Source organism: Eublepharis macularius, chromosome 8, assembly GCF_028583425.1.
Source record: "Eublepharis macularius isolate TG4126 chromosome 8, MPM_Emac_v1.0, whole genome shotgun sequence".
NCBI lineage: Eukaryota > Metazoa > Chordata > Lepidosauria > Squamata > Eublepharidae > Eublepharis > Eublepharis macularius.
In genome coordinates, this window is record NC_072797.1 from 104,051,422 (window position 1) to 104,339,779 (window position 288,358).

A 288,358-nucleotide genomic window follows, 5' to 3' on the forward strand; every position below is an offset into this window, starting at 1 on the left:
AAAGCTTGCCAGGTCTGCTACTATGGTGGAGGATCCCCTGCCCCAACCTCTGCCAACAGCAGCCCCTGCTGCTGCTGACCTGGCCAGTGGGGAGAAGGGCGTTTGTGAACAGGGAAGGCAAGTTGGCAGACAGAAGTGCAACATGCACGCACCTTTGTCTCCCGGAGATTATGCAATTCCCAGAATGACCCAGAAGCTTCCATGTCATGACTGAAATGACATAATCATCAGCGGACAGAGGTGCACATGCACAGGTGTTTACATGTGCCCCCACCAACACCCTAGTTTTGACATGGAAGGACCTGGAAACCCTGTCCACAAAAGTTACTAGGCAAACAAAAATGCTGTGTCCTGATCTGCCAAGCAAATTCTGTTTCCTGGCTGAGCCTGGTAACCAGTGGGAGGGTTGGAGGCAGGGACATGGCGGCAGTGTCATGAGCGTAACAATGTTACTTCCAGGAAAAAAACAAAAGAGATGGGGGTAGAATTAGGAATCAATGGAAACTCTATTGTAAAACCGTAAGGATTCCAGCAATTCCTAGAGCTACCCACTGTCACTTCCGGGTTTTCCCCAGAAGTGATATCATAACATTTACGATGTCACTGGTTTTTAAAAACTCCTTTCCCTACAGCCACTTCAAACAGTGGTGAACAACTGGAGCTCAGGGTAGAGATCTCCTGCCTCTACCAGGAGCGTGGCAGCCCTACAAGTAAATATATTCTAAAAGGCCAAATTTGCTAATTGATGTTGTGTTAAAAGTTATACCAACACATGTTCAGTACATAGGCGTACTATTTGCCTGCTTCTGGTGGGCAATCTCCAGGTAATTTTCCCTGTTACCCACCACTGTTCTGGACAACAGAGAAAGAAAAATAAAGATAATGCTCCAGCATAGTTTCCAGCACAGAGCTTCTGGAGTCCAACCAAATAAGTGTAAATGGTAGCTCTAGGAATTGCCAGAAATACTATGGTAAAACCACAGAGTTTTACCATAGAGTTCTGCAATTCCTAGAGCTACCTCTTGTCACTTCTCACTTGTAACCTGGTAGTGAAGTTCCAGCAACTAGGTCCAAGCCTTGTTTTTATTTATTTATTCCCTACTACCTCCCTCATCCTTCCACTGGTTGTCAAGCTCAGCTTATGGCCATACCACCCTGAACATGCTCAATCTTGTCTGATCTTGGAAGCCAAACAGGAGCGGGCCCTGTTAATAGAGGTGTGCAACAAAAGAAAGATTTGAGTTTCCTGCTTCAGAATTTCTAAAGTGAGAAAAGGTGCTTCAAAATTCTCTTGTTGACCTGCTTTGGTATGCTCCATAAAGATTTGAAGCACACAGACAAACTTCCCACCCTGCTGCTTATTTCACCCGATGGGAGGGAGACCAGGGGGTTCCCTCTTCCCCCTCCTATAGGGTGAAATAAGTGGCGGGGCAGTAAATTTACCCTGCCGCTTGCTTCAGCTGATGAGGGGGGAAAATCCCCCTCCTCCTCTGGTCAGTTGAAGCCAGCTACAAGGTTTGAAAGCTCCCCTTTCCATTCTGAAGCTTTCCGAAGCAATCCAAAACGCTTTGGAAAGCTTTGATTTGGTATTTTTGAGTTGGGCCAGCACTTGCTGGGCCCGATTTGGGAATCCTAAATCTTTCTGATTCAAGCCAATTTGGGTTTTTTTCCCAAATAGGAATACCGAATCGCACACTCTTGCTTGCTAGTATTTGGATGGAGTCCTGGCAACTCTATCAGTACACATGTGAAATGTCACTTGTCAGTATGGATGGCCAGCTGAGTCTATGTATGCTTCTCTCCTTTTCAGTAGCATAAAAGCAGAGGACCAGCTAGGACTTGTGGAGGAGAAACTAACCCACCCTCCCCAACCTAACTCCATGTCCTCTCTCTATCACAGCCCCTACAGCTTTGCTCCTTTTCCTGATTCCTTCCCTCCCTCCAACCAACTGGTTCCCTCTCCTCTTCTGCCACCTTCTCAGCAGTCCTTCTTTCGATCTTGTAGCTTTTCTGTTTTAACTGTTTGTCGTTCTCCAGTTCTCATTTCCTTTTGCTCCATTTTTCTTTCTTTCATCCCACCCACCCATCTTCTTCCTTATCTTGCCAGCCTGCTTGCTCTTTCTTTCCTCAATTCACCTACAGATGGAGCTGTGTGGCCATTCTGGATTACCAGAGTTGCCCAAGCAATCCAAAATGGCTGCTGAGTTCATAACATAAGATGAGCCCTGCTGGATCAGATGAATGGTCCATCTAGTCTAGCATCCTGTCTCACATAGTGGCCAACCAATTACTCAGAAGGGCCAATAACAAGATATAGAGGCCAAGGTCTTCCCCTAGTGCTGCCTCCAGGCACAGGTATTCAGAGGTTTATTGCCCCTGAATGTGCAGGTTTCCTTAGACACCATGTCTAGTAGCCACTGACATGTCCTCATCATATCTGTCTGTCTAATTCTAATCACTTGTTGAGTAAGAAGTATTTCTTTTTTTTTCATCCTGAATTTACTCCCCATCATCCTCATTGGAAGTCCTTGAATCCTAATGTTTTAGGAGAGAGAGAAAAAGTTCTTTCTGTCCACTCTTTCTACCCTGTGCATAATTCTATAAACCTTTATCATGCCACCCCTTAGCCATCCCTTTTCCAAAGTGAAATGTCCCAGACTCTTCAGCCATTCTTCATTGGAAAGGTACTCCAAATCTCTAATCATCTTGTTTGCCCTCTTCTGTACTTTCTCCAGTTCTGCAATGTCCTTTTGGTGTTCTGGTGACCCCAACTGCACACAGTATTCCAAATGATGCTACAACATAGATCTATACAGGGGCATTGTAACATAGATCTATGGAGTGCCGTCAAATCATAGCAGACTTATGGTAACTCCTAGTGGGATTTTCATGGCAAGAGACTAACAGAGGTGGTTTGCCATCACCTGCCTCTGCAACCCTGGTTTTTGTTGGAGGTCTTCCATCCAATTACTAACCAAGGCTGACCCTGCTTAGCTTCCAAGATCTGATGAGATTGGGCTTGCCTGGGCTATCCAGGTCAGGGCACATAGATCTCTACAAGGACATTATAAAATTGGCTTTTTATCTTCTATCCCTTACCTAATACAGTTTGCTTTTTTCACTGCTGTGGCACATTAGGCTTACATTTTTGTTGAGCTATCCACTATGACCCCAAGGTCTCTTTCCCTCTGAGTCCCAGCAAGTTCAGATCCTATTAGCATATAAAGTTAGAACTTTTTGTTCTAGTGTACATCAACTTAGAGCCAAGCTACAAGTGACTCCTGACACAGGTTGGACACTTGTCAGCTTCCTTCAAGTTTTGATGGGAAATGTAGGCATCCTGGTCTTCCAGCTTGGTTCTCCGACTGCTGTCCAATGGACTTTTTAACTGTCACTTGTCCAACATTCCGCCAAGCTGCCTATATTTCCCATCAAAACTTGAGGGAAGCTGACAAGTGTCCAACCTGTGTCACATGTAGTTTGGCTCTTATAGTTACCTACAGTGGGTGAGTGGCCACATTCTTGGCCACTTACCCAAATTTGTAGAGATCCTCCTGGAGCTCTTCATAGTCAGCTTTAGTTTTTACTGTTCTGAATATTTTTGTGTCATCTGCAGACTTGGCTGCTGCACTGCTCATCCCCAGTTCAAGATCCTGTATGAACAAATCAAACAGCACTAGCCCCAATATTGATCCTTGTGGGAGCTCCATTGCTTACTTCCCTCCATTGTGAGAATTGTCCATTTATTTCTGCTCTTTGCTTTCTTTAGTCCATTTTTTATCCATACAAGGACCCATAATCTTATCCCATGGCTGCTAAGCTTACTCAGGAGTCTTTGATGAGGTACTTTGGCAAAAGCCATTTGAAAGTACAAGTATATCACGTCTACTTGGGCACTGTCCTCTATATGGTTGTTCACTTTCTCAAAGAACTCCAAAAGTTTGGGGATGTTGGACTTCCCTTTGCAGAAGCCATGCTGATCTCCTCTCAGATGGCTTTATTCCTCTGTGTGCCTACTAATTCTATCTTTGATTACAGTTTCTACTAATTTGTCTGAGGCAGACATTAGGCTTATTGGCCTATTATTCCTTGTTCTTCTCTGGACTCCTTTTTAAAAATCGGTATAACATTTGTTACTCGTACAGTGGCTGATTTTAGCGACATGTTACATGTACTGGAGATCTCATGGTGCTTGCCCAAGCTTGTAAACAGATCTCCCTCATCTGCTCATGGGCCTAATCTGTGGGTTTTACAATGTGCATCAAAAGCCATATATAGAATTAGATATATAAGACATGTATACAACTAGAAGGCATGTATTCAAACTCCATCTGAAGGTAGTGATGCAAATCTCATTGTTCAGTACATTGAAGTAATAGCTACAGAAGCTGTTGCAAAACTGACGAAAGCAATATTGGAATCCAAAAAAGAATCCTTGTATCCTATATTGACTTTCTGTTGGGCAGCCAAGATTTAATTTTATTTCCCAGCTGAAGGGGTCTGATCAACTATTGATATTTCAAACAAACCAGCCTATCTTCTTGTTAATTCTAATTATCTCACTTTACTACCTCCTGCCCCAACCAATCATTGAACCAGAGTGTATGCAAGTGATTTCCCATTCTCTGTTGGTACTAGGGTTGCCAATTCACACTTGGAAAATACCTGAAGATTTGAAGGTGGAGCCTAGAGAGGGTGGGTCTTGGGAAGGGTATGGTCTTCAGGAGGTCATAATGCCATAGAGTCTATTCTCCAAAGCAGCCCATTTTCTCCAGGGGAACTGCTTTCTGTTGGCAGGAGATCTCCAACCCCTTGTGGAGGCTAGTAACCTGAGTTGGTACAGGGTGGTGCACAAAACGTTGCTTAAGGTATTCTTGGAAAAATCAAACTCTTCCAAGATGAATTTTTCTTATTTGAAAAAGGGCTCTATTCTGGGTACATGTATTAAGTGAAAAATTTTCTCTTACAGCTGTTAAATAAAACAAAAATTCTGCTAGCAGTAGAAAACTAGTAATGACATTCAAAAGTTAAAATTCCAAACTGATAGGTCCTTTGTACAAGAGTTTGCCCAGTTGAAACTAAGACATTTCATGTTACACTTAAAATAAACCAACCACTATGGGCATACAAAACAGATTTCTTCTTCATTGTTATTTTTTCCCAGGAACTTGAAATGGGTGAAAGTACACTTTGCATAGGCCACCATGCTTTAGTAGACAGCAGAGCAATCAATTCTACTAATCTCACTTCACTACATTTCTGTTAAAACCCAATTCCCATGTACACTCCCAAATACTAGTGTTCCATTTAGGTGCTAAATATGTAGGAACTAATTTCTTTCCAGTCCAAAAAATTGTTACTTCAAGGGTTCCACTGAGGCATTGGTTGCTCAAGGTTAAAAGCTGTCCAATCTAGAGGGAGACTAAAGGTTACAATGCTCTATTTCCTTACAGGGAAAAATGCAGTAGGAATGATCACAGAAGTTATTGCCTTGCCAAGTTTTTACTATGTAAGAACCAGGATTTATCCATAACGCACCTGGAAAGGGATAAGGGATTATAATACTAATTCTCATAGCTAAACTGCAGTTTTATCGTCTATTATATTTAGGTGATCAACCAGTTACTAGGATACATCGCTTCAGAGAAAAGGGTAAGAATCTGGTGACAGTGATCTAGCTTTTAAAAATATTTTGGCAGGATGACTTTGTAAGGCCTTTTTTTGAAGCAGGGAAAGCTCCCAAATGAATCCTCAGCAACTTTGATACTCCCTAAATTGAATACTACAAATCACACTTCCCGGAGTGTATAATTAAAGGTAGTTAATTAATTTCCAAATATTTTGCAGTATATTAAAGTGACAAAGTGCAGAGAGTGTTCCACAGTAATAAATAACAATTCACATACAACCAACAGTTAACCATACATTCAATAATCCAATAAATACATCAATAAGTAGTTCAATAAATATCACAATAAATACACATGCAATTGTTGCAAAACAGTTCAACTGGTGGAGAGGATGTAATCCCTTCAAAACACTTCAAAACTACAACCATTCATACAAAATCCAAGACTCACAGAAACAATGAACCCTTAAAGAGTCTCTTGTATATTTCCATGTAAGTGAGCAGTTAAAGAGTCTTGTATATTTACTTGTAAGTATCCAGAAGCCCTAATGCACTGAAAGGCTTTAGTTTATGGCTGCAAAGATGCCTGTAGAATGCCGAAGCTGTAAACAACGTTTCAAGGGGCTGAGAAACTTCAGTGTAGATTTGCAAGATTGCCTGTGAAGCTGCTGTAATCCACAAAGCTGCAACAAACACCACACCTACGGGTTTTGCTGGCATAAATTGATGCAATCCCGTTTCATAAGATCACTTCTTCATAGGCTTCTGCTTTCAATATAAGTCTCCATTTCGACAGCATTTCACTACCACCATGTTGGCTTCAAAGGATGGTCTTTCAGTCTTTCAGCCCATTAGGGCTTCTGGATACTTACAAGTAAATATACAAGACAGAGAGTCTTTAAGTGCTCACTTACATGGAAATATACAAGAGACTCTTTAAGGGTTCATTGTTTCTGTGAGTCTTGGATTTTGTATGAATGGTTGTAGTTTTGAAGTGTTTTGAAGTGATCACATCCTCTCCACCAGTTGGACTGTTTTGCAACAATTGCATGTGTATTTATTGTGATATTTATTGAACTATTTATTGATGTATTTATTGGATCATTGAATGTATGGTTAACTGTTGGTTATATGTGAATTGTTATTTATTTCTGTGGAATACTCTGTACACTTTGTCACTTTAATATACTGCAAAATATTTGGAAATTAATTAACTACCTTTAATTATACACTCCGGGAAGTGTAGTTTGTAATATTTAGTCCTTTGTTTCCGGAGTAGCCCTCCCGGTTTTACATTCCCTCAATTGAAGCAATCTTATCTTTTTCCTGATGTTCCAAGAAGAACATAAAAATAATCTTTGCTGAGAAAGAAGGAAGCAAGCAGTAAAAAAAACCAATGACTTGGATGCAGCTTTATGGATGACTCTTTGTACTAAAAATCATGAAATGTCTTTTGCAGCACAAATCCTAATCAATCAGTTGCAGTTTATTTGATTTTCCAATCTTATATACTAATAGTGAAGTGGCCCTGATCTGTGGATACTTAAATTTGGAGACTGGAACCATGAATGGACAAGACAGATCTTTCTACACGCTTGAAAACTGCCCTACACGCTTGAAAAATGCCCTAAGGTTGCAGAAAAATCTGAAATCTAAAAAAATACATTGGGGGTTTAAAAAACTCAAAACGATTAAAGGAGCTCCTTATAACTTTAACCAGAAGCCCTTAGTGGCTGTTGCCAGGCAACCAAGTAACAGGTCAGTATTCTGGGCTTGGTTTCTGTCAAGAAAGGCAGAGGGAGGCCAGTGTAGTGTAGTGGTCAGAATTTCAGAGCAGTATGTGGGAGACCTGATTCGAATCACCACTCTGCTGTGGAGGCTCACTGGTAACTTTGATCCAGTCATACACTCTCAGCTTAACCTACCTCTCAGGGTTGTTGTGAGGATAAAATGGAGGCAAGAAGCATGATGTAAACAGCCTTGGGTCCCCACTATAAATTAGTAAATATAGATGAAGATTGGGGACAGATAAAAGGTATGTTGTTTCATGTGTTTGAAGGAGAGAAGGATGTACGGAAAAGTGAGCATATGAGAGTTGCCAAGAGGAAGTATCCCACACAAGTCCTTGCAGGTTCTCCTCCATGCAACCAGGCCAGGCTTAGCCAGTACCATGCACCTGGGCCATAGGGGAGAGGCTGCCAGGGATGGAAGGGGGAAAAGTGAAAGTAGCAGGACAGACAAAGGTGAGTGGGAAGGAGAAAAGGAAGCAGGGAAAGGAGAGAGGCTATGAGGGGCAGGAAAGAGAAAGAGGACATGGTGCAGGTGGGGGACATGAGATGCCACCCGGGAGTCTTTGCAGATCCCTCACTTGTTCTAATACTCATCTTATGTGGTCCTGCATCTAATATTTTACTAACATTGAAATAAACTGTTTCTCTTTCCCACAACGTTATCTGTTCAACAAGATCTCCATTTAATAAATCCTGCTCTTTAATATACCATTCCTATTTCCTTTTCATATTTTTTCTGTAATATGTGATCTAGAGACTTGCCTGCTATTGTTTCTTTATATTTTCCATCTAGACTCTGGTCCCACAAATATTGGTTCATGTGTATTTTTAAACCTATGTATTTATATATATTTCCAATACTGCATGGAACCACATGATATATTATATTAGGAAGTCTTTCAAAGCACCCAAAGCTCATCTGCTTGAACCACTAGTGCTCCATAATTCATTCAACATAATTACCATTGCCCAATTATTAGTAAAACTTCAAGATAGAATGGCAATAGTTCTCTATTTCTGCAACCAACATTTCAGGAAATTTCTTCTCAGCAGGACTATAATTTCTAGTATTTTGTTTTATCTTTCAGAACAAGGATTTGTTGAATTTGGGGGTAATGCACCTAGCTTTGGCCTTAAGCTATCTTGGGAAAATTAATAAATTTTGTATTTCATTGTATGTTTGTGATCGCTTCTTCATAGAATTAAAAATTTAAATTACAAAACAAACCTTCTTATATGCCTTTCTAGGTAAAAGCAAAAGCAAACTTTTTGTTACCCTTTCCCAAAAGTCAAGAAATAGATTTAGGATACTGACGAAAAGCAATGGCTGCAAAAATGTGAAGGTAACTGAAGTATGTTTTCCTTTATATCTGGGATAAGAGTGGGAACTGAGCATTGTAGAGATGCAAGTAGAGGATTTTAAATAATTTTACTGTTCTAATTAAATCTGCATATAACTGAATAAATATTTGCCACAGACCTTAATTGATAGCCATTTACTGCTTTGTCAATAACACACTTGTAATTTAGGTGAAATACTTCATAAAATAATAGAAATATGCCTTGAGTCTCACTGATAGAGATGGATTATAAATGAATTAAATAAATAATAGCTCTGTATTTGAATCTGAGGACCATTCCTAAAGTACAGACGCAGTATGCTATTTTAAATTTTAAATTTTGATTTAAGTTACAATTAAACTGGAAACCTGAGATTTTTGAAATCACTTAAAATAATTATCCATATTCAAAAGACAGGAAAATCAAGCAAAAAAGTATTTATAGCAAAATCCTAAACAGAATTATGCCGTTCTTTGATTTCAATAGTCTTAGAATGGTGTAATTCTACTGAGTGTTACTATTAGTCTCTTCTCCAAAGGTGTAAGACTTAAAGAACTGGTTAATTTTCATTATGGATATGACAAGAAAACCACAACATCAAATGTGCCTTTTGCTTTCAGTGAGTATATGAGAGAGTCTGTTTACTTTTTTGGCAGAATGAAGCAAATAACAGTATTTCCCTAGGACAGTTCTACCAAGTCACTTTCTCATCCATGGTCCTTCTCAAGAACTTGGTCCAGCTTTAGGAAGGCAGCACAGATTTAAATATATGGGCTAATATGTCTCACCCCATTCCATACATGGAGGCCTGAAGAACCTGCTACTTGGTTACCATCTCATTTCTGGGTGATGATTTAGGTGAAGCAGAAGAAATGTACTGTAGTGGGGGGAAGGATAAAGTAAGGAAGTGAAACATTGCATGGGGAACGCATAGAGCTTGTCCTCCTGTGAAAATTAGATTCCAATAGCAAACTGTTCCACATAACGGTAATACAAAATGGATGCTGTTTGCTAGCTTTGAGTTTTATTTGCATCTCTATAGTTCTAGAACTGTATGAAATGGTAAATAAGTCTTCACTTTTCCACAGTGACTCTAACCCAATTTGTGCATCAAATCACCCGCATCCCCTTTAGTCTTCTCTTTTTGAACTGATGAACCTTTATCACAGCCTCATATTAGACATCTTATTTGCTTTTTCTTCCAGGAGGAAGCTGAAAGCATTATTATGTATTCTGACGTAGAGTGTATTCTGAGGCTTCCTTGGGATAATTGGCTCTTGTGATATTATGGAGAGCTAACATGATTTAAGGATTTCCAAATTATGAAGGAACCCTAACAAGAACTAGAGAAGTTAGCCATGTTTGTCTGTAGTTGCAAAACAGTAAAGAGTCCAATAGCACCTTTAAGATTAACCAAATTTATTGCAGCATAAGCTTTCGAGAACCACAGCTCTCTTCGTCAGATGACAAAGGGACAACGAGAGCTGTGGTTCTCAAAAGCTTATGATACAATAAAGTTGGTTAGTCTTAAAGGTGCTAACAAGAACTATGGCTGTGTTCTGTTCCCAGCACTGATGATTGATTTCCCGATCCTTAATAGTTGTTTGCCAACTATGGAAAAAGAATGAGGGCCAACTAGACATGATAGTATCCTCATGGCCACAGGGATGCCACTACCACTTAAAAATAATTTAAAAATGCCTCAAGGGACCAATCCTGACCAAACCTAAAGTGCACAAGGCTCAGGTTCTTTTGTTCCCCTCCCCCTTCCTTACCTTATCAAGTACCAAAATGGCCACATACACACACATGTGCATTTAAAAAGCAGAGGGGGCAAGAGCACCATGCTGTGGGCCCAATCAGGATCAGGCCCTTGTGGCATTTATAAATAACTTTAAAATAGCAGCAGCATCCTCCTAGTGGCCACAAGGACACCGTTATGTCTAGTTTAGCCCTGAGGCTCCACTGCTTCATCAAATGCAACGGTAACGTGTTTAAGGCCTGTCTGCACTGAAAACAGTGAACTGTGTAAACTACACCGAACAGTTCCATTTTGGAAACCCGAGTTCTTAATTCTCATCCCGTTAATTTGCAAGAAGTTAGAACCAATGCTTAAAGAAATAATTAGAGTAGACCTAAATAGGTGATCAGTTTTAATATTTGAGGTTTCTGTCTTTTCAGCTATCTTTGTATACGGACAATGATTTCCGCATGGTAAGCAATCAACTAATATTAATATCTGAAAACAATGTTTTGAAGACATTACAGAACTGCTACATGACAGGCAAGGGTTGCCAGGTCCCCTTACCCTTCAGGCAGGAGGCAGGAGACCTGTCACTCACCTTTCTTGATGCCTTTGTGAGCTTGCGCTCCTGGGCGGCATTATGACATCACTTCCAGGAGCACGCCACGCCACCTGAGAGTGCGCCCTGGGAGGCACATTCCTCTGGCCAAGTAAGCAGGGGGTGAGTGGGAGCAGGGGATTCTCCGCCCCCAGTGGGGGACTGGCAATCCTAGGACAGGCTTACACAACTTGTGACCTACCAAGCCAAACCAGCCCACTATCCATATTTCAGTGAGTGTGCAACCTTCCAAATATTTGATGGTCCCAAGCAGGCTATAAAAACAGGTTTAGCAAGTTTTTAGTGGCCCTCCATACATAACTGGCAGGCTATATTCAGCCTGGTTTGCGACAAGCTGTACAGGCCAGCTCTGTTAGATTGTTTCATGCTTCCTGTTTTTCCTATCACCTCCATTGCATGGTCTGTTTTTTCATGAAGAGAGAATGCCAGGGTTTTGCATTTTTCCATGACTTTTTACTCACAAATATACAAGTATAGTAAATAGGAAGAAAAAAACAGGCACATAGCAGACTTGGATGGGCATAAAAGAGTATCTGTCTTCGTAGTATTTGTTTAGGGTGTACCTTTAGAAGATATTTAAAAATATAATTCACAACACCCCAAATTTTAGGCATATGACACCTGTATTATTATTTTTTTTAAATGCTTATAGCATAACATGCCACCAGCTGCCCACAGAGAAAGTCTTTCTCATTGCCAAGGACTCTGGAGATTGAACCAGAAATAGGAACCTGTGATACAGGAGATGGGGAGAGTGGGGGGATGCAGGAGGGTGCAGTGTGCACATGCTCCACTGCAATGAGATCACTTCTGGAAGTGACATCATTGTGTGGGGAGATTCTTAAGGAATTAACCCTTGCATGAGCTTGTGAAAGTGATGTCATCACTGCGGAGGGGTGTGCACCTGTTTGCCTGGGCTGCCTGTTGGTAGCTGATGAGGTGATTGTGGATGGCTTGCATCCTGCCACTGATCATCAGAAATTGGTGGGCAGAGGGGCAAACCACTGGGTGTTTGTCTGCCACCGGTGGGCACCTGGCGACCATAACCTATGATCAACCTTAGGTGGCTGTCTGAGGGCCAAGCTACAAGTGACGAATGACACTTGAACAGCAAGTGTATTTCTCCCTGTTCACTTGCCCTCCACTCAATCCACTTGCCATTCAAGTGTCATTCGTCACTTGTAGCTTGGCCCTCAGACTGCCTTCAAAAGCTCTTAGGAAGAGAAAGGAATAGTGGCATGGAATATTAACCTCCCATGGCTGGCTGCGGTATAAAGCTTCTTGACTGACTAGGCCTGACTTCTCTCTTTGTCTAGTCAATACAGCAACACATTTTCCTTGCTATGTTTCAGGCCCAAGCCCTCATAATATAGCTCAGAGACCCTGGGCTGGAGAATATTACACTATAGGTCTGAACTCAAACATGGCTGCCCATATTATGAAGTACTTGTTTACTTGTGGTGTTTTTGACAACTCTCTTCCTTTAATCCAAGCCAGTGTTTTAGACTGCCCTAGTCCACTCCACTCCAGGACACAGTGTGTGCAAGAACATGGAGAAAGGAAGTTGTTGTCACTGCATCTCCACACAGGGAAAGAACCCGAGTTATTAAATTGGGCTCTTGTTTGAAACTATGCCGCCTCTTATTCTGATGCCTAGTATTTAGGACACAACATTGCTCATTTAGTAACGCACAAATGTACCCACGTTAGTCAACAATTGTTGCATTGTGTAAGTCTGAATTCAGATAAGGTTTCAGTTTTGTTGAGGTCACACAGGGATTTAAAACTAATACTTTTGAAATAACCAGTACTTTTGTCTTTTAAGAAAGAACTGCTATGTGAAATAAAATGCTTAAATAGAATCCAAAAGGAGAGTGAACTTCCTGGGGCATTCGGACTCTGAAATGATGCACTATTCCTGCAAACTGCAGTGTCCTTAAGGATTCCTAGGGACACGATGCTTTAAAAACTGAGTATGATGCAAGTGCTTGTTTTAATTGCACATGTAATATATTCTACTAATACAGATAATTCTTTACTTTTCACTCTAAAGTATTAGAAAATTTAATAAAATATAAGCAACTAAACAACTTACACCATGCTGTATTTTTCTTAGTTAGTGGAAGCAATGCCTGAACAACATCTTTTTGTCAAGAATCAGCGTGAAGAATGTGTAGAATTTAAGTGCTGTGATGATGATCGTCATACGTATTATCTGTATGCGGATGAGAACCTTAGCATGCAGGAAAAGATGGACGATGACTCTCCTGGTGGACAAAATTACCTCTTCAAACTGGAAAAAAAAATAACTCAGAAGAACACTGTTTTCGTGTAAATTGGGGACAGTAGGTGGACATCCTGATCATACACTCTAGCTAGGAAAGGCCAAGATTAACCACAATAACCACACCTTTAATTCCTCCCCTCCTCTTTAGGCTCTGCAAAACTTTCTCAACTTTTTTTTGACGTGCAGCCTTGTACTGGTGCAAGATAGAATTCTGGTTCTGATGTCACCATGTCTGTGCTGCTTGGGCTGCGAAGCTGGATGATTTATATGCTCTTGCTCAGTTATGTTTAGACTTCAAGGACCTCCCAAGGTCTGTAGGTCAGTGCAATATCTTTGGTGCCTGTTTTGTACAAGGGCATGAAGGAAATGGGGACCTTGAAACACTTACCTGAGTTATTCCTTGAAAGACTTTGCTCCCTGTGCATGTTTACTGTCACTGAAGCTGTCCACCCAAACACTTAAACTCCTCCCCTGTTGTGTGTGAGTTCCAAAAAAAATATCAGCACATTTGAGGGGGGTGGTGTGATCCTGTTGCAGCTAATTAACAGATAATATGTTGATTGTCCTATCTATAGCAGAGTTATACTAAAGAGGGGGAAAAAACACTGTTCACTTTACTTGTTAGAAGACAGTGGCTGCAATCCTGTTCTCATAGTGTTCTACTACCCCTGCTATGCCATTTTTAATGCTCCGCTGCTCTTCCTGCTATGCTAAATCTGAAGATGAGCACCTTCTGGGCCTCACTATAAGAATCTCAAATGGCCTACTCCTCCCTAAAGCCTTGTCTTGCAGGATACACTCAGCAGAAATAAGCATGGATTTGCATGCAGGAATTGGACAATTGTTGGTTGAGGGGTTGACTGAACTGCGTAGTAGTATCCAACTTTTTTTGGAAGAGGTTGTGCTCTTCCTGAGTTATCTGGTTTGCAGGCAGAGTAGCAGTGGTTGAAGTGTATTTTACTCCTTGAACCAACCTTGCTCCTGGACTGTCAGACAGCAGCAGTGATATGAGTGCATTTTAACTTCAGACTATACAAATGGCAGCCCTTTCTGCAGAAATCCATTTTGGCAGGTTACAGGTGTTGTAGTAATCCCCAGATAAGATTACTGAAATGTACTTGATATGGGGCTACCTTTGAACAGTTTTGTATGACTGCTATTAGATAATTTGTTTTGGGATTTATGAATGTGTATTACTTTTAGTGCTTTTGGAAACTGCTTTGTGAGAGACCTTAAAGCACAGAAATGTAAACAAAATATAAAAACTAAATGTAAATTAATAATGCTCAATAAGAACTGAATAACCTCTGAGTAACAGAGACGGGTGGAATTTTGAGACATCCACTAAGGAAAAATAAAATCGTAAATAACTGTGAACCTTCAATATGCTGCAGCATCCTACTGTGGAAATATATATGATTTTTGTTTTAGTTTAAAAGTGTAAATTTATCTGCCTATTCAGTTCCTAAAATAAAATTGCTTACACTGTAGTGTCATACTGTAAATTGTCATTATTTGCTAATACTTCTTTTTTTATATAATTTTTTTTATTGGTGAGTACATAAAATATTACACAAATTCCCCATCTTACCTAAACTATATCAGCCCCCACCCTTTCCCCCCCTCCTTTCCAACCCTTAGCCCCTCTTATTATTTAAGTTACTCTTAACTATTATTTTTCTAAATTTTATATATATTATATCACTTATTCTAAGCATATTCAAATTCTTCTATATCTCCAATTTACTAATGTATCTAATCTACATCTCCCTGTTTAACCTATCTATTTTAATACATTCTTCTTAATACTAATATTAGCTTAGATTAATTAATAACTAAATTTCCCCATTAATGGTAAAGTTACTTCTCTCTCCCCTTTATAAAATCACACGTTAATAATTCTCAAACTGCCACAGCCCTCCTTTCACATCCCATTTTTTTTCTAGGTATTGTTTCAATTTCCCCCAGTCTGCAAAATATTCTCCTGGATCAAGATCTTTCAATTTTCTTGTCATTTTGTCCATTTCTGCCATGTACAGCAATTTGTAAATCCAATCTTCTATAGTTGGTATTTCTTGCACTTTCCATTTCTGCGCGTACAAAAGTCTTGCTGCTGTAATCATGTAAAATAACAATGTTCTGTACTGCATTGGAACATCTTCCATTCCCAAGTTCAGTAGCAGCAATTCTGGGTTCTTATTTATTTGGGTTTGCAAAACCTCATTAATTATTTCTATTATATCTCCCCAGTATTGCTTAGCTACCTCACAAGTCCACCACATATGATACAATGATCCTTCATGCTTTTTACATTTCCAGCATTTATCTGACATGTTTGCATTTCCAAGCGCAATCTCCTTAGGCGTTAAATACCACCTATACATCATTTTGTAAACATTCTCTTTAATATTGGTACAAGTTGAAGTCTTCAAAGTGTTTTTCCACAAATATTCCCATGATTCCATTGTTATTTCTTTGTGAAAGTTTATTGCCCATTTCACCATCTGGACTTTGACTGTCTCGTCTTCTGTATGCCATTTTAAGAGTATTTTGTATATTTTCGAAATGTCTTTTTTACCTTCTTGTAAGATCACGTCTTCTAGCTCCGAGTTTTTCAGTCTTATTCCTCCCCTTAAACAGTCTGAGGTGTAAAGATCCCTGATTTGCCTATATTGAAACCATCCATATTGAGGAGATAACTCGTCTTGTGTCTTTATTTTTAATATTCTATGTTCCGTCGACGTTATCTCTTTATAAGTTAAACATTGTTGTTCATTATAAACAGCTCTCGGATCTATTACTTCATATGGTACCACCCATGAAGGGATACCACTTTCCATGTAATTCTTGTATTTCTTCCAGATTGTGAAAAGGCTTCTTCTAATACAGTGATGCAAAAACATAGAGTCCGCTTTAACTTTGTCATACCACAAATAGGCATGCCATCCAAACAATTTTTTATGTCCCTCCAAGGCCAGCAATTTACGGTCTTTTAGCATTATCCAATCTTTTAACCAAGCCAGACAAATTGCTTCATAATATAATCTTATGTTTGGCAGTTGCAGTCCCCCTCTTTCTTTCGAATCTTGTAATACTTTCATTTTCACCCGGGGTTTCCTGCCTGCCCACACAAAGTCTGAAATTTTTCTTTGCCATTTGTCGAATTGTTTGAAGTCTCGGATAATTGGAATAGTTTGCAGCAAAAACATTACGCGTGGTAACACATTCATCTTCACTGCTGCTATTCTTCCCAACCATGACAAATTTAATTTATTCCATTTTATCTAATCTCTTTCTATTTGTTGCCACAGTTTCTCATAATTATTTTTAAATAAATCTATGTTTTTCGCAGTCAGCTCAATTCCTAAATATTTCACTTTGTTAGTTACCTCGCAGTCTGTTATCTCCATTAATTCTTGCTGTTTTTGCTTCGTCATATTCTTACACAATATCTTTGACTTCTTTTTGTTCACATAGAATCCGGCCAAGTCTCCAAATTCCTTTATTTTATCCATTATTTTTGGCATGTTATCTATTGGATCTTCCACTATCAACATTACATCGTCCGCAAATGCTCTGACTTTGTAGGAAAATTCCTTTATTTTTATGCCACGAATTGTATCGTCCTCTCGAATTTGGATCAGCAAAATTTCCAAAATCAAAATAAACAACAATGGAGACAATGGGCAACCTTTTCTTGTACCTTTACTTATTTTCAATTTTTTAGTCAAATCATCATTAACTACAATCGCTGCACACTGGTCTTTATAAATTCCTTTAACTGCTTGTATGAACTTTTCTTCCATTTGCAGCTTTTCCATAGTGGCAAACATAAAGTCCCAGTTCAAATTGTCAAATGCTTTTTCCGCGTCCACAAAAAAGAAACCTACTTCCCTATCACAGTGCTTGTCGTAATATTCAATAGCGTTTATTACTGTCCTTAAATTGTCCTTAATTTGTCTATTAGGTAGAAATCCAGCCTGTTCTTCTGCAATAAATTCCAACATCCATCCCTTTAACCTTTCCGCCATAATTTTCGCAAATATTTTGTAGTCATTATTCAGCAACGAAATTGACCGATAATTCTTAACATTAGTCAGATCCTGTCCATCTTTCGGGATCAATGATATATTAGCTTCATTCCATGAATCAGGAATCTTTTGGCCTTGCAAAATTCCATTGATCACCTCCCTTAAAAACAGCGTCAGGTCATTGGCCATCATTCTATAAAACTTTGCTGTTATTCCATTCAGTCCAGGTGCTTTCCCTAATTTTGTTGATTGTATCGCTTCTTTTATTTCTTCCTCTGTCACTTCCCTATTTAACTTCTCTTTCCATTCCTCTGAAATTGTTGGAAGCTTCATTTTCTCCAAATATTCCGCTATCGAATCTCTGTTCACCTCCTTTTTTTGGTACAGTTTTGCATAAAATTTAAAAAAGGCTCTACTAATGGCAGATTGATCCATCAATATATTACCCTCTTCTCGAATCTTAGTTATGGTTTTCTTCTCCTTTTTTTTCTTTAACTGCCACGCTAAGTATTTCCCAGGTTTATTTGCACCTTCAAACGACTTCTGGTTCATTTTTTTAAAATTCCACTCCAATTCTTTGTTATTCATTGCCGTCAATTGTTCCTGCAGGATTTTCATATCCTCATATATTTTCTTTTTCCCTGGTCTTTTCTTAAGTTGTATCTCTTTGGCTTTAATTTTTTCCATAATTTCAAGTCTCTTTTCTTCCTTTCTCTTCCTAGCTCTTGCATTCAAATCCATTAGTATTCCTCTAATCACAGCTTTATGTGTCCCATACCTTATAGGTTGATACATCCTTGTTCAAATTATACTGTATAAAGAATTTGGTTTCTCTTCATAGCAACGCAATGCTTTCTTCTGTCTGCAGCAAGTCTTCATTTATCCTCCCTCCTCTCCTTTTAGTATTTTTTCCAAATCTCCACATGATTGGATTATGATCTGAGCCTACCTTGGGCATTATCTCCACGTCTCTAGTCCATACCACCAATTCTTTGGAGGCCCAGATCATGTCAATTCTTGAAAGTGTAAAATGTCTTGCAGAGTAAAATGTATATTGTCTATTTTTAGGATTTTGTCTCCTCCATACATCTTCCAGACTTTCTTGTTCCTTAATCGCAAAAAACGATTTTGGCAAAAGTCCTCTTTTTCTGTGCACTTTTAGATTTTTTGTCTTCTTCCAAATTTGTAACTCCATTGAAGTCACCTGCCAGAATTATTTGATCATAAATCAGTTCGTCTAGTTGTTTCTGTAAATCCTTGAAAAAATTTTCTTTTGCCCCAGTAGGCGCATAAATTCCAATCACCAAAGTCTTCTTAGAATTCCAAATTATTTCCACTGCTATATATCTGGCTTCTGTATCACTTAAAACTAATTTTGGCTGCAGCTCTTCCTTTATATACAATACAACTCCTCTCTTCTTCTTTTTGGAAGCTGCTGCAAATTCATTTCCAAGTATTGCAAGTTTCAAATATTTTACATCCTGCTTTTTGATATGTGTCTCTTGCAAACATACTATGTTACATTTTTGTTTTACAAGCCAGTGGAAAATAGTCTTACGTTTAGAAGGTGAATTTAGTCCATTTACATTCCAAGATATAATTTTACACTCCATGATCAAATTTTAGCTCCTTTTGGTAAGTCTTTTTCATTGTCTTCAATAAACGTTTCCATCTCCTGGCCAGATCTGATGTTTCTCCTTACTCCACCAAATTTGAAAGCCAGTCCTTCAGGTATTTCCCATCTGTATCTGATTTTCAAATCTTTTAACACCTGGACCAACTCTCTGTACTTTTTCCTCTCCAACAACACCGATCTGGGCAGTTCTTTCATGATTCTCACCGCTTTCCCATCGACTTCTAATGGGTCCTGAAATTGTTTACTCATGATTGACTCTCTTGTATTTCTAGTTGTAAATTGCACAATCATATCTCTTGGTAGCTTCTTTTGAGCTGCAAATTTTGAATTAATTCTGTATGCCACGTCCAGAAGCGCTGCTATCTCCTCTTCTTCTTTATCCAGGTAGCCCACCAAAATTTCTGAAATCTGCTCTTGGGCTGATTTTTCCAAAACTTCCGGGATTCCGCGAAATCTAAGTTGTTTTTCCATTTGTTTACATTCAGCTACGGCCATTCTTCCCTTCACTCCTCTCATCTCTGTTCTCTGCACATCTGCCAGGGTATCAGCAGCATTTTCTACTGCGTTAACTCTCTGCTGTGTAACTTGCAAGTCTTTTTGAACTTGATCCATGTTCTTAACTAGTTCTGCCATCTCCGATTTAAGTGCCTCTTTAAAATATTTCAGATTTTTCGCCATCTCTTGCATCATGTCTTTAAGCTCTTTATCTTCCTCCGAAACTTTTTTGTCTAAATTTTCCAGCGCAGTTTGCCATTCCTTCTTCGACATCGTGGGGCTAGCTCTACTTCGCTCCCATGAGTCTGCTCTTTTCCTTAACTCTGTGGCGCTGCTTTATTATTTTCTTTTATTTTTTAAAAGTCCAGATTTAGGTTGTTTTTCTAAAAACTAGTATTTACGCAGTCCAAAATATCGGGCGTCTTTTCTCTCTCTTTTTTTTAATTTTTTTTTTTATTGGATTAGAAATCATTAAATTGTACATTACAGTCAATTTCCTTTAATTTTCCCAGTTCTAACCCCCTCCCTTCCCCCCCTTTTGTTGACTTCCAACAGTTCTCCAACCCCTTGTCCCTTTCCCCTTACTTATTTCAAATTTATTCTATCTGTCAAACATTAACGTTCACTTTCTTCTAAGCTTATCTATATAACACAGTGCTTCCTCTGTCTTCCTACTTACTTAAACAACTAACAGCGCAATCCTATGGCCGGCCCCAACGCCGGTGCAGCTGCACATGCGGTGTGGTGGCGGCGCCGGGCCGGATCCTGTGCCAGCAAACTGTGGCCACAGCGGCGCCAGCAGCAGCGCAGAGATGCAAATTGGTAGAACCAGAAAGTGTTGTGGGCGGGTCTGATGCACGGCCGCCGCCGGGCGCAGCCAAAGGGCGCTGTTCCTGACAAGCGGCAGGAGGAGGGGCCAGGATAGGCGCAGCCAATGGGCAGCACGCGATCCCGGCCAGGCCCCAGAGCAGCAGGCAAATCATGCCCATGCCGGCAGAGCACACTGGCTCGTGCGTTGGGCGGGGCTCGCAGTCGGGAAGGAGAGGGGTGGGCATGGTCTGAGGAGCCTCTCCCTCGTTTGCCCAATGCAGCGCCAAGTCCGTGGCAGCTGTGTCCAGAGAGGTTGGCATGGGACTGCCAGGCGCCCTGCCATGAGGAATCCAGGGCAGCAGCCAGTCCCGGGAGTAGGGAACAGCCACCAAGTCACGCCGAAGGGGAGGGTTGGCCTGAGGCCACCACCCAGAGGCAGACACAGCGGGCCTGCCCCAGTCCCCATCCCAAGGCAAAGACCACAGACCCCTGTTGCACAGAAATCAGTCTTTATTATTATACCATCCCACCTCCCCCAGCAGACTTGAGGAAGGGGAGGCGTGTAGGAGAGGCAGGGTGTCGAGGGCTGGGCAGAGCCCATTTGGAAGGACAGGCAGCCAGGGGCCCGTTGACGGCCTGGGCGCTGCCTCGCCAGCCCCCTCCCCGCTCGCCCCCTGTGCCGTCCAGCGCCTGTGCGAGTGCATGGTCAGAAGCAGCTGCCTCTCGACCCAGCCTTCCCGGCTGCGGCAACCAGGTCACGCGGCCAAGCCCCGCTTTGCTGTCCCCGCCCCCCCAGGACCCTTCCCCCTTGTCTCCAGCAGCTGTATAACACCTTTGTCTGCGGCCCCGCCTGTCCAGCAGAACACCCCACCTCCCGGAACGTGGCAGCGGGGCCCACCGGCGAGGCCGGCGGCCAGACCCCCTTGGCCGTCCACGGGCCCGGCCTCTTGCATGCAACTGGGCCCGAGGGAGGGGCGACCTCTGGGGCAGGTGGAGCTGCTGCAGCGGGCGGGGCCGACGGGTCCAGGATGGTGACGAGCTGCCCAAGCAGGGCTTCGGCACGGGCTTGAGAGGCGCGGAGCCCCTCTCCCACCTCCAGTACCGCGGCCATGAACTCCCGCCTGCAGTTGTTCGCCTCCTCCCATGCGGCATGCACCTCTAGCCGCTCCCTCCTCCGGCGCGTGGAAACTCCTGCCCGGAATATGGCATCCGCCTGCCTCTACCCTAGTTTCTTTGCTGATGGGGCTAGGATTTGGGAGAGCGGACCGTTTCCCCTGCCATCTCCCGCCCCCCTGCAGCAGCACCCCTGGCAACCCTCTCCCTGGCTTATTATCAGGTGCCAGCTGCTCACCCTACCAGGGACTGATCGCCCTCGATGGCTCCTCCCTCCTCACTGACATGCCCTGCCCCAACCCTCTACCTGACGTTACTGTGAGGGGAGGGGGGGCGGGGAGGCAGAACGGGGTCTGTCAGATACATTTGTGGCGATGTGGAGGTGGAGATATGTGACAGGAGTGTTGGGGGAGGAGCAGAGGACAAAGTCAGACTCGCAGAAACAGAAGGCAGTTGTTTGACAACTCGTTTTATTGCACTGGAACAAGTGGGCTTGTTTTTAGGCTAGCAAGGGAGCCGGGGAATTCTTCACAGCCCTCCTTCCAGCTCGGCGGGGCGGGGCTGGGATGCAGGCCACGGCGCGAAAGTGCTTCCTGGGCTGCAGCCAACCGTCCGTCAGAGATATTTGGGGAGGGCGGGGTGCGGGGGAGCAGCCCTGCCCTGGACGTGCCTGTGGGGGAAAAAGACACATGTGGGCTTTGCCTCGTTCCACTGGCGAGGCAAGCCCCACACTCCGCCATCCAGGAGGATGCATATAGTCGACGCCAGCAGCGACCAGCTGATGCATGACAGTCTGGCGAGGATGCGCTCAGCCTTGGCAAGCCTTTACCTTTAAGGGAGGGAATGAGCTGGTCATAACAAACACCTGGTCGCATGTGGTTTTTGGGGCGCCTGCCTCTGAGGCGGCTGGGGCGGCCATGGTTGCCCCCTACCCCTGCTAGGCCTCACCCAAAGCAGCAAGTGAGCGGGTGGGTTCAGGTGAATGAGCGGTTTGCACTAATCTGCGGAACAGCCCCCCCTCCCCTACCTCCTCCTCACCTGTCAGCGCTCTGTCGGTCATCACCAGGCGGGAGCGCCAGAGTCAGGGCACCTGCAAGGAAACAGGAGAGGCTGCAGTTAATTTGCCAAGTGTCATTCCCTTCTGCCTCGGAAGGGTTAATTTGTTTGTGCTTAGTTAGAAGCAACGAGCTTGCATGAGTCCAGTTAGATGTTGAGTCATTCTTTCTGTCAGGGTAGAAAGGGAGTTAGGCAGACATTTGCACTTCTTCCCTTTTACGGGAAGTTCCTCCACTTTTTCGCAAAGTCCCCCGAGTGCATTCTGTGCCTGCCACCGTGAATGCCCTCACCCCCCTTCGGTGTTGAAAGGGGCAATGCCACGTAGCACACGGACAGAGGGGCAGAGCCTCCGGCCAAGTGCACACTTACCTGGGGTTTGGGCAGCGCTGGCCGGATGTTTTGTAGGGCACGTTCACAGATGATTGGGTGCAGAGAGGGGGGCTCGTCCATTCTGGGCGCGCATGCTGATTGGTCCCCGGGATAGTTCTCATCCTATGCTCCTTCAGGCCATGGGGGCGGGGCGGGGCGCTCAGAGAGAGGGTCGGTTTTTTGCCGTTCCATGGGCGCCTATGGGCTACGCCTTCTTTTTCCGTGGCGTAGCTTTTTTGCGCCGCTGTGGGCGTTCCTGCTTCTGGAGGGGCTTAGGGAGCGGACTAACTCCGGCCCCACCCTCCCCCCACGCCGGCGCAGGGCTCTACGCCACTCCTACGCCGCCGCCCGGGCGCCTGAGGCTTGCGCCAGTGCAAGCCCGCCGGCGGGCCAGCGCCGCGTCCCAGCACGGGCGGAGGGCGACTTACGCGGGTGTAAAGCCTAGATACGCGGTCGCAAGCCTTAGTTCGGTTCCTATTCACTTTCCCCGCCCTTCTTAGGATTGGGCTGCCCATAATGCATAACTAAATAATACATTCTTGGCATAAATTCTTTTAATAATAGTCATTTAACTAATTTTGGTACTCTATACTCTATCTTATAATCTCATCTTCAATATAGGACAAACAATTTATCCCTCATTTAGCATAATTTTAGATACTTCTATAAACAATACTTTTCAATATAAGTCAACCAATTTAACTTATACTCTATATATTACTTTTTCTGCACATCTTATCTTCGTACTGTTTTAATTATATAATTCCTCCATTATGCAGCTATCCACCAAAAATAGTCAACCAATTTGACCCATATATACCTCCAACCTAAGTCGATCAATTTAACATATAGTCTATACATTACTATGTATTTTTCCCACCTTGCTTAAGTTTCTTCATTGCAATTATAAAATATCTCCATTATACAATTATTGCCAGAAATGAAATTAATTAGTTTCTATCCTTATAATTAGTTAATTTCTATCATTATAATTCTTATAATAACACCTATGATACTTAATACTATATATAATAGTCAAATAAAATAGTTGCTTAGAAATTCTCATTTAACTCTCCACCCCCCGGTAAAGTCACCTCCCTCTACTTTTATTGTATTTCAGTAATTTTCAAACTGCCACAGTTCTCCTCCCACCTCCCATTTTTTCACTAAATATTGTTTCAGCTTCTCCCAATCCGTGTTAAACTGTCCTGGATCAAGGTCTCTCAGTTTCCTTGTCATTTTGTCCATTTCCGCCATGTACAGCAATTTATACGTCTTTTCTCTATGGTTTTATTTTGAGGCAACCGCCCTTACCCTTGTCAAAGATGGCCTACTTCCGTTTTCCTTGAAGTCACAGCTTTGCCCTACTTCAAAATGGTGATATTCCACTTCCGTTGTTTACAAGCCGCTTCTCGCCAGTCTCTTTATGGTTCTGACGCACTTCCTGTTCCTCTCCGTTTCACAGCAGTTCTCACGATGTTAAAACTTTCTCACAGTCCGTTATCTCTTCCTAGCCGCAGGTATGTAAACAATAATCTTTTTTCCACGCTAACTTCTCTTTACAATGTCACATTTTAGTAATTTATTTGCCGGAGTTTTCCCAGTCTCCCAAGTCTCTCGCAGTTTTCTAATTCTCTTTGTCACTTTATTTCTTATTGTAATCTGTCCCGTATTGAGAGATAGCAATCTTTACCTTCTCAGATGTTTCTCTTGGGTTGTAATCGCTGCTTCGATTATCCAATCGATTCAGGTTCCCTTCTTGGTTTGCTGAAGCTTGGGCATGTGGGTCTTATGCCAAAAATTGACTCCAGAGCTGCTGCAGAGATCTTGGCTACCTTTCTTCGGGTGGGACCTCAAGTGTGGACGGGGGCTTGTTGTGTAGAACCCCCCTCACACCCGAGATCAACGCGCCCTCAGGTTCTTGAGCGTACTTGCCTGTTCTCCGCCTGAGAACAGGGGGCTATGGGCAGTTTGCGCCCCTCCAGCCCCTACAAACAGCGGCACGGACAGCTCAGCTCCCTGAGCTGCATTAGACCTCCATGAATCCCAAACTGGAAGCCACATTATTTGCTATTACTTCTGAAGTCCTTCATGGATTGAGACCAACATATTTCTGATACTATCTGTCCCCTCATAAGCATCCATGCCAATTAAAATCCTCTGATCAAATCCTGTTGTGTTTACATTTGGCATGCTAGATGAAATGGTTGAGTCTGAAGAGAAAAAAGGCCATGTAACATATAGAATAACCCAGGTGCATTTTCTCAGACTATTTGTTACCCTAAATGGGGGGGTGTCTCCTTGTGAGTTGGAGGAATTAGCGTACAAGGAGAAACAGTGAGAGGGGGTAACTAGCAGGATCTCCACCAATGTATACCAGGATCATTCCCTTAGAGCTCTCTCTGAAAGAACCAGGTGGGTGTTCAACAGGAATAATTTTATTAAAGGGGCAGCAAAAGCAAACACACTGGGAATCACGCACAACATACACACAGAGCTAACTATAAAATAGGAGGAAAAGGGAGAACAGTACAGGGGTGGGTGATATTTACCTGTCTAGAAGATAGAAGTCCTCCGTAGAGAGTAGCAGCTGAGTGACCAGCATTTTGCGGCAAGAAGAAGAGGGCTCAGTCACATGTTTAAAGGTGTGCATAGGTTCCCAAGATCACACACACTGAGTATATAGCAGGACAGTCCATTTATGCTGTGGAACATACCCTGGGGGAGGATCATGTCTTCTGCCCTAAAAACAACTGCTTAATGGCTGTCTCTAGAAGTGAGACAATAAAAGGATTGATTGAGTATACCTGGGTGGAACTGTAGGTAATTGACCTGTAATTAACAGAAGGGAAGAGTTATCAGGTCCCTGATGAACTCTGATTAGGAAGGAAAGAGGGAAGATTGGCAGGGTGTGGGTGATTAACTCAGAAACTCCTTATATCTTTGTCTTTTGCCCTTATATCTTTGCACATCTCTGGAGTGTGGAGCTGTAATTTTCCCTTCCAGCCAAATTGGGAACTGTCCTGCCTAGCCACGCAACAAGCCATGTGCTTGGACAATGAGGATAGGGATTTATGATATAGCCATATTCATTAACTTCCCTATTAGCGTGAGGGTATGGCTTGGCTGCTAACACTATCACTAGGCAATGGCATGGTGGGAGATGGGGAGTAGAGCGCATTCCACACCATTGTAAGAAGGAACTATGTAATGTTAGTGCTTATCTTTGATTCCTCCCTGCAATGGTTTGATTTGTTTGATAACCTTTTTACACTTTAAGTCCTTTTGTTAAACATTGTATCTTTGGCTTTGAACCTTAAAATTAAACTCCTCCTTACTTTACCTTAAACTTATACCTCAGGAGGGCTCTCGTCCTAAAAAATACTCCTTATATTTCTACTCCTTACATTTCTACTTTAGTGTTCTCTAATTTAACCTTATATTTCTACTCCTTATATTTCTACTTTAGTGTTCTCTAATTTAACCAAACTGTTACCTCAAGAATACCGTCCCTTTTGTATTTGTGTGACTTTTAAATTGCTGCCTCCCTGACTCCCACCAAAAGTTTTGCTGCAAGCCCACAAACTTAGATTCACTCAGGCCTTTCCACACAGCTTGTCTGGTTTAGTTAGATCTGCGAACTTTCTCTCTCAGGCATGCACGAAGTTTGCATAAATTAGATAAGATAATTTTTCTCTTAGATATACATAGACTGCCTGAGGAGCATACACAATTTGCCTATCTTAGACAGAATTTCTCTAAATACTACACCAATACACTCTCTCAGAAACATACAGTTTCATTGAACTTGGCAGAAGCAATTGCTCTTAGAAACAAACAAACACTCTCAGGTGACACACAGCTTGTCTGATTTTACCAGAAACACACAAACAGTTTAAGCTACACACAGGTTGCCTGACTGAACTAGAATAAAACCCCATTCAGGCTTCCCCAGATTACCTGATTTGTCCAGAATGAATATTTTCTCTCAGGCTAGTAATTTTAAAAAGCTGCAATTCACTCCACCCCTAGAGCACAGCTACTGTGCAATCAGACTACACTCCATTCATCCTTCCAGCCCCCTTCCTTTTTTTCTCAGAGGCCTGCATTTTAACTACCAGCAGCAACAAAAACCCACATTAGCAAGCATAAATAAAATCTAAACTATTTAAATGCAAAACATTATAAACTAGAATAAAAGCTGTTGTTGCTACATACAAGGTTCTGCAAACTTGTTTTACAGAGACCTAGGTGAAGGGGTTTTATTTTAGAGTATTCTGCATGCCAATTCAACTCCCTCTTCAGTATGATTCCCAGGTGCCCACCAGTGGCAGTTAAACTCCCAGAGATTTGCCCCCTTGTCCACCAATCGGCCAGCGATTGGTGGGAGGGAGCAAGCTCCTGGAGATTGCCCGCTACTGCCAGGCCCCTCAGGAGCATACACCATGCATGCTCCCAACTGGTGCAGTGACATCACTTCCAGAAGTGATGTCATCACACCTCCCACGTGACCATTCGCACACTTTGTTTGGGGCCAGTTTGGGCCCCAAATGGGCTGAATCGGCCCCATGCAGAGCATGGGAGCACTTGCACAGCCGGCATGGTGACATCACATACAAAAGAGGACCTCATACGGTGCACAAGGTAAATGCCAGGGACTCCACCCTCCCAACAAGAGGTGAGGGGTACCTGACAACCCTACTCTTCAGCCAATAACCTCACAAAGAAGACACCAAACAATGATCTATAAAGAATGAGTTTTATTGTTTTAGATAAAATCCAGACACTCTTCCAGGCGTATATGTGTAAAGAATAGTTACAACAGAGAACCTTATATACCTTAGCATTGTTTACAGAATAAATGCTATTTTTTTACAGAATAAAAGATCAAAAAGGTTAATACAAACATCCCTTCAGATTGATGCATTTCCCAGAATGCAACAAACTTGAGTAACAGGTGAATCATACAATCATTTCAAAAGCTGGAGCCATATTTTTTGTTATACTTCTGGGAAGAAGCTCGTCCAAGGTTAAATCTTAATTATAATAACCAAAACAAAAGGATTTTTACTTTGCTCAGTGATCCCTCTCACCTACTACAAGGTCAATTACTGGCAAGTTCAAGGGTTACACGTAGGCAGAGTTAGGGAGTGGTCTGAAGGTCACAGGAACAAGGCAATGTTCAATGAAGTGGTCGCAGCAATAGCAGGAATCCAACGTGTTGCTTCCATACACAACAGTTCCCTTTGGCTGGTCTTTATAGCCATGCAGTGTTTGCGGCCAGCTGCTTGGGAGCTATCCTGATACTTCTCATCATCGCTATCCCCAAGCAGCTGGCGTCGGCCCAGGAGGTGAGCACTGTAACGTCTTTCCCACAGCTCCATGTGATGTCATTGTCTGTCACGCTCTCTGGGTGTGGGTGACTCTGGAGGGTTAGAAGCCCCTGGCTGAGCTTCACCTGTGGGGTTGAGACTGGAGAGTGTCAGTTGCTCTGCCTCAGCTGCTGGCTGTGGACTCTGATCAGCCGACAGCTGTTCTTCCTGATTGCTGGATTCTGCAGAGTAAGAGCTGGTTACACGAGGCTCCTCTTCTCTGGAGGAGTCCTCACAAACACTGAGCCACATGACATAGAGGTTGACATAAGTTAGCTATGACTTGACAATGTTCTCCACCACCACTAACTATTACGTTGGTATCTAATCTTAATAATAATAATTAACTTAATAATAATAACATTCCGTAATAATTAACTTAATAATAATAATAACATTCCATTTATACACTGCCTTTCAGGACAACTTAACACCCACTCAGAGCAGTTTACAAAGTATGTTATTATTAGCTCCACAACAATCACCCTGTGAGGTGGGTGGGGCTGAGAGAGCTCTGGAAGAGCTGTGACTGACCCAAGGTTACTCAGCTGCCTTCAAGTGGAGGAGTGGGGAATCAAACCCAGCTCTCCAGATTACAGTCCCACCACTCTTAACTACTACACCAAACTGGCTTAATTAAACAAGAAAAAGTTAAGGTGAGAAATAAGGGTGGGAGATTTTTTTTTGTGCTGTCTGAATCTTAACTTTCAATGTTCTGGTGTTATGGTATATGACTTGTGATTTACGAAAAGGTACAGATAATTGCTGTTCAGAAAGCAAAGCTTTTTGCCAGTTATTTCCCAGCACCCCAACACCACAGAGCTGAATGTAAAGACTCATGGGATCCATTGAAGATTTGGGCTAGCTGGAGCTTAGAAGCCAAATCACTGTATGACCTTTGAAATATAGTTTGGTGCAACTTGACTGCTTTTATTTACCACCCTCTCAGCACACAGTTTCATAAATTCATCAGGTCACTCCTGAATCCTCAGCGCAGCAGCTACTGGAAACAGAGCAATAACTATTGTTTTGTCAAGTTGTATTACATGCCAAACCATAGTTAGCACAAACTATGGGTTACAAGCCTCCTTCCAACTGGAGGTGGGTTCCTGTTCTAGCTTGCTAGCCAACTAAAACCACCAAACCATTGCGAAGCTTTCTTTACTATGGTGGCTAGGTGTAATATCAGAATTGAGACAGGGCATTCATTTTACAATTGGTTGAATAAGTCTGAGATTAATCACCTTTTGGAAATACGATAAAAATGCTTTATGTGTATTCCTTCTTGGAATCTTGGAACTGGAAGATAACTGGTTTGTTATATTGCTAGTTTACAATGTTCAAAATTGAATTGAATTTAAATGATATGTGTTTACAGTGCAACCCTAAACAGAGTTACATATACTTCTAAGCCTATTAACTTGAATGGATTTAGAAAGGTAACTCTGTTTAGGATTGCCCTGTTAATATGTCAGCTTTATCCACTCCATGATTTTGAAACAGACCGCTACAACTGGATTCTCCAGCGCATATCCCATGACTACCAATCCATCCAACAAATTCAGATGAGGAAGACACAGATTTCTTATTTCATCTGAGGTAGATTCTGAGCTTGAAACAAAATGGTGATCTGTAGGTTAGGGAGGAGCACAGTTTAACTTTCTCTCACCCTTCTTAGCACTCTATTTGGGGTTGATTTTATTCTGAAAAAAAATGTCCTATGATTTGGCCATTCAAACAGGTGAAACTGAAACAGCATCTACAAAACCCTCTGTTGTTATGTTACTTATTCTCTCTCACCATCTTGTGGACAGTTCAGGGAAATGCAACTTTCTTCTTCAAACTGGGATCCTGTTAGCTTACTAACCCAGATATTTCTCATTAGTTGACTTTATTACTATTTGTATCATGGTCAGTATACCCAATTCTCAACCTGTTCCCATCTGTGGATGCTTAATCTCCAGATCAGGGCCATGAAAAAAGATATCAGATCTTTCTACAAATCTGGGGAAGACCCAAGTTTGTAGAACAGTTGCCTTTACAAGCACACAGAACTTTACTTCAGATGCAGGAGGCATGCAAGGAACAGGAAGGTGATTGTTGTGGGGACAATAATAACAAACTTTGTAAACCTGAGTGGGCGTTAAGTTGTCCTAAATTGTATGTTAGAATGTTAAAATCCACTCTGACATGGAAGCTCAATGGATGACTCTGGGCCAGTTACACATGCTCGGCCTAACCTTATCCATAACATGCAGGCCAATCTCTTTTAGAACACAGTATTCCCTACTAACATCATGATCATTGTGTCTGGATTCAGTCTTATTTTGCCTTATATTACATTCAACATTGATTTAGCAAAGAAATGGCTGTTTCTGGTTGCCCGGTTATTGAAATAGATAGCTGGTTGTTATCATCATGTTGATGACATCATATTTCAGTGCTCCAGATAACTGTATCATGATCTAACAAATATTAAACAGCATTGCTGAACGTTCAATAATTCCATATGCTAGATCCTATTGAACAAAAATGATTGAAACTACTGAGATTTGTCCCTAAAACGTCAGCTACATGCTTCAGATAATTGAATAAAATGTCATGTTCAACTGCATCAAAGGTTGATGAAAAGTTCAACACAGTTATTAAGGAAGCAATACCCCTGTCCACCTGCAGCTATAGATAATCTGCTAGTGCTATTAAAGTTGTCTCTGTCCCATGAACAGGCCTGAAGCAGACTGAAATGGATGGAGGGAACATATATCCCTCAGAAATGCCTGAAACTGCTGTGACAGTACATGTTCAGTTTTGTCCCGCCACCTCAAAAGTGGTTGGAAACAGGTTGATAATTTGTCTAAGGAGGGGTTTTTCCAAGAGCAGACACTGTTCCTTAACTGCTTGAGGTACATTACAGGACAATATTAAAGAGTAAATGGGGCTTAGAAGGACGTAACACTGTTTAGGATTACCTTGTTACTTTCTGGCAAAGAAGCAATAGTTATTTCACATTCTGGTAGGTTAGTCAGCAATGACAGGCACAGATGTAATTTGCAAGTGGTGGTCTTCACAGCTTCAGCAATGACAAGCACAGATGTAATTTGCAAGTGGTGGTCTTCACAGCTTTAAACAGCCTGTTTCTTAGTCAGGGCGAACATGTCAAATTATCTATGCAACTGTGAAAAATGGTTGCTTCTGACACTGGTAGTAGAGGATCTATGTCTAAATTGGCATTAAATAATAGAGTTCTCTAACAGAAATCTGGCAATCATATTACAGCATTCCATCAATGTTTCCTTTTCCAGAGCACTTGGACTAGCATAAGGCCTTAAACCAACCTGAACATTTCCACTGGATAAGATTCTTCTGATATAATGGTAGAGGAACAGAAAAACATCTTCGTCACCATCACTTATACATCAACAGCTTGCAATTTTTTAAAGCAGATAAATCTGGGGAAAAATAAATAGAAGGGAGGCAGTAGTAAAAAAGGAAATTTTGGAGAGATTAAAATTTAAAGTATGATGTTTGCTAAAATAAGTGTTCTAGAGAAAAATGGAAAATGAAGTAAGTATTATTGTTTTATTTCTAATTTCTGTCTTTTTTCTTTTTTGTATGTTTCTTTCACTATTTCTTTCATTTCTTTGCCCTTTCTATTGGGCTTTTAACTTTATTAATAAAATAAAAAATTTCTACCAAAAAAAAAGCTTGCAAATTGGCTTTGTAGTATGTTTCATTTAGTTTGCCTCCAGTCTTTTGCCATTATTATTCCAACCATCTCAAATTTCCTTCACATCAAGGAGGTGTAGATCACTGTGACGATGGGAGAGGGCACCAGGAAGTGATCCTTTTAATTGCCCCAACAGTCCTTCCTTGCTACTATGAGGAACAGGTTGTGTAACCTCCTAAATCCTTTAGAGCATTCTGCTATTCTATAGGATACAAAAGTCTTCAACAGTGGAAATTTAGGTACATAAATATATAATAAAAGTTCCTGTTCTGAGGTATACGTGCTTTCTGAAACATTCAATCATCAATCAGTTGTCCACTAAATAATCCAGAGAAAACTAATGTTTTTCTAAATAATTGGATTGAGTGTTAATTCCACACCCACTAGTTGTTGAAAGGCATGTAACCCCTTCCCCCACGCTGCAATATATATTTGTTGGGAAAACATAATCCCACCTACATACACTTGGAAACGAACATTTATAGCAGCTGGAAAATCTACATGGAACGTGAGTATGGGAAAGTCACACATCTATGTGACATAATCATACTTATCATTCATATAATGCTTTTTGAGTGTTTATTGTGTCATATACATCATTACAATTGCAACGCCATAAAACAGACAATGATGATGATGATGATGTTACAGACAGGGAACTGTACAAATGACTTGCTTTAAGCAGTCCAAGAATGCATTAGAACTGGGGATGAGGGAGTCCCAGTTTATATTCTCTGTTATTACAGTACACCTGCTTTCACTATTAATGAGCAATACCCTCTCCTCACCTATACCATTTAATGAAGAGCAAGAGTCCAGTAGCACCTATAAGACTAACAAAATTAGTAGTAGGGTATGAGCTTTCATGAGTCACAGCTCACTTCTTCAGATACTCACAAAAGTATTGTGGGATTAGCAGATTTTAGTAGTGACTTTTAGATCACTTATAGAATCATAGACTTGGAAGGGGCCATACAGACCATCTAGCCCAACCCCCTGCCCAGTGCAGGATCAGCCTAAAGCATCTCTGACAAATATTCATCATACTAGCATAGAAAAGGAGACATGAAATATATTATTTGTGCATGTTTTAAAGTAACTATCCTCTGCTTTGACCTTTCTCTCTTGTTTGATAAGGCTAAAATTTGAGGCTGCAGGCTGGAAAGGAGAACTTTTGGCCTCCTTTCTCCTCCTGGTGCCTAGAAAACATGAATAGATGGACATTCCTTAGACACATCTGCAGAAACAGAGATAAGAAAGAGTGAGGGTCTCCCTCCCCCTGGAAGAGGATACATGCAGCGCAACTGATGGGTTATGGAGTCTGAAGGAAATGTGAAATGACCATATAAGGGGAAACTGATAAGAAGGTATGAACAGGGATTGAATTGCAGATGCTGTCGCGAGACAAAGTTTGAGAAATGGACAATAGCCAATCCAAAGGTGTGAAAGAGGTCAGATGCTTTGCCTTGAGAGTGACTTTCATTTCTTCAATGAAATGTAATGTGCCTTTAAAATAGCATGTAATCCTTTGTTCTGGTGGTACACCCAGAGCTCACCTTGTAGCTGTGTACCCTGTATTTGCAAATATACTTTGTCTTCCTTACAACAGTCCTTGTCTGTCTCATCTCTTCTACTAAGCGAATTGGAGGAGCAAGGGGGGAAAGAAGCACTTTTGTGCTACAGTATAGATGAGGAGAGGGTTTTGCTCATCAATATTTTCTGTTGCAGCTCTCCTTCTCTGTAAATGGCAGTTGATGGATTTCTTGTCAATTGCCATGCTTAGAATGATCTGCTCAGTGAAAGAGCATTGCAATGTTTTGCATGTAATGTATTTAATGAGCCAGTTTGGTGTAGTGGTTAAGAGTGCGGGACTCTAATCTAGAGAGCCGGGTTTGATTCCCCACTCCTCCATTTGAAGCCAACTGGGTGACCTTGGGCTAGTCACAGTTCTCTGGAGCTCTCTCAGCCCCACCCACTTCACAGGGTGTTTTGTTGTGGGGATAATAATGGCATACTTTGTCAACTGCTCTGAGTGGGCATTAAGTTGTCCTGAAGGGCGGTATATAAATCGAATGTTGTTGTTATTACTATTATTAATTTGGATTTTATTTCTGCTTGCTAATGTGGGTCTTTTAAAATGATTACTGTGAGTTTAAATACAGGCCTCTGAGAAAAGAAGACGGGGGCAGGGATGGGTAAATTGAGTGCAATCTGATTGGATGGCACAGTACTCTGAGGGGGGGGAGTAAATTGTAGTTTTTATTCAGAGTGCTGAGAGAAAGTGTTAATTCTAGTTGAGTCAGACAAACTGTGTGGAGCCTGAGAGAGTCTATGTGTTTCTGAGAGAGAATTAACCAGCCAGGAGGTTCTGAGAGCCTGAGAGCCTTTCTGTCTAAGTCTGGCAAACTGTGTGTGTGTTCCTGAGTAGTAGTTCTAAAATATATATATATTTTCACAGATCCAGTCACAAAGACTAATTTTCTACACAGATCTTCACTAACAGAATAAACACTCCTCTCATCCACACAGATATAGATTCATTCAGGTTTTTCACACAGCTTACCTGACCTAGATAGAATAACCCCTCCCTAAGATACACAGAACTGACACTGGCTCACACACAGTTTGGCTGACTTGACAGGATTTCTCAGAAATCCATAGAGATTCACTGAACTTGACAGAATTAGCGCCTTTCACATTTGCACACAGTTTGCCTGACTTTGCCAAAAATCCCTGGCTAGTTAGCTCTCAAAACATACAGACACAGACTCTACACAGATTGTCTGACTTGAATGAATAATTTTAGACAGCACTCTGTCTAAAATCTGCAGTTCACTTTGCTTTCTAGGGTACTGCTACCATCCAATCACCCATCCATCCCCTCTCCTTCTTTCCTCAGAGGTCTGCATTTAAACCCACAATAACCAATAGTCAAACCTCTCACATTAATACACACAAATTTACTTATATGTAAAACATTACAACTATGATTGAGCTGTTCAGCTTGCTAACCAAGTATACTGAGAGTATTTCTGCCTTCTTGTTTAAGGATCAGGACATGGAAATAGCTTATGTAAAGTTAAATAAAGTGCTGTGAATCAAATCCTTCATTAGTTTTCCTGGAATATTTCTACTAAATCCTAAATTAAGTCAAAGATGATAGCAATCTTCCATTAGCTTCAGCTGAGAATTAGTATTACATCTGTATCAAGTTTTGGTAGAAACGCTCATTTAAAATCAATGGAGCATTTCTAAGGCATGCAACTTGTCTATGGATTTGATCAAAATCCTCCTTTGAAAGCAATTAAGCACTTCTACTGAATCTTCAGTTAATCTCATTTCACTTCCACAGTACTTGGTGGTGATGGTTGTTTTCTACCTCAGAGTCTTGCAGCCCATTTCCTTATTTTTCAAGCATAAAACATTCTGTAAAATAATGTTTTCTTTTGAAATATTCAGATTTTTAAAACAGAAAATTATTGTTTCTTACAGTGCGATTCTAAACAGAGTTATGCCTTCAGAAGGGCTTAGAAGGGTGTAACTCTGCTTAGGAGTACACTGCAAATGACCTAAGTGGCTCTGACCCATATGCTGTATGTTCTTTGTTGATCATATAAGCATACATAAAACACATATAAATGCTTTCCCTCATCCCATTAAGCCACACATGATATGTGATATGGCATACGTGCTAAACAGAGTGAGGTTTCTTTTTCACCTTTACTATTGATAAGGCATGGCCACCTGGTGGCGCTCCTATACATTCAGCAACTTCATAACAGGCAGCAATTCAACCAGCAATGCCTACATTGGCTAAGAAAGCAAAAGATTGGTGCAGTCAGCATTCCATCCCTTCCGCTTTACTCACCTTACCACAGAAGCTAAAAGAGCCCCTGGACAGAACTAGCAGCAGACTCCTCTCAAAAGCTTTGGAGAATCAAAGCAGAGCTGCTCTTGCTGTGGCAACCAGGTCCCTTCTATAACCACACAGCTTCCCTAGGAAAAGATGTATAAATATATCACGTTGTTGTTGTTGTTATGAAAACATGTTCAGGGCTAGCAAAGTGAGACTAGATTCACAGGGTATCAAGAAAGAAGATGAAATAAAAAAATGTATCTATTTTTCTTTCTTCTGATTTGTCATTAGTCTGACTCTCTATCCCTAAGCCTACCACTTATATTTAATAAGGCCTGCATCCAGGTTTAGAGTTCCCAAGGAGCATTTTCATTAAATTAATACATTTTATTTCTACTTTCCTTATAACTGCATACTAAATCCAGAATCCACTGAAAGTTAATCAAATGAACTTTAAGCATGATATAAAAACCACACATAGAAAAGTGCCTACATTTTTTTTCTTTTGTTATTAGTCTAAATGTAGAAATTAGTGATATCTAGAAACGGCACTTTTTATGAATTAGGAAATTTTTAAAAGACATAAAAGCAAAACAGGGCCAAATTAATTTCCCCCTATTTAAATAATTAGGTCATTTGACTCTGTTTCAAGTTTTATGAATGTACATTCAATGTAACTTTTATTTAAGGCAGCCTGCTCAGTTGCACTTCATTATGGCCCTGTTTCATTTTAGGAAAGTATCCTGTTAGTCTGTCAAAGCAAAACACCAGAGCTCCAGTTCTTGGGCAGCCCAATCCTGAGGACTGCTTTGGCTGCGGCAGCCAGCTACCACCATAATACTAGCAACACTGGTCTGATCCCTATAGACATTTTGTAGGGGGAAAAATAACACATGCCTCTCTGCAAGGTGAAAAGTGCATAGCAAGAGTGCAAGAATCCATTGCAACTCCAGCAACACTCACCAATCTGGCAGTGGCACCTGATGACATCCCTCTGAGTGGCACACAGAGCTGCAGCCCACCACTGCTGCTGATGTGGCCATTGCCCCTCAACACCACTCCCCCCTCATGGAGTGCCAGGGAGGGACAACCAGAGACAGTGCGACCCCAAATGAGGTATGTAGCCTGAGTGCCCCCCTATAAACCACAGAGGAAGCAAAAGTGCCAGATTCGAAGCCACAGCCATGACACCCAAGACAAGCATCTTAACCAGTGGACCAAGAAGGCTGGTTAAGAGAAGGCAAAGAAGGCATATACCATCAGGCAGCCATGATGCCACCACCTGCCATATGGGGCTGAGCACAGAACATTTCAGAGAGGCATGACTTAGTAGAAAGGCACTGGGACAGCATGCCAAATGCTCCTGGTTGGGTTCCCACATCGGGAAGAGGCCAGAAGCAGGCAAACTTTTCAGAGCTGATTTTTTTGTACCTGTAAACTGCAGGAGAAGAAACATGATGGCCCAGATGATGGGTGGCCCTAAATATACATCATTTTGGCTGAGACTTACCTTTGCAATCCTTCCGTTCCACATCCTTGTGTCTCATTCACTTTGAGATCATGTGCACCTGCACTGCTAAACTGCATGGTGTATCACATGATAGACACCCCAAGACCTGCCCACCTGCCAGAGCAGACTGATCTCCTCTCAGACTGCCCACCAGTCCACCCGCCATGCAACCAGAACACAGCAGAATGCATGAGTGGGAAGGGAGTAGGGACGGGTGTCCAAGTCTGTTTGTTGCAGCTATCTAAAGAGGTGAGCTGCAATGCATGAAAGCTCATATGAAGTGCATGTAACCAGTCTTTAAGATGCCACTGGACTTGTGTTGTATTTCACAGCTGAACAAAAAAGAGATCCAATGGCACCGTGAAGACTGGCAACATTGATCCCAGCATGAGCTTTCCTGCACAGCCTGCCCTGTTAGATGTGTGAGGGGGGTGTCATTCTGGGAAGCCCTATGGAGAAATTACAGAAGGGGGGAGGAGGAGGGGCAGTGAATGGTGTGGTGTGCAGGGTCAGAAGGGAGCAGGAAGCAAGTCTCATCCATTCAGTGACACATAGAGTTATAGATCACTCCAGACTAGAGATGGGCACGATCCGCATTATGATCGAAAAACCCCCACGATAATGGTGATCGCGCGATCAGGACCAGGCGGATCGTGCTCAGGCACGGCCAACGATCCAGCGGTCGGGAGGGGGGCTGGATCAGGGCGATCGTGCTCAGATCAGGAAACCAGACACTCAGGCGCCAGCAATGTATTCCCCTGGCAACGGAGCCAGGTGAATGCCTGAGCTGTGTTTGCCCTCCTTCTATCGCCCTGGATCCTTGATCGCAGGGCTTCCTTCCAACCACGGAGCAGCAAAACAGTCACCAGCTGGGAGAAGACACCCAAGGGAGGGAGGGGGAAGGGGGTATTCTGTAGCCATGGGCACTCCAATCTCATCCCTGCAAACCCTGAGAGGCAGCTCTGACGGCCAAACACAGACAGCCAAACACAAACACAGATGCCGCCGGCATCAGCCGCCGTTCCTGTATCGCTGGGAACAGCGGGGCGCCCCTCCACTTTTGCCTCCACGATCCACTGATTGGAAACGGGAGATGATCGGTGGGGATCGTTAATTCGGGATCGTTGCTGGCGCCGATCCACGACCAGCATGATCGGTATTTTTTTTTTCATGCCCACCTCTACTCCAGACTTTATTGAACAGCAGCAGGGTCCCTGTGCCTTTGCAAGCTGCTCCAGCTTGTATTTGTATTGTATTGTATTTGTAGCCCCTTCAAGTTTAGTACCAACTGCCTCCTTCTTGAAGATGGGGACAACATTTTCCTGCCTCCACCTCACCTATCCTCTTAAGAATTCTCAATGATGATAGAGGCTCTGCAAGTTCCTTTAGTACTCTAGGATGCAATTTATCTGGCCCTGACTTGATTTTATTTAAAGAAACTAGATGTTTACATACCACCTCATGTTTATGCTATACTGTAACTCCATTCCTTCTGTATGTGTTTGTTCTCTTCTTGCCAGGTTGCGCAATTTCCCTTGGAAGAGAAGACCAAGTAGGAATTGAGCAGTTCTGCTTTTTCTTTACCACCTGTTAAAACTTCACTTTCTTCTCCCCTCAATAGGCCCATCATTTCCTTATTCTTTCTCTTCCTACAAACATAATCAAAGAACCCCTTTTTAATTGTGTTTAGCATCTCTTGCTAGCCTAAGCCTACATTAACTGATAGCCTTTCTAACACTCTCTCTACAAGCACTGGCAATTTCTTTATATTCATCCTTAGTTATACAGCCTTCCTTTCATTTCATAAATGTGCCCTTTTAAATTTTCAGATCTGTAAAAAGCTGTTTATGGAGCCACCCTAGCTTCTTTGGGTTCCTCCCATTTTTCCTTCTCATTGGGATAATTTGTGATTGTCCCTTCAATATTTAAATTTTAAGAAACCCACCCATCTTGAACTCATTTGCCCTTGAGTATTTCTGACCATGGGATTCTACCCAACATAACTTTGAGCTTGTTAAAATTAGCTTTTCCAAAATCTAACGTATATGTTTGACTATGTTCAACTTTTCCCTTACCTAAAATCTTAAGCTCCAAAATTACATGGTCACCCAGGGTGCTCATTACTTTCACCTCATCAACCAGTTCTTTCCTGCTAGTGCGAATCAAGTCCAAGATAGGAGATTCCTTGTTTCCTTCTCCACTTTCTGGAAGATGAAGTGGTCAACATGACTAGCCAGTAATTTATTTCCAGTATTTGTCTCCCTTCTTCCTAAACTATGGCCCAGGATATATACAACAATGATGAACACAGTGGTTGTGTGATCACTGCAACCCAGTATAGTCTGTGTTTTCCACACATGGAGGAGGCTCTATTTGTCAGAATACCCCCCCCCCAATATGCACACCATAGCCATACAATCAATAGTTACCCACCTACTGCATGGACATGCGCATCAACCGTAGCTACTCTATTTGCTTTTGTTGCTGCAAAACACTGGGTGCCATGGTTGTTTGGCCACCACTTCCACAGAACACGATGGGGCAGCTGCCAGTCTGCCCTTGAACATCAGTTATGCCCCATCCCACACATGGGAGGAGGGAACATCCTGGCAATGGACTGTGCCAGCAGGCCAGTACGGGGCTGCCAGCATTCCTACCACCCCACCCTGGCATCAAATCCTGCACTTTTAGGTCCATGTTTTGGGGAGTATGCCCCACTGTATCACACAGGGCATACTGCTAGTGGAGTGACCTTGGGTTGCCTCTATACACACACATCACTAGCCTTGGCTGTAGGAACCTGTGAAACGCATGATGCGTGAGAGGGGTACAGGAGAGGGGGAGGCAGGCTCCCGTGCTGAGGTTGCTGGATCCCCATACCTGCTGAGACCCAGTGTGGTGTAGTGATTAAAGTGTCAGACTAGCTTCTGGGAGACTGAATCCTCACTCTGCCCTGGAAGCTTGCTTGGGCCAGTCACACTCTCACAACCTAATCTCTCTCACAGGGTTATTGTGAGGATAAAATGGAGAATGATGCAAGCCACTTTGGGTCCGCATTGGGGTGAAAAGGTGAGGTATAAATAAAAAATAAATAAATAAGGGCATGGCCCCATCTTGAGCAATAGCTATTCAGTTATACTTCTTTGCATGAGGTGTTTTTCAATAACTAATAATTGAGGATTTTCTAGGAAGACAGTGTTGTGATATATGGGTCATCTCAGAGACGTGATTCCTCCAATCTAAAAGGATAACTGAATTTCCCATTGCTACCTCATCCTAACGCAGCAACACAGGTAGCTATGCAGCATGGGGTCTGAAGTCTGCCACTTTATCTCGGGCTCAAGTGCACCTCATCACCTGTTGATGGCATATGATGGGGAATAACACTTCTCTTGAAAGATACCCATATTCCTAACTGCTGGAATCCTAGTGACCGATACTTCCTCAACCATATTGCAGCTTTATTTATGGTCACAAGAAGAGGTGTGGCCATTTCACCCCTCCTATGTTCATGAACTTTGGAGCAAACAGGGATCAAGACTAGCCAGGACTGAAGATGAGTGCTGCCAGGCCAGGGCAAAATAATGCTAGGCCTGTACAATTTTTGACATTTGAATCTGACTACAAGCATTGTATGGCAATCACCAGGAAATGGTAAATCTTCTGCTTTTGTTGCCTGCCTGGAAAGACAAAAGCATGGGGGTTGCTAAGCTTCTGGTGGGCCACTACATGGCTGGTGGGTTACAATCTGTTTGGCAGGTCACAGTTTGGATGTCTGACCAGAGGCTCAGCTTCTATATGTAGTTTCTGAGCAAGGAGAAGTTAATGTATGGGAATTTTTAGCTCTTGCCATTTATATAATCTTTTTTGCTGTAAAAAATAGACCCACTCCCCAACATGCTGCTTTATACCTGAACAGGGCAGGGAAATGAATAAGCAAAGCTTTCACTGTGACATGCAACCCACCCATATGTACTCTTCCCGAGAAGTAAATTCCATTGAATGGGACCGTCTCCCCAAAAAATGAGTATGGGATTACATCTTTAGCCCATGTCTAGGATTAGGCTGAAAGGCAACACTCCTGACATCAGGTATAGCCTTATCCTGAGTGCGTTTATTCGGGAATTAGTGCCACTTTGGCACTTACTTCCAGGTAAATGTGCATCGAACTGCGTCCCTAGCGTATGATTGCAATCACCTGCACGTCTGAGTAAACATGAGAGATTTTACTTCCAAGAAAAGATGCAAGAAAAGAGTCGCACTGCTGCTGGGAGGGGAAGCAGGCTCCACTGAGCCAGCAGGGCTCTGTAAACACAGACTGTAAGATCTGCTTGCTCCTCGGGCCCCTGAACAGATTTGGCCACGCACAGAGACCAGGACCGAAATCCCCGAAGCGTTCCATCCTCCCACGAACCCCCTTCCAAGAAGTGGCGCCTGCGGCGGCGCAAGAGGGCGTGGCCAGGCGTTGAGAGGAACGAATGGGCGCCGAGCCGCGTCAAACCCCGCCTCCGTCTCTCGGCTCGCCGTTGTCTCTTTAAGGTCGGGGCGGGGGCGCGTGTGGTGGTCCATGTTTGTCTCGCGAGATCAGCATTGGCGCCGTGACCTCCATGTGAGAGCGGCGGCGCCTGGTAAACAGTCCTGGGGGTTAGGACATGGCTCCCATAGGCGCCCGTTAGCTTCGCCCAGCCCGAGCTCCGGCGCCCAGCTCTGACAGGGGCTCACGGCAATTCGGAGCCGTTTGCTGCAGGCGCGTTGAGGAAGAGAAAGGGCAGGACGGGAAGGACCGGGGTTTGCTGGCGCGGCACCGGGGCAGGCCGGCGAAGGCGGGCGGTTCAGGATCCTCGCGGGGGCCCCTGGGCTGAAGTGGGGGCTCTCGTGCTGCCTCTTCCCGTCGCCCGCTTCCCTCCGCCTCGCTGACTCTCAAAACAAAGAGGCGTGCGGAGGCTTTTCCTTCTCTGGGGCCCGGGCGCCTTTTCCCATCCCGAGCGGGAGCGCGCCATGTGGATCCAGGTCCGCACCATCGACGGTGCCCAGACGCAGACCATCGACGACCTCAGCCGCCTCACCAAGATCGAGAGTCTCCGCAAGAAGATCCAGGAGAGCTTCCGCGTGAGCCCCGACCGGCAGCGCCTCTTCTACCGGGGCAAGCAGGTGAGGCGGTGGCGCCCCCTTCTCCCCCCCCCCCCCGGTGGCCTCAGGCGCTGCCGCGCGTCTCCCCCTCCCCTCCCGGCTTTTGTTTACCTCCCGCCTCACCTGAGGGGGGAGGTCGCAGTCCCGGAAAGCGAAAGGACCGGGGAGGGGAGTCACCCGCGTCGTAGCTCCCCCCCGCCCCATGCCAGGGTTGTACGTGGTTTTCTGCCTCTGCTCCGGGGACTTCCTTCACGGTGTGGCCGGACGCCACAGCTTGCCTTGAAACCCTGGGGGAGGGGGCAGAGCAGGTTCCGCGGGCTGCCTCTCTTGCGCCTCGCGCCACTTCCGGCGGTTCAACGGTTTCCAGAAAGTGTTGATGCTCTCCGCCTCCCGCCCGAGGAAAGTTCTCTTTAGGGTGGTCTTCCTGGTAAAGGCTGGTAGTGCCTTGCCTAGTAACGCGTCACAAGCGAAATCTTTGCTTTGTATTGCCTGGCTGCGATCTCAGATAACTTTGTCTGCCAATCCATCACTCTGTATTCTCCCCTAGCGGGGCGAACGTATTCAAGCCCTTCTTTGCTACCTATGCACACTTGTGGCTCTTAGATCAAGATAGAGTTCGGTGCATTATTATATGTTGTGGCTGCTTGGCATTACAGCTGTGAGAAATGCAAAAATGGGTGTAGGTACCATGTGGACGTGCATGGGGTGCACCTGCTATTCTGCCATCTTTACCAAACCGACAGACTGGTAGATGATGTTCAGGGTACCTGAACTACATAAAAGAATCACTCTTGTATCATTTAGTGTTTTTTTTTTCTCTTCATAGCCACATGCTGTGCCTACACATAGCCTTTTGTGTGTTGCATTTTTGCCACATGGTGAGTCACTGTGCTTTTTCAGCCACATAGAGCTTCCATCATTGAGATGTATTTTGAGTATTGTCCACTAAGACTGCATATGTAGTCACTGGAATCTGGTATGTCACAAGCAGTACAAAATGGGCAGACTATACCCTTAAGGCCCAAGAAATTCTGGCTGAATTACTTGCGTGAAGGTCTGAGGATGAGACCAGGCATACAAATTGTGCTTCATGAGATACAGAGGAAGGGTAAAAATGTATGATTTCTCTCTCCCCCCCACCCTGTAAATATGAAATTGAGAACAGTAATCCTTTGTATCTCACATTTCAGTGGTAGAAAGAATTGAGGGTGTGGTAGAATGCTGTTGATGCTTGAGCAAGACAGGAAATACCTCAGGAGGTTGGTCACTCAAGAGTATCTTCTGTTCTGCCCCTATTGTCACAGCCATAAGGTTTTTTTTTTTAAAGGATTCTTGATATGCTCATTTAGTGTATCAGAACCAGCAGCCGTGCAGATAGGATCTATGGGATATGGTGTACTAGGGCATTGGCGTGAGGGTGGTATTTATTCATTTATCTTTATTCTTCCATTCCTCCAAGGAGCTCAGACATATATCAGGGAATAGTGTGCATCAGCCTCTCCTTTCCATTTTATCCTCACAAACGTGTGAGGTGAGTTAAGCTGAAAGATTTTGGTCCAAGGTCCGTGAGCAAGCTTCATAGGATACTGGGAATTTGAACATGAGTTTCTCAGATCTGAGTCCAGCATTGCTGGTGTGCAAAATATGTATGTAATGTTACAAACTAGTGAACTTTGTAAACTTTGAAGCTTCCTGGTAGCCAATAAAATATGTAAAGGTGCAGCAGTGCAAGCAAGTGGCAGGAGCTGCTATTTTGCTGATGGAATTGCAATATCTTTACTCCAGTTTTTGTGTGTTTCTGTCTTGCATGACTTAAAAGAGTCCAGAATTGAAGTACGAGACTTGTGTGCATTCATATTAGGAAAATATAGTAAAATACCCTGCCACAATTACTTGTATTCAATCATGTATAGTAGCAACTTGTGACATATTGGACCAGGGTGGAATGACAAATGCATTGTAAAATCATTGTAACTTTAAAATGGATTCACTGAATTGTTGATTATAGTTCAAGAGCAAGGGTTTATGGGGACAAGTTCTTATCCTTTTGGTCTGTACAGTTTTTTGGGGGTTTGAGGAAAGAATCACATACCCACCAGTTGGATATATTTCCATTTATATCTGGCGTGAAAGCTTGGGACTTAACTCTGTTTTATTCTAGAGCCAGATAGAAAGGTGAGCCTTTATCACATAACAAAGATATTCCCTTCCAGCACTGATTAAAAAGTGGTAGTTGTGTTCTAGCCCAGTTGGGGAAAATATAAATCCAATATTTAATATATGTTCTTGATTTTTTACAGGGCAATTCCATCTAATTTCCAAGCTCGCCTATGTTTTAGTTCTCATTGCTGTGAGGTTGCATGCTTCTCTCTTTATACGTTTACCCGATTCCTCACTCCTCTGGAAGGTCAGGGTACCCTGAAGGGAAAAAATCACTGGCCGTTATTATATCCCCCCCCCTTCAGTTCTTTAAATAAGAGTTCCTTCTAGTATTCTTAGATCTTCAGGCAGGCTTGAACTTTGCTTATAGTTTCTGGGGCCTTTCTTTGTATACATATATATGTGAAAGAATTGGCTTCTACTGCCCCTCAATTGAAGAATGAACCTGCAGGATATATTTCTATGTCTCCGGTATCCTGAGGTTGGAGGTAAAGTTCTATTTAAGAGCTCAGTTTTGTTCTTTTTTTTTATATAAGGCCTCATTTGAGGGCAAGCTTTATGTACCCATCAGTAACTTTTCTGTGTGCAGATAGAAAGCATGGGGGATTAAACCAATAACACAAGGTGAAAGCTCATTTTAAAATGCACTCTGTGATGGTGATTGTGACAGAGAAAGAAACAACTCTTTTCTGCCACTATTGCATCTGCACAGTGTAGGCCAGTGAACGTGTTCTGTGAGGTCAGAGGCCTGTTGGGGTCTGGCTTGCAAGAGGAAGTGGACTGTTTGACCCACTGTCAAACAGTTTGACCCACATTAGCAGCGACAGGGTACCAACTTGTCCATTTGTGTGGGATATTTTCAGTTTACTCAGTCTGAGGATGTGGACAGGATCATTGGAGGTTTGAGGCTTACCACCTGCTAATATGACTCTTGCCTTTTCCTGCCACTTAAATCTTCATGGGGAAGGGTTGGGTGACTGGGTGTGAGAGATGATTATTGCTTCCTTGAGAGAGGGGGTGGTCATGTCATCCTTGAAATAGGTTGTGGTGCATCCACTTTTAAAGACACCTACCGTGGTCCCAAAAGATTTCAACAACTATTGACCAGTCTTAGAAGTTCCATTCCTGAGTGGGGTGATTGAATGGGTAGTGGCTGGACAACTTCAGGCTTTCCTGGATGAGGCAAATAATTTAGATTCTTCTCTGTCTGGTTTTAGGTTTGGTTATGGGACTGAAACAGCATTAGTCTCCCTGATGGATGGCCTGCACTGGGAGATAGAGAGAGGGAGTGTGACTCTGTTGATTCTCCTAGACCATTCAGTGGCTTTTGATTCCTTCTGGACTAGGAGGCACTGTTTTGCAGTGGTTCCAGTCCTTCCTGAAGGTCATCAGAAAGTGGTGCTGGGGCACTGCTGCTCAGCCCTTTGTCGTTTGACCTTTGAGGTCCCACAAGGTTCCATCTTATCCTCTGTCCTCTAACATCAGCATGAAACTGTTGGGTGAGGTCATCAGGAGATTTGGAATGGGTTGTCATCAATATGTGGATGATACCCAGCTCAATCTCATACTCCCAGCTGATCCCAAGAAGGCTGTATCTATTTTATTTATTTCATTTATAGTCTACCTTTCTCACTGAGACTCAGGGTAGATTATACAGCGCGAGATTAGTACAGTCAATTTCAAGGACATTTCCATGAGCAATGCCGTAGGGTAAATAAATAAAAGTTTACAAAGACATGGCATTAGCAAGAATCCAATACAGAGTTGAAGAAATGCTGAAACAGAGCATAATCAATTCTAGGACTGACATTAGACAACATATCTACCCAGTAGGATTGTACTTGAAGCACAGGTAGCTCATAGGAGCACATATTTAAGGCAACAGATAGTATGTAAGGCAACATGGTGGTGAAGTCTGTGGTCCCTAACTCATTAGCAAAGCATGTGAGACCTCCACCCTACAATACAGTCCTCCCATTTGAGTAAAAAGCCTTTTTGAATAATTCAGTTTTACATCATTTGCAGAAAGCCAGGAGGGTGGGGGCTCTCTTGATCTCCTCAGGCAGGCTGTTCCACAGGATAGGGGCCACCACAGAGAATGCTCATGTGTGGGCTGCTGTTGATGAAACAGTGCCTGGAAGCATTTCTTCAACTCTGTATTGGATAAAATAGATACAGCCTTCTTGGGATCAGCTGGGAGTATGAGATTGAGCTGGGTATCATCCACATATTGATGACAACCCATTCCAAATCTCCTGATGACCTTGCCCAACAGTTTCATGCTGATGTTAGAGGATAGAGGATAAGATGGAACCTTGTGGGACCTCAAAGGTCAAACGACAAAGGGCTGAGCAGCAGTGCCCCAGCATGGTTTTGGGTGTTTCTGAATATTTTCAGGGTGCACACCCCTTCTCGTAATACTGAATATCTGAACTGTTTGGCATCACTATGGCAATCTAGTTAATGTTGAGTCAGCAGTGCATCCACGATTTTGTTTTTTATTTTGGAGATGTGTTCCTGGATCCAGACCTTCACTGCTCTTTGTGTACTCCCCACATAAATCAGCAGGCAGGTACACTCAGTGATATATACCATCCCTGTAGTGCTGCATGTGGAGAAATGTTTAAATCTAATGCTACATCCTATGCTGGTGATTTTGAGATCGGGACCTGTAGAGGATAAATCACAAACGTAATGAAAATGCCCCTTAGAAGTTGTCCCCTCCTCTGCCGGTAAACAGAATTCTAAGTGTACTAATAAATCTTTAAAGTTACGGATGCAGCGGAAACCGATGGAGGGTAACTCTGCATACCCAGGTATGTGTTTAACTAAATGTCAGAGGGTTCTAACAATTTTACTAATTCCACTGGCCAGGTGTGTATAATCTAGTGCCCATCTAAGGGCACCCCCCTCCCTCTGATCTTTCTGTCGGAAGAGATCTGCTCTATTTATTCTAGCCACCCTTGTAACTGTTCTTGTCATCACATTATCTGGGAAATCCTTACTGAGCTGATCTCTTTCCCTAATGTAATCTATATCCCTTGTAGAGTTTCTGTGTAGCCTGAGGTATTGCCTGTATGCTAAATTGTAACATAAATGTTAGGGGTGCTATGACTGAAAATAAAGGGATGGATACCTATTGAATTGGAAGAAGTCCTGTAAGTGACTATATCGAGAAAACTGACACACTTAGAGCTGTGATGCCAAGTAAATCAAATATTTGGATCCAAGGTGTTCATCCAATTGGCAAAATGTTCCACCGAGAGCCAAAACACACGAGAAGAAATACCTAGATTCAGCACGTGTTCTCTTACCTCAAGGTTTGCCGGGATCTGTAGGTGTCCTGGAAGCTTAAAGTTCAGCATTTACAGAGCAGCAGCTGCTCTGTAAATGCTAAACTTTAAGCTGCCAAGACACCTACACTTCCCAACAGACCTTGAGGTAAGAAAACAAGTTTAGCATTTACAGAGCAGCAGGAAGGGGAAGGGAAATACAGGCGCCTGTATTTCCCTTCCTGCTGCTCTGTAAATGCTAAACTTTAAGCTTCCAGGATGCCTACAGATCCCGGCAAACCTTGAGGTAAGAGAACACGTGCTGAATCTAGGTATTTCTTCTCGTGTGTTTTGGCTCTAAGTCTGCGTCCTTATAAAGTACAGATCATCAATGTGCCTCCTAAAAAATGAGATGTTAGAAAAATAGGGATTGGCATCAAGATTCTGTACAGTGCAATGAATTTTTTCCCCAAGAAAAATGTCCAACAGAGCCAATAAGAATGTAACAGGAAGGTCATTATATCTATTTTGGTAAAGGACTTGCTCCACTGCAATTCTGACATTGTCATGGGGTATCGAAGTATAAAGTGGTGATACTTCCATTGTAAGCATGACCAAGTTGGGAGTGGGGGATAGTCCCTCTACAAGACTTATGTATCTTGCACATACGTCGCAGTATTTTTAACCAGGGGCTGGAGAAATTGTTCCAGTATGGAATTCATGCTGGAAACTATAGGCCTGGCAGGAGGTGGAAGACTTCCTTGTGAATCTTTGGTAAAACAAAGCAGGTCGGTGTCTTAGGTGTGGGGTTTATCAGAAATTTGTGTACCTCAATTGTGATATGCCCAGCTATCAGTGCTTCATCTACTGTGACCTTAATAATGCATTTTATGTGTTTAGTAGGGTCCTGCCTTATGGGCAGGGCTATTTTTCAGCTGGAACGCAGTGGAACGGAGTTCTGGAACTTCTTGAAAATGGTCACATGGCTGGTGGCCCCGCCCCCTGATCTCCAGACAGAGGGGAGTTTGATTGCTCTCCGCGCTGTTCCAGCAGTGTGGAGGGCAATCTAAACTCTCCTCTGTCTGGAGATCAGTGGGCGGGGCCACCAGCCATGTGATCATTTTCTCTGATGGCAACCCACTGAGTTCCACCACCTCTTTTCCCAGAAAAAAAGCCCTGCTGATGGGCATGTAACTCTGCCCATCATTTAATTGGCACATGACCTGCATGTAGTCCTGGGTGTCCCCCCTTGTTTGCTGGCTTGATAGTGATATAATCTGCTGGTAACTCATCTAAAGCTTTTAGTGAGATTATTCCAACAGCTAGGTTTGGTCTTCTCACATTCACGAATATCCCTTAAAACCACCTGTTCAGAAGTGGCAATGTTGGGATCCAGTGTATTAGGGTGAAAGTAGACCTCCTACCCTGAGTCTTAATGGTGGAGTATTCAGTAGTGTTATCCCCAAAGTACGTAATTTCAATAACCTAGTTAATTTAAATAAATGTATGTGGGTGTTGAATGCACTGTAGCATGGGGTAGGTATGAATCCCAGTCCTTTATTCAAAGTCATTAATGTCGTTTCTTGACCAAGACGAACACCAAATCTAGTGAAATCAAAGAGTCCAGTAGCACCTTTAAGACTAACCAATTTTATTGTAGCATAAACTTTCGAGAATCACAGTTCTCTTCCTCAGATGCATGGAGGGCCAACAGAAACTGGTCAAATATAGAGGAGGGGGGGGAGGAGAGGGGAGATGCAAACAACTCCTTTGATATGGAGATGCAAACAGCTCCTTTTGATGTGGGGATCAGTTTGCTTCTGTAAAGGTTCGAAGGAGTTTGCCGTGTTAGTCTGTAGTAGCAAAATCAGAAAGAGTCCAGCAGCACCTCCAAGACCAACCAATTCCACTGCAGCACAAGCCCTCGAGATCCACAGCCCTCCCCGCCAGATGCATCTGACAAAGAGAACTGTGGTCCCCGAAAGCCCACACCAGGCGTCACTGGACTCTCCCCAACCCCGCCTATGTAAAGGAAATCAGTTACCTGTAGCTTATGCTACAATAAAATTGGTTAGTCTTAAAGGACTGGACTCTTTTTGATTTCGCTACTACAGACTAACACGGCTAACTCCTCTGGATCTATGACCAAATCTAGTGTTTTCTTCTCCTGGGGGGCCGCTGGCTTTGGCCTAAAAACCAGTTCTTGTTCTCAAATGGAACCATCTGGTTTCTCAGCTGCCATCCAGAGGTACGCTCATCTTCCGAATGGTCAGGCTCTGAGGGATCCGAAGTTTCATAATCAGAGTCTTTCCAGATTTTTAGCCCACATAATTTGCTTCCTCCTATTAGATCCAGTCCCCTGCTCATCCCACCTTTAATAAACTGTTCCTGCAGTATAGTCGCGACAATCTCTTTGATACTTCTTAAGCTTAATTTCCTTCATCTTGTTCTTGAATTCTTTTAACTCCTTGTCTAGATCATGCAACTTAACTTTAAATTCGTCCTCAGTCTGTGTCTTTTTCAAGCTAGTGGTAACCCTATTAATTTCCACTTCCAATTTGTCAGCCTCCTTCTTAGCTGCCCTGATGAGCAGCAACATAAGATCCATAGAACGTCTGGTTAGCCAGCTGCTACCTTTTCTGGGTAGAAAAAATATGGCCATTGTGATGCCCTGGCTGCATCTAGAATAGATTACTGTAGTGCATTCTACATGGGACTGCTCTTGAAAAGTGTTTGGAAACTTCATTGGTGCAGAATACTATAGCCGGGGTGTTAAATGGAGTTGGTCATATTATTTCAGTCTTGACCCATATTCACTGGCTCCCAATTTGTTTCTGTGCAGTATTCAAGCTGCTAGTGTTGACCTGTTGTTACCAGAACTGCTCTTTATTATAATGGGGAATTAGCTGTAGCAGTCTGTAACTATTAATATTAAGCGAGGATCATAACCTATGTATACGGAGGTCCCGATCCCAGACACTCTAGTGACAAAGAGGCAGACAACGAATAAGTTCCAAACACGTGTATTGAGTGTAGCGTAAGCCTAGCTTGCACAATCATACAAGGAACACACAAGGTCTAAGAAATACAGAGTAGGAAATACAGAGACGTTCGCATTAGCGGGTTCCCAATGATGGTAAGGGAAATACTCACAATCCTGGAGCGAAGCAGAGACACGGCAGCGAGGGTGGCCCAATGCCAGCACTGGAACCACAGACGGACAGCAAGGAGGTCTGGATAGGGAATGGCCGAGGCACCGAGTGGTCTGGGAGACCAGCTTAAATACCCCAAAACGTACCCTGGGGCTGGTGCTGTACTTGGTGGTTCTCACAGATTAAAACAAAGGGTCTAATGGGTCACTGAATGGCTTGGATGGGCCACTTTGGTAATCAGATTGTGATAAGTGACACCTCAGGAAGAGGGGACAAAAGAGGGAGGGGGAAATCCAAGTGGGCTGAAAGGATGTTCCAGCGGACAGGGCTTGTCCTGATGTCATCAGCTTCTGGAATGCGGAGGTTTCTTTGAGATGCATTCTCTAAGTGCTTGGGATGGTCAGCACTTAGCTCTTCTCCGGGGCGGCTCCTAAAATATGCAGAGCGGGGCGAGGTACTCTCGCTGCGGACGTGGTGTGCCCGCTTCGCCGAAATGGCTTCTCAAAGCAGTCTTCTTCCCAGGGTCTTCTGGCTGCCTGAGAACATGGATGCCGGCTGGGCATAGCTGGGGCTGGATAGCAGGCTGCCCGGTAGCAAGGGCAAGCTTGGCGACCGGCCCGCGGGAGGCTCCAGACGGGAACTGACCAGGGAGCGCCTAGCCAGGCTCGCTGGAGGTTTCCCCGGCAGGCGCCCGGCTGCTAGCAGCGGCTTGGGCCCATATGAGGCAGGCTTCCATGGAGGCAGCGGGAACAACACTTTAAAACACAGTCCAAAGCAGGGAACAGGCACGGTCCGTGGTAGATGGCAGTGCAGGCACGGGGCACACTTGTAACACAGTCCAAACACACACTGGGAAGTCCAGATACAGGTCAGGGCAGGGCTGCCCAGAAAGAGAGTCCTTTTGTGCAGTTACCCAAACATGGAGTCAGTAAACTACACAGTCTATTGCAGCAGGGTAATTGACACGCAGGCAGGAAACTGACACGTGTATCAGAGCACACACGTGCAAAGCAGTCTTTGGTGCAGCAGTGAAGCAGTAAAGCAGGAAACTTTAACACAGTTCATAGCAGGCTTCAAAGCAGGGGAGGGGGCCTACTTGGCAACACTGTAAAGCCCTATATTGTTTTGAACCAGCATATTTGAAGGACCACTGTTACGACCCCTTTCTTTCTCTTGGTTAGATTTGGTCTTTAAGCCTTTTATTTTTGCCCCTCTTGGTAGATTGCTGCCACCAGGAATTAAATTCCAGAATAACTTAAATTTCTCCTTTTAGTAATGTGCCTATGGGTCAGGCTTTTTCATGGTACTATGTGGCCCTCAGGAAAGGAATGGGATATAGAAATGACAGATACTGAGAGAGAGAGAGAGAGAGAGAGAAGTATATGTTTATAAGTAGCGTATCAGTTGCATATTATTTCTAAAACTTGATGGTTTCAACAGAGTAGTTTTCAATTCTTAAAGTTACTTTACTTAAACCCAGTCACACAGATCTTCTCTCAGTCTTCAAACACAGTTTGCCTGCTTTTGATATTAATTTCTCTCTCAATTACAAGTAAGACCTTTTCTCAGGCACACACATATTTTGCCTGCTTTCTCCTGACTGAATGCTCTTTCACAAACACGGTTCAGGCTTCCTCACAGGTTATATTTCTCTCAGACAACATAATCAAGCTCAAGCTGCACACAGCTTGTCTGCTTTCTCCTGACTGAGTCTTTTCTTTCTCTTAGTCTAAAATTGCATTCACTCCATCCACACTCTGTCATCAACCAATCATATCACTCACTTATCCCTCTCTTTCACCCCCACTCTTCATCTATACCACACCAAGCATTTAAAGATACAGACACACATTTACTTAAAATCATTACAACCACCTACTCCTGTATGACTGCCTACTCCCTTACAGATCTACCTGATTCAGGTATCCTGGTTTTCAGAGATTAGATGGGTGGCGACCAGCAGAGGACCTTTTCACTTGTGGCACCAAAACTTTGAAACTCTCTCCCCAGGGAAATTCATCTGTCCCCTTCTGTCACCTTCTTCTGCCTTTGGGTGAAGACTTATTTGCTTCATTTAGTGTACTCTCAGTGATCCGTCCTTCATGCCCAATGTTTTAATTGTTGTTTTTATGTCTTTGTATTTTTTTAAGTTCTGCTTTTAACTGTTTTAATGCTGTGTTTTGGTTGATTTTAATAGTTTTATAATGTGATTTTAGTATGCATATTTTAATTTGTTAACCACCTTGGTTAAAATAAATACTATGGCACAGTGTTTTAAGGGATTAGCAGATTTATTACACAGTGTTCTTATACTGATGTTAGTCTTGGTGCTTTGTAGAATTATCTAAACAAAAGGGTGGTCCTGCCCTAAGAAGCATCCATTGTAATTTTAGATATGGAAAATGGTTGGGGGAGGAGTGAATGAATATGAGCAAATGCAGTTTGATGTAATTTGCCTTCAGTTGGCAACGAAGAGTAAAGGGTTAAGCCTCGCATTTTTAAAGTTTATATTACCTAAGTCCACTTGCCAAGCTCTTTCCATGGATTATCTGCACTTAATTTTTTGTTACCTGAATGAAGTGGTTGGTGCAGAGATCTTGGATTGTGTGGGTAATGATGCTTCACATGTTGCATTTCTTGTGTATGCCTAAAAATAATAGTGCAGCAAGCATGTTATAGTTGCACACAGCTAGGAGTCAGGATTTCCTGGCAGCCCTGTTTGCTTGTATGTGGTGGCATGTACAGGTTTTCTGCTGAATGTTGTGTGATACAGTTCTTATTTGAAACAGCTGCATGTAGGTCATGGTGACTTTCCTTTTCAGTGGAATTATGTGCTTTGGACTCTTGGAAAGAAGTATTTAAGTGTAGATTATCTGTTAAACCATCCCACTCAAAGGCAGCTGCTATTTCATATCACTTCCTTGCTGGAATGATTGCTAATTGTTGCAGCATGCTTGCTTTTCAAGCATTTAGATAATGGTGGAAGCAGTAAAACAATCCCATCAATCTAGGAAAAATATTTTTCTTCTTGCATTTTCAGGTAGAATATTTAGTTGTTGTAACATTGTATTAAATATATAAAATGTGAACGAAAACAGTAAGTCTCGTGCAAATTAATGCAACTAAATCATAAACTATTGTAATTATGCTGTGCAAATATAAATGTATTTGAATAACTTATTGGTTTGGAATTGAAGATATCGCTGTGACGTCTTCTTGCTACAAAGGGTAGTCACAGTACGACGGAGACAAAGGCTGTAGTAGTCTCTTAGCACATCAAGAGGCTAAGGGAAAATATGGGTGCTTCATGCATCTGTTTTTTTCAAATTAATAAAAACTGCTGGTTGTTTCCCCCTGAAGAACATGGAGTGATGAACATGATAGAAGTTTAATAAAATTATGCATGGGGTGAATAAAGTAGTTAGCATTTTCTCCTCCCAAAATTACTAGAATGTGGGGGCACTCAATGATGTTGATGAACTGTAGGATCACGGCATACAGGAGAAAATACTTCTCTATTTAACGAGTGATTCAGTTGTGAAACTCTACCAGTGGACATATTGATAGCCACTAGCTTGGATGACTTAAAGAGGGAATTAGACTCATGGAGGACAGGTCTATCAATGGCTACTAGCTATACTGACTAAAGGTGATATCCATATACAAAGGCAGCAAACCTCTGAATACTAGTGTAAGGAGGCCTTGGCCTCTGTTTCTTGTTTGTTGGTCATCCAGGATACTTGGTTGGTTGCTCTGTGAAACATGTTGCTTAACTAGATTAACCACTGGTCTGATCCAGCAGGACGTTTGCTGCTTTGCTAGTAGGAAAGTCTATATTCAATATTTTTCATCTAGTGTTAGACCAGTAATCTGTTATAGGATAAATATTGGGATAAAGTACCATACTGTACAGCCAAAAGCGCCGAACTCCACTTTCTCCAAATCCCAGCAGCAGATCCTCCCCCTCTCTCTGCTGGAACTAAAAGCATGAGACAGAGAGAGGTACCTTATATAACAAATGCTCACATAGAGCAGAACAGGAGGTCTCTGGTTGGCAGACAGATCTGCCTAACAGGGTTTAGAGGGATGAGATTGGTGTTCCCATGGCTACAGAAGGTCCATCTCCTCAGTTGCCTAGGGGATTAACCCTCCTGCTCCTCGCTGTATAGGGCAGAATGGAAGCTCTCCAGTTGGCAAGGAGAGCTGCCTATCAAGGGTATAAGATTGCGGTTTCCAATGGCAACAAAAGATCTGCAGACATTCTGGGCCTATGTTGCCAAGGGAATCAATGGATCGGTGCCAGCCTGTCTGGCATCACAAATCGTTTACGAATAGAAAGAATCGGGCCAAAAAGTCATGCATTTCATGAAAACTGCGGCCCCACAAAATGCGTTTCGTGAATCAAATTGGCCTGATTCGGCACGAAATTTGATTCATATTTCGATTCGTGCCCATGTCTAGTCTGGAACATGGCCTCTTACCTTGATACAGCTGATCTGGCTACCTGGATTCACAGCATGGTAACATCAATATTTGACTAGTATAATTAACATAAGTTTCCCCTCAAATTCAACTCAGAGACTTTAGTTGGTGCAGAATGCCACATCTTGATTATTATCAGAAAGTAGACAGAGCATGCATATTTCTCCCTTTCTGCAGTCACTTCATTGGCCAGCCATCAGTTACTAGGCTCAGTTCAAGGTTCTAGTTATCAAATACAAAGACTTTCATGGCCTTGGCATCTCATATCTATAGGATTGCCTCTTTTGCTATACTCTGCCACAGCAGCTTCATTCATCTGAACAGGTCCTTCTGCAGGTGCCAATCAACAGCTTTCCATACACATGCATTCTCTGTAGTGGCCCCCCTCTAATGGAATCCAGTCTGCCTGAAGAGGTCAAGAAAGCTCCACTCTCCTGGTTTTCTGCAAATTGTGAATTACTCAAGAGGGCTTTCTTACATGGGTAGTAGGGTTGTGCTGTAAGGAAATGGTCCAAAGAGATGCTTTAGTAGCAATAGAGTCTACAGACCCTACAGGGATAGGGTCTGTAGACTATGCTACTGGGTGCTGTTGTGTATTATGTCATGTTCAAATTCTTTATGTTTTGTTTCAACATTGAATGCCCCAGCTATTGATCATATTGAATTACACTGTGTAATCCTACTTAAGTCTCAGTGAGAAAGGTGGACTATAAATAAAAATGCAGCCTTAAACCTACCACTGTTTACTAATGTCCGAATTTCCCATCTGTCATGTTCTTTCTTCTATCTGGACTGTTGCCTTACAGTGAAAAGAATAAACTTAGTTGAGTATGCTTTTAATACTCCTGGAGAGCATAGGTTCACAAACTGTGGCTGTGCTTGTTAGCCGGCCATTACTTTCTGCTAGCTAAAGTCCCACTGCACTGTTACTTGTAGTCAGGGAATGCCCACACAAATGGATTTTATCTTACATACTAATAGTCAAGTGGCCCTGATCTATGGATGTTTAAATCCAGAGACTGGAGCCATGAAGAGAAGACAGATCTTCTGACATACCTGAAAAATTCTCCAGGTCTGAAACCAACCGCCCCCCCCCCAACAATATTGGAAGTTTTAAAAAAATGATTAAAGGAGCTCCTGTAGTTTTAATCAGATGCCCTCAGTGGCTGTTGCTAGGCAACCATAACAGTAGTCTCGGATTTGCTTCTGTCAGGAAAAGGCATGGGGAGGGGGCAGGGCCCTTTCCAGGGCTGCTTTGGCCTTTGAGGGAGGACTACTTGCAACTACTGGGCAACTTGATAGCACATTCACCCAGGCCTGGCTGTTTGCTGCTGCTCACGAGCAGCTCCCCCCACCCCTCCACCGCCCAGCCAGTGTAGTGTAGTAGTTAGTTTCAGAGTAGGATGTGGGAAACCCAGATTTGAATAATCACTCTGCTGTGGAAGTTCACTGGGTGATTTTGATCCAGTCACACACACTCAGCCTCACAAACATTCATCAGGCAAGAAGCATGATGTAAGCTGTTTTGGGTCCCCACTGTGGAGAAGGACAGTATATAAATGAAGTAAATTAGTAAATATAGATGAAAATGGGGGACCAGTAAAAGGAAAGTAATGGAATTGAAGGACAGAAGGATAAAAGGAAAGGTGAGCATGTGGGGGCTGCCAGGAGGAGGGAAAGAGGAAATAATGTGAGTAAGGGGATACAGGGAAAAGTGAAGTATCTCCCTCAAGTCCTTGCAGGTTCCCCGCCATGCAGCTGGTCCGTAGGGAAGAGGTTTCCTGGGGTAGAAAGGGGAAAGTTGAAAACAGGGACAGACAAAGGTGGTTAGAGAGAAGAAAAAGAAGCAGGAAAGAGGACTACTTGCAACTACTGGGCAACTTGATAGCACATTCACCCTATGGGGGATAGGGAAGAGAAAAAGGACACGATGCAGGAGGGGAACATAAGATGCCCTGTTGCAAGTCCTTTCACATCCCCACTTGTCATAATTCTATTAATAAAGGAAAAGTTTAAACTTAAATTGCAAGGGTTTGGTTCATTATTATCATACAGCTACAAACAATAGAAATCAAAACATTAGAAAAGCTTGAGGAACATTGAAAGAACACATTTTTTTCTCTTGAAATAAGTGAAATAAGGCAAAATTCACTGTCTCAAAATGCTTTCTAAGAACTATGTATAATTCTTGTGTCTACTTTAGATTGTATCAGTCACCTTAGAAGCATTTTTGCTGATTGCATCTACGGGATTCTATGATGCACTCTACTGAACTTGTGTTTTTATGTTTTTGTTTCTGTGTCAAAATAAATTGCTAATTCTTAATATGATAAGTGTTTTGAAGTCCAAATAATAAACCATCTTTTGCTTACTATAAAACATATGGCTTTTATTTTCAACTTTCATTTTTTCCCCTGAAATACTTCTGAAATACTAATTTCTAAGACTGTAGCAGTTTACTGCTTTCTGATATTGGGCAGACTGAGAGTTTTTGAAATGAAACTAAATTATTTTAAACTTCAGTTTCATAAATATGCCAAATATTGCTCTCTGTTAACTAGATAACATAGCCATAAAGAAAGTATTGAAGCATATATATCAGTTTCCTCCCAAAAGCTTTGGATGGAGAAATGGCAGTGCTATGTCTAGATTTACAACATTTTTTTTTCCAGATAAATAATCTTTTCAAGCATACAAATTGCTCCTACAAGTAGGAAATGACAGTGTTTCAAATTGGGAGCATCTGTTTTTTTTCTCCCTGAGAAGTTTACTCAAAGCTTGTTTCTTTTAAGAGATCTAGTGGTCTTTACCTGAAACTGAAAACTTCACACCAAAGCACCAATGGTCCTACTCCTATCTGTGCACTCAAATCTTTAAGGGACAGTCTATTTAAAGAAACCATCATTAAAACTTTCAAAATCCTGGACTGCATCCATGTTCTAAATTTCAGGTTTGAATGGCTAGTTCCACTCTCACAAGATACTGTTGAAATAGGCAGGAGAACCACCACAGGAAAATGCTGTGATTCAAAAGGGATTTTTCAGGGTTACGTAGGGATAGTTTCTTAAAACAGGAGTTTGAGCAGATGTAAGGAGACACATTTCCTGGGCTGATATTTTAATGCTGTTTTAGTCTTGAAACTTATTTTAAGCTGCCGGGACTGTTTTTATGGTCAGTGTTTTTATGCTGTGCTGAGTTTTTAATGCTGGATTTCAATCAATAAATTCTACTTTTTTATTTTAAATTTCCTAAATAAATACTTTCTGTATAGAAAAGGTCATCTGCTCACTATTTTTGTACAGTGAGGACATAGTCAGCCGGTGTCTGTGGACATTGTGTTTCCAGCTGGAAAACGGGTTTTAAACTTGCTTGTTCCTTCTGTGCAGAGTTAGTCAGTCACCCTGCAGGTGGGATAAGATCTTCAATAAATTCTAAGGAAAAAGAAAGCAAGCCAGTGCTTGGATTTGCTTTGGGTGGAGGGAGGAGAGGAGACAAAATTGAGACCTGATAAGTACTAGAAACTTTTCCTTTCTTTGCCTGTACAAGGATTTTCCTTAATTGAATCACTGAGTTCTTGCATCACCACCCCCTTTCCTTTTTTGTAAGAAGATTTTGTAAGAAGATTACCGTCTTTTCTACTGGACACAGGCGACTTTATTAGGAGATTTGAGGGTTTTCAACTGCCAACAGGAGCAATATTAGCAACATTGGATGTCGCCTCATTGTATACTAACATTCCGCATGAAGAGGCACGCCTGGTGGTGATGGAAACTTTAGATCAGAGGGAACATATGCATCCACCTACCTTTTTTCTAATATCACTCTTGGAGATAATACTGGAAAATAACTACTTTAGAGTAGAAGAGTAGAAGATCAAGAGTAGAAGATCAATTTTTTCTCCAGCTTCGAGGGGTAGCAATGGGATGCTCTGCGGCACCATGCATAGCGAATCTCTTCATGGGACAATTAGAAAGGAATTATTTTTGCAACCCTATAACTAATCCATTTTGGAAAGATATCATCATATTCGTCCGTTTTATTGACGATCTCTTCCTAGTGACTAATGAAAATGTTAATATCCAGCAGCTGGGAGAATGGATGAATAGTGTACATCCCAATATTAAATTTACTTGGAATGCAAGTAGGGATTGTGTAAACTATCTGGACGTGACAGTATACAAGGGGGAGGACGGTACCTTGGCAGTAAAACCCTTTAAAAAACAAACAGATAAGAACTCATTACTTCACTACAGATCCTTCCACCCAGGACATCTAAGGGCAAATTTACCGTTTGGACAATTCTTGCGACTTAAAAGAAACTCCACTAGGAATGCAGACTATATCTGTCAAAGTGATGTGCTACAAGAACGTCTGAAACAACGGGGATACCCAGACAGGGTACTACTTCAGGCAAGGCGCCGTGCAGATGAAGCAGTCAGGGAGGATTTATTTAGACCAAGGGGACGAACGATGGAGAACCGCATTGTGGGGGTTTTCAATTACAGTGAAAAAGCCAACGCAATCAGACGGGCGATCCTGAAACATTGGCCACTTGTTAATGATATCCCGGGTTGTGAAACCCCCCCACTGATAGCCTTCAGGAGGACTCGAAACATCAAGGACCAGTTGATACACTCGGATTTAATTCGTGACACTGAGAGTAACACGGGATTACCAAAGGGGGTATATAAGTGTGGACGTTGCAGACAATGCTCCCTTATAATGACAGTAGAAGATTTGCAGCAGTCGGGATTGAGGACTACGTGTGAATTTGTTAATTGCAATACTGAAGGGGTGGTATATGTCCTAAAATGTCCGTGTGGTTTACTATACATAGGGAGTACTGCACGTTCCATCAAAATAAGGCTCAGCGAACATCAGTCAAGAATAAAGAATAAGGTACTAGAGGCTCCTTTAGTCCAACATTATCTAGACAAAAAACATGGGGACATGGAAATGCTATTCACTGTACTGTTTAAGACCCGAAAGAAAGAACATATGGCAGCTACTAGGGAACTACACCAGAAGGAAACCTTTTGGATCTATAAACTCAATACCCTCATTCCCCATGGCTTGAATATAGCTAATGACTATGCTTGCTTTTTGGGATAATTACTTATAGAATGGGTTTAGCTTTAAGATGAAGTAACTAGGTGAAAGGGGCGTGGATTCCTTTCTGTAGATAAGACGTTAACCTGGAAACAGGACACAGATGAAAGTAATTGAGAGTATCGGAAAGGGATATGGAAGGCTGACTGTAAGAATCTCTGAGTGAGTATACTGAACTAGGAGTGTATCATTATAGATTTTATATTCTCGGGGATTCTATTTTGATCTATGTATGTTTTTCCAGCTACTGTGCTCTTTGAAAAAGAACTCTGGAAACGGACCATATGTGGATCTGGACCGTCCGTTAGAGGAATTCAGTCACAGAATTAACAACTTATACCACAAGGATCAGCACACGATCTGTGACACACACAGTGTCTGGAATTTACTTTGGACTGTATCGACTTTGTAACTGACAAATAGGCAATTTGTAGTCTGTATGCAAGAAGTAGTGTCATAGGATATTGGAAGTATTTGCACTTTAGTTATTACAATTGTAGCATATTAAGTACAAGACACTTTAATCTATTTATATACAGGATACATGGAATGTTTGCATAATTAAGGTTATAGGTAGTTACAATACGTGATGCAGTTCTTGTTTGTAGTATGAGAAATGAATTGAATTTGTTTACTATATCCCCCATGTATTGACAATCAAATAATTCTGGAAACTATATATTAAATAACATATGCTTTATTGTTAATTGTGGAGACATTATTTAACACACGGGAAATTCTCCTTTTTGTTCATTATAACCATTACCGTGTTGCTCTATATTGTTGGACCTTGTAACTGGAGCCATGTCTAATTATGAAGGGTTATTAATGTATACTGAGGAAGATAAGACACGTATTATCTCTGAAATGTCATCCACGCCCTTTTCTTTTGATAAAAATGAGAGTAATGGGGAGAATGATTGGAACAACTTACAGTTCTTAAAGAAAAAACAGCTGCGTTACCAACTTCATGCGGGTTCCCTGATTGAGTACCTTAAGATCAATAGGATACCCAGGGGGCTCCGTATACATAAACCTCCAGGTCTTTTCCGAGACCAGGAGGAGTTTAAAAGTAAATGGGCTGCCGTGTTGAATAAATGTTCCATGGACTTAATGTTACTAGTGGTCGAGACGGCGCAGGTGGAAGTGAAGAATCTTGATAAGGATATTGAAGGTCTAGAGACTAAACTTAAAAATAACGCCGAGCATGAGCAGTTTAAAAATAAAATAAAGGAGCTGGAAAAATTAGTAAAAGAGTTTGAAAATAAAATGAAAGAAATTAAGGTGAGGAAATACCAGAGGGACAACAGAGACTATGCCACGGGACGTGTATACAGCTGGTGGAATGAAGAAAATATCAAAAGGAAGAAGGTCTCCTGGTCTAATCCTCTAGCCCAATTCTCAGACGTAGAGACTACGGAGGGGGAGGATACTGATACCTCAGTAGAAGAGGGGATGTCTACTAGGTCTATGTCAACACGCCCAGATAAGAAGACATATAATTATGAGGGCAGGGGCCGTTTTTTACGGGGAGGCAGGTACAACAGAGGGAAACGGACCTGACGCCAGTAGAGGAAATTGACTTAGTAGTCAATCTTTCAAGCAGGACTCTTTCAGACTTAGAAAGAATGGCCCTCAACAAAGGTCTTGGATTTGTACCTACTCCCAGATATGATGGCTTTCAAACTAGAATTGACATCTTTAAGTTAGTAAGACAAATTAAGCTGAAGATTGTTTTTGGTGGAACTGCAACTAAGAAAAAAGAAACGGGCATTTCAACACGCTCTTCATATAACCCCACTGTCAATAACCCCTATGTACAGACGTTTGAAAAAATGTTAGTGAAAGAAATTAATGACATTGAAGCCCGTGAAGGCATCAGACACAACAACCTACCAAGGGAAGAAAGAATGGCCATAAAAAATTTGCAATCTGACCGATCAATTATAATAAAAGAGGCTGACAAGGGGGGCGCGATTGTGGTGATGGACAAGAGAGACTACATGAAGGAAATAAAGAGACAGCTGAACAATGAGTTGGATTATCGACCCATCCCCAGCGATCCGGTAAAGAAGATCGGCTTCCTAATCAAGGTGACTGTAGATGAAGCTTTGGCATTAGGATATATTACAGAACTGGAACATAAGGGTCTAATCAATTTGTCTCCCAGGACACCCGTGATGTATATACTGCCAAAAATTCACAAAGAAGGGTTTCCCCCCCCTGGACGGCCAATTATATCGGGAAGCAATTCTATCCTGGAACCACTGTCTAAATATTTGGATTTTTTTCTTCAGGATTTTGTAAGAAGATTACCGTCTTTTCTACTGGACACAGGCGACTTTATTAGGAGATTTGAGGGTTTTCAACTGCCAACAGGAGCAATATTAGCAACATTGGATGTCGCCTCATTGTATACTAACATTCCGCATGAAGAGGCACGCCTGGTGGTGATGGAAACTTTAGATCAGAGGGAACATATGCATCCACCTACCTTTTTTCTAATATCACTCTTGGAGATAATACTGGAAAATAACTACTTTAGAGTAGAAGATCAATTTTTTCTCCAGCTTCGAGGGGTAGCAATGGGATGCTCTGCGGCACCATGCATAGCGAATCTCTTCATGGGACAATTAGAAAGGAATTATTTTTGCAACCCTATAACTAATCCATTTTGGAAAGATATCATCATATTCGTCCGTTTTATTGACGATCTCTTCCTAGTGACTAATGAAAATGTTAATATCCAGCAGCTGGGAGAATGGATGAATAGTGTACATCCCAATATTAAATTTACTTGGAATGCAAGTAGGGATTGTGTAAACTATCTGGACGTGACAGTATACAAGGGGGAGGACGGTACCTTGGCAGTAAAACCCTTTAAAAAACAAACAGATAAGAACTCATTACTTCACTACAGATCCTTCCACCCAGGACATCTAAGGGCAAATTTACCGTTTGGACAATTCTTGCGACTTAAAAGAAACTCCACTAGGAATGCAGACTATATCTGTCAAAGTGATGTGCTACAAGAACGTCTGAAACAACGGGGATACCCAGACAGGGTACTACTTCAGGCAAGGCGCCGTGCAGATGAAGCAGTCAGGGAGGATTTATTTAGACCAAGGGGACGAACGATGGAGAACCGCATTGTGGGGGTTTTCAATTACAGTGAAAAAGCCAACGCAATCAGACGGGCGATCCTGAAACATTGGCCACTTGTTAATGATATCCCGGGTTGTGAAACCCCCCCACTGATAGCCTTCAGGAGGACTCGAAACATCAAGGACCAGTTGATACACTCGGATTTAATTCGTGACACTGAGAGTAACACGGGATTACCAAAGGGGGTATATAAGTGTGGACGTTGCAGACAATGCTCCCTTATAATGACAGTAGAAGATTTGCAGCAGTCGGGATTGAGGACTACGTGTGAATTTGTTAATTGCAATACTGAAGGGGTGGTATATGTCCTAAAATGTCCGTGTGGTTTACTATACATAGGGAGTACTGCACGTTCCATCAAAATAAGGCTCAGCGAACATCAGTCAAGAATAAAGAATAAGGTACTAGAGGCTCCTTTAGTCCAACATTATCTAGACAAAAAACATGGGGACATGGAAATGCTATTCACTGTACTGTTTAAGACCCGAAAGAAAGAACATATGGCAGCTACTAGGGAACTACACCAGAAGGAAACCTTTTGGATCTATAAACTCAATACCCTCATTCCCCATGGCTTGAATATAGCTAATGACTATGCTTGCTTTTTGGGATAATTACTTATAGAATGGGTTTAGCTTTAAGATGAAGTAACTAGGTGAAAGGGGCGTGGATTCCTTTCTGTAGATAAGACGTTAACCTGGAAACAGGACACAGATGAAAGTAATTGAGAGTATCGGAAAGGGATATGGAAGGCTGACTGTAAGAATCTCTGAGTGAGTATACTGAACTAGGAGTGTATCATTATAGATTTTATATTCTCGGGGATTCTATTTTGATCTATGTATGTTTTTCCAGCTACTGTGCTCTTTGAAAAAGAACTCTGGAAACGGACCATATGTGGATCTGGACCGTCCGTTAGAGGAATTCAGTCACAGAATTAACAACTTATACCACAAGGATCAGCACACGATCTGTGACACACACAGTGTCTGGAATTTACTTTGGACTGTATCGACTTTGTAACTGACAAATAGGCAATTTGTAGTCTGTATGCAAGAAGTAGTGTCATAGGATATTGGAAGTATTTGCACTTTAGTTATTACAATTGTAGCATATTAAGTACAAGACACTTTAATCTATTTATATACAGGATACATGGAATGTTTGCATAATTAAGGTTATAGGTAGTTACAATACGTGATGCAGTTCTTGTTTGTAGTATGAGAAATGAATTGAATTTGTTTACTATATCCCCCATGTATTGACAATCAAATAATTCTGGAAACTATATATTAAATAACATATGCTTTATTGTTAATTGTGGAGACATTATTTAACACACGGGAAATTCTCCTTTTTGTTCATTATAACCATTACCGTGTTGCTCTATATTCTCAGGAAATCAAGGCAGACACACGTAGGAAAAGGGAGGTTGTGCATTGCTCAGCTGATAAGAACATGGAGAAATAAACCTGAAAGGGAAGGGAGGAGCTCAGCATGTCCATCTGTGTAAAGCTCCCAGTTCTGGGAGGTCTGCAGCGTGCAGACGTTTTCCAGCCCATGTAAAGTGGAGAATCTGCTCCTCACTACCGTTACTTGTGGACCTCTCCACTTACTGACTTAATCTATTCTTAGCTGCTGAAAGCATGTCAGGGGTCGTGGAGGGGCAATAACTCCATATATTTTTTCTACATAGAGAAGGTTCCTAAGTCATTCCTTTGTACCTCAAGTTTGAAAAGAATTCTAATAGCATGTCAGAGAAGACTTCAACTAGTGTTTAAAAAAGACAATACTGGTCTAGAAGGACCAATAGTTTAACAGCTTTATGAGAAGTATATGTTTAGTGCTGGCCTCAGTCTTTGCATACCTGGGACCCACCTTTATCCTCCAGGTGACAATCATAGTTAGTATGCTAGGAAGTCATGTGACAAGACGTGATAGAATTATAACCTCACTGATGTCAGTGTCAGGACTTTGGGCAACAGACCTAAAGAATTAGTGACAGAGAAACAAGCTGAACAGCATAGGTGTGAGAAACAACCAAAGGGTCAGATACATGGAGGAATCATCACCATCCCTGAGTGACCTTTCCATCCTGTCATTTTTTCAGTGTATGTGCAAATAAGCAGGAAGCATGTTGCCCTTGCTGCTGGTGTGCATATGTAAAGATAAAGAGTGGAGAAACACCAGCCGAGAGGAAAAAAATACAATAAATATAGAGAAATATTTTTATATCTAATTATATCTATTAAAATGCAATAGCGATAAGGTGATTCAATAAATTACAGTCAGAGTCCAAATCACAAGCCAAAAAGTGGATTTGGATTTTGACTGTAATTTATTGAATGTATTAATTGTATTGTATCTACATTACCTGTAAGCACCTTATCACTATTGCACTTTAATAGATACATTAGATATAAAAATATTTTTCTATATTGTATTTTTTTCCTCTCGGTGGTTCTCCACTCTCTAGCTTTGCTTTGCCTTTGCCCGAGGGGTACTTCTTTTTTTTTATCTGTACCTAGTGTGCATATGTAGACTGCAAATCCTTCCTTTAAAAGAAAGGTGGCGACTCTGTAGGGGCTCATTACGACACTTGAGGTTCATGAGCCATGAGTTGAACACCAATGTATTTTGTAATTATTGGCCCATCAGGCTGGATAAGCTGTTACTTCTTTTTGTAAATCCCATATTGTAGTTTGACTATTGGGCACATTTCTAGCCCTCACATCAAAATGTCTGCCTGTCATATGTCCAGTTGTGCTGAAAGGTAAGAATGTGGGAGGGGGATTAGCTTGGAATGTATGTTTGAGAAATGTGTTTTGTACTTAGTTTGTCACTCTCCTACCTTCCACCTCCCTGTGTATGATAGGCTAATTGATAGGCTTATTGTGGCTAACAATCAAATTGACAAAACAATTTAAGTATCTAAGAATTGTAAAAAGGTAATGGTTGTTGTAGGGAGCAATCCTAAGTAAATCTGTGTAGAAATAAATTCCATTATATTCAGTGGGGTTTATTCCCAGGTGAGTGCTCTTAAATTTGCAGCCATAATGTGCTTGTTTGTAGAGGGGGTGGGGCGCTGGTGTTTGCTGCTTGCTGGCAAATATAAGAAGTAGAAGGGCTGGTTTTAGGATACTTAAGAGCTATATGGATGACTAGGGGCTTTGTTCTTGCATCTCACCAATCCCTAATTTGACATTTTAACCACTGTACTATGTTAGCGCTCTCTGTGTTTTCTCCTAGTGGTGCTTTACTTTGCAGGAGGATCTGAAGCACTTCTGGGAGGATGACTGATAGGGAATCAAGAACAACTGAACTTTTCTCCATTTGTTCTTGTAGTTAGGTAAACATATTGCACTTGAGTGCCAGTCTCTTGTTCAGGATGCTGACTTGTTTAAATACAAGTATGTAAAATTGTGAAGAGGAAAGTTGATTACTACAAAGGGCAAATGATTGACCATGCAGAATTTGTCTCTTCAGTTTTGGTTATTCGTATGCAATTAAAACAATGGTGAGTGTCTCACAGTATATATGTTTCCCCTTTGTGACTGCTTGGCAGGAACATTCCTTTTATTCTAGACTTTTGATTCCAGTGGATAGAGGAGCCTGGCTAGGGCAGTTATTATAGCAGTATCCAGTTTTCTCGATTTTTTTCGTGTGTTTATTGATTAATCTGAACAGATCTGACAGTGATTAACTAACTCTGTTCAAGCCACAATCCTGCCTTCTCTTGAAAGTTTAGAATAAATAATATTAAAGAAATGAAGGCTGAAATAATGGGGATGCCTGCTCAAGCCCTCCCAATATCTTTGGGATATATTCCATGTCTTAGTCATACTTTTTGAGCAGCATGCAGAGAATAGTCACTCTAGTATTTTTCTTCTTAGAACATTGTCACTTGTATGAAGTACAACCAGTTACCACTTAGTTTTCTTCTGTAATAAAAAAAGAAACATTCTGTTTCATGTCAGCTTGTTCTCAAGTTCTGGATGTTTTTAGTACTATGAAACACTACAATTTCTGCCACAACAAGCAAAAACAGTTTTGTGGGACTTTTTCTGCCCAGGGTACAGTGGAATAGAAATATAACCCTGACGTAAGTTTTTTGGGGGGTTATTAGTTATTGATAGGATTTTTACTTATGGTTTTCATGAGTTTTACTGTGAAGGTGAGAAGAGCCTCATTAATAATGTGGAACAGATATTTATTTATTGCCATTAACCTAATTAGTAAAATGCTTTCATAATATTAAAATGGCTCTATATCATGATGGACCTTTCTGTTTAGGTTTCTCATTTAGTCAGTTTCTAGAACATTTGTGCTGCAATCAGATGTGTTATATAGACAGATTTATAGAGGATTGAATCCTGGAAACCAGGGGCAGACTGTGCCTGTAGGAGTGTGTCTTCCACTTTCCCTCAGCAGGTCCATAATACCCCTGAAAAGCCAGATTTGAGGTTATTGTGGATCTCATGGCCAGAGAATGGCATGAGGACATGTAGGCTGCAACAAGGGAAGGGCATTCTTCCCTTGCACGAATTTTGCAGTAAAAAAGAATTGGGAAGCTCCCATCCAATGAGATATTTTGTTCATGGGGTTCCTGTGACTGAGAAAAAACATTTCTTGAAACTTTGAAGTCTTGGGGGGGGGGGATTCAGGGTGAGTATCCATTGGAGGAAGGGGCAAAACTGCACTATTTACTTTCTTATCAAGCTTAAACTCATTTTATTACTCAGCAACATAAAATGTATTATTTAATTAGCATTAAAAATTGCCATACATCTTTTCCTCATTAAGAACATAAGAACATAAGCAAAGCCATGTTGGATCAGGCCAGTGGCCCATCCAGTCCAACATTCTGTCACACACAGTGGCTAGAAATCCAGTGCCATCTAAAGGACTGTCAGTGAGGCCAGGACACCAGATGCCCTCCCACTGCCTTCCTTCCAGCACCAAGACAACAGAGCACCACCTCCCCACAAAGAGAATACCATCTATCTCCTGTGGCTAATAGCCACTGATGGACCTCTGCTCCATATATTTGTCCAGTCCCCTCTTGAAGCTGGCAATGCTTGTAGCTGCCACCACCTCCTGTGGCAACGAATTCCATGTGTTTATCACCCTTTGTGTAAAGTAGTATTTTCTTCTATCTGTTCTAACCCGACTGCTCAGTAATTTCATAGAGTGCCCACGAGTTCTTGTATTGTGAGAAAGGGAGAAAAACACATCTTTCTCTACCTTCTCTAACCCGTGCATTATCTTGTAAACCTCTATCATGTCTCCCCTCAGTCGTCTTTTCTCCAGGCTAAAGAGCCCCAAGCGCCTCAATCTTTCCTCATAGGGAAAGTGTTCCAACCCTTTAATCATTTTAGTTGCCCTTCTCTGTACTTTTTCCAGTGCTATGATATCTTTTTTAAGGTGTGGCGACCAGAACTGTACACAGTACTCCAAATGAGGCCTCACCATCGATTTATACAGAGGCATTATGATACCGGCTGATTTGTTTTCAATCCCTTTCCTAATAACCCCTAGCATAGCATTAGCTTTTTTTATGGCAGTCGCACACTGTGCTGATGTTTTTAGTGAGTTATCTATCATGACTCCAAGATCTCTCTCTTGGTCAGTCTCCGCCAGTTCAGACCCCATCAACTTGTATTTATATTTTGGATTTTTGGTTCCAATGTGCATTACTTTGCACTTGGCTACATTGAACCTCATTTGCCACATGGATGCCCACTCTTCTAGCCTCGACAGATCCCTTTGGAGTGCCTCACAATCCTCTCTGGCTTTCACCACCCTGAACAATTTCGTGTCATCTGCAAATTTAGCCACTTCACTGCTTAATCCCAATTCCAAATCATTAATAAACAAGTTAAAAAGCATTGGACCCAATACCGACCCCTGTGGCACCCCACTGCTCACCACCCTCCACTGTGAGAAGTGCCCGTTTATACTCACTCTCTGTTTCCTATTAATTAGCCAGTTTTCGATCCACAAGAGGACTTGGCCCTTTATCCCATAGCTACTGAGCTTACTTAGGAGCCTTTGATGAGGAACTTTGTCAAAAGCTTTCTGGAAGTCAAGATAAACAATATCTATCGGGTCTCCCTTGTCCACTTGTTTGTTCACTCCCTCAAAGAACTCTAACTCAAAGCAGTTTACAATACAAACCTAAGACCACTTTCTTGGAAGTTAACCTCAATTGAATGAAATAGACCTGCTTAGGATTGCTCCCTGAATACCTCATAATGCTATCTTAAACAGAGTTATACTCTTATACATTCATTGATATCAGTATAAGGGTGTAATTGCTTACAAAAGCAGAGTTTTCTACAAACAAAACAGCAAATACATCCAACACTATGGGGCAGGGGTGGGGTTGAGAGTGTAGGAGTATGCATTGTGAACTGATGCACCCCCTGTGCTAACTTATGTCAGGTAGGAAAAAAGAAATATTGAAAACACAAATTTTGTAGTAAAGAAAGTGACATTGAGATAGAAACTGTCATTGAGATCGAAACAATTGCTGTAACAATACAAGCAATGCATTTGGATATAGAATTAGCCTTAATAAGATTGAAATCTTGAACAGTATGATACATATTAGAATAAATTAATTGTGAACAAAATTAGTCGCATTTAAACAATAAATGTATATGCCTACAATATACACCAGTATTTTCATTATCTAATTTTGTAGATTTTTACATAAAAATCTTTATACTACATATTCAAAGTAAATCCTTGTCAGGAACTACAATGCCAAGGAACTACAATGCCAAGACCACGGCAATACAGCCCGGAAAACCCCCAACAACCATCGTTCTCCGGCCGTGAAAGCCTTCGACAATACATTAAATCCTTGTACTTTATTATTCCAAAAGCGAGAGGATGTCATTGGTGTTATTGTCAGTGCTTTCCCAAATGTCTAATTTTTCCACTGGGAAAAAACGAGAAGACCTTGGGAAGGGAAACAGTTTTTTCCTCGATGTTTCCAGTTTTTCATGTCTCTTCCCATGATCTCTGAAACTGGCTTTTCATTAGAGTCTTCTGAGGTAAGTGAAAGAAGGAATAGAATCTGCTTCTACAAATACCTTGCACTGTAGGATCCAGGCACAAGACATCTGAATTGCAGTGTCTTAGCCTGGTACAGGCTAGTACAGGGGAGGGGGGGGTGTTAGTATACATTATATAGCCAGTACTTTTCTTAAATGAAAGTAAACAGTGTGGTTTAGTTGTCTGCTTTTTGTCCTCGTTTAGTTAATTGATGGAATTGTTCCCTTGCATTCAGAAGCAGAGTAATATTGTGGGTTGGAAAAAAGGCCACTGGGCCAAGGTTACCAAAAGGAAAGAATGACTAACAGAGCAGTCCTGTGCAGACTTAACTCTAATCCAAGCCCATTGAAACCAGTGAACTAAGACTAGAGTAACTCTACGTTGGATTGCACTGTAGGGCTGAGTTGAGGAAAGCAAGAGAAGCATGTGTGTGTGTTTATGTATCTGCATGCATGTTCGTCTGTTGGATGGGATCTGATCTGTGCTTTGGATTTGATGAACAGCTGCCCTTGAACAAGATGTGTATCCTGTTGATTGGTATATTGAAATAATGTAGCTTAGAGGGTGTGTGCTTTGTGTCATTAAATCACTTCCAATTTATGGGAACCCTATGAATTAATGACTTCCAAAACATCCTATCATTAACAGCCATGCTCAGGTCTTGCAAGTTGAAAGCTGTGACTTTCTTTATTAAGTCAGCTCTCATGTTGAATCACCAGCTTATATTTGTTAAAATATATTGGTCCCTGTAAGTTATACTGTCATATTTTTCCCTCACTGTCTTTGTTGGATACTTTTATCCTGTGCATAATCAGAAGGAATCACAATTAGTTCAGTGGAATTTCTTCTCCGGTAGCGTGCATGGCATTACAAGATTATTGCTTTAGTTGCTCAGGTCATGACTTAATTGGTATGATGTTTTCACTTCTTTTGCAAGGTTGCAACTGAGGTCCTTAGAAACATACAATTGTAGTGCAGCCCAAAGTAGAGGTAGTCCTTTCTAAACCATTGGTTCTGTGGGCTTAGAAGAATGTAACTCTCTTTAGGGTTATGCTGTTAGTTCTGTGCTCAAAGAAGTTTTGAACTTTTTTGTTTTATTTTTTAATCACAATGCCAGCTGACACACAACTTTTAAAACTGAGGAGAGTAATGTGACTTAGTTGTCCAAAAACAAGATGGTCCACTGGATTAGAATCCTGTCCATACAAGAATAACAGGACTTTTGGCTTCCATTATTTGTATGTTTGATTTGACATTTATCTTTGATTTCGAAAAAACTCTGCAGGTATCAGAGTCAGAAGGATTACAACATTAGACTCAAAAGATTAAACCTGCGTTTGTGCTGGATTGTAGCCTAAGAGTGCAAATAGACACTTGGGTAATAAGTGTAAAGCTTGACACCTAAAGACTACACATTTTGTTTATTATATAGGTCATACTTCTAAAAAGATTTAAAATTAAAGATAAGTTGCTTTCAGAATAAGTGATAAAACTGGAACTGTTTAGAGGAGATATATATATATATGTATGTATGTATGTTTTGCACAAATTTAATGACACAAATATGTGTTGTAAAGTTATTTTGAGATAGTTGGCCATAGATCCAGGAATGTGTAAGGAGTGCAATTCTTTTGTTTTTAACATATAACTTCTGAATATAAATATGTTCTTTTCCACACTTTAGGAAACAGAGTAAGAGTATTTACAGTGTAATCCTTAAAAAACTTACATCCTTCTAAGCCAGGGCTCCTCAACTTTTTTGGACCTGCAGGCACATCTGGAATTCTGACACACTGTGGTAGGTAGAGCAAGAATATGGCTGCTACAGCTTACCTTCAGTCACACAGTGAAGATCCTTGTGCTTTGGAAGCCGATTCTGCCAAAGAAATGTTTTTTAAAGTCTTGACAGCCAATCAGTACTTCAGTGGTCAATCAGAAGTCATGCTTTGTAAAAACCTCACCTGGCTCCACCCACTTTCTAAAAACACTCAGTGGGCACCAGAAAAGATGTCGGTGGGCACAATTGTGCCTATGGGCTCCACAGTGGGGACCCCTGTTCTAAGCCCATGGACGTCAATGGATTTAGAAGGATATAACTCTGCTTAGGGATCCATTTAGTTCTGAAGACTTAAATTTTTAGAAGAAGGGGCAGCTGTTTTCCCATTCTTCTGCAGATCCTGGCTGTGCCTTTGGTGGTTTCCCTGATGGTCTGCTGACCACCAAGAGCAAGATCTCAGAGGATTAAGTAGACTACAGTGGGATGAGGAAGCAGGAAAGTTCCACTCCACGAAATCCATGTGTAGTTGGATGCACTCCACAGTCTTGTACAGAATGGGTTTTGACTTTTTTTAGAAAATAAATTGGCTTGGTATTTTAACACTAAATGAATAACTTTGTACTTGAAATTGGTGTGATGTAAATAATATGGTTTGTTGAGTTGCATTTTTCTAATATGGATTAATTTACCTTTGGTTGTATCCAAACGTAAGTTATGTTATATCCTTGGGCACAAAGCAGCTTATGTTCATGGAAGGATTGTTTTATATCTCACACTAGAACATTATGGAAGAAAATTGGAACTAAATCAAAAGATGTACTTCTGCTTGCGCAGTGGCTTTCACAAACTCTTTCACAAGCACTATAAGACCTACTATAGTACTTGTTAGCCATGCATGAATTCTTGTACATATTTTAACACATGCTTGCAGAACTGTGCTAGTGACTATTTTTCTTGTGCTTATGTTTCTTTGGAAACTTTTGCATGGCAATTTTTTAGTGACATACAGTTCATTTTATTTGCAAGACAAAGATTTTTAAAATAACTTTTACTCTTTTTTTGACAGCTTGAAGATGGACATACCTTATTTGATTATAATGTTGGACTGAATGATATAGTACAGCTTTTGATACGCTCAGAGTCTGATGCGTTTGCTACTCCATTAACTAATAAAGATGGAAAGGCTGTTCCCCGTGGAGTTGCCAACTGTAAGAACAAAGTCAAGCAAGGTGCAAACAGTGGATCATCTAGATCATCCAGTCAGCCTTCTACATCAGCCCGCTCATTTCTTATTGATCCTGGCATTGGACGATATAAGGTAATTTTTCCCCCAAAAATCTTGGACTATATCTCGAGGCTCATCACTGTTTAGGTATGTGACCAATGTGAGAAGGCTGACTTATTTTAAAAAATTGAGATTTGTGTGTTTGGTGAATATCTAAGTGAAAGCTTTGTACCATACAGAAAAATACACTGTAAGGGCTTTAGGCTTTATTTGCAAGTTAAGTGGTTAGGTGAAATTAGTAAGATGCCAGCCCTTTTTCTCCTGCATCCTGTGGCATCATCTAAGAGTTGGTACAAACGAACGCTGATTGCAATGCAAACAAAAACAGTTTGTGGAGATAGTGATTTACCCCCCGCCCTTCTTTCTGTAGCACGAGATTTTTCTTTGTTCCACCTGAAGGTATATATTAAGCTGTTACAATGGCATTATATGCAGTTAGGACTAACCAGCATTTCCATTTAACCAGAATTTGAAGCCGTATTATGAACCTGATTTCATATTCTGGGTTAAGATGAATTTTGGTGACTTAGTCCTAGCTTTGGTTAAGATTGCTTCTACTGTGGTGGGAGAAATTCACTTTTCAACAGGGAGCACAAAATGTCTGGCCCACTCCCAATAGCAAAGGCCTCTAGATTTTCCTGTTCTGTAGAACTGAAGGGTTTTGGAATCCTGTCTCACTTTTGAAGGCTTAATAATGTCTATAGGAAGATAAGGATGTAGATGTAATGCTTAAAATCCCCAAATTATGAGAGGTATTTAGGAGTACCTTTATTTCTAGCAGTAGCCTGAATAGCCCAGTTTAACTTGAGCTTACCAGAGCTTGGAAGCTAAGCTTGGTCAGCCATGGATAATACTTAGAAGGGTCTTGACAGCATAATAATAATAATAATAATAATAATAATAATAATAATAATAATAATAATAATAATAGCTGGTCATCATTTATTAACTGTTATAGTAAAATTGAGTAAGAACTTTACTTGTGATGTTGTGTTTTGTAAATTTGATAATGTGTTATTACTCTGATAAGTCATTTTTTTAGTTGGTTGATTTATTATAATAACATTGAGAACTTTACTGTTATGAAAAAGGATAGCTATTCATTGAGAACTACATACTTACTTTGTGTACATATTTTGTCCTTGGTTAACATTTTCCTGTTAGTTGAGTAGTATTGTAGTAGAGCACATGACGTTGCTTTGAATACTTAAAAGATATGGTCTGTAACATTTAGAATTTGTTTTCTTTTCTTGGTACCATGCTATTGGAAAAAATGAGAAATACTGTGGAAGCTGCTTTGTAGAGGAATGTTTTTTCTATGACACCATATTATTTTGATAATAGGCTATATTTTCCCTTTCAGAAGCATACCAGTCCAGTTTTCTTGCATGGTTTTTCAGACTGTACTCCAAACAAGCCTGTGCTCTGGTTTGATTTGGTTGAAAATGTAGAAGCCTTTTCGCATGCCTCATTTAATATTCAGTTACCATGGAAATTTGCTGATACTGAAGTACATACTGCTGCAGCTGGAATTCAGGCATTGTTAATGGTTCCGTTCTTAGAAGCCTATTACCAGGGCTTGGAGTTCAGTGTAATAACTCAAGTCATAACTCTCAGTCTGTTTGTGCCAGAACAGTCCCATTTACTGCTTTAATTTGAGGGTTTTGAACTAGTTCATTGTGATCCTGTGAGTAGGCTATGGGCCTTTGAGGTCCTTCCATGTGTCTTGTTAGCCAGATCTAGTTGTTGTGAACCCTCTCTCTTGTTCACTTTTCTACTCATTCCTCAGAGTAGGGGCATTGACACAGAAGTAGCTACAACCAAAAGCCAAGCTTTAGGAGCTTACAGAACGGAGTTTGTGGTATTCTAGTTGGGACAGAAAGATACATTATTATAAATACAGTATAACTACATGCAACTAAATATTGGTCTTGGTAGTTCAGATTAATATGTGCATCTTCTACCTAGATATGATCTTAATGGGAATAAAAGTTTTGCTATAACTTGTTGCAAAATCTGCTATAGATGGCAGGTTTAGAGTTGCAGCATATCTTATTGGCTAGGGAAAGGATGGAAACTTAAACAAGGTTCCACAGGATCAGAACTGCAAAAGTCCATCTTGCCTAATTTACAGCAGAGCCATCCAGCCAACTTTTTACCCTCTCGCCAATAGATCATTCTAGGTGGCTGGCTAAGAAAAATGGAGCTTAACTCAAGTACCAGGTGTGGAGTTGGGGCTATAAAGAGGGAGAAATGGGAGGAGGCTGGCTGGAGGGAGAGGGCAGAGGAGCAGAAGTAGAAGTAGAGGGGAAACTCAAGCCAATGTGGGCAAGGGGGAAGAAGCAGCCAGAGTTGTCTCAGGGAGATTCTTAGGCAAGGAGGCAGGTTACGGTGTCCCTTGTAATGCATTGTAACCCTGAGGTGGGTGAATCTAACCACACTTCAAGCACTTGGATTTGTCAACTTTGAATTAACAACCTCTTCAAGAAAGCAGTGACTAGGCTGGAGCCTTCAAGACCCCATGGACCCGATGTATGCCCACCCTCCCTTTTTCCTGCCAGGGAGTTGTGCTGCCTCTCCCCAGGGTTCTCAGTCTCATTGCTGTGAGATTCAGCAGTCATTTATGAATGTCCAGAGGGTTTCTTTTAATCAACACAGAGTAATTTTATTAAGCAGAAACAAAAAAACAACACAAGGTCTTGCAAAGGTCTTCCGTAGCAGTCCTTCATCCAGTTTATACAGACATGAGTAAAACCTAGACTGGAACTGCCCCAGATTTTAGTATCATGGGACTAACATAAAACATGAAACAAACAGGGAGGCAGGAAGTTGATTTTTCTTCCTCTTTCCTGTAGGCGCCTGGAACACCCCTTTTCACCAGTTCTTTCCTGCTTCCAGGGAGAGCAGTTTAGGCAGATTCCTCTGCCCTTCCCTTCCTTCCTTCCTTCCTTGTTTTCAGTTTCTCGCTTAGATTACTTCTTCTTTCTTTCTTCCTTACTACTTCTTTCACAACTCTGCTTTCTTATTCCTTTCAACCTCACTACACCCTTCTCTCTCCTTCTTTGCATCGATCACTGGAACAAAAGCAATATGGAATCAAGAGATTCCGAGGGGAGTTTTATGAATGCCGAGGAGGAGGCTTCGACAGCAGCAGCCCTGACAGAAGAACTGATCGATCCCCACGGTATCGTCCTGCCTTTCCAGCTTCCAAACCAAGTACTTCTCCTAAGAAACATCGCAGAAGACTCCAGGAGTCAGGATCAGTTTCTGCCAGGAGGTTGAGAAAGGTGCCAAAAGAAAAGCCGTGGAAAAGGTGGGTAACGGCAGTGGCACTTGTGCTAAGATCCACATGTCTCCAAAAGACGTGCTTGCCACCCTCCTGCTGGGAGACAGCACATAGGACCCTTCCCACGCTGTTTGGACTCTGCTTCCTGCTGAAAACAGCGAAGCAAGGGCAGGTAACGTACCTGGCGACCTTGGGCAGTTACAGAAAGGGGAATTCTTCTCCCTTCTGAGACAGACAATGAGGGAAGAGATTATGAAGTTCTGTCAACCTGCCTCTAGAGCATCTAGTGAGCAGTCTTCCATTCCCCCCTCCTCCCCCAACAAGCAGAGCCATACAGAGGCTCACTGGCCCACCAAAGCTGCTCAGAAGTCAGCCCCAGTTAGTTCCAAGATCAGCAGGCATTACTGGGAAGGAGAGACATCCTCAGACAGCGAGGACAGGGAGGAAGGAGAGTTTGTCTCCGCGGAGGAGGAGGAAGTGATGGCCATCCCAGAACAGTCCAATAGACTGTTCAAGACAGACGACTACCATTATTTGCTCTCAAAAACCCAGGCACCATTAGAGCTTCAGGAGACTCTGAAAGGGGGAGAGGAGGACCCCAAATCAGATAAGGGAGCCTCCAGACCCAAAGGGTGCAGGGAGTTTTTCCCGAGGGCTAGCACCCCAGAAAGGGCCTTTCCTTTTCCTGAGTATTTTGAAAGACAGTTGAAGGCGGAATGGGCAGCCCCAGCAGCCACCAAACAATATTCTAGTTCAGTCAAGAAACTATATGCATTACCATCTTATACCAATGAGTTCTTGCAGGTACCTAAGATTGATGTGCCTATTGCAGCCCTGCAGTCCGCTGGCCTGCTGGCAGAGGACGGTCAAGGCTCTGTTAAAGATAATCTAGACAGAAAAGCAGAGACCGCCCTCAGACAGGCACATGCAGCCTCAGCCATGGCAATCAGTGCGGCATCTTCTGTCTTCATTGTTTCCAGAGCAGCAGTGGTTTGGACTCGTAAGTTAATGCAACTCTTGCCAGGAAATCGTAGACGCCTGTTAGAAGGAGCCAATAGAGTTTTGAAGGCTAACACCTTCACCGCAGATGCCACATTGGACGCATTGACCTCCTCCTCCAGAGCCATAGCATCCACAACCGCAGCTAGAAGGCTTCTGTGGCTAAGAGCCTGGCTAGCAGATCTCCACTCAAGTTTATCCTTATGGCCTATTCCTTCCAGGGTGACAAACTCTTCAGCGCCGCCTTGGATAAAGTCTTGGTCAAAACTCGTGATAAGAAAAAAGCACTACCAAAGACCCTCAAAAGGACAGACGTCTATATAGTACACAGCCTTTTCGTTCCCAACTCACGCTGCCCAGGTACTGCCAAGAAAATAAAAGATCCTTTTGGAACCTGTCCAAGTCTGGTCACAAAAAGGGCTCCTTTGGCTCTAGATCCTACAAACACCCACAACACAGGGGAGAGACAGGACTTTGACCCCAAAGCTCCAAAGTCCTGACTCAGATCGGGCCCCAGTGGGAGGGGGAGACTACAGCTGTTTCAACAAGTGTGGAAAGAGTCAAAATCAGACATATGGACCCTCGATGTAATCTCCCAAGGATATGTCATCGTGTGTGAGGAAAGAGTTCTTACTACTAGGAAAGAGTTCTTGTTACAGTTGTGTTCTTCCTGTTTCTGGGGTCATTCCTGTATCATGCCATTTCTAACAAAAGCCAGTTTTGCGTAGTGTTTAGAGCACTGGGCTAGGATCTGGGAAATCCAAATCCAAATACTATTCTACCTGAAAGTCTTGCCTGTTGCCTTGGGCCTGCTGCATTCTTTCAGCCTGGCTTGCTTTGCAGAGTTGTTGTGTGGATGGAATGGAAAGGAATAAAATGTTATAGCCACTTTAAGTCCCCATTGATGTTGCAAGGTGTGGTTTAGATAAATCAACACCCATCTTTTCAAAGGACATTTTATGTTTCTTCTCAGAAAGGGTGCCCCAGGGCAAGAAGTCCTTGACACACAAACTTTCATTGAAATGGCTGCTGTTAGGGCCCCTGCTGAAATCTTTTAGCAAATTTATACTTCATTCCAGTGGTCATCATTATTGTTGTTGATGGCCTGCTTATTAAATAGCACTTCATCTCTAATTCAGTCACCGTAGATTGTGAATGCTGTAAGCTGTTAGCCTATGTGGGAAACAGAATTCCACTGCTGCAGTTTTTTTCTTTTAAGTTGCTAATCAATAAGTCATTAGGATCCTTTAACCATCTCCTTTGAAGGGAATATGAAACATGTTTTGACCCCATCCTTGGGCATAAAGAATATTGGCCAAAGTATTATAAATTGAGGCCATTGAACATCTCCAATAGCAGATTTTATTGTTGTAGAATAAGATAAAAGCCCAGCAGCTCCCTAAGGACTAACATTTATTTTCTATGAGCGTTTGTGAGTTCAGCTTACTCCTTCAGATATCTGTGTGCTTCACATCCTATAATTGCAGTGTATGTGACCAGTCTGTTGTTTTCATCTGGAGCTAGACTGCTGGCATGCAGAGCCCTCTCTGTGGGCACGCGAGCCAAGTTGCCGATCACTAGGTCCAGGGCTCATTTGGAGGGGGAACGCTCCTGAAGCGTACTCCTTCAGATATCTGTGTGCTTCACATCCTATAACTGTAGTGTATGTGACCAGTCTGTTGTTTTCATCTGGAGCTAGACTGCTGGAATGCAGAACCCTCTCTGTGAGCACGCGAGCCAAGTCGCTGATCACTAGGTCCAGGGCTCATTTGGAGGGGGAATGCCTGCAATGGCATTCCAGTAGCTCTGAGCAGAGATCACATGGGTTTTGGCCCTGCCGACATGATTCTTTTTCCTCAAGGCTGCCTCCCTGCTGCCCGTCTCTTTAGCAGCAGGAAGTGGAGGCAGCAGCGAGGCTGCTGGGGCTGGCTTTCTGAAGAAGAGTAAGCTGCTTTGATTTAACTTGCTTTACTTTCAGTTGTGGCTCTTGAGCGAGGGAGAGAGAGAGAGAGATGTTAATTAGTTGGGACAACTGTATGAGTTGTTTTTTCTTAACTAAAACCTCAGTATTCAGGTTTAATTGCAGTGCTGGCACTTTGAAATAAATAAGTTGGTTTTGTGTTGCAGTTTGGCACTCGGGCTCAAAAAGGTTCGCCATCACTGCTATAGGCTGTATTAGTCATTCAGGCTTCAAGAGAGACCTGGCAGTATCCTCAAACAACCCTTCCTTTGTGGGTTTGTAGAGGCTATAACACTCTCCCTTGAGTGCATGACTGTTCAGTGCCCATTACCTGGTATGGCTCTCTTCACTAGAGTGCTGTTTTTTCCGTGCTGCGTTCTTGCTTGTGCTTTGTCAGGGACACTGTGTCTTTAGAAGCACCTCTGGGTGAATGTCAATGAGATACTAAGCATCTGTTGGGAAGGCGGTCCTCCATAATCTCTTACTTTGAGAGCTTCACGCCGACTTCCTTCAATAAGTGAGCTTGCTACTCCAATGTGGAACTGCACAGAAGCCACGAAGATGGAAACAGGTTGCGCTTAGCTGTAACGGTTGTTCATTGAGTGGTCTTGTGTGCAGGCAGACATACCTCCTTCCTGCCCCACTATGAACTCTCTGGAATCTTAGTTTCTTGTGGGGGGAGGTCTCCAACGGCAGCATGGAGAAAACTGAGGGAAGTAGGGAACTGAGCATCCCTCCTCCTGGTCATTTGAAGTTTTTGGTGGGAAAGTGCCAAAAGGAGGAGGGGAACTCCTAGTCTTCTAGAAAGCTGTGGAAATCTTCTTTGTGGCTGGCCTGAGTGGTCCCAATTTAATTTATTAGATTTATATTCCGCCCTCCCCATGCCAGCAGGCTTAGGGTGGATCACAATTTGCACGCAAATTTAAAATTACATCAGATGATTCATACAGTTTAAAACTATAAATGATCCAAAAATTAAAATAATATACGTGTGCCTACGCAGAAGACCTCTCGATGAATAGCAGTTACATGTAAGTGCAACTCTGTTTTACTTTTAAAGCCCTCCGAACCTTCTGGTTAATTGGTATTTTTGTAAGAGGCCCTGTTCTATCTCCCCCTGTTTTCTGAAGATAAGAGAATAGCTACAAGGGGCAGGCTTCTTGGACTATGACACCCCATTTTGGAATGCCCTTTTGTAATTTCAGTTACTTGGCAGTGAGTTTTTAAGAGTTTGCTACCTGATCAAGCTGTATCTTTTCCTCTGATATTTGTCTGAGTCATCATTGTTGGCTTATTTTAAAAAATTCCCTGCTTTTACACCTTTTAATTTATTAATGCTACCTTCTGATTAATTTATGCTATTTACTCTTTGGAATATTTTGGTATCTGCTCTTACTGTATACTTCATAATTTTTGTATGTTTGATTTTTAATGGTTCCATTGTTTGTAAGTTTTTAAATATCTTATTGAGTGCTTTAGGATTTTTTTACTTGTGAGAAAAATGACTTCCTTGACAGTAGTAAAAGTACATATCTCCCACTTAAAAACTTGAATTTTTATTATATGCCACTTTAAGAGCCAGGTTGGCTGATAGTATAGGATTAAAAACGTACAATAAATAATATGGTCAGAGCTGTATTAATGTGAGAGTTTATTTTTCTCTTCAGTTTTCTTTAGACTTTGCACTGTCATCTTCCTGCTGTAGCCTTCTGAACCTCTCCCCCAACCCCCAGTTTTGTCCCTGGGCCAAGAAATTATGTTCAGGGCACTCTCAGGAGAACAGCATGGTGGGAGCAAAGTGGGTTTGAGTTCTATGTTCCATAAACAGAAATCAGGGCCGGATCTACAGGGGGGCAGGGGGGGTAGTCTGCCCCCGGCGCTGCCAGGGAGGGGGCGCTGGGAGCAGCTCCCAGCTGCCAGAGCGCACAGGCGGCAGTGCGGGCAGCCTCGCAACCCCCACGCTGCCTTTTGCCTGCCCTGCAGGGCAGGGGGTGCACAGCAAGCCGGCCGCCCCCTGTCCTGCGGGGAGGCGAATGCCGCGGGCAGCCTCGCAGCCCCCCATGCTGCTTTTTCCTGCCCTGGAGGGCAGGGGGTGCCCGGCAAGCCGGCTGCCACCTGTACTGCGGCACAGGCAAAAGCAGCGCGGGGAGCCGCGCTGCCTCTTGCCTGCCTTGGAGGGCAGGGGGTGCCCGGCAAGCCAGCTGCCCCCTGTCCTGCAAAGCAGGCGAAAGCAGCGCGGGGGGCTGCGAGGCTGCCCCAGCCATTCGCCTGTGGGGAGGCGGATGGGGCGGGCAGCTTCTCAGCCCCACATGCTGCCTCCGTCCGCCCTGCGTGTTGACGTCACCAAAGTGACGTCATCATGCAGCACGGGGAGCGTGTGCACGCTGCGCGCGTGAGACAGTAAGCCAAGGGTTGCCCCGGGCGTGGGCAACCCTGGATCCGGCGCTGACAGAAATACCATTTGTTGGAGGAATTGTTTGGTTAGATCAAGGCCCATGAGTGCAAGGTGTTCATGGAACAGATCTCTCCTCTTCTCTCCCTTCCTCTTCCAGACTTCTGCAGTCCCTGTAAAGCTGCTCCTGTAGGTTTGAGGACCATTGGGAACAGATGGGATGCAGCATCAGTAAGCACTACAGCCTGAGGAGAAATCAGCAGAAATCACCCCCTCCCCTCTTGAGCTTCTGCAAATGGAGTAAGTGCTCATGCAAGGGGAGGGGATGATTTCTGCTGATTTTTTTTCTTTCTTACATCAGCCCCTGCGCCGTATCCAACTCTGTTCTTGAGGGCTCCTGAACCTATGGAGCGGTTATGTAGGGAGCTGCATGGGGAATGGAAAGATCCATTCATTGATTTCTTTCTATTCATGGTTCATAAAATCCAACCTCATGTGATTAATTAGTATGACTCTATTACATTCACAATTTTATATTTTAATGTTCAGGAAACAGAAAGAATGACTGTATTGTGTTTCTGTTAGGACTGATTTTTACAGGAGCACTTGTGTTAATTCAAATTTCCCAAAGATGTTATTGTTTATAATTGAAAGATACTAAGTATAGCCATATTTGCAATCAGTTTTCACCAATTTTGTAACTTAATGCTGCAGTCATAAACAAATAATTGCTGTTGAAATAAGTAAATTTTACTTCCATGTGATTCAGTTAGGATAACTTTCACTCATTTAAAATGAGTGTTCTCTCTTAATAAAATATTGAACTGTAACAGTAACATAACTGTAGTTAGCTGGATGATTTAGGGAAAAATGGATAGAGTATCTAATTAGCATGCAGTTAAGCTTGCTATAGAGTAGCATGAAAACTTTCATAGTGTTGTTAATTAGTTTGGCCTGGGAAATGCAAGATTCAAGAAATAACAGTGTTCTGTTTTGCTTTCAGTTTTCAAACTCTTAACTAGAAATTAGAACAACTTGAGAAAACCGGACAACAGAAAATTGCATCTTATTTTCAGGGCTGTGCTAGTGCTAGACCCATGCTAGTCCAGTGTAGTCTTTCAACTTTGTTTTTAAGAGAGAGATGTGTACTTTTACAGCTCTCAAGGAAGTCATTTCTCTCACAAGTAAGAATGATTAATAAACTCATGGACTGTTGCAGCCATCTTGAGTTGTCACAGTTTTTAAAAGGGCTTTATAGATGCTTCTGAGATGTAGTGCAAGAGCACCCATCCTACATACATGCAGACATTAAACAATCACTTAGTTGCATGGACATGGTGGAAAGTAATTTTTCCACTCATGACGTGTTTGGCATTGCCAAATAAACTCCTGTTACTCTTTTGTCAGCCACAGTTTAGTCTGTCCCAGCTGTTATAAGTGTGCTGAGGGTGGGCAGTAAATCACACTTTCAAATTGCAAAATGTAGTACTGCACTTTGAGTGCTAGGAAGATCTGATTTCTGTTTTCTAGAAATGCTTTCTGAGGGGGAAACTTCTGGTTTCATTCAAGAAATGTATAATAATCTCTTTTTATACAGTAAATGTGATTATCTGGAAATTCATATATTTTGTACTTTTCTCTTAGAGATATAAGATGTAAAAAAAGCTGTCAGTTACCATTGGCAATGCTAAGTGTTTTTCTTGGTAGGTGGTGTATATGAGGAAGGAAGAAGGGGAGAGAGAACTGTTCCCCCCACTGGCTAAGGCTAGCAATGTCGTGTGAATAAGAAAACATCTGTAGAGAAAATGTAGTTATGGAAATAACCAATGAAATACTAGAAGGCTAAAATCTGGGGAGTGCAAGTGTACTTAGACATCTTATGAGAACAGTGTCATGAAGATGGGAAGAATAAAAGACAACACAAAGTCTATTTTATTAAATCTGTGGCTTCTTACTTTTTGTTTTAAATTTTTTTCTGGCACATTTTATTCAGTCAAATCAATGTGGTATTCTAAATAATGCAGTCCCAAGTAGCATTGCACCCTTCTCAACCTGTTGACTTCAAAGGTGTAACTCTGCTTAGAACTGCATTGTAAATGGGCAGCATTCTATTTAGAATGTGAGGGTAGAAAGTCCTGCTTACAGTTAAAGTAATGCAATGTATTATAATGGAGAATATAACATTGTTAAATTTATTTTTTCAACATGGCAATCACTAATTGTAAATTTATTTTTAGATAAATGAATTGGTGGATGCCCGAGATGTCACTATTGGATCGTGGTTTGAAGCTCATATAGAAAATGTAACTCGAGCAACAAAAGGACATAAAAATGGAAAAGCTCAAGGAAAGAGTGGCAGTAATTACAAAAGGACTAACGGAAGCTTAAGTCAAGATCACTCTAGAGAAAATACAAATAATTTGGACAATATACCTTCCACATCTTATTCAGATTATATGGACAATGATGAAGATATTATTTATCATATCAAGTATGATGAGTAAGTGCTGCTGATATTATTATGAGGACACCATGTGAGTTTATGGTTTGTATAAACTAAGAATTTCCCAAGAAATTGACGTCCTTAAGAAAATAAGCTTACATTTCAAAGTTACAAAGAAGCAAGATTTTAAAAGATATAAAACATTTTGTTGGGTATAGTGAATTTCTTGGGAGTGATGGGGCTCCTATCTGAGTGTTGGGATGAAATGTTTACTTCAGTTCTTCCCTTTCAGAAATTCAATCTTTAACAGGATGTAAAACCATAATTCACTCTTTAGTAGTGTTTTTTCTGTAGCGGATAGCCTAGAAGCAGTTGTTGCAGAACTAATGATCTGGAAATAACAAAAGAAACTAAATGAGTTTGAAAGACAGTGAAGGAGTAATCCAGAAGGCATTTTTTGTCAGTACTCTATTTACTTAGTATCTTTCATTGGTGGTGGAATATTTGCCAAGAATTTCATGCGTGTGTTTAGTGAATGTAGAAAGCTTAATTTTAAGGAAATTGCAAAAATCAAGTTATTTTCATGGATAAGTCACCTACAATGGGATGGAGAACAGTGGTTAGTTATCACTTGCCATAATCATGGCTCTTTACACACACATCTGTTGGCATGAGGTGGGCAAAGCGGATAAACTTGTAAAGCAGGAAGTGGCTCCTGTATATGCATACCTATATACATATATGTGTGTGTATATATATATACATGTGCGAATGGCTAGACCCAAGTTTCAGAATCTTAAGCCTGTGTATACATGAATACATATTGAAGCAATATTCCCATGGGAAAGAGGCATGTTTGTTTAAACGGGTTGTCCTTTTTATTAGCCATGAAAGAAGATAGTGAAAAAGCAAAACAGAAGAGGTAATTTCTGTGGGAACAATATATGACAAAACCCTTATGCAAATTATTATAATCCCTAGTGTTGATAAGAATTGATGTATCTTACCTGTGGCTAGCCTGGAGAGGAACCCATTCAAGGAGGGGTATGTATGTGTGTTGACTCCAAAGGGGGGCTGAAACTGTAGGGATTTATTTGCAAGAGGAAAGGGGAGAGAGTGGAGGGGCAAGAGATCAGCGTAGAAGGGAGGGTAGAGTGGGAAATGGTATTTACTGAGGGCAAGCTCAGTGTTGCCAAATTCTGGGAGAAGGAGGTGGAAGAATGTGAGTCTGGCCAAATGGATTGAGGATGCATTGCTAGAAGATCAGATGAGAGAGGGAAGGACAGGTTGGAGGGAGACAGTGCAGGAGGCTGGGGTGGGTGGGAAAAGGTGAGAGATTTAGAGCATACTCCACCTGATCCTGAGCAGTGAGTATAATTCTGTTGGTAGAGGTGGTTCTGGAAGATGACACTAATCTAAAATGCTTGTGATAGTTGTAGGGGTTCAGATATTGCCTCACCAGGGGCTGTACTAGGAATATGTTAAGTTTGACAGAAGATGGTCCTGTCTTTGTGATTAACTCAAGAAAGTGCCTAGATTATCCTGTCTGATATTTGGAATTCCATTTAAGTATCCTTGAATGTTTGCCAAAGTCTCACAAGTATTGACCATTCTTATGATGCTGGAATTTGAGAGTGGATAAGACAGACGCTTAGACTGGATTGTGTAATTTCTCATGGGGCACCTGTTTACCTTTACATTGGGCTGGCATTTTATTCAAATAAATAAAATAATATTTTATTTATTTATTTTTCCTGTGGGAGTTAGCTTAGGATTCTTGGTTGGATCCAAGAGAAATCTCCCTTATACCCTTATGGTGGTTTTGCCTCTGGGCTTCCTGGGCTGAAGTAGTGTGCTTTCTCCTGTATCCTTTTGATGTCATATGACCCTTAGACCCCAAGAAGTTTGGAAGGTAGCAAGCTGCTTTTTGAGGGCTACATTTGCCCTGGAGCTTTAAGTTGCTGATTTCTACTTTATCTGTGCAGTGCAAAAGAACTGAAATCTGCATGTTCTGATTTTACCTCAGATAGATAGGTAGAATTACCTCATAAATTTTCAACCCCTGATTTTGCCTGACCTTTCCCTTCTAAAATAAACTAGTTCATTATTTTTGAATTTTAAAAAACTTCTCTGGTGCCATTTCTGCTGTCTAAGGATGAGGGAATGTCGTAACTGCCCTTCTGGACAAATTAGTGCCACTCTCAGAGCAGTGAACAAAGTCACTGTTGTTATTAGCTCCACAATGCAGCTTGGGAACTGGGGCTGAGAAGAGTGGCTTACCAAAGGCCATCTGCAGAGTTTGTGGCAGTAGCAGGAGTCGAACTAGCAGAGTCCTGATTCAAAATCCAGCCGCTTAATCACTGTGCTACAGCAGCTTATGCCAAAATCAATGACAAAGGTGTTTGTAGTGAAATCTCTGAATCAAACTAAATATGAAGTCATCCTTGTACAGGGCATTGTCTTTTGACCTACTTGTCCGGGAGGAGTAACTTCCCTCTGCCCTAAGGGTCTTCGTCGAATGTTTAGTAGTGGTTGCAATATATTTTTGATAAGAGATAATCATCTTTCTGCAAATTTAATTGGCTGCTTTGGACTCCACCTTTCCCCCCCTCCTTCGCAGAACCTTCTGACTTCCTGTGACTTGCGTGTCAACTAGAAGTTCCACCTTTACCCATTAAAGATTTCTCAATTTATAGCGATAGCCTAGATTCTGTCTCAGAGAGACTCCTCCTTACCTGAGACAGGACTCACATTATCATCTGTCTTCATTGTTTTTTCTTCAGTGTCCATTATTGTGGTCAATATTTACATAAAGCATCACTCTGACAGCTATATATATATGGTTGGCAAACATCTTCATCTGCCCGAGATTCCAGATCTCCTGTCCCTCAGTACAGCAGGATTCTTCACCCAGACTCTGACATGGTGAACTTAATGACCTGGATGTACTTCTGGAGCATCACTTTTTGATCTCCTGGAGGAGATACTTCTGAATACCAGTTGAGTGCCATCTTATGGCAAAACTGTACCAATATATACATGTTCTATTACGATAAAGGAAGGAAGGTGTTTATAGGAGGGAGGAGGAATTATGTATAACATAACTGTGCCATTGGATTATTTTAAATAGTGGCCTTGCTAAAAAAAAAAATAATGGCGTACTTCTTGGAAGTGCACGTTACACAGGGTTTGACTAAATTGTTGGCACTGAGTTTGCTCAACTGACTAGTTTTTATTAGTTTGGGTAGCATATTTTTTATGTTGTTGTTACTAAGGAGAATGAATAATATTTTGTATACCTTAAAAACAGAGTGTTTTCTATAGATTATGAATCTAGTAATATGTTAAATGTAATCAATCACGTACTTTTCTATCATTTAATTTAATTTTAATTTAATTTATTATATTTATATTCCGCCCTCCCTGCTTTCGCAGGCTCAGGGCGGATAACAAATACAAACATGTTTAAAAACATTTAAAAACATTAAATAATACATTTAAAAACATTTAAAAACATTAAATATAACAATTCATGCTGCCCAGTGGTTCATACATGCCTCTGTGTTTGCATAGGGGTGATGGTTTAACCCCCCCTTCACGGGGGGGGGGCGGGCACTGCCCGGCGTTAGCCATATGCCTGGCGGAATAGCTCTGTCTTACAGGCCCGGCGAAATGCAAGCAAATCTTGCCGGGCCCTTGTCTCGCAAGACAGAGCATTCCACCAGGTCGGGGCCAGGACTGAAAAGGCCCTGGCCCTGGTCGACGCCAGGCGGGCCTCCCTAGGGCCAGGGACACTTAAAAGATGTTTTCCGCCAGAGCGGAGAGTCCTCCGGGGCTCATATGGTGAGAGACAGTCCCTCAGATACGTCGGTCCCAGTCCGCGTAGGGCTTTGTAGGTTAACACCAAAACCTTGAACCTGATTCGGTACTCCACTGGCAGCCAATGCAGCTGGCGTAGCACCGGTGTAATATGCTCCCACACCGGTGCTCCAGCAATGACCCGCGCTGCTGCATTCTGTACCAGCTGTAACCGCTGGATCAGGCCCATGGGAAGCCCAGCGTAGAGCGCGTTACAGTAATCCAACCTAGAGGTGACCATTGCTTGGACCACTGTAGTCATGTCACGGGGAGATAAATAAGGGGCAAGCTGCCTGGCCTGCCGAAGATAATAAAAGGAAGACCTGGCAACTGCAGTGATCTGGTCCTCCATCTTCAAGGAGGAATCCAGAATCACCCCCAGGCTCCTAACCCTCGGGGCCAGTGTAAGTGCTGCCCCATCAAGTGTAGGAAGCCGGGGTCCCAAAGCCATCTCCCCACGACCCACATACAGGACCTCCGTCTTCGTGGGATTCAATTTCAGCCGACTTTGTCTCAACCAACCAGCCACAGCCTCAAAAGCACGCTCCAGGGCATCAGGGGCCGATCCAGGCTGCCCGTCCAACAACAGATAAAGCTGGGTGTCATCCGCGTATTGGTGACACCCAAGCCCGAAACTCCGCACCAGCTGGGCGAGGGGGCGCATATAGATATTAAATAATAATGGAGAGAGTATCGCTCCCTGTGGCACACCACAAACCAGTGGCCTACGAGATGACACCCTCTCCCCGAGCGCCACCCTCTGTCCCCGATCGTGGAGAAAGGAGAACAGCCACTGCAGTGCTGTCCCCTGAATCCCCACATCGGCAAGGCGGTGGGTCAAAAGCTCATGATCGACCGTATCAAACGCTGCTGACAGATCCAGCAAAATCAGCAGTGCTGATCCGCCCTGATCCAGATGTCTGCGGAGATCGTCTGTGAGGGCGACCAACAATGTCTCGACCCCATGTCCCGGGCGGAAACCAGACTGGAAGGGGTCTAGGGCTGAGGTCTCCTTCAGGAAATTCTGCAGTTGCTTCTCTGCCGCCCGCTCAATCACCTTCCCCAAAAACGGAAGGTTGGAAACTGGTCGGTAATTGAGCAGGTCAGCAGGATCTAATGATGATTTCTTCAGAAGAGGCCGTACCACAGCTTCCTTCAGCGCCTTGGGAAAAACCCCAGAGCTCAAGGACAGGTTTATAATCGCCTCCAAGGAATTCCGAAGCCCGTCAACACTGGCTTTCACCAGCCATGACGGGCACGGGTCCAAGGGGCACGTGGTAGGCCGTACCACCTGCAGAATCCTGTCCACCTCTTCCCCGAAAAGAGGGCTGAAATGATCTAATATGGGTCCCGAAGACGGCCAAGGGGCCTCTAGTTCATTTACTGTATCAACTGTGGCTGGTAAGTCGCGGCGGAGAAGCAAGATCTTATCAGTAAAAAAGCTCGCAAAAGCCTCACACCTTATCTCCAAATTCAACTTTTGATGGTCTCCACCTGATTGGGAGACCAATGAACGGACCACATTAAATAATTTAGCTGGGCGAGAGCTAGCTGATGCGATGGAAGCTGCATAATACTCTTTCTTCACAGCTTTCACCGCCATCTCATAGGACTTCATAAACAGCCTATAAGATGTTCTTGCTTCCTCGTCACGAGATCACCGCCACACGCGCTCAAGTCGTCTTAGCTCCCGTTTCTGTTGCCGCAGCTCCTCCGTATACCAAGGAGCCCGGCGATTCCGGCAGCGAAGAGGACGACGGGGGGCGATTTCATCGATGGCCTCAGAGAGCCGGACTTGCCAGCCCTCCACTAGCTCATCTAATGAACCACCGTGGAGCATTGGTTCCCGCAGAGCATTCTGGAACCCAATTGGGTCCATCAGTCTCCGCGGGCGAGCATAAATTTGCTCACCGCCCTTGCAGGAGGGGGGTGGCACGCCCAGCCGGGCCTTCACAACCGCGTGGTCTGACCATGGCACCAACTCTACTTTATCCAGAACCACATCCAATCCCATCCCGAAGATCAGATCTAGCGTGTGGCCTGCTTCATGTGTGGGTGCCGATACAAATTGGGAGAGTCCCAGTGTTGCCATGGCTGACACCAGGTCCGTGGCCTGTATCGAGGTGGCATCATCTACATGGGCATTGAAATCCCCCAGCACCATCAACCTGGGGTACTCCAAGGCCCACCCAGCAACCACCTCTAGCAGGCGCGGTAAGGCGTCTGCTGGTGCGCTGGGCGGTCGGTACACCAAGCAGACAGCCAAACTCTCCTCGGCATTCCACACCAGGCCCACACAATCAATGCCAGAGATCTTCGGGGCGGGAAGCGGCTTGAAGGAGAAACCCTCCCGGACAAGGATTGCCACCCCTCCCCCCCGACCCTCAGTTCGTGACTGATGAAGGACCGCATAACCTGGGGGGGGTCAGCTCACCAAGAGCAACTGTTTCTCCTTCCCTCACCCAAGTCTCGGTCACGCATACCAGGTCCATATTAGCTGCCATAAAAGTATCATGCAGCATACTGGTCTTATTATTTATGGACCTGGCATTGCACAACATCAGTGTCGAAGGAGGATTTTTCCTAGCTCCAACACCGGCATGCCTCGGGATGGGGCGTAGGTTAGAAGGGCACCGAGCCTTTCCACATACTGGAAATACAATAAAATGTCAATATGCTGTCAGAAAATGGATTACAATGAATAATATTTTGTATACCTTAAAAACAGAGTGTTTTCTATAGATTATGAATCTAGTAATATGTTAAATGTAATCAATCACGTACTTTTCTATCAATCACTGCTTATGAAAAGAAAGGTGTTTATTAAAAGTAAATATTTATTCATTAGAACAACAGCAAAAAGAGATTTTTTATTTCTAAACTATTCTCTTTGTGCTGTTGTTCTGATGAATAAATATTTACTTTTAATAAACACCTTTCTTTTCATAAGCAGTGATTGATAGAAAAGTACGTGATTGATTACATTTAACATATTACTAGATTCATAATCTATAGAAAACACTCTGTTTTTAAGGTATACAAAATATTATTCATTGTAATCCATTTTCTGACAGCATATTGACATTTTATTGTATTTCCAGTTGGGATATATTGCCCTCAGCAAAATAAAAGGACCTCGTGTATATTAAGGGATCCGTGAATACAGTAGTGTGCAAGAATCTCCTCTGCTGAATTTTTTGCACATTCAGCTTTGATATTGCTGTTCAACTGAGGAGAGTGCTGTTAGTCTTTTCCACTCCCTGACAGGTAACTTCCCTGTTACTATTGTCAGCACAAAAGATGGCACTTGCACATATACATCACTGGATGTGGGATTTCTCCCCCTTTTACACGACATCTTACGTGCAATAACATATCCAGAAGTGTGTTCTGGGCATGCACACCTGTTTCTATTTGCACATTATTGTTGCTTTTTTATCCGTGTTTGACTCAGGTTGCCTATAAAATGATGAGAAAAGAGAAATTGAAACTGGAACAGGTATTTTGTGCTACCAGTTTATATTTGGAATCCAATGAATGGATCAAAATGGTCTTATTATTTTTAGAGTCTAATTAAAGGAGGGTAAGGAATGGATGGAAGCATTTTCTAAAAATGCTTAATTTCAGGATACGTTTGTTGCATGCTTGTGTAGGGTTAACATTTTTGTCTGCATCATGTTCTAGGAATGTTCAAATAGAGCCTGTGGTCAAGGAAAACTGGAGTCTTTCTTCATGGGCAACCAATTGCTAAGAAAGGTTTCCATAGAGATGGGAGATCACGTGAGAGTTCTGCTACGTTAGCATTAATATTTAAAATTAGAAGCAGGTTCAGTAGGGTTAAGCTTTTACAGAATGTAAAATTCTGTAGTACACTGAATTTTTTTCAAGTTTTGCTGTTTCAGTTTTAAAATACATATATTAAGACTTGATCATTTTACAAGATACATTTTTCTAGTAAAATAATTTGGTATCGCATTTTTCTAGAAATGCTGTAATCACAAACTGTTAAAGTCAGTAAGAAATTTGTCGTGCTTCTCAATGTGATATAAATTGCATCCATTATATGGTCAGATAGCTGTTTAACTGAAAAGTTAGTATTTCTTTAATGTTTTGCTAAGATTATAATGCTCACAAGAGCAATATATGAATTTAAAGTGTTTGCTTCATTTTTGGCTCCCAGGTTTTGGTAAAAATTGTTGTCTTTGCGTTCATTTACTGCAGTGCTGCATTTTGAGTGCTGCAATGCATTGCTATGTTTCAAAGTTTAAGTTGTATATTTTAAAGAGGCGTATTAAACAATTATAGGAGGTAGGCAGAAACATTGCATACTATGTATATATAGATGTCTTGAAAATCTTCATAACTGCAAACTTGTAATGTATGGATTTGTAATGAATATTCCGAAGACATTCAAATCTTCAGAAGCCCATTTGCTTTGAAACAAACAAAAACAAATACATTCCCTCCGTCTTTATGGTAGTAGAGGATTGAACAATAGATGGAGAAATAGATAATATTTGTTTCTAAAAGGAACAATACGTAGGATATGGCTGAAATTAGGGTGGCTGTACTCTGCTCAATTTCTTGGCCCTCCCATCCCTATGCCCCTAGACTTGTTGCTGCATAACTCTGGGTGTCCCTTCTCTCCTTCTGCCCACCAGCCACTGACTAAATGTTTCAAATTGTACACAAATATCCACATGTGTGCACTCAGTTTAATAGTAAGTGCCTGCCCTCTTACATTGGATAGTTTATTCTGCTACCACTAGACTTCATACACAAAATTTCAGATTTCCTGTAAGTTTCTTCTTGTGATATGTCAGCAGTGCTAAAGTCAGTTTTCTAGTTCCTTTCTTTTAAACAGACTGAGTATTCTCCCTGGTCTTCCAAGGTATAGATAAAGTATAGAGTAATATCCAAGAAGTAGGTAGAAAAGGGTAGCAGACGAGAAAAGTGGGAGTGGTAATAGCAGCAGTAAGATGAGAGAACTGGTTTCTAGAGAGAGACTTGGCTGTCTCCAGGACAACCATTCAATCCAGCCATCCCTTCATTTCTCCTTTATACCAGCCATTTCATCTTTCCTCAAAGTTCCATTATCTCTCCAACCCTCACATCTTCTGTGCCACCATGTTCCAGCTATTTCACTCTCTGTGAGTCCCTAATCCTCAGCAACCATTCCTTGTTCCAGATTATAACCATGTTCTCTCAGCCTAACCTACTTTACAGGGATGTCATGATAAAATGAAAGAGAGGGTAATGACATAAGCTACCTTAGGTCCCCATTGGGAAGAAAGGTGGGGTATAAATGAAGTAAATAAACTAGCATCTTTCGCCCTATGTTCCTTCAAGCTGTCTATGTTGATTCGGTTTCGTTTTCCCGGCCATGTCGGATGTTCCTCTCCACAGGTCCGGGGGGAACTGTCTGAGCAGCCTGACTGGGCGGTTGACCCGCGAGGGTTAACCTCCAGGACTCCCAGTGAGGGAGCCTGGATCCGGGGCGCCGCGGGAAGAACCCTCTGGAAGTAATGCAGGGGGTAAATTGCCCGCTTGCTCCAACGGAGGCTGGCAGACTTGCGCAGCACCGCGTGTGCTACCGGGCCATGAAGAACGGCAATAAGCAGATTTAAGGTGAAAGCCTGTAAGTAAGCGAATCCCTTCTGATTCTTAAGCGTATGCGAAGGATTGGTGGGAGCTGAAGCTAAGAAGGTGCGGATTTCTTCCCCCTTTACCGAGTTTCGGAACTCAGTTGGCGTCCCCCCCCCAAGATGGCGATGAAAAAGCAGAGCCCAGCAATGAGTAAATCGGTGATGGCGACGCTACAGGGGAAGGGGGAAACTTTGGAAGAGTTGGTGAGACGAGCAGTTTTCGATGCTTTGCAGCCCTTTGTAGCGAAACTGAATGAAATGGGGCAAAAGGTTGATTCAGTGGAGAGCCAGGTGAAAGCCATTAAAGAAATAGCGACCGGAGCAGAGCAGTCTGCGCACGAGAACGCAGTACTCATGAAAGCAACAAGTAAGGAAGTGAAGCTTTTGGAGAATCAATTAATAGGATTGCAAGTGGACCGTGCCCAAACGGTACTGCGTCTTCAGAATGTAAAAGAGGAGGAAAATGAAAATTTAAAAGATGTGGTGTCTGGACTTTTGGCGACATTCGCAGAGGCAACTAAAGAAGAGTTAAAAAGCGACATCTTGGAGGTCCGGCGGACGTCTTCAAAGTATGTAATGAAGAGTCAGCTGCCTCGCGAGATTATTATTGACTTTTCATCTAGGAAGACTCGGGACACCATCTTATATAATTCGTACAATGTGGACTTGGATTATTTGGGCAACAAGGTTAAAATTTTGAAGGATGTTCCATTTTTGGCTCGTAAAAGAAGATTCAAGTATAAAGGACTTGCGGCTTTCTTGAGGAAATGTGATGTGAAATATAAATGGTTGTTTCCAGAAGGCGTTTTGTTTAGTTATAAGGATCAAATTTATAAGATTACATCGGAAGCCCAGCTGACAGACTTTTTGTTCAATCATCAGGAGTTCCATCAAGACGAACGTCCAAAGTCTGAAGGGGAAGGTGGGGGGGAGGAGAGAGCGGGCACAGCTGCTCCAGCTGCGCAGAGAGAATTGAGACCGAGACGCAAGGCGGGGGGAAGAAGATCTGATCCTGAATATGGCTTGTACTGTATAAGATCTACTAATCTGATCGCATGTTAGAAAGTTAACTTTTAAGAAAAATTGCAGCATGAAGGGAATACAAGAGATGTAGTGTAGTGTTTGTATGTTGCTCTCCCCCTTTTCCCAGCCCCCCTCCCCTTTTTCCCCCTTCTTCTTTCTCTTGTATTTTTGTAGTTTTTTGCAGTTTTCTATGTTAGATATTAAAAAATAAAAATTTTCAAAAAAAAAAAGGCTGTCATTATATGTTCATTGTCCGTCTTCTGTTCATCCCCACATGGGACTGCACGCGTGCAGGCCTGCCGACCGGAGCTTTCTTCTAGCTAAAATTTCCACCAGGGGGCGCACTTCCACCGACCACGCATGTGCGGCTTTTCCCGCTAAGACGGCCATCCGTCGGAAGGCGCCCCCTCACCCTCAGTTTCTCTTTTGCCGCCGACCGGTGAAGAGCTAGCTGCGTCCACTGCGATCGTCGATGAAAACGTTTCGTCTTCTTTTTCGATTGGTAAAGTGAGTGTTTCAGCCGGGTGAGATGGCCGAAAAGGCACTCTTTAAGAGGTGTGGGACTTGCTCGACCAAGATGCCTCGCACGGACGGCCACTCGGTCTGCCTTGAATGTCTGGGGGAAACCCATGTGGTCCCCAAATGCGAGCATTGCCAAAAATTCACTCCCAAGGCGAGGGCTGAGAGACAGGCGAGACTACAGGCCATGCTCTGGCGACGGGTATGATGGCGACTAATGGTTCAGAAACCCCTTCTAAGCCCCCATCTGTGAGCGGGAAGTCTTCGCGGAGTGCTACTTCCACCGCTAGATCGGCCTCCCTCGGTCGGGCTTGAGAACCCGACCTTCAGAGACCGGCGCTGAGGGCCCTTCCAGTACCCCTCGGATCCATAGACCGTCAACTCCGAGTCCGAGGATCGTGTCGGATCCGACATCGGCGAAGTCGGATCCGAAGAAGGTCGACCTGAAGCCCTCGGATCTGAAGGGCTCGGATTCAGCCCGCTCTGGCCCTTCTTTGAGGGACTCCACGCGATCAGAACCGAGCGGCTCAGATCCGACCAAATCATCGGATCCAACAGCGCCGGAGCCGAAGACTCGCAAACGCACTGGAGAAGTAGAAAGGTCAGACCAGCCTCCTAAGAAGTCTAAGAAGAAGTCTAAACAGTAGCACTCGGCTTCGATCCAGACGGATCTGACGTGGGATAGACCTAAGACCCCTTCCCCTCGGATCCACTCGCCTCCCTACCAGTCGTCTATTGATAAAGGCGAGCTCCGTGAGACCCGCTGGACTGACTCTCCTATTCGCTCAGAACGTCGTCGGGTCCTCGAGGGAGATTCCCCCTGCTCCTACCGCCGTTCTGCTGAGAGGTTCGGTTCCGACTTCTTCCGTCCTCGCCATACTTACTCAGTTGAGTCGGTTCCGGAGGATTGGGAACGGCCTCTCAGCGACTACTCCCATTATGGTTCCCCTCGTCGGGGGCAAGGTTATCAATTCTTGGAGCGGGAGCGCGAGCAGAGTCCCAGCCCTCCATCGGATCCATCACCAGATGAGATCATCATTGGGGCCGGTAGGGTTTCCCCTACTGAAGATTTCCGCTTGTATGCGGAACAGATGATGAGGATGGCACGTTCTCTGGAGCTTGAAGTGTCGGCTGTGAATCCTAAGCCCAAAGACAAGATATTACGTCATATCTACTCTGGGAATCCGGCGTCCATCACCTTCCCTATCGTCGAGGGCTTGGAAGAGATCATCACCTCTGTGTGTGAGAAGCCTGCTTCCATCCATCCAACATCTCGCCGCCTAGAGGCTCTTTATAAAACTAGAGATGATGTGTGTGTACTTATCTCTTCTCTCACCCACCACCATCATCACTTGTGGCTGAGGAGATGCAATCTCGACAGCGGCAGGGATCCCATGCTGTCCCGGCGGACAAAGAAAGTAGGAAGCTGGATGCCCTGGGCAAGAAGGTGTATTCCTCAGCTGCCCTAGCTGTTAAAATCTCCAACTATTCATCTATAATGGGCGCCTACCAAATTTTCTTATGGGACAGAATTGCTGTCTTTCTGGACAAGCTCCCTGAGGATCAGAAGATGCTTGCCAAGGTGATCAGGGATGAGGCCTTGCGTTTGTCCAAGCAGCAAATCAGTGCTGGCCGTAATACCCTTGAGACATCTTCAAGGGCCTTGGCATCAGCTGTAGTGCTTCGACGCCACGCCTGGCTCCGAACAACTGCACTGCCTCCGGAAACTCAGAATAGGGTCGAGGATATGCCCTTTGAGGGGAAGACCCTATTTTCCGGCAAGACGGACGAGTATCTCTCCCATAAGCGCAAAGATCGCCTAACAGCGCGCTCTTATGGCATTACTCACTCAAAGCCACCTCAGCACAACCACCAGTCGTACCGTTCATCCTATTCCTATCGTGGCAGGAACCATAGGTACCAACCGTATCTTCCCTATGGTTCGTTCAGGCAGCCCCAACAACAATCGGGCTCCTTCCAGCGACAGAGGCCCAATTACCATCCTCGACTGAATCGTCGCAGTCCCGCTAATAAAGATCTTTCTACACAGCCCAAGCAGTTCTGACTAACCGCTGATCAGGCTGTCGTTTTTGGTGACAGATTGGCTGAGTTTAGTTCTTTCTGGGTTGAGATTCATGCTGATCGTTGGGTGCTGGATGTTATAAAGTTTGGATATAAAATTGAGTTTGAAGTTTATCCTCAAGTGTCTCTCCCTGATTTCTCACTCGATAACCCATCTAAAGAGTTGTATGCAGCGGTTGTAGCTCTACAACAGAAAGGGGTGATTACTGAGGTCTCTGATGGGGAACCTCTCCTGGGATTTTACTCCAGGATGTTTGTAGTTGACAAGAAAGATGGTGGAGTACGCCCAATCCTAGACCTTAGAGGGTTGAATAGGTCTGTGAGGCTAAGGAAATTCAGGATGCTTACCCTTAATATGGTATTGCAGCTTATGTCTGACGATATGTGGTTTGTCGTTCTAGACCTCAAAGATGCGTACTTCCACATCTCAATACACCCAGACCATAGAAAATTTTTGAGGTTAATCTCCAATGGAAGGGTCTTCCAATATCAGGTTTTACCCTTTGGCCTTTCTACGGCGCCCAGAGTCTTTACTAAATGTATGGCTCCAGTAGTGGCATTCCTGAGGCAGCAGGGGTGCTTTATTTTCCCTTATTTGGATGACTGGCTTTTAGCGGCCCCCTCTGCGGATCTCCTTTGTGAACACGTAGAGAAGGTGATCCGTACCTGCTCACGTCTTGGGCTTTTGGTGAATTTTCAGAAGTCAGTCCTAATCCCTTCCCAAAGGGCAAAATTTATTGGCATGGTTCTTGATGGCATACAGAACAAGGGATTCTTACCATCTGACCGTGCGGTGCGCATTAGGCGTATTGTGACCTTTTTCTCCAGATGCCGTTTTCAGTCGGCATCGGCTATCCAGGCTTTATTAGGCCTCATGGCGTCCTCCACGGCTGTTACCCCTTTTGCCAGACTGCACATGCGACCACTTCCTTTCAGTGCATGATTTCCAGGTTTCTAGCCAGAATAGGAAATATTCTATCCCTAGGAAGGTGATTCAATCTCTTACCTGGTGGCTCTCAGAGAGTAGCTTATTTCAAGGGGTTGCCTTTGGCTCACATCAATGTCAGATTACCATATCCACTGATGCCAGTACCATAGGCTGGGGGGCTCAATGTGGTTCATTAAGGGCTCACGGTATGTGGACATCTCAGGACAGAGAGCTCCACATTAACTTATTAGAGCTGATTGCCATTCGCTTTGCCCTTATCGCGTTCGCAGATACGCTTCGACACAAGGCAGTTCAGATCCTCACAGACAATGCACGGCCATGTTCTACGTGAACAAGCAGGGAGGCACCACCTCCCGAGCCCTTTGCGAGGAAGCAATGCGAATTTGGGAATGGGCCATAGACAGGGACATTCATTTACAAGCAGTTCATATCCCTGGAACCTCAAACGTGATTGCGGACAAGTTGAGCCGTCTGATATCGGACAATCACGAGTGGACAATAGTGGATTCCCAATTGGACAGAATCTTTCAGGAATGGGGCTTCCCCGAGGTGGATCTTTTCGCCTTGGAGAGCAACAAGAAAGCCCCACTGTTCTGTTCCAGGGGGGGCTTGGGTCGACAGTCCCTGGGGGATGCCTTTCAGATCACCTGGACAGGGCACCTCTTCTACGCATTCCCACCGTTTCCCCTGGTGTCCAGAGTAGTGAGCAAGATTCAACGAGAAGGGACACGGGTGGTTCTGGTGATGCCCTACTGGCTGCGTCAACCCCGGTTTCAGTTAGTGATGCAACTATCACAGGGTTTGTTTTATCAGTTCGACCCTGTTCCAGATCTCCTCTCCCACAGAGGGGTTCTGTTTCACGATCTACCCAAACTGAGACTGACAGCATGGTTCATAAGGGTCCGCCCGGCTTGTCGGACAGAGTAGCAGAGGTTCTGGTTAATGCCAGGAGGGATACTACCCATAGATCGTACACAGCTAAGTGGAAACGTTTTGAGAGTTGGGCTGCCATTAGTGGACTGGATGTATGGACCTGTCAGCTGGGTTCCATCTTTGATTTTCTTTTGAGCCTTAAGGATTTGGGTTTGTCTAATTCATCGATCAGGGTTTATTTGGCTGCCATTTCGGCCTTCCATCACAAGATTGATGGCAAGACAGGTTTCTCCCATAGTTTATCCAAAGCTTTTTTGAAGGGACTGCAGAATATGTACCCTCCTGTTAGGGAGATTGTCCCTCAGTGGTCTCTCATGTTGGTGCTAGTTGCACTTATGAGAGCCCCTTTTGAGCCTTTGGCTTCTTGTGATTTGAAGTTTTTGTCTTTGAAAGTTGCATTCCTAATAGCAATTACATCGGCGCGTAGGGTTAGTGAGTTAGCGGCCCTGAGGCATGACCCTCCTTTTCTCAAAATTCATCCCTACAAGGTTGTCCTCAGACCTGACCTCAGATTTCGTCCTAAGGTGTCCACACAGTTTCATACGTCCCAGGACATTATTTTACCTGTGTTTTTTCCCGCGCCGTCAGACATTGCGGAGCGTTCACTGCACTCTCTGGATGTGCGGAGGGCGATTCTCTTCTACCTTCAGAGAACCCGCCCATTTAGGAAAGTGACTCAATTGTTTCTTTGTTATGCTGGTCCTCGTAAGGGTAAGGCTGCTACCCCACAGACGATTTCTCGGTGGGTGACGATGGCAGTCAGGACTTGTTATTCACAGTCTAAGGTCGATTGCCCTTTGGAGGTTCGGGCCCACTCTACTAGCGCCCAGGCTTCTTCAGCAGCTTTTCTGAAGGGGATTCCCATTCGGGACATTTGTAAGGCGGCTACCTGGTCCTCAACTGAGACGTTTGCCAAACATTACGCCCTGGATACGCTGGAGCACAGAGAGGCTTCTGTGGGTCACTCTGTGCTTCAATCGCTTTTCCAGTGATGGAACATACCCACCTCCAGGTAAGCGGCTTGTGAGTCTCCCATGTGGGGATGCACAGAAGACGGACAATGAAAACAGAGTTTCGCTTACCGTAACTGCTGTTCATTGATGTCTTCTGTGCAGACACACATACCCTCCCTCCTGCCCCGCTATGTTCCTCCTACAAGTTTTTTGGGGGGGTCGGCGGCACAGGAGAAACTGAGGGTGAGGGGGCGCCTTCCGCTGGATGGCCGTCTAGGCGGGAAAAGCCGCACAAGCGTGGTCAGCGGAAGTGCGCCCCCTGGTGGAAATTTTAGCTAGAAGAAAGCTCCGGTCGGCAGGCCTGTGCGTGTGCAGTCCCCATGTGTGTCTGCACAGAAGACGTCAATGAACAGCAGTTACGGTAAGCGAAACTCTGTTATGCTCCAGTCTCTCTCTGTGGAGTCTTCAAGCATGTTGTTTTCATTGGGAAGGTCCTCCCTTTTGAATTACTAAAAGCATATAATCTACCTGAAACCTTTTTTTTCTGAAAAGCCTTTTATACTCTGTTATTTTACTGTATAGTTTTCCACAATCTTAACTGCTGCCCCAACCATCAGCTTTGTTAGTCTCTGAAGATCACTTGTCCCTAAATGAAACTGGGTGCTGCTGACTGCATGATCTCTCCTTCAGGAGGTCTGGATGGTGGTTTCTTATCCTAGGGCAGGGCTCCCCAATGTAGTGCCCATGGTCACGATTGTGCCCACCAACACCTTTTCTGGTGTCTGCCAAATGGTTTTAGGAAGTGGATGAGGCCAGGTGAGGCTTTTACAAAGGACGGCTTCTAATTGGCCATTGAAATACTGATTGGCTGTGCAGATTTTTAAAAACATTTATTTGGCAAGAACGGCTTCCACAGCACAAGAATCTTCACTGTATGACTGAAGGTCATCTGAAAGAGCCATTTTGTGGCTGGCTCTGTCTCCTACAGGAGCTGTTATGTGGTAGCTGTATTTTTGCTGCTCCCGCCACACTGTGTCAGAATTCCAAATGTGCCCGTAGGCTCAAAAAGGTTGGGAACCCATGTTCTAGGGTGTTTTGAATGATTGCTACAGTGCTCTGAAATGGGTACCACTAGCTTTGAGGAGAACCTGTAAGGCCATTTATTTCAGAGATCTTTCTTCTAATGTTTCTGGGGGTCTATTCATTATGTTGTTGCTGAGCTTTATGTTGATGTTAGATGGTGTGTTGTATTGACTTCTGAAGTTTTTTCAGATAAGCCGTTTTTATATCTTGTCATTTATGTACCTTACAAACATGCTAGGTAGTTAGGAAGTGAAGTTACGGTATTGCTCCCCAGTCAGGCATAGGTGAAGATTATTTTCTAAGTCAGGCCTGCATCTTCTTCTGCATTAGATTCTTCATAGTCTCTAAATCAGTCTGGCTTATTGCATTTTTATTTGTTTGTTTTATTTATGTTATTTATATTCTTCCTTTCTCATTGAGACTCAAGATGAATTTCACAGTGTAAGTCAATATGATCAACAGTCAGTAAACAGTGCAACTGGGTATGGAAGTGCAAAATTTGAAAAGAACCAGAAATACAGTATAGATCTGAAATAATGCTGAACAAAACATATTAAGCAGCACGGAAACCATCCAGCAGGAAAATACAGCAGAGTTTCTGATACCGTCTGCTGTATTTCGTGACCATACCTCACTTTTAAGAATTGAATGTTAGGTTTATTAAATAGTTTGTTAATAATGTAATGTGTTGTTAATTTTACTTCTTCTCTGCTGAAATAACCCTCTTTTTCCTTCTCATTGATCTTGATAAATTTTAAGATGAACTTTTAAGCAGTTTTACTTAAGGTTGTTGTAACTGAGTTGCAGAACTCCCTCATTCCTTCAATAGTATGTTTCTATCATAATTTCTTTTTTTTTAATTCCAAGAATTAACAATGTAAATACTTGCAATTCTAGGCTTTGTTCCTCAAAACATTTATGATGCTGTACTTAAATTCTTTTAGCATCTAAACTCCTATATGATATGTTCCTCTGATAGTTTTCCACAGTGCGCACTTATGTAGACCAGTAGTTTTCAAAACTTAGAACTCCAGTAGTGAATGTCATCCTTTGATTGGCTCCCCCTTTTGCTCTTAGAGGTCAAGGGTGTACTAATCTACTTTTTAAATACTACAACTGCTTAATCTTTATTGTCTCTTGAGTCTCCCCATGGGCATTATGCCTGTAAACTTCAATGTCAGTTTCAAATGTACACATGAGATTCTTAAATGTATAACTCTTAAGCAGATTTACTTGGAAGTGATTAAAGGACTTATTCCCAAGTAAGGGGCGGGGTGAGGGGAGAGTTAATGAATTATCTTTCTGTGTCCAGAGATACCCAGAGAGAAATGGACCTTTGGACATTTACCGTGAAGGGTCCTTATCTGAGGACAGGAGGACATCGTGTAATTGATAATGCTTGACGAAGGTTGATAGTGAAGACCATGTGGCGGCTTTGCATATGTCTTCTACTGAAGCATTCTTTTGAAGCATTGGTTGCTGTGCTTCTGAACGAGAGTTCAGTGATCCCATTAGGGATTTCAATCTTGAGGGTTTTATATGCTTCTTTGATGCAGGTCTTAATGCTGTATCTGATTGTAGATGGTGACATTTGGTCGGGTCTGTCCTCCTGAAAGTCGGGTCCGTCCTCAATACTACCTTGTCCTTGTAGAAAATACATACGTCCGAATAGATGGATAGTGCACTCATTTCTGAGATCGTCATGCTACTAGGAAAATAGTTTTTAGTTTTAGCCATCTCAGATGTATGACTTTCACTGGTTCAAATGGTGTCTTTGTTAAGGCCAAAAGCTCCATGTGTAGCCTCCATGTTGGAAATTGGTGTATTGTAGGTGGATTCACCATTGTTGCTCTTGACATGTAGGTGGTTGGAGAGGGGTTTGTTTTCCACTGAAGGGATGATTGTGCTGATTGCTGCTACCTGTTTTCTCAAGGTTGCTGGTTTGAGTCCTCTGGTTAGACCCTCCTGTAGGAACCCTAGGATAGTTCCTATGGTTGGCTTAAGTGGATCCAGATTCTTCCGTCTATTCCAACGAATAAAGGCTTTCCAGGTTGAGTTGTATACTTTTACTGTGGATTTCTTTCTGGATGCCAGGAGGTTGTTGATGATTTCCAGTGGGAAACGCTTCTTTTGGAAAGATTCCTGTTCAATCCCCACATGTTTAGTGTCAGCCACTCTGGGTGTGGATGCCATATGGGGCCCTTATGAAGTAGGTCTGGTTGCACTGGGAGTTGTATCAGTGGCATGCTGGACATGAGTTGCAGGGTTGAGAACCAAGGTCTCCTTGGCCACCATGGGGCTATGAGGATTACATCTGCCCTTTGCTCCATTATCTTCTGCAGAAGTTTGGGTATCATTGGAAGAGGAAGGATAGCATACAGCAGTCCCCTGGGCCATTGAGATATCAGTGCGTCCATGCCCTCTGCTTTTGGGTGGAAGTATCTTGAGAAAAACCTCAGCACCTGATGTTTGACATGTGAGACGAATAAGTCCAGTGCTAGTGTCTCGAAGTGGGCTGAGATTTGTAAGAATGTCTCCCTCTTGAGCGACCATTATCCTGAGTGGAGTGACTCTCGGCTCAACCTGTCTGCTGGAATTTTGAACACTCCCCTGATGTGTTTGGCCTGTATCGATAGGAGGTGATTTTCCACCTAGTTGATAATTCTGTTGGTCTCCTGTTGTAAGTGTGAAGATCTGGTTCTCTCCTGCTTGTTGATGTTTTTGCTGCAATGTTGTCCATGCGGACTAGGACATGGGTGTGGGTTATCTGGTAGCTGAAGTGGTTCAGTGCCAGGTAAATGGTTCTCATTTCCAATATGTTGATTGACAATGTCTTCTCCTTCTCAGACCACCAGCCTTGGGTTGGTGAGCTGTTCAGGGTTGCTCCCCATCCTGACAGGCTGGTGTCTGTAAATATCTGTTGTAACTGTGGCGTGAGGAAGCTTTTGCTCTGTTCAAGGTTGGCTTCGATGGTCCACCACTGAAGGTTTTTCTTGATTGCCAGCGGAAGCTGTACTTTCCTGATTTTCTTTTGCGCTATTTGAAGTTTCAGGGGTCTCAGCAGAGATTGCAATAGTCTGAGATGGAATCATCCCCAGTATATCGCTTCTGCGTCCGATACCATTAGGCAATTTGGTCAACTCCGTGAGTAGAGGGAATGGGCGCCTGATGATGGCTGTTGCGAGTTGTTTGGCTTTGCTGATTTTCTCCTTGGGTAGGTAGGAAAAATCGCTCCCCTGGGTGTTTAGTATTAATCCCAGGTGTTCCAGACTCTGTGATGGTTGTAGTGAGCATTTGGATGGGTTTATCATGAAGCCATGTTTCTCAAGAAACTGGATTGTGAATGGTGTCCTTTAGAGATGTCTCTCTTGAGCTGGATTGGATTAATATTAAGTGTAGGCCCATTTCCCAGAGTTTGACCACTGGCACTATGAGGAGTTTGGAGAAAACCCAGGGGGCTGTGGATAGCCCGAAGGGTCTGAATTGTAGGTGCATGTCCTCTACACAGAACCTCAGAAACTGTCGGTGGGCTGGGGTGATGGGTACTTGTAGGTATGCCTCTGTCAGGTCTATAGACGTCAGGAACTCTCCCTGCTGCAGGGCTTCCATGATGGAACAAAGAGTCTCCATCCGGAAATGGGGTAATTTGATATATTAGTTCATGTATTTGAGATCCAGGATGGATCTCTAATTCCTGTTCTTCTTGACAACCGTGAAGAAAATTGAATATATGCCTCTACCTCTCATTGTGTAGAACAGATTTGACAACTCTGATGTCTAATAGGTGATGAATGGCTCTGAATGTAATTGAGCGTCTGTGTGGGTCCTTCCTGAGGGGTGATGTTAGGAACCGTTCCAGTGGAAAGGATGCAAATTCTATTGAATAACCTTTGGATACTACTTCTTTGGTCCAGGCGTCCATCTTGGATTCTATCCATATCTGTTGAAAGAGAAGAAGTCTTCTTCCCATTGGAGCATCTTGCGAGTCAGGGCTTCTGTCCTTTGTTGTCTGATTCATGCCCGTCACTATGGCCCATCTGTTGTCTGTGTGTTCTGGTCTGAAAGGATCCCCTGTGGGATTGGGTTCTTGGGAAGTTCCAGGTGTGTTTTGAATCATGGCAAGCTCTGGGAAGAGTGTGATGTGATTGGAATGGTTGCAAGCCATACATTCATCTTTCTGTTCACTTCAAGGACTTTGGAAGGGCTTTCTTCTTGTCCTTGGTTTCCACTAGAATTTTTTCTAACTGATTTTTATTTATTTATTTATTTTATCGTATTTATATTCCGCCCTCCCCGCAAGCAGGCTCAGGGCGGATAACAACATTAAAACATTTAAAACATTCCATTAAACACTAAACATAAAACATTAAAAACATTGTATAAAGATTAAAAATAGCAGCACTCTTTTCTTGGTGGCGGCAATATTGTTGAGTACAGAAAGTGCAACAGTGCAATTGAACATGGCAGCAGCTTCAGAACAGTGGTGGGCAGCTCTCATAGGGAGGGGAGTAGATGTTATATCCTCTAGCCAGTGGAGGCCCAGCCTCAGCCATAAGCCTGGCGGAACAACTCTGTTGAAGAGCTCGCCACCTTGGAATGGATAGGACATTAGGATGATTTTTGCTTGGAGGTCCGCTGGCCAGGCCCTGAGCCAAAGCAGTCGTCTGGCAACTGTTGCGGAGGCCACAGCTCTGGAAGGCAGGGCATCTAAGATGGTGCCCACTGTGAATGTACTTGCTTTCAGTATTCTATTGGCCCCTTCCAGGAGGCGTTTGTTTTTTCCTCATAGGAGTTGTATTAGTCTCCTTACCCCTACTACTGAAGCTCTTGACACGATTGATGCTATAGCTGATGCTTCTATTGCCATGGCCATCGCTTGGTGAGCCCTCTTTAGGGCTATTTTTCATTTCTTACCCAGGTTATCTCTTACTGTCCCCAGGCTGTGCTCGGAGAGTAGGCCCTGGGATCGTAGGGCCGCCTCTGGAGCATCGAATGCCGAAACCTGCAATAACTCATTTGCAAAGTTAGGCAAAGCATAAAGTTTTTAAAGAGCATTAGGAAACTGTCCACTCTACCTTTAGTTGGCGATCAAAGTATTCAGGGAATGGGAACACTTTGGCTTTATCCTCTGATCTGAGGAAAAATTCCCTGTTGCCTTTGGGCCTTGGGTCCCTCTGGCTTGGAATCCTCCTCCCCGCATCGGGCCTTCTGCAGCTCTAGGGCTGACAAGGTTTTAGCTAGGAGGTATTGGTAGTCCTCTGCCTGAAATAGCCTGTTAGACTGCTCAGGGACCATTATCTCTCCCTTCTCCTCTTCCTCAGATAAGAATTCCCCTTCTTCTAAGTCCTCACTAGCTGAGGGCTCCTCCTCTGGCCATCTGGGTGTTTTATCAAGGGCCTTGCCCTGTTTTTTTTTTTTCTGACCGCTTTAGTGGGCCATGAGCGGCCTTGGGCTCAACTTCCTGGTAAAGTCTCTGGAGGCAAGGCAGAGAAAGTCATTCTGGGCCAAGGTGCCTCTGGTTGGCAAAGTGAGAGGATTTCCTCTCTCATCATATGTCTAATTGCTGACAAGAACGCTGGAGGTATTGTGCCCAGGGAAACACTTATGTGGCTCCCTGGGCTTGTTGGCTGGAGCTCTGGTCATCTGAAGTGTGTCTTGGCTCTGCCTTTCCCGCCAGGAGATTGACTAGCACGCCTTTGGCTTTAGATGGGAAATGGCTTGTTGCATCAATGTTTCCCGCCAAAATTGAGTTCCACCAGATGGTGCTGCTCTCGGCCAGCTGACTGAGGAGCGCTGCTTTAACGAACTCCCTCTGTGAAAGACAGGGCCATTTGGAGGCCTGGATCTCTTCCAAGGCCATTTCCTTACTGGAGAGCCACACAAGCCACACACTAGGTTTGTTCCCGCCACCAGAAGGACCGGCTCTGTGGGAACAGCTTGCACTCTCCTCCATAACACTGCCCTCAGAGTCAGAGGGTTCTCTGGAGATCATGTTGTCCTCTTCTTTCTTCTTAGTAGGAGAGCTGAAAGAAGAGGAGAAGAATGAGAGGGGGAAGGTTGAGTGCAGATAGCAATAGATTAGAAAAATATCTTGAAGAATAAGAATGAAGAATTAAGAAACAGAAAAAGAGAGAAACAGCAGAGCTAATCTACTGAAGAACTGCTCTACCTGGAGGCAGGAATAGAACTAAGGACGGTTGGTCTCACACGCCCAATGGAAGAGGAAGAAAAATCAACTTCCTGCATCCCTGATTGGATGGTGGGAAACACCCAAGATGTCCTCCACCTCAGAGGGAGAACTGAAAGCTCAATGAAAGATGGACCAGTGATATAACTCAGTATAAAACATCTCCGTATGTGAATTCTATGATTTATTTGTGACTGTATGTCCTCAGAGGAGAGAGCTCATTGTCAGTGCACTCACATTTTCTTTAGACCTCTCCACCATTCCACGTAGCAAATTGTCCTTGGAAAGATCCTGTGTTTCAAAACTTTTAGAGAGTTCAAAAGGTTAAGCAGGCTTAAATTGCAGTACTAGTGAGCCTAAGCAGTACTTCTAAATAGACATACTTAGGGTTGTACTTTTAGTTGCATAGTATTCTGGATTGTAGCCTATGTCATGCTTGAAAATAAATACACAGGAGTCCTGGATTTGAAAACGGCATGATATAATCAGGTTTCCATGATGCTTGTTGTAATTTTAAAGATGAATCGTACTTGCAGTAAAAATGCAAATGTTACTTTTGCTATTGCTACAGTCTGTTTTATAATGTGGTGGATGCTCTTATAACCTTTACTTTACATGTTTTTTCCCAGATACCCAGAGAGTGGCATTGTAGATATGACCGTCCGTAATCTACGACCACGAGCAAGAACTATTTTGAAATGGAACGAATTACATGTGGGTGATATGGTAATGGTTAACTACAATGTAGAGAGTCCTGAGGAGAGAGGATTCTGGTTTGATGCAGAAATTACCTCTTTAAGGGAAATTTCAAGGACTAACAAAGAAATTTATGCCAAAATTATGTTGGGGTAAGATTTTATTTATTTATTTTAAAAATTTGTTTACCAAAAAGAGGATTTCAGTTTTTAGATGCTGTGACTCTGCAGATTAAAAAACGGGGGGGGGGGGGGTGTTCCTTGTTTTCAGTTAGCTCTGGGAGCTTTTGTTGAATCCTTTGATTTGAGAAGAAAGTTGCTTTAAAAAAAGATGGGGTTTATACTGATTAGTTTACCATTAACTGCAGGAGAGAAGCTCTGTGCCTAAGAGGAGACCAGGTTTTCCTCTAGAATCCACTGAAAATTTAAGAAGAGAGCAAAAGAGTGTTAGACCTCCTCCTCCCTCAAGCAAGAGCATTGGCAGTGGGATGGGGAGATTCTTCCAGGTTCCCATATAAACCCGGAGAAGCTCAAAAAGAAGGAGAACCTACTAACTTTATCTTGAATAAAAGCAGCAGTGGGGAAAAGTTGACATCTCATATAGTGCTCTGAGAGCCCCCTGCTTTAGATGCTTTACCGTTGGAACCAGCTAGATGTACCTGTGAATGAAATTGGAGTGGCGATTGAGCGATCCTTTTTTGCAATGGTACGGGGTTTTTTTTATACAATACTTTTGGTCTATATGCAGTAGAATTCTTGTGATCTAAATAATTTTTACATCCCATGTTTTTAGAGCAGTAATGTGGCCAGTAATAGCAGTTGCTCAAGTGTTGGTACGAATGAGTGAAAACTATAAAGGCATTATTTGGAAAAGGTTAATTTTGCTAGGCAAATGGCTTTATGAATTCCTGAATTTTCTGATTAATATGGTCAATTGGAACTTTTAAATAACACCATGACTCCTCTACACCATGACTATTGCCAGCCAGGCTAAAAATAATTTACTTGCTGGATATCCTGACATTAGTTTGTTTCTTTAGTTCCATGAGTGAGGGATGCAGTGTTGAAGTGGCAAATCTAACTGCACAATTTTTACTAGCAGCATTGTCTAAAATAGTGGTGCTGAGGCATCCTCTGCATAAAATTTCTTTCATGCCTTATCTTTTCTATGTTCCCTTTCTCTGCCTGGCCACTCTGCAGCCTTTCCAGTGAGGCCACCATTGTTTTGCACACCTGCTTGGACATGGAACCTCTTTCCTTGAGAAAGCTAACCTTTCCCCCCAAGTACAGGCAAGCAGCATTAGATGGTGGGAGAGAAAGAGAAGACAAAAATTTGAGGGGAGGGAATCGCTAAAGCTGACTTATTCTTCACTATGATATACCTCCTGGGTTCCTGTCTCTCTTGCTCTCACATTCCATTTCCCTCAGGAGTATCCCTTATAATGCAGACCTGCCCAGTAAACCTCTCAAGCCCTTAACAGGATAACTTTATTTCTTGTGTCATTAGCATCTCTCTCAGATTAACTCAGGTACCCCCCCCCCCAAAAAAAAACCCTTTTCCCACCACTGGCAGAAAAGGGCACAAATGTTAAGTACATAAAAACTCTCCTTTCGCCCAGCATTTTAAGTTCAGCTTTATCCCAACATTATTCTTCCACCAGTGTGACAGCTCATGAAGTTCAGTCAGGCTCAGCTCTTGACTCTGCTCTTGATATTACTCACCCTTCAGGATCAGACAACAAAGGACCTTTCCTGCTCTCTTTCTCCATCTTCTCCCTTACCTCATTTCCCTTACTTTGCTAATCCCATCTTCAGCCTGGTTCTTCCATGTCCCTGACTTTGGCTTTCTTGCTCACACTTCCTCCCACCCTCCTCTTTTGTTTGCCTCTTATTTTCAGAACCCAGCTCCAGAACCTCCCTCCCTCCTTCCTTGCCAGCCGCACACTCCCCCCTTCTCCCTCTGAGGCGGAGGACATCTTGGGTGATTCCCATCATCCAGTCAGGGAGGCAAGAAGTTGAATCTTTCTCTTTTTCTTCCCTTGGTGAGTGGGACCACCCCCTCTCTTCTCAGTTCTGTTCCTGCTTCCGGGGAGAGCAGTTCTTCAGCAGGCTAGCTCTGCTATCTTGACACAGCTATTCTTACTTTCACTTCCGCTTTCCCTTAAAGCCTTCTTTCTCCATTTCCTCTTCTTTCACCCCTTGGCTAGGGAAAATAAAAAGAGGACGCATGGCCTCAAGAGAGTCATCGGACTCTGAGGACAGCTTCTTAGAGAAGGTGTCGGGCTGTTCCCAGGGAGCCGTCTTTCTGGCGGCGGGAACAAGCTCAGCCGGCTCCAGCATGCCTTACAGGCTTGTGAGGATCCCTGGTGAGGAAACAGCAGCGACAGAGATGCAGCCTTCTAATCAGCCCTGTTTCTCTAAGAGGGAGCCGAGCAAAACTGTGCGCCTCATCCAGCCAGCTGAGAGCAGCGCCAGCAGACGAAGCTCATTTTCGGCGGGAAACAGATGCGGCAAGTAATTTCCTGCCCAATTCAAACAAGGTGCTTGCCAGTCTCCCAGCAGGAGAAAAGCAGCCGAATCACAGTAACGACAACCAGAGCTCCAACCGAGAGGCACAGGAGAGCTATGTAAGTGCTTCCCCAAATGTACTGTCTCCAGAAATCCTGCCTGCTATGAGACAGACCATGAGGAAGGAAATTTTGTTCCTTTGCCAGTCAGAAGCACTCTGGCCTAGTAATGCCTCCTCCACTTCTGTGCCTGGGACTTCAAAGGGATGTTGAGTTCAAGGCAGCCTGTGACCCACTATAGTGGCTAGAGAGAACCCTCAGAGATGGACCCTAGATAATTTACTCCATGGTCCAGAGGACAAAACGTCTCTTAGTGAGGATTCTGATGAGTGGGACTTTTTGCCTGAGGAAGAGGAGGAGGAAGACGTATCTACCCCAGAACAGTCAAATAGACTTTTCCAGGCGGAAGATTACCAATATCTTCTTGCCAAAACCATCTCAGCAGTGGATCTTCAGGAGGTCTGACGGAAGGAGGAGGAGGAACCCAAATCAGAGGGAACCAAAGCTAGACCTAAGGGGAACTGGGAATTCTTCACCAGAGCAGAGGACAAAGCCAATGTCTTTCCATTCCCCGAGTACTTTGAGTTAATGGTGGCATTTCCCTAATGCTCTTAAGAAATTACATACCTTGACTAACTTTGCTACTGAGTTATTGCAGGTAACAATCATCAATGCTCCAGTCGCTTCACTTCAGTCGTAAGGCCTACTCTCCAAGGATGGCCAAGGGATGATAAAGGACAGTCTGGATAAGAAGGTGGACGTGGCCCTGAATAGAGCTCATGAGGCAATGGCTATGGCAATTAAAGCTTCCGCCATAGCATCGATTGTTTCTGGAGCGTCAGTTGTGTGGGTTCAGGAGACTGACTCAACTCCTACCTGAAAACAAAAAGTGCCTTTTGGAAGGGGCCAACAGAATTCTTAAGGCCAGAACATTCACTGCGGATGCCATACTCAGTGCTCTGTCATTCTCCTCCAGGGCGATGGCCTCTGCAACGTCTCCTCTGGTTCAGGGCCTGGCCAGCAGACCTTCAAGCAGAAACTGTTCTCATGCTGCATCTGTTCTAAGGCGGGAAACTCTTCAGAGACCAGCTGGAAAAAATTCTAGTAGAAACCAAGGATAAAAAGAAGGCTCTCCCCAGGTCCTTGAAAAGATCAGAGAGACAATCCTTTGGATTTCAACCGTTCAGGTCTCAACACACCCTTGCCAGAAATTGACAAGACTCAAAGCGCACCTGGAATTTTCAGAGAACACAGCCTCGCAGGGGATCCTTTCAGGCCAGATTGTCAGTTTATGGAATTCAAGTTACTCTGAATTCCTCTCCCAACCCCTTGCTGCAAGAAATCCAAGGTCTTGAGTCAAAAGGTTCTTTATTGAAAGATTACATTCATAGCACAAGTGTCCATAATTATTCCAAAAGTATCAAAGCTTCTGGCTGACAGGGAAGCTTTGTTGAGAATGTCTTGATAGATACCAAAAGCAGTATATCACGCAGTCCCTCAGAATCCCCCCCATTGTCCCGCTACAGTTGAAGCATCTGAATATAACATGGAGTCACAATGGATACAGGGCCTGACACAGATCCCAAAGACAACACTTGAGTCGCAACGGCAGACACGAGTGAGAAGACAAAGAACATATACCCTGACTCGTTAACCGCTCTGGTGGCGGGGGGGACTACTTCTTTTTCATCAGATATGGACAGAATCCAAAGCAGACGCCTGGGCCAGGGAAGTAGTCTCTAATGATTATTCAGTAGAATTCGCTCTCATTTCCACCAGAGCGATTCCTCATATCTTCTCTAAAAAAGAATGCACACAGATGAGCCATTACAGTCAAGCTCATCAGACACCTAGTAGACATCAGGGCTGTCGAACCAGTTCCTCCTCATGAAAGCGGAAAGGGTGTGTATTCGATCTTCTTCACAGTCCCCAAGAGAAATGGGGATTGGAAATCCATCCTAGATCTAAAGTACGTGAACCGGTTTATCAAGGTACGTCATTTTCGGATGGAGACCCTCCGCTCAATTGCAGAGGCACTTCAACAAGGTGAATTCCTGACGTCCATAGATTTGACGGAAGTGTACCTTCACGTACCCATTGCTTCAGCCCACCGTCAGTACCTGAGGTTCTGTGTCGAAGATATACACCTAAAGTTTCGGGCAATGCTGTTCGGACTCGCAGCTGCCCCAAGGGTTTTCACCAAGCTCTTGATGGTTCCAGTAGTCAGGCTCTGGGAAATGGGTATACATCTACATTCGTACTTGGATGACATTTTGATAAGATCCAGCTCCAGAGAAGCATCCCTCCAGAACACTTCATACATAATTCACTTCCTGGAAAAGCACGGGTTTCTGGTAAACTCATCCAAGTGTTCTCTTCAACCATCATAGAGCTTGGAACACTTAGGTTTAATAATAAATACCCAGGAAGCACGTTTTTTCCTTCCTAAGGAAAAGATTCTCAAGACCAAATGTCTAGCGGTAAACGTAATAAGACAAGCGTCCTCCCCTCTCATGGAGTTTTCCAAACTCCTAGGCCTGATGTTAGCGGACACCAAAGCAATTTATTGGGGACATTTCCACATCAGACCCTTGCAGTCTCTATTGAGACTATTCCAGCTGCAGATAGCACAGAAAACAGTCATCAAGGTTCAGGTTCCAAGAGCAGTTGAGGACGATCTACAATGGTGGACAGTCTCCATCAATCCACAACAAGGCAAGAGCTTACTCATTCCGCATGTCATACAGATATTCATGGATGCCAGTTTGTTCAGATGGGGGGGGCATGCTAGACGGATCTCCTGCCCAAGGCCAATGGTCCGAGAAAGAGAAGACACTACCGATCAACGTTCTGGAGATGAGAGCAATTTACCTGGCATTACAGCATTTCAGAATTCAGGTATCGAACAACCACGTTCTAATTCGCACAGACAACATTCTGGCAAAGACTTACATCAAGCAATGGGGAACAAGGTCTTCCCGCTTATAGCAGGAGTCGAACAAGATCATCAGCTGGGTGGAGAGCAATCTATGATCAATTCAAGCGGAACACATCCAGGGAGTATGCAACGTCTGAGCTGACTGGTTGAGTTGGGAAGTGGGAAGTTTGGGAGAATAGTCACTCAGCAGGGAGGCATGTCTCAGCCCGCTTTGGGACTCCAACGGTAGATCTTTTTACCTCACACCTGAACCATCAAGTTCCACGATTCTTTACAAGGTACTTTCATCCGAATACAGAGGGCACAGATGCTATGACCTCCCAATGGCCAAAGGGGTTACTATACGCCTTCCCACTGTTGCTGACAATCCAAAAACTCCTGAGGAAAATAAGGGAACAGAGAGCAACCATAATACTGGTAGTTATGTGGTGGCCACGGACCGTGGTTCTCAACCTTACAACTCTTGTCCAGCATGCCTCTATTTCACTTCCCGGTGCATCCAGACCTACTGCAACAGGGTCTGATCTGGCACTCACACCCAGAATGGTGGTCTCTGACCGGGTGGAAATTAAGCAGGAATCCCTCCGACTGAGGGACTGTCCAACAGACGACATTAATATCCTTTCAGCTTCCAGAGAGAAATCTATGATAAAAATATACAATTCAGTGTGGAAGGCATTCACTCAATGGCGCAGACGCAACGGATTGGTCCACTAAGGCTTTCTTTGGGGAATATCCTCGGTTTCCTACAAGAAGGTCTCAACAGAGGCCTGAAGCCTGCTACCTTAAAAAAGCAGGTAGCAGTAATCAACACAGTCATTCCGACGGTGGAGAAAGAGTAGAAAAGTTTATTGTATTCAGCCATAGGCCATTACAAGTCACAAACAAAACAGAAACACAAGCTTGAATAAAATTGATGTGACATGGTCAAAGCATTAAAATTTAAAACTAGATACAACCATCAAACCATTTCTGGTTGTCAAATTCGTATAGGACAATAAAAGTATACACAGTTAAAACAGTAAAAATGTTCAATGTTCATGCTATCCCTTAAACATAGCATTAGCCCGTATTTTTTTGCAGCCAGGGCATATAAAGCCATTTTGTAGGATATGTTAGCGTCAGAGTCGGCTAATAAAACTGCAATCTTCTCAGGATCTGAGTGGGTACAAAGGTTGGACAACATCTCAGAAAGAAATTTAGTCCTAGATTGGGCATACAATGGGCAGTTAAGAATATAATGAGGTAAGTCCTCAATTGCAGATGCAGAGGAGAAAGAACCTCTCACCTCCCTTAACGGTTTCAGATGGCTGAAACTGAAGAGTATTTTCTTAGTGGCCATAACGTCAGCATGTTGCATCTCGGAAATGAGTGCACTGTCAATACGCCCAGACCTGTGCATATTTCACAAGGACAAGGTTGTGTTGAGAACAGACCCAGCATTCTTGCCTAAGGCATACTCCACTCTCAAGAAATTAATTTACCTTCATTCTGCCCAAGTCCAAAACACGCAAAGGAGTGGGAGTGGCACAGCCTCGACGCGAGAAGATCACTCAAGGCATATTTAGCCAGAATGGAACATATACATCAGACGGACTCTCTTTTCATTATTGTTACTCCTCCAAAACTAGGACAACAGATGTCAGCTGCAATTGCCTATAGCATTAAAACGTGTATTAGAGAAGCGGACAAAACTCTCAGTCTTGATGTTCCTATGGGGATTATGGCACATTCGGCCAGAAGTGCTGCAACTAATTCCACTCTTCGAAAGAATACCTCTTCAAAATACACATGTAAAGCGGCAACATGGTCCTCCATATCTACTTTCGTGAAACACTATCATCTACATACCTACGCCTTGGTGGATGCTGCCTTCGGCAGAAGAGTGCTCTAGCACATAGTCGAGGAAGAAGATCTAGCCCCACCCGAGATGTAGAGGACTGCTTTGGGAGCACCCAAGATGTCTTCTGCCTCAGGGAGAACGGACCTTTGGACACTTACAGTAAAGGGTCCTTCTTCTTTGAGGTCAGGAGGACATCTTGCCCTTCCAAGATCTTCATGTGGTAGTTAAGCCACAGCAGAGACTCAGTTTCATTCCTCGTTACTTCTATATCTACTATTCTAAACCTGTTCCTTTTTCATTTCTTCCTTTTACGGTATAGCACTATATTTTAGGACGGTCTCATGTGAAAGGAGTGCACTGCTGAGGGGAAATTACCTAAACTGAGAAGAGAGGGGGTGGTCCCACTCACCAAGGGAAGAGGAAGAAAAAGATTCAACTTCCTGCCTCCTCAGTTGGATGGTGGGAATCACCCAAGATGTCCTCCTGACCTCAGAGGAGAAGGACCCTTCACGGTAAGTGTCCAAAGGTCCATTCTTTTTTGCATCTGTTTCTGAGAGTTGTGCCAGTAAATCTTCCCTCACTACTACTTTTAGCCTCATTTGATTGAATTTCAAAGCACCGTTCTGTGCCCTTTTGCTTCTCTTCTTTGTTCCCTGCTCTGAATCTGATTTCTTACACCTTGATTTGCAACACCACTTCTTCCTTCTGCTTCCTGTTTTCTTTTTCTGGTGTGGTGTACTACTGCAGCCCAGCAAGGGTGAGTAGAGTTTTACCCTATGGTCTGCACCAATGGATGCCTGCTTGGTGGAAATTGTACTAACCTTGTACTAACAGACTGGGAAGAGGATGGTTAAAATGGAAGGGTTCCTCCAGGTAACTTTGCAAAGACCTTAAGATATGGTGAGATGAAGTGCTGTAAATGTGGACCTAGGCTACAGATGCAGATGACACATGTTGGACAGGAAGCCTGTTAGACAAAGCCTGGGGCTGATGGAAGGGAAGAGTGAGGGAACTCTTTCTCATGGTAAGAAGAGCCTGGTGCTGTATTGTTACCTTTGGTGGAAGAAATAAAGAGCCTAGCAAGGAAAGTATTTCAACCATCTGGTTTCTGCATGGCCCTTCCCCTTCTGCACAGTCAACATAGGAAAGCTCCCCAGCCTGCTGCATCTGGCAGTGCTGACTCCTGAGGTGCCCATGGGAAATGGGCTGACAGCAGGACCAGTGGTGACGATCGCGGTTGGTGGCACAGCATATACATCCATGGGTGGACTCTGTTTGTACTGTCTGTGGGCAGGCACATCTAGCTTAATGTGACTGCTTTCACTAGGAACTGCTTTAACTGCATTTCCTGATTTCATGTTTTCTAAATTGTTGCTCCATTGCATTCCTTGATTTTGTGTCCTGTATTGCATTGCATTCCTTTCTGCCTTTCTTTTATGTCCAGTGCTCAATAAAGATCAATTTAGTTCAAATATAAATTTTTATTTTCTCATTTTCCTACATATCACCTCATGAGAGGCATTTATGTAAAGGCCATACATGTGTATTCTTTCAGGCATACTTCTGTTTTAACATGCTGGTGAAGTCATACTCTGGATCCTTTGTGTCCTGTGTGGAAATTACCTTTGGATCCATCTCTGTATAATTTGACAGCTGTATGGGAAAACAATTACACTCATTTGCTTGTAATCAGATAAGGGATGTGTTTGTATCTGTTTTCCTGAAGATTTTCACTAGGTGTATTGCACATAAATACACTTGCACCATCAACATTTTGTAAAAAAAAATTAAAAACACCACAGACTGCTGGTTAATGTGATGAAAAATGAGATCTACATTGCTTCAGGCTCTTGTAGATTGTATTTATAGCAGCAACTATGGTTAGGATCTTATTTCCAGTTTGACACCCACCTTGCAGATTAAAAAATTCCACACAATGAAGATTGCAGAAAACCTGAGTAATAGAGGCCCCCTGCCCTTCAATGTTTCAGTAGGATTTGAGGAACCCAATATTCTTTGGCCCCAAAAGAGAGGTAAGGGTGCCAGAACTCAGCAGTGGGGTACATGAGGGAAGGGGAGAAGATGTGGGGGGCTGCAAAGTGACTTGAAGGAAAGTGGTAGCCTGAGGGAGGGGAACTGAAGTAAGGAAGCAGGGAGAGTGGAGAAGCTGTGGGAGCTGCAAGGAGGAGGGAACCAGTGGGGGGAGATGACACCTCCATGACTCCTAATGTGTCCCACGTTTGTTTCTAAATAATGCGGTTCTATTAAGTGTGGTCTGGGAGATACTATTCTGAATATTTACCATGTTTAGAAAAGTAAGAACATTTTTTTCTTGACTACTTGGATTGGTTTAAATATTTTTTCCAATGCATCCAAATATTTTGTATTTAAATGAATACATTTCTAATATTTATGGTCTGTCATCAACTATAGTTCTCTTTAAATTTTGTCATACTTGTATTGAAGACTTAAATTCTTGTGTAGTCTAAGTTTAAAAATTGCAGGAGGATCTATCTACAACATATCTAATAATGTCTCCTCTGTTCTAGAGATCACAGAAAGCTGCATTTAGTTTCTGAAACACCAATATTCTGATCAATTGCTTCAGCAAGCACCAGTTTGGAAAAATACATCTGAGTTAGCAAACAGTCTGTAGCCAGCTTTCAGTTTACATCTAATTAGTTTTGCTGAACTGTTTGAGAAAATCATGATAATGATGATTTAGCAAAATTAGAACGAAATAGCTACAAAGTACTAAACTCTTCTGATGCTTCAGTCATCACTTTGTTGAATTAGCAGCAATATAGGAGGTTAGTCTCACCTAAATAATTTTAATGTAACATTTATCAGCTTAAATCAGTTTTTAGTGTGAAAAATATCAATAAAATTAGTAGTATACATGTCATGATAGTGCCAATAAGATACTTTCCACTGGTTTTAATAATTTTCCCTTGATTTCAGCCTTGGGGCCTCCAGTGTTTCCTTGCTGACTTGGAGGAGGCTCTTTGACAGTAACTATGGAAACTGCCAAATAACTTAGTTGTAGTGAGGGTTGGTCTAAATATAGATCTCTTGCCAGGGTTTGAAATTGTGCTCTTCTTGGCTATTTGGGGTTCACTATATCTTTTTTCCTTTCTAGCTGCTGTTTCAAGTTCTTACTATCTTTTCGTTGGTTTGAGTTAATGATACTTGTTACACTTGTGAATTAGTAGTTTACCATTGGATGAATTTATGTAGAAATGTGTTCTCTCTTTAGATCTGTTTTCAGATTAAAAGATTATGAAATGAAGGAAAGGTTGGTGATATACAAGAAATATGTGGCCGCTACTGTATATATCTTTAGCGTCTAACTGTCCATGCTTCAGGGATCATCTGTGAGCAAAGCTTCTATGATGTTGTGTTTGGGTATGGCTAGCCTTTATTGGAGATACAAATCAACTGTGGAGAATGGAGATGACCTTTACTCTCATAAACTTTCTGCCCATATTTGAAGACATTAACTCCTTGTTTTAGCATGTCTGCCTTCCAGTAAGAATCATGTATTGGCTGCAGCTTTGAAAGTGACAGTTTTGGATTTATGATAAGAATTTGCTATTGGACTATTATCCAAGAGCTGTGCTGTCATCACATACTTTAGCACCTTAAAGCAAAAGTCACGTAATTCCCTTTATTATTAATACGGACCAAAACAGTTCAATGTCGTTTGCAAGCTGAATAATTCTTCATCAGTCTGGATGTTAATGAAAAAAGAAGGGAGCAGGAACTCTTATATCTCTATCAGCATCTTGTATGGAATGGGATGGTGACTTTAATGGATTTGGAATGCATGTGGTATCATGTTGCATCCTTTCTTACTTCCATGTAGGAATCAGAGTATGGGTGATAACAGAAGTCCAGTGGTACCTTAAGGAATAACATTTATTCTATTATGAGCTTTCAGGAGTTAGAGCTCATTTTTTAGAGCTCCCTCAGACACAATTGGAAGAAATAAAATAATTTCCCTAATATGTATCCAGATAATTACAGAAGGGGAGAATTTACAGGAAACCATCCATACTAATGCCCCACTATGGCATTCCAGTATATCTGTCTTAACCCAGCAAGGTAATGATCTGTAACAAAAAGACGTATTAGGGTTCCTTAGTCCCGGGTGATAGTTTTAAAGTATTTGGCTCTGCTATATGTGTGTGGTATTGGATATGAATTTTAAACTTGTCCAGGATAATCAGTCCTCAATACCACCTCTGGCTGCTCTAGTAGACAGAAGGTGGGGGAGGGGTGCTACACCCAAAATCCTTATTCCATTTTTAATGTCCTCTGCAAGATGCACATTCTTGAAATTAGGGGGCTACCTAATAGTCCCTGTTAGGTAGTCCCCCTAACTGGAAGTCCCTATCAGGATAACTAATATGGGAAAAAAGCATTCTGATAGAACAGAATGACTTGTCTGGTCAGTTAACATACGTTAATCTACTGCACCTTCCCTGGTCTTAGATCAGCAAGCCAAATTGGTATGTCTAAAATTAAATCCTGGATTTAATTCAGCAGTTTAAGACTCGATTGGCTGCTGAAAAAGCAAACTAGTACTTCAGGCTAGGAAATAGTGGAGGGGAAAACAGCACAAAGATGTCTAATCTTCCTTCTGTTATTATTAATTTTCCCACAGCTGTATCTCCCCCAAATCATATGCTTCCAGCACTGTCTGGTCTGCTTCTCAACAACAATAACAAAATTGTATACATAAATTTGAACAAACCTTCTTACATAGAGGACTCGAATCTCCAATATTTTGCGCACAAATTCATCAAAAAAAAGAAATTGGCCTCCATCTTTGTTCCTCCTGAAGGGACAACCCAGAGAGAAATTTGCAGTTATTTCAGGGGTGATGCCCCTCTCCAAGTTTCCCAACCCAGAAGCTGGATATTGCAGTTTTGAGTTGCATGGATCTCAGGGGTCTCCAAACTTAGTTCCCCTTCTCGCTCTGGTTATTGTGGCAACAGCATTAAGAATGCTGGCAGGTTGCTGAGGTGAAAGTGACATTAAATCCCAGACCTGTCATACAGTTTTGTTAAAATAAAGCAAGCTAGTACTGATTTGCTTATGACTGTAAGAACACTAGAGCTCTGCTCAGTTGCTGGACTCATAACATGCATATTAGAGGCATATATTTTTCTCTGTTATTTCCATAATATAGCAATTGATATAGATATTTTCCTCAAAAGCTATATGTGCAGAGGTTCATGTTGTGCAAGATCCTTGGCTTTTGAGCAGAAACATTTGCACAAATGGGGTGCTCATGTGCTTTATCAAGTTATGCTGGAGAGCAGGCTTTGAAGCATGTGTTCTACAAGCCAGTCCGCTGGTTTCCTGAACTGGAGCAATTTTCAGTGGTAAGCAAAACTTCAAACTTGGGGTGTTCAATCCTTTTAAAACTACATCTAAGCTAAGTACCTATGCTGGAGCTGCTGTTTTCAGGAAGGTTTTTTGTTGAACTAATAAATGGGATGAGAGATGAAGTTTGAGGACTAATAGACAAATTAAAAGCTAGTATGTTTTCATGTCTAACTGGCATATACCTGAGGGTCCTTAAAGTAGAAATGTTTACCAGTATATGTAACTTGTTACTAAAATTGGTCTTCCTACCAGATAATTGGAAAATAGCAAATGTAGCACCAATTTTGTCTGTTCTAGATAAATTGTTAGTAATTGTTAGTTCCTAGTCATTGTTCTTGAAGATAGTCTTCTTAAATATGTATAGTGAACATCAGCATAGCTTCTTCAATGGAAAATTCTGCCTCATCAATCTTTTGGGTTATTTGAAAGGATTGACAAGCATGTGGGTAAGGATGATCCTGTAGACATTACATATGTGAACTATCAAAAGGCTTTTGACAAGTAGAGATGGGCACGAAATGGAAAAAAACAAAACAAGTGTTTCGTGATCTGTCACATTCCATGAATCACGAACTTTCACGAAACTGTCCCCTTTCACGAAACAATTTGTTAGTTTCATGATTCGTCAGAACCCAGGGCACTTCAGTGGCCCCCTTCATACTCAGAGATGCTAAACTCGCAGGGAGACTTCAGCAGCTTATCCTCCACCCACCCTCCCCCAACAAGTCAGCAAGAACAAATGCTCTAAATAAGAATATAACCAAAGAAAATTAAAGAAAAAAAGGTAGGCCTCAGAGCCAGGCAATGACCTGAGACACAGGTTGGATAGGGTGGAAGAAAGAAGACACCCTCATCCAACGACCTTCCCAACAAGGCCAAGAGCTGAAAATAAGAAAGAGGGTTTTCAGTCTCTCTTAAAGCAGCAGCAAATCCAGCCAAAAGCTCCCAATTCTACTCCCTCACTCCAAATCCCAGCAACAGGTCCTCCCGCTCCCTGTCTACTGGAACTGAAAAGCATGAGACATAGAGCTGTGCCTTATATAAGAAATACTCACATAGAGCAGAACAGGAGGTCTCTGGTTGGCAGACAGACCTGCCTAACAGGGTTTGGAGGGATGAGATTGGTGTTCCCATGGCTACAGAAGGCCCATCTCCTCAATTGCCTAGGGGATTAACCTCCCTGCTCCTTGCTTTAAAGGGCAGAATGGAAGCTCTCCAGTTGGCAGGGAGAGCTGCCTATGAAGGTTATGTGGGCTAAGACTGGGGTTTCCAATGGCAACAAAAAGGTCTGCAGGCATTCTGGGCTTATGTTGCCTTATGTCTGGCATCATGAAACATTCACAAATTAAATGAATCGTCCCTAAAAGTCATGAATTTCATGAAAACCGTGGGCCCACGAAATGTGTTTTGCGAAACACGAATCAGCCCCGATTCATCATGAAATTTGATTTGTGTTTCGATTCGTGCTCATGTCTATTGACAAGGTCCCTCATCAAAGATTAGGGAGTACAAATAAATGGAGACTTCCCACAATGGAGAGAAGTAAGCATTGGGCCCAACAAATTGAGACTAGTCCTATTTAATTTGCCCACAAATGAGCTGGGATTGTGAGCAAGCAAAATTGTGACTAAGGTTTCAGATGATACCTAGTTATTCAAGAGACTGACAATCATAGTGGATTGTGAGAACTCCAAGAGGACCTTTCCAGACTTAGGTCCTTCAGTGTAGGTAAGTGCAAGGTGATATACACTGAAGGAAAATCTCAACTTTAAATATATGTTAATTTCCTGTACTGGTGGATACAGAAGGAAAGAGATCTTGGTGTTATAGCAGATAGCTTGGTGAAAATGTCAATTTAGTGTGTGGCGGTGAAAAAGGCAAACCTAAACTAGAGATTGAAAATAAATCTGCTAATATTGTAATCTATAGAACAGCGATGTTGACCACATTTGGAATATTGTGTACCGTTCTGGTCATCATACATCAAGTAAAGCAGTTATAGAGCTGAAAAAGTGCATAATAGGGCAGCTAAGATGATTAAGGAGTCAGAACAACTTTCATGTGAAAAAATTCTAAAGAGTGGGGATTTAGAGGGGAACAGAGATTTATAAAATTATGCATGAAGTGGCTTAAGCAGATAGAACTTTTCTTCCTCTTCCGTAATATAAAGCTTAGAGGCACCTAATGAAATTAATGGGCAATAGATTCAGGACAGAAAAAAAGAAGTACTTTTCTACTTAATAAGTAGTTAAATTGTGTGGGATTTGCCACCCATGGATGTTGTGATGATTACTAGTGTAAATGGCTTTAAAATGAGATCAGGCAGCTAAGGGGAACTAAACCTCTGAATACTATTGCTAGGAAACAACTTCAGGAGGAGGTCTTGCATTTTGTGCTCTGTTTATGTTTACCCTCCAGGACAACTGGTTGGTCTCTGTGTGAAACAGGATGCTGGAGTGGACCACTGACCCTAGTCCGGCAGAGGTGCCTTATGTTCCTTTATAAGCCCTGTTGATTTCACTGTGTGAGAGAGATGTTTAACTCTCCCACTGGAATATATGAGACATAAAAGTGCTTACTGTGTCTAACTTATTTTTATATGTTAAATATTTTTAAATCTTTGGCTTATTCTTGTTAATTGCATTGTGGACAGTCTCTGCCAACTTGTCTCAAATGGCAATATTGAAAAGGAAGTGAAAACTTTACAACCAACATATCTGGAGTATGTGCTTCAGATGACTTTACAGTTTGTTTCGCTGCTGCTGCTGCTGCTTCCCCCCCCCTCCCGGAATTGGGCTCAAAGCAGAGTGCAACAAATATAAAACAGCATAACAATTTAGTTTAAAACTAACTAAAAACATTAATAGAATATCAATTGGATACTTTTAAGATTTGAGTTGGAAGTGCTAGTAAGATAATAGTTTCAGAATTCCTGCCTTATATTATTGTTGTTTTCATGAAATGTAATTCATACTGCCACTGTGAGTGATTTGACATTGTATTCATCTGGCCACTATTACAATCCAAATTGGGGATATAGTGAGCTAAAATCTTTTCTGTTTTACTTTTCAGAGGCCCAGAAGATGTAATAAATGATTGCAAGCTACTTTTTATAGAGGAAATATACAAGATTGAAAAGCCAGGAGCATATCCTCTGACATTTGCAGATGGAGAATTCAAAAGTAGGCATTTTTTTGTATTATTCGAAGGAATTTGTTCACATAAGGTATTATTCTCGTATACTACTAGCCAAGCAGCCACCCTGATCTGTGGATACTTAAATCCAGAGACTGGAGCGATGAATAGACAAGACAGATCTTCCTACACATCTGAAAAATGTCCTAGGTTTGCAGAAAATTTAAAAAAAGTAATAAAATGATCACCTATAGCTTTAACCAGATGCCTTCAGTGGCTGTTGCTAGACAAGCGTAACCGTTTAGCCAGTATATGTCATTTATAGTCCACCTTTCTCACTGAGACTCAAGGTGGATTACACAGTATGAGATTGGTATAGTCAATATCAAGGACATTTCCATAAACAATGCCATTGGGTAAATAAATACAAATTTACAAAGACATAGCATTAGCAGGAATCCAATACAGAGTTGAAGAAATGCTGAAGCAGAGCACAATCAATTATAGGACTGACATTAAACAACATATTAACTACCCAGTAAGATCATACTTGAAGCACAGGTAGCGCACAGAAGCACATACTTAAGGCAACGAATAATAATGTAATGCAATGTGAAGTCTATGGTCCCTAACTCCTAAGCGAAGCATCTGAGACCTCCTCCCTACAATACAGCCCTCCTATATGAGTAAAAAAGCCTTTTTGAATAATTCAATTTTGCATTATTTTTGGAAAGCTAGGAGGGTGAGGACTCTCCTGATTTTAGGCTTAGTAAAAGTCAGAGGGAGAGGGCCGGGCCATTTTCAGGGTTGCTTGGGCCTTTGAAGGAGGACTCATTGGGCCAGGCCCAGAAGCAGAACTGGGTCTGGTTCAGCCAGCACCATGCAACTAGGCCATGAGGACTGTTTGAATTTTCGTTATTTAAACTATAAACTGTACACCATAACGTAATAAACAATAAACATAGAGAATAAGAAAAAATACACAATTCTAAACATGACACACTAACAATACATATATCTATAAAATTAAGAGGAAAAGAAAAAAGAAAACAAAAAAAACCCTAAATTACACTACAAGTTGATTTCCGATTTTCTCTGCAACAAGTGTATATCATTTCTAGAGTCCCACTTATTCTAAGTTAGTCACAAAACCCCTCTTTTTTCTATTGTTCATGTTTCTTAATCCATAAATCCAGATGTCAACAAATCCGTGTTACCCATTTCATGCAAAAAGTCTATTAACAGTTTTCATTCAGTCAAGAAGTTAACTAATGTCCTTTCTCTAATTAATGCAGTAAGTTTTGCCATTAACGCAAACTCCAAAACTTTTGTCAACCATTCCTCCACTGTAGGCAGTGTTGTAGTTTTCCACTTTTGTGCATAAAGTACTCTTGCTGCTGTAATAAAGTATAAAAACATGGTTCTAAAGCTTTTCCAACTGGCTGTCCATTATTCCCAACAGAAAAGTCTCTGGTTTCAGCTGAAGTTTAATCTTCAAAATCTTCAGCATCGATAATTGTATCGGCAACCAAAAACTTCCTTACATGTCCGCCACATGAAAAAAATGTCCCTTCTTGTTTAGCACATTTCCAACATACATTTGACGCCCTCTTATACATTCTAGCCAATTTTTCAGGAGTCATATACCAATGATACATCATTTTGTAAAAATTTTCTTTAATACTGGAGCTTAATGTAAATTTCAACCCCCTTGTCCACATACTTTCCCATTGCTCCATTAATATATCATGTCCACAATTTTTCGCCCATTTAATCATACATTCTTTTACTTACTCTTCTTCCGTCTCAAACCATTAGGGAGAGGCTGCTGTGGTGGGGCAGTGAGTTGAAGAAGGAGACAGAGGTGTGTGGACAAGAGAAGGAAGTGAGAAAATGGCACAGCCTGTGTGGGGAGCACGGGAAGAGAAAGATTACAAGGTGGGGGAGGGGGGGAAATGAGATGCCCCATAAGTCCTTGCAGGTCCCCCACTTGAATTCTTCTGTTCTTCCCGCTGGAGGCTCAAGGTGGCTTTAATAAAGACAGAAAATATAATATACAAACTCCTGGGCCAATACTGAATTTGTTTGGCCCACTCATTCAGGGCCATAGACTGTGAGCTAAGGAACAAGGGCCTTTTGGCTCATTCCTCTGGCCATGTTGAGGTTAATCATCTGCAACAGACTAAAACAGACACTTGTTTTAGACTCAGGCTTCTTGGAGTGATGATCTCCTTGAGAGCCAGAGCTTATTCTGCTGATAGCCATCAAGCAGGGTCTGGAGCTGGTTCTAGAACTAAAGGGCCGTTGCCCTGTCAACTGGTTGAACCCACAAAGTACTCTGCTTAGCCCAGGGCTTAAGTATCCTGGAGAGCAAGAAGCCCCACCTGTTCCTGGGCTTCACCTGGCCAAGACTGAATGAACGCTGACCCTGCGAAGCACTTTGTGCACTTAGGCAGTGATCTGGCTCAGTAGCTGGAACATTGGCTGCTGGCCTAGCACTTCTTAGTCCCTGCATTGCCTCCTCATGGGCCCACAGGTTCTGTCGCTCTCTCTGGGTGGGGGTCCAAGACCTGACCCTATAAGGCTGGGGGCTGGCTTTTCTGGATTCTGGTGCATTGGCAGCATTGCCTGGAGCTGACCCTTCACCACTGTCTGAAGCTGAGGCCTCAGTCCTTGGACTCAGAACCCAGGGATCTTGAAGAGGCTCTGGAAATGCAGGGGGTCAAGTTGTGTTGAGCCTCCTGGCCATCCCAGAGAATGGGTTCTGGCTCCTCCTGGTCATCATCTAAGGAATCTACTCTCAAGTCTGGTTCAGGCGGGCTCACAGCAACCACTATTTTTTGCCTTCCATGGCCTTATGTAAAATTAATTTGTGATGTCACGTCTCCACCTTTTTACTTAAGGTTTGTTTTCTACTCTACTCCTTGGCTGTATTTAGTCTCCTCATTATCACAATAAGCATTATTTATGTGGGCTCCATTATAGTCCTCTCCCACTCAAAAGTATCTTTTCCATGTGATTCACTTCTCCTCTTCCTGATTCTCTTTTACTGTAGTTATTTTGCTGTTATGTTTTCAAAGGTTTTTAAAAATATGGGTTCATATATCATACCTGATATCCCTAGATTATATTTAGTTTATTCACAGTGCCACCCTACACATAGTTAGGCCGTTCTAAGTTCATTGACAAGACGTGTCAAGTATCAATACTACATAAATGTATTACTATTTGTTTCCTTCTAGATTCCAGTTCAATGTGTTCCACATAATTTGTTTCAAGTTAGATTATGTGCAACTGCTCACCCATAGTTATCTTTGATGGCAAATCCTGTGTAAACCTTGATGTCCCTCTGCCATTTCTAATTTTTTAAAATCTGTAATTCACTTATCAACAAAACATTCTAGAAGTGGACTATGTTAAAATAACCATCTTCTTAGTTTGGATTCTGTTTCTAAAATTAAATATGGGAGGATGTAGTTTAGAATCCTTAGGAGAGCATCTCTTTGGCTGTGTTTTTTAAGTACCAGTACCTCTTTCATATATTTTGAAAATGTCAGTTCAGGGTCTCCCCCAACATAAAAGTTAGTGTTTAGTTCTCATATACCTGATTGTCTGTAGTATCCAAGAGTCTGCTTAATTCACAATGAATGCTTTTCCACCCTGACAAATGTCAGTGGATTGCTAAAGAAATATGTAATGTTATTTATAGTAAAGCCTTACTAAGCATGAAATTGACCGTGTGTTTGGGGTTTGGAATATACCCCATCATTAGCGTAGTCATTCTACAGCAACTTCTAATGTTTTATTATTAGTTTTGCACTCTGCAGAAAAGCTAAGTTTAAACAGACCTGTACTGAATTAAATTTATAGGACAAATGAAAACCAAATTTACTTATAAGCCTTTCCTTTTGTAGTAACTGTTCCCAAACAGATTCTTAATGTTTTCCAAGTGCAGTATATTATATTTCCATCTTTGGGGGTAGTCTTACAAAGATATATTTTGCGCAACCTGACTTGAAAGTAAATAGCTCTAGATTAGTTAGTCATACACAAGTGTGGGTAAAATCTCTCAGCAATACTAAATATAATCTCACTTTGCTTTTTAGGAAAGAGTGGCCCTGAATGTAAGCACTGCAGAGCTGATCCAGATAAAGAATGTCGATTTTGCTCCTGTTACTTGTGTGGGGGGAAACAAGATGCCCACATGCAACTTCTCTGTGATGAGTGTAACATGGCCTACCACATATACTGCCTGAATCCACCTTTAAGCAAGATACCAGAAGATGAGGATTGGTAAATAATGGAAGACAGATTTATTTTATTTATAATTGTTTGTTGTATAGGGCTGCAGAGAGAGTATACTTTTTTTGTTTAAAGTTATAAGACATTCCAGTTGATCTTTAAAGAGAGAGGCCTAACTCTTTTTGTTGTTGTTGAAAAAAAGAATGTTGCATTAATGGAACATAGTGAGGATTACTGTCTTTTTAGGTACAATGGAAAATTCGGAGTTTAATTAGTACATTCAGGCCTAATAGATACACGTGAAGTACATGTGTCTTGACAGAAAAGCATTGCCCTCTTTCATATCTGCCACTGAAGTACAAAATGAGATGACTGTCTGCAGATAGATTTACTTACGGAAATGGACTGAAGTTGGTCTTTGAATGCTGGACTGATGGGTCTCCCTGCAAGTAAATCTGCTTGTGAATAGGTGCATCACTATGTCATGTCAAGCAACAGGTTCATTGTCTTATTCCCCTTCCATGTTATTCCTGAGGCTCTCTGTTAAACTGCAGTTCTTTGCCAAGAGAATCAGAATTGTACAGACTTCACAAATGTATACAAAGGAGGTAATTTTACATGTTTCCTCCACTAGACAAGGGGAGAGGTTAGGTGAAGCCTCTCCTTTGATAACTGGAAATGTTTTTCTTCAATTCTTGCTTAAAATAGCATAGTGCACACAATCCTGATTAGTTTTGAATAAGACGAGTATATTATTTGTTGAAGATATACAAAGAGCCAGTAGCACAAGAACAAAGAGTGCCTGCAGAGATCTTGCAAGAGACACAGAAAGAGAAATCAAAATACAACAATGATGGAGATGAGTAGGTCTGCAGAAGTGGTTCTGGTCATCTCATCAGTGTTCTTCTGCTTTAATTTTTGTTAAAGGATCGGTTGGATATGGTTTGCAGGGTTTACTGCCATAGCTGGTCATATAATCCAAGATAGGTAGCCAGTCCTCCAAAAATTTGATTGGAAATTTTCTGAGTTCTGCTTTATTTTTTATGTAATAGTCATTAATGTATAATATATATATTTTTAGGTATTGTCCTTCCTGTAAAAATGATTCTAATGAAGTTGTAAAAGCTGGGGAAAAGCTCAAGCAGAGTAAAAAGAAAGCAAAAATGCCATCCGCCTGCACAGACAGCCAGCGAGACTGGGGCAAGGTAACCAATAGAAACCAGCTGCACACTGTCTGTGATGTTTGTATTCTCTGCTAGCGCACATACCAAAGTGCTTTACACACATTAGGAGCACATACTGTGGGAATATTTCAAATGGCATATACGAAGCTGTATAATTTTCCCTCAGAATAAAAAGAATCTTTGGAATCAGAAGGCTCAGTTTTGATGACATGCCAGCCTATGATTTGCACTTTCCACAGTTTAGGATTGACATTGTGGTTTGGTTTCTAAATGTATGTGTTTGTTTCTAAATTTATGTATTTAGAACATTTCTATACTCCCTGTCCCTGGAACTTGCCCTGCTGTCTTGCCCTCATCACTGTACTTTGCCCTGCTGGTGATACTCAGTGTGGTGCCCTATTGTCATTATTATCTCTTATCCAAAGTGAGTAATCTGAGGTCTCATTTGACAGGAAACATTTTAACTACTTTTCATTTGCAGAATGGACAATGCATTTCTGACTTAGCTGGCGCTCGTCTCTACTTCTGAATGTACATTTTGGTCTTCTAATTTCAACAAAAACTTGAGCATTCAGTTTTTTTCTCATCATTTCCATCTACTCTTCTCAGTTGTCCATTCTGTATGGGTGTACTGCTGCACCAGTTATGACTAACTGCATTGACAAGCTGCATTGATTTTGGTGCAATAATCCTCTCCAAAAACAAGGGATTAGTCATTTATATCTGCAACCCCAGCCAACCCAAAGTGGGAAAAATGCACCCTACCCTTCTATGATCAAATGGTCAAGTTGAGCAATGTGTTTATCTGTGTGTTGAAATGAGTTCTGTATATAAAGTAGGGATACATTTTGCTTGTCTCTCTCTTTGCAACCATTATTGATAAAATAACGGGTGATAAAAATTATTGATAAAAATGTATAAAATAACTTCACAACAATTATTGATAAAAGTCATTTCCTGTCTTTATATTTGTAGGGTATGGCCTGTGTTGGGCGTACTAAAGAATGCACTATTGTTCCTTCCAACCATTATGGACCTATTCCTGGAGTTCCTGTTGGAACAACATGGAAATTCAGAGTGCAGGTAAATATACTACGTATGTAGATTAAATATCCCCCCCCCCTTTCAACTTGTATTTCTTGCACTATTGGGCAAGTTACAAAACTCCTGTTGTATTTTAAATGCTTAAAACAATGAAATTTTTAATTTCACCACAATCCAAAGATGGTTGTGTACAGTGAGGCAGGCAGCCCATCTTCATGGTACATCCAAGGCCATTTTTTAATTTTGCACAGATGCTAGGCTTGTCTTGGCTTGTCTGGTGGCTGACCCATTAACTGACTACTATAAGTGGACCTTCTCTTTGTGGCCCTGACCGATTATTGTTTAGGTATTCTTCTTCCTTTTGAATGAAGATGTGTTTACTATTTTGCATCCAGTTTGGGCTTGTAGTTTTTATGTTGCGGACCCCAGGATGCGTGATAGACTTGAAATAGTAAATGTAATTTGTAATGAAATGGGGAAGTTTGTCCAAAGCAAAATGGTGAATGCAAACTTAGATAGCTGCTGTAACAGCCTCTAAACTCCTTTGAAACATCTATTAATTTTTATTGCAAAGGTGAGTGAAGCAGGTGTCCATAGACCTCATGTTGGTGGAATTCATGGTCGTAGTAACGATGGAGCTTACTCTCTTGTGCTGGCTGGAGGATTTGAAGATGAAGTAGTAAGTTTTATATTCAGAATATTTTGCCTGTGCTTATTTTCACATTGTAATTGATACAGTGCCTAAAGTCCCTTATTTGCAATAACTTAAGGGAAATATTTCAAAATAGAAGATTACTGCTATGCATAACAATAAAGTTGGTTGCAGATGCACTGGAAGGCCAAATGGAAGGGGAGGAGAACAGAAACTTCCTAGAGCTGCAGAAAATAGAATCCTTACGTTCATTGTCACAGTTCCTTGCCCAGCAGCGAGAGCAAAATGATGGCTGAGTTTTGGCACCAGGAAGGAATTTTGGAAGGATTTGGGAAGATCTATAAAGCACATACATACTGTGGTTAAAGAGGCATCAGGGAGTGATGAAGGACGGAGGATTAGCTCTTTTGGCTCCTAGGTAGGGAGGTGGTGAGGCAGAGGAAGCTGTTGCTAAGGAGATGAGTGGAATCGGAGGCTGGCAGTTAGTACGTGGGCATTGCCTCCTTCATCCATTTTCTGAGGTGACCACCTCAGCTGACTTCATTATAGAATGAACTACCTCTGCTTCCTCAAGCATGGACACTTCTAAAATTTATCTAAAGTATTTTTAAAGCGGTCCACTCGTGAAGACTAGCATGGCCTTTACTGGCCCAGCCCTCTTTCCAGTGCTTCAGGGCAGAATACAAAATCTTTTTAAAAAATCGTAAGAAGAGATCACTTTTCTTTAAAATTTTTGGAGTGTCTGACACCAGGATTCTAAGCACATTTATTTGGAGGCAACCCTTTTTGAAATTAATGGTTATTTCCTAAGAAATACATAAACAGTTTTGATCTGTTACTGTGAAGATTGCATAGTATTTCCTAATGTTAAGATTTAATTGTTTAATTTAGTCATAGCAAATTCTGTTTTTGCTGAGCTCTATCTCATGATAATACAGAATAAGCACTTAGAATGGGAGAAGGTGGCCAATGCAAATGGAATGCATTAAAGTCTGTCCTGATTATTATTTTTCTTTCAGTGAAGCTAGCCAACTATATTAAAATCCTAACTGTAAAGAAACTCATTTATTAGTTTGTTTCTTGTTCAGTATACACTTTCGGGTTTGGGCTTTTGAGACTTTTTTTTCCCTTTTGGGAGACTAAGGCTGGCTTCTAGAATCTTAACAGCTCTCAAGGACAGAGACTTGAGGGAGGCTGGCACCAGCCTTCTAGCTTGTTAACAGGTAGTGTTATGGGAGTGGAGTAATTAATTTTTTTCACCTGTGAGGATGAGTTACTGGAGAGCTTGTGGTCACAGGTTGTCCCTTTTTATTGACTGAGTTATCTGGACCTGCTGCAGATGACCAATCTTTTAAAAGTTGACTTTCTATCCCCGTCCCCTGCAACACTTTCCTGGAAGAACCTTTTGCTCCTGCTTCTGAATGCTAAGCCTCTGGTGGATTCCTGTATAGTAGAACTAATTCTGCAAGGTCGTCTGCCTTGTAGGGTTGACTTCCTGTTTAAAACCTGGTAGGGCTGGGAAATTGCCTCTCTGTTCCACAGCTGAACGTTTAGTCAAGAGAGGCTGGTGGCAGCTCACTATCATGACTAGTGAGGGTTCCCTTTCCAGTCTTTTGGGGGGGAATTTTGCCCTTCAGCACCACTAAGGGTAACCCGCAATCCCCTGAGGATCCAGGCAGGCCTTCTGGGAACCTTTACACTAACTGTAATTCTGCAATTTGGCTGTAATGGCACTGTTATGTTTCTTGGTAGGTCTTCCTGAGGTGATTACCTGTGTCTCAGCTATATAACTTCTGACAGTAGGTGGGGCTCATATGATTGAACACTCTTCCATACAGTTAAATTTCTTGCATGTAGAATACTAGCATTTTGGGAGAAGGCTAAGCCGGACGCTTTTCCTGACACCGTAGTTTTCTACATGGAACAGGTTTTTTTAATGGAGATCCATTCATTCACACCAGTGGTCTGAAATGGTACAGTCCAGACTGGTTTACCATGACTGCATTTTGTTTGAGCCATGCCACATTTGCTGTATGATTGTATGCGCTATGGAGGAATATATTAATATCCCTAACTATTTGTCAACATTAAAAAATTAAAATACTAAATATACATTTCATAGTTTCCAGTGCCATCCTAAGCAGAGTTATACTCTTGTAAGCAAATCGATTTCAATAGACTTTTAACTGTGTAACTCTGCTTAGGATGGTGCTGTTAGAAACTTCCAACCCTGATTTTTAAAAATATTTTCCATTTTGTTACCATTCTAAAGCAGTTACTATTTATTCTGCATTCAGTTGCTTACTTTTTCACTCTCATGTTACCCTCAGTGCAACACACATTTTACAGTGATACATGAAACCAAATTACACCTACATTTATAGGAATTATGATGAAGATCCTGATGTTTCTCTCTATGTGGCAAGTACTAGGAATGAGTGTGATGTGTCAGAAGCTAGGGTTCATCATTGGTTTTCCTGTGCAGTTCCATGTGGGACTACGCACACGCAGGTCTGCCAAGATCAGAAGTTTTTTAGCTCGATTACCACTAGGGGGTGCCCCTGCCTCCTACTATGCATGTGTGGCCACTTTCCCACCAAAACGGCCCCAGTAGGAAATGGGGCACCCCCTTTTACCCTCAGTTCCTTTTTCACTGTTGTGGAGTGAGGTTCTGCTCAAAGTTAGTGTTGAGTATTTTCGTGATTTATCTAGTATTACTCTCTTGCTATCTTCAGGAGTTTGGGTGGAGGAATGTTGGGAAAGGCGTTATTCAAGTGTTGCGAGAAATGCAGTGCAAAAGTGACCAAAACGGATGGTCACTCGCTCTGCCTATTATGCCTCAGAGAGGGCCACAACGTCCAGGCATGTAAGCACTGCCAGAGCTTCACTGCAAATGCTCGTGCAGAAAGGTTCAGTAGGCTTAAGGTGGCATTATGGTCAAAGGCTATGATGGTGACTGAGCTGGTGGCAAAGGCAAAAAAGTCAGCGTCAGCAAGTGCAACACTGTTGGATCCAAAATTGCCAGTTCCCGAGATCGACTTTGGAACCAAGACCTGGCCCATCAGGGTCGAAAACCCCTCGGAGCCAGCCACCTTCGACCCCACGTGAGACGTCGGGTCTTACGGAACCGTCTCAGAGTAAAAAAAAAAACACCTTCGAACCGAGGATCCCCGACTCAATTGGAACTGGCCACGAAGATCCACAGATTGAAGTCAAAGGAGGTGGGTGAGCCATCAGCATCGACCTCCAAAGTCTAGGCTCCTAGAGATGTGCAGGCATTGGGTGATGAACCACTCAGGAAAAGGTCGAAGAAAACAAAACACTGTTTGACCAGAAATTCCTCAGGCTGATCCTTGATAAAGCATTCCAGAGATGAGGACTTGAGTTTGATCGAACACCCTAGGACCCCTTTGATGAGATCTCGATCTCTCTCACATAGCTCCAAGTCGAGATCAGTGAGATCCTCCACAGAGGAAGGTGAGCTCCCTAAGAGAAGATGCTCCTCTGGTCATTCTCTGAGAAGCGACCGTTACCAACAGAGAGAAGAGTGGTACCTGAGTGACCCACCTGATTATGAGGCTGAGATGGGGAGGGTTTATTATACAGATGTCCTCCCAAGAAGGACATCCCTGGCACCTCTGGAGAGATGCCAATCATTCTCCAGCTCCAGAATGGCATATCAGCTGTCAGATACGGAGGAGAGAAGGGATCTCTACTCACAGAGGTGTAGTCCTACCCCACCGTCGGGCCCATCCCCTGAAGAAACTATTGGGGATACAGGAGAGACATCCCCTACAAATGACTTTCGCTCATACACGGAACAACTGGTCCGGATGGTGAAGGTTTTAGAGATAGATATATCTTTGGCGGAGTCGAAGCTGAAGGATAAAATACTTCAGCGCTTGTATTCCGGCTCCACGTCTAATATAGCCTTCCAAGTCAGAGGGATTTGTGGACATAATGACTATGCTGTTTCAGAAACTGCATCAGCTACAGCGATGACAAAGAGGGCAGAAAGTTTGTATAAAACAAAGAACGACTCTTGCTCTTTACTGTCCACATACCCTCCTCCATCATCCTTAGTGACGGAAGAGCTTCAGTCCAGGCAGCATCAAGGGCCATATTGGACTCTATCAGACATGGAGAGGAAGAAACTGGACACCTTAGGACGGAAAGTGTATTCATCCTCAGCCCCGAATATAAAAATTACTAATTATATGGCAACGATAGGCACATACCTGTTGTGCCTATGGAACAAGATATCTGCCTTTGTGGATAAGTTGCCAGATGACCAGAGGCTGTTAATGAAGGTGCTTCAGGAAGAAGCGATTTGGCTACCCCGGCACCAAATCAGTGTGGAACGTAATGTGGCAGATACTTCGGCCAGAATGATGTCATCAGCTGTAGTCCTGAGATGCTATGCATGGTTGAGAGCGACGGCCTTAACAATGAAACCGCGCGCTAAGGTGGAAGATCTCCCCTTCGAGGGCAAGACACTGTTCTTGGATAAGACTGACGAGTATTTATCACATAAGCGTAAGGACAGGTTGACAGCATAGTCTTATATTGTGCTGCCTGCGGCGCAACAGGGAAGAAGGTCCTAGTATTGACAGCAATTCTCCTACAAGGATCAGTCCTGCCACTACCATCTGCAACAGGGATATGCTTATCTTGCTTATAGACAATATCAGAGTGCACAAGGAAACTTCCACAAAAGAAAGCAAGTACAGAAGCAAAGAAAAGGGCATCAACCCCATCATAGCAAAGAGCAGCCTCAAGCTCAGAAGCAATTTTGACTGGCACAGGGGTCGGAGCCCATCTTTGGGGAACGACTCCATAACTTTGTTTCGGTGTGGCGTAATATTTCGTCAGATAGTTGGGTGTTAAAAGATTGTGTTTAATGATACCTACTTTCTCTGACTCTTTGGTGTGTCAGAAACTGGGGAAAGAGCTCCAAAGCTTGATAAATAAAGGAGCGGTGCAAGAACTGCCAGACGGGGAGTCAACGCTCGGCTTCTACTCTAGATTTTTCTTGATAGATAAAAAAGATGGTGGGCACAGACCCATACTGGATCTTAGAGGATTGAATAAATCAGTAGTTACCTGTAAATTTCGAATGACCACTCTCAGCATGGTCATAACACTTCTACCGCAGATCAGTTCGTTTGCGGTTTTGGATCTAAAGGATGCGCATTTCCATGTATCCATTCACAAGGAACATATGAAGTTCCACAGATTCACTTACAACAGAGAAATATACCAACATAAAGTACTGCCGTTTGGACTGTCTGCTGCTCCAAGGGTATTCACCAAGCGTGTGGCGGTTGTCATTGCCCATCTTATGACACTAGGGTGCTGTATATACCCATACCCGGACGATTGGTTAATCTTAGATCATTCAGAGGATGATGTAAGCAGACAGGTGCAACATACCTTGCGTACCAGCCTAGAACTGGGCTTGTTTGTAAATCAAAAGAAATCAAAACTAAGCCCATCCAGATGGGTACAGTTCATAGGTGGAGTATTGGATTGCAGTGTAAATAAGGCCTTCCTGCCTGAAGACCGAATGGGAAAGATAGTGGGGTTAATTGAGCTGTTTAGACACAATCATTTTCAATCAGCCCAGAGAATCCAGACCTTTTTAGGGTTTATAGCATCGACCACGGCGGTGGTGAGTTTTGCCAGACTTTGAATGAGGGAACTACAAATGTGGTTGTCAGTCTTTCACAATGAAAGGGACTCCCAGGAAAAGAAGCACTCCATACCTAGAAGAGTGTTGAGATCATTAGAATGGTGGTTAGTACATACCCACTTGATGCCAGGAGTTTAGATTTGGCCGCACTCCCACAGAGTTGTCGATCATGACAGATGCTTCAAACGTAGGCTGGGTGGCAGCGTGCGGAGACTTCCAGGTTCCACTATGCCTTCCCACCAATTCCGCTACTGGCCAGGGTCATCAGCAAGATGCAAGCAGAAGGCACAAAGGGAATTGGCCACAACAACCGTGTTTTCACAGCCTCAAGAGGCTGGTGAGACAGACTTGCCATTTCCCCAAAGAACTCGACTTCTTGTTGTGGAAAGAGGTTCTCCACCATGATGTGGAGAGGCTACAGCTGACAGCTTGGCTGTTTCTAGGGTAGGAAAACTATCAGAGAACGCTACACAAGTGTTAATAAATGTCAGAAGACTGTCCACTAGGCAGTCTTATGGGATGAAGTGGGAAAGATTCGGAAAGCAGGGATCTGAAAGCAATGGACTGTTCGCTATCCAGTGTTCTTGAATTTTTGTGGGAACTGAAGCAGAAAGGCTTATCAAAGTTGTTGGTGAAAGTATACCTGGCAGCCATTTCAGCTTTTCATGCACCGGTGGACAATAAATCCCCCCCCCCATTTCACGTCAAAGTTATTTTTGAAGGGACTAAAAAACATGTTACCCCCTGTTACAAGGGTTATACCTCAATGGTCACTACAGCTAGTTTTGGCAAAGCTGATGGCGAAACCAATTGAGCCATTAGCATTCTGTCATCTTCGATTTTTATCCATGAAGGTCGCCCTGTTGTTAGCTATCACCTCAGCCAGAAGAGTGAGTGAGATAGCTGCACTGAGTGTAGAACCCCCATTCCTGAAGATACAGCAGGAAAAGGTGGTTCTGAGGACTAAATTAGACTTTTAATCCAAGATAGTCTCAAAATTCCCAGGAAATGTGTTTTTCTGCAAGCAGTCAAATGAGAGGGAAAGGGTGTTGCATACCCTAGATGTCAGGAGGGCCCTCCTGTTCTTTTTAGATTGTACTAAGGAGTTTAGAGTGGATTCTCAACTTTGTGTGTTTTGCTGGCCACAACAAAGGGAGGAAAGCAAGTGCTCAGACTATAGCATGGTGGGTGGTACAAGCAATTAGACTCTGTTACAAGACTGCTAATGTACCTTGCCCTCTAGACATGCGTGCACATTCCACAAGGTTGCAGGTATCACCAGCAGCTCTTCTTAGAGGTGTCCTGATCCAGGATACTTGTAGAACAGTCATGTGCCCATCTGCAGACACGTTTGTCAAGCATTATGCGCTGGATGTCCTGGATAGGCAGGAAGGTGCAGTGGGCAAGCCAGTACTGCAATCAGTCTTTATGTGATAAGGTAAACAGCCACCTCCCAGGTAAATAGCTTGTTAATCTCCAATGTGGGACTGCACAGGAAGACCAACGATGAAAAACAGTGTTGCGCTTACCTGTAACTGTTGTTCATCGAGGTCTTCCATGCAGGCACACATACCCTCCCTCCTTCCCTGCTAAGGCTCTTATTACTATACAGGGTATGGCGGCGAAAGAGGACTGAGGGTAGAAGGGGGAGCTCCTATAGGGGCTGTTTCGTTGGGAAAGTGACCACGCATGCGCAGTAGGGGGCAGGGACGCTCCCTAGTGGTAGTCAAGCTAAAAAACCTCAGATCTCAGCAGGCCTACGCGTGCGCAGTCCCATGTGTACCTGCACGGAAGACCTCGAACAACAGTTACAGGTAAGTGCAACACTGTTTTTCTAGTGAAATCTTCCCCCTCATCTGCTACTTTTCTGCATGGAGGGAGGAGTATTCAGTCCTATGAGTCCCTATTTACACTCCAAAATGGTATAGTCCAAGCACAGATTTATCACCTCAGTGAAAACTGAAACCTTGAGATCTGACACTGAAATACTGAGGTAGGTTTTGAACAATTGTCTCAGCCTAATCTGAGCATCTACCACCTAAAGCAGATAGTGGGGAGACATTTACAACGCATAAAAAAGCATCAAGCTGTGTGATGAATCAATCTTGTGTGTCTTTTTTCATTTCATGAACCTAACCACAGTTGTGTGTAGGCATAAGCTGTTTTCTACAATCAGAGTAATGTTTACACCCTCTTCTCCAGCTCTGTACCATCAGGAGGAATTTTGAAGCATGCTTCAGGTGAACAATAAAGCAGTAAGCAATGTGTTAAGAGTTATTAAGAGAAATTCAAAAAGAAAATGAATAAACATCCTTAAGAGTGATGGTTGTTGCGGATTTTCTGAGCTGTATAGCCGTGGTCTTGGCATTGTAGTTCCTGACGTTTCGCCAGCAGCTGTGACTGGCATCTTCAGAGGTGTAGCACCAAAACACAGAGATCTCTCAGTGTCACAGTGTGGAAAAGATGTTGGCAGGTCATTTATATCTACTCAGGAAGGTGGGGTTGGGCTGAGTCATCCTGTAAGAGTTTCCCCGGGTGTGGAATGCTAATGGAGGGAGGCTTCACAGTATCCTAAGGAGGTTCTTTTGCATATGGATTGGTGCTTGATATGCTAATCTTCTCTGCAGGGCTATTGTAAGGTATATTTTGTTAGCCTGGTGTTTTTCAGGACTGGAAACTATGCTCTATTCATTCTTAAAGTCTCTTCTTTCCTGTTGAAATTGTGCTTATGCTTATGAATTTCAATGGCTTCCCTGTGCAATCTGACGAAGTAGTTGGAAATGTTGTCCAGTATTTTAGTGTCCTGGAATAGGATACCGTGCCCTGTTTGAATTAGGCTATGTTCAGCCACTGCTGATTTTTCCGGATGGCCAAGTCTGCAGTGTCTTTCATGTTCTTTTATTCTTATCTGGATGCTACACTGTGTGGTCCCGATGTAAACTTGTCCACAGCTGCAGGGTATGCAGTATACTCCTGCAGAGGTGAGGGGGTCTCTATCTTTTGCTGATCGTAGCATCTGTTGTATTTTTCAGGTGGGTCTGAATACTGCTTGAAGGTTGTGCTTTTTCATAAGCTTTCCCATCTGATCAGTGATTCCTTCGATATATGGCAAAAACACTTTTCCTGCGGGAGACTGTTTTTCCTTGTTTTTCCTCGGTTGTTTGATTTATCCTTGCTTTAATTGCTCTTCTTATTTCATTTCTGGAGTAGCCGTTTGCTTGAAGTGCATGGTTTAGATGATTAGTTTCCTCACTGAGAAAGTGCGGTTCACATATCTGTCTTGCACGGTCTACTAATGTTTTTATTATGCCTCTTTTCTGTCGAGGGTGGTGATTGGAGTTTTTGTGTAAGTACCAATCCATGTGAGATGGTTTCCTGTAAACCTTGTGACCTAACTGAAAGTTTGCTTTGTGGATGACTAAGGTATCTAGAAATGGAAGTTTCCGCACGATTTCTTTCTCCATGGTGAATTGTATGTTCAGGTGGACACAGGACACAGTATCCTATTCCAGGACACTAAAATACTGGACAACACTTCCAACTACTTTGTCAGATTGCACAGGGAAGCCATTGAAATTCATAAGCATAAGCACAATTTCAACAGGAAAGAAGAGACTTTAAGAATGAATAGAGCATGGTTTCCAGTCCTGAAACACACCAGGCTAACAAAAGACTCTATACCCTACAATATCCCTGCAGAGAAGATTAGCATATCAAGCACCAATCCATATGCAAAAGAACCTCCTCAGGATACAGTGAAGCCTCCCTCCATTAGCATTCCACACCCTGGGAAACTCTTACAGGATGACTCAGCCCAACCCCACCTTCCTGGGTAGATATAAATGACCTGCCAACATCTTTTCCACACTGTGACACTGAGAGATCTCTGTGTTTTGGTGCTACACCTCTGAAGATGCCTGTCACAGCTGCTGGCAAAAGGTTAGGAACTACAATGCCAAGACCACGGCTATACAGCCCGGAATATCCACAACAACCATCGTTCTCCGGCCGTAAAAGCCTTCGGCAATACATCCTCAAGAGTACCTGAATATCACATTCTCTGCTTTCAACACATGCTCAGCTATTACTGCTGCTGTGAAAAGCTGCCTCTAAAGACATTGGTATCTCTTGGTTGGAGAAATTCTATGAGGACATACTTGATGGCCGTAGAGTCAACTACAAAGGCTAAGCTGTGTTGTCTTGGCATCCTAACCTATCCAGAAATGTAGGCATAGTTCAGTGGCTCAAGGTGGCTTCTGAGATTGTTGTTGGCTTTTTAAAATGGTGGTGGCATTTATATTAGGATTGTAAGTGAAGCGTTTATGTAGTGTCAGCTACCTGGGTTAAGATTAAAAATCTTACTCTGTTCACAGACAACTGACATTTTTTTTTTGTAGTAAAATTTTCTTGCAGATGCTGCAAGAAATGTGCTGCTAATGTGTCTTGGTTTTACTACTTACATTTTTAAAGTGAATGCTTCAGTGTAGAAATTTCTGTCCCAGGGCTACAGTGCTGTATCTGGTTATGTATGCAGCCTTTTGTCCTCTAGCATAGCAGAAGAATAGTTTTTGCAGGAGCAACAGAAAATTGCCATAATGAATTATTACAGAATAACTTGCTGATAAGGAAAATTGCTATTGACCTTTTTGGAACCATTTGATCAGAATGCTGTTTTGGTCAATAACTTGAGTTAAGGGATCAAAAAAGAGCTGTAGAATTGTACATTCCTTCTGCTTCAGCTTTTCCTCACTTATTCACTGATTTTCCATCTCCCCCTTTAGTATCTTAAAACTAACTTTGGAAAACCAACAGGTTTGTGTTAACCATAATTACTGGCAGCCAGGTGTATTTGTGAACCAAGGGCAAATGGAAGACAGAAAATTTGCACACGAGAGGATTCGGTTTCGTTTTCTCAGCCATGCCGGACGCTCCTCTCGGCTGGTCCGGGAGGAAACGACCGGGCACCCTGACCGGGCGGCTGATCTGCAAGGATTAGCCCCCAGGACTCCCAGGGAGGGAGCCAGGGTCCGGGACGCGGCGGGAAGAACTCCCCGAAACCAATGCGGGGGGGGGAATTGCCCGTTTGTCCCTATGGAGGCCGGCAGATGTGCGCGGCGCCTCGAGTGCCGCCGGGCAACGAGAAACGGCAAGTAAAAGAAACAGGCGGAAGCCTGTAAACAAGCGAATCCCTTCTGTTCTACAAGCGTTTGTGAAGGAGAGGTTGATCTGAAGAAGACTCGCTCTTCCCCTTCGTTGAGTTCCAGAATTTTGTCGGCGCCCCCCCCCCCCCAAAATGGCAGCAAAGAAGCAAAGTCCCGCTCTCGGTAAGTCAATCTCGGCTACCTTGAAGGGGGAGTCGCTCGAAGAGTTGGTGCGCAGGGCGGTGGTGGAAGCCATAAAATCCTTTGTTGACAAGCTGAACGAAACTGATCAAAGGGTGGGCTTAATTGAAAGCGAGGTGAAAACCATTAAGGCAGCAGCGGGGGGGGGGCAGAAAAGTCTGCTCTGGAAAGTGCGTCACTTGTGAAGGCTACAAAAAAGGAGTTGAAGTTGGTGGAGAACCAGCTGATCGGGCTACAGGTGGAACGAACGCAGACAATTTTGCGTCTCCAAAACGTGAAAGAGGAGGAAAATGAGGATCTGTGGGATTTGGTCTCGGAACTACTGGCGACACCCGCGAGGACGACTAAAGAAGAGGTTAAAAGCGCCATTTTGGAGGTCCGTCGGGCTTCTTCAAAATATGCAACAAAGCGACAGTTGCCTCGTGAGATCATTATTGACTTTTCATCTAAAAAGATTCGGGACACCATCCTATATAACTCATACAATGCGGATTTGGACTTTATGGGTTTGAAAGTCAAGATTTTGAAGGACGTTCCATTTCTAGTCCGGAAACGGCGTTTTAAATATAAAAAGTTTGCAGCTCTTCTGAGGGACCATGGAATAAAGTACAAATGGTTATTCCCGGAAGGAATATGGTTCAGATATAAAGATCAGGCCTATAAGATATTATCAGAAGATCAACTAAAGGATTTTGAGAATAAAAACCCAGAACTCTGCTGCACCAAGAACGAAGAAAAGGAGGAGCCGGAGGGGGGGGGGGAGGAGGAGAGCATCGCAACAGCAGTTGCACAGAGAGAATTGCGTCCGGGACCGAGAAGGGGGAGGAAAGTTTAATCAGATTTTGAAATGTTTATTCTCTGTATGATTAACCACTCCATCATTATTCTATGGAGCTATTTTTGTATTATGACAGTATGAAGGGAAACATTGAAGTGTAGTGTTTAGTGTTTGTAGTTCATTCCCCCCCCCTTTTTCTTTTTCCACCCCCCTTTGTCCCTTCCCTCTCCCCTTTCCTTGTGATAGTCTGTAGTGTTTTGTAGTTATGAAAAATAAAAAAAAATTATAAAAAATAAAAAATAAAAAAATAGAAAATTTGCACACGAGAGGGAAAGGGGGGTGATCAGTTGATCCTGTGGCCTGCTTCTCATCCGTTAACCCTAGTTAATGGTCAAGTTAGCATATTTTATTGGTTCAACCTATGGCTTTCCCCCTAGCCTCATGTTACTATTATTTCCATCAAGTAAGTTTGTAAAGAATTGTAAAGCCCCTGCAATATATTATGGATTATTTTTATAATTTTTTTATATTTGTTTTGTCGTTTTGAAAGTTGTTGATCTTTGCATGCATTTCATTTTCAGTTTCTCCTTGCATTAAGATTTAAGGAGTTTTTTGTTCCAGTTAAATATAAGCAATTATCCTTGACTAATAGCCAGCCATGTATGTGCTTGGGGAGTTGTTGGAGTGAGAAGAGACAAACAGAGGAACAAAACTGCACCCTTCCCTCAGCAGAGCTGTGTTTAAGGAAGGGGGGAGAGGGAACAATTTTACCCCTTTGACCTTGCTCACTCCAGTCTTTGCCCCCACCCGAGACCCACATGGCTATTCCTCTGCATAAATCTCATGGCTGTGGAAATGATCTTTGTAAGGGCTGGAACAGGCTGCGGGGAAAAAAGAGGAAAACCAGGAGTCTGTATGATCTGTGCACAAATGGTTCGATACAGGTTTTCACGTATTCTGTTCCTCAGTTAACAGCATGATCTTAAGTAGAGTGTCACACTCCTTTAAGTCGATTGAACTCATTGGGCTTAGAAAAGTGTAAGGGCTAGGATTGCACCATCCATCACTCATCTCTAGAGAGCTATTTTTCTTTCATAATATTTTCATTAGGAGGTGGTGAACAGAGCCAAGAGGAATATTTGTGATGTGGATGTAAAATCAGTTCAAAGCACTTAATGCTTTCATAAATTTCTTATAAAGTGTTAGAAATCATTTATGTATGCTTGATAAATCATTAATCAATTTTTAAGTTTGTCATATCGGTCAGTAAGTTGCTATAGCATTCTACTCATTCACTTACTATTATCTAGAAAATATGAAATTGTATTTGTTGACATGCTTTAACGTTTTCAAATAAACCTTTTTATTTATAGCCCCTTTCCAGACTAATATTCTTGATAGCTAAGAAAAATATAAGTAACTCATAGCACTTCCGTTCCTCTTTCTTGATTTATTTTATAAAGAAAATCTGGTCTATGACCTGTTACAAGCAATTTTGTGATTCAAGTTAATGGACTGTGCCGGCAATTCTGTTGCAACAGGCTTGTTTCAGTCCGTTTGTGTTACTAAGTCCTGTTAGTTCCCAGTGCATTTTTTAAAATAGTTGCTACCAAATTCATGAAGCCCAGTTATGGTGTCTCTCATACTTCTGTAAACAGCTGTAATCATATCAGTCATGAACAGAGCAATCTTGTGCAAAGTTACTCCAGTCTAAACCCATTGAAATCAATGGACTTAGATTGGAGTAACTCTGCATAGGGTTGTGATGCTTGTGCATTTACCTTATCTTCTAAATATTTGGAAGTTCTAAGAGACGCTGGTCTGTCTTTGAGAGAGAGATGCTGTGCAGGGGACTTCAAAATATATTTAACTAGCCCAGAGTGTTGACAGATGTTTATTCCATTCTGTTGATACTTGTTGCGGTGAAAAGATGATACAAGGTGTTACAACTAAATGTGATATACTAAAAGAGTTTCTTCAAAGCTGAATCAATCCTTTTAGAATTTCAGTATTCTTTATAAACCATGTACTGTATGTCAGGAAAACAATCCATCCTTCCTAATTCAACCTCCATTATAGATTCCCCCCTTAATTTGCAGCAGACTGGGGCTGAGTAAATTTTTATCATATGCAAATCCATGGCTACATAGACATAGGTAATTGAGTTCTTACATTTTTGAATTTGTTATTTGAAATTTTCATCATAACTTATCTTCTCATAGGACCGAGGTGATGAATTTACTTATACTGGGAGTGGTGGGCGAGATCTTTCTGGCAATAAAAGGATTGGAGAACATTCATTTGATCAAACTTTAACACATATGAACAGGTAAGCTTTTATTTAAAGGATTTATTTTATTTAAAGGAGAAGAAATTCAGTTGAGCTAAGCTTATTTGAAAACATAAGGCATGATCCCTCTTTTTCCTTATAAACCATTTTCAAATTCCCATAGGACATAATACAGCCCTTTCCTTTCTGTTCCAGCTGGTTCTCAGCCAGGCACAATGTACTATTCCTGTCTTGCGGCTTATCTTAGGCTAGAATTTTAAGTTAATAATGTTTATATTGACATTTGAACAATTAGAGTGAAAACATTTTTCACTTCACTCAGAGTGGCAGAATCCTTGAAATCATTTGAAAATTAACTGTAGTTTAGATTTTGTTTTTTACTCACTTCCACCACACATTAGTGAAGTGAGGGGAATTTTTGCCCCTTGCCCATTTTTGGACCAGGCCCCTATTTTGCACTAATGCAAACACTCTATTCTGAGGATTCATCAACCTCCAAGGGCAGGATTTCTTGGGCATGAAAGGCTGAAGAAGAAAGGGGGAGATTGGACAGTTCCTGTCCACGATCACTTCTGTGTTTGCATAGTATAGGATCTAAGCCAGCATTTTAAATAGTGATTGGTGATTTTGGAATTGACCATAAAAAATCAAGTTGAAACAGCTGAATGGAGATTATTAACATCATTTGTAGTTAAGAATTATTAGGAAAGATACTAATAATAAAAGAGCCAATATAATAGCGCCAATGTACTGATCTTTGATGCAGGTTTATCTGGAGTACTGTCAACAATTCTGGTTACTCCATCCCAAAAAAGGAAATTGTTGACCTGGAAAAGGTGCAGAAATGGGCAACCAAAATGATCAAGCTGTTGGGTTATCTTCTTTATAAGGGAAGGCGAAGGAAAAGTTTAGAAAATGCAAAACTAAGAAAAAATAAGGTGTTGGGGGGGGGTGACAGTATGGAAACTTATAAAAATTATACATGATTTGGAAAAATCGGAGCGAGAACTTTCTATTTCACCCAGTGAAGTTGATCGGCTGTAGATTTAGACCAGAGAAAACAAAAAGGCTTTATCATACAATACTTATTTAACTTGTGAGACCCACTGCCATAAAATAAAGTGAGAGCCTCCACCTTAAAATGGCTTTAAAGTGTGATTAGACAATAACATGGAGGATCAGTCCATCAGTCTCTACAAGCCATGATGGCTACACAGAACCTCATATTCATTGTCCCTCTTTCTGTGCAGTCCCAGATGGGACTGTGCATGTGCAGGCCGGCCGAATGGTTTGGTTTTTACAGCTTTAAAATCACTAGGGAGCACTCGTCTCTCCAGAGTGCATGCACAGGTATTTTCCCACCGAAACCGACTCTGGGAGATAGCGCCCCTTCATCCTCAGTTCCTCTTTCACTGCCAGTTGAAGAGGTTGACTACAGCGATCAGCAGATAGAGTAGGCCTACATGCTTTGGAATTTGTGTGTGAATAGATCAGTCTAGATGGCTGACAAAGCTCTCTATAAATGTTGTACCTTGTGCTCTATGAAGATGACCCAAACGGAAGGGCACACTTGGTGAGGGACACAGTGTGGCAGAATTTCACACCAAAGTCACAGGCAGAAAGAGCCACACAGCTCAAAGCCTTGTTATGGGAATGGACGCTGTTGGCAACTGCCAGTCCTGGCATTAAAGCAGCAAAATCTTCTGCTATTGCTGAGTTATTGGACTGCCTGATGCCAACGCTGACTCCAGCTATGGATCCAGTCAATCAAGGACTATAGGAATCTGATTCGATGGATCCTTCAATGTCGAAGGCATTGAGCTCCTTGGATCCGACAGCTCCAACTCGGATCTGACCATGACACCCTGATAAAGGTATCCCAACCCTAGACCCACCTACCTTCGACTTTTCCCAGTTTCTTGCAACCAACTCAATATTCGGACTTGTCACGGAAACATAAGCGCTCAACTTCGATTGGATCTGGACACCTGGATCTTACCTTCTACTGAGCCCTCGGGACTGCCATGAAAAGTGGCCAGGGCTAAAACAGGACACCTGCAGGGAGAAAAATACAAATCCTGCCCTAAAAAACTCCAGTTGATACCAGAGGTCCATGGACTAGAGTGACCACACACGCGTTCTATCTATGTATTATCACTCACCCTCGCCATCATCAGATGAAGAAGGGGAGGTAATCAAACCACAATCTCATTTGCGCCCCTGGCCAGGAACTCAAGAAACTCAACAGCCTTGCTGCTCACACTCGTGCTGGAGCTGGTTTTGCTCTGGACCATCCCAATATGGCCTGAACCTTGGAGAATCATATAGAACTGTCTGTGGCTTCCACCTTCGAAGGTTTCTCCCACCCAAGAGCACAAAGGCATACTTACCAGATACCCAAATCATCTTTGGCCTATCAGCCATCAGAACCAGAGCAGGACTGCTACTCTCCCAATATGAGCCCCAGTGGCCCTCCCCTGCCATTGCTGACAAAAGAACAGTCTCCCCCACAGAAGACTACAGGTTATATACAGAGCAAATACTCCGCATGGCAAAATCTCTTGACATTGAGATTGCCTCTACTGAGCCAAAACCAAAAGATGAAATTCTACAGCATCAATACTTGGGTAACCCCGCCAATGTTGCCTTCCCTATCATCGAAGGTTCTGTTGAAATGATATCTCTGTGCGAGAAGACTGCCTCTGTTGCTTCAACATCAAAGAAGGCAGAGAATCTATACAAGACTAGAGAAAAAATGTCCTTTTTTTTATTTGCACACCTGCATCCGTCATCCCTTGTAACTGAGAAGATGTAGGCTAAACCAAGACAGGGTACTCATTCAGCTCCCTCTGACAAGGAGGGTAAGAAATTGGACATTCTAGGGAGAAAAATCTGCACCTCCTTGGCCCTGAATATTCAAATCACCAACTATGTAGCGATTGTGGGGGCCTATCAAATTTTCTTATGGAACTGGATGACTGCCTGTATAGACCACCTACCTGAGGACCATAAAGTCCTGGCGAAAGTCATCCAGGAGGTGTTGAAGTTGTCGAAACAGCAAATAAATATGAGCCGTAACTTGGTGGATTCTTCATCCAGATCATTGGCATCCGCAATAGTTCTGTGCAGGCATGCATGATTATGTTTCACTGCCCTACCTGTTGAGACATGGAATAGGATTGAGGACCTCCCATTTGAAGAACAGACCCCATTTTCCACCAAAACAGATGAATACCTGTCTCAGAAGAGCAAAGACAGACAAATAGCGCGCTTGTACGGAGTCCTCCCTCTATAACAACCATCCAACCGGAGGCCCCCATATCGTCAACAACTATCTTACAGGTACTGGTCATACCATTACCAGCCCTACCAGTATCCTTAACCCTGTCAGAGCTCCTCCTAGCAGGATCAATACCAAAGAAGGAGACCAAACCACAAATTGTGTTGGGCATAACAACACTCCTGGGAAGGATACTGCCCAGCAGTCAAAGCAATTCTAACTACTGGCAGACCAGGCAGTAGTATTTGGTGACAGACTCTCCTCTTACCTATCTGCCTGGCGACTTATTACTTCTAATACATGGATCCTGGAAATCATTCAATGTGATTATAAAATTGAGTTCAAATGTTTCTCGTCTCTGAGTCTTCCTAATCACAATACTTGGGACCACTCTGACAGCTTGCAAACCAAACTGTCAGTTCTGTTAGAGAAAGGGGCCATACAACAAGTGAATCCCTCTGAGTCCCAGTGGAATTTTTACTCTAGGATGTTCCTGGCACAGAAGAGGGATGGAGATGTTAGGCTTATACTTGATTTAAGAAAATTGAATAAGTCTATTTCGGTCAGAATATTTAGAATGGTTACTCTGAACATGGTATTGCAACTTATACCCATTAACTTCTGGTGGCGCACTTATACACTTTGGGGTGTTCTATATACCCATATTTGGACAATCGGCTCGTATCAGTGCCCTCAAATGATATGTTACAAGATCATGTTGATCTCATTGTATATACTTGCCAAAACCTGGGTCTTCTTGTAAATTTTATGAAGTCCAACTTGATTTCTTCCAGGAAGGTCCAGTTCATAGGAACTGTTCTGGATAGTAGATCCAGAGGAGTTAGCTGTGTTAGTCTGTAGTAGCAAAATCAAAAAGAGTCCAGTAGCACCTTTAAGACTAATCAATTTTATTGTAGCATAAGCTTTCGAGAATCAAGTTCTCTTCGTCAGATGCCTGATAGTAGATCCAATGAGGCTTTCCTCCCCATAAAAAGGGCAACTTGTATCAAAGGCATAGTTAGGCTGTTTAGAAGGAACAGATTCTAATCGGCCAGAGCCATCCAGACTGTATTAGGTCTTATGGCAGCAACCATGATGGTTACTCGCATGGCCAGATTGTATATGAGAAAGTTACAACTGTGATTCCTTTTGGTACACCATCTATACCTTCATTCATTAGATAAGTAATACTCAATCTCAAGGGCTGTTGTCAGATCTCTGACATGGTGGTCATCGGATACCTATCTACTTACTGGTATGGACTTTGGGTGTAAGAAGACAGATCTCACACATCATTGTCTAGGTGGGGGGCTCGTTGCGGGCATTTCTATACCCACAGTAGATGGCTGAAACGAGAGTTATATATAAATGTGTTAAGGTTCACCAAGGGAAAGTGGTCCTCAGATCAGTCTTCTTTCCATCTCCTATATCTTTAGCAGAACAATTGCTTCACAACTTAGATGTCGGGGGGGGGGGGCTGTTTTATTATATTTAGAACATACTGCACCATTCAGAATAGGTAAACAATTGTTTGTGTGGTATGCAGGTCCCAATAAGGGAAAAAGAGCTACCTCCCAGACTATATCTAGGTGGGTAGTAAGAGCTATCCAACTATGTTATGAGATAGCAAGTTTACCTTCCCCATTGGGAATCCATGCACACTCGATGAGATCACACATATTGACATCTGTAAAGTGGCCACATGGTCTTCGGCTGATACTGTTGCGAAACGCTACGCGCTAGATATGCTAGAACAGAGAGAAGCAGCGGTGGGACAAGCAGTTCTTCAATCATTGTTCAAATGAAGAGCATTCCCATCACCTGGTAAGTGGCTTGTTAGTCTCCCATGTGGGACTGCACAGAAAGACCGACAATGAAAACAGAGTTGCACTTACCAGTAACTATTGTTCATTGATATCTTCTGTGCAGGCACACATATCCTCCTTTCTACCCTACTGGTGCTCTACTTGTATATAGGGGGCTGGCGGCTTAGGAGGAACCGAGGGTGAAGGGGTGCTGTCTCCCAGAGTTGCTTGGATTTTCCGGGAAAATGCCTGCACATGCACTCTGGGGAGACAAGCACCCCCTGGTGATTTTAAAGCTGTAAAAATCTCACTGTTTGGCAGGCCTGTGCATGCACAGTTCCGTGTGTGCCTGCTCAGAAGACGTCAATGAACAACAGTTACTGGTAAGTGCAACTCTGTTTTTGGTGGTAGTGTATGTCTGAATACAGTTATTGGGGAGCATCAACACAGGACAACTTTAGCATCTATGCCCCGCTTGTATCCTTTTTGGAGTATCCATTGGCCACTGTGGAATTTTGTGCTAAAATGCACCATTGATCTGATCTATGTTTTCAATACTTTAAGAAGCATAATATCATATGAAGCCTTCTGAATACTTTTTTTTCAGGGCACTGGCCCTAAATTGTGATGCCCCATTGGATGATAAAAATGGAGCAGAGTCTAAAAACTGGAGAGCCGGTAAACCAGTTCGAGTGGTTCGCAGCTCAAAAGGACGAAGGATCAGCAAATATGCTCCTGAAGAAGGCAATAGATATGATGGCATTTACAAGGTGTATATTTCTCTACTACTTTCTTTGCATTTAAAAATGAAAATAGCAGCACTGTATTTCTTATTTTTTAAATTAAGGGTTATATTATTGCTAGATATCTGTTTTGGGCATTTGATGATCTTTTATCATATTGTAAGGCGGAATAGTTTTAGTTTTCTGATAACTAAATTAGTAGTTTATATTCCTATCTTCTGCATTTCTGTGAAGAAGGAGAAGTGGGCCATCAGTGTTATTACTTGCCATAGCATCTTGTTTGTTTAATCAGTCTAATTCTGTGACTTTCTCTGTATAAAGGCTCCTGGTAGTTTCTAATCATCTTATTAAAATATTAGAAAAATGAAAATACTGGCATTAATTCATTACATTTGTTTTCTTTAAAAATCAAGCAATATAAAATAATTGTCTAAGATAGGCCAATAGAACATTACCATATCAATTAGACCATATGAAGCACGATTAGCTCATAGGAACACATATTTAAGACAACACATAGGACGTAAGGCAACATAATGGTGAAGTGTATGGCCCTCAACTCATTAGCGAAGCATCTGAGAGCCCCTCCTTACAATACAAAAGCCTTTTTGGATAATTCAGTTTTGCTTTGTTTGCGGAAAGTTAGGAGAGTGTCGGGGGGGGGGGGTCTCCTGATCTCAGGCAGGCTGTTCCACAGCGTAGGGGCCACCACAGAGAAAGCCCATGTACGGGCAGCCATTGATTTCTCCCATGTGCAGGGTGGCACCTGCATAAGACCCTGATCAGATGAGCAAAGCTGCCGTGGAGGAACATAGGGAGGGAAGCAGTCCTGTAGATATGTTAAGCACACCCCGGTGCTTTGAGTGTCCCCCTAGTCAATTCACCTAATTTGCAACATTTTGAATTAACAGTTCTTACAAAGAGCTTTTTGTATTAGAATCATACAGAATCATACAGCAGGTGTGTGATAGGTGCATCTCTATCATATAGCAAGCAAGTTGTACTGTTAATTCTCAGTTCTCACAGTGATTAACATGTTTAACATACATTCTTCTTTGGTCCTTGGTTTCAAGTGTCATTTTCTTGCAAGTTGCGTTATCAATACTACAATAGCTCCTGGGCATAGTAAAAGTGCATATAATACTGAAAGGCACAGAAATGGTATATAAAATCTCTTTCATTAAATCCATATTCCACAGATATGCCAGGACAAGGCCATGAAGAGTTTTGTATGTGATAACCAGTATCTTGAACTGAGCATGGTAGCTGATAGGTAGCCAATGGAGTGACTGCAGAATGGGGGTGATTTTCATGCTCCTGCTCGCTCCTGACAGCTGTTGCACCACAGCATTTTGTACCAATTGGAGTCTCCTAGTTAATTTGGATGGGAGACCTATATATAATGTATTGCAATAGTCAAGTCTTGATGTTACCATAGCATGGATCCAGGTGGCCAGATAAGAAGCCATCTTCCAGGCTAGAGTGAGGTTATAAAAGGCACTTTTTGCTGCTGCCTTAACTTGTTGTTCTAGTAGTAGCACTTGATCCAATATAACCTCTAGGCTCTTAACTGTGTCTGCAAGGGTCAGACGAACTCCATCGGGGAGTGGGGAGTACCATGTTTTTCAAGATTTCTGCCTTCCCAACAAGCATCACTTCCGTTTTGTCTGGGTTCATTTTCAATTTATTTATTTTTAGCCATTTCACTACAGCTGTCAGGCAGCGATCCAAGATTTCTACTGCATCCTGAGGGGACCTGGATAGCGAGCCCTAGAATTGCTTATGTTCTGTTTCAGCATATCTTCAACTCTGTATTGGATTCTTACTAATGCTGTCTTTGTAAAATTGTGTTTATTTACCCTATGGTATTGTTTATGGAAATGTCCTTGAAATTGACTTTACTAATTTCACACTGTGTAATCCACCTTGAGTCTTAGTGACAAAGGCGGACTATAAATGACATACATAAATAAAAAGCCCTGGAAATTGAAAATTCTGCCATTAATAACTTTATTGGACTTGGTACCAGCAAGATTGTGGTAGGGAGGATGTTCACCATCTTATATTGAGCAACAAAGAGACACAGAGCAGACCGCAAATGTTCCCAGGTAGGTAACTGGCAAAGTGAAAACTGCACAAGATAGGTATAGTATCAACCAGATATGTCTAGCATTGGGAAATTAGATGCTTCCATGGACAGTTGATCTAATTTAGTAAGGCAGCTCATGTGTTCTGTACCATATGACAGGTTTATTTTCATGGTTTCTGTGTAGTCCTACATTGGGGGACTGCGCACATGCAGGCCAACCACAGAGAAGTTTTCCAGAGCTTTCTAGATGGCTAGAAGTGCCCCTCATCCCTTTGGTAGTTTCCTGTCAAAACATCACATGTTCCCTCAGTTCCCTCGTGTCTTCTGTGCAGTCCTATATGGGAACTACACATGTGCAGGCCAGCCACGGATGTATCAAAGCTCTAAAAGGCATTAGATGATCACCCGGCCTTTTCTCTCGCTTTTTGAGTGGGCTCAGCTATAAAAGGCAGGGTGAGCAGGTCCCTTCCTCAGTTCCTCTTTAGCCGCAGCTGAAGGATGTGCTTTGACCTCAATTCTGAGCAAGTAGAAGGTGCTCTTCAAGAAGTGCCTCAAGTGTGGGTCCAAGATGGCCAGATCTGATGGGCATGAGAAATGCCTTATGTACTTAGGAGAGGCACATAATACTTAAATCTGGAAACTGGAGCCATGAACAGGCAATGCAGATCTTCCTGCATACCTTAAAAATGCCTCAGGTTTGCAGAAAAATCTGAAATCTTAAAAAAAGCACACAGGATTAAAAAACCCAAAAATGATAAAAGGAGTCCCTGTAGTTTAACCATATCCCAAGTGGCAACCATAACAGTTCAGCTAGTATTCCAGGCTTGAAAAAGGCAGGGGGAGAGGCAAGGCCCTTTCCAGGGCAGTTTTGGCCTTTGAGGGAGGACCAGGGACCAGACCCAGAAGCAACCACCAGACAACTTGATACAACATGACCTGCATGAGTCACCCAGCTGTGGCTGCTTGCTACAAAAACATCACACACCCTCTCGCGCAAAGCCAGTGTAATGTAGTGGTTAAAATTTCTGAGTAGGCTCTAGGAGACCCTGGCTGCTATCACCGGTCTACTGTGGAAGCTCACTGGAAGATTTTCAGCCAGTCACATTCTCTCTACCTAACCTACCTCATAGAGTAGCAGTGAGGGTAAAATGGATGCAAGGAAAATTATTAAACTGCTTTGGATCCCCGTTGTGGAGAAAGGCAGTATACACATGAAGTAAATTGATAAATATAGGTGAAGGGGAGCAGATAAATGGTAAGTGGCTTTGGAGGCAAGAAGAATGTTGGGAAAGGTGAGCATATAGAGGCTGCCAGGAGGAGGGATAGAGAAAATAGTGTTGGAAAAGGAATACAGAGAAAAGTGAAGTGCCCCCTGCAAGTCCTTGCAGGTTTCCAGCCATGCAACGGCCTGGCTCAGTTGACATCACGCAGCTGGGCCATATGGGAGAGGCTGCCGGGTGGGAGGTGAAGAGAATGGTTCGGCAGATAAAGGTGGGTGGGAAGGAGAGAAGGAAGCAGGAAAAGGGGAGAGGCTATGGGGGGAGCGGGGAAGGGAAAGAAGACGTGGTGGGGGAGGGGAAAATGAGATGCCCTGCATGAGTCCTTGTGGTCCCTCTCGCTCGTGTAGTCTAATATCCCAGACAATTTTGATTGTTTTGTGTAAAACATTTAAACAGTGTAACACTCTTAGCCTTTTCGATATGGTGACCCACAAGTTCAAATTTTACTTTGTATGGTGACCCATTCAGGGCCGACCCAAAAGACTGAGAAGGTACTGGGGGGATAGGGTTGCCACGTCCATATTGGAAAATTCCTGGAGATTTGGGAGGTGGAGCTTGGAGAGAGCAGGATTGGGGCGGTGAGAAACCTCAGCTGGGTATAATGCCAAATAATCCATCTTCCAAGTGAGACATTTTTTCCAGGGGAACTGATCTTTGTCACCTGGAGACCAGTTGTAATTCTGGGAGATTTCCAGCCACCACCTGGAGACTGGCAACCCTATGTGGGGAGCGCTGGGTTAAAGAGATATGGGATGATGGAAGAGTGGCTCAGTGCAATACATCTTTCACAATAGGTGAAAGGATTAAAAGGATTAAAAATCTCAGAGGATTAAAAATGGGCTTCAACACCAGCTACAAAACACAGGACAATGAAACTGCTGGGCTCTGAGGAGGGTGGTACACCAGCAGAATCTACAGTCTTTCTCATGATCTCATTAGATACATACACTTGAAATCTGGTCTCCTTAACTGAACATCTGAAGAAGGTGATAGAATCCTGGTAGACTATAGCAATCCCCCACCCCCCTGACTCTGAAGCTTGGGCTGGGCTATGCCAAGAACTTCGAGGGACAGGGATCAAAGAGTTCCTCCATGCCTGTCACATCCTCCTAGGTCTCAATGAGACTTTTCATCCTGGACCGTACTGAATGAAACTGGTTTTTCCATGGGCTGATCTGACAATCAGCAACTACCTTTTTAGACTTGACATAATAATCTCTCCTGAAAATGTTTTAGCATTTAAAAGTGAAACTTACTCAGTTTTTCATAATTTAAAAATAAATGTGTAGAGAGATTTAACAAGATATACATGTGTAGGAGCTCTCAGACTGTAAAAGGTAATGTATAACAACTAAAGGAACTTTTGTAGGTGGTGAAATACTGGCCAGAAATTGGGAAATGTGGTTTCTTAGTCTGGCGCTATCTTTTGAGAAGGGATGATGCTGAACCTGCGCCTTGGACTTCGGAAGGAATTGAACGGTCAAAGAAACTGGGCCTGAGTTTACAGGTTAGAACTTGCCAAAATTATACTGAAAAAAATATCCATTGTAAGATACGCAACAGAAAAAGTTCAGCTGAAAATCCCATATAGCAAGGCAGTGCTAAGATCAGTTTTGAAGATGCTGGATGGATTAGTTAAAATAGAATGAATTAGTTTCTTCCCTAATCTTCACTGAAAATGTTTTAGGATCCACAATAGACATGTTACTTACATCAAGTACTGAATGATCAAACTAAATTCATTTGTTACCTTTTTAATCTCCAAATTTCCAGACTGATAAACGACTGTCAGTCCTGTGAATGATTTTCTGTGCTAAAGAGCTGGCTAAAATGTCCTGGCTTACTGATCTACATGTTGTCTCTGAGTAAACACTGAAAAATAAGATACAGCTGTGTTTTAGGCAATGATGACATTGGTATTTGTTGAGTCAGTTTCTTGGGTGAATGCTTTTTAGCTCTCCTCTCCCACCCCAAGGGATGCAAGCCTTTTCACATATGATACATTGTATCTAATTTTCTTAGCAAAAATGTTAGCTTGGCTTTTAAAAAAAAAATCAAGATAGTGTTGTTTTTAATGTGAGTTTTGTTTAGAGTATTTCTGAAAAGTTATGCTTTTTTTGCTTCTAGTATCCAGAAGGCTATTTGGAAGCCATGGCTAGTAAAGAAAAGAAGGATAAAGTCAAAAAAATTGTAAAACAGGAGCCAACAGAACAGAGCAATGGAAATCAGAAAAGGCCAGTTGATGATGGTATGGCTGCTGGACATCGTTTGCTGTGTACAGCCAGTAGAATTGTATAAAGGAATATAAGAAAATGCAGGGGTGGTGGAGACAGTTTGAAATAGGAATGTGAAATAAGGACAAATATGAACACATTTTGCCTTAACTCACAGCTAAACTACAAGAGACAAATTGCATGAGGATGCTCACGTGAAGGGAGTTGCAATGTTAGCTGGGAAGCTGAGTTTTAAAAGAGGTCGGAAGGCTCTGTCAATTTCCCTTCTCTGCAGAGCCAGCAAAGATTGCTTCTAGAGGGTTTATTTCCTCTTTGCCTCCTAGAAGAGGAGGTGAAACTGACAGAGCCTTCAGAGGCAAAGAGGAAATTAGGAAATCCTCTGAGGAGTGATCTTTGCTGGCTCTGTAGAGAAGGGAAATTGACAAAACCTTCCTATCTCTTTTAAAACTCAGCTTCCCGGCTAACATTGCAACTCCCTTCACGTGCACATCCTCATGTAATTTGTCTCTTGTAGCTTAGCTCTAAGACTTAAATGAGAATATCATTCTCTGGCAACATCATGGAAAAACTACCAGATAAGCCAGTCTTGTTGAAAGCAAAGAGAGTGAGGATAACTGTCTCACTTCAGTTTATTTGTGGACAGTGATTTGCTAGTATCTCTGTGAAACTCTTGCCTTGAAGAAGTTGTTGTTGGGGAGGAAGCTCTTCTGCCTTTCATGCACACTGTTTGAAATTTGGTGGGATGTATGCAGTGCCCACCTGATTGTCTCCGGGTGGCCCTTAGTGTAGTTAGAACACATTTGCAGTGTCTGTGGGGTTTAGAGGTATAGTAGCTGTTTGAGCCTGTTCTAGTAGAAGTGAGATGGATGTTTTGCCAGAATATAATGTGCATAAAGGTATCAGAGCTTGAGATTGAAGAAACATGAATATTTTACAGTCAACATTTTTTCTGCTTTACCTTTTTTAAAAAAAAACAACAAAAAATGGATTTTATAATTATCTAGTTGTGCAGAGGTAAGGTGAATAGGAATCTCTCTTATTGTTTCACTAATCTTGCCCAGATTGAATAACCAGATATTTTTATCCTAAAAATCCATTGCAAGGTGATACTGGTAGTGTGGTAATAATATTTTTCAGAAGCTGTAGAAGAACCTCCAAAACCAGCCAAAGCCAGGCGGATGGGAGATGGTGGGAAAGGGGAAGCTTTCCAGCTAACTCAGCAACAGCAGTGGTTGATTCAGAAAGACTCTCCAAACCAGAAACTGTGGGATGAAGTTCTTGCTTCTCTTAAGGAAGGACCAGTATGTGTTCTAGAGTACTTTACGTTCTCCAGTTTTAACCATTCTTACAACAGCTGTAGAAGATTCACATATAAAATATTTATTGACTTTACAACAGGAGGTACAGGGTTTGTTTGAATGTAATACAAATCCATGGTTTATTTTTAATTGTGGTATGCTTATGAAACCAGAAATGGGCCTGCCAACAGTTACTGAAACTTGGCTTGCCCTGCAAATTACTGGTTGCAGTGTTGTTGCTCTTTTCTTTGCTTCCTGTCCAGACAACCAGCTGGTATCCCAGCCAGCTTCTTCTCACCCAGCTCAGAGCAAAGCATTACTGAGGTGCCAGCTTATTTACTGTTGGCCACCGGCAAAGCAAAAGTGAGGAAGCCATGCTCCTGACTCTTCAGCCACTTTTGGAATGGCAGGCACCCACTAAGCCATACCCCCTTAACTGAAGGAAGCTGCTAGGGTTCCTTGTGAGCCCTTTTCCTTGCCAAAAAGATCAGGAATGAAATGTGCTGCTAATTTCAGTGTATTCCAGTCATATGCAGATTCCACCAAACTCTCCCAAGCATCCCATCTCTGCTCCCAGTCATACAAATGCTTGCGGCTTAGTCATGCCCCACCAGGTTGCTGTCTTTCCACAAATACCACCTGCTTTCTGCTTACCCAGAGTGTTTGCATACTATGTTCCAAGTCACACCAAAGCTCTTGGAAGAGGTGAATTGCATTAAATGAGCTTTACTAGACAAAGAAAGCAGGTAACAAGCTGGAACAACTGTAAAGGCTAACTTGAATAGCTTCGATATAAAATGGAGGATCTTACCTCCAAGGAGAAGGCTGAGGGGCTGCACGTGGAGAAATAGCTCTTAGTTTACTCTCCATCCAGCACTCCCGTCTCAAGTCCCTTGCCTCAGTGAAGGGTGCTTGTGTAAACTACTATATTGTAGCTCAGGTGCTGAAGAAGGGCAATGATGGACGTATTGGCAAAGCCCCCTCATCAGTACACATGGAAGGAGCATACCTGATTGTTACATCTTTAAGAAGGCAGGGACGGGGTGGAGAGAGGAGTCTGTTGCCTGGCAGACATAACGCCAGGGGCATGGAGAGGAAGCCTGCTCCTTATTTTGGAAGTGCCATTTGTTTTAAAAAATTTAATATTTTTGCTGCTGTTTTGATTTTTCTGGATGTGCCCATACTAAGATTTCATTATCTGAATTATTTTTCACTTTTGCTGTACTAGAAGTTTTTGAAGAAACTGGAACAATCCTTTATGTGTGTCTGCTGCCAGGAGCTGGTTTACCAACCGGTGACCACAGAGTGCCTCCACAATGTCTGTAAAGTAAGTACTCTTGAACTTGGTTCTTCTGAAGGACTAGGGAAGTGTCATCTTCTATCCCACACTCATATTGTCTGTTCCCATGGAAGTAACTAGACTAAGCATTCCAGCTAAAGGGGGGTGGGGGTGGGAATCCCCTGGTATGTTTATGGTGGGGTTAAATTAATCATTTAATTGCTTTCATTTCATTAAAATAGTAAAAGTATTATGAAATTCATAGTCAGATGTATGTGTGTCAGTCTACTATAGAACATTGAGATATCCTATAGTAGGGTGTGGAAGGAAAAAGATTAGAGGAGGTGGTGGCAGTCGGAAAAGGTGTAAAAAGGTGGCTAGGTGTGTGTGTCTGAAATCAAGAGGATATTTAGGGAATTTATTCATGAGTTTCTCATAGGGTCCCACTTGTCATAGGCTACTTTACAGCCATTCAGTAAATATCAGCCAGTCATCCACATAACAAAAGAATGATCTCCCAGAAGCTGCTGGTTAGAGAAAAAGCTAATTAATCCCACAATCATGAAATCAGAATTGACATCTTTCTTGAAGTTCATCTGAAAATTGAACAGGTTTGGTAGCCATAATTTGTCCCTCACCTTAAACAGTAGTTGCATTTTGTTTCTTGAACTATCAGAGTGATGTTAAATCACTTAATGTGAGAGTAAACACAGTAGTATTACTGTTAAATATATCAAACCTGATCAAGTTTGGAGTTTTACAGGTGCAGGAATACTTAGTAGTTATTAAGAAAAAAGATTGGTGTTTGTCATTTCTCTGCATATACTAAAACTTAAATAAGAAAAAAAAAGTTCTTTTGTTAAAACCTATAGCTGAGAAGTGGGAAAAGATGACACAACTTCAGTTTCAGTCTTCTATAATTCCATACTCCGTATATTGTATATTCCTCAGTTGCGGTCTTGCATGCCACACTTCCCTGCTGGTAATTGATACTGTATACTGGGATAGTACTGAGGTCATTTTACCTTCAATTGCATTGAAAAAAATACTAACTAGTATATAGGATAAAATTAACCAATTTAGCGCCCCCTCCCCCATTTCATTGCTGCTGCTCTGTTCCTTTGCAGCTGAAAGAACATACTTAAAGTGTGACTCCAGGTTTTTTTTTAAACATCTGTTGATTTGTTGTGGGTTGACTTTGACTAGCACATTGGATCAGTATTTTGTTTGTGCAAAGGGTAACACGTGTTTTTAAGCTTTGCGGAGTGTTTGTTTGTTAAAAGAATATAAAATGACTTCCTTAGAAAAATTTAAAGCACTGTAGCTATGACGTTTTCTTGGGTGTTTTGGGTGTTTGGGTGTTTTCAGTGTTGCCTACTCAGATTGACAGCAGCTCTCCAGGGTCTTTGGTAGCTAGAGATTTTTCACATCACCTAGTACCAGCTCATTTTAGCTGATGATGCTAGAATTGGACATGGGATTTTCTGCATGGCAAGCACAGGCCCTGAGCCCCAGCCCCGTCTTAAACATGTGCCTTGTCATTCTGTGTTCTAGAGCTGTTTACAGCGCTCTTTCAGAGCTGAAGTCTTCACTTGCCCGGCTTGCCGACATGACCTTGGAAAGAGCTACACTATGGTTCCTAACAAGATCCTGCAGACACTACTTGACCAGTTCTTCCCTGGTTACAGCAAAGGACGATGATACGTGAACCACTCCACATACTTCTCCTAATGACTTACAGACTGTAAAAAGAGAAGAAACCAGGAAAGCTCAACAGTGGACCAGGTGGCTCGAGGGAAATTCTCTTTATGGCCACATTGTGAAACAGCTAATCCAATTCTCTTTCCCATTTAGCAATCTTTTGGTGTAGCAAGAACTTTGAATTCTCAGCTGTCTTTCAAACACTGAAGGTAGTTTTGGACAGATGACAACTAGTTTGTATACAGGAAAAACAGAAGCTTCAGCTCTGACTGGGTACAGTAGCTAGTGTTTCAAATTAAAGTTTCAAATTTTCGTAACTACCTCAGATGGAGGAAAACAATTTGTGGGAAACTTTAAGAGCAGGTTGAATGAAGTTTAGCTACACACTGCCTCCTGAACAATTAGTTTTGTCTGGTCCATGCAGTTTGATTTTTACCACCAGAAGACAGCACTTAAACCAGCTTTGATTACAGAACATCAAATTCTGTGGTGTGCATAATCCTCGTTTGTGTTTCCTCCCGTTAGGCTGTATTTCTTTCTTTTGCAAGAACAGGCTTTTAGTCTATTTTGGTGAGCGTCCTTGTGCTCTCGTATCTTATGCAAGTTGACTACTAATGACTGAGAACAATATGAATGCATTGTTGCTGTTAATGTAAAGTGATTTGTGTTTTTTGCACTTAAGAGAGGGTATTCCAGACACTCGACTTGTGTAAAAACGATTTCATATGAACCCAAGCCACTTTTTGTATTAGGTAATACTGTATGCTTTTAGTAGGTCTTGTATCAGTGGCAATACATCTTAACACAGCATTGAGAGCAGTGCTAGCTTCTTGGAGAGGGCTCAAATTGCTTCATATTGTGATCTGAAATTTTATATACAGTATATTCCTCCTCCCCATATACCTTATTAAATATTTTATGATTCAGAAAATCTTGGTAATTGTGTGTATTTTACAGCCATGAAACTGAGGGGGTACCTGTTTTTTCTAAAGGAGGGCTTTTTATAACAGTATGTGAAAATCCCATTTGAAATTTTTGATAATATGGGCCAATGTGTTTGACAAGGCCTAGGAGTTAGATTAGTCTTTTGGAAAGTGGCATGTTAAACAAAACCTATTTTGAAAAGCCTTAACTGGATGAGTTTTCATACATGGCTTTGATTGCAGTTCAATGGATGACTTGCTGCTGTTACAACAACAGATGTCAATACTCTTGTCTAGTGCAGAGTTTTCAGAGCATTTCAGTAATCGTAACAAGCCCTTAAAACAGGCCACTGTTAATTTCAATATTGCAGATTGGGGACAGAATTCCTTAAAGCCACCTGGAAAGTTCATGGCCTTAACTGAAAACACAGAGAAATCTATAAAAGATAAGATTTTTCTCCTCTGATATACCAGATCCTCGCCTCTGCCTATCTTTTTGAATTCTTTTTTTTTGTATTTACAGAGCTACATGTCAAAAATATTACTGTGTCTGTCTTCATCAACTGTAGCTTACCAAAGTGCCATAATGGGGATTAAGTGGTTTGGCAAAGTCTGAATAGTTCCTGTTCTTTTAATAGCAAGCTTTAACAATTCAAATAATTAAGTTGCCTGTCAATGCTCATGTATATGTTATTTAAAAGTTGTGCAGAACTTACTTGCAGAAAACAATTATTGACTAGTTTCTTGATGTTGCTTATTTTAGCAGGCTTTGAGCAACAGCTGTACACAGTAAAGTTTGATAACAGGCATCAATGGGGAATGGGAGTTGCAATTAACAAATCTGTTACCCATCAGCAAGAGGACATCAGTGTGAAGCAAGCAGTAGCCATGGCCAAGACCCACAGTTCACTCCCAGCACAGCCCATGCCATGCCTAAGTCACACATGTGCTGGCTCTCCAACCCAGGGGCAGTGAGCAAGCAGTATGGAAGTGATCTGAGGTGGGCCCCTGGGTATGCCATTTAAGCAAGTTGGCACTTGGTAACCAGCCATTTAACCATGCATTTACTGCAGTTGTTTTCATGCCAGCCAGATTTAAATTGGTGTGTCTTTAATATGTAATTCTTCTTTGGTGATTGCTGACACATTTTTGTTCCTTGTATGATACGCTTTCAATTGACTGATTTGTTTTCTGATGTATCCTATTAAAGGATGTATGCTCATCCTTTACTTCAAGTAAGACAGATTCAATGTGTCGGAGTTGCGTTAATTACAGTTGCAAATTGCACTACACAGACAGTGTCCTAGACAAGTTACAGAGTAAGAAGTGGATGTCATTCTTCTGAGTTAGTCAAATTCCAGTTACAGCAAGCCCAGCCACTAGTATTTTTTCATTGCTAATTTCTTGCATTACCTAACTACAAATGCAATAAACAGCATTTTTAAAAATGATGAGGCAAGTAATAAGCAAGACTGTCTGAGGATATTCACCAATGATTCACAGAAAAACCTCTTGCTCTACGATCAGGGTCATCTTAGCCTACTTGTTTCATAGAAAGCAAGTATCTAGAAAATTCAACAGCAAGAAAGCCAGCCACTTCACTGCTAATGAACCTTGATTAGGAAGTGCAAAAAGAACCAACATATAGGGGCCAGGAAGAACACTTTTTTACTATTAGGTACTGAAAAGAGTAAGATGCAATTCCTCAAACTTATTAAGCCTGCATGCATTTTGGAATTCTGAGAATGGGTACTGGGCATTATCACACACTGGTTGCTATCAAAGTAACTACCCAAGTTTACTAATTTTTATGTAACTGAAATAAATTATGGCAGGTGCCTTATTGTCAAACCTTTGTAGACTCAGACTCTTGTAGGAGAATGCAATTGAATACAGCATACAATGGATTTTATTTGGGGCACGTGCATGGAAGTATTCTGTCGAATGACAGAGATGCTAGAAGGGTGGTGTGGGCTTCCCCGGCTGAGACTGGAGTGTGTAAATAGTCCGTTCGCCTTATTTATTTACAATATTTTTATCCTGCCTTTCTGCCCTTATAGGGCCACCAAGTTGGCTAACAAAACCTCATTTTAAGAAGCATTAGAATCAGTACATAAATACATCATTAAAATGATTTAGAACATTGGAGGAAGAAAAGAGGGGATCATTGAGGGAATGCTAAGCAAAACGAAGCCTTCACCTGCTGGCAGAAGATGGCTATAGAAGGGGACAGGCAATCTCGATGGCATTACTGAGATGGCCCTCTCCTGAGTGGCCATCTGCCTAGTCTCAGAAGGCAGAGGCACCTGAAGATGATTGTAGTTGTCAGATAAGTTCATAAGGGAGTAGGAGGTCACTCAGGTACATTGGTCCCCAACCATATAGGGCTGAAGGTCAGCACCAGTATCCTGAAGTGTGCCTGAAAACAAACTGCAAACCAGTTATTGATGAGCTAAGACTGGAGTGATATGTTCCCTCCGACACACTCCAGTCCGCATCCTGGCTAAAGATTTTTGCACCAATTGAAGTTTCCAAACACTTTTCAAAGGCAGCCACATAAGAGCACATTGAAGTAATCTAATCTAGATGTAACTAAGGCATGTACTATCGTGGCCAGATCTTTCTGCCCAGGCAAGGCTGCCACTGGCTAACCAGATGAAGCTGATAAAAGGCACTTGTGGCCACAGCTGCCACCTGCTTATCTTGCAGAAGAAGGAATGTGACTGGCAGGGGAAGAAGTCAGGACGCAGGCAACATGCTGGCAGGCACCACACTGGAGAGTGCTGGTGCCAGATATAGAAGGTCCAAATGCAAATATTGCCAGTGGATTGAACACCACTTATGTTTTTTAAAAAGCAAATTTATATGAGTTCATAACCCCTTTTTGTTTTCAGTAACCAGAAACTAGAGTATTGTGAAAGAGCAGTACTGGCACTGAACAGAATTATAGATCAGTCTAAGAGGACACTTATTTGGTCCCAGTACATATCTACCAAACACCCTGTAAATATGTCAGAAGAAGGTCTCTCGGTTTGAAATCAAACACCAAAAGCTATTGTTTGAAGTCTACTAAATTTTATTAGAATAGTAATATTGGAAAGTTACAAAAAGAAAAATAATTTCTTCCCTAATGACACCATCAAAGCTAAAGGCAATATACATTTACAACAAAATCTATGGCCACTATCTTAATACAGAGAGAGGTATGCTTAAATTAATTAATCTTACTGGATTTCAGCATGCCTAGCTCTGTGTTGGATTACAGACCATGTCTTTAGTTTATAAAGATGTACTGAAGCTACATTTTAGTCATGCAGCCTGAATCCTAAAACGAGTCTAACAATATACAGATTCCATTCAAAATAAATGGCTGCTCTGTATCACAGAGCACTTTGAAGAGCAGGGCCATAGACACTGCCATGACATAGTTTAAGCAGAAAGTTGAGAGTGGCCCTGATTCTGAATAGAATCAAGTACCAAATCAAGGCCACTCCAGTATGGACTGCCACGGACATTGAGGCACTGAAACAAGTCAATTGGTTTCCACCTAAAATAAGTATTTACATGTAGCTGCACAGAAATTAACTGTATGGAGATTACAAAAATATACACTGTATATAAATTTGCTCACTGGGCTAAAGTAATCCATTTTTGTGGACTAAAAATGCAGCAGTGAGATCTGAACCCAGTTGCTTTGAAAAAAACATTACAACACCCTGCGTACTTGGAAGGGGGGGAGGAGGAGGAGGAGGCTTGGTTCTAAGATGATGCTCTCTTCTGCTGAGCAAAAGGGGATTCATAGACTTCCATTGGAGGGCAGGTACAAACTAGATGCTGATCACCATAAATGTCATCAATTCGAGCAATTGTGGGCCAAAATTTGTTCTCAGGTTTCACAAACGGCTGAAAAACAGAAAGGAAACACATACTTAGAAAGAAGAAAAGTTGGGCGGTCAGTTCATTTTTAAATGAGACAGAATATGCAGGAGTGTAAAAAAGCCAAAATTCAAACTAGTTTCATGCTTAGGCATATAAGGGTCTCGTGCCAGGGAACTATGCTCTGAACACTGGTTTCAAAAGCAGTTTACCAAGTGGTATAAGGTGGGAAGGAAAAGGGGGCTGCTCCTGGATAAATCAGTCTGAAGCCCAGATAGACACTCAGAGCTACTTAAGGGTTCTTTCGGTCTTGGCCACTGAAAACACAGTATATATAGGCCTGTAGTGTGTTCAGACCACCAGTGCCTACAGCAAAACCTTTCTTTGCTATGAACAGGGCTATTGGAGAATATATGCAAAGCTGCATAAGACCCAAGTTGGTTGTCTGCAGTCTTTTGGATGCCACATAGGTACAAGGTTCCACCATGAATGAATTACATCTAGCTCCCTTACTGTCTTTATACTCTCTTATACTTACTAGTGGAAAAGCTGCAACTTCTCTAGAGTAAGGACGATCCCAGTTAGGAGTAGCAATGCAGGTCAAAGTGTGTGGTGACATCTAAGCCAACAAGATCAAGATACAAACAGATTTAGCACAGAGAAAGTGTTCACCTAGTCAAAACTTTTCATTTAATAGGAGGCATAATTTTCTGAAGTGCAGTAGCCAGTGAATTCAAGATACTCTCTTGTAGATGCTTTAAAAACCAACTATGTGCCCATATCTTTAGAACAGAAGATTGTAGAGCATAACACATGAAAGCAGCTGTATATTTTCTTCCTTTTTTCAGTGCTAAAATTCAGAATACCTATGTTCACAGTACAGTGAAAACAGCAGATTCTCCCATCTTCTACAATGCATTCTTAGCCTCAAACATAATACAAGTTTACTTAGAAACGTTGAAACTACATTGACAGAGACAGCCATTTGCTTAAGCTCACCTTTAAAGGGTTAATTCGAGCATCCATTCTTCCTTCCTCAATATCAGCAATTTCTTGTCGAATACTAATCATCGCATCACAAAATCTGTCTAGTTCTGCCTTATCTTCTGACTCCGTTGGTTCAATCATAAGAGTCCCTGCCACTGGCCATGACATTGTTGGAGCATGGAATCCTAGCAAACAAGAACTCTATTAGCTCGAATAGCAAATAGAAAGTACATCAGCAGGCATGGAGTAGCTTGCAACCAGAAGCTTTCACATCTAGAACAAGCTCTAAAAAAGCACGAGGAGCACATTTTTGGAAGTTCAGTAAATGCTCTGTGACTTTATCTGTTCCTTCATACAGAAAACTGTACGCAAAGCTTTATTGCTGATCTATTCGTTATATCACTTTACAGAGGGGGGAAAGGTGTCCTCTCTCACCACAACTAACGCCATCTCTCCTTAATTGTCAGATTTGTGGTTATCAAAACAGCTGAGCCTAAATGGTACTAAAGCAGGAAGAGAAGGGGAAACCCAAAGCTAGCCCATAATTCTTTTGGACTTCTCACCATAATCCTGGAGCCGTTTAGCAACATCCACAGCTTCAATGTTTGCTGTTTTCTTGAATGGTCTGGTATCCAAAATGAATTCATGAGCTACATAACCTGGATATGAACAGAATTTTATATGCTGAGCAACTCTGAAGAATGAAACACAAAAGATCAGGTATATTTATTTTGAAGCGATCACAACCCTGGAGCCTTTGAGGACCACACAATAATGTACAGAATAATATTCAATCACAAATTATAACTGCCTATACCAGATATGCTCATAAGTGCTTTTACAGCTTTTGAAAATGCGTTCTTCACAAAAACATCCATATATGCCTTCCTGCTTGTATTATTTAGATTATAATTGGCCCAATTAGGGATATGCACGAAAAAAAAAATTGATACTTTTTCAGGTATTGGGAATGCCAAATATCACTATTCCCATAGTGGTTTTGTATTGTGATACGGATTTTTCTGGATACTGAAATTAACTGGGTCCATTATTCCCTATGGGGGAGTCTTTCTGGGGGGCATGTCTTCTAATGGGTCCAATTCAGTGGGTCCGATTCTACAGGCCTCTGAACAAGATGTCACCAGCTACTCTCCATGGTTTCCTATGAGAAGGAAATCCAATACTTTTTCCAGAGCACAAAAGCTTTAGCCAAACATGCAAGAGCAGCCACTGACCAAGTCTCCCAATGTAAAAAGAACCAATGCCAAACCAGAGAATTCCAGAATCCACATGGCAGCAGGCAGCAGAGGTAAGGCACAAAGCAGCCAAAAGCAAGCACTCCAAAACATACCAACCTGAAGCTGCAGCCAAGAGGCCAGCTTGTGGGCTATAAGAGAATCGCTGTGATTGGGGCAGACAGTTGAGCTCTCCCTAACACGCAATGCCATTTGCCTACAGTGAGCGCCTCCCTCCACCCTCCCTCCAGAAAAGCTGCAAAAGCAAGCAAACAAGCTGCTGCGACCATTAAAATGGCAGCCCCAGTTATTCCCGAATACGCTCAGGATTAATTGGGATAGGAATACCAGTATATCCAAGATTTCAAAATACACTAAAAATACTAGTCAGGGTTTTTTGGGGTATATTTTTAAACCAGATATACCTGAGCACACATCCCTAGGCCTAACACTTTCTCTGAGCATGTTTTTGCAGAGCAACGGGGAAAGGAAGTGGGTAGAATAGGATGCCTCAGCGGTTGGTGACACATCTCAGTACAAGCGATTGGGAAAAGAAAATACAATGCTGTGCTAGTTAAATCCCCCACAGTGTGAACATGGAAAAAGTTATGTGGTGTTGCACTGCTGTACTTCACTGTGAACTAGGCTGCATACTCATCAGGACAAAAACTTACAGAAAACTGAATGATTCAGCTTACTTATATGGAAAGGAGAAAAATTTACCTTCACAATTCTCCTATGGCTAGTCAAACTGCACTCAGTAGTCTCAAAGGAAGTGGAAATATGCATGAAATATAGTTTTAAAGTCAAGGACAGCCTTTCTATGGGGAAGGCTTCGCTGCTCATCAATGTATTGTAAAACATGGACCATTTACTGTGGACAAAATACAATGCCACAGAGATACTTGCCTCTGGCTCCTCTAAAGAGGACCTTGTAGTGCTTCTCTAGTCTCTTTGCCATGTAGTTAGCATTTAATATTGCAATCTCCGATGCATGCTTAAGGCCTTTTCCTCCCATCATCTGAAAAGACAGCAATGATACATCATCATCATCATCATCATCATCCCAGATTTTCCACCCCATTTATCTGATCAAAAAGTGCTGTGCCGGCCAACTGATCATTTCAATCTGTTTTTTTTTACCTTACAAAAATATAGTCGAAAGTTGCAATGCTCCGTGAATCTAGGGGGCTAGTATACTGAAAGTAAAGAATCGGTAGGTTCTCTATAACTGTACTTCCTCCAGGATCTCATTTAAGGGAAACTCAACCTAGGAATGTTGGAACCACCATGAGTAATTTCTATTGATGTTGTGAGAATATTGATTTACAACACATATAACCAAATCTAACACAAGACTGAGTGTCACAAGCTTTCAGAATAAAGGCAGAGTCTGCATTTATTCATAGAATCTGGTTTTAAAGCTATACAGGGACAAAAACAAAACAAACACCAAACCCTATTTGCCCACGTCAAACAAACGTTTACTGCCAGATGACAGTTCTATGTTTGTTCCCTGTCAACCGTGGGATAAAAGGTGGCTGATTTTGTACACTATCATGAAGTATTAGCATTTGAAGTGTTAGCATGGGGGTTGGGAGAATACTTCCAGAATGTGACTGGTCAGATTGTGTGTGTAGAAATGACTAATGGCCTACTCAATCCTCCTGTTACGTGTATAGAATTTGATACATTGGGGAAACATGGTGGAATCTCTTCTTATAGATGGCAAAGTCTCAATATTTATTCAGATCTCGACCGTTTTTTAAATTTAAAATCAATAATAGCAGCTGTATGGGGCAAATGACAAAAAAACCAAACCTTAATATAAGCCCAAGATATAGGCAGTATAGCACTGGATCCCCAGGGGGCAGCACTAACTGTCCCTAGTGGGCTTGAATCCTTATCATCCTGTAATGCAATGACTGGATGGCTAGGCAGAAAGGGAGCCAAATGCTTCTTCCTAAAAAAAAAAAAAAAAAAAAAAAAGATTGTGTAAGTCAAACTCCTCCCACACAGCGTCCTTCTTTTCAAGCTAAAACTGCCTTCAGAATTTCAGGAAAGTGGCTTGTCCTAGTCTAATAGCCAAGGATAAAACTTCAGCGACATAAACTTAATTCCAACGGTTTTTTATCCCATCATGCCATTGTCAGTGTTTAATAGCTTGTAATAAATACTTCAACATGGTATAAAACATATGCACCAATTATTTTTATACATTATAGTTCCTTTACTAAATCTAACTCTTCATCTCTTTCCACAAATTCCATTTTAAAGAATCAAAAATTATGTTACCTCCCAGAATTATTATTATTGTTCGCTTTTTTCACTGAGAGATAAGGTGGATTATGCAATGCAAATGAAAATACAATCTAGGACATTCACTGGGCAATGCACAGTAATGAACAATAGTTAGGACGATCAGTGAAAGAGATACAACTTACTATAGTAGCAGAAATCTGAAAAACAAGCATAAAGCTGAGAACAGAAATAAAATCTTTCTAAAACAAAGCATAATTAATTTACTTGGCATATGTAGCTATGTGGAAACTCCCTAGCAGACACATGTCTACATCAGTAACCAACAGCAGACAGTAACTAACAGAGTAGTGTAGAATCCCTGACCCTACCGATGTATCTCTCTGAGCTACTTCTTATAACACAGCTCTATAATCTGGGTAAAAAAACCCTCCTGAATAATTCAGTTTTGCATAGTTTGTGGAAAGCCAGGAGAGTGGGACCATAGGGGGATAGGCAGTAACACAGATATGAGGGGCCAAGGCCATGTGATAGTCATGACATTGAATTGAGTCCAGTAACTGATGGGAAGCCAGTGGAGTGGTTGCAGAATGGGTATGATATGCATGCTCCATCTAGCTCCTGAGAGTAAATGAGCTGCAGCGTTCTCCATCAGCTGGAGTCTCCAAGTCAACTCTGAAGGGAGGCCTATTATAGTAGTCTAGTCTGCTGTGCCATGAATCCAGGTGGCCAGATCGGCTGTGTCAAGGTAGGTGGCCATCTTCCAAGTTAGTCTGAGTTTCTGGAAGGCATTTTTTGCAGCTGTGTTTACTTGCTTCTCTAGCAGCACTGGATCCAGTATAACCCCATGGCTCTTAACTACAGTAAGTCAGCCCAGGGTCAACTGAACTCCATCAAAGGTCAGAAGTACAATGTCCTTCAAGAGCTCTGCTTTTCCAACCAAGTCTACTATACTGAAGGCTGCAGATAGTTGCAAGAGAAGCAACAATGAGGCATGGTCTTTGTCTGCATTCAGGCAGATGTCATCAACTAGAGCCACCAAAGCCATCTCTATCTCATAGCCTGGCCTAAAATCAGACTGAAACAGGTCCAAAAGACAAGAGTTGTCCAAAAAGGGCTGGAGCTGGTCAAGTACTGCTCTTTCAACCACTTTGCCTAGAAAGAGTAGATTAGAGACTGGGCAATAATTGGCTCCATCATTTTTGTCTAGTTTTGTCTGTTTTTTTTTAAGTAATAAGAGGATGACTGCCTCTTTGAGAGGCTGAGAGAATAAAAGAGTGCAGCCAACTATCCTAGAGAAAAGTTCTCCATTCATAAACATAGGGCAGGAGGAGTACGTGCAAGAATTGTTGTGACCATTCCCACATCTGAAATCCTTGTCTGGAACTATCCAGTTTGCCTTCCATTTCCAAGGAAAAACTGTAGGCTCAGATTATACTGCCTGCTGCATATTAACATTACTCTTTTCCATCCTCAACTACGCTAGCTTCCTTGAAATACACATTTTAGATATTAAACGAGCCAGATACTCACACTCCAATTGGTCCCATTCCAGGTCCTCCTCCTCCATGAGGAATGCAAAAAGTTTTGTGAAGGTTTAAATGAGACACATCTGATCCGTAGTCTCCAGGACGACACAGGCCAACCTAGCAGGAAGGACATCAGAACATTGCAAATACAAGAGTGGAGGGCCTTAAGGGGACACTGAATCTCTTGCAATTTAAGATTTCAGAATCTGGCAAGCTTAGTTTTTTTTCTAGAACATTAACTAACACTGTTTAATATAATTCCCACCTATCTGTACACTTCAGCTCAAATGTACTCTCTTATCTAAAGGATGGTTTGAAAATTCAAGTTCTAAATCTGTGTATTACATTGGCAAATTTGGCAATTGTGAAAGATATTCCGAAATCAACAATAAACATCAGGGATTTCCCCATCATGACAAGGTGTGTTGACTCACTTCAGACGTAACATGAAATCATAGTTTATTTTATTTATGATGAATTTATGAAACAGGAGTTGACTTAAAGATGATCAGTTAAAACTTGTTTTGCTTCAATAAATGTTGAGTTTTGCTTGTATTCATTCTGCGTTCTTTATTTGGAAAATATGTATCCTGCCAGTCAACTCAGAAAGAACTCAGAAAGAACAGATGAGGATTGTTTTTTTAGCATTAAAATGCACCAGATACAAGAACAACCAAAGGAGTTATGCAAACAGAAAAAGGCAGTGTGGTTCAGTAATTACTACAGGTTTAGATCTGGATGCAGAAAATCCTTGCTCAGGCCTGGGCCTTCACATATCCAGACCCAGCATACAATCCCTGCATCACATCAACCATTTCTAATGAAATCATTTGGAAACACTTGTAATATTTCTTAATAGTGATGAAGTAAATATGCTTGCACATTTAACAGAAGCAGCCCATGAAACTCATTACCCACCTGGGCATTCATATTTGCTCCATCTAAATAAACCTGGCCTCCATGTCTGTGAATCAAGTCACACACATCGCTGATCTCCTCTTCAAAGACACCATTAGTGGAGGGGTATGTGATCATGATAGCAGCAAGGTTGTCTTTGTGCTTATCCACCTTCAGATTGGAGAAACATGAAAAGCATGTGAAAGGTCAAGGAGGGTCAACATTTTCCGTCGTCTTTCCCCATGTCAAAGCAAAGAGAACTAAGGCTAAATAGAAACATCCAGGCTAAAGAGAAACATGCATTATTTCCTTAGTATACCAAATGCTCAGTTGCAACTACCTACTATTTGCTCTTTCAAATTGATATTTCCCATTATTTTTTATTACATTATGTTAGTAAATGGGAAACAATCATGAACTGGAGCACAGCCAAATTAATGCATGCCTCTTCAAGAGCTTTTCAGCTCTTTGTAGGAGAGAAAGACGGAAAAAAATAAGGAAAACCATTTGTATCAGTTGACTAGAGTTTAAAACTGGTCAGGCAGGAGGGCTGATTTACAACTGTATCTCAGCCTTTATAAAATGTACATCCCGGACAAGCCTCCAGGTTTGTAGTACACAACTGGTACTTCGAATGTCCCTTTAGCCAATCATAATGAGAGACAGACGCGGAGTCCTGCGGATGAAGCAATCTATAACCATTTATTAAATGATGGAGGAACAAAGGTTACACAAAGAGTAAAAGGTCCCCTCGTGCCCAACGCTCATCAAAGCTACAATAGCAGTACAAAGCAATGAATACCTTTTGGTTAATTATAATATTTGTTATTCTGTTGGCTCAGAAAATGCAGTGGCCCCCATTGGCTCAAGTGGGCGACCACCTTTCATGATACAAGTATCTAAGGGTATTCTGATTGGAAGAAACAACTTAGGTCAGCAGCATAGTTACAGAATTACAAGATCGCTATTTCTTTATCTTATCTGTCCTTGGTTTTATCTCTGGAAGGAACATCTTCCTTCCTTTCTCACACATCTCTTTCATAGGCTTCTCATTCATGCCCATTCCTTTGGTCTACGTAACATTTAATAGCAGCACCCCTATGTCGCTTCTTGCAACCTTGTGGGCTTCAAGCAGGGAATATTTCTTTGGATTCCGTGGGAGAGAAGCACTCTCCTCCCCTGGAATGTACTTATAATTACATTCAGTCCCCCTTCTCCTCTTTGTGGTTTTCTCTCTCAGCCTTGAGAGATGTTGTTAATCTAGCTAGCTTTCATTGCAACATTTTGCATGGACAGTTTCACAAAGGGGTTTCTGTATCAAGTAAGAAACAGGTGTTAGGAAACAAACAGGTTCTCTAAACTTATTGAGCGCAATCTACTGGTAGCAAGCTTCACAGTACTTTGATCTTACATCTCACAGTGATTTACATGTATAGCATACTGCTTTGGTCTTTTGTTTCAAGTTTCATTTTCTTGCAAGTTGCATTACAAATGCGACATTAGCTCCTGAGAATAGTAAAGGTGCATAACAGTGATAGAAGGCACATAAGATTACATAAGATCTCTTTCATTAAATCCATTTCCCTCAATGTGATTTTAGCCACAGAATTTATTTTCAAAATTAAAAGACATTTATAATTTTTCTAATCAAGGAAAAGAAGAGGCAAGTCCTAATGGCAGCTTATACAAGTGCAAGGAGAAAGGAAAGCAACGCCACAGAACAAACCTACCATTGCTTTAAGATGGCCCACATCAATGCTTCCATCTTTATCTATTTCCACTGGCTGAATCTTCATTCCTGCCATCTGAGCACTTGCTGGGTTAGTTCCATGTGCAGATTTTGGAATAAGACAAACCTTTAAAAATATGAATGCTAAAGTTAGTAACAAAATGCTTGTGCAAATTAATCAAATCATATTAATAACCCAATCTACAACCTAGTTAAATCCTCAAGTCATTATACTACAGCTTGATTTCAAAAAGATGCTAGCAGGCAAGAAGAATGTATCAATGGAAACTTGCACAGGCCCTGCAGCATATATAAACTGGGCTTGCAGCTGCTTCCTGTATAGTTTTAGAGACAAGGGAGGGGTTACCCACAGAAACGTTTGCACTCTGTGTGCACGCCGCAACAATAATGAATGATTATACAATTTTCAAAGTGCAAGTGCCTCTTGTTCGTTGAGCCAATATTGCAATTCATACAAAGACCATTGCTCATAGGACAATTCATACATGTGCAAATCGTACAAGTGCAAAATCATACATGTGCAATTTCATTTTCTGGTGCAGTACAGCTCTACAATACCAGGTATATAAGTAATACAATGAATTTTATACAGATTCACTCCTTCCTCTCCTTCAACTAGTTCTTCCCAAAGGTGGTGTAAAGCCCAAATGAATTCCAAAGGAGGGAGTGGAGACCGCCACGCTCAATCTGGGGCCGGCTACGAACGCAGATTTCGTGCCACCTTCTTCAGGAGCGTGCCATCTATGATGAAAACACTCTATGAGTATGCTACCCATTTACAGCCTTTTCTCCATAATACCCCTTCCCTGTAGTTCACAATCTTTCCTACTTACAAACACTCCCCAATAGAATGTCACCACCACATTTCTCTCATCGCCTGGTTAATAGGTAGGCTTGTTCTCTTCCTTGTACGTCATTGCAAACTGCCCCCTATATAAATCAGATGTAGCCTGTTGGTACCACCCTTTCTTAAAGCAACCACACACTGTATGCTGTAACCTCACATGCTATGTGCTTCCTTGACGTACAAGGAAGAGAACAAGCATACCTACTAACCAGGCGATGAGAGAAATGTGGTGGTGACATTCTATTGGGGAGTGTTTGTAAGTAGGAAAGATTGTGAACTACAGGGAAGGGGTATTATGGAGAAAAGGCTGTAAATGGGTAGCATACTCATAGAGTGTTTTCATCATAGATGGCACGCTCCTGAAGAAGGTGGCACGAAATCTGCGTTCGTAGCCGGCCCCAGATTGAGCGTGGCGGTCTCCACTCCCTCCTTTGGAATTCATTTGGGCTTTACACCACCTTTGGGAAGAACTAGTTGAAGGAGAGGAAGGAGTGAATCTGTATAAAATTCATTGTATTACTTATATACCTGGTATTGTAGAGCTGTACTGCACCAGAAAATGAAATTGCACATGTATGATTTTGCACTTGTACGATTTGCACATGTATGAATTGTCCTATGAGCAATGGTCTTTGTATGAATTGCAATATTGGCTCAACGAACAAGAGGCACTTGCACTTTGAAAATTGTATAATCATTCATTATTGTTGCGGCGTGCACACAGAGTGCAAACGTTTCTGTGGGTAACCCCTCCCTTGTCTCTACTGCGGTTGCAGAAACGGCCATACTTTTCTTTTTCATTCCTGTATAGTTTTAGCACACCAGAAATCCAAAGCCTGAGTGGATGTTATACTGGGTGGATACATGTAGATGCTACATACAAAGCAACATCTATATACATAGCGGCACAGTTTAAATGATATACTGTGGATCTGAAAGATCTCATGGGTATGTTCTTCTTGTCCTCTAGCATCAGTTATACAGCTAGGGATGATTGTGAAACGAGTGGAGGTGAAACAAGGTCTCTGTGCCCTTGGACTGCTAATCAGATTAAACCTCATTTCAAGAATTTCCAGTGAGCAGTCTAACCAAGTCCAAGACTTGATCCAGTTGCTTAAAGAACCATCTCTAAATAGCTGGACCAGAACTTTTCCCTAATTTCCACATTTTCTGCAGATAGCAAAGAAAAAATGAATAAGAAGAGGGAAGGAACTGTTTGCTGACTTCAATGGAAGATCTTTGGCTCAAATGCCTAGTAACAGAGAGGGATTTAACCCTAAAGGGACAGGACTGGATGCATCCTTATTTCAAATAGACTTCATCTGGTTGATAGTAAAGACCTTGAATTGAATTTTGCTAAGAACTGGATACTTAACCAGGGCTCCAGAAAGAGTAAAGATTGAGTAATCGAGTTCCACTACTCCACCACAGAATCTTCTCATAAATACTGTAATGCCCAAAGCCCCTTAGCACACAAATCTGCTTATTTACATTCTCATATTTTTAAATGGTAAGCCTTTTTCCTTGGATGTCTTCCCTAAACCCTCTTTTAATAGGCACGTTGTTAAAAAGAAAATATGCACTAGTGAGAGACCTTTTCTATGAAGTAGTAAAAGAGCATGCTAAAGTTGCAACAAAAATGTAATAAATAACTTTGTTGTAAAGTTACAACAAAGGTCTTTATATATTAATTTATATCCCTCTCCTCCTCCAAGGAGGTCAGTAACCTCCCTTCCTCCATCTTATTTCTGTTACAACTATATGAGGCCGCTTGTGTGTGTATGGAGTGCTGTCAAGTAGGGGTGTGTATTAAAAAAAATTGGTAAATACAGGTTCCTAAAACTGAATTTGAGAAAGAATTCAGAATTCCCTGAATTCTGAATTGATTCTCTAATTCAGTTCTGCTATTTCTGAAAAATTCAGCCATTGTTTTCCATGGGAAAATCACTCTGGGGGCTCTCCAATGAGCAACTTAGCCCAACAGAAGCAAACTGAAGCAAGGGAATGCCTTGTGCTTGTGAATGGATACTACTTGGTTCTGTCCTGTGGTGTTTCTCCACTGGCTAAACCCAGTGCCTTGCTGCTGTGAATGACCCTGTTTCTGTTGGGCTAAGTTGCAACAGTGTCCCTTGCTTCAGTATGGTTTGGGTGAAACTGATGTGATTCTCTGATGTGATGTTGGTCCCCTACTTCACTTTGGTTCTGGGGACATTCCATTCCCTTGCTTGAGTTTGGTTCTCTTGGGCTTTCTCTGGGGTGAGCTCAGCTTGCATTTGGGAGGGTGCCTTGACCATGGCAGCCTTGCCCTAGTGTGTTTCTGCAATGGGAGTTAGCTTTGACTTTTTCCCCACAGGAAACAATGAGTGGCTAGGTGCACCTTTTTTAGGGGCCCATAGAATTGGCCCCTGGGGTCCAAACTTCCTAAAACTTGGGGGATCTTTAGAGAACAGTTAGGAGGGGGTCCTCTGCAAATTTTGTGGAGTTTGCTTGAAAAATGCCACCCAGCCCCCCCAATAACCCCCCGATATTTACCCCATAGGGAATAATGGATAGTGGATGGCAGCACTTTCTTTGGGGGTCCATAACATTAGCCCCTGGGGTCCAATCTTCATGAAACTTTGGGAGTCTTTAGAGGACAGTCAGGATTAGTGTCCCTTCAAATTTGGTGAAATTTAGTTGAAAATGACCCCCTCTCAGCCCACTGGATAGCCCCCAGTGTGATTTTCTCATAGTAAATAATGACCGAATTTTACTGAAAATTCAGTAAAAATTTGGCATACCTGTGGGGGTTTTTTTCACTTGAAATTCCCATTTTTTACTGAATCAGTCAAAATCCAGTATTTTAAGCTGAATTCTGAACTGAACTGCACAAACCTACTGTCGCCACAACTGACTTATGGTGGTCCCAACGAAGGGCTTTCAAAGCAATTGATAAGCAGAGGCGGTTTGCCAATGCTTTCCTCTGCAGAGCCTTCCTTTGTGGTCTGCGTTCTGAGAACTGATCCTGCTTAGCTACTGAGATCTGATGAGCTCAGGCTGTACCATGCTACTCTCCCTCCCATACTTGGGCTTAGAGAAAGTATCTGTCAAGGGCACCACTCAGGTCATAACAACATCCACACAAGTCCTCTTAATTGTGGGAAGTAGTGCTAACCATTTTGCAGTTTGAGAATTCAGGCCTTTTTTTAATACAGCCATCTGAGGTGACAATGTCTTGAGAGCATTGAGCTGGGACACCAGGATTCATAATAAATCAATCAATTGGGATGTAAGTGTAAAACTTTCAAATAAAGATCTTGAAATTGCTGCAAAGGCTAGCCATTTGTCACTAAAAAGGTGATTCTTTGTGACACAAGTGGTCATACTTATCAGTTACATATTTTAAAAGAAACCATCACACGGTGCATAAAGCATGAACAAATCCAAAGTGTGAAAACTCTTAACTGTGTTACACGCTTCCACAGGACAGAGCTAAAAGGGAAGAAAGAAGGTGGAGAAGACTGCAAGTGCTTCCCCACTGCAAAGCTGCCAGAGGCAGAAGACGAGCCTTGTCAGAACGGAACGATGGATCAAACAAGGGATCCATTGCTGGCTTGCCTGTTCCCAGTTCTATGTGGCTGTGAGCCAACTGCACCGAGCTGACAAAGACTCAACAATTGTAACAGAAAACCAGAGATCAAATAAAGTGCACAGAGCAATGGGGCGGGGGGGGGGGGGAAGCTGGAGGATGACTATTCAAATGAAACCCCAATAATAGATTTTTAGTTTATGCATATAAATACCAACCTTTATGTGTGTGCGTAAAGTAACCAGGCCATGACTTTCAACTTTCAAGGCTGTTCTAATCCTGACACAAAAGCCTTCTAAATGCCCCCAAGTGAAGTTTTAGAAAACTGTAGCAGCTGGTGCCAACCCTGGCAGGCCTTTTTTTGTGTGTGTGCTAATTTCAACTTTAATTTAACTAATGAGGTTGTTCCAGGATTTCAGCAGTGAACCTCATCATGTGCTATAAGCTGTTCTCCCATCACAAGGACGTACCTCAGTAAGAACATTTTTTGACAACAGCAAGATTTACTTAAGAACAAATCATTAATGAACTACCACTCTGCATCAATCTGTGTTATGCACACACTAAGTTTCATTCTTTGAATTGCTATACTAGGCAGCAGAGGTCAGCTACAGAGTTCACAGATTTGGGCTAGCTTTGAATGGGACCCCAAATTGCAGTCATTACCAGCTCAGATGTGGAGCTGAACTTCAGAGGCACTTGGGAGCAACCGCGTCTTGCAACTTGAAGGGTGCCTCTGAAATAAGCTCCTGCGCCTATGCACAAAGGGGAGCGTTCGATCATGCTGGGCTTTGCAGGCCCTTGAAAGCACCACCGCTGCTAGCTGCTTCTGAGAGCCTCTCAGACTCTGCACAGATCAGAGATGAGGCCTCTCAACTCAGCTCTCACTTCGGGATGGAACTGGAGCTCATAAATGCGCCTGTCAGACAGAAAGAAATCCCTGGCAAGGGATGCTTTTACTCTATGAGTAAGGCTGTGTTGGAAGTACATCAGTGGAAGTACAGAATATGCCCTTTGAAAGCCCTCCCATCCTTTGCAGTTGTAGTGAATAGCTTGAAACGGGTGTCTGATGAAGGAGCAAAGCGATTTCTCACCCTTCTTTCAGCCTAAGCCAAGGAGTAAGCATGACGAACCCTGTGCTCTTCTTCTGTGTCCCTCTGATCCTTCTGGATAATTAACCCCAGCCCCATTCAGTTCTTTCCCCCATCCATTCCTCTGCACAGCAGAAATGACAAGTAAAGTTTTGACATTTCATGTAATTTGCATCAGTCGCAGAAAATTAATTTGCTTCCATGCAGATGCGTGGCATCCTGTATGGGCCTCCAGGGGCAGAGGCACATCATAATGCCCATTCATGCTGTTCAGGAAGGTCACCAGATACCAATCTTCTGTTTAGTATGGCTCAGTTACAGCTGGGCAGGCCTCAAGATTATCACATCTGAGACTGGCTCCTTCACGCATCCTTGTTCTCCAGAAGTACATTAAAGACTAAAAAAGGCTGCATGGATTGGCAAAGGCCCCACTGCTTCTTGGGTGTATCAATCTGCTGGCTGCAGGGGTTTGTCACTTCCCCTTCTCCTTGCCAAGACCCAACTCTCTCCGTCTCCAGGGAGATGGAGGGAGGCCTCCTTGATAGCAGAGCCTGTGTCACTTCTCTCTCCCACTCTTCTTCTACCAACTTCTCAGGGAACAGAGACTGTCACCTTGAGTCGGTTAACTCCAAGACCCCCAGAGGGTGGCTCCCCTCCTCTTTTCCCCAGGGCTGCTTGAAGACCTGCCGCTCTGCGGGCTTATCAGGCCCCAGGAGTCTCACTCCTGCTGGCGAGTTGGGTGTCGGCTGCAGTTCTCTCCCTGATATAGCTGCTGTGTGTACCGCCTGCTCTTGTCAGCTGTTTGTCAGACCAGCAGGAGGCCACAATGCTGCAGCACAATTCTGGCTTCCACAGGACGGTGTCTTTGGCCCTCTGTGGGCCCAGGTGAGTATGGATGGACGGTATTGGGCTGGGCCTCACATATCCCCATGGAATCTCACACAGGGATGCAGGATGCATAGAAAGGATAAGCATTTAGAATGCACCTGCTCATCTCTCTCGAAAACCGAGAGAAAACAGAGAAAATCTGTCCCCTGTCATTTATCTTCCATGTACTTATACTCTACATGAAAGAGAAATGACAGGGGACAGATTTTCTCACACAGCTCCTTAAAGTAGTTGTACTTTCTGCTCATGGCAAATAGTCACAAGCCCTGTGACCAGTATATATATTAAAATAATGCAGTCAGATCAACTGGATTGAAAAACAAAGCCCATTTCTATGGATAGCCTGCAGGGCCGTCAACATCAGTGTTATGTAAAGCCCATCCCTTTTCCACTTACGCTTCGATGACATTCTCCTTTGGCATTTAAATAAGCCTTGATTGCAGCCAATCCAGCATATTCACCTTGGGCTCCACTGCGAAACCACAAAAAGTATGCTGTCAAAGTATGCAGTTCTCTAACCAATTTTTAAAACGTCAATGCATTTTTAAGTACAGTCCATAAAAGGTCAAAGTCCCCACTCAAAAGGCACACTGTTTATGCTGCTATTTGTGACAAATCCCCATCATTCTTCATTACGCCACTCATGGCCAACCAGGCATGTGTGCATTTGTCCTATTTGATGGTGTACGTGCAATGTGCTTGCAAGGTTCTTCTTTCACCGAAGGGAAATCTGGGTGGGAAAATTTTTTGCAGCCCTTAAAAAGATCCCCAAATGTGTGTTTTAAAGCCTGCCTCGGGATCTGTGATGGAAGAATGATTGCTCCTACCTGTTTGGTTGAAATGAAATTTTGTCATAGCCTGTGATCTCACACAGATCCTTTTCAAGCTCCCGGAAGAGCTGCTGGTACCCTTGAGCTTGATCGAGAGATACAAAGGGGTGGATGCTGGCAAATTCCTTCCATGTGATAGGCTACAGAAGAAAGGTGGGGAAGAAGAAAATGAAGACATTTTTCTGCTTATAAAATGTGGTCCACCAGCCTCCATAAAGGTTCAGCCATTGGACAGGGTGAATACGTTCTTTTTATTAACTATATTGAATTTGGAAATCAACTAGAAATATGATTTATTTAACCCCAACAGAGTGCTACTAAAAGTCCTTTATATATTGCTGTTATATTCTAACCATATTCTGTTTTCTGAACAGTTCAGAAAAGAAAAATAACTACAGAAAGCTTCACTTGTAGACATCTGTCAGAACACTTTTGTAATATGCTCAGTGCTAGCCATTCATTAGAAATAATCCCCTTACAACTACAGAATTGTAGGAAAATGTAAGCACCATGTTAATGAAGATAAGGTTTTTGACTCCATTCCCAAATGTACTACCCTCCCTGTGAATATGTACAGGATTCTGAACTGAAGTTTTCTTAGGAACAAACAGTACCACATGCCCAAAGTGAGCAAGCCCCCTCCCAAGACCACCTCCACCTGGATCTCACCTAATAGGTGATTCAAAGCACACCTTCACAGGGAGGAGAATGAGACCGTGTAAGAAAAACCTTAGTGTTAGGTTCTTCTTAATATATACACAGAACTCTGAGCCAGGGATTATTCAATGGCTACTTCCACTGGGAGGCAGGCAGTGAGCCACCTGTTATTATGGGAATGTAAAAGGCAAAAAAACTGCTAGAAAAGCTTACCGTAAGTTCTGATGAACTATTCAGCTTCATTGTACAGGATCCCTGGGGGGGGGAACAAACAAACAAACACAAATGTAATCAGTGGACTTCATTCAAGGATACTAGCAAATTCCAATGTTATTTTTCAAATTAATACCTACCAAAGGAATCATGCTGTGAACAAGGGAAATATCTTTGTTTTCTAATCTTTTCATATACCGGACAATATTTGTTTCAGAATGATAGCTAAAGATACAAAACATTACATTAAAAAACCAGTTAACTACACAAGCATGATAATACACAGTTAGCATCCCCCAAAGTACCATGTTATAAGAGTTACCCTTTTAAAAGACAGATCAGTAACTATTGCAAACCACTGTACCTTTCCTTTCCCAACTTCTCACTTTTTTTGTACTTAAAAATATTTGCCCACAAATTGAGAGTAGTATCTAATCAGTATGAATATACAATAGGTGCACTAACTTGTCAATCCTATAAGAGGATGTGGCCTCTATATTTAAACACACACGTGCATTATTTATAATAATACATTCTACATTCCTACCACCAAGGGACAACTATTACACGGTCTAGTTTAGGCAGTCTGCACGATAACTCTTTAGACAGCTTTCTAAATGTAAATGTGAGGGGGAAATGTGCTAGGAAGTCCAATCTTTAACTTGCTCTGTAGCTTGCATCGCAATAATACTTTGAAGTAGTAAAATCAAAACCCCTTTTATAATGCTTAATACAACTTTCTCAAACATAAAAAGAAAGCAGAGCCAAAGGTGGAGAGGCAGTTCAATAAACATCACAAACCTGTTGAATACTTGATGTGTTAGGAATTTTGAAGTCCTCTTAAATGCAGTGCCCCAAATGCCCCTTGTTTCGTCACCCATGCTCTCAGCAACCAGTTCCTTTCAAAAACAAAGGCATTATGAGCTCATTATGAGTACGATTTCTTTACTGCAAGAACGTATCCTGTCTAGAAACTGAAACTGTCTCAGGTGTTTTACCTGTCAGTTAACCACTGTGTAACACTAGTGTGCAAAACTCCCAAGTTACTTGTAAGAGATGACTGCTATGAGACACTTTTATCTGCAAAGATACACTCAGAAGAGTCATCTTTCTTGGTCGGAAGCGTAAGTGCAACTCAAGAATTAGAAATATCTGAAAGGGCACTTATCTTTCAAGATACATTTAGCCATACAAAATTCAAAGTGCAAAAGTCAATATGAACTATTTTTAAAAACCTCAAGAGGTCAAGAGCTTTCAGCAAAGTTAAATCTGACTGAATAAACTAAGGTTCCTTCCCAGATCTTACTCTGGGATCAGTGAAGGATCTTGAACCAATGTATTTCTCTTTAGAGAGATGGAAAACTAGAGTATTAATAGTTAAGGCAGCTGCCCCCTTAAGAGTTTTGAATCATGGGATTTTAGGGAACAGATTACAACCTCACGGCACTTCTTTCACAAAGCAAATCCAGAAACAAGTATTGTTCACTGTTACAGCAAACAGACCACTATTAAGCCAGAGTTTTAACATAGTGAATGTATTTGCAAATGTTTAATTTTAAAAGTAGCACATTGCATTAAGGACTACTGTTTAACATAAAGGGATACAACTATGCAGGAATGGTATTTAGGATCTATAAGGACTTTCAACATTAATTCCTATGGGGGGGTGGTCTCACTGACCCCTGATATTTTACTCCATTCAATAAGCTAAGAGCTAAGAGTGAAAATAAAAAAAATTATCCAAGCAGATAACTCTCCTTTATCTTAACTGAAGAACCAACCTGAAAAAGTTACTGTGCGTTTTTGTTATGAGGGAATCACTTACAGTGCAATCCTAAGCAGAGTTACTCCAGTATAAACCCACTGAATTCAATGGGCTTGGACTGGAGTAACTCTGCCTAGGATTGCACTGTTAGAGTCCCAGTATCTTGGATGCACAGCGTTTAACAGCCCCTCCCATTAATTTTAACGGAGGGGGGCTGAGTCCCAGTAACTAGTGAAATCTTCTTTGTCAAATGGGCACAGAGCAAGCAATGAGCCCTTTTACCTAAGGCAACAAAAGGTGCTTACTTGCAGCCGGATCCTTCTGTTCTTGGGCCATATAGTTCCCTCCTGAACTTCAGAGGGAGGGAGCTCCCTAGCCTTGTTTCCTGCCTTCTTTGCTTTGCTCATAAATAGGGTTCCATTAATGAATTGTGAAGAGGCTTCTCTTCTGCCCCAAGAAAACAGCGTGCGCACACGCAAACACACAGGAAAGGGAAGCCCCACAGAGAACCTTAATTTTAGTCTCCCAGGAAGCAACAAAAAATATTCTCAAGTAAAAATGATGGGCACAATTCCATTCCCCAGCTCTGTAAAGCCACACAGATAAGATCCCCATTACTTCAGCAGCGCCCTGTTCTTCCTCTTTGTTCTTCCCCTGCCTGCAAGCAGCAATAGGATAAGACCGTCCAGGTGAATGGGAGTTTTGCTGGCTTCTCACAGATCCTTGCCCACTCTCCTTCCTCGTCCTCTCAGTGCTAGTTATTTCTGCTCTGGAGTACAAATAATTTGTACTGAGGACAAGCAGGATGGGAATACCCCAGGTGCCAAAAAACCTCTCTCTCACCCAAATAGTCCCATTGCTGCTTGCACACAAGCACACAACCCATGTGTAGGTTTTGGCAGGTGAAACTAGAAGTCTTTTGTGTCACTGAGTGTATAGGAATCTACAACACTATGTCTGTGATGGACACTATTCACTGATTGCAGACAAAGTACTAAAAATGGAGCTCTACTTACAGCTGAAGATTCACAACCAAAGATCCATAATAAGTCATCCAGATCTTTTTCAGTTACAGTTTCGTCAAGAGACAGGCCAAGCTGTGGACAGTTGAAGGAGAGAAAAGGACCACAGTTAACCAAAGCTCAGTGAGGGAGAAATTTCAGGGTACTAGCAATGGGCTCAAAACAAAACAAAACCCATATAAAAATCTGGATTCTGTTTATGCCAATACATCATTAATACTTTATCCACAACTTGTTCTACCATGGTCAAAGCAAGCAGAACTTCCAAATTTAAAACTCAGGGTAATATCTTCACAGATTCTGTAGGTTCAGATCTTGTAGCCCATTTAAACTTAGAGGATTGCTGTTTATAGGATAAAGGATCTTAGCAAGTTCCTACTAAATATATTTAGTACTAAATTACTAGATATTTTCCATTAATTTTAAGTAAAGTTTGAAACTTTTTAATCTTGTAAAACAGAGAATCAAAAGCATGAAAGATACAAGCTCTGTTCAGAACAAACTTTGGCTTGCTCATGCTGAGAATGAATCTAGTTTATCCTTGAGCTTTGTGTATCCCCTCCTGGTTCAGAATCCTGGTTTGCAGGCAAGAAATAAACAACACTCCAGTTTGGACATCACAAGTAGCTGCAGTTTTGTTCAGACAAAGAAGTCTTCAACCTGGTTTCTGTGAATTCAAAGGATAAACCAGGCTTTTCTTCATCACAAATAAACACTGGTTTGTTTGAGATGTCTGACTACAGTCAGAGAAGCTAAAACTACTTTGCATCTTTTCTCCCCGTCAAGTTCTTAGAAATCCAGCACAGGATAATGTAAGAAACAGGCTGCAGAGATTACATTTGCATACCAGTGTCACCTTTTCCAGACTGGCTACCTTCACTAGCTTGTCACAAGGAGCACAAGCAAGCAGTCTGAAGGTACCGGATGGATTTCTACATTTGAAACAAGCTGATCTGGGCTGGTAAACAGCCTGGATGGGAGATCCCCTGGGAACCTAATACGGTGAACCCATGGAAAAACAGCAATGTTCAACTATAATAAAATCATATCTACAGATATATTTGAGAATGAATTCTCAAAGCAGCATCAAAAGAAGCAGTCTCTTTATATATCTGGAAACTGAACAATAATCTTGGTGTTTTTTAAAACAACTGATTTATTTTATTTTTTTTAACTAAACTAGTGTATAGGTTAAGTACACTGCCTGAAAGACTTTTAAAAAAATCAAATCTTTGGACATTTCATTCTTTGCACCAGCTACAAAGAAAGAAACCTCTACCCTTTAAAAAGTACTGGAACACGCTACTTTAAGAAAATAAGCATTTTGTCAGTTTCACTCTCAATGCTGTTTCCTGCTAATTGTAATTGGGGTGAACACAACCCCAACACCGGCAGAGTATTCACAGTGCAATCTATAGAAAAATTACTGGAGTGAGGAGGACACACCACACAGCAACTGGCCTCACTCAGGCTGAGGAATACATAGAGTTGTCAAAGATCAATACTACTTTATTTTCAATTTTTTTCAGGTTCTCTGATTTGATCTTGCCCCACTACATGGGCGGCCATATTTTTAAAAAGCTGGCATTATGTGGTAACATCTGTTTAGAGAGCCAGTTTGGTGTAGTGGTTTAGAGTGATGGGACTCTAATCTGAAGAACTTTGTTTGATTCTCCACTCTTCCACTTGAAGCCAGCTGGGTGACCTTGGGTCAGTCCCAGCTTCTAGGAGGTCTCTCAACCCCACCCACCTCACAGGGAGATTGTTGTGGGGATAATAATAACATACTTTGTAAACTGCTCTGAGTGGGTGTTAAGTTGTCCTGAAGGGCAGTATATAAATCAAATATTATTATTATATTATTACAAGATGTCATTTTTCTATTATGGATTCCTTACGCTCATAAAATTACTAAAATAATGTAATGTTTCTTACAGACAATGTAGAACTAACAAAACCATTGGAAGACTTCTGCTGATAATTTAACTGTCACTTACTGTGCCATCACTGTAAATCCGCAGGTTTATTTGTCTCTGGGCTGCCCTGCACAAAACCTCTTGAACATCACAGCCACACTGGATTTTCAAGGTATCAAAAAATAGGTCATGTTGCAGTTTGTGACCTGCTCTCTTCAGACCTAGAAATAACACATGAAAGCTCTCTGCTCCACCAGCTGTTCACGTTTCCTTAAGGTTCCATACGTTTTTACTTATCTTTGAGTTGTTATTACTAACTTTATCAGCAAATGTACTGGGGACCAGCACTGGAATAACTTGGGTGTTACTGTAATGGACCTGTTTAAACTTGTACAGACTCCGTCAAGGTAATCAGACTGGAGGAAACCTGCTGGCCAGCCTGCCTCAGGCGTTTAAATGGCTTCGCTGCCAATTTTCTTGGTCTCTAACAGAGACAGCAGCTGTTCTGATCAGCAGTTCCCCCACATATCTTAGCCAGAATACAGGATTCTTCTTTTGCCCAGAGGAGGCCAGTCTTTAAGAACTCACCACCACACAGCCATTAAATATTTGCTCACCTTCAGCTAAGATCAGGGCGGCATTATGCACTCTCCTGGCAATGTGCTTTAATCCGTTAGCACCGTGATAGACTCCAAACATGGCAGCCATGTTAGCCAGAAGGGCCTAAAAATTGCACCAAATTCGCAAATAAGTCAGCTTGCTAACGTATTAGTATAATCCTGCAGTGCATTAAGAAACACATCACTTCATACACTTCGATCATTATAGGCACTCTTCATGCGCAAAAAGGCAAAGGAAGTTACAGTTATGCCTGATGTTTTTAACAATACAACCACTATTCCCAAGCTTTTGAGTATAAGATAGGCAAAAAAGTAATTTCTAAATATTTTATTATTTATACCTACTGTCAAATAGTTACATTCTAGGGTACAATACTGTCATTGCCAATGGTGGGCATGGAGGCCCTTGGGGCACAAAGGCACAGCCAACCAAGGCTTGCATCCAACTGTAAAGATCTCTCCTTTGCAGCACCATGACTGTGCAAGGCAAACTCTTGAACAGTAGGCTATGTTATGGCAGCACCAACATGCCATAGCCAGGTATCCAGTGGCCCATTTTCCCCTCCACCTTTGCATGTACGGTCTCCACAGCCAGCAGTCAGCCTATGGCAGAAGCCCACACCAGAGGTCCCAGTATCTGGCTGGCCACAGATGTAATCTTTGGGTTCCAGAAAGCAGGGCTCTAGAGAGGTTGGAGCCTTGTCACCGCACAGGTACCTCTCCCATCTTTTTAGCTGTCAGAGTGCAGCTTGACAAAGCATACATTCCAGGCAAGGGCTCCCCATCTTCTCAGGACAGGCTCCCTGCTCTCAAGATGTGTGCCTCTCACACCAGTGTAAACTTTAGCCAAGCACAGGTCTGCATTTATGCTTTGCCTCCTTATGGGTACGTATGGCAAAAACATATCCTGGATTCAAACTGTCCAAAGTAGTGAGATTTGGCAGCTTGCAAACTTGACTGAAGTTACTGCTCCATCCAAATGGCCCTTGCCAACTGAAGCCCAGAGAAAAACACACCTGTGCCGTGCAGATGTTGCTTGTAGCCTTATCCCTCCTGATATGCTGCTCTCTGGTTTGCAGTGCAAGGCGATAGACTTCTTTCCCATTTGCATCCCTGGAGCCACATGAGGGGAAAGAAGATTATTTCCATTGCTTTAAGGTCTCTGCTTTTGTTAACATAAGGACAACTGGTCAACTCATTTGTGGTCAAGGGAAACCTAATCAGCTTGAATCATAGAAAAGCTGTTGCAAAAACTATACAATTATTCCAGAACAATTTTTTCCCTCAAGGCCTCCTCTCTCCAGTGTCAACTGAAGTCAATTGGCATAGGTAGAGATATTAGCTCACTGTAATAGCCAGTCATACAAACTGCAGTCCTGTGAAACAGAAAACATGGGGGAAATGGCTACAGCAGGAAAGGCGACATAAAACTTGTCTATGTTTTCTCTAGAGAGGTCACTAAACAGTAAAGAAACATCAGATTCCCAGATTCATGTTTCCCTTGGAAGGAAAATGTGTGGGGGGAGAGCACACATGCTTTGAGGGGGGGGAAGGACACACAAGCTTTCAAGAGCTTGTCAATTCTACCCTGCCGGTATCCCCCACCCAATTGTATTTCCCCCACCTTGCAATAGGGCTCCAAGACTAGGAGAATCCTGCCCGAAGAACAAAAATAATCCAGGGGCAAAGGATTTGCAGGGGAGAATTAACAGATGCAGCATGGAAGGGTTGTGTAATCATCCTGATACCTAAGAAGACTGGGATTTTGCACAAATTCAGCCTCATTCACCAAACTCCCATGAGAGTCCGGGGTTCAGATTTTAAGCTAAAACACAGTTTACCTTGTAACTCCCACCATCCTTCCAGGCATCATTCGCACCAAGTTCTCCTTGACAGCAAAGAAGGCCGCATGCGGTCCACCATAACAAAGAGGCACCCCAAATCTCTGGGAGCTACCGAGAGCAACATCAACACCAAATTCTCCAGGAGGTCTCAAGATGCACAGAGCTAACAAGTCAGTTGCACAGCAGACAAGAGTCTGAAACAAAAAGAAGGCAACCTTGTTGTTGGCATCTTTTACAGAGGAAAAGCTACACAGAAATTTTCTAAAATAGGAAGATGCGATGAAATGTGCACAAGTTTTTCTCAAAGAAGCAACGGACAACGATAACCAAATCATTATCATACAACTCCCTTCTGCTGACAAGTCTTCTCCTCTGAAGTAAGACTCCTCAGATCGTAGCAGTACCATAGTATCCCACCCAATAAAAATAAACATTAATAATCTACAAATTGTCTATTAAATGCAACACATTAGGGTCAAATAAATTATTTATTAATTATTCATATATTATAAACAGGGCTTTTTTTCTGGGAAAAGAGGTGGTGGAACTCAGTGGGTTGCCCTCAGAGAAAATGGTCACATGGCTGGTGGCCCCGCCCCCTGATCTCCAGACAGCGATCAGGGGGCGGGGCCACCAGCCATGTGACCATTTTTAAGAGGTGCTGGAACTCCGTTCCACCGCGTTCTCGCTGAAAAAAAGCCCTGATTATAAAAAATACAGCAGACATAACATTAAAGCATATATGGTATTCTTGTGACTGCAAGAGCTCCAACACCTATCTGAACTGACCGCAGATTCACTTATGCCAACATACACGCAGAACTGTTTTGTTGCCTCAACTGAAATCACTGCAGGATAGTCTGTGAAAGCACAAGAGCTCTGTGGGTATGGAAGCATCCCTGGCCCTACAAACAAGCCATATTGGGGAAATGGTCTTCAACCTCTGCAGTGCAGCAGCTAATTGACCAGAAACACAGTCACTGCAGATACACATTACAATTGTTCTTACCCCATTCTGATGAGCTCGGTCAACAAGTGCACTGAAATCTTCTATTTTCCCCTCAGTATCTGGATACTGAAACAGCACTCCGCTGACATCTTTCCCACTGAAGTCCATCTCATGAGGCAGCTTCAACTCCACAAGAATGCCAGTGTAACTGGAAAGCAAAATGACATCCAGGGATACAGGAAACTATTTCCTAAACATTAACTATTGTCAAAAATGAAAGTACAAAGATAGAAACCCTATGTATCAAAATTTTAAAAAGACTAAGCCTCCTTACAAAAAAGGGGGCTCGGACTGCTTGCAAAAAGGTGGTCCTCAAGGAGGGTGTAACGGTCTGGAAGTGAACAAGGTAATTGTGCAGAGTCCCCACCGCGGAGGCCAAAAGGGCAACATCACATGGGAGGATTATCTATCAGGACTCCAATCTCATAATGACAGCTGGCTCCCAGTCAGACTGGGACACCTGAGTGAGCTTCAATGATTGCTTATTGAGAACTTAGTAGGAGAATGCTTAAAATGTAACATCACCCTGTTGATTTTAAATACATTTTTCTTTAATTAGTGAAGTTCTGGGGTCTCTGGGTTCCTTATTCAACGATCTGCTCCCTCAAGGGAGGTTTGATCACTCAATGGTCTTGGGACACCACTGATAATTAAATGGCTAGAATTAATTAGCATTTTTAGTTATTCCTCCCAACAACGTCTAGGTTGCTTTTTGAAAGAATCTGAAGTAAACATTACTTTGCTCTAGTTTGCACCACAGCTATCGTCTGAGGATGACATCGGATGTCAACATAAAACTTCCTTCTTTTATTGTGCCTGCAGGAGGAAAAAAATACACTTTATATAAGTATTTCAAATATGCTTCATAGGAAAGAATACAAATGTCTACTTCAATTTAAAACTGTAGCATGTCCTAATATACTATCTTCAAGATTATTAAACTAGGCTTCTCTTAGAAAAAAAGTTGTGGGTGTAAAAGGCATAATATTTCCCACAGTGTCCATAGAGTATGCAAGCAAGAAACATCAGTCACTCTGTTCTGACTCGCTTCAACATCTATCGTCCAAATTTCCATTTCTGGGCAGGTTGACAGGAATACATCATGTACAAGTTAGGGTTGCAAGCCCCACCCCTACCAGGGGCAGGGGATCCCTAGCCCCATACTGCATTACGCGCAGCTGCTCAGCTGGCTGACAGGGGCAAGAAACGGGGGACTTACCCGGTCACCACTGTGACATCATCTGCAATGTGATAACATCACTTCCTAGTAATTGTGGTACAAGTCCAAGCACAACTCAAGCCCACAACCTAAGTACTTAACCTGTGGAAACTGCAAAGCAAAACATTTCATTACGATTTATTCAACTCAGGTGCACATTTGAATTTCATACCTGTGACACAACTGCATAGCTTCTGCTGCAGCAGTTCCCTCGTCCAATAAAGATGCATTGGACACATCCATTCCTGTGATGTCACAAACCATGGTCTGATAATTCAGCAAACTCTCCAGTCTGCCTTGGGATACTTCTGGTTGGTAAGGTGTATACTGGGTGACCCTATTAAAATGATCAGGTTTCAGAAATCAAGCTGATCAAGCAACGGAAAAAGCATGCTTGCTTAACAAAAAGGTCACTGTTGCACATCTATGGGAGATTATGAAAGTATATTGTAGGCAAATCAATGATCATTTGTATTATCATCTGAATTGGACAGGTAATTTTAGAATGGTGTTGCATGGAAGAAAATAAAACTTCTCTCTACAATGTCGCTATTTGTTCAGGCCCAGGAAATATCTCCAAATTAATAATAAAAGCTAACTGAAATATACTCTCAAAATATATTACTTTCTGATAAAATATTTAATTTTTTAATTTTTTAGACACACATACACAAGCTTATCCTTTTGAGATCATTATTGATCTTGCTATATGCAATTACAACTTCAGTATAAAACAGACATTTGGGGAAAAAATTAATCACCTGCTAAGCAAACATATGACTTGAAAGAAGCAATCACTGAGCCTGAAGCGAGGCAGCTATTGTCTTAGAGCGTAGATTCTAGATAATCCTGTTGTCATATTAAAGGCTGGACCAGAACAGGTTTTTAGAAAGAACCACCAATGTATAGTTTTTGCTCTCATAGTTTTATAAAGCTAAAGTGTACAAACTATAGACTGTGTTCCTAGATGCAAGAGGGAGGAGATGGAAGGCAAAGGGAAACAAAGACCACACAGAAGCATTGCTGGAGTAAAAACATGACTACAACAACTATAGAAGCCTTGGCACAGCGTAGGGCATGGATCCAGGCACTGGGCGATCCTCCTGTTGGCTGATGGCAAACCTCCCCAGCCTGCCTCCTAAGGAAAACGTGGGAGAGCAGATATTGGGATCCCACAAGGATGCAACTCATTAAACAGTTCCTCTGTGGGGTTGCCAGCCTCCAGGTGGTGGCTGGAGATCTCCCAAATTACAACTGATCTCCAGGCCATAGAGATCAGTCCCCCTGGAGAAAGTGGCTGCTTTGGAGGGTGAACACTATGGCATTATAACTCTGCTGTGGTGCCTCCTTTCCCCAAATCCCGTCCTCTCCTGGCTCTACTTCCCAAATCTCCAGGAATTTCCCAACCTGGACTTGGAAACCCTATTCCCCTGCCACCTGGAAGTGAAACAGGATGACAGCCTCCCAAACTGAGCATGTCCTCAAATGGCTCCAACCTAAGATCCCTTAAGGGGATCCTCAAAGTGGGAGAAATGAATGTGTGGGCACTGTCTCCTCCAGTGGATTTGACCCAATGACAAATCCACTTACCCAAAGTTGTGATGAGAACTAGTGAACATTTTTGTGAACCTACAATAATGCCCCACTTTCCATGGCAAACAACTGGAGAGAGTGTGGGAATGCGAGAGCAAACTTCCTGATGGATCCATAGCAAAGAACAGTTATGAGGGGCAGGACAAACAAAACTAAGAACTTCTCTTCTCTGGTCTGCTTGGAGAGTCCCGTCCCCGAGTAAGTCAGTGCAACTTACAATTGGCTGGCTAGGGAACTGTTGCAGGACCCCCCACTAGGCACTGCAGCAGAATCACTGCATCACTGGAGGGGGGAGGTCCCATTCATTCTGGAGGGGGGAGGTCCCATTCATTCTGGAGGGGGGACACTCCCATTCATCCCATCCTCATCTTGCAGTCACAAACAAACCCACATGTAAGTATGGGTACACTGCTTCTCATATTTTCAGCAGGACAGTGCATTTGTTTTTCATTTTCACAAGTTACACACATACACCTTCCAAGTTAGAATGTTTTAGGATTTTTTTTTAAGTTTTAAAATATCCAAGAAGCAGAATTAAGTTTCTGCATTACTCTGGGATCGTCTATTTTTCTTAGTTCCTGGAACATTTACAGACTCTGAAGCAACTCACAGGTAGGCCAATACCTCTAACAGCTAGTGTCTGAATTTATTGTGATAATACCATCAAAACAGAAAAGATACACATTTATGCCTCTGATTAAACAGATCAGTAAATAAGTATGTTAGCATTGTGTTGATTTATTCACAAAGCTGGATAAAACAAACTGAGGAAGGGGGAGAGCTGACATTCATTATTTAGGAACTGTACCCTCTAAGAAAGCAATATATTATAAAGACACTGGATGGGATCCAAGCCTTCTGTGACAAGAACAAGTTCACAGAGTAGATCTCAGCTGCCTTCTCAAAGTAGCCCCCACCAAAGTTCCCTGAAAAACCACTGGGGGGCCTGCTGCTTTCCCTTTTATTCTCCACAACAGCGCAGGATGAATCATGAGGCCACAGCAAAAGGGAGAACAGGCAAAAATTACTTCCCTCACGGTTCTGCAAATGGAAGCTGGTGCAAGAACGTGGCATGGAGGGCATTTATTTCTGTAAGTTACTCGCTGCAGCCCCTTCCGCTACCCTCTGTCCCACCCGCTGTCATTGTCCCTGAAGGCCCTCTGGCCCTCCCAGGGGCTTTTGTGAAGGCTCAGATAGCTGCACTGAAAAAGTGGTTTTCTACAAGTTTGTTGGAAGAGCTACCTCAATTCTAACAGCATAATTTAAAGCAGAATTAATAATTACAAAAAGTAAAATCTTTGTAAGAGCAAAGAGGCAAATACTTTTATCTAACAGCATCAACACTAACCAATGTTTAAATAAGCTTAGGCCCTGTCCTAGAACTGAAGCCTTTAAATCTCTACGGGACACTTCAATTTACAAGTGGGGGGGGGTGAGGTTATTCCTACTCAGCACTCCAGTAACTATTACTGTCCCTAAAACTGATTCTTCTCTACCCTCTATTTTTATTGCTTCTGTTGAGCTCATTTGAAGGCTGCAGCTTTTGTTCTGTATGGATGTTGACATTTTATCAACATGCTCTGTTTTTTAAATTGTCTAGTATCATCCAGCATTTGTAAAAAGTTTAAACAACATACATGGAACCACACAAATTCAAATACATCTCAAAACAGATACTAACGATCAGAAAGCAAACTAGATTTCTAGGGTTAAGTCTAGACACAACTGTCAACTCACTTGTGAAGCCAAACATACTTTCTATTCTTTGTACATTCATCTATGTTCTTGTCACGTCACTGGAATTAATTAGCTGTGTTTCTAAGGCAACACCAAAGCACAGAGGTAGCGTGAAGACATTCAGGAAGTAGAGCCACCAAAACATGTGCGGCTGAATACAGTCTCCAATATTACACAGCTTACAGCTGATTGTAGGTTACTGAGCCAAAGTAATGTTTTTTTTTAATAAACCTGCCTTATTCTTAGGTCAAATAAAAATTTAAAAATTCTAGACAATCTTTTGCAAACTTTTTTTCTGTATTGCACTAGCTGATTTTTCTCTTTAAGAAAAACTAGCTGCTAAAACCCAGTGATTGCCCCACTTATATTTTACAAGGAATTCTGGCTTATTTATTTGAACATCCAAATCTTTCAGTATAATACAAGATAATGCTTGATTTATGAAAACATGGAAGCTATGGAGTCTGCCAAGTTAGATCTCTTCATACGATTTCATTTTATGCAAGTCTCACTGGTAACAGCTGGAAAAAAAACACAATGCACGGCCTGACATCGGCTCATCTACTTAAATAAACATTCAGAGAGTATTATATTTGTATTAGATATATGCCCAGCAGTTCACATATACAATTACCTGTGGTCAGTCCAGTAGCATTAATTCAAAATGGGAAGATATCAGACACCTGTTTCCAAAAGTTGATACTAAGGCAAGTAAGTCATTTATGGCTTCGCTTTCCTCCTTGTACCCCCTTTCAGTTCTTTTATTTAACTCTGGCAAATATTGTATAAATTACACATCCAATTTCTCTTGTATTATGAACGGCTAACGCAATGGGTTGCAAGGATACATGTGTATGGAAATGGGTTGCAAGGCTATCTGCCTCCCCCTTCACCTTTCAAAAAGTCCCTCCTGAGGGTCTGGGACTCTTGGAAATGGTGGGATGCAGCACTGGAAATCATTTCCCCCCTTATACAAGCAGAAATATTCATGGATGGAAGAGCATGAATCCCACTTTTGCTGTTGAGAACAAGCAAGCAGTGTTATTTCTGCTAAATACCACCTGAAAATAAAGAAACTAGTCATAAATGGCTGACTGTGTCTGATTGTGTTCCCAGAGTAGCAAGAGGTCTCATCTGTTTCCAAGACCCCTATTGAGTTGCATTCTTGCTTTGTTTTGCAGATTTGTCTTTGAATGCTGTTTGCCTCGTGCTGTTTTCCTGTAATCCGCTTGAAACTTAGAATAAACTTTTTTAAAGCCACATGCCCCATTTATTTTTATATCCTTTTTTCTCAAGGACTAACTTATATGACCATTAAGGGTAAGTGTAAGTTAAGTTCTTTTCAAGGACTAACTTATGTGCCCATTAAGTGTATGTGGCCCATTTTTACCAAAACCTGGAATGGTCATGCTTTCGGGGAATTCTTCTAGGAACCACAGTTTTTACACAAACAGCACCATCTTCTAGAAGTAGGATTTTGAGTATTTCTAAAGATTTAATGGCTTCCTCTGACATGTGAACTTGTGACACACAGCAGATTAGAGATGGGCATGATCTGAAATACGAACCAAAGTTCGTCACGAACTGGGCTGGTTCATGGTTCGCGGACCAGCAGTTTGTCAGATCCCATTTCTGATGAACCGGGACGAACTTTAGGTTGGTTCGTTTGGTGATGGGGGTTGAAATGCCCTTTGCCCTGCCGCTTCACAGCGGCACAGAAAGGGGTATTTACCCCTGCAGGCTTGGATCAGCTGCTTGTCAGGGAGATCCCGGACAAGCAGCTGATTCAGGGTTTAAATGCCCCTTTCCCTGCTGTTGCGTGCCGGCTGTTCTGCTTCCCATGTTTGCAGGAGTTTGCTTATTCCCTGCTGACTTTAAAAGCCAGGAAAGGGCTAATGGCTGGTTTTCCCTTCCTACTTTGGGGTATGCACTCTCTCTCTCTCTTTTTTTGAAGGCAAGAAAGTGTTGCAATGTTGTAACATTGTAACATGGCAACATTGTAACATTACTGCACTTGCTTTCTGGCTTTAAAAAACAGGAAAGAATTAAATAGCTGCTTTCTCCTCCCTCCCAGGCATGTTTCAGGCTTTGCCAAGGGAATAAAAACGAAGCGTTTTGCACAGCACTTTGGAAACAAAGTGGCAGGGAAGCTAGCAGCAGTTCCCAGTTACAATGTTACAACATATACATTGTATGAAAGTATAGGACCTACATCTTCACCAGGTTCAGTTTCGGCCGACTCTGCTTCAACCAACAAGTCATGGCTGCAAAAGCATGTTCCAGGACATCTGGGGCCAAGCTGGCCTGGCCGTCCATCATCAGATACAACTGGGTGTCATCTGCATAATGATGACACCCAAGTCCAAAACTTCTCACCAACTGGGCAAGGAGGCGCCTATAGATGTTAAACAATAATGGGGACAATGTATTGTCGAAGGCTTTCATGGCCGGAGAACGATGGTTGTTGTGGGTTTTCCGGGCTTTATTGCCGTGGTCTTGGCATTGTAGTTCCTGATGTTTCGCCAGCAGCTGTGGCTGGCATCTTCAGAGGTGTAGCACCAAAAGACAGATCTCTCAGTGTCACAGTGTGGAAAAGATGTTGGCAGGTCATTTATATCTACTCAGGAGGGGTGGGGTTGAGCTGAGTCATCCTGTAAGAGTTTCCCAGGGTGTGGAATGCTAATGGAGGGAGGCTTCACTGTATCCTGAGGAGGTTCTTTTCCATATGGATTGGTGCTTGATATGCTAATCTTCTCTGCAGGGCTATTGTCGGGTATAGAGTGTTTTGTTAGCCTGGTGTTTTTCAGAACTGGAAACCATGCTCTGTTCATTCTTAAGGTTTCTTCTTTCCTGTTGAAGTTTTGCTTATGCTTGTGAATTTCAATGGCTTCCCTGTGCAGTCTGACAAAGTAGTTGGAAGTGTTGTCCAGTATTTTGGTGTCCTGGAATAAGATACTGTGCCATGTTTGAGTTAGGCTATGTTCAGCCACTGCTGATTTTTCAGGTTGTCCAAGTCTGCAGTGCCTTTCATGTTCTTTTATTCTTGTCTGGATGCTACGCTTTGTGGTCCTGATGTAAACTTGTCCACAGCTGCAGGGTATACGGTATACTCCTGCAGAGGTGAGGGGGTCTCTACTGTCTTTTGCTGATCGTAGCATCTGTTGTATTTTTCGGGTGGGTCTGAATACTGCTTGAAGGTTATGTTTTTTCATAAGCTTTCCCATCTGATCAGTAATTTCTTTGATATATGGCAAAAACACTTTTCCTGTAGGAGACTGTTTTTCCTTGGTTGTTTGATCCATCCTGGGTTTGATTGCTCTTCGGATTTCATTTCTGGAGTAGCCATTTGCCTGAAGTGCATGGTTTAGATGATTAATTTCCTCATTGAGAAAGTGCGTCTCACATATCCGTCTTGCGCGATCCACTAATGTTTTCATTATGCCTCTTTTCTGTCGGGGGTGGTGATTGGAGTTTTTGTGTAAGTACCGATCAGTGTGAGTTGGTTTCCTGTAGACCTTGTGACCTAACTGAAAGTTTGCTTTGCAGATGACCAAGGTATCCAGAAATGGGAGTTTTCCCTCGATTTCTTTCTCCATTGTGAATTGTATGTTCCGGTGGATGTTGTTGAGATGATTCAAAAACCCCATCAATTCTTCCTCCCCATGGCTCCAAATGATAAATGTATCATCCACAAACCGGAACCATACACTAGGTTTGTGGGGTGCTGATTCTAGAGCTGTTTTTTCAAAATGTTCCATGTAGAAGTTTGCTGTAACTGGGCTGAGTGGGCTCCCCATGGCCACCCCATCCATCTGTTCATAGAATTTGTTATCCCATTGGAAGTAACTGGTTGTCAGACAATGATTTTTCAGGTTGTCCAAGTCTGCAGTGTCTTTCATGTTCTTTTATTCTTGTCTGGATGCTACGCTTTGTGGTCCCGATGTAAACTTGTCCACAGCTGCAGGGTATACGGTATACTCTTGCAGAGGTGAGGGGGTCTCTACTGTCTTTTGCTGATCGTAGCATATGTTGTATTTTTCAGGTGGGTCTGAATACTGCTTGAAGGTTATGCTTTTTCATAAGCTTTCCCATCTGATCAGTAATTCCTTTGATATACGGCAAAAACACTTTTCCTGTAGGAGACTGTTGTTCCTTGGTTGTTTGATTCATCCTTGGTTTGATTGCTCTTCGGATTTCATTTCTGGAGTAGCCATTTGCCTGAAGTGTGTGGTTTGGATGATTAATTTCCTCACTGAGAAAGTGTGGCTCACATATCCGTCTTGCACGATCCACTAATGTTCTCATTATGAAATGGAACCTCCTCAGGATACAGTGAAGCCTCCCGCCATTAGCATTCCACACCCTGGGAAACTCTTACAGGATGACTCAGCTCAACCCCACCCCTCCTGAGTAGATATAAATGACCTGCCAACATCTTTTCCACACTGTGACACTGAGAGATCTGTCTTTTGGTGCTACACCTCTGAAGATGCCAGCCACAGCTGCTGGCGAAACGTCAGGAACTACAATGCCAAGATCACGGCAATACAGCCCGGAAAACCCACAACAACCAATAATGGGGACAGTATTGCTCCCTGTGGGACCCCGCACACCAAAGGGTGGCAGGATGACAATTTCTCCCCAAGCGTCACCCTCTGTCCCGACCGTGGAGAAAAAAGACAAGCCACTGTAAGGCAGTCCCTCGTATCCCCACATTTACATGACTTGTGTAGCTCACATGCCTCACAACATGTTATTCTGTGACATTTGTCCACCTCTGGTGGTGGTAGGGGTAGAACTCTTGCTGAAATACAAGAACATGCCACACGAGGGGTTATGCTGGGCAGGACAGGATGGAAAGCAACCACGAGCCTCTGCAGGCCGTAGTTATAGACTGTCCAAAGAGCCTGGCCACTGGCCCAACACAGATGCCACCACTGCTGCTGCAAATAAGCCTCTGTCTATGGCCACAGTCAGCATCAGGCCATGTTAGAATAATTGGCTTAAAGCTATTTATTTTATATTTTCAATTAGTTTGTTTCACATTTCCTTAACATTTTGAGTTTCTGCTTTTCAGAACTGACGAGTCTGTGTTGTGAACCCTGCAAACAGGGCCCCTAAATGAGTCTTTAATAATTAAGAGGTTTCTTAAATACAATTTATATAGCAGGATCCAGTATTATCAAAACTTACTTTTTCTAAGTTTACACTCATTTAAATTCTAAAACTGAGAACTTTCAAGTAAAAATAATTTATGTTCAAAAGGTGTGATAAAAAGATCTTTGCAGACAGATCTGTTCCCACCAACAATAGTAAGCTGGTGTTCATAAGAAATAAAGGAATCAGTGTGTTTCTACAATCAGACTTAGTCTTTGAATGGAAATATTTTTGCACCTGTAAAAACTTCAGTTCTACAGTGGTTGTTTTTCTGTTATGCTGAAGCATCACAAAGTCGCTCTATAGCGTGGGTACCTCCATGCAACCCAAAATGATAATAAGCTGAAAAATATTCACAAACCATAGATTTGTTGAATGATAAAACAGTGCACATTACCATCCTGCATTCTCCAGCAAGTTCCTCACAATGGCCTGAGGGACCGAACAGTTGTAATAACCCATGCCAATATAGGATCTCCAGATCTTGTTCTTGCTGGCAATATTGTGTAAAGTTTCAAGAATTTCATTCTCACCTAGTTGAAAAGAAAGTTATAGTGGAAATTTAGTATAGGATTTAATAATGCAAAACATTTTCGCAGGTCTTACGATACTAGCCAAGGGCCTGCTAAGTTGGATCTGAACCGTCTATGCTGTTGGCCTTCTTCCTTGCTTGGTTTCATCTGTTAGCTGCCCAGCCTACCTTCAACGGATTTTGTTATCTGTTGGAATCAACAGAACTGAGGAAAAGAAACCTTTACTGTAACAAACCGATGGTTGGCCATGGGTAGAGAAAAGTAATGCAGAACAACTATGAACATGCTGAGGAAGCCCCTTGGCCAACAGAAGAATTAACATTTTTAAAATATTTTTACCCTGCTGTCCTAAAGAGAGCAGTACTCTTCCAAATCCCCGGAAGTCAATGGGATTCGAAGAGTGTCACTGTTTAGGACTGCAGTGCAGCTAGCAGTGCAGTGCAGTTAGCTGCAAGTTCTCAAAGGCCAACTAAATCTCTGTGATGTGATACAGTTATACTCTTCCAAGTTGGGCTTCAAACCAAAGAAACATTCATCGAAGTGGCAATAAATACATGCATGTGACACAAACATTAAACAGGTTTCCTGTGTTCCTGTTAGGAAAACACATTGCACAAAAACCACACATAGTGAAAATGTTGCTTAAAAGGAAAAGTCTTTAAATCACAGGATTCCAGGTTTGATTCCCACAGCTACATGGGATGAATAAATTCAATATTTGGAGACATTTTCCTGTATGTGCACTGAGTGACAGAGCTGGTTAAATTAGCTGTGTGAACAGCCTATTAAAATAAATTACTAGTGGATTTGGTTTCATTTTCCCGGCCATGTCGGACGCTCCTCTCCGCAGGTCCGGGAGGAAACGTCTGAGCAGCCTGACTGGGCGGTTGACCCGCGAGGGTTAACCCCCAGGACTCCCAGTGAGGGAGTCAGGGTCCGGGGCGCCGCGGGAAGAACCCCCTGAAAGCAATGCAGGAGGTAAATTGCCCGTTTGCTCCAACGGAGTCTGGCAGACTTGTGCAGCACATCGCGTGCAGCCGGGCCACGGAGAATGGCAAAGAGCAGAACTAGGCGAAAGCCTGTAAGTAAGCAAGTCCCTTCTGTTACTACAAGCGTATGTGAAGGATTGGTGGGATCTGAAGCTAAGAAGGCTCGGGTTTCTCCCCCCTCACTGAGTTTCAGAACTTGGTCGGCGGTCTCCCCCCCCCCAAATGGCGACAAAAAAGCAGAGTCCCGCTTTGGGCAAGTCAATCTCGGCTGCCCTGCAGGGAAAAGGAGAGTCTCTTGAGGATCTGGTGAAGCGGTCGGTGATTGAAGCCATAAAGCCCTTTGTTGACAAGCTAAATGAAACGGATCAAAGGGTTGGCTTAATTGAGAGCGAAGTGAAAACCATTACGGAAACAGCGGGGGGGGGCAGAGAAGTCTGCTCGGGAAAATGCGTCACTCGTGAGGGCAACAAACAAAGAACTAAAGCTGGTGGAGAACCAGCTGATCGGGCTACAAGTGGAACGAGCACAAACAATTTTGCATCTCCAGAACATGAAAGAGGATCTGGTCTCGGAACTTTTGGCGACAACCGCGAGGGCAACTAAAGAAGAGTTAAAAAGCGCCATTTTGGAAGTCCGTCGGGTTTCTTCAAAATATGCAACGAAGCATCAGCTGCCTCGCGAGATCATCATTGACTTCTCATCTAAGAGGATTCGGGACACTATCCTATATAATTCATACAATGCGGATCTGGACTTTCTGGGTAATAAGGTTAAGATATTGAAGGACGTTCCGTTTCTAGCTCGGAAAAGAAGATTTAAATACAAAGAGTTTGCAGCTCTTCTGAGGAAACGTGGAATAAAGTTCAAATGGTTATTTCCGGAAGGTATCTGGTTTAGTTACAAAGACCAAGCTTACAAGATAACATCAGAAGATCAGCTAAGGGACTTTGAGGGTCAGCATCAAGAGTTCCAGCAAGATGCTAAACAAGAGGAAAAGGATTCCAAGTTTGAAGGGGGAGGGGAGGAGGGAACGAGCATGGCGACTGCAGCTGTTCAGAGAGAACTGCGTCTGAGGCCCGGGGGGGGGGGGGAGGAAGACCTAATCTTGATTATAATCTGTATTTTGCAGGGTCAACCAATCTAACACTATTTTACAAAGTTTTGATTTTAAACAATGGCAGTATGAAGGGAAAGCATTATTTGTAGATGTAGTGTATGTGTTGTTATGTGCTGTTTTTTTCCTCTCTCCTTCCCTCTGCCCCCCTTTTTTCCTTTTGTATTGTTAGTAATTAAAATAAAAATAAAATAAAATAAAATAAATTACTAGTAATGAGCTACAGGAGGAAATCCACTCAGGTCATCAAGGAAGGACTGTCAATGGTTGTTGTGGGTTTTCTGGGCTGTATTGCCGTGGTCTTGGCATTGTAGTTCCTGACGTTTCGCCAGCAGCTGTGGCTGGCATCTTCAGAGGTGTAGCACCAAAAGACAGAGATCTCTCAGTGTCACAGCTGAGTGTCACTGTATTCGACAATACATCGAAGGACTGTCACTTCATTTTGAGCTAATCCAGAGGGCCACGTATTTACATAAATATTTAGTTTATGTAAGGAAAGAGCTGTATATCTACATAGATTAAAAAGAAATTCAGAAATGTCCAAGGGACCTTCAGTCTCTTTTAAAAACAGATTATAACAAGAGCTGCAAAAATTGTCATAGACTCAGCTGTCAAAGAAATATTTTGCCTACATTTTCCTCTTAAGAAATGTTTAAAGTGGGGCAGCCATCTTCACCTTTCTTCCCATCCTATATAGGCATATAAAATGCTGCATACAAGATCACTTTGTTTAGAACCATTTTTGAATTATTATCAAAAGATGCTGAAGCTCAAATTCTGGAAGGAATGCCTTACATCAAACAGAAACAACTCTTCAAACTTGTATGTATTCTCAACCTTCCACAAAGTATAACATTGCGTAAACGAGACCAAAAATAAGGATTGTTCACATTAAAAGCAAAAATTAAAGACGCAAGCATCAGTCAATGGAGAGTGAGCCCTTCATAAAATGAAAACTTTGGCATGATTAGGAATTAATGTAAACACTCAGCTACTTCAGTAGAATTGCACCTACCGTCCAAAGAATCTTTACCATATATATTCAAACCTTAATAACAACAACTGCTCTTCTAGACAGATTAGTGCCCATTCAGAGTGGTGAACATAATCATCCCCACAATACAGCTGGGGCACTGAGGAGTGGCTTACCCAAGGCCACCCACTGACTGAATTCATGGCAGTAGTGGGATTTGCAGCCGAACCACACACAGCTGACAATTAAATGCAATCAGAAATAGTTTTCATTCTTAACAGAATAGCAAGGATGGATTTTCATTCATAGAAACCTGACCTGCAAGAGCACCATCTGATCAAGTTGCTATCAGGGTATCAGGTTCCATCATTTAGGCCAAACAGCTAATACATTTATGATCCATTCTATGTTACCCAAAATGGGATTCAAAGTACCATGTGCAGCATTCTGTACATGGTAATTCCCTCAATTTGTCCTTCTGGTCCTGCCATCCCCACACCAAATATCAGAGGCCTTCCAGAGCTCACCCAACCTCCTTAATACATAAATTTATTTGTGTATCTGGCAACGAACAACATAAAACACCATATACAAAAACACATTGCATGTGATATTGTCACATCATAACTATTACTCTGTCCACTTGAGTTTTTATTAGAATTTGAAATCTCCAAAATTAATTATCAGGAGGATTGCCTTTGTTCACTAGATCTTGTTCAAAAATATGTTGAAGATGGTGACCTTCCTCTTGATTTGAATCCTTTGTAGCCTTCACAAAAAGACATTTTAAGAGAATATGGAGCTTGATTACCACGATACAGATTTTAAAGCACTACACAGAATTTGCATTCCCCCCCCATATATTTATTTATTTAACTGGATTTCTATTCTCCCCTCCCCGCAAGTGGGCTCAGGGCAGATCACATCATAAAGTAAAACACAAAAGGAGATGGAACTCTCAAAGATCTCTGAAGGACATACAGGTGGACAGTGCAAAGGTACAGAATGAGAATGAATGCCAGACGCCAAAGGAACACATCTCAATTGAATTCTGAGCTGACTCAGAATTCTTTAATATCACAAACGTGACTTTTTGAAGTGCTTTGGCGCAGGCAACACTAATATTCTGATTCTAAAAATTTTACCTGATTTATTCGCCTGGGATTCCAGCATATTAAAATAGATTACTGGAATACCCTTCATGTTTGAAAACTTGCAATGGCATAACTTTAGGTTGCCAAACAGATTTTTTATGTGTATTAAGATCAACCTACTAACAAGTTATTTCAGTGTTTATCTTGATGTTATGGACGTTGGCCTTTGATTATGAATCTAATTGGTTAATTTGAGACTCTTCCCTCCATTGTGCAATGAGAAAGCTATAAAGCAATGTGCTCAATGAACAGGGAGGAGGGAGCTGGAAATACGAGAAGACAGTAAACACCCATTAAGAAACGTTTGGAACTTGGCCATCCTCCTTGGGCTACTGCTTCCAGTTTTCTAGAACAGCAGCTAAGATGAAATGCATTATAACTAACCTGCTACACTGAACTTAGTTGAGAAACTCTTCAGGAACTACAGTTGGCTGCTTCTTCTTCTTCTTCTTTTTTTTGCTGAGTCAATACCTACAGCTGACCTTGTTTATTTCTCTGAGCTGTGAGTATTGTGAAATGATCAGAGGTAATGATCTTAATGTACCAAGAATAGAGTTCATTGATCTTTTGGCACTGTTATCTCAGAACAGGAAAGAGAAAGGACACTGCACACTCAGTACAATATTAACATTTATGGATCTTTAGAGGCGAGGCGTTACTTTCCCCTGGAACAAAGCCCACTTCCACCTGGACCTTCACTACTGTGTGTCTGGAAAATTATGTACTTCCACATATCACAAATGTAGCTTGTATCAGCCAAATTTAGAGGCTTCCAGAGCTGATTTGAAATGTATGAAAACACAACCTAGGGGAATGCAACTAAGGCCAATATGGAGCCAGTTCTGTTACAGGAAAAACATTGCTGGGTTGGATAACCTTCAAGGAAGGTCTCAGTATATAATTTGAAGTTACAGGAAAAGGCGGCGTACTTTTTGCGAAACAGCTAAAGATGCTGTTGTTACAGATTGCATTGAATCACTTTAACAAATTATTCAGTATTTATGAAACTAAAATAGGTTAAAATGGTAGTTAGACTAATGGGATATTTCTAGTTCTAGGAATACAGTGAGGAATGATTAGGCACAGCAGGGCTTTTTTTCAGGGGGAACGTGGGGGAACAGAGTTCCGGAACCTCTTGAAAATGGTCACATGGCTGGTGGCCCTGCCCTCTGATCTCCAGACAGAGGGGAGTTGAGATTGCCCTCCGCGCCACATGGCGCAGAGGTCAATCTCAACTCCCCTCTGTCTGGAGATCAGGGGGTGGGGCCACCAGCCATGTGACCATTTTCTCTGAGGGCAACCCACTGAGTTCCACCACCTCTTTTCCCAGAAAAAAAGCCCTGAGGCACAGTATACTTAATTAAAGAAATCTGACAAGAAATTCTTTACCCCTCTATTCTACAAAACGTTGTTGGTGGGGAGTAGAATGAATGATCAGGTTCTGTTATAAGCTGGTGTGGGTACTTTTGGGGAGGAAGTAATAAGTAAGCACTTCAAGCAAACGTCTTCTCATTGATTGCCAGTACTGCAAGAAGGCCTGTAATATCAAGGCCACTAACAGTGTGATCTTGAGCCCAGTTACACCCTTCTAAGTCCATTGACATAAATGGGCTTAGTAGGGAGTAAATCTGCTTAGCATAGCATTGTAAACTGCTTCTGCTGTCTAAGTTATAAAAATTGCACTGGTCTGATTATATCAGACAGCAGACGAAAAAGTGAAAGCCAAGCAGCAGTTCATGGAGACTGAAAATAAAACAGGTCAGGAAAATAAAACTTCTTGTGATTTTTAAGAGCAGCGCTGAATTTCTACTGGCTCTTTACGATGGAAAAAAACGATCCCGTGGATATGATGGACAAGGCCATGAAGGGCATTGTATGTGATAGCCAAAACCTTGAATTGAGCCAGGTGACTGATGGGTATGAGAGTAATATTCATGCTCTGCCTAGATCCTGATAATAATCACGTTACAGCATTCTGTACCAACTGAAGTCTCCAAGCTGACTATGAGGGGAGACCTATGAAGAGTTCATTACAGTAGTCAAGTCTCTATGTTACCATGCCATGGATTTGGGTGGCCAGATCATCCGTGTCAAGGTAGGGAGGCATCTTCTAAGTTAGACTGAGTTTGCAGAAGACACTTTTTGCAGCTGTGTTAATTTGGTTTTCTAGCAGTAAAGCTGGATCCAGTACAGCCCCTAGGCTCTTAAGCAACTCTGCAGTAATTCTGGTAGCTGGGGCTGTGCATTTGTAGCTACTTATAAGAAGTTGGAATCTGGTCACATGCCTCTTCCCAAGCAGTTAATTGGTAAGAGTTTGTCTTCTGTCTGTGCAACTGTAATTTTGTTCATAGGGTATTTCATATACAGCTCTAGTTGATATTCCTACGCCAAGGGACTGGATGCACATATAGCTCCCTCTCCCCAATTCTCTTCAGCATCACTGAATGCCACAAGTATGCAGTGATGTCTGTGCAGAGAATACCAAGTAGCATGGGAACGTGCTCATTTTGAACTCCAATTGTGGCTCTTTAGAATTTCAGATCATGAACAAAATATATGCTTTCTCTAGTCAGTTACTTTAAGTTATTGTTAGCATCCATCTACTTGTGCTACTTCTAAGTACAAAGTGTTCAGTAACAAGATCTTGCAGAGGGACTTATGTTTTGTCAACATGTTGACACAGTAACTGGATCAAATTATTAATCCTACACTAGAAGACATCAAATCAGAAGACAAATTAGGCAACTGGGTACTCTTCTTGTGCACTCTCTCATCCTTTTGAAATACTGGAAAGTTCCAGTTTATGAGCTTGGATTTTGAGGCATCCAGATGTCAACAACTCTAGGAGATGTTTTACAAGGGAAATGCAATGTTATGTAGCAGTGGACTAGATGATTAGCTTGCCAAACAAGACATGTACCTGCGTATGGAAATACTGCCAGCTGTTCTCTTCATGTTATCACCAAGTAGGTGGCCGTCTATACGTAATGTTACTAGTTCATACAAAGACCAATGGGCCTAGATAAAGTTGATTTATTTTAACAAACAAGAACAAAAAGGATGACGACTCGTAACTTTAACCCAACATAACTTTAAACCTTAACTTAAACTTGAACAATGTTAATTTTATTTTTTGTGGAAAGCTTTGTCTTAAGATCTTTGTTACAATCACACCGCAGGAGCTAAGATGCAAATAACTCAGGCTTCAATGTCATTTTAATTCTTGCAGGATAGCTTTCCAACACAGACTGAGGAAAGAGGTTTGGGGGGACTGTGGGCTAATAGGCCTTGATGTGGAACGGACAATAGTCCTCACCTTAAGACAGAGTCATAAGTTAGCACTTCAGTTCTGAACATTCACAGCGAAGAATGATGGGGCACTGCTATTCACTACTTTGCCAAAAATGGATGTACAAGTGCACCTATGCTTTGCTGCTATAGTGCAGAAGGGTTCAGCCTTTACAGAACTAAAATAAAATAGCTCAAATCCTTACAAAATCGCATGGGAGAGGGAGTTGAAATTATTTTAGCAGATAACGGCGACAACACCAATACAATTGAACATCTGTTTGGGCTGCCCATGCAGTGGTAATCCATACAGCACTAATTAGTAACATATAAATATTAGCTGAGAGGAAAAGGCACATTTTCCTTGGTATTAGCCTGTATTTTGAGCCATGGGAAAATGTACTTCTTAGTAGTATTGCTTTTATGAGGCAGAATGTCTAGATCTTCTTACATAGGTCATGTCATGCCAAATTCTTTTGTACAATTAATGCATTGCCCATGATAACTTATTCATTTTTCACTGCTGGCCCTTTAGAATAGATCCAAAGGGTAACTGGGAAAAGATAGGGCTTGCTTTCATTTATAAAAGATAAAATATATAGTCATAAAACTTCATATTTGATGCAGACTACCTGTTCTTTGTGCCCTGACCTGAGTAGCTCAGGTGGGCCTGATCTCATCAGCACTCAGAAGCTAAGCTGGGTTGACCTTGGTTAGTTAATTGGATGGGAGACCTCCAATGAAGACCAGGGTTGCAGAGGCAGGCAATGGTAAACCACCTCTATTAGTCTCTTGCCATGAAAACCCCACCAGGGGTTGCCTTAAGTCAACTATGACTTGACGGCACCCTCCACCACCACCTGTACTTTGCACTGGGGCACTATATCCAAGTACCCCCCAAAACACTATATCCAAGTACCTCAAAAAACTCATTGTAGCAATAAGAATCATCTTTGTCACTAAAATTACTAATAGTGATATTTATGTGAACAACTTGGTTCGTTACATGAAATTTCCTGAGACAGGTATTTAATCATCCTTCTTCAATACTGAATCTTCACACCTCTCTTGTTTAGGAAAACAACACCTGTAGTTTGTTATTTTGTCAGATTAAAAATTACTGTAAACTTAATTAATGAAAGGCGAGGGAGAGAGCTGGCTTATTTAGAAACTAGCCAACATTGGTGTGTGTGTATTACACATACATTTCATTTAAACCCTGCCTTTCTTGCCAAGAATGAAGGTAAATTACAAAATACAGTCTTGAATCCTACGATGCACGAATGAAACATAAATAGACTTAACGCAGTTCTACTTGCACAATATCTAGAGCTTTCCTCCTTACATATTATAGTGCCCAGAAACTGATTGCACAAAATCTTGTGCAGGTGGAAACACAAGCAGAGATACAATAAACTTGACTTTGTACAAGTGGCTACCACAGACTTTTCCTTGCACTTCCACTTGCATAAGAGCTCTAGAGCGAGTGTATCAAGACGGGTAGCCGTGTTAGTCTGTCTGTAGCAGCAGAAAAGAGCAAGAGTCCAGTAGCACCTATAAGACTAACAAAATTTGTGGTAAGGTATGAGCTTTCATGAGCCACAGCTCACAGATTTGAAGAAGTGAGCTGTGGCTCACAAAATCTCATACCCTACCACAAATTTCGTTAGTCTTATAGATGCTACTGGACTCTTGCTCTTTTCTACTGCTAGAGCAAGTGGAAATTTTATATTGAATCCAACCCAGTGAACACAATTCACTCAGACAGCATAAGATATTCAATTAACAATGCAACAGAACTAGGATTATAGAAACAATGCAAACAATGGCATGACATACCACAATGCAGAAAGTGGATTCCAAAGGTGGAAGATAATGAATTACAAACAAGGTGATACATCTGATAATCATTGCAATACAGTACCTTCCTATTCCTTCATAAAAAGCTAATGTGTGCCTTTCCTCTAAATAATAATATAGAAGCTTCCCCTAAATCACACTGAATGACAACTATGCATACACTAATGTAGTTCTAATTAATATAGTTCTAACCCAAATCTTCTGACTAATTTTAAAAGAATCCCTATAATCTATCAGGAGTTTGATATGATAGCTGGAAGTAAAGAAAATGTCCTAAGTACAAAAAGGAATCTCTGTCTCCAAAAGCAATATTTTTCTGGCATTGCAAATAGACAACACCAAAACAAGTAGTTTGGATCAAGATGCTAGATTTTGGTCTCTTGAAACTCTCCACCAGCATTTACCTAGGCATATCTCCCAGACACTAGCTTCTTAGCAACTTGTATCAAAAATGTTGATATTTTGCTTGACAAAATTTCTACGTTTTTAGTTGGGATAACAATCATTATGGCTCAAAAGAAAACTTTGTAGATGATGGGCATAAAACAAAGTTTGTTCCATATACCTCTAAAACATTTGGCACATTTACGCATCTTATAGTACTTCAGTAACTAAGAAGACTTGCTCAGACATTACCACACCATAAAAGTTTTCATTTTTCTCTTATATACGTGCACATTACCTCAACATTCATATGTGACTGAACTGACAAAATATAATTTAAAAAACAAGATAAATGAAAACAGAGAATCATCCTTGTTAGCAAGTTTCACCCTACACTTAATTTTATTTGGAAGAATTTAAATGGCAATCTTTGCTTTTGAACTAAGCTTTTTGCTCAGTTTTCATCAAAGAAAGTTCCAGTTCTGAAAGTGACAAAAAATTGGGCTTTCCTATAGAGTTATTTTAAAGCTGATTAATTTGATGAAAGGCAACAAAAGGTAGAAAAAATTCATATCAAGCTTTGGATTGTGTCTGGGGTAAAAGGCACTTACAAATATGGTCATCCATCTTCAAGGGCCTCTGCAAGCGGATGTTAGCTGGAACTGTTTTATCAATCAGCTCATCAATATTCTAAAAATATATCAAAGCATGGTGTTAATTAAGCGCAAGTTTAAAGTTTTACCCGTCCAAGTCTGCCCCCAAGGCAAACAAAGGGACCAAATAGCACCCGCGGAGGCACTGAAGGGAAGTCTCCTCAGACCCCTTCGAGGTGGTTTTGTTCAAAAAAGGCCTTTGTTACTGAAGTCTCTGAGAAATTTGATGTTGCTCTCCCACCGCACCCTCACCCACTAGAAACTTTGTTCTCGAAAAGGAGCCAAATAGCGTGAAATGCCGTGCGTGTGTGTGTGCGTGTGAGAGGGGTACTGTTGTGGGTAACCAGGAGCGCAACTACAAAGACAAAGAGGGCGCTACCCCGGGGACCGCTAAAGGGAGAATGCCTGCCGAAGGTCTTTATGTGGGGGGGGGGGCGGGGGGGATCTAGGGGAACAAAGGCTCGGCAGAAAGAGGGAGGGAGGGGATCCGGCGGAGTTTCCTCACCGACAGCCCCACAGTCAGCAGCATCTCTCGCTTCTCTTTGTCCCCCGGGCCGATGTGTCGCTCGGAGAAGTCATCGTGCCTGGGCAGGAGCCTCTCGATGTGCCTAGAGGAGGTCGAGGCGGCGGCGGCGGCAGCAGTCGCCGCGCCGGCCCCTTCCCCGCTGGTGCTGCTTCTGGCCAGGCCGGCCAGTCCCTGCTGCCCGCGGCGTCCCCACCGGCCTGGCGCCCTCCTGCCCCCTAAGGCGCCGCCATGGGGCCCCTGCAGACCGGCCCCGCGGGCCACGAGCCACCCCCACCGCGGAAAGCAAGCCTGCATGTTGCGGGCGGCGCACGAGGAGCAGAGCGAGAGATCAAGCGAACGACCCGGCAGCGGCGCCAACTTCTCACCCGCGCCCGGCGAAAGCCCCTTATAGCCCGCGCCTCCCGTGAACCGAGAGGAGGGGCCCCGCTGGCCCCGCCCCGTCGAAGCCACCTGCTCGGCCAGCGCACGGGCGGTCGCAGGCGCTCCTTGCGCGGATGGCCGGGAGACGCGGGCGCATCACCGGGGGCGCCCAAGCACAAGCCGCCAGCAGCCCCGTTGCTCCCCTCGGCCAGACCGGGACGGGAAGCGGAGTTCGGAAGGGCGCCCCGTAGCCCTGCCGCTGGCCAGGGCATTTCTACGCCCCCCTGCCCACTCCCGTTGGCTCTTTGCCCCCCCCCCCCCCGCGCCCCATCTGCCGTGCCCAGCTCTTGCCGTCTCCCCCGTCTCCAAAGTGATGCGGCCCTCGTCTGGCTCCCCTCCCTCTTCCCAAAGGTCTCCGCCGTGGCTCTGAGGTTTAAATTCCACGTCAGTATTTTTGATACGAGGCTGCCGCAGGTTGCCAGACTGACCCGTGTTCTACAATGGTCTCACTTCTTTAAGTCAGACCACAGTGGTTGAAAATATCCGAACAGAATACTTAGTGGTTGTTGGGGGTTTTCCGAGCTGTATTGCCGTGGTCTTGGCATTGTAGTTCCTGACCTTTCGCCAGCAGCTGTGGCTGGCATCTTCAGAGGTGTAGCACCAAAAGACAGAGATCTCTCAGTGTCACAGTGTGGAAAAGATGTAGGTCATTTTCCACACTGTGACACTGAGAGATCTCTGTCTTTTGGTGCTACACCTCTGAAGATGCCAGCCACAGCTGCTGGCGAAACGTCAGGAACTACAATGCCAAGACCACGGCAATACAGCCCGGAAAACCCCCAACAACCATCGTTCTCCGGCCGTGAAAGCCTTCGACAATACATAGAATACTTAGTATTTTAAAAAGTGTGGTTTTTTTTTTGCAAGCCTTCGTTTCTTACGAGAAAGCCGTTGCGTTTGATTCTGACATCCAGCACCATAACCTCCACCCCACCCCACCCCCAGCGGCAGGGCTGATCCTTCGTTTTGGGAAAGCGAGGGATTTAGCCCTCCTCTCCCCCCCCACACACTCTTTACCTCTTTTGGCTGCCCGAAGAAGGCAGCCTCCATTAACCCCCCTCCCCACCACCACCACGCCCCTCTGTAGGAGCTATCAGGGGATCAATGCTTCAGCAGCGCATGAAGCTGTTCTGGGGCAAACCTTTATTTTTTTTTAACTCTTGCAAGGTGCTAAGCATATAATAATTATGTACTTTATTTATCCACTTTATTTATGCTCTGACTTTCTTCCCAATGGGGAGCTGTTCAAATCATTCTCTTCCCTTTTTTATTCTCACCACCACCACCCTGTGAGGTCGGTTAGGCTGAGACTGGCCCAAGGTCATCCAAAGAGCTTTCATGGCAGAGCACATATTTGAACCCGGGTCTCCCAGATCCTAGTCCAACATCATGAACGATAGGACTGAGATTTCTGATAGTAGTGCACTGCTGGGTGACCCCAGTTCAGATCCTCACTCAGCCTAACCTACCTCGTAGGGTGGTGGTTGTGAGGATAAGGAGGAGGATGGGAGAATGATGTTGTAAACTACTTTGGGCCCTCATTGGAATGAAAAGTGGGATCAAATGATCAAAAAAAAATTTAAAAAATTGATCACACGTTATGAACAAGCAGACAGCATCCTAATTTGGTAACAAGATACCACTTTTGCTTTGGATGTGATCCCACCAGGTATTCTTTGTTTAATGTATCAGTCTTAGCAGGGGTCATTTCGTAGAAAAAGAGCTGGAGGAACTCATTAACATCGCTCATTAGCATAACTCATTGCCGTACGCCATTCCCCTTGACATCACCAGAAATGTATCATTAGCATAACTGATTTGCATATGCCAGACCCCCTGACATCACCTATCATGGCTGTTTTGGACCCAATCCGAAATTGGGCCCAAAATGGCAAAAAGGGGCTGAAAATGGCTGAAAAGGAGCCTAAAATGGTCAAGATCGAGCCGCTGCTGAGCAGGAGAGTGATCCACCACCTGTCAGAGGCACAATCCAGGCTTTTGTTTGGCCCCAATCCAGGCCCAAAATGGCCGAGAGTCAGGTGGGCAGGGCCACCTGACATGTGACCTCTTTGGGGAACTGCCGGAACTGCGTTCCTGTGCGTTCCCCCTTGAAATGAGCCCTGAGTCTTAGTATTGTTTATGCTCTGTTTCAGCATTTCTTCAGCTCTGTCCTAGACTTCTGCTGGCTTTAAATATTTGCAAATTTGCATGTATAGACCCTACTACGTTGTTTATTGAAATGTTCTTGCAATTGACTGTACTAATTCACGGTAATCCACCACAGTAACCCACCTTGCATCTCAGTGAGAAAGGTGGACTATAAAAAAATCAAGTAAATAAATAAATCTCAAGCATGAGACCTTGTGCACACATGATGGCTACGACCTTGTGCACACATGATGGCTACTAGGTGGGTGCTAGTTTCAATTGCTTCATGTGACTGAGAATGTCATTGTTTATTTGAAACTTGAAAGCACTTGAAATTGTAACTAATGCACTTGGAATTGTAAGGTGGAACTCTGATGTAGACTGCTTCAAAACGGGAATGGAATTGGCAGTGTGTCCGAACTGGATTTACTTCTGCTGAAATAATAGTGGTGCATTGGACTTGTTACTATGTTAAGGTTCTCGCCCATTGGAAGAAATATGTGGTATTTCAACAACTGATACGTTATTTTTGAGGAGGGGAACCTTATGTTCTGTATTTGTTATTGCTATTTCACAACTATTTATATAGATTATTAAATTATTGTAACAGCTTGGCATTTGTACCCTGCAGCCACATACACTGTACTTCATTTATAGGACTGATGGTGTCACTACATAGTGAACTGTTGGTGTCTGTGCAAATTGGAAAGCTTGATGAGAAAGTAATTTATGCTTACAGTATGTAAGTGTGGATGACTGCAAGTTTCAATGACTTCTAATACTTGGTTCTTAGATTGCTCGCAGTTGCACTTACCAACCTGCAATAAGTGAGGCACTGTGTTTGATCTTCAGGTTACTTATATGATTTCCAGGCCACCTTTCCATGGACCACACTTTCATAGCAGCTTACAAATAAATCAAGTAAAATTTAAAATCAAATACAATAATTTTCACCTAAAAAACAGTACTGAGTAAAACCAATGCAAGTAAGACCCTGGAGTAAGGCATCAGTCTATCTGAAACCCTTTCAGAAAAAACATTGGTTTTGATTATGCTAGAAAACTTGTAATGGGCGGAGGGAGCCGGAGGGAGGGGCTAAAAAAAGTTCCTGGGGAAATTCCATAACTTGGGGCAACTGCTGAGAAGGGTGTCACAACTGTCCCTGCTAAAGTATTTGTGAACATATGGGTTCCTGAAATAGAGTCCCCTTGGTTAATCTCAGAGCACTGGTAGGAAAACATGGGTGAAGGTGATCCTTTGTATACCTTCAATTCAAGCAGTAAAGGTCTTTAAAAGGTCAATACCAGCACTTTGAACTGAGCCTGGAAGCAAACTAGAGGACAATGTAGCTGGTACAATAATGATTTAACATGTTAATTACAGCAAGCCCCATGTGGATGCCCTGTTCTGAACTGAAATTTCAGTTGTTTTCAAAGGAAGTCCACACAGTGATTTGAAATAACCATATCTGGATGTTACCCTGCCACCGGTGACATTCTTTAGAAATGGCTGTAGTTGGCATACCAAATTAAACTGGTAAAAAGAATCCAGGTGTACTCCTAAACTATTACTTTGCTCTTCTGGATAGAGTGCAGTCACATCCAAGATACACTATACACCTATTCCTGTGTCAGCTTTACACCCAGTTCATAACACTTCCATTTCATCTGGATCAAGTGCCAGTCTTTTCACCCTCACTGAGTGCTTCATTACCTCCAGATACTGAGTTCGCATATTCATCACCTCCCTGGAATTGAATGGAATGGAAAGGAGAGGTGCAGATCATCTGTATATTTACTGTCTGGATGATCTCTCCCTGGGGCTTTGTGCCAATATTTAACAAAACAGGCAACAACAGACAATATTTTTGGTATGCCAGCTAACAAGTACTTTTGTTTTTAAAATATTCAAATATTTCAGACTGCAGTTCTATATGTCACCATTATTTTTCTAAAATTCAAAACCAACAAATCTCAGTATCTTCTTTAAAATGGCATATCTTCTTAAGAACATCATTAAACACCATGTTGGCACAACTCAGAGTTTTAAAGTATTCCATTTATGACCAGAAAAATACACTATAGTATTTGTTCACGGTGATGCAAGAAATGAAATATTAAGAGCAAGCATATTAAGTTTCTTTCCTCTCTAACGTACGGATGCTTAGGCATAAAAACAGAACAAATAATTTCTAGGAGATTAAAATGAGGTGTTTTGTAAGCAAAGCAGTAAAGTGGTCTAGCAGATTGATTCTGAAAACTGAAATAGTTTTTACAGGACTGACATTTTTAATAGCACAAAAATGGCTGTTAATATAACGGTGTAACTGCACTCTCTCTTTTTCTCTTCCCCTCAATCCCTCTAAACTTAAAATCTCTTCTTTCCTTCCTGTTCTTTAAATTAACAAAGTCTGGATACAGAGGAATTATTATTTTATTTAAAAAAAAATTGTCAATTTTCCAAGGCTTTGTGGACTTTTCAGTTTTAAGTTTTGTCCTGTTGTAGCTGTCAAGGTACTATTTCTCAGCATCCTACCCACATTTTCCATCTTTTATAAGATATTGTATCACAGCTTTACAACTGAGTGTTGTTACTGTGTACGATCAGGAAACATGTACACTAGACACATATCAGTCCTAATGTGGCCTAGCTTCCAATCTGGCCCCCAGTTCACACTAAAATAACTTCTCCTGTCACCTCTCATTTCTAAAAAGTTGCTGTCTTAGATTCTTGACTTGGTTTAAAGGTCAAGAATCTGAGCAGTGACCTAAACAAAATGCTAAAAGAAATTTTGACAGAAGAGGTAAAGCATGTTTATAGGCTTGGAAGGAACATTTAGAATCCAAATAAGAGTGAAAACAGGAGTGAAGTTTGTCAAGGTAAATAGTAGAGTCTCTGTGTTGGAGAATTAGGAAGTGCAAGCATCAAAATACCACCAAGAATTCAATAGTACTGCCCAACACTAGAAAGCCCTAATTAAGAGTCAGATATTCCAAGACTCTCACTCACACACTGTGCAACATACTCTGTGCAAGAGTGAGAGAGACAAGAAGCCAGAGAGAGAGAACAAAAGGGAAAAGTACAGCTATAGGTACTATCTGAGTAAGTCCCGTTCCCAAGGTCCAAGCAGCTTTTAGTATAATCCGAAAATAATCCTAGGTCGAGGTCCATATGACATCACAGCAGATGGGATCTTAAATAGCTGCACAAATACTGGTGATTTGGAACCAGTCAAAAGCTCTTTTTGGCAAAAGCTTCTTGCTCCATTGTAGGCAAAAGGCTTAGAACAAATGATTATTTTCTTCCCAGGCTTGGAGAGAGGGAAGGAAGTAAAGTATATCACATGAGAGAGCAAAGATGGAGAAGATAGACAGTGGTCCAGGGAATGTTTCCAAAAATGTAAGAAAGGAGAGATACTGAGAGCCAAGCTACAAGAGACGCCTTACACAGGTTGGACGGACACTTGTCAGCTTACCTCAAGTTTTGATGGGAAATGGAGGCGTCCTGGTTTTACAGCTTGGCTGTCCATTACAGCTGCAAGACCAGGATGCCTACATTTCCCATCAAAACTTGAGGGAAGCTGACAATTGTCCAACTTGTGTCAGGCGTCACTTGTAGCTTGGCTCTGAGGCAAGATGTGCTTGACGGTTAGCGTTGTCTTGGTATCACTGGTGGCATGTGCTTAGATGGGCAGTTGAAATATTCCTGATTATACTATTTAGACAATCCTAGCCTAGGCTTGATTTTGTTTTGCAGCAAAGCAATTAATAAAAAAAGGCTGTTAGATATAAGTGCTTGGATGTATGCCACATTAATTACTCTGAGAATGATCCTTTACAAGCAACTTGCACCTCCTCCTTTGACTCTTCCATCTTATCTTACCGATCTATTTATCCTGAGTATAGGAAAGTATTTACCAAAGCACAGTTGGATACCTTACGACTGGCGATAGTAAGAGGCAGTTATAACACGATCCCATACAAAGGACATGTCTGTATTTGTGACCAGAATTCTGTTGAAGACTTAGGTCATGTGGTCTTCTACTGCCCAAGATTTGCATTGGTACATGAAAAATATCTTGGGGATATTTTATTACCATATCCTGGGAGACAGATAATGATAGATTAACTATACTACTTGCCTACAAAAGTAAATGGATAACAATGCAAGTGGCAAAGTTCGTTGCAAGGGTGACAAAGGCCTTATCAAAACCATCTACTGCTGTTGCGGCTGTTGAATAAACTTATGTATTTTGCAGACTATCTGACTGAATTGCTCCAACTGATGCTGGCTTTAGTTTAAACTTGTGATTTTAAGGATTGTTATAAAATTGGAAGGTATATTAGAATTTTTACTGTGACTGTGATTGTTGTATTATAATCTTGATGTTGTTGATGTCAATTGCTACAGCTGTGAGCTATCGCAATAAAGCTTATGATGATAAATTGCTTGAAATGCCAATGGTCTCTGATCAAATATGTTCACTACAAAAAGAGCTAGAGACTTTTTAAAAAGCAAGCAAGCAAGCTGGGAATTCAGAGGAAATGGTAAATAAGATAGTATACTGCTATAGCAAATACCAAGTATTGATTTTTAAAAAGCCCTCCAGTAGAAGAGAAATGGCAGCCCTGGCACGAGGCCTACATCTTGGGGAGGCTACCCATTCTTCTGGTAGGTTCAGTGTGGAAACCACGTGCCAACCATAAGCCCCAATGGATGAGGGCCTTGCCCACCTTTGTGAAACATGGAGCAAATACCATGTTGGGGCACAGTGCTCGGAAGAACATCAAGTGGCTCACATGAACATATGAATCTGCCTTAAACTGGTCAGTAGTGTCTATTCAGACTCACAGCGGCTCTCCAGGACTCAGGTAGAGATCTTTCACATTACCTTTACCTGGGTCCATTTAATTGTAGACATTGGGTGACTGAATCTGGGAGCCTCTGAAAGTCAAGCAGAGGGCAGAGAGATGCCACCCCATAGGTATTCTGGGACACAGTTCCAGATTTAAGAAGCAAGGGGTTTTATATACAAGTAAGCATTCAATCTAAAAGTGCACATGAACTATAAAGATGCTGAACTAATGATCAAGGAATTAGCAAAACGAGAGGCAAAAAGCGTACGGCACATGAAGCGCAGTTCTGAACATAGAGCTGCCAATACCTTTTGAATGCCATTAAATGAAATGCAGAGCAGTACATTTAAATCTAGTGGATTTAGACATACCTGAACTTTGCTTGGTTGTGCTTCTTGCTCATACAGTGTAATCCTAAGCAGAGTTACTCCAGTCTAAACCCACTGAAATCAATGGGCTTAAACTGGAGTAAACTGTTTAGGATCACACTCAGTTTAATAGAACGTGGGCTATATATTCCTCAAGAATATAGGGAGGCGTCAAATAATCCACTTCTGTTTCAAATTCCCTCTCAGCTATGAAGCTGATCATGTGGTTTTGAGTAAGACATTCTTAGCCTAGCCTGTGTCATAGAGGAGCAAAATTGTAATATGAAGTTGAGAGAAGAATGGTAAGACTTTTGTAGGCTGAGAAATATTATATAAATATGAGTAGGAATCTGAAGGTCCACCGACATGAACTCAGGGCTGCCTATGCAACAGCGATTCCCGGTGAGCTAACACAGCATTGCAACAAAGTGACAGCGTGACATCACAAAATGACTTATTTTGCCTATCTTCACAGGAATACTAGTGTGACAATGTATTTGCCTTTCTACATCCAGAAAAGGATTTGCTGTTTGACTTTGTGTATACAAAGCTGGCTTTCATTATACGTAAGTTTATTAATTTATTGGATTGTACTTTCCGTGACCTTAGCCTGTCCCGTCTACATTGACAAGATTTCTGCCTTATCTGTTACGAAATATGCAATGTCTCTGGCATCGCTGAGCAGATGTTTTTGGCATTAAAATCCACTTTTGTAAAATCGCTTAATACAAAAATCTGTTAGCAAAGAAGGTAAAAATAACACTAGGGAAAACAGTATTGTAAGGGAAGTAGTCCATTTCTCTATTCTTTCTCTTTCCCTTCCTCCCACTGGGTACAAAGGTACACTTGGTCTTTTATTACATTAAAATACTATTATACTCTGGATACTCTGTGCTTAGTGTTATTAAATTAACTAGTATTCAGCATTTAACACTAAGCATGGGTAGGAGTATGATAAAACTCTGGCCATTAAAAATTCCTGTTATCAAGTCACATTATCTATAGCAAGCAACTGCGCAATAAGCACAAGGACTTGGCTTGCCCAATCTTGGCTTATTGAGCAATTAAAACAGGGCTTTTACTCAGATTTAATCATTTCCAGCTCTACACCAGCAGAATGCTGAGACGCCCCCTTTACAATGAGCAGATGTGCAGTTTCATTTTTCTTCTACAGAAATTAAGAAGATTTCACTATATTACTGTATTTGGACTAACCACAATATATTGAGAAACATGCTTAAAATTAAGCTGAAATATTTTTAAAAGGATATTTGCTAAAAATGATTTAAAATAAAAGAATAGAAGTAAAATAGGCACGAACAAAATACCAGAGATTTAAGATGTTTACTTATGAATCCATGCTCACATTTCAGTGGTTCAGTCTTTTTTACCCATGATACAGTAACCTCAAGACTGATCAAATAATTCTGGGGCCATTATAGGGGTTGCCAGTTGCAGGTTGGAAAATTCCTGGGGATTTGGGGGGGTGGAACTTGGGCAGGGTTTGGGGAGCGATCTCTGCAGGGTATTTATTTACCTATTTATACCCCATCTTTCTCCCCAGTGAGGACTCAAAGCAGCTCACGTCATTCTTCCCTCCTCCATTTCATTCTCACAACTGCCCTGTGAAGTAGGTTTGGTTAAGAGGGTATGACTGGTCCAAGATCACCCAGCAAGCTTCCATGGCAGAGTGAAGATTTGATCCTGGGTATTTCAGATCCCAGTCCAACCCTCTAGCCACTATACCAGGCTGGCTTTCATAGTGCCATAAAGTCCACCCTCCAAAGCGGCCATTTTCTCCAGGAGAACTGATCTATATGGCCAGAAGATCAGTTGTTATTCTATGAAGTCTCCATCTACCACCTGGAGGTTGGCAACACAGGGCCATTACCAAAATTGTAAGCAGTGTGTTCTGTTTCCTTTTTTAGAGAAGGACAAAAGAGAGGGCTATCATCTGTGGGTGTCCTCTAAACCAGGTACCATCTATGTTGAACCAGAGGATTAGAACATTCATCTCTTGGGCAATCTCTAACTATCCAATAACAGAAGCAATTGTCCCGCCTCCTCCTACAGCAGCCACTTGCTCTGTGGCCTTGTCACCACCAGGAATTTCCTCAGGCTGGGTGAATGGGCTTGTTGGGGCTAGGGTGCCTCTGGGCTCAGTAAGCTGTCCAAGGTAGGGGTGGGTGCCCCCCAGTTTTCCCCAGGACGGGGGTGGGGGTGGGGGTGGCATCCTCTCCAAGTCCGAGGAGGCAGTGGCCACTCCAGACAGTCAAGACCCTGACACACAATTATACCAGTCTACATTTATGAAGTTTCAGCAAAGATGTGCTGAGGCTTGATAGCATATGCCAAAATTGTATTTAGTACATTTTTATCCCTGCCTTCCTCAAAAGATCTCAGTGTACATTGCTTTTCTGTCCTCTGTTTTATCTCACAACAACCAAATGAGGTAGGTTAGGCTGAGAGTGTGTGGCCGGCCCATGGCCACCCATCTCAAAAGCTGGTGCTCAGGAGTGTGGGGAATTAAGCACAACTTGCCCCCTCCCCCCAAGCAAAAATGCCTTTTTTCTTGAGCCAGGGCACTTTTGAATCCAACCAATTTATACTAGATGGCAGATATAAGGACTTGAATATATTATGTACATGTTAATACAAAATTAAATCTGTGCGTATTCTATATTTTGAGCCAATTAAAAACAGATGGAGAGCTAGCACTATAAAGGCGTAGGTATCCTGTACCAAAAAGGAATTTCTTTCTCTTATGAATCATTTATAAAGTAATTGTTCCATGTCTTCGATTATGTCCAGATTTTTAATTAAGTTATTTAATTCACTTATACCTCACCTTTCTCCTCCACTGGAACCCAAAGCAAGCGGCTTACGTCATTCTATCCTCTCAACAACGCTGCAAGGTAGGTTAGACTGAGAGTCTTTGCCTGGCCCAATCTCAAGTCTTTCTCCTTCTGTTATCAACAGAATCATGCCCTTTACCATTTCTGGGGTGACGACAAGACCTTTCAGTCATCTTCTTTAAAGTATAATGTCTAAAAACATACGTTGTTTGATGTTTGTGACTTCCCATGTTTGCTCTGCTTCCCCCCCCAGTGTTAAGTGCCAAGCTCCCCCACCTGCCTTTTCCTCTCAGATGTTTCCTCAAAACATCAGCTGATCCTAAACAGCTGAAAGGGTAAGGTAGAAAGATTGTGATTCTGCGTGCACAGCAAACACAACGAACATGTAGCTGCTTCCTTACAAGACAGAAATAACAGAAAGAGAAGAGAGTACAACAGAAGAGTTTAGCTTGCAAAAAATATCACTCATAGATAATGTGTCAACAGCAAGTATTTGAGTTTTCCTTCCATTAAATATTTATCTTTATAGGGAAAAGTTAATTCACTAAATTCCTGGTGGCCAAATGATCCATAAGTGAAAGACAGATTATATTTTAAAGAATGTTTTCCATAATATCTTTCAGAGGCTACTTTCTCCGTAGTGATTGTATGTGAGCATTCATTTCTGATTCCCCACGCCATTATTCTTAGGAGTAACCCTATTAAGTGAGACCCAAAATGCAAGAGGAAAGTGTGCAACTTAAAGGTTCTCCAGATTTTCACAGGGCACTTGTTGCCTTTCTGGTTGCAACTCTTCCTACTGTATCCAACGCTGCTCTGAAGGTCCCCTAACCGCGAGCAGAGGCTTTTGGTGAACATAAGGTCTGCAGCCTTGGTGCATGCAAATACTACCACATGTAACTCGTGAATCTTACCCAGGCCCCTGTTACCACATCCAGGCAAACACACGGACATATGTTCAGAATAACAGTGGGAATTCATTTGCGTGTTCAAGCAAGGAGAGGAAAAGAGATTTTTTTAGCTAAAGAGGTGGCCGCAAGTAAATGTTGAGTAGGAAAAGGATGCTGAGACCATATTTAAAGGTTTAAAAAGAAATATGGAGTTTATTAAAGGATTTGGTAAATACTGGGTAGGTAGGGGCACATATACTAGCAATACTAAACCAAGGCACAGACAAATAGCACATTCATTATCCAAACTAACAATATCATAATAACAATAAAAATCAACCAGAGCTACTTCAGCTGAGGGCAAGAGTTACATTTAAGTTATAACTGTAAATGTGCGGAAAATGGGGAACAGGTTGGAGAAGTGAGTATGTTGGGACAGAGATGTCCAGTCTTTCAGGTATGAGGCCTTAACCAGCAGAGAGGAGCAAAATGCCAGCTCTCTCTAAGGTGCAGTTTGGGTTGGAAAATAGTGGGAGCCAGACTAAGAGGGGGAGCAAAGATGTGCTTTTTCTTGTCTGGAAAAAGAAGGGGTCTGGTATGTTGGAAGCTTGAGTTGCAGTCCAAGTTGTAGCCAGGACAAGACTCTGATTTCTGGTGATAAAGCCAGGTTAGTTATAGGATTTTGGGGCTGCTGGCTATTATGGGATCTTTTTAGAAAAGAAAGAGTTGCAACAGAGGATGAAAGAACAGTTTGGGAGTTTGGTGAATTATTGGGAGAGAACTATAGAACTGGAGGTGTACTGACTGAACTACCGAGGAGAGGCAGTAGAACAGGGAGTGCAGAGACTGAATTACTAGGGATCAATACAAAGACAAATTTAGAAAACTGAGGGCATGACACTGAGAGTCTTTCTACACAAGACATCTTACACAGGGTTGCTCAAGTGTAGGGTGACACAATGTTAACCAGGAAGTGTAGTTTCAAAAGACAGAGCCAGCAGAGATCGCACCTCAGAGGATTTGTTAATTTTATCTTCGCCTCTCTGAAGACTCTCAATTTCACTTCACTACGCTAGGGTAGTTTCAAAAGACAGAGCTGGCAGAGGGCTTGTTAATTTCATCTTTGCCTCCTCCAAGGGGAGGTGAAATTGACAGAGCCTTCTGGGAGGTGGAGATGAATTAACAAATCCGCTGAGGAGTGATCTCGCCGGCTCTGTCTTCTGAAACTATGCTTCCCAGCCAACATTGCATCTCCCTACACCTGGACGTTTCCATGTAAGATGTCTTGTGAAGAGAATCTCTGAGTCATAGATGAGAATTTGGGGACAATGGGAAGGTCTGAATTGGATGTTCTCAGCTGTCATATGGCACTCAAATCCAAATTGTTTTAGTGGTCCAGGATTGCACTCTTCTAGTCCGGTGTGGCTTAATTGCTTTAGTTTTATTTGCACAACTTAACTCCTTCCAATTTCTCCTGCCAAAAAAGGCTTCTTCTTCAAAAGTTGTTTTTAGGAGCAGGATATATCTTGGGACACAAAACCATGGCAATTGCTTCCCATACTTTGTGCTTGCCTTGCAAGGTCTGGGACTTGCTTATGGTGTTGCACAGATGAAAATAAGTGCTGGCAACAGCCCCTCCTTTTGCTTCAAATCACCATTCTTATGGCTTTGGTAAAGGAGGTAACATGATTAAGTTTTAGGTAAAGGAAAGGAGACAGATTGTTCTTGTTTGATTCCCATATGGATTTAGATTGGAATTGGCATCCATGTAACCAGTTCCTTTAGGTAACTACCTAAAACTTCTTCTGCAGATTAACATTCTCATCACAAGGGATTTCTCTTATTGTCAAGAGTGCATTCAGACATAATAATTTAATAAAATATGATTTATCTTGATGAGAATAAGCCTTGGGAATTGTTGAACTCCTACTCCTCCATGGCACACAAACTGAAGCCAACTTCCTTGTCATCATAAATGACTACTGTGTCTGAACAAAAGTACTTTTATTTCTTGCCTGCCAAGACAACCGGGATTACGCTTCAGAATGGCAGCCTGAGGACCTCTAGGGTTCATTCAGGTAATGATAAACCGAGGCTTTTTTTCTGGATCTGAAAGCAATGCATTCCAAGTGTCCAATTCTACTATACAGAAATAATGTGCATACATATTCCACCTCCCATTATATAAATCTTCAAAATATATATTTTTAAAAATACATTAATAAAAACAGAAGAAAAAAATTCTGTGTTTTAGAATATCAGTAACAGTAAAAACCATAAAATCAGTTCCTATTGCTGGATCTGAATGCTCAGATGAAGTGGATGCTCTTGCTATTCGTAAGAGGACAGGGTGTTAGTGACTAAATCAGTGCACCAAACTCTGCAAGAGGTCTGTCAAACTGTTCTGCAACCTCCTTGCACTGCACATACTCATAAGCCCGAACGCCCGGCTTACCGGGCGTGATGTTTGCTGCCGATGGGGGGAAAGGAGGACCGGCGCGGCTGCTGCCCCGGGGCTGGCCGGCCCAGCATGCAACGGGCCGGCCAGCAGCCAATAGTTTCAAAACTCAGGCGGCCAATCAGGGGCCGCCTGGGGGGGCGGGGCCCCTGCCGGACCTGGGGGAGGTAGTCTTCCCTCAGGTCCGGCAGTGCAGCATAAATACCAGCAGCCGGCCCCTCGTCCCCGCATTCGGGCTCGGCGGCGACAGCGAGAGGATCGACGGCCGGCAAGTCAGAAGAGCGGAACATGCGGCGCAGAAGACCGGAGGAGCACGAAGAGGGAGAGGTTTAGCTGAGACTCTCCCTTGCGTCCTCCGCAGCGCGGCTCCCCGTCCCGTCCCAGACTGAGCCGGGTGGGAGCAAAGAACGCCGGCGCGCCGACGGACTCCCGCGGGGGGCAAGGTTCAGCCCCTGGGCCTGTGCTCGCGCAGGAGTTTGCTGCGCTTTCCCCACACACGCAAAGGGGAGGCCGGGGCAGGCGGCTTGGTTCCCGAGGGAGGGAGGGCAGGAGCTGTTTCTACCCCCTCCACTGGTCGGCAGAGGCAGATGGCTCCCAAAAAGGGGCCTCAACGGGCCTCTCCGGCAGCCACAAAGGCTGCGTCCGCTGCCACTGGGCCGGCGCGGGGGCCCAAAGCACCGGGCTCCCGCAGACCCAGGACGACGCAATCCCCCAAGGGAAGGCAGCCAAAGGCCAGCAAGGCCACCCAGGACAGGCGCGGGCCGGGCCAGAGCGGCAAGGGCACAAGGCACCCTGCCTCAGCAAGGGGGGGCAGGGGCCCGCCGGCAGCCCCTGTGCCAACCGCCGGGGGAGGCAAGGCAGCGGGGGGAAGGAGGCGGGCCCGCTCTGCATCCAGGGAGAGGGGCGCTAGGCGCAGGCAGCCCAGCAGGGGCCGGGAGGCCTCTCCCAGCTCCCTCCACAGCATCACCAGAGCTCTCGAGGTGCTCACAGTCCGGGTGGATCGCCTGGGGAACTCCGGGTCTGGGAGGGCATCGCCTTCACCAGAGCCCGTTGAGGTCCCCATGCAATCCCGTGCCCAGAAGAAAGGCCCCAGGGCACACAGGAGGCAACGGGGTGCACGGTCGCCACGCTCCAGCAGCTCCAGCGAAGAGAGGCGGCCAGTACCCAAGCGCAGGAGGACCTCACGGAAGGAGGGGCGGCGGCGTAGAAAGCGCGAGGAATCTAGCAGCGATGGATCCTCAGGTGAGTCCTCCTCGTCGGACGAAGGGGCCCCTTGGAAAGAGTACTGGGGCACTGCGGCTCATGTCCCTGGCGTCCCAGGGTGGGCCCAGAGGCGCAGGGGGGCCCAGACCGGCAAAGGGGACCCCCGGGGCGTGTGGGATTCTGATCAGGGGGAGGGCTCCCCCCCTCTTGGGGACCCCGGGGACAATGAGGACCCCCCGGGGATGCACCTGGCGCGGAAGGTCCGTGAGCGTATCCTAGACGGGTACTACATCGACATCTTCAGCCTGCTCAGGCCAGAGGCCGAGGACGGCAGGTGTGCTCCCTCCTCCAGGCGGGAGAAAAAAGGGGGCAAGAGGGAGGTGGCAGACCGCTCCTTCAACAATTGGCTGGAAGGTTTCTCCGTTTATATGGGGGTGGTCCAGATTGCATACCCGGAAAGGGGATGGCACCTCTCTAATCACTTGAGCAATGTGCTCAGGGCCAGGGCACTGGCGGGGGATACGGCCGCATTGGACTATGACGAGGCCTTTCGCAAAAGGGCCTCCCACAGCCCCAAGGCCCGGTGGGACCTAATCAGCCAGAAGCTTTGGCTGCTCCTGCTTTGGCCAATCAGGGGCCGCCTGGGGGGGGCCCTGCCGGACCTGGGGGAGGTAGTCTTCCCTCAGGTCCGGCAGTGCAGCATAAATACCAGCCGCCGGCCCCTCGTCCCCGCATTCGGGCTCGGCGACGACATCCCCCCCTCCGCGCCCCTCTTTTTTTGGCACATGTTTTCTTTATGTTTGTCTCAACGGTTTGGCGGTGGTCATGGGATCGGATCCCTTTTCAGGGATCAGGGCACGCCCTGGTCCCCTGGTAGGGGATCCCCTTATGGGATCTTGGGAGTGAGGACGAAGGTGCATGCCTGGCTCGGGGGCTGTCAGGGCGGACTCACTCCCAGGTGGCAGGGGGATCATGCAGGGGTGTACACCCAGATGATCTCCCCTCCAAATGCCACTCCTGGTCCCCCCCCCCTTCAGCACGGGTCTGAAGGGGGAAGGGGTCATCGGCTGGCAGGCGGGCCAGCCGATGCTTTTGCGGGATCCGATCCTCATGACTGCCAATGCTCCTGTTTGCGGTTTTTTCCTGGCAATAAAGTTTGGCCATTTTCCTCCATGTGCGCTGTGTCTGGGGTTGTTCTTGCCGCGCCGCTGCACTCCTGAGCCCTTAGCAATAGGCAGCAAACCACAATTTTCAGGTAAACTGTAAGTTTAAAGATAGCCTTTATTCCACCAGTAAGTATATTTGGGGAAAGAGAAGCAACCAGCTTTCCCACTACATTTCTGTTATTATCTGAAGCAAACAAAGCAACTCTCCATGACCTAAGCACATCACAGGCATTGCCGTCCCCAGCTCCACTTCCACCCAATTCACAGCCAAGAGGATTTATCTTGCAGGAAAACGTTTAAACAACCACCGTTTGGTTGGAATGAGAAAGAAATGCTGCCACCTAGTGGGCACTAAAAGCACACTCATTCAACAAGCTGCCGAAATGATGGGTGGTACTATAAGACATTAGATAAAGAACTAAAATTAATGATGAAACTTAATACATTCAGAATGACTAACAAAATAATCACAGTAAGTGCCCACTGCTCAGCGACTTATTTTTGTTTAAATAGTGTATATTGACAAGTAGACAACTTATTACAGTATATACTATATACACACATTCTTAATGCAGAAGAAAGGACTTGGGGATGCTTTTCAAGAACCTGCACAAAGTCTATAAAAATATAGCCTTCATAGCTTTTGGTGTATCTGATTATACAGTTGAAAACTAATGTTTAATTTTATTTATAGTAGATTTTTAGTTAGATTTTAGTCCGCAATCCCAGCAAGCAGGCTCAGAGCGGAGCACAACACAATAAAATACATAAAAAGGTAAAAACAACAGTAGCAATTTCATTATATTAAGAACATCATTAATACACTGCACACAATACATGCCCATTCTAAATATCTGTGCCCAATGTTGTAGTGTCTTAACTAGTTTCTTCAAACCATGATGTAAATTCAAGTTCGCTTTAGAGATCACAGTTCTTTATATTATGGTGTGCTCAAGAAAAGAATGCACAGCAACTAAATTACTAGTTAACGGGAATGATATTTTTATTACAAACCAAACTGCACTTACTTGCTAGTAACCTCCACTGAAGTCAATGATCACAAATTACGGATAAGCACTTTCAGGTCTCATCCTCTTAGACCTACAACAGAGGATGAAGTGAAACCACTGGAGAAACCCACACCAGATGTATACTAGTGCCAAAAGCCACTGATCCATCTAACAGAAACAGAAAAGATCTACTCCCTCTGTCCATTTGCAAACATAATGGTCTAGTAAAACCAGGGGTCATTTCGTAGAAAAAGAGCTGGAGAAACTCATTAGCATGATCTATTAGCATAACTCATTAGCATATGCCATGCCTCTTGCCATCATCGGAAGTGTGCCATTAGTATAACTGATTTGCATATGCCACACCCGCGGACATTGCCTATTTTGGCTGTTTTGGACCCAATCCTGGCCATTCAGGGCTGAAATTGGGCCCAAAATGGCAAAAAGGGGCTGAAAATGGCTGAAAAGGGGCCCAAAATGGTCAGGATCGGGCCGCTGATGAGGAGAGTGATCCACCACCCGTCAGAGGCCCGATCCGGGCTGTTTCAGCCCTAATCCAGGCAGAAACAGGCCCAAAATGGCTGAGAGTCAGGTGGGCGGAGCCACCTGACATGTGACCTCTTTGGGGAACTGCCGGAACTACGTTCCTGTGCGTTCCCCCTCGAAATGAGTCCTGAGTAAAACCATCATACTTGCCCCCTGGTCCCTGCTCACCCGGCCAGAAGAGAGAATGAAGAAGTTTTTCTTTTGTTTGGCATTTTCTCAGTAACATTAGTCCTCCTCCTTTTCTGTGTGTGTTTATATTATGTAGTATTTAATTGTTTTAAATAATTTATATATCTTTTTATTTTAAAGGCTGTTTAATGTCTGAAATGTTTTAATGATTTGTTTTAATGTTCACTGTCTTGAGGACCCTGAATAGGGAGGAAACAAGGCACAGAAATGTTTTAAATAAATAAATAGAAAACTCCAGCAGAACATGACTCAGCGGGCATAATGGTAAGTTAAAAATTTTTTTTGTTACCATCACAATCTGTCATAAGCCTGTAAATGGCCTCCACACCACGTTCAGTAACACTGTTGTTCCCAATAGCCTCCCTAGTTTTGCTTCACAATTTTTTTTTTGCACAGAGAAAATAACCACAAGAATACCAAAATCTATCCAGCATATGTTCACTGTCTCATCACTGCCATCTGGTGTTTTTGCATTAGATAGAAAATACATTCACTAAAAAAGTAAAGCAAAAATACTACAGGCAAGCTTTACAGTGCACATAGAAATAAGACATCCTGCAATATTAAATTCTTTAGATGCAATTTACACAGCTCTTCTGTGTCATTTGTATCAAAAAGAAATGTGAGGCATAAAGTCCATTTGATATGGTTGCACCTGACAGCTCAATCCCCAAATAGTGATGGAAAGTTATGCCATGAAAAAACTGGCGTAGTTCATAGGCTCCCATGTAATGGGAAAAGTTGACTGCTCTTTCTATGCACGGCCCCACCCAAAAGGGCCCAGAGGAGCCGCAACTAATCTGCTTGTGCCAGGCAACAGCCAAGCCCCTTCCCCAGCACCCAATCATGACCCCACTGCCTTACATAAGGTCTGGCAGGGGTGCCCATGAACTTGGTAAGGAGGGGGTGCCTGCACAAGGCTCTGACTGAGAGCCGTCTGTCGTGAGGACATAGAGTGTGAGGCACTTCAATGGTAGGGAGAGCACAAAGTGGGTCAACGAGATACGCATGGAGTTCACAGAGGCATGCCTAAAATGATAAAGAGTTCAGTAACACCTTTAAGACTAACCAACTTTATTGTAGCATAAGTTTTTGAGAACCACAGCTCTCTTTGTCAGCATCTGGTTCTCAAAAGCTTATGCTACAATAAAGTTGGTTAGTGGTAAAGGTGCTACTGGACTCTTTACTATTTTGCGACTACAGACTAACACGACTAACTCCTCTGGATCTATGCCTAAAATGAGAACACCTTCTGACAGCTCCTGTAAAGAAAAGCCGATCTTTTGTTAATAAAAGTTTATTAATTAAAATTAACTTATGGAAATGAGGGGTGTCAAAGCTAATTGCATAAGAGACCAGTCCTAAAAGAGATTTCCAAACGTAAGGGGCAGGAGAAAGATGTTAAAATTCGCATATGCTGAAAGGCATTTCTTTCAGGTTCTAGATTGTGGCACTGAAACCATATTGTAGGGGAAGGTTTAATTTAAATTAGTGAACGTAACGGTTTTTGAGAATAAACACATTGCCATTTACGTGTCAAGAGAAGGGCTACCTGCACAGAAGTGTACGGTGTGGGGGGAGTCCAGGCTGTTGTTGCGAAAATAACGTGCTGCCAGTATTTCCCGCCGAGCGAATGCGCACATAAGCGCCCATGCTCTTTCTTCACGTGCGGCTTCATTCCAAACAAGATTACTGGCCATCTGGCATCTCCGTTTACCTCGCCGGGCTCTTACCTACCTTTCCGAGGCCGGCGCGTGAAGCCAGCTGGCGCAGGACGGGCCGGCAACGGAGCACAGCGAGGCTTCCTTCCTGCCACCTGTCACCGCGCAGCTCCCCTCACGGCTGCTGGCCTCGCGCGGAGCCGAGACCAGCTGAGGGGCGGCAAAGAGCCGCACACGCGCAAAGCGAAATTCCAGGCGAGCGGGCACGCGCCGCCAGAGGCCGCCTGCGAAAGAGCGAGCGAGTGACCGGAGGTAGGAATCAGCGGGCTTCTAGGACCCTACGTGGCCAACTCCGTGAGACGTCACAGCCCCGGGCCTCCCTCCTTTCCCTATTCCTTTTCTCCCCCCACCCCCGAAAGCGTTGAGATGCTCAGTTAGGAGGACTCGCGCAAGTCGGCGAGCAGCTCCCTCAAGTCACGTGGCCCCGGAGAAGCCGAGGGCGACGCAGAAGCGCTTGCACGTCAGGGTGACGCCACAGCGTTTCTTCCTCAAATCTCTCGGCGAACAGGGGTGGCGGTGGAGGAAATCTTTGCGGAATACTTTGCGCGTGCGCAGCGCGTAGCTGTCAACCGCGGACGAAACAACAAGTCCCACTGAGGGAGGGACCGCGAGTGAGCGGCGACGCGCAGATAGTTGTGACTCGCGGAGGAAGTGCGGCGGCACTGCCCGGCGGCGCTCTCGGCCCTGTGCCAAGGCTCTGGCGTGCAGGTAACGAGGGAGGCGGCAGCCGGCTGTTGAGGGGGGCTTGGCCGGAGGACGGGAGGAGAGTGTCCGCAGCAGGGCTGAGCAACAGGTGGAGGAGGAGGAAGAGAGGAAGCCGCAATGGGGCGCCGGCCGGCTGGAGGAAGTCGCGTGCTGGGTGGGGGGCTCGAGAAAACGGGCCCCGGGCGGTGAGCAGGACGGAGGGGGGGCAGAGAAGCGGGGCGGGGAGGCCGCGTCGGGGACGAGGATGTCGGTCGTGGTCTGTGGACCTGCCGGGGCGGGCGGAGCCTGAAGGGGCAGGGCAGGGCAGGGCGCACGCACGCCGCAGCAGCGAGGCGGGGGATGTTCGCGGAGAGTCGCTGGAAGCAGCTGAGGAAACGCGGAGCCCCGTCTGAGAAGTTACAAAAACCGGCAGTTGAGCGGAGAGGGCGGCCCGAGCCATTCCCCCAGCAGTGAGGCGAGTCTGTCCTCGGGAATGGGGTCGCCGGGTTAAGGGGTGTGAGGCTGATGAGAGTTCCCTAGAGCGAAGTTTTGCTTTCAAGTTCTGTTTGTCCAGAGCCCTCAAGCATAAGTGTCACCTAGGAAAGCAGTCTGTACGGTACAGCTGTCGTCTTGCTTTTGCGCTCAAGATGCCCCAAAATGTTGTCCCTAGGCGTTTACTTCGGGGGAGTTCCTGAAAACAAGAAAGTGCTTATGTTTCGCCCTTAGTGACAAGTCTTTATAAAACTATGGTATTCATAGCTTGTGGATTTTTCTTTGTTGGAGGTTAGAATAAGCTGAGTGCAAGATACCTTTGGGGGGTGAAGTTAACTCTAGAAAGTGATAGTTATCCATTATAGATTGAGTACCAGATTTATACTGTGTAAACAGAGTATGGTTTATCGCCATGTTTCTTACTAAAACCTGTAGTATTATTGTAGCATAATTGTTATTTGAATAATATGTCACACACTATGGCCAGGTATTCAGCCCTGAATGGTTATATCCCAAGTCTGTATAAAAAGTACAGAACATTTTGTGAGAACTTAAAGTAATCAGAGCACACTAAATTCTGAGGAATTTAGGTGTATCCTATATATGAAAATGAGCGCAGCTGAAATTGAGATCTTGTTTTACATATTTAAAATACTTATACTACTATATCTTTTTAAGCTCCCTGTGGCTAACAAAGCAGCCACAAGTTACAAACAAGTTTATCATTATCCACATGACAAAATAATGGACCTCTGTACATTAGGGAAACTCCTCGTTCATTACAGTTACTGTGTTAAGAGATGCTTTTATTTTCTTTCATGTATAAGGAAAACATTTTGTAAAGAAATCTTCTAAAAAATAAATAAGTAATAAGTTTCCAAATCTCATTGTACACACATTATGGGCAGTGTGTTATGGGAACTTAACAAAAGAAGAGCCCTGCTAGATCAGACCAAAAGTTACTCTAGCCCAACATTTTGTTTCCAGGGCTTCCAACCAGATGCAACAAGGAAGCCTACATGTAATGCATGAAAGCAGCAGTGCTGCTGTTAGCTCCTAGCATTTGAAATTTCGTTCAGCCATCCTGGCAAATAGAAGAGCTATCCTCATGTGTATGTCTAATTCCCTTTTGTAGCCATGCCATGTCTGCATCTTGTTAAAGCAAACTTGTAAGTTAATAGTGTATTGTGCGAGGAGATAATTTTCTTTCTCCTGAATCTACTGCTTAATTAGGTGACCCTGAATTCCAGTATTTTGAAAGAGAGGGGGAGGAGGGAATCCCTGTTAACTTGCTCCACGTGATGCACAATTGTATTTCATCTGTCTCCCTCTGGTCATCACTTCACTGAACTGAAAATCCCAAATGTGTTTGCTGTTGCTCATAGGGAAAGTGCTCCAACCCCTTGATCATTTTGGTTGTCTTCTATACTTTTTCACCTCTACTACATTTTCTTTGACACGGGGCAAACCAGAATTGTGTCCAGTATTTCAAATATTGTGGTACTATACATTTATATGAACATATCATAATACAGGAAGTTTATTTTCTATTAGGTTTATAATAGTTAACATGGAATGTGCCTTTTTTCACTACTGTTGCATCCTGAATCAAGCCACTCACCACAAATCTTTCTGGTGAGACACAGGCAGTTCATACCCCAACTGTGGTAAAGTATTCCTTTATTTGCGAAGTTTACATTTCACCTTTCTACCCTCATGAGAGCCACCAAGAGGTTTTTTTTCACCCCAGTGTTCATCACTTTACACTACAATTGAATCACATTAGCTGTTTTGTTGTCCATTCAGCCAATTTGGAGAGATCTTTTTGGAACTCTTCCAGTTTGCTTGTAGTTTCATCTGCTTTAATAATTTGGTGTCTTGCATGAATTTGGCTTTTTTGCTTTTCATCTTCAGTCTCCGTCACTATATATGACTAAATCAATAGCACCAGTCCCAACAGAGGTCTTTGAAGGACTTTACCTACTTTCCTCCAATATCCTTTTTACTCTTCTTTTCTACTACTTTTGTCTTTAAATCGAGTTACCACTTTATGAGAGCACCCTGCTCTTGTGTGTGTTATGTGCCATCAAGTTACCGATGGCAACCCTATGAATGAAAAGCCTCCAACACGTTCTATCTCTAACAGACGTACTCAGATCCTGCAAACTGGAGGACGTGGCTTCTTTTATTGAGTCAAGCCATCTCATTTTAGGTCTTCCTTTTTTCCTACTGCCTTCTACTTTTCCTGGCATTATTGACTTTTCCAGATAATCTCTTCTCATGATGTGACCAAAGTACAATAACCTCAGTTTTGTTATTTTAGCTTCTAGGGAGGATTCAGGCTTGATTTGATCTAGTACCCACTTATTTGTCTTTTTGGCTGTCCATGCTATCTGCAAAAGTCTCCTCCAGCACCACATTAAAAATGAATCAATTTTCTTCCGGTCAGCTTTCTTCACTGTTCAACTTTCACATCCATATATAGCAATGGAGAATACCATAGTTTGGATTATTTTGATCTTGGTTCCCAGTGAGACATCTTTATCTGTAAGGATCTTAAGCTTCTATTGGGAACATGAGCAGAGTCTGGAGGACTCAATAGATTCTGACGTTTAAACTATATTCTCAAGAGTCCATCTCTAATTACATGGCTCCTTTCTTGCATTGTGATCATCTTGGTTGATTTTTTCACCATAAATAATTATGTAAACTTTCATCTAAATCTGCTGATTCAAGTTTTAATATTCTTTGTCTTGGATTTTTAATCCAATCTCCAATCCAAACCAAACCTGCCACTTGATAATATAATTTTATGTTTGGAACCGTTTTCTCTCTCTAAACATTTAAAATAAAAATGAATTTTGGCAATACATTCATTTTGATTGCTGAAATTCCCCCCAGCCATGAGATTTTTAATTTTTTACATCTAGATAAATCTGTTTGTATCAGTTTCCAGGATTTCTGATAATTTTTTTTTTAAAAAATTGTCTGTACCTCTTCAATTTCTAACATATCTAACTAGTTTTCTAATTGTCTAATTTCTACTAATATATTGTTGTTAATTTTTTTGGTGCTCTTGCTCCAATAGCTAGATTTTTCCTACTAATATCTTGGGATGTTCTCGTTTTTTTGTCTTCTTGGCAGCACCTGCTAATAGTATTCCTCTAATGAATGCTTTACTTTCCAAATTATAGCCTAGGACATTCCTTCTGTATTATTTATTTTAAAAAATTCGTTCAGCTCTTTTTTACACTTATATCATCTTGTAATAGAAGAGCATAATTTATCTCCATCTTCCTCTTGATTTTCTGATCCATTGCCAAACTACTATAGCATTATGATCAGCAAATATTTTTGGTTGAATCTCTGCTTTATCTAGATTCATTGTTAGACTTTTTGATAACTAACACATGTCTGTTATTGAATACATTTGATGCCTGTCTGAAAAAAATGTAAAATATCTGTATTTTAGATGTTCACTCTGCCAGGCATCTTCTAATTTCAGCATTTCCAAATACTGGAATACATTTTTCCACATTTAAGCTTTCTGGATCTATCCCAGATTTTTTCATCTGCTTCTGATGTTTCTGCTCTGTTTAAATTGAAGGCTTCTTAAAGGATGTAGTTGAATTAGGCACAGTTCAATAGTTTCTTTGCACTGTTGTATGTATTTTATACTTTATAATCCATATATTTTCAGACATTCTCTTACTGGTGGAATCAAACACTGCTGGGAGTCTGTCCTTGCAAAATAAATTATAGTTCCAAGGCGAGTTTTTAGAAATGAGCCAGAAGATTACAAGTTTAAAAGTCTAAAAAGAGAGAAGAGAAAAAAGAAAATAAAAATGAAATTTGGTGTGTGTGTGTGGGGGGGGGGTCAACCTTCACCAGCAAGAGCCCCTTATTCTCCACTGACTTTGTGATTAGAACCCACATGGAGCCTGAATAAATCAGCCCCCAGTCCCCCCCCCATCAATTTACTTATCAGTTGGATCTCCCCGGTAGGGAGAAGATATAAAGATAGAGGGATAAATTCTCTCTATCCTGGCATATGTATGCCTTACAGTGAGATAAGTCTAGAGCTTGAAAAATGCTCCTGTACAGGTTGCCATTTTCCTGGAAGTCAGTCTGATTATTGAATTGATTGGTTTCTTCCTTCTGATGGATTTCAAGACAAGCACCAATGTACTCCTAAAATACTTTTGTTTACTTTATGGTCAACTTAGGTTTCTTTTGCCAGAGTCTGTGTTTTTTGTTCTCCTTATTTGTGTAATACTTCTGTTTGTAAAAGGAAATCCTTTTGCCTTTTCTAGTTTTTTTTCTTTGCTTGTTGTTATTCTCTTTGATTTGTTGGTATTTTTCTCGATATATCTTTGTAAAAAGATCTGACCATGCTGAATCTTTTAAAATCAAATGCCCTCACTTGTGATAATTTCAAAAGCTTAACTGTGACTGTATTGGATTGATGGTAAACTCTACACACATGTTGCTTTTAAAGTTATTAATGATTGTTTACTTCATTATTACACACTTTTCTCCCCAGTGGGGTCCAAAAGTGTCTTATAACATTCTCCACTTCTCTGTTTTATCCTCATAATAGCCTAACAGGTAGGTTAGGCTGAGTATGTTTCATTGGCCCAAGTTCCCTTGCAGACTTTCTTGGCAGAGTAGAAATTCATACTTGGGTGTCCTAGATTGTAGTCTGGCACTAACCACTACACCATGCTCTCTCTCTCTCTCTCTCTCTCTCTCTCTTGCTCTCTCTCTTTTACTATTCTCATTGGTTGGACACTTGTATGCTGCACCATCTCATGCGCTCCATTCCACATTAAGTTGTCTTTCCTTAGTCTGCTTTATCACAAACTGTTCCAAGGAACTGTTGTTTGTCGTTCCTAGAAATGTCTCTTTGGTGTGGCCCGAATGTACACTTAGAAAGCCAGTCTTGAGGTAGTGGTTACAGTGTCAGACTAGGATCTGGGAAACCCAGGTTTTAATATTCACTCTGCCAAGGAAGCTAGCTGGATGACTTTGGACCAGTCACATATTCTCTGTCACATATTTTCTGTCTACCACACCAGGGTTGTTGTGAGGATAAAATGGAGGCAAGGAGAACGATGTAAGCCACATTGGGTCCCCACCGAGGAGAAAGATGGCATATAAATGAAGTAAAATTTTAAAAACTCAGAATAGCTGAAATTGCCCATTAGTAGGATTGACAAGAACTATCTCTCCCCCCGCCCCCCGCTCCATGGCATATATGGGCTTCCTTTCCATTCAGAAAACACACACACTTCTTCATTCTGATAGATATTCAGCTTCTGTTCTCAGCAGTACATTTCTTATCTCTCTAGGCCTCCAGCATGACATGGCCCTCAGCAGTTTATTTGCTGATGTCTGCCTCTCTCAGCAGCCCCACTCCATGACTGTAATAGTTTCTGTTATGATCTTCACTTTCTTTAGGGTGGATTCTGCTTTAATCTTTCCCTTCACACCCTCTGGGTAGCTGCCACCAGGAATATTAAATTCCAATATATTTTATTTAAGTTTTCCCTTTGGTAACGTGTTTATGCGTCAGGCTCCTTCGTGGTTCTATGTGGCCCTGAGGATAGGAATGGGAGATAACAATGACTGCTACTCTGGGATATAACAAAACAAAATAAAAGTTTATTTTTTAAGAAGCGTATTGGTTACATAAATGTAGTTCTTAGTTCTTCTAGTTGCTTCATCCAAACTCATTCACACAGATCTCTTGTAAGGCTTCACACACAGTTAGCCTCTTTCTCTAGGCTCTATATTTCTCTCACAGAGAACTCCTCAGGCAGCACACAGCTAGCCTGTTTTCTTTTCACTCTCAATCCTTTCTCAGGCACACACACAGTTTGCCTGCTTCAAATAGAATGAATATACAGTCTCACAGACACACTCAGTTCAGGCTTCCACTCTGGTTGCCTTTCCCTCACAAATACATGAACACACTCAGGCTGCACACAGCTCGCCTCTCTTGCCCTAACTGAATCTTTTTCTCTCCCTCAATAACTGAAAACTGCCTTCACTCCGCCCACTCTCTGTCATCAACCAATCATATCACTCACTCATCTCTCTCTTTCACCTCCCACTCTTCACCTATCTCACCAAACATTTAAAGACACATGCACCCATTTCTTGAAATCTTTACAGTTTCTTTGCCTGTCTTTTCTCCCTCAAGGTCAAGGTTGCCTTCAGAATATTGGAGTACAGGAGAATATAAACAGTATCCTCAGTACTAAGTTATGTTTGATGTCTGATATACCCTTAACAATTCTATAGAAAAGTTTATTCCTCTTAAGTTGCCCAGTTTGTAAGACCTTATGCTTGGCATACATGGTGACACTGCTCCAGTCCTAATATATCTTCCCTAACCTTTTCTATAGATTTCGTATAGAGGGATCACATCTCACTGCTTCTTTCTATTGTGCCAGGTTTCTGGCATTATGCAACATATCCATGTTCTCTTCTAGTGTGAAGCACTTCAGTGTTTGCATATTGGCTTAGAGGCTGCTAGCATTAACTTATAAATACACACCAAGTTCCCCTACAGTTGTTCTTCATGTTTTCTCTTTAAAGATCTGAAAGATTTTTTATCGTCAACCCTTATACTTTAATTGTCCCAAAGTTGATGCTTCTCAGTTCCCATTCACTCTCTTCCTGTGCAAAATCATTTTGAAACCCACTGTGTCCCTCTTTTGAAGTTAAATACTAATACTCCATATCATCTTGTCTATTCATTGTGATCAGGTATATATATTTTTTAAGGGCCTCACTATAGTTGAGAAATTCCTGGAGATTTCGGATAGAACTTAAGAAGGGGAGGTTTTGGGAAGGAGGGGGGGCTCCGCAGGATATAATGCCATACAATCTGTCCTCCAAACAGTCATTTTCTCCAGGGGACATGATCTTTGTAGTCTGGGGATCAGTTGTAATTCTGGGAGTCCTCCAAGCTCTACTTGGAGACTGGTAACTGTAGGCCCTGCACATGGAATAATCAGCATTTCCATTGCTACCGTTTTGAAGGCCTTGGATGTTAACTGGGTTGTTATTTGCTTTAGTAGGCCACTCTGAATAAGCAACTCATAAACTCATGAATAGTCTAGTTCATTTCAGTTGAGCCTATGAGTTTGTTTGTTGCTTACTTATTCAACATGACCTACTGAGACAATTAAGAGCTCAGTTAACACTGGATTTCAACATACTAACTAGGTATGTATTTCCTTCCTGGACTTCATAAGTACAGTGTCCACTAATAATGGTGGCATGCACAAAGACCGTCAACTTACCTCCTGTGATAGCTACCAGACTAGCTACATGGCACATGATGTACATAACTTTTATACCAGGCAGACAAGTCATCGTATGATAAACATGCCCCTCATTAATCTCTATTTCTGACTAAGAGCCAAGCTACAAGAGATGAATTACATGAGGAGCAGCACAAGAAGGGAGTTGCAGTGTTAGCCGGGAAGCTGAGTTTTAAAAGAGATTGGAAAGTTTTGTCAATTTCCCCTCTCTACAAAGCCAGGGAGTTGGCTACTCAGAGGGTTTGTTAATTTTCTCTGCCTCAGGAAGGTGCTGTCAGTTTCCCCTTCCTTCTAAGAGGCTTAGAGGAAGTAAACAAACCTTCTGAGCAGCAATCTCCCAGGCTCTGTAGAGAGAGGACATTGACAAAGCCTTCCAATCTTTTTAAAAACTCAGTTTCCTGGCTAACATTGTGACTCCCTTCACGTGCTCCTCCTTGTGTAATTCGTCTCTTGTAGCTTAGCTCTAAGTCTTCTGGTACCAGTGCCCCTCATTCCTAAAGTGGTAACCTCCCAACGAAAGTGTCATTACCCTTAAAAACTGCAGCGATGCCATTTTTTATGGCAGCAGATGACTTGTCAGTATGTGGTAGTATAGTGTTGCCAACAGGTCTGGAAAAAATATCCTGTCCCTTAATAGAGGCTTAATATGTAGAAATAGTCCTCTAAAGCTTTTCATGGTCTGGAGGTTAACATGCTTCTGTCAAAGGTAAAGGATGCCTCACTCTTCCAGGCAGTTTGCAATTCTGTTTAAATACTTCTCTCAGCTTCTGCAGTTTGGTTATCCTACCTTATCTATAGCTTCCTCCTAGCATGCACATTATCATAAACAACTATGGTACTCAATATAAAACACTGGCTACCCATGATTGACTCTTGTTAAATATCTAGTTTAGTCTTTTTATTTAAAAAATTAATTTTTAAGAGTCTTAAAGTTCGGATAGGTTTGATTTTTAAAGTAGGGGCAGGGCTTTCGTATCCTGGTACCATCACAAAGGCATTTAATTTAGGCATAACTTTTTTCTGTACTTCATCCCTGGGGTGGGCATCCTAATATGAAGCTGTAGCTTCCCTACAAACTGTCTGTAAATATATAATTGGCTAACCATAGTTCTTTTTATAGCCAGCTAGGGTTAGATGGGCTAGCTTCAGAGAGTGTGTATAGCTAACATGCTCTCAGCTGACAAGAATGCCTACCTCAGCAGATATGAATGAGATTCTCTCTATATGTGAACAAAGGTCTTAAACTTTTTGGGAGACTAGAAATCTTACCCTTTTACACTTTTATTTTCAGGCTTTTTCTGCTTTTGGTCTTCTGGGCCTTGAAAAAGGAGTGTGATAAGTTATAGCGTTAGCTGTCTAACACGGTACAGGCAAAGGATGAATTGGCAGACCTTTATCGAGAGAGCGTTTTGAAGTATAAATGTACTTTTTTAAAAACATTGTTAGTGGAACTGCCAGGTCCAGGATCCTTTACTTTTAAAACCGCTTCACAAAAGAGTAAATTTCACTAGGTATATTTTTTCTTAAAGTTTTCTTAAAGTTATGATGATGAGGAAGAGTGCTGTTCTTGCTGTAATTCTGATTGTTACGCAATGCTTGAAGGTTCAGGAGTTTTCTCAGGTTTTGGATCATGCCGCTTCAACAGTGAACAAGTGATCTAGATAAGCTGCAACCTGCTTTTGTGAAATGTACAATATTACTTTTGGGAATTTTGCCCAACACTTCTGAATGGTAAAGTGAGCAGCTTAGTGTACTATTCAATTTCTGTATAGAGTGTGTAGGTGATAATGTGTGTAGGTGATACATTTCTGTCTCTATGCTCTGCAGTATTCTGCAAAGTAATCCTCCCCCCCCCCCCCCGGTCTGATGTAATTAGCAGACGCTTTTAAGCAATTGGTAATGTGTTAATTTTTTTTAAAATAAATGCAGCAGAGAGGCAAGTAGTATGCTGTTAAAACAAAATGAGTTATTGCAATTTATTAACAATGCAGTATTTTGCTAGGCTGTCTTTTGACAATCGGTTTCCTTGGTAAGCCCCAAATTTTAGTATTGTGAGAGATGGAGAAAAAGTGCTCTCTGTCTACTTTTGCCAGCACATGTATAATTTTATAAACCTCTGTCATCTCTAGGTAGGGTTTCCAGGCTTCCTGCTGTGGTGGGAAGCCTCCGCAACCCACGTTGTGGCAACCTACGTTGGCCACTGCCACTCACAGCAGCAGTGTGAAAAAAATAATTTTAAGAAGTCAGTATTGTATGTATTACACCTGTTTTACGGTAGAATTTATGGCAATTCCTAGAACTGTCCAATGTCACTTTTGGGTTTTCCCTGGAAGTGATGTTGTGCTGCATATGATGCTACACTAAGCTTGGCTTTGAAATCCTCAGGAGCTTTTGGAAGTGAGGCCAGTGATGCTGCAACATCACTTTCAGTGGCATAACCGTAAATGACATCACAGTGTCACTATAATGCTCTAGCAATCTCCCTAAACTCTACAGCAATGTCACTCTCCCCTCCTCCTAAATTTCTTCTGCCGCTGCACTGGGCAGATCATACCTCCCCTTTGGTGTCTTTTTTCTAAACTTAATAGTCCCACCCTTGTCTCATAGGAAAGATGCTCCACCCCATCAAACTGAAGTGCCTTGTCTTTGGAAAAATAAATGCTTCCCCTCTCCTAAGCATATACTGTAATAATAGATGTTGTGTGGAATGTGGTATTGGATATGCCATGAGATCTAGAGTTGCCAGGACCTGTGTGTGTGTGTGTGTGTGTGTGTGTGTGTGTGTGTGTGTCGGGGGCAGGGACCTGTCTTGTTCCTGAAGCAGTTCCTTGACATACAGAAATTAGTACCTGAAGCATTCCATCATGGCATATAAATACTACCACTTGCTATTATCTGCAGAGCAGATATTAAATTCACAGGAATCCAGGTCAATAAAGCTGGCCACCCCACAGATATTCATAGGGTGAACAATGACAAAGTTCTTCCTTATCCCAATACAATCCTTGTTGAATCATTTAGTAAATGTAAAGATTTAAAAACATGGTATTACTACTTATTTGCCAGAAATACTGACCAAAATGGTGATGGAATATAATCCAGAATCTCTTTCTGCAAGGTAAGCAGGGTTATCAGTCTTCTCACTACAGTGGGAGGCCTCCTGGCAAATCTCTTTGATAGCACCATTGGGAGGAATTTGGGAGTGCACCAGAGTTGTGTAGTATGCTGACATCACTTCTGGTTTAAACTGGAAGTGACAAGGATGCTCTAGCATCACTTTTGCAAAGACTCTATGGCAAGAAACTTACCTTGCTGGGGGGGGGGGACCTTGCCAGCAACATGCTGCCCTCACTCCCCAGGTGCCCAGAAGTAATGTCAGCACACCAGGAATATTCTAGCATTTCACAAAAACTCTGTGGTAAAACAGCATTTCACAAAATACTCTATGGTATATTTCTGGCAAAGTCCCCCCCAGCAAGGTAAGTTTCTTGCCATTTGCAGAGGCAACCTGGAATCCCTATTGGTGAGAGTAGCAGCAGTAGCAGTCTTATTGATCCACTCACCTGTAGGCTTAGAGTGAAAGTTAATTGCTCGTTAATTGCTTTATGTGATACATGTACATGCGACCTTGCATACGTAGTCACAGTTACAATAGTATCTTGAACTTGAAGTACTTCATTACATGAATATTCCAGAAAATTAGTTTTTTAAAATCACACACACACTTATCTTCTTGATCAGCTTAACTTTATAACTACTCCCCTGTAATCTGCATTTTGGCCATATTATGTACCCCACCCCCACTCCACCTCGCTTTGTTCTGCTTTCCAACAGTTATATTTTTGTTCTTAGAATCCAATGAATCTAAAGCGCCTACTGCCAGACTGTTATATTTACACAATATAATGAAAAACAAACTGCCACAAAGAATTTAATAAATTAGTGTTTGGCATGGCAGGTGGCTGAGAGGTATATCAAATTCCAAGGTGGTTCCCCTTTGAGCGGGTTCCTTATTTGGCCGTCAGCGTAAGCAGTGTTCTAAATGGCATCTACTGCCGTGAAGGCTACTAATGCTTTTAAAGTTCCAAGGCTGGACTTTAAATTTTCTCATTTGAACATCTAATCAAAGCAGTTATTTCTTAAGCAGTGTAATCAGTACAATTGTAACAGTTAAACTTCTAACAAACGCATACTTAGCAGTCTGCAATACTATCTTGATATTTGGCAGAGGGGTAAGTTAGAAGTGCTTCTGGATTTGAGTAGCACCATTATCCTACTATATAAAAGGCATGAGAACTTGTGGAAGTGATTCTGTACTCAGATGGATATTTATTATCAATTCTGTGGCTGATATGACATCTATCGAAATTCTTTATCTGAGCTATATGATATGGACATACCATAAGAGATGTATCTGCATGTTAGTAAGCATTTGGAATATAGGACATTTATAAAAAATTTATATGGAACGTACTTCTAAGAAATGGTCACAGGGAACTTAGAGGCTTCACTTTTATTCTGTTTTTTATGTTTGCGAGAGGTCTTTTACTAGTATTTAAAGATGCCCTTTATAAAATAACAAATGGGAGACCCACAAGGACTTGCGTGAGACATCTAATTTTCTGCTCCCCACTATATCCTCTTTACCTTTCCTGACCCCCAGAGCCTCTTCCCTTTTCCTGCTTCTTTCTCTCCTTCCCACTCACCTTTGTTGGCCCCCATCTTCACCTCCCCCCTAGCAGCCTTTCCCCTGTGTCCTGTTGTGTGGTGCTGGCTTAGCCAGGCTCAGTTCATGTGGTGGAGAATCTGCAAGAACTTGTGGAGGAGTACTTCACTTTTCTCTGTATCCCCTTCCCTGCAAGATTTACTTTTTCCCTTCTGGCAGCCTTCATATGCTCACCTTTCTCTCCGTCAAACTCACTCAACTATCTTTTACCTGTCCCCCATCTTCTATTTTTATTAATTTGCTTCATTTACACACTCCTTTCCCCATAATGGGCACCCAAAGCAGTTTACATTGTTCTCCTGGCCTCCATATTAACCTCACAACAACCCTGAGAGGTAGGTTAGGCTGAGAGTATGTGACTGGATCAATGTCATCCAGCGAACTGTTCTGAGAACCTATTACTTTAGGCATGCTGGGCTGTCCCTGGTGGACAAAACCTGGAAATAACCACACTGTTCCTTGTAACCAGAAATTTTTATTTAACATGCACAGGCTCTGGGAGTCTCCTACTACTCACATCACAACTTGTTATGTTCTTTTGTAACAAAAAGAGCAGGAACAAGGAGCCAATAGAAAACTTACAACACAGCTCATCTCCAAATATGGGGGAGTGAACATTAACCCCAATGTTGCTATTCTACTCTTAAGCCTGGTTTGTCTCCTTATATGTGAAGATTGACAGCTACTTCATTGTTGCCAGTTTACCCTTGGACCAAGTGTATGTGGCTTGCTTTTGCACTTAAGGCTCCACATTAGACTTATGTCAGGGCTTTAATTAAATTTCTCAGGACAAAATTTCCACATCAGAGTGGTGATTCCAACCTAGGTCTCCCACATCCTATTCTAAAACTCTAACCACTATACTACACTGGCTCTTGGGGAGGAGTGCTGAGTAGCCAGCAGCCAGGCCTGGGTGAGTCATGCAAGTCATATCATTATTAAGTCATCTGGTGGTTGCTTTTGTGCCTGACCCTGGTGATTCCTCCCTCAAAGGGCCAAACAGCTCTGGAAAGGGCCCTGCCCCCTCTCCCTGCCTTTTACTGACAAAAACCAAGTCTGAATACTGTTATGGTTGCAACAGCCACTGAGGGCATCTAATTCTTAAAGCTACAGAGGCTCCTTTTATCATCCTTAGGTTTTTTTTAATTTTTTTTTTAGATTTTAGATTTTTCTGCAAACCTCTGGGATGTTTTTTAGGTGTGTAGGAAGTTCTGTCTTGTCCATTCATGCCCATAGTCTCTGGATCCACAGATCAGGACTGCTTGGCTATTATGTAAATTATAAATTACTGATGCAAAGTAAGATGTTCTTGCAAACCTCTGGGGTGTTAGCTGCACTGGGAATGAAGGTAGTATCATAGAACTGAATAGATAACAGAAGAACTCTTTATCCTTGGCACATTGGAAAAAGTTAAACGTTTATAAAATACTAATAAATACAGCTTGCACTCTTCAACCATAGATGCATCCATGGCTGTCAGTAAAACAACTAGGGATGCCAGACCCCGGTGGGGGCAGGGGATCCCCTTCCCCACCCCCCACCCCACACTTACTTGGCCAGCGGGGTGTGTGTGTGTGTGCGCACCTTCTGTGGGTGCTCCCCTGCAGCGCTGCACACTCCTGTGCTCAGCAGCCGCCTGGATCGGGCCTGTTTTGGACTGGATCAGGGCTGCTGCAGAGCACGAGAGCACTCCTGCGCTTCACAGCGACCCCCAAATGGGCCTGTTTTGACGAAGACAGGCTTGTTTCGGGCCCATTTTGGCATGGATTGGGCCCATTTTGGCCCACTGTGGTGCACCAGAGTGCTCCCACACTCCGCAGCAGCTCTGATCCAGGCCAAAATGGGCCTGATCCGCATCAAAATGGGCCAGAAACAAGCTCGATTTGGGCCAAAATGGACCCTTTTGGGGCTGTTGCGGAGCGCAGGACTGCTCCTGCGCTCCGCAGTGGCCCAGTCTGTGCCCCTGCAGAGTGTGGGCGCATTCCCAGGGGGTGTGTGATGATGTCAACCCCCCACCCCAGGGAGCCACTCCCCTGCCAGGAGGTTAAGAGGGACTGGCAACCCTAAAAACAACCCTTACTAAATAGATTTATAATAAGAGCTGCTGCTATGACTCCCACTCCTGCAGATCCACAGCTACTTCAGAACTTCCAAAGTCTAATGAGATGAGTTACCATGTAGCAGAGAGTGGATCTCTATAATGAAGCAACATTCATGACCATTCCATGGCTGTGACAACCAAACAAAGAACTTTTCCCAGCGTAAGTGCAGTATTGCAACTACAAAAATTAATGTTAACTAAGAAAAAGGAACAAGATTCGAGACCAGTAGCACCTTAAAAGACCAACTAGATTTCTGGAGTATAAGCTTTCGAGAGTCAAAACTCCCTTTGTCAGATAAGAAAAATATCAACAGGCCGTAGCCTGAAGGATGGCAGCTGGTTTGTATCTGTGCAAGTATTGCTGTAGCAGCAAAGTGCTCAAGCTTCCCAAACTCTATGCTGCCAAGGTATCTTATCTATCTTATTTACTTTATTTTACTCCATTTATAGGACACCTTTCTCACTGAGACTCAGTTCAGATTACAAAATACAGAAAACAATTACCATCCAATAAACAATGCAATAGTAATAGGACTGCAAAGTTCAAAAGCTGTGCAAACAATAAACTGCCTGTGGCATGAAGCACCATAATGCAGAAAGATGCTTTGGTAGTCACAACAATCAAAGTACTATGAAGACATGAGCTTAGTTCATTTTTAATTGATTCTTCTGGAAGTACAGCTCAGTCAGAACTCATCATTACAGAACAGCATTAGTTTGGATGTAATTTGCTAATACACATCACAGAAAGCAAATTCTTTTCTGCAATGTACTTTCAGATGACTTTCAATCTACTGTAAGATCATTGAAGCTTAAGGTATTGTCTTATTTCCTTGTCATTTGAAAATACAAGATGACATAGGATATTTAATAGCTTGACAGCTTTGACTCTTGCAAAGGTTTGTGCTCAACAAAAGATGATCCTCTTAGCTCTACATGCTTAGAAGAAAGTCACAGCTGGCATAAAGTAATTTGGACACGTGAGACTTGGTTAACTGAGTCTGGAGGCCTTTTTTCTTTGTTATGAGATAGAAGTAGTGTAATGTTATATTCTGTTTTGCTCTGATTGAGAATAGAACACTTAATTAACCGTGATGTACAGTATATCCTAGATGTTGTTCTGTAAACCTGGGTAATTATTACTGTATTTCTTTTGCCAGTTTTCCTTTCTACTCCTTACTCACAATTTCTTTCAAATTTGGTGTGGCTGGGTTCATCAGTTTAAACACTTGCGAAATAGAAAATTGTCATGACTAAACGAAAAATGTATAGAGCTACTCAAATGGTAATTACGTCGTAAAGGCTAAACCCTTTGGTAATTTTATGAACCCATTAGTAGGTATGGTCTAACAAGTGCAGCAAGGCTAAAACGATTTCTTATCATTACAACCTATTGAATCACATCCACTCTAAAAAGAATCAAATTTGCCCTGAATGAAGGAGAAGTTAAATTAGTATTTTCTATTGGTTTGCTAGAACCATTTTGGTTTCAGAATTGCAGAGCAGAGGATATGAGCTGCTTTGAAATGGGGTGGTATAATTTATGGATCAGGGAAATTGGTGGGATGGTGTAATTTGTGTCACAGTATAGTTTTAAACATGATAACTTTTTGTAGCAGTAGTTGATAAATCAAGCTCATCTGCTTTTTGTCGGTAGTGTCTAAAAACATAGATATTAGAGGGAGCAGGGTTCCCCAATGTGTTGCCTGTGGGCACTGTGGCTCTCACCGAGCCTGTCAGATTGTGGATGAGGTCGTTCTAAGACAGAGTTGGTTATGGGCTACCTCACTGAAGTGAAAGAATTTTCTACTGGAGAATCAAGAGGGACTGGTAAACACATGTGCTTTTCTTAGTCACTGTGTAGTACCATTCCCCCTTCAGGCTTTCCTTATTCCCAGGAGGTATGAGGAGGGAGGTATTCCATTTGGCTCTGCCTCCTTCAGCAGCCATTTTGGGGTGGCGCTTGCCACGTTCTCTCAAAGGCCCTTTTCGCACTTACGGTTTAAACCGCCATTTATGAGCATTCGCCCCGATCGCAGTGGCTTCGGCATTGCACCTGTTCATTTCACACTGTCCACTGCAATTTCGATTTGGTGTCTGTGCTTCATTTCAAAACCTTGGTGCAATTTTGGGCTTTTGGGGCCTTGCAATTCACGTCACACTTTTTTTAAAAAAATTGAGCATGCGTAGTAACGTTGCAATGTTGGAACCCTTCCCCCCTTTTTGCTGATTGGGCTGTCCCCTGCCCACCGGAGAGGCAATTGGTGGCAGAGTTCTGGGGGAAAACATATACCACTCTCATTTTTTTAAATCAAGCCAGGAAAGGGTTAAAATGCTGCCGATTAATCTCCTCCCAGGAAGCAGAGGCTTGTTTCCAAAGGGCTGTGCAAAATGCTTGGGTTTTTTCCCCCTCTTTGGCAAAGTCTGAAACATGCCTGGGAGGGAGGGAAAAGCAGCCGTTTATCCTTTCCTGGCTTTTAAAGCCAGGAAGAAAGTGCAGGAACATTACAACCTTGCAACCCATTCTTGTCTTTAAAAAAAAAAAAGAATGTGTGTGCATACCCTAAGGGAGGAAGGAGAAAGCAGCTATTTAACACTTTCCTTGATTTTAAAGCTAGCAGGGAATTAGCAGCAAGCTTAGGAATCATTCCTGGCTTTTGAAAAAAAATAAAACAGCATGCATACCGGGAGGAAGGAAACCAACGAAGAAGCAGCCTTATGACCCTCAGCTCGCTTTACTAAAAAAAATGGTGGACAAGGAGTTCAGAGAGCTGAGGAGGGTGGGAGTGGTTAATTCTGCACAAACCAATCAGCTCCCAGGGAAAAGGAGAGGGGGGAGAAGAGAAGCAAAAAGGAGGCAAAAGTGTTCACATTAGCAAAATGCGGGCCAGCTGCTAGTCAGCAGCGAACTTAAAAAAACATCGGGATATGTCCGCAGGGGGAAAAATCGGGGATACAGCGGACAAAAAGCGAGACTGCATCCCATGACTGCTTTTAAGTGTGAAAACCTTGCAAACATGGGATGTGGAACAGGTACAAACGCACTCTAAAAAACGAGTGCGAAATGTACCATTATTACAAAGGTGCTTGCAGGCTTTTAAAAGGGCCGGGAACTGTGTTAGAGCTTGAAGAATATTAGTATCTGCAAATTTAGAAGTCAAATATATTTGTTCTAACTATGAACCTTCTACAAGGTAGAATTGTAACAATTATACTTTCCAGATATAAACTGCATGATGCCTATCACACAATCCTAATTCACTTTTACTTTATATTTTGACCTATTTTCAACTTTCTCACATGTGTTTTTAGCAGTTACCCTTCCTAAGCTACGTTTCATATTCTCAAATATCGTCTGTTGATTGGAACTTTTTCAGATTCAAGCAGTTAATAACTACAGGTTTACAGGATTGTTCCTTTTTAAATTGATAAAAGCATATTGCTAGATTTGTAAAAGTATAAAATTATAACTTTAATTGCTATTAGTTTGCTAAATCTTTGTTTTTCCTTGTCCATAGGTGAAAATAAATTTATTGATGTAAAAAACAGATTTTGAATCAGCAGGTAAATACTATACTTCTAGTCTTTCCATACCTTCCCCTCTTATTTTATTCAGAATTGTTTGGATGACTAAGTAATGTATTTCCTTTGGAGATGGGCACGAACTGAAATACGAACCAAAGTTCATGATGAACCAGACCGGTTCGTGAACTGGTGGTTCATCAGAGCCCATTTCTGATGAACTGCCATGAACTTTAGGCTGGTTCGTTTGGTTTGTTTTTTGGTTCATCACTGCAGACAGCCTGGCGCCGATCAATCAGTTTTTCTAGGCAACAGGGGATGGACTTCATGCAGACCTTCTGCTTGCCCAGAAGTGGCCTTCTGCTGACCCGGAAGTGACTGATTCGCAAACTGGGGAAGGTTCGTGAAAGTTTGTGGTTCCTGAAATGCGACGAACCATACAGTTTGTTTTTTTCCGGTTCATGCCCTGCTCTAATTTCCTTCTAAACTTTTAATCTGTGAATAGTAAATATATACATGCAGGATGTACTTTTATTGTTTGGGATGTAGCAGAGCACAAATAGAGTTTGCTATCAAATGATTTTAAGTATACATTCTTATTGAGTTAAAAACTGTATCCTGCATTTCAGAAAATACAGTAAAGCATCCCACAATAAAATCTTAGAAACAACAATTTCAATACCACATTTCAAATGAAAGCTTTATATAAACAATTGATAAAATGCTATCAGAGAAAAGAGGAGAAAACCCACATAACAATAGAATTTCTATATGCCACAGTCAGCAATTAAAATTCGAAGTGTAAAGCCATAACCAAAAAGGCAAATAACTATGTGACCATTCGCAACACTGGGATTACATAGTTGCTAAAGAGAAGGAAACACTCGGTGTGTGTGTGTGTGTGTGTGTGTGTGTGTGTGACAGAATTATAGTTTTGTTCTATTTATATCTTATGTTTTATTTATCAAGAACTTAAAGTAGGTAAGCAGTTCTGTCAGTTTTAATGTTAGCTTTTTTTAAAAAAATGAAGGGGCGTGGCCCTTCTATTCATGGGTACAATGTAGAAGGATCTCCATAATTGATATACTTTATAGCTTGCATTCCTTGGATGAGCACAAAACAAAGCGCTAGATTATAATCTGGGAACTGAACAGAGGCCTTGCTTTAATAGTCTGGTATTCTTGCATCCATTGCATGTGCAGCCAGAGTAGGAGGGGGAGAATGCGCTGCTTTGTACCCTATGGAAGGCCCTCTGTATGTGAATTAGATATCAAAGCCCAGAGTTTAATATGCATAATACTGTGTGTCTTTCTGTAAAATATTATTGGGATAACCAATACTGCAGCAAGTTAAATCACATTATTGGTCATTCATCTGTATAAATGATCACATTGAAATAATGGAGGCCAAGATGCAGAATTAAGCAAGCAATGTAACCTTCAGACTTTAGGGCTTATCGATACCTTTGTATTTTGTTCAATTAAAAGAAAATCTTGTCAAGTATTGCTTCTGTGTTCCAGCAGGCTTTGTTCCTTATAGGGTTGCCAACCTCCTGCTGGAGGTTACAGCTGAACTACAGAGATCAGTTCCTCTGAGAAAAACAGCCTGCTTTGGATGATGGTGTCTGTGGTATTACACCCCACTAGAGTCTCTTTGCCTCTCCAAACCCTGCCTTTCCCAAGTTCCATCTCCATTTGCTGCAGCATAGTAGTTAAGTGGTTCGGCTGCAAGTCAGCACTCTGCTGGTTTGAATCCCACTACTGCTATGAGCTCAGCAGGTGGGTAAACCTCTCAGACCCAGCTCCCAAGCTGCTCTGTGGGGATAATAAATTGACAATGTTTACTGCTCTAACTAGGCAATAATCTGGGTAGAAGAATGGTATATAAGCACATTGTTATATCTCCATGAGTTTCCTAGTTCCCTATTTCCTTATCTATTTGTACTATATACAAGCAAACAGCAGTGCAGCAAGAAAGAGATACAAAATGGTCACTTCCCTTAGATATAGCTATGTGGATATTGCACATTTATCAGTCACTTTAAATATTTTTACTCATCTCTGCCTAACCATAATAATTGTTCACTTATCAGCAGGTGGAACTTTGAGCATCATGGCTGCTCTACCATTGGATGCCCCTCCAAATGCAAGCTGTAAAATTATGACTTTTCGGCCTTCAGTGGATGAATTCAGGGAATTTAACAAGTACTTGGCTTACATGGAATCAAAAGGTGCTCATCGTGCTGGACTAGCAAAGGTAATGCCTTAACTGTAGATGAAATATTGTGAAGTTTTATGCATCATTAGTTTGGTGTAGTGGTTAGGAGTGCAGGACTCTAATCTCGAGAACCGGGTTTGATTCCTCGCTCCTCCACTTGAAGCCAGCTGGGTGACCTTGGGTCAGTCACAGCTCCTAGCTCTCTCAGCCCCACCCACCTCACAGGGTGTTTTGTTGTGGGGATAATAATGACATACTTTGTAAACCGCTTTGAGTGGGTGTTTAGTCATCCTAAAGGGCGGTATATAAATTGAATGTTGTTATTATTATTATTACTACTAAATTAAAAATAGGTTTTGTCAAATGTTATTCAAGACTTGTGCAAATATTTTAGAACCAGAACTTTTGATACTTAGCTTGTTAACTATAGTTTGAAGAGATCTTTTTATGTCAAGTGGCAAAGTGTTTCCACTGTTCTTCACAATAAAAGAATAAGAAATGAAAGATGATTGCTATTAAAAATTCATTTTCAGTCTGTGCAAGCCATAACACATTGTTCAAAGGTATTTCACGTCTTCTACTACTTGATTCTTTTAACTGGAGATTGAACCCAGAACATTTTGCAAGCAAAGCAGATTCTCTGCCGCCAAGTTATCACTCCTGCCCTCTACAGGCAAATGCTCTTCATTTGTATTACTTTGAAGCTTTTATGACTTTATGTTGGGAAGAAATTAAAAGTTATTTGTTTACAATGTATCTTACAGATTTTAGTTCTTGTTGTAGGTGTAGGGCCTCAGAATAGAACCTGGAGTTCTCTTCACATGCAAGTAATTGTCGAAGTGGCAAACTCCATGCAGTGCCAGATCTAGGGTTGCCCACGCCTGGGGCAAACCTTGCCGGCCACGTGCACGAGTGCTCCCCACACTGTGTGATGACGTCACTTCGGTGACATCATCACGCAGGGCGGGACGGAGGCAGCGTGCGGGGCTGGGAAGTCGCCCGTGCTATTTGCCTCCCTGCAGACGAATGGCGCAGGCGGCCTCGCAGCCCCCCGCGCTGCTTTCGCCTGCCCCGCAGGACAGGGGGCGGCCGGCTTGCTGGGCACCCCTGCCCTGCAGGGCAGGCAAAAGCAGCACGGGGGGCTGCGAGGCTGCCTGTGCCATTCACCTGCCCCGCAGGACAGGGGGCGGCCGGCTTGCTGCGCACCCCCTGCCCTGCAGGGCAGGCAAAAGGCAGCGCGGCCACCCGCGCCATTCGCCTGCCCTGCAGGACAGGGGGCGGCCGGCTGCCCCCTGTCCTGTGGGGCAGGCGAATGGTGCGGGTGGCCCCGCAGCCCCCCCGCACTGCCTTTTGCCTGCCCTGCAGGACGGGGTGCGTGGCAAGCCGGCTGCTCCCTGTCCTGCAGAGCACTGCTGCCTGCGCCCTCTGGCAGCTGCTCCCGGCGCCCCCTCCCTGTTGGCGCCGGGGGCAGATTACGCCCCCTGCCCCCTCTTGATCTGGCCCTGACTCCATGCTGAGTATTATTAGTAAAGGGACTGAAAATAAAACAGCCAATGTTCTAATTCCCTTCGATGGTGTGATGTCATGTGGAATACTCTGTACGGTTCCTATTGTTATGTTTCAAAAAAAGATATTGCGGAACTGGAAAAAGTACAGAAGTTGGCAACGAAGGTGATTAAGACGTTGGAGTACTTTTCCTATAAAGAAAGGATAAAAACAGGATTTTCAGTTTAGAGAAAAGACAATGAAGGGTAGATATAGAGATGTGAGGGTGCTAAAAGAAAAGAAAAATCAGAAAAAGTGCTTGTTTTTCCCAAGGGCTTTTCCCAATTTTTCTGAACTGTTGTTATTATTCCCCAATTTTTCTGAACAAGGCTGGGTGCCAGACCTGGGAGACGGAGTCTCCTCTCAGGGCTGGCAGCAGGGCATAAATGGGGCCTCTGGCTCCACCTCTCTGCACTTTACGCTTGGCTTTTTCTGCATGAACAGTGGAGCTGCACTTGGGCCTACGGTGGTTAAAGCAGCCTTCAGCCTTCACCATCAGCTGCCTTTGGCTTTCACCCCCTCGCCCTTTCATTGGGGAGCTTGGCAGTGGGGCAGAGGCTCGCAAGGTGGCAGCAGCTCCAGGGGGCTGTTAGCAGCAGCGACTCAGCTGGTTGGTGGAGGTGGCTGGTGCAGTGACTTCCAGGGCCACTTTGGTGCAGGGGACCCTTTAGCGTGGCCTCTGTTTTCTTCTCACCCTCGCCTATTAATTACTTGGTGGGCTGACAATGATCAAAATGCTGGCAGCATGGAAGAGGAAGGCTGCCCCCTCAAGAGCACAAGGTGCCTCCAGGCCTCCCAGCAGGTGTGCTGGGGCGGGGGAAGGCCAATGGCCTTTTCATGAAGTGAGCGGGCTCGGCCTGTGCCCACAGCCTAGCTCAGACTGGGGGCCAGGAGGGCCCCGCAGTGTCTCTATGTGGTCACCTGGTTTCCAGTGGGTGGGTGGGGCAGGCAGGGTGGCCAGGGACACTCAGGAACCCAGGGCGAGGCTTGCTTATCCTACCCTGCAAGGTATATTACAGGCTTTGAAGCTCCTCTCTAAGAGCGTGGAGCAACTGGGGGCCTCCGGGTTGAGAACAGCTCCTGTTACTCCTGAGCCTGTTGCAGGCCCCTCCCAGGAAGCTGGCCTGGCTACCAGAGGAAAGAGTCTGAGCAGGGGTTGCAGAGCTGTGCAGTCCCCAAATAGTAGCTCTAGCAGCCTGGAGCTGTGCTGGCTGGCCAAGAAGAAGGCCAGGAGGGGACACAGGAAGTCACAGTGGACCCAAGGCAAGGACTCAGACAGTGGAAGAACCATAGGTGAGTCGTCCTCATTGGACAAGGATGCGGACCAGGAGGAGGATTATTGGGGTGCCGTGGCATGGGTGCCCAGCCTCCTGACTGGGCTCTCCACTGGCAGGCCAAGAAAAACAAAAGGGAGGCAGGTCCCAGAGAAGTGTGGGCTACCGAGGGTGGGGAAGATGCCCCCCCACCGTGTTATCCTTTATGGATGACAAGGACACCCCCCCCCCCCCGGATTCAGCAAGGTGTGGGAGTGCATTTTGGAAGACCTGTACATGGACATCTTTACCCTAATAAATCCTGAGGTGAAGGATGGGTGGTGTTCTCCCCCCTCAAAGGGGGACAGGAAAGGTTCCAAGAAGGAAGTGGCAGAGCGCACCTTATCCAGTTGGTTGGAAGGGTACGCAGTCTTCGTGGGAGTCATGCACACGGCCTACCCTGAGAGGGGTTGGCACCTGATGAACCACATTCGAAATGTCTTGAGGACTAAGGCGCTGGTGGGGGATTCCGCTGCTATCGAGTATGATGAGGCCTTCCAAAAGAGGGCCTCTCACAACCCCAGGGCACAGTGGGAATCTCATCAGTCTGTGGCTCTGGCTCATGGGACCCCACATGCAGGGGAAGGGAGATGCTGCCAGGGTGGCAGGTGGTCCAGCAGGCTGGACAGATTGCATGGCATTTGCTGGGAATATAATCAGGGGAAGTGTCAGTGGCCATGGTTAGGCATTCTGTGAAGTTAATAGGCAGTAGATTCAAGAGGAATAAAAGGAAGTGCTAATTTACTTACTAAGCAGTTTAAATTGTGGAATACTGCCAGCAGATGTAGTGATGGCCTCAGGAATAGTTGGCTTCAAGACGCAATTAGATTCATGAAGGATAGGTCCATTTATGGCTACTAGTCATAATGGCTAAAGTCAGTCTCCACATCTAGTGGCAGTAAATCTCTGAGTACTAATGCTAAGAGGCAATATCGGGAAAGCCTTTGTCTCTCTGTACCCTGTTTTTTTGCTCTCTAGGACAGCAGGTTTGGCAGCTGTGTGAAACAGCATGCTGCACTGGATGAACTTCTGGTCTGATCCAGCAGGGCTCTTCTTTTTTTAAAAAAAATATTTTTTATTAGTTTCCATTGGGGATAGGGGAAAGAGGGGAACAAGTTTCAAAAGTATCATACATTCTGCTTGAAACATCACTCTACTTATCTACATTGTCCAGCGCTCATCACTTAACTGTGATTATTAATAAAAAGTTACAATATTGCCATCATATAATTACAACATTCGGGCCCTTATATTTATTTCTCATCCAGTTGTAGAATGGGGTCCATGGCGCAGCAAAGTCTTCTTCCATATGTCCTTTCATTAGTAAAGTCAATTTGTCTAGTTCCGCATTTTCCATTATTTTTGCTACTAGCTCCTCCTGCTGGGGTGTTACTGGTCTTTTCCAGTAAAACGCTAGTAGAATTCTTGCTCCTGTCACTGAATATATAATAAAATATTTCTGATCTTTATCCAAGTCTTCTGGTACATAATTTAACAAGAATATTTCAGGTTTCAATGGTATTGAAATCTGTAAGATTGTAAGAGTTTATGAACCATTATCCAAAATTTATATACCTCTTTGCAAGACCACCACATATGATAGAATGTTCCCTTATGTTTGTCACGTTTCCAACAGTTATTAGATACATTTTTATACATTTTAGCAAGTCTATCCAGTGTTAAATACCGTCTATAAAATATCTTATAAAAATGTCTTTAAACGCCACTGATTTAGTTAACTTAACATTCACTTTCCATATCCTGTTCCATTGTGTTGGATCAATACTATAACCTAAATTTTGTGACCATTTATTTTTAAATTCTTCTATCCCCTTGTTTTCTTTCTTCATTTGCATTAAAAATACATCTTTTTAATCAGTTTTTCATCCGAGTCACATAATAGCTTTTCAAAAGTATTTTTCTCTAATTGGAAACCTCCCAATTCTTTATCTTTGTTATATCTGGATTCTATCTGAGACCTTGACCACCAGTCTAAATTAAAACCTTGTTTCTGTAATTCCTCTTTTGTTTTTAATCTTCCATTATCATCTAACAGGTCTTTATATCTAACCATCTTGTCAACTGAAAACACATTTGGTTGTGAAAACGCTTCTAAAGGAGATATCCATTGTGGAGTTCAGCAGGGCTCTTCTTATGTTACTTTGTTATGTTAAGGACATTCTGTTCACTTTAGTGGAAAGCATATCTATCTGCACTCCGGAGAATGTATTTGCATTGTCTTTAGGGATTTTTTTTAGTGAAATGTTATCAGTATGAAACTTAAATTAATATTTGGTTTGATAGCTGGGTTGTGTGTATAATAACAGGTGGCAGATAAGTAGGGATGGCCCTCTTGGGGTATGGTATCATTCACTGGAGACTTACAATTAGTCTAGTTTGCTGGAGGTTTTTTTGAGGTGTAAAATAGGATACATCTAATGAGGCCTAAACTGCTTAGCTTAAGTAACAACCAAACAAAACTGGTTGAATAGTCTCATGAGAATGAACTGCTTCAGGTTTCTGACCTAAGAATCTTAGAGCATATTTGCAGTAATTATGACTTCTAATTTCATATTTTACCATAAGAATATTAAGACACTAAACATGAATATTCCCTCAGCTTTTCTGTGGCAAGCAAAAATCAATGAGCTACGTACCACTGAATATAATTTCTAAAAATTCAGTATATTTTTCTATTCTGAAATTTTTGAAGAGTCTTGACAATGAAAAAAGAAGCAAATCTAAAATTCACTTGTTTTCACTTCTAATTTTTTTTCATAATAGAGATGCCTGTCCTATATCTAATATTATTTTGAAATCAGCAATCAAATTGCCTGGGTCCTACCACAGTAGAAGAACAATTTTGATTTTTGATAGCGTATTGTCACAATAAAGATATTTGAGCTTTTGAACTGAATATATTTTGTTAGCCTTCTGATAGAGATCCCAAGGCTAGCTTTAAATTCAGAAGTATCAGAGGACAAAAAGCTTACAGTTGAGCAAATATTGACTAACATCTGAGCCAAGGAAAGTGAAATAGAAAATAAATACCGTCTTCCTTCCCTAGATCTAAAAACTTAACCTTCTGCTTCTCTGCCTACTAGGGGATGACAGAAGTTTAAAAATAGATTGTTCAGATTCTGTTCATATTTTCTTTTTCTCTACAATGTTTTTGGCCTACTACTTTCTGACCAGGTGTTCTAAGGCTTGCCAGGTAGGCTCCAGGAAAATACTGCCCCTTCTGGGGAGGGGCAAAACTAACCTCAAGAATGACCCCGGCGCAATGACATCACTTAATGGAAGTGATGTCATTGCACTGCCATCCTCAGCAGTCCCGCCAGCAAGTTCAGCTTCTCCTCCTTCCTGCCTTCCTTCTCCCTCTTCAGTCTCGCATCCTCTGCTGTATTGCCCTCAGGACTGCCCTGGCTTGGTTGGGACTCCAGCCCAGCTTCCTCTTTACGCTAGGGTGGGGGGCAGCGGAGGGGAATGCTCCTCAGCGCTTCCCATGCTTTCTCTTCCCTCCACTGTAGCTAAATGGAGGTGCATTGACAGGCTGTCTTTCTGCCACTAAGGCTCTTTCTGAGCCCTACTAAGAAGAATCTCTTCCTCACTTCTGCTGCTACCTCATTCCTTCAAGCAGCTCCCTCACAAGGAGGCAGGGATGAGGGCAGTTGTGTGAGGGGGAGACTTTGTCCAGAGGAGCTGCTTGTACTGTCGAGAGAAGGCGGTACTGTGGGCCCAGTCTGCGAATGGCATTACTGCCCAGGCCAAGTCCCATGTGTTCCATGGCAGTGAGTCGGCTGGCTTCCTGCGTGCCATGCTATACCTTTCCCTTCCTTGCCTTTCCTTCCTCCTCTTCTCCTTCCTCCCCTCTTCTCCTTCCTCCCCTCCAGCCAAGTGTCTGGTATTTTCAGGGTATTTCCCCCGAATAGTCCAAGGAAATATTGGACTGTCTGGGTGAAAACCAGACCTCTGGCAACCCTAGGTGCTCTCATCTCCTCCTGTTTGTGTCTGTTATGTACATTTGACTTTCCCAAGGATGGAGAGTCTCTTGAAAATGCCTGAGACCCCTTCCCTGCTCCTAGTAGAAAATTACTAGGTAGAAATTTATTAGGAGATTCTGGTATACCCAGGTACTTCCATGCAGTTACCCCAGTCAAGGAATGAGTCTTTTCTGAGCTACCTTTATCAACACGATCACCATCTTGCCACCTTTTCAGACTGGAGCTTTGAAAGAAGATGAAAAGCAAAATATTTCTTCAGCCTCTGAGCTACCTAAAAAGGTAGTTTTATGGTGCAATCCTAAACAGAGTTACTCCAGTCTAAGCCCATTAAAATCAACGGGTTTAGATTGGAGTAACTCTGTTTAGGATTGCACTGTTAGATTGGCCTCCACGCATTAAGTTCAAATTCAACATTCACCCTGAAAATTTTTATACAGATGCTTGTGATTAAGTGTCATTTTACCATAGGAGTCATGGTCAATGCACTTCTATTTGGAGGACAGAGTCTCTTCTTTATGTCCTGAGATGTAGTACCTACATGAGTTCTGAGCAGATCAGTGTTAAACAAATGTTATAACAGTGTTTGTTCTCTCCATAGGCTGTTTGTACAAGGGAGCACTTACCACAAAGTGCTGTTTCTGTGGGTTCTCATCATCCCTGCCCCCATGTACAACAGGAGACCAGATTGAAATAGTCTCATGCTACACACCCTTTCAAATGAGTGATGAGTTTCCTGGCTGGGTTTGTGTAGTGTTTTGGAGGGCTGTGATTGGCTAAAAATTTAGTATCCTAAGCTTCACCAGTACTGGGAGGGGGCGTTATTTTGGTGATGTTGGTCCTACCTGGAATGTAGTTTTCAGTGGGTGGTGCTGGGGGACTGTAACTCGGCCTCTTGGCTTACAGCATCCCACAAGGTTCCATCTTGTTCCCCATGCTGTTTAATATATCTACATTGGGGTCCCGAACTTTCTGAGTCTGCAGGCACCTTTGGAATTTTCCCACATGGAGGTGGAGCCAACTGCAAAATATCAGGGAGTGAAATTATACATAACTCTTCAGGCATCCTTTAATAGGATGCCTTTTAAAATGAATATATTGTTTTAATTTTTTTTTGCAAACTTACAGTTTATCATCAGCCATGCAGTGAAGATCCTTGTGCTGCTGCCAAAGCAATGTTTTTAAAAACCTGTGTATGTAACCTATTTAAGGAGCAATATCAGACAAATATATTATTGTTTTATTTTTATTTAAAGATCTGAGAGAGTTCGTGTCTATGACAGTGTGATCCTACCTTGTGACACTTGCATTTATAAAAATAATAATGAACCAACTTGAAAAGACATTTTATTTGGAACAATAAGAGCATATATAACAGCAATCATGTAGCAATTCAGGCCTATTGTATTTGAGCAGACCAGGGTCAAAGTCTTTCTAACTTCTGTCTAACCAGTCCCTTGAATATGCACTAACTTGTAGCTGTGCTCTGTATTGGGATGTCTTCTGTTCTTTACAGGAGTTTCTAAAATATTCTCATAGAGTGATAAAATCTGTGAACAACAATGTATTAGCGATTACTCGCTTTTTCTACGCTAAGGGAAATCAGTATATCCCAGCAGCCCTTAAAGTGTTTAACCATAAAATCTTTGCCAAACTGCTCTATGGCATTCCAATATGGATCACAGCCTTTAATAAGTCGAATGAATACAATCTAATTTTCTAAGGAAAATGTTAGGGCTGCCATCACGTGTACCCTATGCAGCTACTTGTTTGGAGACCAACCAAGGATGCCTAGAGACAAAAGCCTGGATTCTAACAATTACATTCTGGCTGTGTTTGCACTTCAGGAGCAGACCCAATAGTCTTATTGCATACATGCTAACTGAATCCCAGTCTTCTGCATGGTTAGCTGATATAGAAAAAAAATCTCTGTAATCGGGCTTTGCCTTGATGAATTAGTTTTTCTTTCTGAGAGGTCTGCATTTGCTTTGATTAAACAAATACTTGTAGATATTTAGATGCAAGAACTTAGGAGCCTCGCCTCTGGTAGATGTTCACCTCTGAGATGGGGGATTTCTTCTAATGGTTCTTTGGCAGAGTGTTTTTCTGATTTGACTTCCCCTCACCTTCAGAGAACATTTATGTTAGTGCGCTTTAATGTTCTTCCTTCTGCGGTACTCCATGGGAAGTTTAATTCCTTACTCAACAAGGTATTGTGCCTGTGGTTTGAGGGATATAGAAAGTACTGAACATGTTCTCCTGTACTGCTTATTGTATTGCGATATTCGCGCCGTTTATCTAGAACCTTTGCTTCAAAATCATGAAGGTCAATCGGATGACAGCAAGACATGCTTTTTACTATTCACACATAACCCTGGGATCATTGAGTCTGTGGCTAAATTTCTTTGTTGTGCATTGAAGAGGAGAGGAATGGTTTAAGTGATGGGGCAAGGGATTTTTTTTGTCTCCTTGCTGACTGTGCATGTATGTCCTGCTATGCCAATAAAGGTATTTGATTTGTAAATATTCTAATAGAAAGGAGTGCTTCTGAGGTAAGAGTGATTCATCCTGCAGCTTCAGGCTCCTCCAGTCCCTCTGGGAAAATTTATATATAACATCCATTTCAAATAGTCCCAACAACAATAAAAATACCCAATTAATATAAACACAAACTTCCAGTAATTAGTATAAGAAATTCTCATACCTAAAATATTAATATAGGATATACATAGAAAGGAGTGCTTCTGAGGTGAAAGAGCTTCTCCCTGCAGCTTCAGGCCTCTCCTATCCCTCGGGGAAAATTGCACCTTTTTTCCTTATAAGGAACACCCCAACTCTTTTAAACTCCCTCTAGTGAACTAAGGGTTACACGTAGTTAGTCAGATCTCCAGTGGCCCATCAGAAGCTCTGCTGGACAAAAGCACTTCGGGACCCTCCCACTTTACTAAAAACACTTGGTGGGTGCTAGGAAGCATGTCAGCGAGCAAAATGACTTCCATGGATACCATGGCAACCCGTGATTTACATGAAACTGTTGGGAGAGGTTGTCTTAAGATTTGGACTGGGTTGTCACCAATATGTGGATAATACTCAACTCCGTCTTGTGCTTCCAGTGGATCCTAGGGAGGCTGTAGAAACTGTGAACCATTTCTGGGAGACAGGTTTTGGATAGATGTGGGCTAATAAACTGAAACTTAATCTTGACAAAATCAGGTGCTACTGGTGGGTAGAAGAACTGATCCATGAATTGAGGCATCTCCTGTTCTGGATGGGGTGGTACTCCCCCTAAAGACACAGCTTTGTAGCTTGGGGATACTTCTGGACCTGGACTTGTTGAATAAGCAGTTTGGCAGTGTTGGCCAGGGGCACCTTCCAACAGCTTCAGCCTTTCCAGGACAAATAAGATCTTGCCACTCTGATATGTGCCCTGCTGACATCTAGAGCTGTCTGCTGCAGTGTGCTTTATGTGAGGCTGCCCTTGAAGACTACATTTTGTACAGAATGCTGTGGAGGGGGGGTCATAAAGATCATATCATTCTGTGTTCCATCTGCACTGGCTCCTAGTTTGCTTCTAGAACCAGTTCAAAGTGCAGTTCAAGAAATGGCTTTCAATTATCGTTTGTTGGGAAGAATAGCTACAATTAAAATTAATGTCTTACCTAGAAAACATTCTTACCTAGAATATTATTCCTATTTCAGACAATTCCAGTATTTTTTTTTTGAAAATTTTTTATTGGGTTAGGATCAATTATTTTCACATTACAATCAATTCTCCCATTTCCCAATTTCTAACCCCCTCCCTTTCCCCCCCTTTTTGTTGACTTCCAACAGTTTTCCAACCCTTTGTCCCTTTTCCCTTACTCCTTTTATATTCCTCTATCTAACAAATATATATTCTCCCTTTATTCTAAGCAATAATTCTTTAACTATTTTTGATACTCTGTACCCTAACTTTGAGTCCCTTTTTCCATGTTGGATAAACAATTTATCCCATTTTTCATAATTTCAAATTTCTATAGATCATAAACCATATAAACCATACATTCATATAAGTCAACCAATTTAACTTATGCTCTATGTGTTACTCATTCTACATATCTTCTTCTTTCTGCTTTAGTTATATTTAATTACATTACTGTTTTTGTTCCCCTTCAATTATAAATCTATATAACTATCATCATATAATATCAATCAATTTGACTCATATATATCTTCAGATAAACTTATTCAGTTTGGTACATTATACAAATTTTACCAAAAATAATGTTAATTAGTCAGTCCTTATGATTAATCCTTATGGTTAATTATTTTCTATCAATATTCTATATATTATTCTACATATAATAATCTAATGACATAACTGCTTAGAAATTTTCATTTACCTCTTCGCCCCCCCCGGTAAAGTCACCCCCCTCTGCATTTTATTGTATTTCAATAGTTCTCAAACTGCCACAGTTCTCCTCCCACCTCCCATTTCTTCACCAAATATTGTTTCAGCTTCTCCCAGTCTGTGTTGAACTGTCCTGGGTCAAGGTTTCTCAATTTTCTTGTCATTTTGTCCATTTCCGCCATATACAGCAATTTGTAAATCCAGTCTTCGATAGTTGGCACTTCTTGTACTTTCCATTTTTGCGCATACAAAAGTCTAGCTGCTGCTGTCATGTAAAATAACAATGTCCTGTGTTGAGCTGGAATGCCCTCCATTCCCAAGTTCAGTAGCAGGAGTTCTGGGTTCTTATTAATTTGAAATTGTAAAATCTCACTTATTACTCTTATTATTTCCCCCCAGTACTGCCTAGCTACCTCACACGTCCACCACATATGATACAGGGAACCCTCATGTTTTTTACATTTCCAGCATTTGTTAGAGGTGTTCAAATTCCCTAGCGCAATCTTCTTTGGTGTCATGTACCAACGATAAATCATTTTGTAAATGTTCTCTTTGATATTAGTACACGTCGTAGTCTTCATTGTAGTCTTCCACAAGTATTCCCATGCCTCCATTGTTATTTCTTTATTGAAATTTATGGCCCACTTCACCATTTGTACTTTAACTGTTTCATCTTCAGTATACCATTTCAACAGTACTTGGTATACCTTAGAAATTTCCTTCTTGTCATCTTTTAAAAGTGTCTGCTCTAGTTCCGAATTCTCTGTTCTTATGCCTCCCTTTGCAGAGTCCGAAGTGTAGAGATCTCTGATCTGTCTGTACTGAAACCAGTCATAATTTGGTGATAACTCGTCCTGTGTCTTTATTTTAAGTTTAGAAGATTCTATTCGGGTTATCTCCTTGTAAGTTAAACACTGTTGCTCAGTATCGACAGCTCTCGGATCTATTACCTCATATGGAACCACCCACAGGGGGGTTCTTTCTTGTAAATAGTCTCTGTACTTCTTCCAGGTTGCATATAGGCTTCTCCGTATATAATGATGTAAGAACATCGAATTCGCTTTTACTTTGTCATACCATAGATATGCATGCCATCCAAATATTTTTTTGTATCCCTCTAGGGCCAATAATTTCTTATTCTTCAGCGTCATCCAATCTTTCAACCACACTAGGCAGATTGCGTCGTAGTAAAGTCTTAGATTGGGCAGTTGCATTCCGCCTCTTTCTTTTGCATCTTGTAAAACTTTCATTTTCACTCGAGGCTTCTTGCCTGCCCAGACAAAATCTGATATTTTCCTCTGCCATTTTTCAAACTGCTTAGAGTCCCGAATAATTGGTATTGTCTGTAGCAAAAACATTACTCTTGGTAACACATTCATCTTAACTGCTGCAATCCTTCCCAACCATGACAAATTCAATCTATTCCATTTAATCAGATCTCGCTCTATCTGAGTCCATAATTTTTCATAGTTATTTTTGAATAGATCTATGTTCTTAGCCGTCAGTTCAATTCCCAAATATTTCACCTTACTTGTTACTTCGCAATCTGTTATTTCCATTAGCAATTGTTGTTTCTGCTTAGTCATATTTTTACATAATATCTTTGACTTCTTTTTATTAATATAAAAACCTGCTAAATCTCCAAACTCCTTGATCTTGTCTATCACTTTTGGCATATTCTCCATTGGGTCCTCTACAATTAACATTATATTGTCCGCAAATGCTCTGACCTTGTAAGAAAAGTCCTTTATTTTTATTCCCCGAATTTCTTCGTCTTGTCGTATTTGTATCATCAGGATCTCCAATACCAAAATAAATAACAGCGGAGACAGCGGGCAACCTTGTCTTGTTCCTTTGCTTATAGTCAGTTTCTTAGTCGTCTCGTCATTCACTACAATTGCTGCATTCTGGTCTCTGTAAATTTCCTTAATTGCTCTTATGAATCTTTCTCCCATTTGTAGCTTTTCCATAGTGGCAAACATAAAGTCCCAGTTTAAATTGTCAAACGCTTTTTCAGCATCAACAAAGAAGAAACCAACCTCTTTATCACAACGCTTGTCGTAGTATTCAATAGCGTTAATCACTGTCCTTAAATTGTCTCTAATTTGTCTATCTGGCAAAAAGCCTGCTTGTTCCTCCTCAGTAACTTCCGAAAGCCATCCCTTCACTCTCTCCGCCAGTATCTTCGCAAAAATTTTATAGTCATTATTAAGTAACAATATAGGTCGGTAGTTTTTCACATTAGTCAGATCTTGACCCTCTTTAGGGATCAATGATATGTTAGCTTCGTTCCAAGTATCTGGAGTCCGTTGATCCTTTAAAACTCCATTGATCACCTCTTTTAGGAATGGTGCCCGTTCATTGGCCATTACCTTATAGAATTTAGCTGTAAGTCCATCTGGCCCTGGCGCCTTTCCCAAATTTGTTGACTGTATTGCCTTTCTTATTTCCTCATCCGTTCATTATTCAATCTATCTCTCCAAGCTTCCGAAATTACTGGGAGTTTCATTTTATCCAAGTATGTCGCTATTAATTCTTTGTTCACCTCTTTCTTGTTGTACAATTTAGCATAAAATTTGTAGAAGGCTCTACTAATGGCTGTCTGTTCCAAATATGTTTTATTATCTTCACATATTTTATTTATAGTTTTCTTTTCCTTTCTTTTTTTCAGTTGCCATGCCAGGTATTTCCCAGGTTTATTTGCACCTTCAAACGCTTTTTGATTCAGTCTTTTAAGATTCCACTCCAATTCTTTGTTATTCATTGCTGTCAGCTGTTCTTGAAGTATTTTAATGTCCTGATAAATTTTCTTTTTCCCTGGTCTCTTCTTTAACTGTGTTTCTTTGACTTTTATTTTTTCCACAATCTCCTGTCTCTTCTCTTCTTTCTTTTTCCTGGCTCTACCATTTAAGTCCATTAGTATGCCCCTAATTACCGCCTTGTAGGTATCCCAAACCTTGTTGGTTGGTACTTCTTTATTCATGTTATATTGTATGAAGAATTTTGTCTCTCTTCTCAACATTTCCAAGTTCTCTCCCTCTTGTAACAAATCCTCATTTATTCTCCATCCTTTCCTTTTTCTCCTTCTCCCCAATTTCCACATGATTGGATTATGATCTGGGCCTACCATCGGCATTATTTCCACCTCCTTAGTCCATAACGCTAAGTCTTTTGAGGCCCAGATCATGTCGATTCTCGATAGTGTAGAATGCCTTGCAGAAAAGAACGTAAATTGTCTACTTTTGGGGTTTTGTCTTCTCCATACATCTTCTAAAGTTTCCTGTTGTATCAATTCAAAAAAGAGCTTTGGTAACAGTCCTCTTTTCTTTTGTGCCGTTGATAATTTTTTGTCTAGTTCCAAATTTGTCACTCCATTGAAGTCTCCAGCAAGAATTATCTGGTCATATGAAAGTTCATCTAGTTGCCTCCTCAAATCCTCAAAGAAGCTTTCTTTTGCTCCGTTAGGTGCATAAACTCCGACTACCAGCACTCTCTTTAGATTCCATATACATTCCACTGCTATAAATCTGGCTTCCACATCTTTCATTACAAGTTTTGGCTGCAGCTCCTCTTTTTATATACAACACCACTCCTCTTTTTTTCTTATTAGAGGCTGCTGCAAAATCATTACCCAATTTTTTCAGTTTCAAATATTTTACATCTTGTTTTCTAATATGGGTCTCTTGCAAACATACAATATCACATTTTTGTTTTAATAGCCAGTGGAAAATACTTTTTCTCTTGTTTGGTGAATTTAGTCCATTTACATTCCAAGATAAAACTTTACATTCCATATTCATAGTCTTGTTGCTGGTAAGTCTTTTTCATTGTCCCTTAAGAATCGCTCCATCTCTCGCTCAGATCTGATACGCTTTTTGGCCCCTCCAAATTCAAAGGACACACCTTCTGGTAATTCCCATCTATACCTGATTTTCATGTCCTTCAGAATCTGGATTAGTGCTTTGTATTTTTTCCGATCTAGTAACACCGATCTGGGTAGTTCCTTCATGATGATAATCGTCTTGCCATCAATCTCCAATGGATCTTGAAACTGTTTAGTCACAATCTTCTCTTTCATATTTCGAGTCGTGAACTGCACAATCACGTCTCTTGGTAATTTCCTCTGGGTCGCGATTCTTGAATTTACACGATATACCACATCGAGGATAGCCACAACTTCCTCCTCCTCCTTTCCCAGGTATTCAGCTAACACCTCAGTCATCTGTTCTTGCGCTGTCTTTCCTTCCACTTCCGGCAAGCCGCGAAATCTCAGCTGCTTCTCCATGTGTTTACTTTCCGCAACCGCCATTCTTCCCCTCATCAGTCTCATCTCTGTTTGTTGCGTGTCAGCTAAATTCTCCACCGCACCTTCCACTACTTTGACTCTCTGCTGTGTCCCTTGCAATTCGTTTTGTATTATTTCCATACCTTTCTTCACTTCTGACAGCTCAGTTTTCACTGTCTGTTTAACCTCTTTAATCAGCTCCAGTTTCGTGTCCTTAAGTTCTTTAATCACTTCTAAAAGTTTTTTATCCAGGTTTTCTATTGCCGATTGCCACTCTTTTTTCGACGTGGGGCTTGCTTTAGCTCGCTCCCACGAGTCCGCTCTCTTCCTTAACTCCGTGGCGTAAAATTTAATGTCTTTTAAAATTCAAATGTCCCGGTCTTCTTGCAAAAAAAAAAAAGGCTTTTAAAAAGTCCAAAATGTCGGGCGTCTTTTCTCTATGGTTTTTCTATAATTTTTGTAATCCAAAATGGCTTACTTCCTCTTCCGCTGAAGCCGCGACCCTTCCCCTTTCAAAGATGGCGATTCCCTTCTTCCTGCCCTTCGGCAAGGGCCGCTTCTCTCCAGCAACTCTATTGTTATTACGTACTTCCTGTTTCCCGACTTCCCACAGTAGCTCTCGCGATGGTAAATTTTTCTCACAGCTCCATAACCGCAAGTATTCAAAACAATAGTCCAATTTCTTTAATAACTCCTTAAACTTAGTCTCTTTTCTTATGCAACTCTTGCCGAGTCTTCCCCTCCTTTTTACTAGCCTGTTGCAGTTTGAAAATCTACTTTAATTCTTCTTTACTTTTTACAATCTGTCCCGTATCAGAAGATAGTGATCTTTACCTTCTCATTCACTTTCCTTGGGTTGTAATCGCTGTTTCAATCTTAATTTCTCCTCTCCACTTCTTTCCCCTTTTGAAGCTTGGGTACGTAGGTCTTATGCCAACCGCATTGGCCCCGAATCTGCCGCAGAGATCTTAGCCGACCTGTCGCAGGGTGGGACCTCAAGGGTCGGGAGGGGGCCCGTTGCGCAGAGCCCCCCCTCGCCCGAGATCAACGCGCCCTGAGGTCTTGAGCGTTCTTTGCCTGCTCTCCGCCTGAGAGCAGTCGGCCGCGGGCTAAATTTCCCCCGCCGGCCGCTTAAAACGGCAGTCCGGTCAGCTCCGCGAATGGAGCTGCTTCAGACCTCCATGAATCCCAAACCAGAAGTCCAGACAATTCCAGTATTGACAACTGAGGCACCTATAAGCAATGACAGAAGGGTATATTGATATTTATATGGCAAGGCAAAAAACCAATGGTTAAATTTAAGGTTTTACAGGATGCAAAAGAAAGAGGAGGTTTGGGTCTACCAGATTTGAGATTATATTTTGTGGCTAACTGCCTGGTGTGGGTGAAGGAATGTATACTGTTAAAAAACAGACTATTGGACCTTGAAGGGCATGACTTAAAATTTGGGTGGCATTGGTATCTATGGTATGACAAAGTTAAGGTCAATGCAGAGTTTAATAATCATTATGTAAGGTGTGCCATTTTGAGAGTATGGAATAAATACAAACCTAGGTTGTGTTCGAAAATACCTCTCTCGTTGTCATCACAAGAAGCTCATTTTAGAAGGGAAATGGTGAGTCCACCTAAATGGTTAACTTACCATGACTTATTGGAATTTTCTCAAGGCCAAGTTACAATTAAATCAAGAGAGGACTTAGCAGCAAGATGCTTACGACAAGATGAAAAAATTTGAGGAATTAAAATAAAGGACTATTCATATAAGGTCAGAGCATTTGCGGATGACATAATGTTAATTGTAGAAGACCCATTGGAGAACATGCCAAAAGTGATAGATAAGATTAAGGAGTTCGGAGATTTGGCAGGTTTCTATATTAATAAAAAGAAGTCAAAGATACTATGCAAAAATATGACTAAGCAGAAACAACAATTGTTAACGGAAATAACGGATTGTGAAGTAACAAGTAAGGTGAAATATTTGGGAATCGAACTGACTGCTAAGAATATAGACTTATTTAAAAACAACTATGAAAAACTATGGACTCAGATAGAGAGAGATTTGATTAAATGGAACAGACTAAATTTGTCATGGTTGGGAAGGATTGCAGCAGTTAAGATGAATGTGCTACCAAGAGTAATGTTTTTGCTACAGACAATACCAATCATCAGTAACTCTAAGCAATTTGAGAAATGGCAGAGGAAAATATCAGACTTTGTATGGGCAGGCAAGAAGCCTCGAGTGAAAATGAAAGTTTTACAAGATGCAAAGGAAAGAGGCGGAATGCAACTGCCCAATCTAAGACTTTACCATGACGCAATTTGCTTGGTGTGGTTGAAGGAGTGGATGACGCTAAAGAATAAGAAATTACTAGCCCTAGAGGGATATAAAAAAATATTTGGATGGCACGCATACTTATGGCATGATAAAGTAAAGGCGAACCCGATGTTCCTGCATCACTATATACGGAGAAGTTTATATATAATCTGGAAGAAGTATAGAATCTATCTGGAAGAAGGAACCCCTTTGTGGGTAGTTCCATATGAGGTGATAGATCCGAGAGCTGTTGATAATGAGCAACAATGTCTAACTTATAAAGAAATAACTAGAACTGAAGAATCTAAACTCAGAATAAAGACTCAGGAGGAACTATCACCTTATTATGATTGGTTCCAGTATAGACAGATTAGAGATTTATATAACTCGGACTCTGTAAAGGGAGGTATAGGAACAGAAAACTCGGAACTAGAGCAGACCCTTCTTAAAGAGGACAGGAAAAGAATATCTAAGGTATACCAAGCACTGCTGAAATGGTATACTGAGGATGAAATAGTTAAAGGACAAATGGTGAAATGGGCCATAAATTTCAACAAAGAAATAACAATGGAGGCATGGGAATACTTGTGGAAGACTACAATGAAGACAACGACATGCACTAGTATTAAAGAGAACATTTACAAAATGATTTACCGTTGGTACATGACACCAAAGAAGATTGCGCTAGGGAATTTGAACACTTCTAATAAATGCTGGAAATGCAGGAAGCATGAGGGCTCCCTCTACCACATGTGGTGGACGTGTGAGGTAGCTAGGCAGTACTGGGGGGAAATAATAAGAGTAATAAGTGAGATATTACAATTTCAAATTAATAAGAACCCAGAACTCCTGCTACTAAACTTGGGAATGGAGGGAATTCCAGCCCATCATAGGACGTTGATATTTTACATGACGGCAGCAGCTAGACTTTTGTATGCGCAAAAATGGAAAATACAAGAAGTGCCAACTATTGAAGATTGGATCCACAAATTGCTGTATATGGCAGAAATGGACAAAATGACAAGAAAATTGAGAAACCTGGACTCAGGACAGTTTAACACAGACTGGGAGAAGCTGAAACAATATTTGGAGAAGAAATGGGAGGTGGGAGGAGAACTGTGGCAGTTTGAGAACTACTGAAGTACAATAAAATGTAGAGGGGGGTGACTTTACCGGGGAGGAGAAGAGGTAAAAGAGAATTTCTAAGCAGTTATGATATTAGATTGATATATATAGAATAATAAATAGAATATTGATAGAAAATAATTAATCATAAGGGTTAACTATAAGGATTGATTAACTAATAATATTTTCTTTTTGATTCCGTACAGTGTACCAAACTGAATATGTTTATTTGAAGTTGTATATGAGTCAAATTGATTGATATCATATATAGACTTATGACTGAAGGGGAATAGAAATACTAATGTAAACAAATATAACTAAAATAGAAAGAAGAAGATAGAATGAATAACATATAGAGTATAAGTTAAACTGGTTGATTTATATGAATGTATGGTTTACATAGTTTATGATATATAGAAATATTTGAAAGTGAAATAATGAAAAATGGGATAAATTGTTTATCCATTATGGAAAATGGGACTCATAGTCAGGGTACAGAGTATTAAAAATAGTTTAAAGAAGTATTGCTTAGAATAAAGGGAGAATATATATTTGTTAGATAGAGGAGATTAAAAGGAGTATGGGAAAAGGGACAAAGGGTTGGAAAACTGTTGGAAGTCAACAAAAAGGGGGAGGAAAGGGAGGGGGTTAGAAATTGGGAAATGGGAATATTGACTGTAATGTGTAAACATTTGATCCTAACCCAATAAAAATTTTTTCAAAAAAAAAAAAAGAGAGGACTTAGCAGCAGAAGGGCATGCTTGGCAGCGGTTCCCCATATGCAAATCTTGGAGAGATTTAAATTAGACAAGAGTTGTTATGACTTTGAGCAATCTAAAACTGAATTTGAAATTGCTCTTTGTACAACATGTTATTTCTAAAAATGTATAAATTTTTGTTGAGGTTTGAGATGGAAGAAGAGCAAGTAAAAGAATGTATGATTAAATGGGCAAAAATTGTGGACTTGTCATATTAATGGAGCAATGGGAAAATATGTGGAAAGGGGGGTTGAAATTTACATTAAGCTCCAGTATCAAAGAAAATTTTTACAAGATGATGTATCGTTGGTATATGACTCCTGAAAAATTGGCTAGAATGTATAAGGGGGCATCAAATGTATGTTGGAAATGTGCTAAACAAGGACATTTTATCATATGTGGAGGACATGTAAGAAAGCAAAGAGTTTCTGGTTGCAGATACAATCATCAATTCAGAAGATTTTGAAGATTAAAATCCAGTTGAAACCAGAGACTTTTTTGTTGGGAATAATGGACAGCCAGTTGGAGAAAAGCTTTGGAACTTTGTTATTATATTTTATTACGGCAGCAAGAATACTTTATGCACAAAAGTGGAAAACTCTAACATTGCCTACAGTGGAGGAATGTGGACAAAAGTTTTGGAGTTTGCGTCAATGGTAAAACTTACTTCATTGATTAGAAGAAAGGACATTAGTTAACTTCTTGACTGAATGGAAACTGTTTATAGACTATTTACATGAAATGGATAACAAGGATTTGATGACATCTGAATTTATGGATTAAGAGACATGAACAATAGAAAAAAAGAGGGCTCTTATGTTTAACTTAGTGAGACTCTAGAAATGATACGTATTTGTTGGGGAGATAATTGGAACTCCACCTGTAGTGTAGTTTTAGAGGTTTTTAAAAACTTGTTTATGTATTGTTAGTGTCTTTTCAGAATGTTGTTTTTTTTATCCTCTATGTTTATTGTTGATAGTTTTTATGTTATTGTTTATAGTTTAAATAAAGAAAATTCTACTCATAAAAAAAAAGAAATGGCCTTCTTGGTCAAGGTACCAAAACTGTAGCATTCCACAGATATTTGTCTGTTGCCTTCTATCATTTTCTTCTACTAATAGGTAAGGAGTTTTATGTTTTTTGGCATTCCTTCACTGACCCCCTTTCCTGTTTATCTTTAATTGTTTCATAAGTATGCATTTTAAAGATAATTTTTGCTTTTTCTTGTTTACTACCTTGGTGGACCCAAATTGAATGGAATGGTGGCATGATTTTTTTTTAAAGTAAAATAAAACATTTATATCCCACTTAATCTCCCCAGGTTCAGTGAAGCTAACAATACAACACTAGATTGCACTGACAGAACCTGTAAAATCCAGTTAATGCACAGATTAAGAAAATGTTTAATTAAAAAGCACAAATTACAGATTAAAAAGTATGCAGAATTAAATGCACTTTTACGCAGAATTAAAGGGAGCACAGCCAGATCTGCTGAAACAGATTACCGTCTACCAAATGCTTTCTGGAATAAAAGTGATTTACATGCCTTCCTAAAAGCTGCAAATGAAACTTCCCTCCATACACATTCTGGCTCCAAATAAGCTTCTCTGAAGAATGTAGCTGGCATGTGTGTGTGTATACCTGGAGATGCTATTTAATAAGTATGAAGACCTAGACCAGGAAAGGCTTTAAAGTACTAGCACTTTGAATTGTGCCCATGAGGAAATAGGTAACCAGAGCAATTTACATAGCATTGTAATTGTGTGTTCTGAGTGGCTGACCCAGAGAGGAATCTCACTGCTGCATTTTGTACCAATTGGAGCATCTTAGACATGTTCAAAGACAGCTCCACATAGTGTCTTACAGTAGTAGGATGGATATGAATCTTCTCTTGCATGAGCTCGCGTGGGATATTTGTGATATATACTGGGGGTTTGGTGGCATTATGTCATGCTAGCATTCAGGGTGTGCCTGCGACTGGAGAGTTTTAGAAAGCTACCTAAGACCTGCTTAACTTATGACGAAGCAAAAACCAGACCTCCATTTATATCAGAAGACTTCCTGCCACTTATTGCATTCCCTGCAAGTGCTTTCAAGGCTGGCAGGAGAAAACTGTGTATGAGCATTCACAGAATGTGACCACTTCTAGCCAGAAAATGGAAGTGCCATCATTATGTTAGGGCACCCCTCTAGGATTTGCCTAAAATTCTGTAGTTAAACCATAGAGTTTGGGGTGAATCCTACAGTATTGGCCCTGACATAATGATGGCACTTCTGTTTTTTCACTGGAAGTGATGTATCTCAATGCTGATGTGCCTCCTCTGCAGTTCCGCCTGAGGGGTTGCCACCTATGACTGGCAATCTTACCCATGATACTTACTTGCCACCCAATTGGCATGTCGCCCACTGGCATGTCTTCAGCATGGGTTTCCATCATTATATTATATTTCTAGATACGTCAGCATATATATGAAATATGCCATTGCAGGGTTAAGTCACCATATCACAATTTTATATGGCTGAAAGCTTGAAATTGTGAAATGCTTATCAGAAACTTCCACATTCTTGCAAGTATGATGTAGAGCAGGAAATGTTTCTTTTTGGGTGAGTTTGAACCTACAGTTTTTCTTCTCTGCATCTCATTTTCCCCACCCGGAATCAAGTTCACTTACAATGTTGCATCTCTTAATTCTCTACATTCTTTGGGATGGAGGCTCTCCATTTGTTTTCATAGGTGGCAGAGCCCAATGATATGTTCCTATAACATAAACGATCAGGAATTTTAGCTTCACGAGGAGATATTGTGAGAATTAGAATAGTGTGAGCTTTGTAGCCTTAAAAAAAATCATCATTGACCTTGAATTAAAGAAAAGAATGCAAATGTTCTCTTAAAATATTCACACTGTAGCTCAAATCACATGTGCATGCTTAATAGTAATGAAAATGAGACTCACTGTGCACATATTTGATTTTTATGCATATATCTTAAATACATGGCTTCTTTGCCTCCCAAAGCAACTTTGAGTTCTTTGTTGTATGTGCATACAATTTCTGAAAACTTTCTATATTATACTAGCTGTATTTGAGAGAATTGTTTTGAAGTGAGTAAAGCTCCTATCATAGGCGAACACCTGCTGTACATAAAAAAGTAAACCTGTACTAATTTCAAGGTTACACTTATCTAAATCTTTGGCATTGCTTCTACATGGTAATATCTGAAATTAAATTATCCTGAATATTTTATGCTTGTGCAACTTCATGTAATAAAATACAATAAAATATATAATTTAATGAATATGTCCAATTACTAACATTTAGTTAAGGAAAAATAACTTCTGTGCCAAGCAAAATGCATTCTGTGACCTTAAACCAGCATGCATATCTGCTTAATTCTATAATCCATGAAAGAGAAGGAACAAAGTTCTGTGTTGAGCATGAAGCACCTCTTCTGACACTAGCGTTTCTGTTCTATCTCCCGTGTGTTGAAATTCACCTCTGCAGCGATGTGATAATGCCAGTCTAATTGCAGATATATAGAATGCTGCAAACTGTGTCTATCAGTATATTTTATGTAGATCATAGATTGTAAATAGAATTACAATGAATTTGGACTGCTTCTGGAAGCAGCATCTCCATTTTGATTTCTCCTGCAATCGTCTGCAATGTGTAATAGTACCAGCCCTGTGATATGATGTGGTGAAATCATGTATTTCCCTGGGCCAGTTTGGCGTAGTGGTTAAGAGCTCAGGAGAACTGGGGTTTGATCTGGAGAACTGGGTTTGATTCCTCACTCCTCCACTTGAAGCCAGCTGGGTGACCTTGGGCCAGTCACAGCTTCTAGCTCTCTCAGCCCCACCCACCTTACAGGGTGTTTTATTGTGGGGATAATAATGACATACCTTGTAAACCACTCTGAGTGGGTGTTAAGTCATCCTGAAGGGCGGTATATAAATCGAATGTTGTTGTTGTCGTTATCATTGTCATCGTCATCATCATGTTCCACATTGGTTGGCACTGGTGAGGCAGGGGAATACACAATGTTGTGCTATTGTGCCAAAATGTTAGTGCTACTTTGGGTTGTCAAACCCATTTTAGGGTGTTTCTGGAGATTTTTGGGGGGTGGTACCTGTGGAGGATGGAGTTTGGAGAGGGAGTTCAATGAGAATGTGATGACAATGTACACCCTCCAAAGCTTTAATTTCCTCCAGGAAAACTGATGAGTGTAGTGTGGAGATCAGTTGTAATTCTGGCAGAACTCCAGACCCCATCTTGAGGTTGATAACCCTAGTGCTACTACATATTAAGGAGAATCTGGGGAGCACTTGACACAGGAAGAGAGCAGGCCTGCATCTCTAATAAAATGTAGTTCTATCCTTACACATTCATGCCCAATATATGTGCTTGTGACATGGGAACAATATCATGGTTTGTGCCCTTGTAGTGGAACAGCTGTTGATGTAGTATATCCTCTTATGACAGCTGCTGTAGCACAGTGGTTAAGTGGTTTGGCTGCGAATCAGCACTCTACTGGTTTGAATCCCACTACTGCCATGAGCTCAGTAGATGGCCTTGGGTAAGCCTCTCAGCCCCAGCTCCCCAGCTATATTGTGGGGATAATGATAACACTAACTTGTTCACTGCTGTAGGCGAGACACTAATCTGTCTAGAAGAGTGGTATATAAGCACAGTTTTTATTATTAGATGTAATGTGCGAAAGCAATGAAAATCTGTATCTTTCTGTTCACTGTTCCTAAATTGCAGAGAAATATTGAGGACAGCTAATGAACTCCTTGAGGAAAATGATGAATAAGGGCTAGACTAAACATTCTTCTTAATCATATGAATTTTTTTTAGCTTTCAGATGATGCAAGAGTTTGCAACTTTGAGTGGCTGTTTGTACATAGGGAGGGGTGCTTATTTCTTTCTCTGTGGGGCACTTCTTTCCAAAATTACTCTGCTCAAACTGTTTTTTTCCAGATCAGGATAAAATATGGGTACCTTGCTGATCCAGAGAGTCAAACTCTTCACTGCCATGAACAGAGTACAATATAAATAATCTGAATAATCTTATAAAACCTTTATTACTTAATTAACATCTAATAGAGTAAACATCCATCTGCTTTTCCTTCTAATTCAAAATTCACATGAAGATCTGCATGCAGGTGTTGTAACCCCATTATTATTGTTGCCTTGGTCACTTGTGTGTAATGGGACCTAATATTTATCTTAATACAGCTTGTATTATGTGGAATTTAAGACTCAGCATTAAATACTGGGTCTCTTAATATATTTGGTACAATGGCTACAAACCAAACAAAACACAACTGCTTCTGTATGTTCAGTAGGGTATTAAAAAGAGTAGCAATCTGCTATGAAAACTGGAGTTTCAAAAGCAGTCTGTGGGGAATAGTGCTCAAAGAAAAATGTTTTTAAAAATCCCATTGAGTTCACCCCAAAACACTTAGTGACTGAATGAAGCTGCCTCATACCAAATCAGATCATTGGTCCATCAAAGTCAGTATTGTGCAATCAGACTGGCAGTGGCTCTCCAGCATCTCTGGCAGAGGTCTTTCACATCACCTACTACCTCATCCTTTAAACTGGTGATGCTGGGGATAGAACTGAGAATCTTTTGCATGCTGAGCAGCTGCTCTGCCACTGAGTCACAGCCCTTCTTATGGAGTATAGTTCAATCTTTGGGCAAATCTTTACTCACCTTATATGAACTTTGATTCTTACAGGCCATCTTATCCAGTTTATATGTCATGAAATTTAACTTTTGTTTTCCTTCCTTTTAAAAAAACATTGGTTTGCTGCCATTAATGTGTTACTTCTCAAAATTTCTAGGTGATTCCTCCTAAGCAGTGGAAGCCAAGAAAACATTATGATGACATTGATGATTTGATGATCCCAGCTCCAATTCAACAGATGGTCACTGGTCAATCAGGTCTCTTCACTCAGTACAACATCCAGAAAAAGGCAATGACTGTGAAGGAGTTTAGGCAACTTGCTAACAGTGACAAGTATGTATATTAATTTAGTTCTTTAAATGGGAGGTTGTGGCTTCCCATTTTACTACAGCACTTAGACTTTTTTACTTAAGGGTAGGTCGGTTCACATGCACAGTAAGTGACCTGTGACTTGTAGTTTATGGTTTCTGGGAGAACAGTCTCATTTAAAGAAACACGGCATTTAACACAGTCTAAATTATCCATGCAGCTTGTTATATATCAAGGGAGAAGTAGAAAAGTAATGTGGTAAGGTGGTGGGACTGGGATGAAATGTGTTGTCATCAGGGCTCATTTCGAGGGGAACACACAGGAACACAGTTCCAGCAGCTCCCCAAAGAGGTCACATGACAGATGGCCCCACCCACCTGACTCTTGGCCATTTTGGGCACATTTCTGCTTGGACTGGGGCCGAAACGGCCCGGATCAGGCCTCTGTCAGGTGGTAGATCACTCTCCTACTCAGCAGCAGCCTGATCCTGACCATTTTGGGCCCCTTTTCGGCCATTTTCAGTCCCTTTTTGCCATTTTGGGCCCAATTTCGACCCTGAATGGCCGCGATTGGGTCCAAAACAGACAGGATAGGTGATGTCAGGGGGTGTGGCATATGCAAATCAGTTATGCCGATGACACACTTATGGTGATGCCAAGGGGCGTGGCATATGCTAATGAGTTATGGTAATGAGTTATGCTAATGAGTTCCTCCTGCTCTTTTTCTATGAAATGACCCCTGGTTGTCATTCTCATGTATGTGTTCATTCAATAACATCACTTCATATGTGGTTCTTGGGGACTGTAGGCAGATACAGTACATGGAATGATATATGAAAACAAAATGTTGGTTACTCATCATGAAGTATATTTTCCATTGGCAGCTCATTTTTCTTTGGATATTTCATCATAGAAAGTATTTTGGTACATTTTCATGCTATTTGTCCTGAGATCAAAATACCAGATTTTGTTTTTTAGTTGACATTTGAACAGTTTAGAATCATTGAATACCTGACAAAGGATTTTGGGCAAAGTAAGGCTAAAATCATGATTCAGTTGAAAAATAGACAATTCCAGTGCCGCTTTAAAGAGTAAGAATTCCAAACTGTCCGAGGCTAGAGTGCTGGGGGGCATGGCTGGCAGGTGGAGCTGGGAATGGGTGAAGAGATATAAGGGAAGTTCACCCACAGGAGAGGGTGGGCTTGTTTAGGAGCAGAGGAGGAGAGAGAGGGAGAGCAAGAGAGATGGAAGGAGGAAGAGCAGAGGGGGTGAAGAAGGGAAGGAACAATGAGCTGGAAGCAGGAGGAGGCAGCTGGGAGTCTGCCAGGTTGAGCTGGCTTGTGAGTGGGTTGAGAGGGAGTGAGAGTGAGGTCTACCCCCCTCCTGCCAGAGAGCAAGGCACTGCAATATCCCTGGTGGCTGCCTGGAGTCAGAGTCAGGTGCACTGGCGTACAGCACCACGGCGCCCGCGATAGAACCTGACACAAGCTTTTGTTGTGCAGCATAACCGCTCATTGAATTCCTGTTTTTCATCTCTACATCTGCCGGCCTGAAATAAACTTACAAAGAACTGGCTAATAATATGAGGTTATATGAGACTACATAAGATACAGAGAACAGCATATATGTTTGAGATGTACGTGGTACATACATAATAAAGCTATGTGAAACATTTGTTACTTTTAATATCATTAGTTATTTCCTGTGTAGTTTACAAATTATGTATGTTACTTATTTCTAGGCCTCACTGTCAGTCTAAAGGCTCCGGAGCCTGCTTACAAAATTACTAAAAGCACATTGAAGCAACTAGAATTCTGACTTTAACATATTTTCAGTTAATAAAATTTTAGTTTTATAACAGTTTTCTGTAGTTTGGAATTATGCTGAACAACAGTTTAAAACAATAAAAATAATATCAATAAGAATAAAAACAAAACCAGTATAAATAAAAATAGCCAATAAAAGCAAGCCAGAGTGTAAAAAGCACTTAAAACTGAGCAGTCTAAAGTAATGTTAGTAAGTTTGCAGGCAAGGAGCTGACCATAAGACAGCTTTAAATGGCCTAAAGCCTAAAGCCATTTAGAGCCTCACAAGTATGAACTAGTACTTGAATTTGTGCTTGAAAAATCAGCAGTTAATGTAGATTTTTCAACACAAAGGTGATATGATTCCTGTATCCAGCCCCTGACAGTAACCTAGCTGCCACATTCTGAACCAGTACCATGACAAGTGAGTTACAGAAATCCTCTCCCCTCCAAATTATTGAATCTTTCCTTGTTATAAAAGCCAAACTGAATATATTATCTACCAATTGTGTAAGGACCAAGAATTATCTCTAAATTAGTTGTCCTTCTTTGTACAGTGTGGAAGAGGAGAAAATTCTAAGCAGCACTATAAACAGTGACAGCATTTTTTGTAAGGAGCAGATGTAAACTGGCAGTGGAGCCCGACGCTAAAGAGTTTTCAGTGTAGTCATTTGGTTTTGCAGGAAGCCTCTTCTGTAGCAATTCATGATCACTTAAAGGGTCTTGAGACTAGATAATTTGAACCATGAGTCACACAAGGATAATTCATGAAGTGTAAATGTAGTACATATGCCTTTTATTTCACTGGTCATGAAACAAACAACATGAAAACCTAATTTACCTTCTGTGACTATTGTCCTTTGGTCCACTGCAGGTATTGTACTCCAAGGTATATAGACTATGAAGATTTGGAACGAAAATACTGGAAGAATTTAACTTTTGTGGCACCAATATATGGAGCAGATATTAATGGAAGCATATATGATGAAGTATGTGTTCTATTCTATCATGATAAATTATCTGTTATCATTTTACACTGTAGAAGAGTCTGTAATTGTATTGTAGGCTTTGATTTTTCCGGTGAATAGTATGACCTCTTACAAATGTTTGGTGGAAGAGAGCAAGATAATTTAAGTATAGCTGTAGGTGTTTGTTTTCAATAATTTCAATTTATATGTCTCCTTAAAATATTCTTGCTTCAATTACATTCTGAATTAAATATAATGTGCACTGAGAAAATGACCATTTCAGTTTTGGATCCGGGGCTTTCAAATACACCTTGTTCCATTACTCATTTGTTCAGGGTGGGTTGAGGCTGGCTCGGATCTAAACTGTTTGGGTTTTCCTGTTTTCATGAGTTTTGGCCCATTGTGCATGCAAGGTTGGGTGTTGCATGTGCATGTGCACATACATGCTATTGTTTTTAAGGGGGGTTAGAGAAATGAAATCTAGTACGTTCATATTCAGCCTTGCAAACTCTCCTGTCAAGGACCAGTAGTTTGGATCCAAATAGCTAGGGGTTTCCTTCTCCTCTGTTCTGTCTTATTTCTGTCGGAAATTGCAATGTCTGATGTACAGCAGCAACAAGGAAGGAAGAAGAGCCTTCTACACAGGGGGGCAGCAAGGATCACTTAGCTAGAAGAGTGAGAGCAGCATCTCTCTTGCTTTCTGGGGGTCATCTCTTTGTCTTGTCTCCTATTGGGCTAAACAGGGCAATATCCTGCTTCTTCTCTCTCCTGCCTCACACTCTTCTCCAAGATGTAGTCAGATAGTCAGGAGGACCTCTATCTCTCTTTACTCTCAAGTATGTAGTTCCCAAGTAAACTTTTAACCTCTTTAATCAGCAGTGTGACTTCTCTGTGTTTATTTGCACTCTGCTAGCAATTTCTTGCATCCTCTGAAAACTACCCTTTTGAATGGTATGTTTTGCCATTCACACTAATTCCCCAGTTCTCTTTGTATTGGTGCTGGTGGTGGGGAAACTAGTTCAAGAATTTGGGAGCCCTTGTACTAGACATATTTTGTATGACTGTTGGGTCTATTAACTACTGAGTCAGCTTCTTTCTTAGCACACATTTTGAGAGCCCCACATACTCTCCCCTTGAGATGGAATGGGGGATCTTTGTCTTTCACTGTGCTCAGTGTCTTTCTGGGCCGGCAACACAAACTAGTGCAATGCCACAAATTAGTCCTATGTGCATTACAGAAGTCTTGGGGACAGTAAAGTCTGGTAAATGACATGAATCTAGGATTTGGGCATTTCATGACAACTGGACCAATCACACCCAAATCACGGGGAAAAGTTTCTCACAAATGTTTCCTGAGTCTGAGGAGTGGTGACATCTGAGATTGTAATGTCTTTTGGGAATTGCTAGATGGCAGCTACCTTGGTGTCTTTGACTTATCTGCAGAGCTATAGTATAGTTTCCATTCTATTTTCTGGATCAGTAACTATCTGTAGAATGTCACATCCCAAATGTTGAATAAGTGATTTGATTGAGAGCAGCCAATGGTGTAGTGGTTAAGAGTAGCAGGGCTCTAATCTGGAGAACTGGGTTTGATTCCTCACTCCTCCTCTTGAAGCCAGCTGGGTGAACCTTGGAGCTGTCACAGCTCTTTCAGAGCTCTCTCAGCCCAACCTACTTCACAGCGTGATTGTCATGAGGATAATAATAACACACTTTGTAAACTGCTCCGAGTTGGCATTAAGTTGTCCTTAAGGGAGATATATAAATGGAATGTTGTTGTAATTGTTGTTGTTATAGAAAAAAATGCACCAAAAATAGGAGTAGCTGAGGAATAGCTGATGAGAATTTTGAAAAAACAACAACACAAGAACGGAGTGGTGCTGGAAAAGAGGGCATAGAGAGCTGTACCCTGCAGTGCAATGTGGAGGTGAAAATGGCAGGATGAAGGGTCCTGGCATCTGTGCATTTTAAGGAGGGGAATCCTGGAAAACAGTTGCTGAAATTTAGTTTCTCTAGCTCTGTTTGCATTGGTCAGTTTTTTCTTCTGCCACCAGATGGTACCCTTACACAAGGATTCATGCTCATGTTCCTGTTTTTAGAGAAATCTTCTAAATTTAGAATCAATTCATATTTATTCACAATAGGTTTTTTCATGTGTTCAGTAAGAATGGATGAAATACAGCTGGCCTAGAAATGAGGCAAAGGATAAGCAGGAAGTATGTGGTATAATTATTGCCTTATGAGAAATCGTATGTGATAAATGAAATATGTGAATTGTGTTATCAAATGTAAAAGCAATGCAGACATTGCTTTGCTTGCAGAGAAGCAATGTGTTAAAGCTCTTACTCTTTAAGGTTTCTGTATTTTTTATAGCTAAACATGCAGTAATTTCCAATGTGATAACAGTGTTTTTATTATTAATATTTGTATATTCTATAAATCAGGAAGATATTAAGAGTGCAGAATCTATGCCTAACAAGCTCATTGTTACCTCAGTAGCTGAGACCCCAAGAAATAAACCCAGTGGTTAGCACAGTGCAAGTCATAATTTTTTTTTTGGTGATGGAATGCACTATGCTACACCAAACTACTTTCATTCAAAGAACGACAAGCTTTCTCTGGAAGTAGAAGACAAGATGGGAGAGTTAAATGAGCAGCAGACAAACTTTCTCTGGAAGTAGAAGACAAGATGGGAGAGTTAAATGAGCAGCAGACTATCTCCTCCCCCCACCCTGCACCGAATATCTTCCTTTTGTAACTTCCCTTTACTTAAAAAGTGGTTTCCTTTTGCCATAGAGAACTACTGTTTGAACAACATGAGTTCACTGTTTATGGAATTAGTTGTCCAGATCTTTGAATCCTGGATCTTTTCTTGATTGGATAAGACTTGCTGATAAGAATGTAACTACAAAAGGAATACTCTTTTTTTGGATCAGATTAAAGATCCTGTTCTTCCAATAATCTAATTCCAAGAGTAGTATGACAACAAGCAGAGCATGATAGCTCATACCAACATTGGATCATTTTGCTTGTGAGGTACCAATGATGATCAAAAATGATTTTCACAAGGATTTTCTTGAGCATTCACTTAATGTTCCTTGATTAACTCTGTACTGTCTTGAAATAATTGAAATGAGAATGAAAATATGGTAAAATGCCAAGGTCACCTTCTTGCATTAAAAGATTTCTGAGCATGTCCTCCTGATCACAACGTCATACACAAGAATGAATGAGAAGGAGAGAAAAGGGACTGGATCTTCTGAAAAATTAAATAGATAGTCTTGTAAGCAGAGAGCTACTGTCTCAAGTTTAGTGTTCCAATTTAGCTCTCATGGCTAGCAACCACTGATAAATCTGTTCTCCATGAAGCTATTTGTTTGTTTGAAAGAAGAATGAGAAGAAGCACTATTGTAAAACATTTAAACTATATAGATCCAGAGGAGTTAGCCGTGTTAGTCTGTAGTAGCAAAATAGAAAAGAGTCCAGTAGCACCTTTAAGAGTCTATCCTCAGGCCCTATGCCACCAGCACACCCAGCTATTTACGGGACACCACTGACTTTCTCAGGAAAATACAGTCCATTGACAACCAACCAGATGACACCATCCTAGCAACCATGGATGTTGAGGCTCAGTACACCAATATCCCACATACAGATGGACTGCAAGCCATCAGGAATATTATCCCAGACAAAACCACATCACACCTCGCCACTGAACTTTGCCACTTTGTACTCACTCACAATTACTTCAGATTTGGTGACAGCTTATATCTACAGGTGAATGGCACAGCCATGGGCACATGCATGGCACCATAATATGCTAACATATTCATGGCGGACTTGGAGCAATGCTTCCTCAGCTCCCATCCTCTGAAACCACTCCTGTACTTAAGATTCTTGAATGACATCTTCATCATTTGGACCCATGGGAAGGAAACCCTTGAGAGATTCCATCAGGACTTCAACAACTTTCATCCTACTATCAACCTGAGCCTGGACCATTCTACACAACAGGTACACTTCCTGGACACCACTGTACAACTACATAATGGACAGATAAATACCACCTTATACCGAAAACACACCGACCAATACTTATATCTACATGCCTCCCGCTACCACCCTAAACATACCACTCGGTCGATTGTCTACAGCCAAGTCTTACGTTACAATCGTATCTGCTCCAATGCTCTTGATCAAGACTCCCACTTAAGAGATTTACAACAAGCATTTTTGGGGCTACAAAACCCACCAAATGAAGTGATAAAACAAATTGACAGGGCCAGACTAGTACCCAGAAACAGCCTGCTCCAGGACAAACCTAAAGGAACTAACAACAGAACACCACTGGTTGTTACCTATAGTTCCCAGCTCAAACCCATCCAATGTATCATCAGTGATCTACAACCCATCCTGGAAAATGATGCCTCTCACAAGCCCTGGGTGGAAGACCTCTCCTTGCCTACAGACAGCCCCCCAACCTTAAATGACTTCTAACTTACAACCATGAATCAGCTAGCAGAGTCACCAACACAGGTACCAGACCCTGCAACAGACCCAGATGCCAGCTCTGCCCTCATATCTACCCAGGAAATACAATTACAGGACCCAATGGCATTAATTACACTGGCTCTTACAGCTGCTCATCCTCCAACGTGATATATGCCCTCATGAGTCTGGGAGCCATTGCATCTTCTTGTTGCTCTGATGTCTGATCTGTTGAACTTTCTCATGGCATCTCATCCCAATCTCTGTGTCTTTCTATAAAATCTCTAGCCTTTTGGGCTGAATTCATTCTGAATCTTTGTTTTCTGAATGTGAAAATCACACCTTCCGGGGCATCCCACCTGAAGGGAATCTTTTTCTATCTTCTACCAGAAAAGCATAGTCTGCCCTTTTACACAAAATTTGAGTAGGAATTCTTTTAGAATGGTATCTGTGTTGTCAATTTTTAATTTTTTTATTGAATGTAGCGCCTGCTCCCTAGCATTCCTTCTCACAATTCTGAAATACAGCAGTGTGTCTCTTGAGAGGTTTTTAATCTTGGAATTAATTTTATATACTTCGTTGATTTCTAATTGTAAATCCTCTTGGTCACAGTCCAAAAAGTTGGCCAATGCTAAAATCATCTTCTCCCTAATAGCTTGATCATCATCCTTCTCTGAGATGGAGCTGAACTTCAGACAAAACTCCTTTTCTCTCATTTCCAGTAATGCTAACTAATGTAACTGTGTTTCTATCACTCCTTCATTTCCTCCTCTCCAGAAACCAGGGGTCCCTGGTATAATTTTCAAGTCATTTTATTTAAGTTGCCATAGAACCTGTCACACAGCATTTCTCAGTGGAAATAAAAGGAAACTATATATTCTATTTCTCTTGGGTCTATCTACAGCCTTTGATGAAGTAGATCGTGCCATCCTGCTGAGGCATTTGGAGGCAGAAGTAGGTATTAGAGGATGTAGTTTGGTCTGGTTTAAATTGGTCCTTACGGAACAGACTCAAGAGATATTGCTGGTGGAGACCAGCTATCTTCACTATGGGAATTGTCTTGTGGGGTTTCACGGAGCACATTCTTATACACTGAGTTGTTCAACTTCTATTGAAAGGCTTTAGGATAAATTATTTGTAGCTTTGGAATTGAATGTCATCAATACATATGACACCCAGCTCTATATCTCTCTATCCAAATACCCTGGTAATGTGGTAGAGGTCCTGATTTGCTGCCTGAATGCTGTGGTCAAATGGCTGAAAATGAAACAATTGAAACTAAGCCAAGACAAGATGCTGGTTGGGAAGATGGAGATTTTGAAGGACATTGTACTCCCCATATTCAATGAGGTTCAGTTGACCCTTGCTGCCTTAGTTAAGAACCTAAGGGTTATAATGAACCTAACATTGCTGTTGGAGAAGACGTTAACGTGGTTGCAAAAAACACTTTCTACCAACTACCCCAGTTGCCCTCCTATCTTGACATGGCTGATCTGGGTGCCTGGATCCATGCCACAGCAACATCAAGACTAGACTACTGCATTGCATTCTATGTCAGTCTACCTCAGAGTCAACTGGATAAATTAGGCTTCTATCCAGAGAAAGGTAGTTGTAGCTGTACCTCTAAGATACCAAAAGCCTCCTAACCTAGTTGGTGCAGAATGCTGCAGCTAGGTAGAGCATGCATATTACTCGCATTCTGTAGTTTCTGGGTAAAATCAACAATTGCTCGTATACGCACATTCTCCCTCCCTCCTATC

The 288,358-nt window shown here is 42.2% G+C and overlaps 3 protein-coding genes and 1 long non-coding RNA gene across 5 annotated transcripts in view; 2 read left to right on the forward strand and 2 right to left on the reverse strand.

Moving 5' to 3' along the window:
• Positions 1–27,707: 27,707 nt before the first annotated feature.
• Positions 27,708–42,788, reverse strand: LOC129334413 (uncharacterized). The gene is made up of 4 exons (XR_008597514.1): positions 42,639–42,788; positions 35,888–36,015; positions 31,628–31,741; positions 27,708–28,474 (listed from the first exon to the last, which is right to left on the reverse strand). It is a non-coding gene; the product is annotated as an uncharacterized LOC129334413 (long non-coding RNA).
• Positions 41,981–164,478, forward strand: UHRF2 (ubiquitin like with PHD and ring finger domains 2). 2 transcript variants are annotated; one of them, XM_054986518.1, is made up of 16 exons: positions 41,981–42,536; positions 73,761–74,012; positions 84,854–85,116; positions 108,921–109,139; positions 124,801–124,910; positions 128,970–129,156; positions 130,187–130,310; positions 131,265–131,372; positions 131,908–132,012; positions 146,020–146,126; positions 151,780–151,942; positions 156,654–156,791; positions 157,412–157,568; positions 158,704–158,819; positions 160,045–160,143; positions 161,650–164,478. In XM_054986518.1, exons 1-16 carry the CDS (start codon positions 42,384–42,386, stop codon positions 161,794–161,796), a joined length of 2,448 nt encoding a protein of 815 aa, XP_054842493.1. In that variant the 5' UTR covers positions 41,981–42,383; the 3' UTR covers positions 161,797–164,478. The 2 variants fall into 2 exon arrangements, with proteins under 2 accessions (XP_054842493.1, XP_054842492.1); XM_054986517.1 differs by having other exon boundaries at positions 41,982–42,536; positions 157,412–157,532; positions 158,656–158,819.
• A 1,302-nt stretch (positions 164,479–165,780) lies between these two features.
• GLDC (glycine decarboxylase) lies at positions 165,781–213,081 on the reverse strand. The gene is made up of 25 exons (XM_054986624.1): positions 212,682–213,081; positions 212,135–212,213; positions 201,626–201,761; positions 192,914–193,078; positions 192,261–192,338; positions 191,523–191,670; positions 190,511–190,707; positions 189,686–189,782; positions 188,667–188,772; positions 188,131–188,270; positions 186,128–186,208; positions 184,148–184,245; positions 183,487–183,571; positions 183,347–183,388; positions 182,474–182,616; positions 182,043–182,118; positions 175,233–175,358; positions 173,524–173,673; positions 172,610–172,722; positions 170,639–170,780; positions 169,727–169,838; positions 168,146–168,241; positions 167,595–167,767; positions 167,134–167,214; positions 165,781–166,622 (listed from the first exon to the last, which is right to left on the reverse strand). The coding sequence occupies exons 1-25, from the start codon at positions 212,994–212,996 to the stop codon at positions 166,479–166,481; spliced, it is 3,123 nt and encodes a 1,040-aa protein (XP_054842599.1). The 5' UTR covers positions 212,997–213,081; the 3' UTR covers positions 165,781–166,478.
• Positions 213,082–233,120: 20,039 nt separating this feature from the next.
• KDM4C (lysine demethylase 4C) overlaps positions 233,121–288,358 on the forward strand; it is a 385,835-nt gene continuing 330,597 nt past the window's right edge. The window contains exons 1-4 of the mRNA XM_054986639.1: positions 233,121–233,240; positions 253,484–253,647; positions 279,187–279,362; positions 282,017–282,131. Of these exons, the coding sequence (XP_054842614.1) occupies positions 253,504–253,647; positions 279,187–279,362; positions 282,017–282,131 (435 nt within the window). The 5' untranslated portion in view covers positions 233,121–233,240; positions 253,484–253,503. The remainder of the gene's footprint in view (positions 233,241–253,483; positions 253,648–279,186; positions 279,363–282,016; positions 282,132–288,358) is intronic.

Excerpts from the sequence above, each read along its gene's own strand:
- GLDC (XM_054986624.1), bottom strand. The coding sequence starts at position 212,996 with ATGCAGGCTTGCTTTCCGCGGTGGGGGTGGCTCGTGGCCCGCGGGGCC. Across the intron at positions 186,209-188,130 it reads GGATTTACAGTGATGGCACA|CTTGGCCTGTCTCTTGACGA; the intron begins GTAAGTGACAGT and ends AACTGTCCACAG. Across the intron at positions 170,781-172,609 it reads GGAATGGGACCAATTGGAGT|GAAGAAGCATTTGGCTCCCT; the intron begins GTGAGTATCTGG and ends TTTTTTTTTTAG.
- UHRF2 (XM_054986517.1), top strand. The coding sequence starts at position 42,384 with ATGTGGATCCAGGTCCGCACCATCGACGGTGCCCAGACGCAGACCATC. Across the intron at positions 109,140-124,800 it reads TATGCCAAAATTATGTTGGG|AGGCCCAGAAGATGTAATAA; the intron begins GTAAGATTTTAT and ends TTTACTTTTCAG. Across the intron at positions 129,157-130,186 it reads ATACCAGAAGATGAGGATTG|GTATTGTCCTTCCTGTAAAA; the intron begins GTAAATAATGGA and ends ATATATTTTTAG.